The sequence below is a fragment of the Gorilla gorilla genome, chromosome 5 (genome assembly GCF_029281585.2).
Source record: "Gorilla gorilla gorilla isolate KB3781 chromosome 5, NHGRI_mGorGor1-v2.1_pri, whole genome shotgun sequence".
In the NCBI taxonomy this organism is placed as follows: Eukaryota; Metazoa; Chordata; class Mammalia; order Primates; family Hominidae; genus Gorilla; species Gorilla gorilla.
The window spans coordinates 107,349,123-107,637,480 of NC_073229.2; the positions used below are offsets into that span (position 1 = coordinate 107,349,123).

Sequence of the window (288,358 nt, forward strand, 5' to 3'; positions counted from 1 at the left end):
AGTAGAACTACCATTCAACCCAGTAATCCTATTACTGGGTATATACTCAGAGGAATATAAATCAATCTGCCATAAAGACACACACACACAAATGTTCACTGCAACACTATTCACAATACCAAAGACATGGAATCAACCTAAATGCCCATTAATGCCAGATCAGATAAAGAGAAGGTGGTATATGAACTCCATAGAATACTATGCAGCCATAAAAAAAGAATGAGATCATGTCTTTTGTGGGAACATGGATGGAGCTGGAGGCTATTTTCCTTAGCAAACTAGCACAGGAACAGAAAACCAAATACCACATGTCCTCACTTATAAGTGGGAACTAAATGATACGAACTCATGAACACAAAGAAGGGAACAACAGACACTGGGGTCTACTTGACAGAGGAGGGCGGGAGGAGGGAGAGAAGCAGAAAAAATAACTATTGGGTACTAGGCTTAATACCTGGGTGATGAAATAATCCATACAACAAACCCCCATGACACAAGTTTACCTATATAATGAACCTTTGCATGTAACTCCAAACCTAAAATAAAAGTTAAAAAAATGTAGGTAATTTCTAATGACCTGCCTTTGAGGTCATTAATCCTTTCCTCTATGACCTCTAGTCGGCTGTTAAGCCATCTGTCTGATGAATTCTTAATTTCAGATATTTTATTTTTTATATTTAGAATGTACATTTAATTCTTTATTCTATTTTTGTGATAAAGTGATCTTTTTCCATTTTTCTTTTTGTCTAATTTTATTAACATTAATGTTATTATATTCTCTTCCCTGACATCTCCTTCTCACTATATAATTTATTTGTTCCATGTGTGCTCCAGTAGCATTTTACATTTCTTTGGTTAATAGCAAAGTGAGTGTTCTATAAAAAATTGTTAAATAATTTTCTTGTTCTGGGGCTGTGCTCCCTTCCTAATATGCATGGCTGGCTTATGAAGAGAGGCTGGCACAAATTAGTTTTTTATCTACTTTATTGAGGCATTATTTACCAAAATATTTTTGAGTAAACATTTCCCTCAGACTTCTACTTCACTTCTCTCATGGAGATGCAGTTTTACAGCTATTGGTATATAACTGTCTCTTCTAAACCTGCACTGTCCAATACGGTGTCACTCGCCAGATGTGGCTACTGAGACCTGTGGCTAGTCTGAACTGAATTAAAATGTAAGTGTAAAATATGTGCTGGTTTTTGAAGAAAATATGAACAAAATAAACTATCTTAATAATTTTATGTTGATTACATGTTGAAGTGATAATATTTTGGATATATTGGTTTAAACAAAATATATTATTACCATGAATTCCACCTGTGTCTTTTTTTTATGACGCTACTACAAAATTTAAAATTACACATGGGACAGTGCTGTTCTAGACTGTAGCCTATGGAAAGGAGAACAAACTATAAAGAAAGATGAACATGGATGTAAAGCTTACTTTCTTCAGTTATTCTGTGGACCTGGCAAGTTACTTAAAATATCAACTTCATAAGGAAAGTGAGGGGACTACATTAAAATAATGTATGTGGGATACTTGACACCTAGTAAGTAACTATCTAATGCTTATTTCATTATCTTTCCCTGAGGACAAGGAAGTGGCTCACACATCACAGTGTCCAGAATATGTGATTACATATATATATATTTTTTTTCTGAGATGGAGTCTTACTCCATCCCCCAGGCTGGAGTGCAGTGGCATGACCTTGGTTCACTGCAACGTCCAGTGCAAGCGATTCTCGTGCCTCAGCCTCCCAAGTAGCTGGGATTACAGGCATGAGCCACGAAGCCCAGCTAATTTTTATAGTTTTTAGTAGAGATAGGGTCTCACCATGTTGGCCAGGCTAGTCTTGAACTCCTGACCTCAGGTGATCTGCCTGTCTCAGCCTCCCAAAGTGCCAGGATTACAGGTGTGAGCCACTGTGCCCAGCCACATATGTTTTAAATGAATGATGCTTATACTGAAATTAGCAGTTATTAGAATATTTTAGAAATTCGTCATACATAATCATATGACCCCAAGACCAAGCATTACAATGTAACATTTTAAGAAAAAGGACAATTATTTTATATTTTATTCATTCACCTTTTCTATGCTTTAATAAATCTTTTGCATAGGTAAACACATTTAGTCACAGCTATAAGACAACATAGAAACAGACAAGAAATACACAGACATTCTGATTCTTCTCCAAATAACTATTTTGAGGAAACTCTTCACTATATGTTACCTTTAGAAATACCTAAAACAATTTGTGTAACCTTGAACTTTCAATAAAATCATTTTATAGTATAATTTATCTTGAATATCTTATACTCCTTAAAGCATTACTTCAAAAACAAAATTCTTCAAATAATTCTATAAATAAGTAGCAAATGTTATTGCACCTTAGCTTTATAATTTAAAATTTTTTCCATTACTTCAAACATTAGTTTCTAAAGTAAATTAATACAGTCTGGGCATATAACTACTCTTTCTCATAGAATGGTATTAGTCATCAAGATATTTTAATCTTATGTAAGGACATTTCTGATACTGGGAACTTAATTATAATACTTTCTCCAAATTCAGGCAAAAGCGAGGTGATTATAACACAGTTAGCTCTTAATTACCTGAGTTAATTAAGAGGCCATTCTGGCAGGTAACTCCAGTAGGAACCTAACTTGTCGTCTTAAAGATCCTGAGATCTTTAAGAGGTCAGTTCCTCAGGCAGCCCTTTCTCAAGGATCTTAACTATATACTCTCCTTTCAGACCTTCTCACGCTCAGGCTGTGCTGAACTGAAGGTGCCAACCTCGGGACAGGGGCCACAGTCCACAGAATCCCTGTAGCAACAGTATGGTAGCTGAAGGATGGGATGTTTGATCAAGGGGGAAAAAAGGTGATTTCAGGTGGGATTTCTGACTCAGGATCAAGGTAATAAGAGCTTTACTCTATGAGATGTAACAATGACAAAAGAATATTAAAATCTAAGGCTGCACAAGGCACTGTAAACAGCAGTGATCTTTCTCTTAGAACTGTTAGAATTCGGTTGCACAAAAGAACATATATGATCTAGGACTGGAATAAAAATACTTGAGAAGTTATCTTTCTCTAGGCAACAAAGTAGTGTTATTTCTGCTTAGCAAAAGTTCACCTATGCCTAGATTCATTTCTAGCTTTTTTTTTTTTTGAAAAGTAGATTTTAACAAAATGGTCAACAAAATAATTATGAGTTTTAATGTTGGTTATGTCAATTTATTAGTAATTTTGGTCTTCCCATTAGTGTCCTGTATAAAAATGATGAGTTTTTCAGTAGTAGGTACAACAGCTTTTAAAGAGAACGTAGGCAGAATAATTCAGACAGAAACCATAAATAACCAGAAGGCAAAGTGAAGCAAAATTGTCTCATGTGATGTTTATCCCAATTTATATCGATACTCTTCTATCAATTTTTAGACTGTTAAAGTAAAATCTTAATCTAAGTATCTTATGAATCATTATAAAAGATTCCAACCTTTAAAAATTATGAAAGGTTTAAAGACCTCATTAATAGAGTTAGAAATGTTTGCTATTATCCTACTGGTCAACTTTGGTCTGTATTTTCTGCACCTCTTCAGGCCAAGAATAACAATCAGGTAGAATCTGGTCATAATCAGTACTATACATCTGGGAGCGGACAAATGCTTCTTTGTTTTGCGGTTCAGGATAAACTGTGGCTGTCTTTTCTTGGTATGCATCTTTCACAATCTAGATATAAGAAAAGAATATTAATTATTTTAATAAATAGAGGGAATCATGAGCCCATGTGAGTGGAAGTTTTTATCCATTTCAAAAACACTGTATCCTATGTTTGCAAAAACATTAAGTGTATTATAATAAAAGTACACATAAGCAATGAAGATATAAGATGAAAATGCAATTATAAATCATACAGTGAGAGAGAAAAATGACATCAGCAACTAAGGAAAGTGTGACCAGGTGAGACTGATTCAAGTACTATCACATCTGGATTTCTCAGAGAAGCCAGTGTTCAAAGTCTTGACATGACCTGACTGACAATTAACTTAAAATAAATACCTAAATAGTCCTGCTAAACTTGAACCTTGAATTTTCAAGAATCCCTATTCTCACCACAGCCTCCTACAAAATCTCTTCCTGTACCCCAGGGTCTCCTGATCTTGCTCAGCTAATCATCTAGACACCACAGTCAGGATGAGCACTCTTTGCCAGTGTCACAGAATCTCTTGTCATCACGCCCTGTGTTTCATGCATAATTCTAGTCCCTCGTCTGGGGACCCCTCAGAGCTGGCTTTCTCCTTTTGTGGCTGTGCATCCTAGAATGATGCAGTAAACTTTCTGTGGTGCTATATTTTTTTCTAGTCTGCACATTATACTTTTTTCTTTCTTTTCTTAAAACTTCCTCTTGTGGTTCCCAAAAAGCAATTCCAAACCTTCCCCCATCTTCAAGTTTCCATTTGACTCTCATCACTCACTGGAGAATCACATCATCATATCACATCATGAGAGAACATTTCAACTACTCAGAGAAAATGACCTTAATTTCCCTTTTGACCAACTCAGACTATCTCCTCAGTGTCTTCATACATCTTCTCTTTCCCTACTTTCTTTAAATGGATTCTCTTCATCAAAATTAATCACTTCATATATACTATTTAATTCACACCAGTTTTTTTTTTTTTTTTTGAGATGGAGTCTTACTCTGTCACCCAGGTTGGAGTGCAGTGGCATGATCTCAGCTCACTGCAACCTCTGCCTCCCGGGTTCAAGCGATTCTCTGGCTGGCACAGTGGCTCATGCCTGTAATCCCAGCACTTTGGGAGGCCGAGGCAGGTGGATCACCTGAGGTCAGGAGTTCAAGACCAGCCTGACCAACATGGAGAAACCCCATCTCTACTAAAAATACAAAATTAGCCGGGTGTGGTGGTGCATGCCTGTAAACCTAGCTACTCAGGAGGCTGAGGCAAGAGAATCACTTGAACCCGGGAGGCAGAGGTTGCAGTGAGCTGAGATCACAACATTGTATTCTAGCCTGGGCAACAAGAGCAAAACTCCATCTCAAAAACGAAACAAAACAAAACAAAAACAACAACAACAAAAAAACAAGCAATTCTCCTGCCTCAGCCTCCCAAGGGCTAACAGGCTCCTGCCACCACACCCGGCTAATTTCTGTACTTTTTTAGAAGAGAAGGGGTTTCGCCATGTTGGCCAGTCTGGTCTCAAACTCCTGACCTGAGGTGATCCACCTGCCTTGGCCTCCCAAAGTGCTGGGATTACAGGTGTGAGCCACCGTGCCCAGCCGAATTCACATCAGTTCTTAAAACAATATTTATATGACTGACTTATTTTGATAAGTCTGATTTCAAAGAATATCAGAAAGATTATCTCATCTCAATGTAAAACTATGCATTTATGAACAATTAAGGTTATGAATACTGTGCTGTATTATGAAATGTCTATGAAAAAGCAGGAAACAATATGTATATTTCATAATTATAATAATGTTAGAAAATAAATGAAAGACTCAAAACAAACACAGGAAAAAAAAATACTTATATTAGAAAAATAGGATATTGGTTATTTTCCTTTTCTCTATTTGTTTTCCAAAGTGCCCATAATATGGTATTATTACTTTTTAAACAGATTTATTGAGATATAATTCACACAAAATTCAAGCATTTTAAGTGTACAACTAAATTATTTTTGTAAATTTACTGAGCTGTGCAACAATATTACCACATTCAGTTTTAGAATATTTCCATCACCCCAAAAAGATCCCTCGTGCCTATTTAAGATGGCTATGTTAATTTTATAATAAAACACATTGTTTCATTACTGACATAGACTATGTGGAAATTCATCTCCTCTTTCTGCTCCCAGGTATACCATAGAAATAATCCCTTCTCCCAGTGAAATCTTCACTCTCTCTGTCCTGTCAATGCCAAACTCTCTGACAGAGTGGCTTATATTTTATTGCTTTCCTAATTCTCTGCCTTCTGAACCTCTTGTACATCTTGAAATTTCTTTTGTAAAAGTCTCTGATAACTTGTTAAGTACCAAATAAAAGTCTGCATCTGTTTTTCTCTCCAGGATTTGGCTGTGTTGGTCACAATTTCCACTCCCATTCTGAAATTGTCTCTTTCCTAATTATTGACATGCTGCTCAGTTTGGAGTCTCTTCTTAAAATCCTGACCACTTCTCTTCTTAACTGGCATCTTTCTTCTGTCTTCTAGACAGAATAATAAACTATATTCTATTCTCATTTTTATTTCCTTTCTATACTTGCTTTCTTGGCAACCTCACCCACTCCTAGACATTCACCAGTTACCACATGCAGAAGATGCCCAGGTCTTTTATCTAGCCTCTCTTTAAGTTTCAGTCATTTCTATCTACTTGATAAAATGGTACATTTGAATGTGCCATTGATACCTCAAACTTGCAGTCCACTTACATGATCTCCCTCTCTGAAGTTGGTTCTTTGTTCTAGTTTCTCAATTTCTGTGTATGCACTCTGTATTCTTCCATTATTCTAGGTGTGATACCTGAATCTTTTGGCACTCCCCTGCTGTCCCCTGCTTTTTTTCCCCTCTAATCATAAGCTAACTGCTTTTCATTTAAATCTCCAAAATGAACTTAAAATGATAATATGCTATTCAGTATATTAATAGTTTAAACTACTTAAAAACTAGCAGATACATATTAGTAGAATATATGAACATACTTTTTCATAGATAACCAAGCAGATTATTATGTAAAGGTTTTTAGAGAATTACTTCTTTTCTTAAGAGACTACCTTCAGTCAACGAGATAAATAATGATATGTGACTCTTAAATGGTGTTGTTTAGATAACTTGCTAACAGCTTAAGCTAGTGATTTTCAATCTGGAGCAATTTGGCCCCCAAGGGGATACTTGACAATGTCTGGAAACAGCTTTGGTTGATACAACTGAGCAGATGCTACTGACATCTAGTGGGCAGAGGCCAGGAATGCTGCTGAAGATTGTACAATGCCTGGGACAGCCGCATGATGGTTATTGACCCAAAATGTCCACAACGCTGAAGTAGAGAAACCCCAATTTAAACATATAACTACTGTCATGGCTAAACTGTGTTCCTCCCACCCCAAATTCAGTGTTGAAGCCCTAACCACTAGTACCTCAGAATGTGAGTGTATTTAGAAATAGGCCTTTAAGGAGATAATTAAGTTAAAATGAGACCCTTAGAATGGTCTATAATCCAGTTTGATGGGTGTCCTTATGAGAAGAGGAAATTTGGACACACAAGTGTGTACACACACAGAGAAAAGGCCATATGGGGACACAGAAAGAGGGCAGCCATCTGCCAGCCAAGGAGAGAGGCCTCAGAGGAAACCAAACCTGCAAACATCTTTATCTTAGACTTCCAGCTCCCAGAATTATGGGAAAATAGTTTTCTGTTGTTTAAGCCACACAGTCTGTGGCTTGAATACTTAAAAACAGTTACTACATAACTGTGGTATGTAGTTATCCCAGCCCAAGAAAACTAATACAATTACACTGCAAAAAAAGTCCACTTATCTTCCAGTTTAGTTACAGAAAATTTCTCTGCCTTTGGGTTCTTCTTGGCTAACTCCTTCAGTAGCTCATCTGCCACCCAAACAGCTTTCAAGTTCTTTGCCCTCTTTATTTTGCCTTCCGCCCAGTATTATCAGTTGTGATCTGTCATTTATGATGCCACACATCATAGTGGCATGGATATGGAAGGTGGTTCAAGGTCTAAATGTTACTCTAACATATCTGTAATATTTTGGTTAATTATCACTAATGTGATATAGAAAAGAACAACTTTAAAAAGGTGAAATGGGAGAAATCTGGCTGACAGGAAGCCCTAATGAATTATTTAAATTTTAGGAGAAAAAAAGAACGATAGAGAGGGAAATTAATTATTCGGCCCAACACTTCCATTCTTCTCTGAGAAGCAAATGTAGCTCCTAAGCTCTACAGTGTCAGTGTGCCTCATTTCTCTGACTTCTGACATAGTAAGTTGATACAGACATACATTTCAAGGAAGCAGATTTTTAATATTTAAAAATGCATATTTAGCAAGAAAAGGAAGGAAAAATAATGAAGCTTGAACAAGAGTGGTTTTACCTTTTCTGCAATTTTCAGAGAAACATCTCTAATGGTATTCAAAGGAGGATAAAGCCGACCCTCTTCCAAGTGTTTATCTGACACTTGCTGAGCTATAACCTTATGAAAAAAAGAAAGAAAAAAAGTGTTTATACTTCACACGATACAATGTGGTGGGTACGCCAATAACTAAGTGAACGGTTACATATAATGGTCTATACAAAAACCATGGACATTAATATGATTACCTAATTTCATCCCCACTTCTATCAACAAAGAAATAAGCCCAGAGTGGTGTGGTGGTGGTTGAGATGACACAATTGGTGAAAAAGATGGGAATAGAAGCTAGGTTTCCTTTTAGTCCACTTCCTTTTCTACTGTACCATGAAATGCTAGATACTTTCCAATTGATACATTAGGGGAACAAGGGAAAAGAAAAGAAAGAAAGAGGAAGATGATAGAGTAATGAAAATGGATCCTGAAAGCAGAGGAGGACAGCTATCCAAGGCTAAGCATGCCATTACTCCCAGCTCTGAGTCATATTCTTGTGCAGGAGGTAGAGCAAAAGGCTGAGAAAGCTAGTTCAGAGTCTCACTACAAGTAGGATTTTAATTTTACACAGACTCTGGATTATCTAAATCACCTAATTAGCCTCAACATTTACTGTCCCCAAACCATTCCCTAGTTCCAAATCAAACAGTGTTAAATTTTGTATTGAACCCTAAGGCAGAGAGGGAGACTCAGTAACCCTGATGTTCTCTCCAGCTCTAAGACTTTGATTAAATTTCTAGATGGGGGCAAATCTAAATCAGCTTATACCTAGGCCTTTGTTCCATGAAAATGTGGATGCAGAGAGGGAGTAGGAAACCTTCCTCTTTTGTAACATTTTAAATAATCAAATACTTATTTTTCAGTATATCTTAATATCTTTTAGATTTTTAAATCATGAAATTATTTCCAAAATATTATTCTTTGCCATCAGCAACTATATATGACACTGAACAAGCATAACACTACGGAGAAGCTTAAGAAAAGTGTTATTGTCCTTGAGAGATGCATAATTTAGTAAGGTAACAGAGTACGGGAAGAAAAAGAGAACGCTGAAAGAGAAGACAGCTTAGGCTAATGGTGAAATGTGGGTGCTGAGAAATCCAGAGGAAGAGCAGTTCTGGAAGGCCTTATAGTGCACAGTGGCTTGAAAGGCAAACCTACAGGAAAGCCTGGAGTTAGACAAACAGAAAGTAGGTAGGCATTCCAGACAAAAAACAGAGCCAGACCAAAGGCAGAATTGTGTGTGAGCTGGACTCAGCAGGCCCAAGTGTCCTGACCCGGGGGAGCAGAGGGTCTGGGTACAGAAATAAGGACTGGAGCATTATCAATGTCAAAAAAGGAGTTTGGAGTTAAATCCCGTCGGTGACTAAGGACTTCTGACCAGGGACATTTAGGCAGAGGTAAGATGGAAGGGAGAAGGAGGTAAAGTTACTAGTATTACTATTTGTTTGATTAGTATTGCTCTACATATTATACAAAATATTATAACATATAATTGTAGGGTGTTGACCATAATTTTATAATAAACTCATCATTTAACTCATTAATTTCTTGCCTGTGTAACAGGATGTTTGCCCTAGAATTGGTCATCAGGGTCCCAAACTTCAGGACAAAGAGACGTTAACTATTCCACACTATCAGGAAGTCACCAAACAAGTGGGGCTTGCCATCTACCTCAGAAGTAGAATCAGCCCTGCCAACCCCACAAATCACAGCCACCCCCTTCCAGAAGGCTGAGCTAGTGAGAGGCAGGGAAATTTGCTGGAACCATGGTTTGGCCTACTGGGTAATGTAGTGGCTTTTTCCTCCCCTCTTCTTGGTGCATGCTACTCCTTCTTAAAGGCTTATGGTGTCCTCAAGGAAAGGCTGGGGGGCATTCTTTTCCCCTACTCAGCGTGAGCAGTTATAGGTATGTGTACTTAAGCAGAGAAGAGAATGGGAAAGGAAGAGCCAGACAGACAGGGTGGCTGTAAGCTGTATACATTCCCATCAGTGGATCTGGTATGGGTACATGAGTTTCCAAGGTCAAGTGGCCATAGCAGAGGAGGCCCCTGCATCCCTGGGGACCTGAAGAAGTGTAAGGAAGCTAAGCTGAAGCCAGACATCCTACATCAGAGGGCCAGATTTGGACCCTGCCAGAGAGGATTAGTGGAGTTAATAATTGAGTTAATAAAAGAGATGTTTGCCCTTTTCCATGCCCTTCCTTCTTTTCTCCAACATATTTGAAGAAGTAGGCTTTAACAAAAAGAGGGAGGAGGTTTCCCAGAGTCGAGCCAAACATTTCCCCCCAAATTCCTCAAAGTGCTAGCTTCAGAGAAAGAGTAAAAGAACAGATGGGTTTTCTCTGCCTGATACTGCAGGCCTCTCCTACTGCAGGGAGAGGACACGACATTTGAATTGGGTATAACATTTTGAACTGCACAGATGTTTAATTGTTGTTCACTGATGTATTCTCAGCACTCAGAATAATGCCTAGCATATATTAGGTATTTAATTAAAAGAATATTAAAAGAATGAGTGAACTGAAAGTTATGGGCTCTTACCGAAATGGCACTATGAGAAACAAGAGGGAGAGCTGGTGGAGAATGATTTAAAACAATGACTGGGGCAAAATAAAACCATTTTATGTTAATTGCTCCACTGAATTGAAACTTTTAAAAAACTTTGTTAATTCTTGTTGTTCTGCAAAGGAGATGTGGCAGATTTAAATAATAATTTCTTAGATGTTAAAGCAAAAACTTTTCTGGGTGTCAGGTATTGCTATTTAATTGGATAGAACAAAATGAATAGCACAATGTTAAAAAGATGTCAGAGCATGGTGGCTGAAGGCTCAGGCTCTGGTGTGAGGTAGACCTATGTTTGAATTCTAATTCCGTCAATTACTGTCTGTTTTGTATTTGGGCAAATTAATTAACCTTTTTAGGCCTCAGTTTTCTCATCAGTAATACAGGACTAATAATAGTTCCTAATTCATAAGGATTGAATGAAATAAATGCCAGCAAACAATTTACCACAGTGTCTGTCAGAAAAGTATTCAATTAAACTTAGCTATTTTGTTTTATGTATGTATGTACGTATGTGAAACAGGGTCTCACTCAGATTGCCTACGCTGGAGTGTAGGCAATCTCCCTCAGCTTGGGTGATTCTGCCGCCTCAGACTCCCGAGTAGCTGACACAACAGCTGTGTGCCATCATGCCAAACTAATTTTTTTTTTTTTTGGTATTTTTAGCAGAGATAGGGTTTCACCATGTTGGCCAGGCTGGTCTCAAACTCCTGAGCTCAAGCGATCCACCTACCTCAGCTTTCCAAAGTGTTGGGATTACAGACGTGAGCCACTGCATCTGGCCAGCTATTTTGTTTTAAAAAAGAACCAATAGGCAGCCCACATGACCAAATGGAAGCAAAATAGCTTCTGGTGTCAGATCTGGCTCTACAGTGTATAGATTGTTAGCTATTTGATTTGGGGGCAAGTTCTATAACGAATCAACTTCAAGTTTTTTCAACTATTTATACGACATAATATGTATATTCCACCTATAAACACCAGGACACTGCTGGCATTCAATTTCATTGTTTCTTCTCTAGGATGTCACACAAATGTCATTTTAAAGAGATTGGAGACAATCACAGGATAGCTGAGTAAAGAAGAATCATTCTGAATCCTTACTCTCCATGTGTGACTGTCCATGATGATTATCTAAAGGGTCCTCTGAGCAGATATCAGAAAGGAGTGGAGCAAGGCAGATGAGAAGACACCAGCCTGTGATTCGGAGAAGTGGTGTGAAGATAGGAGGCTGAGATTTGTCTCCCAGGTGTGAACAGGATGTGAGGAGTCTATTCCCAGGATACACTACAGACCACACAGGGCCAGGAGGGCTGATCACCAGTGGTCCAGAAGACTGTCTATAGTGCCAGGAAAGCCAAAAATCTCTTCATGATATAAAAATGTCCAGAAATATTCTTTGAGATTGGTGCTAACCCATGACATTTCTAGTTCCATAAGAGATTCAACTAGTATTTTGACAATAATCCTAACAGTTATTAAATTTGTGGTTGCAAAACAAAATATTCAGAAATATCTCCAATATGTTACTTTTGTTAACTACAAAATATAATCTAGACAAGAAGTACTTTTCTTCTTTTTGGGGCCGTCTGGTAGTGAACGTATGTGGTATTGTATTTATTCCTCTTGCGAAGATACATGACTCGTTCTATTTAATCCTATTCAAAAAGTATTTACTAATTTTCTGCTTTGTGCCTAGCATTGTGCTAGATACTACTGAAGTTTTAAAAGAAGTATATGGAAGACTCTCTGTCTTTAAAAAAGATAATCTACAGGCCCGGCGCAGTGGCTCATGCCTATAATCCCAGCACTTTGGGAGGCCGAGTCGGGCTGATCACAAGGTCAAGAGATTGAGACCAGTCTGGCCAACATGGTGAAACCCCGTCTCTACTAAAAATACAAAAATTAGCTGGGCATATTGGCATTGTGCCTGTAATCCCAGATACTTGGGAGGCTGAGGCAGGAGTATTGCTTGAACCAGGGAGTTGGAGGTTGCAGTGGGCCAAGATCACACCACTACACTCTAGCTTGGCAACAGAGCGAGACTCTGTCTCAAAAAAAAAAAAAAAAAAAAAAAAGATAATCTACAATTTAGTTATAAAGGCAACACCTAATCTTTTACAATAGGAAGTTCTCAGGAGTGTATCATAACCAGAAATAAAATTAAATGTCAAAGTGTGTAATAAAGACAGCCATGGCTATGGAGAAAGATCAAGATGAGCTAGACTTGTCACAGAAAGATTCCAGGATGTGGTGGTATTTAAGCAGTACCCTAAACGAGAAGCTTAGATCATTGGAGAATAATTCTCAGGTCTTTCCAGACAGGATAAGAGATAAAGCAGTTACACAGGCATACATATGCATGGTGTGTTTGAAGGCTATGGGATGAGGGAGAATGAAAAGAATGTCAAGCTTCTAAGCTTTGCTGCCTGCTTGGAAAGGGGGTATCACTAATAAAAATGTGAATGCTGACAGTGAGGAAAGATAAGGAAGGCTTTCATAATGTTGTGTTTAAGGACACAGTAGGGCATGTCTGTGGAATTACCCAACAGGCAACTGGAGATATGGAAAAAGATGAGAATAGAGATACACAGATTTGGCCACTACTAGAATGAAGATAATAGAAATGAATGAATGAATGAGATCTTTGAAAGCATAAGAAAAAGAGAAGAAAAAAACTGGTAACAAAAAATGAATGCTAGAAAAAAAACTCTTACTTAAAAGGGAGATGAAAAGGAGACAAGGAAAATAATGAGTGGGACATAATTTAGATGATATAAAAACAGGAATATTGTGTTGAAGCCTAAGAGAAAACCAGTAGAAAGGCCAAGAGATGCAGCCAGAGAGATCACTAGCTATGATAAGAATTAGTGATGTGGTATGTTGACAACACCACATTTTTTTTTCCTTCAAAGTGTTTTTTGGTAGTGATTATTACTTTTCTTGGAGAGTAAACTGAAAATATTTTTCACGGAATTTGTCACTAGAGGGTGCTAGAGTTATTTAAGAAACAAAACACTGACTACTGCAGGTAACCAAAACTCTGATGTGCCTATTCTAAAAGACAATGATTACATTTTCCTTAATGCAAAAGCAACTTTTACATGCTCTCTTAGTAATTAGACATCCATTTATGTTTAACAAGATTTTCTGAGTTAAAGAAAACCTGCGACATCAGCTGGCATGCTTTTTAATGCAGTGAAGAAAACGACAGGAGAACATTTTTGCTTCCAAGCATCTGTTCTCATAGAATGACGCCGGGTGCTAGCCACCAAGATTATGCTCCTTTAGATCACATCAGTAACATAAGAATCTTTGTCTACATTCTTGGGGTTCCTCTTCACAATGGAAAAAATATTTGCAGGATAAAAATATTTGAATATCAATCAAGTTCTTTGGATCAGTTCAGCTGCAAAGGTTTAATCGTAAGAAAAGAAATTCACTCAAGTTTCTCATCCACAAATGGTAACCTGTTCAAATCTGAAACATGATATCAACCTGATGAACATCAACCTGATGATTATCAAAAAGCTCATGATTTTATAAATATATGCCCAATCACCATATCATCCTGCTGAGGCTTGGGAGGAGGAGGGAAACTGATAGGAACATGCAGCTCATGATATCTCTTGTGCCAGGAATTATCAAAGTCCTTTGTCTCTGACCTAAGAGTTTCATGTCTTCTGTCAATATCTATGAAATTGTGGCTAACTTGTTAGCTTGCAAGTAGAGTAAAATCTCAGATCTTTCACAGTTTCATGACAGTACAAGATTCCCCAGTGGGCCTGCTTTGTGATGTTCTGAGAATCTTTCCTCAAGGCCCAGACAGAGCTCACTTCTCCTATTCTTTTAATGATTTTATAAACAACTAATTTCCTATTTTGATTTAATTGCTGCTTAAATACTAGGGTGGTTTCTGTTTCCTGTACTGAACCCTGAATAATAAACATGTCCACTATACCATATCAGACTTTCACTTTAAACCTTCAAAATGCCATTCATTATTAAGCACTGTTCTCAACAGGGAAATATTTACCACTTAATCATCATTTGGAAACAATTTTGTTTTTGCTTTTTTTTAGGTAACAATCTAGCTCTGTAGCCCAGGATGCAGTGCAGTAGTGCAATCTCAGCTCACTGCAACCTCTGCCTCCTGAGTTCAAGCAATTCTCCTGCCTCAGCCTCTTGAGTCAGGGGGGATCACAGGCACGCACCACCATGCCCAGCTAATGTTTGTATTTTTAGTAGAGATGAAGTTTCACCATGTTGGCCAAGCTGGCCTCGAACTCCTGGGCTCAAGTGATCCGCCTGCCTCAGCCTCCCAAAGTGCTGGGATTAGGGGCATGAGCCACCACACCCAGCCCTGGAAACAATATTTTTAATTGTCCCATCACTGTCACAGAACTTGATCTGATGTGTGAAGACACAAAAATGTTCCTCTTAAGAAATCAAAAACACAATTTTTCTAATGACTACTGAAGAAGAACCTTTTGTTTGTGAGTCAGTATGAACATGCTACCCACCCCTTATACTCCACTAGGAAAGATTTTCTCTTCTTCAGACTTTACTTCTTTCAGAGAGTAAGCTGAGATGCTAGATAAATAAAACATTAGACAACCTAGGCTGAGCACACTTGGTATCTTAAACCCTTGGTAAACTTAGAGGATTTTACAATACCTCAGCAGTAGTGAGGAAAATATTATCTGTGATCTGCCTCAATCCACACGCCACAACACCAAGAGCAACTCCAGGGAACACATAGGAATTGTTGCCTTGGCCAGGATATAGGGTCTGTCCATTTGGAAGAGTGACTGGATCAAAAGGACTGCCACTGGCAAAAATTGCACGTCCCTACAACAAAGACACATACAACTCACTTTAAAAAGAAGCAGAATATTTTAAAACAAATGTATCATAACAGAACTACCCCACAGCCTAAATTATAAGTACTTAGAAAGAAGTCTAGTTTTTTATTAACTTGCTAATAAGTCTGGACAAGCTTTTGTGATGTTGTGCAACCAGTTCTGGAATGGGTGATTATTACTATTCTCTGTCTTACTCTTTACTTCCAGGAGGAGCATGCAAAGTACAGGATGCCCTAAGACCATCACTCTGTTCTCTGCAGTGGTTCAACCCATAGGCTTATCAACCATTTCTATATAGGCTTCCAATTATAGACATCTGAAGATAAAAAATGATGGGCTAATATTTAAGTATTGAAAATAATGATATTTTAGGTTGGGGTTTAGGAATCAACACATTTCCAAAATAAAAACTGGGAAAATCATATATATTTCTATATTGTAAAGAGTTATGTGGGCTAGGCACAGTGGCTCATGCCTGTAATCCCAGCACTTTGGGAGGCCAAGTGGGGCAGATCACTTGAAGTCAGGAGTTTGAGACCAGCCTGGCCAACATGGTGAAACCCCATTTCTACTAAAAATATCAAAAGTGGCTGGGGAGTGGTGGTGGGTGCCTGTAAGCCCAGCTACTCGAGAGGCTGAGGCAGGAGAATGGCTTGAACTCAGGAGGCAGAGGTTGCAGTGAGCCTAGATCACACCACTGCACTCCAGCCTGGGCGACAAAGCAAGATTCCAGCTCAAATAAAATAAAATAAATAAAATAAATAAAATAAAATAAAATAAAATAAAATAATAAAATAAAATAAAATAAAATAGTTATGTGGAGAATCACATAGGAAACAAACTCATTGGCAGGAGTAGAATTGGCAAGGAAGAAGAAGATTAAGTTATCAATATTTTTCAACAATTGTCTTCATTTTGCCTAGTATTAATATTTTGTCATAATTGTTTTGAGGAATCTCATGTACTGCTTGCTTTAAAAAGGCATGAACTTGGCTGGGTGTGGTGGCTCACGCCTGTAATCCCAGCACTTTGGGAGGTCGAGGAGGGTGGATGACTTGAGGTCAGGAGTTGGAGACCAGCCTGGCCAACATGGTGAAAGCCCATCTCTACTAAAAATACAAAAATTAGCTGGGTGTGGTGGTGGGCACCTGTAATCCCAGCTACTCAGGAAGCTGAGGCAGGAGAACTGCTTGAACCTGGGAGGCGGAGGTTGCAGTGAGCCGAGATCGTGCCATTCATTGCACTCCAGCCTGGGTGACAGAGCGAGACTCCATCTCAAAAAAAAAAAAAAAAAAAAGGCATTAACTAGGGCCTGTTAGGTGCTGCATTTCATATTGCTAATCAAAAGAACATTTGTCTGTGATGGTGAGAGTGGCCATCTAGTTGAGAGTATTTAGGCTTCAAAGTAGGAATCAGAAACCCTAAACAAATAAAGCATCACAGTCTAAGAAATCTATTTGAAAAGTCTAAAGCATCAAATCCCCAAGGCATAGTTTAAACGATGACAGAATGGGTTTTAACTTTCATATCTCTTGGATCTAGAGTCTAAATAATGATATTAATATTAACCTATTTTTAGCAAATGTCATAATATACCTTTTAGTTGTTCTTAAAGTTGTATAACAGAAATTCAACCTTCTTTGAGAGACAAAAAGATGAAAATAGATGAGGCAGAAAAACAAATTCTCATCTAGCTGTTTATAAGACACTGTTATGTTTTGCACAGAATTCGGTTTTGTTTTCAGACAAGTCTGATACCTTAAGCTCTTTAGCAGATAAAACATTTTGTTATAAACAACTTTCTAATGTAACTAAATTATTACTTCATATATAAAGGTTTTGGAAAATTATATTTGAGAAAGAGGCCTGTAACATTATATATATATATCTCCCCCACTCCTGCACTCCCACTCTTCCTGCCTATCTTTCTATAATCACCATATTTTAAGGAGAAATATCATTAAATAAATGATAGTACTGTAGCTAGCTAAATAGTCTCATATATATATATGTTATTAACATGGTGAAGGGAACCTTCCCATACCATTTTTAGATTATATTTTTATGGTTCAATAGTCTTTTTGTATATTGTAACTTAACCTTTCCTATCTTCACCTGTGCCTACAGTAGCAGAAACTCACATCCAGCAACAGGCAGACCTTTCCTTTTTCTCCAATCCTTTAGCCAAACCAGTGTCTAAATTTTCATCCTCAAAATAACTTTCAATGTTTTATGTAGAAAAACATAGAACAATATAAGAAAGAGTCGAGGCATACATTTATATCAGACACATTCAAAGTTTAAAATACAACTACATAAATTTGGCTAATTTTGTTTATGTGTGTTATAGATAAGTCTCTTAACCCTTGAGGCCTGTTGAGATACATTAAGACAAAATAATTAATTAAACACTTGTTTATTATATGCCTAGTATGTGCAAGGCATGATGCTAAAATTTTGTTGTTGCTGAAAGGACTTTTTTTTCCTTTAAGGATTTAAGGACTACTGAATAATGTGAGGCAAATTCCCCAATCTAGAGATGAGATAAAAATTAAAATCAGTGAGAACACTGATGCCATCCCAAATAAGAGAGATAAACAATGGAGTGGCTCCTTGCCAAAAAAAAAAATCACTAATTCTAATATTGAGCATTTAAGGATATATGATTAAAATAGAGCCATTAAGTTCCAGTTAATGCAGAGTGACATAGCGTTCATGTTTACCTCTCTAGTTCATTTTGGATTTCTTTCCAAAATAAACATTTTAGATAGATATGACTCAACCTCTATTTTGTTGTAATGATATTTTAAAGTCTTTGAAGGGAAAAAAGGCTCCTTTCAGCATATCAGCCAAATACATATTAGTACAAACATGGTATAAAATAAATCATAGTAAAATGTTGAAGCATTGAGGACTCCTATCCCAGTCTGGCTGGATGTCAAGATAGTTGCCCAAATGTTCCACCCATAGTACCAAAACCCAAACCCAGGATTTAGCAAAGCAAAAATAAGGTTGTGGTTTTACATTGTATGCTTCAGTGTTTGGGAATAGCTAGTTAAAAGCTATTTTAATAAGCCTCTAGAACCAAGCTGCTTCCTTTCTATTTAACTTTTATGTTTAAATCTTAGATATTTCCAAATCACTTGTGGAAAATTATCAGTAAAACATTAAAATATGTATTTTATTTTGTTGAAGAAGAGGATTTATACAACATTCTAGAAAAGGAAATAGTTCTTATCCCTCTGATCTGTGTGCTTTTCTTTCCATTTTGGTTGTATAATTTTTAAACTTAAACAGTAAGCACCTTAGATATCCTAGGCCTCCCTATAATGAATAAAAATTTGATTATTAAAATATCTGTTATAGTTTTACTTTACCTTGGTTATTTTGTAGCACTGCTCTGCAGAACATTCTGCTTTGCTAGTTGGATTACTCAAAGCAAAAATAATAGGCCGTTCATTGAAGGCAGCCATATCTTTGAGAATTTGTTCTGAGAATGCACCACCAATTGCAGCAACTCCTAATGAAGAAATATGAAGCTGGTAATTAACACTATCATTGGTTAATTCACACAAGAAGACCATGCCTCAAATCAATGATATCTATCAGGTCATTTTCTAATAGACCCTAAACAAAATGCTATATAAACTATTTGTATTCAAGTATAGTGACAAAAAGAGGCAAGTTTGTAATGCCAACAATCCTTACAATCCTTAGGGTCACAAATCTACAAATATCTATTAAAAATTAAAGATAATATTTGGCTTCCATAGTACATTGAGTTAGTTACCAATCACTTGGAAATTTGTATCTAATGTGTAAACTTTCTTTATAAGCAATTCTATGAGTATATTTCAGTCTTGTCAGGCTACAAAGCAATTAAGTTTTATAAACCAAAGCTATCACTTAAGACAACCATCTGATTCATCTGCAAAAGTAAAGTACCACCCACTGAAGTAACTTTAACAGAAGAATAAAGCAATTAGCATAATGGAAATGAAAAACAATAAGATTATTGACAGAATATATTTTGTAAAAACAATATTAAACAGTTAGTAAAGTTCCTGTCATGGAGTAAGTACTGTAGTTATCATCATTATTTTCAACGTTGTCATCTGTTTCACAAGAGCTTGTAGGAATGGAGTATAATACAAGGTAAAAATCAAAATTATATATGCACAAAATAAAGAATAAAGTTTCATAAATTCCTTTGAGTTTTCTAAAACCACTTTAAAGTCTTGCAGTGCACATGCATTGTGTAAGTACTGTATTAAGTGCTATAAGGAAAATAAAGATTTGTGAGATGTGATCCCTGTCTTCCAGGAGGGTCTTATCTACTGCAGTATTTCTCAACCTCAGCACTACTGACATTTTAGGCTGGATAACTCCTTGTCGCAGGGGCTGTCCAGTGCACTACAGGATATTTAGTAGAATCATTCCGCTGCCTCTATCTGCTAGATGTCAGTAGCCCCTCCCTTTACTCCCTTCCAACCCCGCTACCCTAGTTAAGACAACTCAAAGCTTCCAGACATTGCCAAATGTTTCCTGCAGGGCAAAAATCCCTCTTATTTGAGAACCACTGTCTATCTGGAGTAATCAAGCCTAGAAAAGTGCTGAACGTGCCAGGTATTAACAGGCTGAGTTAGAGGAGGGGGCCATACGCTTCATCTCAGATCAGTAAGAGAAAGACAACAGGACTAAAGTTAAAAATCTAGGTCTCTACAGGGTACTGTTGCTTGAGCGAACGTGTAGTTTTTTGAATTCAAAGGGTTAGAATTTCAAAAAGGCTAAATTATACCTCAAAAATTGGTAGTAAAAAAAAAACAATCAGGTCAAAATAAGGGGCAGGGGAGAAGGGAGAGGAGAAAATGCTTACCTATGAGGGCAGTTGGTTTTATTTCTTGAACAATGGCTTCTAGGTTCTTCATTTCTTCATGTTCATGGGCAAACTTCTCTTTCTCTTGTGTTAAGGAAGCACGTCCCTAAGTAAAGCAAGTAAGAAAAAATTAAGAATCTGCCAAACATGTGAGGGTCAATAAATTTCGGTACATATATTACAAATATTTATGCTTAACATTTTTATGTATGATGTGTTATAGCTATTCTTAAAATCTCTTCTTCAATTGTCAGAATGTTATTCATTCGTTCAACAAATGTTTATATGTCAATGTTCTAGGCAATGGAGATGTAACAGTGAACAAAACAAAGCCCTTCATTTAATTGATATTAAAAATCCTAATTTTACAGACATGTGAGAACTAGTATTAACAAATGGCCATGCAAAATATAATTTAAATAATTATATTGTTTGTCACACATTGTGTTTTATAGCAGGTCTCAGAATTTGGAGTTGGCTTCAGCTTTAGTCCTACCAATTTATGCTACTGACTAAGAAAAGAATTTGAAGTCATATTTATGTCATTGTTAGATTTTCTCAGTAAGTATGCGTTTTATATGTTTTTGTTTTTAATGTTCTGATTATGAATGCGCCATGTGTTATCTAGTAAACATCTAATTATAATATTCTAGCTGCAAATTTTAAAGATTTGACTACATAATGGATTACTGCCTAATTTTATATGGTACTTGATGACTTACAAGTTGTTTTCACATATTTCATTTGATCCCCTCAACAATTCTGAGAAGCAGGACAAATATAAGTATAGTCATTTTACATATGCGGAAACAAGTTCAGAGGTTTTAACGGACTTGCTCAAGGCAAGAGATTGTACTGGAACTCAAAGCCTTTTCAATATAGCACAGAATCACCCCGGGCAAAAACTTAACAAATAGTATGTCATAGTCTTTGCAAATTGTTAATAATGAAGATAGTACAATTTTCTTTCTTTAAAGGGTATTATCATTTTATTTCTGTTGCTTTTGTTTGTTTGAAATGAGGTCTCATTTTGTCATGCAAGTTGGAGTGCTGTGGATCAGAGGTCACTGCAGCCTTGAACTCCTGGGGTCAAGGGATCCTCCCACCTAAGCCTCTCTAGTAGCTGGAACTACAGGCATGCACCACCATGCTTGGCTAATTTATTATTTTTTTTTAGAGATGGAGGTCTCGCTATATTGCCCAGGGTTGTCTCGAACTCCTGGCCTCAGGAGTGATCTTTTCGCTTCAGCCTCCTGAGTCACTAGGATTATAGGCATGAGCCACCATGCCAGGCTCTGTTTGTTGTTGTTGTTGTTGTTGTTGTTTTTAATTTTGTTTTGTTTGTCTTTTTTTTTTTGAGACAGAGTTTTTGCTCATGTTGCCCAGGCTGGAGTGCAATGGCGCGATCTCGGCTCACCGCAACCTCCGCCTCCCGGGTTAAAGCTATTGTCCTGCCTCAGCCTTCCAAGTAGCTGGGATTACAGGCATGTGCCTGGCTAATTTTATATTTTTAGTAGAGACAGGCTCTGTTTTTAAAAGCAATATACTGAATTATTAAAAAATTTGAAACATATGAACCTCTTTGTGCTTGTCTCCTCATCTGTAAATAAGGATAATAAGAATTTCTACCTCATCAGGTTGTTTGTGGGGTAAATGAAATGTAATACATGTAAAACACTCAGGACTGTACCTGGTTTATAGTAAGAGCTCTATGCTAGTTGTTGTTACACTTAAAATTTTTGTGAAGAAGAAAAAAAATCATAATTCCAGCACTTAAAGTTTTGGTATATTTTCTCCTATTAATAATCTGCTGTAGGCCAGGCGCAGTGGCTCATGCCTGTAATCCCAGCACTTTGGGAGGCTGAGGTGGGCGGATCACGAGGTCAGGAGATCGAGATCATCCTGGTTAACACGGTGAAACCCTGTCTCTACTAAAAAAATACAAAAAATTAGCTGGGCGTGGTGGCAGGAGCCTGTAGTCCCAGCTACTCAGGAGGCTAAGGCAGGAGAATGGCATAAACCCAGGAGGCAGAGCTTGTAGTAAGCCGAGATCACACCATGCACTCCAGCCTGGGCGACAGCGAGACTCCGTCTCAAAAAAATAAAAAATAAAAAAAAGAAATGATTAGCCAGTTTTGAGAATCAGTGTACTAAATGATCTATCATATCCCTACCACATGCGTTTTTAAGAGGTTATGTGCTATGTTTTCAAAAAAGTATACAATAATGAGTCTAAAGAAGAAAAGCTATAGAATAAGATAAATTGGAAATCACAGCTTTTTTGGCTGTCAAGCTGAGATATAATGAAAAATATTTAAATTGCCTAGAATGGGAAACAAATAATAAAAAAGGCAGATGAATAATGTATGAAAAGAAAAAGATATATGCTTAATCATAAACATCTTTATTAATCATAGTATACCCATTGGCAGCTCCTAGACACTGAAGCCAGAACTTAGCCAGAAGACATTCCATCTAGTAAGAAGCATAAATTACCCACGGCAACACTTTCAAAGGCTTGATTCCTGGTATGACTTACAAGTGCTGAAAGAATGCTGAAAAAAGTCCAGGAATCACGAAATGGTAATACTAGCAATACTGAAGGTCTTACTTGACAAAACAGAAGAAGCAAAAGACACACACACAAAATGTCTCCCAAGTATGTTCTCTACCATTTTCAAAATTGACTTGATGACCTAGTTTAAAGAAACTACTGGAATGTGACAACCTTTTCTAAATCCGGTAATACTGAGGCAACTACCTGTGCCTTTGGACTTCTATTTTCTAGACTAATGGCTTATTTTTCTTTATTTTTCAAAATCTGATTTGGAATACATATTCGTTATGCCAATAACTTCAGTTAGTATGGAGATGAGTAGATGTCTTTTCCCTTCATTCTCCCTTTTCAGGATCTCTTGCTGAAATCCTTTTGCCTTCTTTTGGCAAAGTGCATGTGGGCACCTTTCACCTCAGAAATCCCAAATTCTATGATGCATCTTTTCTCTCTCTCTTTTTTTCAAGAGTCTCTAATTACCTCAAACATATTATGGATAGCTGAAACTTTATTTGTGATATTATTACTTTAATCTCCCCTATCCCTTTATATTGTGACGATTCTTACTATATCGTAGAAGATATAACCAGATTTAATTACTACCTTTTCAAAAGCACATGTTTATAGTGGGCATAGGGAGGAGAATGGGGGCAAAGGTTGCCAAGATTTTGGGCTATTATTCCACAGCCCAGGATAGGAATAAGTAAATTAATTCTAGATTACCAATGATAAATATTTATTCCTTCCTACATACAGGGACTAGAAAAACTCTTCCACAAGCCCCAGTTGGACTACCTACCCCCAGTTTACTGGCCTGTTTTTGCTGTCATGTCATTAGTTTATCAGAGTTGAACCTGGCCCCTCTTTGGATCTGTGGACAGGGCTTTCTCAGCACATAGTCAGTAGCATTTCACTGCATTTGTTGCAAATCAGGTATGTGCACTTGCTAAAAGAGTCCAGAGCTGTGTTTCATCATCTCAGGACAGATTAAACTAAGATAAATTATGTGACAAAAGTGTAGTAAGGGGCATGGAGTGTTTTTAATGTAAGATAGTAGGTGGTGAACTCCATCAGTATTTAATTTTGTATGTTAAAAATCAATATTCATAATTTTCTAAGACTCATGCATATAATCTTTGGCCTCTGTTCTTTTTAATACCTACATGCATTGATCATACTCTATTTGAAATAAAAAAGAGGGAGAAAACAATCAAGCCAGATACTTTTTACCAGCTTACATAGTCTATTTGGAGTTAGACTTTTTTATTAAACCACAGTGTATGAAACGTATTAACCATCATTCAGGGTGAAGGCAGCACCAGTCAAAAATTCTGATAAAATAGCAGATAAACTATATAGCCTGTAGTTTCAAGCCCTCGACCTAGAGATCATGCTTTCAGGAATGAAATAACTATATTGTCAAAACTACCTTTATAACATACAATATACCTTTATTGACCATCTCTTTCTACAGGAGCTAAACATTTAACTATAAAATAGAAAAATACAGTACAGCAAAATTATTTAAAACAAAACAAAATAAAATAAAAATAAAAACAAAATTCAAACCAGTCTATGGCTTCATTCTGGGTTAGATGAAATCGATCCTTCGTAAGGTCTGTTAATATCCTACTTTTTATTTTGAAGTTCTGTCAGCATTAATTTCATTTATTAGTGAGAGCGAAAATATAATAATTATTTAAGACAAAGATTAAACCTGGTTTGTTTTGTGGCTTCTTATCCTCCCTGAAAATGCTCCAAATCTTCACTGCAAAATGCAAATACTAGGCAACATTCCCTTTTCATTCTCTTTTCACTGTCTTTATTCTTACTTTAATTTTTGTTTTGGAAGGTTTTTTAAAACTAAGTATTAGTTTTACATTAAAATGTATTCATATTAGTTGACAAAATTAATATATAAATTATTTTCCACTATAAAAAACAAAGGCATCTTATGTTTATTACTATAAAGTACAAAGATATTTGAGTATGATCCATAACCAAGTAATTGACTTCAATTAACCTTGGTGATATGGATGAATTATTTACAATATTGGTATTCTATAGCATTAACTCTTTCCACTGCACATATGGATATGGGGTAAATGATGGAAAATGCTATGCCTGTGACGTTGAAAGTTGAAAGAGAAAATATGCTGGAATAATAATTACCTAGCGTGATGATGATATAACTTCAAAGATGAGCTGACTTCACAGTTCATGTTTTAGTTTTTGACATGGTGTTTTTAAGAAGTGGAGTTTCACCAAGAAAATTTTTTATTTAAAACTTTATGGTATTTTTACATTTTATAAACAATTACAAGTTAATAAAATTAATAAAATTATTATTATTGGTTCTCAGGAGATATAAAAGTACTAAGAATGAAGGATAAAAAACACAAAAGAATCATGTAAATTTGAAAATGGGATTACACTAATTTACTGGTTATTCTAAGGCTTAGTTCTGCAACAAAAGTCAATATAAGGATTTTGACTGTTTAAAAAGCATGAAAGAAAAAGTGAAACTTAATATGTATCTTTTATATTAAATAGTGTACAAGCTATTAAATATATAACAACCTTTTAAAATGTAATTTTATCTTGGCAAGCAGAATATATGAACTTCTTTATTTTGGCAAGTAAAAGACATGAAGTAAGAGAGACTGACTAGATCTAGCCAACTACTTCACAGTTATTCCAAGTATTATATCCATGGACTCTGGAATCTCAGCTCAGTAAATGTGTGTTAAAATTATTCAAGATGCTAAAATCTATATATTTTTACACAGATTTCAGGTAAAAATGTCATCAGAGACAACAAAATAAAACCACATAGACTTCCACTTTTTGGACTTTTGAATATTTTATATCCCTAAGGACAACAATTTGTATAGCTTTCTCCACGGCTCCTACTATTCCTATTATTTACATGGTGATGACCCCCAGATCCCTATCTCCAACCCAGACACTTATCCTCTGTATCAGTCCCGTATCTCCAACTGCCAATGGGACATCTCTGTCTGAGGTCTCCACAAGCACCTTAAACTTTCTATGTGTGAAACTGATCCTGTTACTTCCCTTAAATTGGTCTGTTCTTCATTCCTTACTAGACAGACCCCAAGGAGTCCATCTAGACTCCTTCCTCCACTCCACCCTATTCCTCCTTCCATATTTCGTCAGTTACTAAGTATGCCACTTCTATTTCCTAAATACCTACTGAATTAAGTTTCTTTCACTCACCTCCATGGTTATGCCCCAATTAATTTCTATCTGGATTATTGCAACAGCTTTGTAACTAGTTCTTTTTCTCAGTTTCCCCTCATTGCAATCCATCCTCCACAATGCCATCAGAGTAAAGGAGAGGCAAACTCCCCTGCACAGGTTTCTTTAATTGCTCATCTTCAGGGTTCGGAAAGCCCTTCATCTCTCATCATCTGCTTCCTTTCTAATATAATCTGTAAATGTCCCTTATACCAAAATATTTTATTTTGTACATGCTGGTTCTCCTGTCTGTAAAGTGACTTATTCACTCATTTATTAACAAAATATTTGTTGTCAGGCATGTACTACACACTGTATAGAACTTTGAAGATCTAAAGAGATGAAAGGCATCATCTTTAGCTTCTATCAAGATCTCTCAGTGAACTTGCCATCATATTTCCTTTGTTTCAGTTTTGTATATAGGAAATTTAAGATATCTATGGAGACCCTAGATAAACTCCTAACTCTTCCTTTCCAACTTAGCTTAACAGACACCTTGTCTTGATATCTTCCTCAGTACTCCCATCTTTTTCCTTAGTGCAGTTGGGAGCATCATCTCCTGTGCACCTTGACACCATGAACATATTTTTTATAATACTTTCATATGGTTCTAGTTCTGTAACTAGTGGCTTGAATTTTTCTCACTAGGCTATCAGCTTCCTAAGATCAAGGGCTTTACTGAATCCCCAGAGTCTAGAACAACACCCGATCCATAGGTGGTTTTATTCAATAAACATTCTTATTTCATGCCCACAACTTGTCACATGATGACAGTGTACAAAATTTTCATACTATGCTGATTCTTCAAAGCAATAGCTATTTTTTTTTTTTTTTTTGAGATGGAGTCTCGCTCTGTCACCCAGGATGGAGTGCAGTGGCGCGATCTCGGCTCACTGCAAGCTCTGCCTCCTGGGTTTACACCATTCTCCTGCCTCAGCCTCCCAAGTGGCTGGGACTACAGGCACCCACCACCATGCCCGGCTAATTTTTTTTGTATTTTTAGTAGAGACGGGGTTTCACCCTGCTAGCCAGGATGGTCTCGATCTCCTGACCTCGTGATCCACCCGCCTCGACCTCCCAAAGTGCTGGGATTATAGGCGTGAGCCACCACGCACAGCCAGCAATAGCAATTTTTAAGCCAAGAAATCCATACTGAAAGCCTCTGTCTTTATATATACTTATATTTTTTCTTCATTTAAAGAAAAATCTATTTATGTATATTGATTTTAAAAAACATATTTTTCTAGCTTTAAAGGAACAGATTACTAAGAATTCAAAATATATAAAAAAGACATTAGAAATAATGTTTTAAGGTAATATGCATTTGATATATTTCCTTCTATGACTTTCACATACAACTGTATTTTAAATAAAAAATAATATATACTATGGTATTTGTTTTTTTCCCCTAACATTATATTATGAATCCTTTACCATGTCATTTATTGCTCTCTGAAAACAATTTAAAGCCTATACAAATACTAATGTGGCTATTCCACAATTCATTTGACAATCATCCTTTATTTAGGTAAGTGTAACATATCACTATTATAATTAATGTGTGATAAACCATATCATTATTGTAAATAATGCTGCAATAATATCCTCATACATAAAATACTGTATACATCTCTATCTCCATGAGATAGATTCTTTGAATGGAAACTAGTGGCTCAAAAATATAAACTTTTAAAGGCTTTGAATACACATATAACAGCTTTCCAGAAAGTCTGTATGTACACATTCACATTTACTTCTATACTAAATTCCAGAAGACACTGCTTACCATTATTTATTCCTAATCATTCATCTTCACATAGGAAGGGGATTTATATGTACTTTTTTCCAGCAGTTTAAAGAATGATTGATATGCACAGGTGGCACAAGTATTAATAATGCCTTATAACTATATAGCAATATGGCCACAAACCTAATTTTATTTAGTTCTCAAAATAATACTATGAAGTAGATACTATTATCACTATTAAAGATGGAGAAACTCAAGCTCAGGTAAGATAACATTCAAACAAGCTATTTATCAAAGTTTTCTCTCAGGAATTCCCATTCAAACCCTTAAGAATTTGGTTGAGAGAAAGTAGCAGGTAAAGGGTAGCTATTTCATTTCTTTCCTCGTTTCTTTCTAGCTAATGTACAATTTGATCACCAACTCTCAATAAAAAGTGATATATCTAGGTGTTTCATCTGTATCAATATCAAATTGCTAAATTTAAAACTAGACTGGCCAAGTGCAGTGGTTCATGCCTGTAAATCCCAGCACTTTGGGAGGCTGAGGCAGGAGGATCACTTGAGCTGAGGAGTTTGAGACCAGCTTGGGAAACACAGTGAAAGCTGTACAGTTTTTTTTTTTTTTTAATTAGCCAGATATGGCGGCCTGTGGTCCCAACTGCTCAGGAAGCTAAGGTGGGATAGGGATCACTTGAAAACAGGAGGTCAAGGCTACAGTGACCACGGAGGCATCACTGCACTAAAGCCTGAGTGACAAAGTGAGACCCTATCTCAAAAACAGACAGAGAGAGACAGAGAGAGAAAAGAAAGAAAAAGAAAGAAAGAAAGAAAGAAAGAGAAAGGAAAGAAAGGAAGGAAGGAAAGAAAGAAAACTAAACTAATTCAAATGGACTGTCAATTCAAAGGGGTGTAAGGAGCCGACTCACATTGCAGATGGAATCTGTTCCTAAGTCATAGTTTTCTTCTTTATTCAGAAGAGTATCAGTATTCTGTATGACATGATCATTTGTATTTAATGGCTACTCTTTTAATATAGTGTAAAGGGAGGTGGTAGAAACAGAGTTGTCTTTGAGATGGCCATCCAGAATGACATAGTTATCTTTATTCTGGTTAAAAATGACAAATTCTTACCTTAACTATTAATCCTTTTGAATCAACCAGCCATATCTTTTTGATGGCTTTCTCTTTTGGTAAGCCTTCTTTTTCCAAGGCCATCACAATCAGGTGTGCAATCCCTAGGGCAGCCTCAGTGATGAAAAGAAAAAATTTTAAAGTTGTTCTACATGATATCTTATTAAGGGTTACATTTCACCCCATTTTGTCTTTCTTAGTGGGAACAAAATATTTTTGTCACATTTAGGTTAAGCCAAATAACAATTATTTACCCTTTTTACTACAACAGAGCCACTATTATGTGGCTTGCTATTTGGCCACAGATAAACTGGTGATATCCTTGATTGTCAGTGTATTTAATCCTGTTAATACAACCAAGATTTGCTCCAAGAAAAAATACTGAATTCAAAATAATGAACTGGTCAACCTTGCTCATTGAACTGTATTGTTTATTGTTAGGTTCAAGCTACTCTAATTGAATTTGAAGAAAGAAGCTTGGTCATTTGGATGGGAACTTGACCAATTAGGCAATAGAATGAAACTGATGAAAAAAAAAAAATCTGTGTTTCCAAGCATCTACTTACTCTTCTAATTTGGATACCAAAAGTGCTGTGAAATTTATTGCAAGATTAAAGGAATCAACTTCCTTGGTATTTGGTAAATTTTATAATTATCTGTGAAATTTCCAATATCTTTCCAGGGACAAACAAGTGCTAGTTTTGAATCATCCAACCATGAATTCTTCTGCCTAGTTGAGTATCAAGAACTGGCCTGTGCGATTCATCAAACCCTTTGAAAATTCAAAGAGGTTTACTAAAGTTAAATACAGCATGTAATAATCCGCAAAATAGAGAACTCAAATGTTAATGAGCTGTCATTTAGCCTTGATTTTTATTTCAATGTGAAAGTGAATTTGTGATTTACATTCTGAATACTTTCACATATTTGTATCATGGCATTTGAATTCTAACTTCACATATTTTGTTTTATCTAAAAACAAGCAAAATGAAAACCAATACGACATAAACAATTATCTACCAGTGTAACATATTGTTTTGTTCATAATCATATTCAATTTGAAAATTTAAAGTTTCTTGAAATATATATATATATATATATATATAGCCACAAAATATTTCTCTATTACTTACATTCTATAATTCTAAAGAGATTTTGGCAGTTTTCCCATAAGAAACTCAAACTCAACTAACATTTTAATTTCTATTTTGGGGATGAATTATTATTACAGGAGTCTAGTTTTCTTCTTTCAGATTATTAAATTAAGCAAATAATAACAAAGCATAATTTGGTTTTGCTGCAGTCTCTTTCCAACAATTTAAAATATTTTGGGATTTTTGCATGTGAACAGTAATAATATACTACAAATCCCTAATTCAAAATATTTTTTCTTAAAAACACATATGTAGTTACATACATACACACTGAATTGTGAGTCAAATTTTAAAAACTTGTTTTTGTAACACTGGAGTATACTAAAAGCCAGTATCAGATAAACCAGCTTAAATACATAAAAGCTTGCATATATACACATACATTGGAAAGTTTTCCTGTATGGCACCTTAGATATGCATAACAAATACCTATGGCAACATTTGATAATACCACAAATTTAAAACTGTGAAAAATATCTCATTACTTCTGTACTAAATTATCCTATGAATAATTAATATGTCTCAGTACTTAATTTGGGAATCTTCCATAAAGCCTACAGTCACAATATACTAAAAATTTGAAAGAATACATCAAATCTTGAGTTAATGAGCAATTAACACTAATTATATGTTAGTTTAGGAGAACAAAAGTATTACACAAGGCAAATACCTCTCCAGCTCCTTGGAATAGTATTGTTTGATCAGACAGTTTGTTCTTGGTTATTCGAAGAGCTGCAAGGAGACCTGCAACTGCAACAGATGCTGTTCCTGAAACAAGTAATAAATATCCTTGAGTAATCCTCAAACAGATCCTGCCAATTTCCAAGCTTTTATTCACATCTTGAAATAATCATAAAACAGGTTAACTGGTACAGAAGAGAAACCTGTGGTTGTCTTATCCCATGCTTGCATATGTGGTAAAATTCCCAGGCTACTGACATCAATATTTTAAGATAGCATCTTACTACTATTCTTGAAAACTTCCCTGAAAGAAGATTCTGTGACTAATCTTAGTGACATAATCAATGAAAGGATGGGATCTGGATTCCTCAGATTCTAGCTCAACAACCCACTGACTAGCTGAAAGAATTTAGAGAAATTATTGTGTACATCAAATAGATAGTTTCCTCATATGTAAAGTAGTTTTACTTTATGATATAAAAGAGTAATAAGTGCTATTAGATTCTTCCGTCTAATTACTCTTGGGGTTTTGAAATCTATTAATGATCCCCTTCACACAAAGAAGGCTTCACACAAAGAAACTCTTCTTCACACAAAGAAACTCTTAATGTAAGAGTTTCAGAACCTCAGACAGGAGGACACAAATAGTAAATTCTTGCTGATGATGGTATTGGTGCTCATAATATTTTTGATACATTTGGAATTTAATGTTAATAGCAACTAAAATCTAATTATATTATATTATTTAATAGACTTTTTACCTATGAAAATCACTGGTGGATCCCAAAGGTACTAGACAAAACGAATGCAAAATTTCTTAAGATAAAAATTATATTTTCCTCATCATGTCTCATAGGCATAAAAACTTCACCAGTTCCAATTATATTACTTTACCATATAAGCATTCACAGATCACAAAGCAGTTCTCTTGCTTTGAGTGTAATTACACAGCTCAACTTCTTTATGGCTAATAAAGCAGCAGCTTCTTGCAACACTTTCCAGCTGTATCTATACTTTACTCCTCTAAGGTAACATTCTACCTATAATGTTTCCTACATCACTCAGCTGGGTAGTAAAGCCTAGCTAAACATTAAATACCCTTATTTAACATTATGGTTAAAACAAAGATTAGACTAGGTTTGATGAATGACACAACGATGAAGCATTATGTATGTCAAGTATCAAAGGTAATCAACATTTCACAATCAGTAAATTTGTTCTATTCAATCTTTTAGTTTCTTTCTTCTTTAATTAGGTAGCCATAAATAAGAACACAATAAATAATAATTGTTGAAGGCCTGTTAGTCCCATATGTGTCTTTTATTTAGGATCACAATGTGTACTACAAAAATAAAATGCATGCAATTTAGAGTCACTATTGCAATAATTATGAACTGTGCTAAGTCATATATTATGAAAAAGCCACTCTTCTATACATTACTTAAGGTGAAAATCTATGCAAAAAATATGGCTAGTGTATGTAGAGAATATATCATGACATGATTAGAATGATATTTCCCCCTGCAAGATATATTCACTAGAGTCATTAAACAGATGAAAGAGAATTTAAACTAGAAAGAGAGATATAGATATTCACTTACTAAATAAGAAGTTACTCAGAAATAGTAGCTCAAGCTGTCTCTCTCTTGGGTTCTTTTGAAGTAAACTGCCCAGAAGTTTGGATCTGGGGAACTCTAAGCTCCCTTCCAACTCCGAGATTCTATGATTTTAAGGGTTTCTATAAGATTTAACCAGTTGAAGCATCAAAGTTGAAGTATCATCAGCAATCACTGTATTTGTATTATTATTTTTATTTACATCGAATTGGACATTTACGGTCAGATAGACAGAAAATATTCTAAAATATCCTATTTGGTACCTTATTTTCATATGGTTATGCCAGATCACTTAAAACTCAAAATGTGTTAAGTTCATATATTATATTTAAAGATATATTTCATAATTTTCCTGAGAACACAATGAAAACACCAATCTTCCATTTATAGAAAATTAATTAATAAAATCAGAAAGATATTTTTAGCACTATCAAAAATTTAACTTGAACATGATTCTTGTACATGGCCTGGTACTACCTTGATTTAAATTTCATTGCAGAGAAGGGAATACATGTAGAAAATTGAAATTTCATAAAACTGTAAATTTTTACAATAAATTATTCCATAATAACTTTTACTTTAAGATTTAAAACTAAGCTTTTTATAAGTCAGACAGAATTCGTGCTTAGGTTTATCTTCATACTGTCAGTTTTTGTATTTATTTTTATTTTTTTATTTTGAGTCAGCGTCTTACTCTGTCACCCATGCTGGAGTGCAGTGGCGCGATCTTGGCTCACTGAAGGGTCCACCTCCCAGGTTCAAGTGATTCTTCTGCCTCAACCTCCCAAGTAACTAGGATTACAGGCACCCACCACCATGCCTGGCTAATTTTTGTATTTTTAGTAGAGACAGCGTTTTGCCATGTTGGCCAGACTGGTCTCACACCCCTGACCTCAAGTGATCTGCCCGCCTCAGCCTCCCAAAGTGCTGGGATTATAGGCGTGATGAGCCACTGAGCCCTGCCTGTACTATCAGTTTTAAAGAGGACTTAACACTGTTAGCAAGATACTAAACAGATCGAATTTTTCTTAACATTTTAGAAACTTATGACTTTAACATAAACATAAACATAACAACATATGGTTGTTAAATAAAAGTCTCACCTTTTATCAAAGAACAGCCTCTACTAATGCAATAATTTGTTAACTCTGGTTAAAATTACCATATATATTTTAGTAAGGTAGATCAATATGTAATCAAATAATTATAATCCTCATGTGCTACTAAATAGATTGGGTAAAATACAAGAACTAGAAGTAGCAGGGGGAGGGGTGAATTTATCTAGGCAAAGGTCAAGGCATTTAGAGTGCATACTCCCTGAACACAGTATTGATTAATGTAAGAGTTTCAGAACCTCAGACAAGAGGACACAATGAGTAGGAAAAGCATATGCAAAGACATGGAGGCAGGGATGACTTCCTGTTAAAAACGGAAGTTGAACACACAATTAGTATTCCTTTCCCCAACAAACTCTACTAAAACAATAGAAAACTGCTTTTTCGAAAAGAAAAAAATTAAAAAGACTAAGAGAAAAGGGTAGCAACAACATTTTAGAAGCTGACAGGCTTCTAAATGAGCAAATGGCAACTGACTTAGCAGACTTGAGAAAGCTGAATTGTTGGCCAGCAGTGGGGAATAAGTGACCAGACTGATACAGCAAAACTCTCAAAAACCCAGGTATAGGAGGCACCAAGTGCCTCTGGAAGTAGGGATAAAGGAAAGGGTGAAAACAGGAAGCTGGTCAAAAGTCTGTTAAGAAGGCTAGGGTGTAGAGGTTTATGTCCTGTAACCTCAGGACTTTGGGAGGCCAAGGCAGGAGGGTTGCTTGAACCCAGGGGTTTGAGACCAGCCTGGGCAACATAGAGATACCCATCTCTACCCCCCAACAAAATTTTTTTAAAATTAGCTGGGTGTGATGCTACATGCCTGTATTCCTAGCTACTTGGGAGGCTGAGGCAGTAGGATCACTTGAACCCAGGAGTTTGAGGCTGCAGTGAGCTATGACTGCTCTGCTGCACTCCAGTCCAGCCTGGGCAAGAGAGAGAGATACTGTCTCAAAATTAAATATATATATTTAATTATATATAATATACAATTATTATATTATATGTAATTATATAAAATATAATTATATTATATTTATATATTTATATAATATAATTATATAACATATTATATAATTATATTATATTTATATATTAATATAATATATTTATATAATATATTATATAATTATATTATATTTATATATTGATATAATCTATTATAATTATATTATATTTATATATTGATATAATCTATTATAATTATATTTATATAATCTATTACATAATTGTATATTTATATAATACATAATTATATTATATTATATATTATATAATTATATTATATTTATATATAATTATATTATATATTATATAATTATATTATATTTATATATAATTATATTATTATATTATATATTATATAATTATATTATATTTATATATAATTATATTATATATTATATAATTATATTATATTTATATATAATTATATTATATAATTATATTATATTTATATATAATTATATTATATAATTATATTATATTTATATATAATTATATTATATAATTATATTATATTTATATATAATTATATTATATAATTATATTATATTTATATATAATTATATTATATAATTATATTATATTTATATATAATTATATTATATAATTATATTATATTTATATATAATTATATTATATAATTATATTATATTTATATATAATTATATTATATAATTATATTATATTTATATATAATTATATTATATTTATATATAATTATATTATATAATTATATTATATAATTATATTATATAATTATATTATATAATTATATTATATAATTATATTATATAATTATATTATATAATTATATTATATAATTATATTATATAATTATATTATATAATTATATTATATAATTATATTATATAATTATATTATATAATTATATTATATAATTCTATTTATATATAATTATATTATATAATTATATAATTCTATTTATATATAATTATATAATTATATTATATAATTATATAATTCTATTTATATATAATTATATAATTATATAATATAATTATATAATATAATTATATAATATAATTATATTATATAATTATATAATATAATTATATTATATAATTATATAATATAATTATATAATTCTATTTATATATAATTATATAATTATATAATATAATTATATTATATAATTCTATTTATATATAATTATATTATATAATTATATTTATATATAAAAATATAATATAATTATATTATATTTATATATAATTATATTATATAATTATATTATATTTATATATAATTATATTATATAATTATATTATATTTATATATAATTATATTATATAATTATATTATATTTATATATAATTATATTATATAATTATATTATATTTATATATAATTATATTATATTTATATATAATTATATTATATTTATATATAATTATATTATATTTATATATAATTATATTATATTTATATATTATATATTTTATATTATATAATATAATATATAATATAAATTATATATATAATTATATATAACTCTATATATGTGTGTGTGTGTATATATATATATATGTATCAGTTAAAACCCAGATCTGCATCCCCCTCTCCTTCTAGAAGATAGTCAACTTCCCCACACTCTGGAAGTTTGAAAGAAAACTTGAGGCTCATTTTCTGGAAAGGGTCATTGGAGTATAAGACACCAGGCATAATTGGGGGCAAGGATTCCATACTAGAAACAAGCTTAACTGAAAGTTTACATAGTCAATACGGAGACCCTCCAATCTTCTCCTACTTAAAGAGCGCTGGCAGAAAGGTAGTATCAGGAGCGAGATTGGAAAAATCTTTTCTGTGGAATCTCAGCAGTGTAAGAGAAGGAATCCAAAGAGACTGAAAAGGAAGATTACCTAAGGAAATGGCCCAACAAAGTCATCTTACAGTAAAGACTCAGAATACTACCTCCATCTGTATACCCAGCCTTCTAAAATATAAAAGGAGAGAGAACATAAAACACATGTGAAACTGTGTGCAGTGTTGCTGAAGCAAACACACCTTACTAGAATGCAAAGTGATATGAGGCTAGAGAAGTTTTGGGGTCAGATCATGTAGGGCCTTCTACTATATACTAATAGTACCTACAGGTATATACGGGTATATATAATTATAATATATTATAGGTAGCAGATGGTGTTTAAAGATTTTAAATTCAGAGAATAGTGGTGGGTGACGGTTTTGAGAAATTTGAGGCTGGGGGTATGCAAACAAATTAGGAGGTTCAATTTTGAGCTTTTGCACAAAGCTTGTGCTTCCTGTCATGTGTTATTCTGATGGCAGTATCAAGAAATAGTTACATATAATCTGGGCCACAGATATTTAGAATTTTAAAACATGTAGTTGTATTGAGGTCGTGTGGAATGATAACATTATTCAGAGTGAGTGGCTAAAGGAGAGAACCTAAATGAACATGAACATTTAAGGAATAGAGGGCAGAAAAATGTGTTATAACACATTTTTGTTATAACACACATTGACAGAGAAAAAATTATCAAAGAGGTAAAAGAGCATATACTTACCTGAAAACAGAGAGAAGTAATGACAAAGAACAAAGGTCAATCAAGAAAGAAAATGAAAAATTGCTATTGGATCTTGCAATTACATCACCTGTGACCTATCAAAGAGCTGTTTTTAGTGGCATGCATGTCAGGGCTGAAGATGGATGGCAGTATTCTGAGGAAGAAATAAAAGGTGAAGAACAGGGAGAGCAGGTGTGGAACACTCCTTGGAGAAGCTTAGATAAGAAAAGGAAGAATGGGGTGAGGATGGAGATGGGGTGAGAGGGAAACAAGGTTGAGGCAAATATCTTATTTTTATGTTTTTAAGGGAAGAAGGACATTGACTGATGGAGGGAAGAAAATGGAATTGAGGCAATAATTTTAAGACTGAAATCAATTTAAATATGGTCTATGGTCATAGACTAAAGGGAAGAAGGCAATAGAGAGAAAGAGGTTGAAGTTACAGGAAAACAAGCCATCTTTTAACCATGAACTTCTTTCCCAAAGTAGTGGGGTATCATTATTAGTGAGGCAAAATAATTTTTTTTTCTGAGACAGGGTTTCACTCTTATTGTTCATGCTGGAGTGCAATGGCATGATCTCGGCTCACCGCAACCTCTGCCTCCCAGGTTCAAGCGATTCTCCTGCCTCAGCGTCCCAAATAGCTAGGATTACAGGCATGCACCACCATGCCCGGCTAATTTTTTTGTATTTCTAGTAGAGACGGGGTTTCTCCATGTTGGTCAGGCTGGTCTTGAACTCGTGACCTTAGGTGATCCACCTGCCTTGGCCTCCCAAAGTGCTGGGATTACAGGCGTGAGCCACCGTGCCTGGCCGAGGCAAAGTAATATTTTAAAATTCTTCCATGTTACATTCTTTTGTAATAAAAATATTCAACAAAATATTCTTACATTCTAATTCATGAGCTTTTTCTGATAAGTATTTGACAAAACACATTTTTATATAATAAGATAGTCTAAATTTTTTTTGCATTTTAATATAAAGAAATCTTATAGGATCTACATATAAATATAGGATCTACACATAGAAATGTTTCAGAATATTAATTGTAAGTCTTAAATGAGTATTAACTCAGAAAAATCTATGAGTAAGAGGAAGAAGTATAGTCAGAATGCTATTTTCTTTCTTTCTTTGTATAACTTGTCTGCTACGATCAGTTATGTCTAGTATTTTGTCAAATAAGTGGTGACATAATGAAGAATGTCACTGATATGAGATGATGGCGAATTCCAAATTACAACATCAACAACAATACCACTTTGGAAAGAATACTAATGGAAGTAAAAAGCTTTGGTACTAAGTTATCTTGCTAATGAAAGATTATATGTTAGGTATTTTTGATATTATGGCTCAACAATTGTGCCATGTTTGATCTTTCTGCAGTTGAAATAGTTATTCATAAATACATGCTCATTGTGGTAAATGCGTTAAACAGTGTTAAAATCCAGATAAAGACCAAAAAAGTCACCTGTAATCCCACTGTGTAGCTGTAACCACTTTCAACATTCTGATGTTTAGTCTTAACAAATTTTTGTCTCATACTGATATGTGTATATTCAAAAAATTTTAATTTACAAAAAATACCTCATTCCATACCTACCATTTTAACATGCTTTTTATCTCTTAAAAATATCTTGTGAATACCTAACCATGTCTATAATATATTTTAAAATATTATTTTGTACAGTTATAATATTCCATACTATGGGTATATGGTAATTCATTTAACCAAACCTCTATTTTTAGATATTTAGAGGATTCTGATTTTTTGCTATTAAAAATAGCATTGCAATACTTTGTATATTTAATTTGCACATCGCTATTTCTTCAGGATAAATTTGTACAAAAGAATTGTATCAGGTAAAGATCTGCATGTTTTTAGGTTTTTGACACAAACTGGCTCCCCAAAAGTTGTATCAATCTATACTTCTACCATCAATGGATGCAAGTGCTCATTTTCTAAAAGCATCATTAACAGTTGGGTTTATAACAAAAATCTTTGCTAGCTTGATAGAGAAAATCAGTTTCTCACTTGCTGTTTAATAAATTTTTAAAAACTTAATAGTAAGGCTAAACTCCAAAAATATGTTTACTGGCCATGGTATCCTTTTGTGAATATCTGTTCTACCATGTCTGATTTTGATCTTTTCAATTATCAAAGCATTCAGTATAAGATTTCACTATATTTACAAAAATGTAGCCTAATATATTAAATGTATTTTTTAAAAATACTAACAAGTCAAACTAGTTTATTATGGCAAAAATTTCTATGTGCAATATTTAGAGTGTCATGTTACAAAGTAACTATTCCAGAGGCTACTATGAGAAGAAAAATTTCTTTTTGTAGCTTATTTTAAATGACTAGAGGTTGAAACCTTATTTTTTTTCAGTCTGAATTTGCTGAATTCTGTTTGTATTCAGATTATATAATTATGTGGCCAATTTCTTAATAGATTCAATTTATGCATTTTTTCCAGTTTAAAATAATTTATAATGAGAATGCATTCATGTCTAAAATACATTTTGAATCAAAATCTATATTATTTAAGGTTATTTTAGATAACTAACTTAGTAGAATTCTAAGTATATACAATTTTAATCAAATACTTTTCATAAATCATATCTTTAAATAACACATCTGTTAAAAAAAAAAAAAGAAAAGAGTCCACCCAAGGGTCCAGTGTAAACACATTTATTTACATGGTAAGGCTGTAATGGTTAGATAATTATTTTTGTTGGCACTGGAATGCAATTTCTGTGCCTGCAGAGAGGAAAGTATTACATCTGTGGGCATAATGGTAAGAACATAAGGTTACAAAGGTAAAAAAGAACCATACGGAGAAACTGTGTCATAAGGGCACGATTTTGCATGATGTGCACAAAATGGTTTGGTCATTTCTAGTCAGAACCCCAATAACTTGCCAAAGGTTTTCTCTAGTCAGAGATTAGACATATTTTTCTCAAACCTATCTTTTTATTCCCTAAGGCAGTAATACTTTAAAATTCCTATATGGAAATAAATAGACTATATATGTGCAGATTATATTTTAGGCCGAATTAGTCATGAAAAACTAGTTATGTAATGCCTCCATTGTGGTGACCTGCTTGGGGGGCATATTCTGCTGTGGATCCTCAGGGCTCCTTCTTGCACTGCTCTTGACCTAGGCTTGGCTCTTGCTTCTGATATCCTGTGCCCCAGCCTTTAATTCTGATGTACCCCAGAGCCTGACCTCTAAATTCCTGGCCTTGATGGATAGAAATCCTGACCCTAGTTGCTTGTTTTGTTTGATAATTTGAATTTAGCATTCGTTTTCTTAAACTGAACTCTGTTTCCTATTAACTCTGCATGATAATTTGAAATTATTTAATACTGGTCTTTAACTTTGTATGGACATTTACATCAGACCCACAAAATCAGAAGATATACAATATTAAAGGAATTCTGTAGTTTTGTTCAACAGTTTACTGGTGGCTGTTTTAGAGAACACTGCAAAATGAATTGACAAGTGACTTAAAAACACTGGTCTACGAAGCATGTGTTTGTAGCACCAAAGGCACTTTATCATTATTATACATGGTATCTTCAAGTTAGTATGCAATACTGATATGGTTTAGCTCTGTGTCCCCACCCAAATCTCATCTCAAGTTGTAATCTCCACATGTTGAGGGAGGGACCTGTAGTTCCCACGTGTTGAGGGAGGGAGGTAATTGGATCATGGGGGCGGTTTTACCCATGATGTTCTTGTGATAGTGAGTGAATTCTCACGAGACCTAATGGTTTTATAAGTGTTTGGAAGTTCTTCCTTCTCTCATCTCTCTCCTGCTGCCTTGTGAAGAAGGTGCTTGCTTCCTCTTTGCCTTCTACGATGATTGTAAGTTTCCTGAGGCCTCCTCAGCCATAAGAAAGTGTGAGTCAATTAAACCTCTTTCCTTTATATAAATTACCCAGTCTCAGGAAAGTTCTTTGTAGCAGTGTGAAAATAGACTAATGCAAATAATATTAAAATCAGGCTATCTTTCTATAGCTCACAATTCTTAACACCTGGAAATTTCCAGATTATTCCATTTCTGAAACCCTATATTCGCTTTTCATGAATACTCAAAAAGAAATTTAATATAAAAAAGAATAAAACACAATTTACTTAACTTAGGCATCTTTGTCATGAAAATTGGCACTGAAGGAACAATGTAATTAACATCACAAAGAATTTGGGGAAAAGAAAGATTTGACCAATTACTTTCATGTATCTCAAAAGAAATGAAGACTCAGGATTTTTAAAGCCGTTAAATGTATATAGCTGCCATACTAAATACTTAAGCATGGTGAATTTTAAGAATTATTATATATATACTTTTTTTCTTTTTTCTTTTTTTTTGAGATGGAGTCTCACTCTGTTTCCCAGGCTAAAGTGCATGGCACGATCTCAGCTTGCTGACACCTCCACCACCCGGGTTCAAGGGCCTCCCGAGTAGCTGGGACTACGGGTATGCGCCACCATGCTGGGCTAATTTTTTGTATTTTTAGTAGAGATGGGGCTTCACCATATTGGCCAGGCTGGTCTCGAACTCCTGACTTCGTGATCCGCCCGCCTTGGCCTCCCAAAGTGCTGGGATTACAGGTGTGAGCCACTGTGCCTGGCCTAAAAATTATTATTTATAAAGTACCTTTCAGTTTATAGGGTATTTCTACAAATAATTATTTTGTCCTCAATGTAAACTCCATGAGAGAAACATTATCATCCCCATTTTACGTTTAAACTTTCTTTGATCACCTCATTTCCAATAGCATTCACCTTTATTCCACTTCAACTGACTTCCTTCTAAATTTCGTCTTGTGCTTGCCATCACTCAGAACCAATCCTTGAAAGTACTACATCAGAATACTTTACTCATGGTCTACAGTCTCCTCTCTTCCCAGGCCTCTAATTCAATCATCCTTATTATACCCATTCTTCAACCCCATTGGAATGTCTAGGCCTTTCCCCCATCTAACAGTCTTTTTATCTTCACTTTCTTCCCTATCCAGCTTAGTGTCATGGTCATCATTTTAACCTTAGCTTTTATCCCATTGTCTTTTCTTTGCACAAATACAATAAAATATCTAACATAGATGAATCCAGCTGTTCATTGTGGCCTTGCCTATTCCTGAACTGTTGAACTCAAGCTGCTCAGCCAGCATCATGATACATTTACAGTATTAATTTCAACTGAATCTGCAATGTCTGCTGACTGAATCCTTTTATGTTTCATAGTCCGTTGGCTCTCTAGTTCTCTACAATAGTTCTTTCAGATCTGGTTTTTTTTTTTTATTTTCCTCAAACTTCCAATCCTGTTATTTCAAAGAAAATAACAGGATTGTTATTTTCCTTGAAAATAACATATTTATTTCAAAGAAATAAATATTTCTTTGAGGCTATTACATATATTTTTTGTTTTCCTCAAACTTCTGATCTATTGTTCAAAGAAAAAAAATAGAAGCTGTTATATAACTTTCTGCCACAGGTAAGAAATTAAACACAGAGAGGTTATGTAAATTGGTCAAAGTCCATAGCTAGTAAAGGGCAAAGCAAATCAGTGTGACTCTATAGTCCATGCTCTTAACATCTGCATTTAACAGTGTCTCTCACTTTATCCATCTCAGTTACTGCCCTGCCATTCTTCTAGTTCTTCAAGGCAAAAGCCTAGGCTCCTTCCTCACCTTCACTATCAACAACTAATTACCTGTCTACTTCTAACTTCACTGGCACTTTCTTAGAGCAAGATGCCACCATCATAGATTTCAGCAACAGCCTTCAAATGTGCTCCAATTCAATCCTATTCTCTAGACTGAAGACAGTGTGAATAATCTTTCCAAATGCAAACCTACCCAAGTCAACCTACCAACTCCTTAGTTCAACACTCACCAACTCTTTCATGTTTAATTCTTTAGACCAAAGGTTGGCAAACTCTTTTCATAGAAGGCAATATAGTAAATATTTTAGGGCTTGTGTGCCATTCAGTGTCTATCCCACACATAATTCTGCTATTATGGCATGAAAGCCACTGTAAACAATATATAAACAAGTGGGCATGGCTTTGTTGCAATAACTTTACAAAAACCGGCAGTGGCTAGATTTGGCTCACAGGCTGTACTTTGCCAACCCCTGCTTTAGGCATATTACGTTGATTCGTTCCACTAACATTAAATACTTTCTGTGGGCTTGGGGCTATGTTAATGACAAGTTAATGATACAGTGATGAACAAAATACCCATGTTCTCTGCCTTCACAGAGCTTAAAATTTAGTTGGAATGGAGACACTGATTTTTTTAATTGCATAAATAGGTCAGGCATGGTGGCTTATGCCTGTAATCCCACCACTTTAGGAGGCTGAGGCGGGCAGATCACTTGCATTCAGGAGCTCGAGACCAGCCTGACCAATGTGGCAAAAACCCATCTCTATTAAAAATACAAAAATTAGCCAGGCGCAGTGGCACGCACCTGTAATCCCAGCTACTCAGGAGGCTGAGGCAAGAGAATCACTGGAACCCAGGAGCAGAGGTTGCAGTGAGCCAAGATTGCACCACTGTACTCCAGCCCGGGCAACAGAGCAAGACTCTGTCTCAAAAAAAAAAAATTGCATAAATATATAAAAATGCTACTATGATAAGGAAAAAAGAAAAATAATTAGTGCTATGGCAGCCTATGAGGTGGAATTGACCCAGACCCAGAAATTCAGAAGGGTTTAATGACGAATGTCATAACTGAGATGAGATTTGAAGAGGGGAAGAAAGGGTATTCTAGGATGAGAGATCAACTTTTGGCTAGACCCTTAAATAAGAAGAAACCTGGCTCATTTCAGGACCTGAGAAAGGAAGTATGGCTAGAATGAGTGAAGAGAGAAACACGCGTCAGACCATGCATTTTGGGCCACATTCAGGATTTTCATCTTCATCCTAAGTACAATGAAAATCCATCAAATTATTTTGAGGAAGAAATAATAAGATCAGATTTCTATAGCAAAAAGAAAACTATCTCTGTTCACCACAAAAGCCTGAGCACTTAGATCTACATCTGACAAATTGTAGAGATATTATGCAGAAAACATATAAGAAGGGGAAGCAAGAGTAAATGTGGATAGATTACTTAGATGATAGCAATTTACACTGGGGTGATGAGGAGAAATCTATGAAAAACACAGATTTTGATGATAGGAAATGCAAAAGGTTTAGTGATAGACTGTATTTGGTGGGAAAGCTGAAGAGGGAGCTATCAGCAATTCACTGAAAAGGAGAACACTGGAAGAAGGTCAGGTTTGGTGGGGAAATAAGAGTTTGATTTGGGAGTAGGTTAAGTAGGAGATAACTTTGAGATATCCAGCAGGAGTTCTGTTGTTGTTGTTGTTGCTGCTGTTGTTGTTGTTGTTTGAGACAGGGCCTGGCTCTGTCACACAGGCTGGAGTGCAGTGGCATGATCATGGCTTACTGCAGCTTCGACCTCCTGGGCTCAAGGGATTCAATCCTTCCCACCTCAGCCTCCCGAGTATCTGGGACTACAGGCACACACCATCATGCCAGGCTAATTTTTGTATTTTCTTGTAGAGACAGAGTTTCGCCATGTTGCCCAGGATGGTCTCGAACTCCTATGCTCAAGCGATCTGCCTGCCTTGGCCTCCCAAAGTGCTGGGATTATAGGCGCCTAAGTGGAGATTTTAAATAAAGACATGGGTGTATAGACCTGGAATACAAAGAAGTCTGGGCTGGCAATATAAATTTGCTAATTGAATGTGTGGACCTGAGTATATACCTAAGAACATATAGCAGAACAAAAAGAAAAGGAGCTGGCACTGAGCAGGTCATTTAAAAATGAAGTGTTTTGTCATTTAATAGCTAGACAGGAAAGGATGAACCTGCAGAAGAAAAAGAAAAGGCAAACAGCCAAAGAGGTAAGAAGAAACCAGCAGAATGCCCTGACATGGAAGCCAACAGAAAAGAGTATTTCAAGAAACAAGGTGAGTCAACAATGTGGAATGCTGCTGAAAATTCAAATAAGATAAACACTGAAAAACATTCATTGGAATTAGTGAAATGGAAGCCATTTGCAATCTCATTTCAAGTTGCAAAACCTCTTTACGGTATTTCTCCTCAGCTCATCTACCTGTGCTTCCCCCTACCTTCCAATAATGAAAAAGAATCTGTAAGATTCTCATAGTAAGACATGTGCATTGGGGGGTGGGCTCTGCATGGATCTGGAGAGGATTAAAAAACTAGAGCTTAAAGAGGAAAAAATTTGGCAGCTTAGACAAAAGCAGGTAGCCAAGCATCTACAATCAAAGACAAATAGCAAAATGCAGCATACTACACAAACGCAGCTCCTACTGGGGTAAAGCATAAAAATTGTGGCTAAGATAGGCTGAAGAGAGAAGTATGTATACTTTTATTTTTAAGCAATGAATAATATAGTCTCATACATTTCATTCTTTGTTTAGCCATAATCACCAGGGATTTTGTCAGATTTCTTGGAGCTCATTTTCTAGCTAATGGATAATATGGTATATTATACAGTCAGAGAGTACTTTTCTCAAATATATGCAACTAGATGAGAAATAGTATGTGACATCGGCAAGCATAATTCCTGGAATTTAAAAGGTACTCAGTATATATTGATTGAATTTGAATCATTATTACAATTATGAACTAATTTCAGACATGTTATTGATCCATATGCAGTGAAAATTTTGTTACCTTGAATATCATCATTGAATGTGCAATACCGGTTTTGATACTTGTTCAGGAGACGAAATGCATTCACATTGGCAAAATCCTCAAACTGAATAAGGCAATTCTTGCCATACCTATGGGACAAAAACATTCATATTAGAAGAGGCTAATAAAATGCTATTTAAAAATAAACTTCTAAAATTAGCCCATAGAAATAGGAAAACATTATTTCCTTTTAAAGGTTCTATCTTGCTGCTTAAGTATAAATATGTAATATAATATCTGTTCAGCAAATATTTACATGCTTACTACAGAAAAGGCATTGTGTTGGCACTGTGAAATAACATAAAATGACCAAAATATGTTCCCTTTCCTTACAGAATTTAACTTTTAGTGTAAACAAAAAATTTTGAAGTAAATAAGAAGTAATATAAAAGTGGTATAAACAAGGAATGATAGGTGTTCTGAAGATAGATATCACTTCTGGCTGTGATCAAAGACAAAGCAACAAATGAACGAGTTTTAATGAATAGTTATAATTTCAAAAGTAGAGATGTGGGGTTTTATAAGCTGAGGAAAAATAGAAGCAAAATAACTGAGCTGAAAGATAAAAAAGAAAAATTGTTTAAAAAATGGTTTAAAAGCCCTATTTGGCTATAATGTGGTAGTAAATGTAAGGGTGTAGTGAAAGATACGGTCAGATCTTCATTGTGGCCCTTCCATTCCTCCCGTCTAGCTTCATGGGTAAACATGCTTTCTTCAGTCTCTTTTATTAGGGCACTGATGAAACATTCATGAAGGTTGAGTCCTCGTGGCTTAATCACTTCCCAAAAGGCCCCATCTCTTAATACTTTCACAATGGCGACTACATTTCAGCATATACAACGTAACATGTAATAGTAATGATTAGACCATAGCAGCAGCTTTTACAAACCTTTTATTCTCCTGGTCTCCCAAGTCTCTTACCAGTCACTACCTCACTAAGATCAATGGTAGAGAGAACATTATTAACCTTCTCAGTTTTCCCCTACATTAAAATATTTTGTACTTTTATGTCTATTTTCTTCCTCAACTTGTGAGAATGATTCTTGCTTCCTTGTTTCGAACCTCCCTATGGACCTTACTGAATCAACTGCACCTCTCTATACTAACAGCTGCAATTTCTCCTTTACTACTGGTCCTTTCCTGTCCCCAAGCATTTTCAGGACTACCTGATTTTAAGACCACCTCCCTTGGCCATGACAAAATCAAAGCTATAGTTACTTATCTTTCTTCCCCCTGATGTCAAACCTCTCAGAACAGAGAATGTTAAACCTTGCACTAATTTCTCACTTCTTGTCAACATTATAATTCAAGGACAGTCTCAAACCACTACCCCCTGATATCACAAAGCGGATGATTTTTCTCTCTTTTTCTTCTGATACAATAAAAAACTCTGTAAGTTTGTTATTTCCCTTCAATTATGTTAATTTATATATAATTACATATTTATCTTGGGTAGACTATCTTTTTAAATTACTGTAAAATTCACAGGTGAAAACTGGTGTTAACGTTTTTTGTTTGTTTGTTTGTTTATTACTAGTGTAGCCTAGCATCTTTTTCTATGTCTATTTGCCATTTGTAATTCTTTCTGGAAGATTCTATGTTCACTTGTTCATTTTTCCATTGTTATAGTTGTTTTCTTTATTATTTCATAAGAATAGTACCTTCTGTTATATATATTGCAAATGGTTTTTCTAATCTAGTACACTGTGCCATTAATTATTTAGACAGTGTTCCTAATTGTTTTCACCAAATAAATTTTAAATTTTTATGTGGTTAGATCTTTCAATTCTTTTATTTATGGTTTCTCCTTTGATGAAATGCTTACAACAGTCTCCTCTACATATATTTATTTAACTATTAATGAAAATTTCCTCTAATTATATTATAAATTTAGAAAATAGTTAACCTCTAAATCTGGTATACTTTTACTGTTAGGCCATAGATTAAAAAAACAAGCTATACCAAAATTTCTGTTTTCTATATAATCACCCAACTATGTCAGCACCATTTATTTAACAGTTCATCCTTCTCCTCATCACCTATAATTAGATACTATATTCTGATATATAGTAGGGTCTGTTTCTGTGCTTTCCTATTTTATTCTACTACTGCTGATGACAACAAATATGTTTTCCTTTATAAGATATTACACACACACACTTACTCTTCACAACCACTCTGTGAAGTAAGTACTATTATTATTCTCATCCAATAGATGAGGAAACAGGCACACAGGTATACCACATTGGCATTGCTCAGTAATGACAGTCTAACAGTAATGATTAGTCTTACTAATCTATCAAGAAAAAAAACCTCCCTACTTTAATTCCTACAGCTTTATAGTAATTTTAATATTTAGTACTGTTAATCATCTTTTATCCTTCTTTTTAAGTATTTACTTGGCTGTCATACTGGTTTATAAGCATAGGCTCTGGAGTCAGAGCTCCTGGGATCAATCTTGTCCTCCTTACATACCATGCATCCTTAACTGTTCTGTGCCTCTGATTTCCTATCAGAAAAATGAGAATAGTAACAGCCTATTACCATAAGGCTGTTAGCAGGATTAAATGAAGTGATAAACGTTAAGTGCTCAATGCAATGACTGGCACATGAGTACTCTATAGCCACTTAAAAATCTACAGATTTTAAAAAATTATTTAATAGTAACAATAGAAGCCACAGGCAGGTAAATAATATTCTCAAAGGGCTAAGAGAAAATAACTGTCATCCTAGACAAAGCTATTCTTCAACAGTAAGGTTTATGCAGCCAATAAACATATGAAAAAAAAGCTCATCATCACTGGTCATTACAGAAATGCAAATCAAAACCACAGTGAGATACCGTCTCACGCCAGTTAGAATGGTGATCATTAAAAAGTCAGGAAACAACAGAAGCTGCAAAGGATGTGGAGAAATAGGAACGCTTTTACACTGTTAATGGGAGTGTTAATTAGTTCAACCATGGTGGAACAGTGTGACGATTCCTCAAGGATCTAGAATCAGAAATCCCATTTGACCTAGCAATCCCATTACTGGGTATATACCCAAAGGATTATAAACCATTCTACTATAAAGACACACGCACATGTATGTTTATTGTGGGACTATTCACAATAGCAAAGACTTGGGACCAACCCAAATGCCCATCAGTGATAGACTGGATAAAGAAAATGAGGCACATATATGCCATGAAATACTATGCAGCCATAAAAAAGGATGAGTTCATGTCCTTTGCAAGGACATGGATGAAGCTGGAAACCATCATTCTCAGCAAACTAACACAAGAAGAGAAAACCAAACACAGCATGTTCTCGCTCATAAGTGGGAGTTGAACAATGAGAACACATGGACACAGGGAGGGGAACATCATCACACCGGGGCCTGTTTGGGGGTGTGGGGCTAGGGGAGGGATAACATTAGGAGAAATACCTAATGTAGATGATGGGTTGATGGGTGCAGCAAACCACCATGGCGCATGTATACCTATGTAACAAACCTGCACATTTAGCACATGTACCCCAGAACTTAAAGTATAATAATTAAAAAATAAATAAAAAATAAATAAAATTAAGACATCTTTAGATAAATAAAAATCAAAAGACTTTTACTAAAGAAACTTCTAAAAGGTATATTTCAGAAAGAACAAAAATAATCCCAGTTTAAAAGGCCTATGTATAATAAAATGGTAAAATGTAGGGAAATACAAGCAATTTTCATCCATATAAAATAGTAATAAAAATAAGTCTACTTCTAGCATGACAGAGTGAAGAAGTTGGCAAATTCATTCCCTAAACAGCAACGATATTGCAAGACAAAATATTTAAAACAACCATTTCAGTGCTCTGTAAATCACTAAAGACAAAAAGAAGCAACAATTTAAAAGTAAAATGGGATAGGGGGGTCAATTCTGAAGGGAACGTAAACTTTTTCTACTCCTTTTATGTATGATGCCGTTTATCCTCCAAGGAAACACTTTAGCTAGCTGTATTAATAATTACAAAAATGTTACTAAAAACTGGTAAAATCATTTCTATGGTTACAAATTATTACATTTTTATAACCTAGCAGAGAAGCAAACTTCGTCATAGCAACTAAGTACCCCAAACACAAATATCAGTCAATAATCATGAGGTGCTTGTAATGGCTCTTCTACTTCTCTGGTTTCTAAGCAGGCCTTTAGAAAGTAAAGACTGTGAGCCTTTGGAGAGTGCTGTCATATGGTTTGCTCCCGATGTATCATATACTGGTGGTCTAGAAGCATTGGATGAGCTGTCATTATGTTCAGAAGGAGCAGAACTCTGTGGTCTCAGTATGTGAGGAGGAATCAGAGCCTTCTCAATTCTATTCCCGGATCTACTACTTACTTGGTTCTGCGGTTTTGTGCTTGTTAGAATTTCTCTGTGGTTAAAATGAAATCCCTACAATATGGTTTGCCTTCAATGTTTAGGACACAATGTGGTCAGGCTATAAATTTATGATGTTTCTTAAGTGAAATCTGGGAATAGGCATAGGTAGTAAAATGGTGTACAGGATACCTTATCATTTACAAAAGTTTATTTTAGAAGTATCCCTTAGAAACTATATATCAGTTTTAGTTTCATGACTTTTCTCTACCTGGTAGTTAACTCTGATTTGACTCCTAAAGATTTAGAGAGAGGAATTGTGAATTCATTTTGTGATACAAGCATCTTGCGTCATATAATAAAAGAAAGCCACATAAGGGATAATTAGTTCCAATTTGAACCCACTTTGTCACTATAAAATTATAAGTAGTGGAACACTGAGAAGTTAGCCAATTCAATTCTACATAACTATGAAAAGAACCTACTATTTTATGATCAAAATACCACATAAAATACTAGGTGCAAACGGTTTTAAAAGTTAACAGAAATAACACCCATAAAATTAACATGTAAAAACTGCAGAGATTTTGCTCCCGTGGCATTGTTAAATCTGACAAATACCTTATCACAGTGACTAATCACTATATCTAGCACTATGTGTCAGGCACTATGCTTCATACTTTACAGGGATTATCTCAATTCTGTCAGCAACCCAGTGAAGAAGGTATTATCCACTTAACAGATAAAGAAATGAACTCAGTAAGATTAAAAGCCATGGTTGAGTTCATACTGCTAGTAGGTGGTAAGGTCTGGACTGAACCACAGGGCCCAGTGCTGTATATACTGGCTACCACAGAGCACCAACAGAGTTATCAAGTCAATGAAATGAATAGCATATTTACATCTGAAAATATTGCACTGATAAAATAAGGGTGTTATAATTTTATCATAAAACTATTAATAGCAAAACAGTATTTGTATGCATTCAACGTACCAGGTCCTTTTATTATAGGAAATATATGAACAGATATTGGTGAGAATATGAATTTTTCTTTGATTATAACTGATCAAGAATTCACTGTAACCAGGTTAACCAAGCATGTTTTAATTTTTCCTGAGATATAGTAAAATGTTTTTATAGGATTTATTACATATGGAACATTCAAGATCTAGTGCACTTTAGCTCTGAGGAGTACCTTAGGGATAACTTATTCCAAATTACCCATTTTTGATAATGTATTGAAGCTTGAGAGTGCTCAATGAATTAAGCAGCAAATAAGAAACATGGATCTTGCCCTGGAAATGCTCACTGGGAAAATAGTCTCACTGGGAAGACAAAAGGATGTAAGCAAATAACTTAAAGGAGGTTCAGATTAAAAGCAAAAGCAGTGGCACACTGATCACTAAAGGACTGAGGGAAAACAACATGAATTAGGTGAGACTTAAGATGGGCCCTTGGTAGAATTCAAATAAGGAAAAGAGTGGAGTAAAGAATCAACGATAGAATAGAGGTCTCAAAGTTTGTACTGGGGAGATGACAAACATTAGCTTCAAGGACTTTAGAAGATCAGTATTGGTTGCTGAATTTCAGATGATGAATGGTCTTGAATGCTAGAATAAGTAATCTGAAGTTGACACAAATTATCTCTGGCCAAGAACCATTCAAATTCAATTCTTCTTTGTAGGTAACAATGAAGAAGACGGATGTGTTAACTTCTTTCATAGCAATATGGCTTTTGCTCCTACTACTTTACTTCCATATTATTTGGTAACATTTAGACAGTCCTTTCATTTCTCTTACCACTCCTTTTATTATATTTTACTGTTACTTCTTAATTATTCTCTGTGACAGTAGAAATGATAAAGATTCAGCCATAATCATCCATTCTTTTCCCCCATATTCTCATCCCCTCAAGTTTCTTGTCTTCTTAAGGAATTGACAATCATGTTTTACACAAATTACTTCTAAATTTATATCTCTGCTGCTGATCTTTCAAAGAAACAACTCTGTTTCCAAAATGATATCAAGGACTTGAAGAACTTTTATACTATGAATCTTTTTTCTTTTAGAATGAGAGAGAAATAATTAAAACAGTATTTCCAACCATTTTTATTTAGTATTTATTTCTGTAAAAGCATCTATAGAATCAAAAAATCACACAACATTTATAGCAAGGACCAAAAAAAAAAAAAAAAGAATCACAAGCAAAATAGAATCACTATGTTTAGGTGTTGTCTGCTTTTCAAAAAAAATAGCAAACCTAAGAGAGTCTGAGTTCCTTAAAATTCAACAAATTTTGAAGTTCTGTTTATAACTAAAGTTGCTATTTAGTATATTTTAATAAAAAGCATTTAAAAAAATCCTCCTTGTCTCCAAAATTCATGAAACTTTTTCCCTTGTGATTTTAATTTTATTATTTTGTTGTTGTTTTTAAACTTTTATTTTAGGTTCAGGGGTACATGTACAAGGTAGTTCTATAGGTAAATTCATGTCATGGGGGTTTGTTGTACAGATTATTTTATCACCTAGATGCTAAGCCTGGTACACAATAGTTACTTGTTCTGCTCCTCTTCCTCTTCTGATCCTCCACCCTCTGGGGTGGGGATGAGAACACATGGACACTAGGCTCCAGTGTCTGTTGTGCCCCTCTTTGTGTTCAAGTGTTCTCATCATTTTAACTCCCACTTATAAGTGAGAACACACAGTACTTGGTTTTCTGTTCTTGCATTAGTTTGCTAGGGATAATGGCCTCCAGCTCCATCCATGTTCCTGCAAAGGATGTGATCTCACTCTTTTTTTATGGCTGCATAATATTCCATGGTGTATCAGTACCACATTTTCTTTATCCAGTGTATCACTGATGGGAATTTAGGTCGATTCCATGTCTTTGCTATTGTGAGTAGTGCTCCAATAAACAAAAAAATGTGTGCATGCATCTTTGTGGTAAAATAATTTATATTCTTTTGGGTATATATCCACTAATGGGATTGCTGGGTCAAATGGTACTTCTGTTTTTATTTCTTTGAGGAATCTCCATACTGCTTCCACAATGGCTGAACTAATTTACACTCCCACCAGCTATGTATAAGCATTTCCTTTGCTCTGCACCCTTGCCAGGATCTGTTATTTTTTGACTTTTTAATAATAGCCATTCTGACTGGTATGACATGGTATCTTATTATGGTTTAGATTTGCATTTCTCTAATGATCAGTGATATTGAGCTTTTTTTCATATGCTTATTGGCCGTATGCATGTTCTTTTGAAAAGTGTCTCTTCATGTTCTTTGCCTACTTTTTAATGGGGTTGTTTTTTCTTGTAGATTTAAGTTCCTTAAAATTCTGGATATTAGACCTTTGTCAAATCCATAGTTTGCAAATATTTTCTCCCATTCTGTAGGTTCTTTGTTTACTCTGTTGATAATTTTTTTTTTTTTTTTTTTTTTTTTGCTGTGGAAAAGCTTTTCGTTTAATTAGATCCCATTTGTACATTTTTGCTTTTGTTGTGATTGCTTTTGCCATCTTTGTCATGAAATCTTTACCTGTTCCTATGTTCAGAGAGCCATTTCTCAGTAAAGCAAGGAGGTAAAGGGAACATCCAGTGAGGAAGCGAGGAGGTAAGGTAGCCTGTTGTTAAAGTGCGGGTTTCCAGTTAAACAGTGGAAAGATCTGAGAAGAAGAGTGTTGGGAGTCTGGTTTAGGGAAGATGAAGCACAAAACGTGAAGTATGAAAAAGCATAGGCCGGGCGCGGTGGCTCACGCCTGTAATCCCAGCACTTTGGGAGGCCGAGGCAGATGGATCACCTGAAGTCAGGAGTTCGAGACCAGCCTGGCCAACATGGTGAAACCCTGTCTCTACTAAAAATATAAAAATTAGCTAGGCATGGTGGCAGGCACTTGTAATCCCAGCTACTTGGGAGGCTGAGGCAGGAGAATCACTTGAACCCAGGTGGTGGGGGTTGCAGTGAGCCGTGATTGCACCACTGCACTCCAGCCTGGGCAACAGAGCGAGAATCCATCTCAAAAAAAAAAAAAAAAAAAAAGAAAAAAGAAAAAGCATGAAGTATGCGGAGGCATACATGAAAAGAGACAAATGACATGTTATTTTTACATTTTAATAGGCAACCAAGTATAACAATAATGTGAAGCAAGACTTTCTAATTATGTGCACAGGCCATCTGATGGATGGCAACGGTGGAGCATGGGGAGATGAGTATGTGAAAGAGGGAGCATCATGGCCTCTGAGCTGAAGGCAGCATGGGTACAAGCTCAAATCCTCAGAGAAGCTTTGGCTCTAAAGGACTTATCTGTGCTTCAACATACCACTGTATTCTTCTATTTCTAGTTTGTACCATTCCTTATGCCTAAAATGCCTTCATATAAGGGATGCAGAAATTTAGAAAATGCTTTTATAAACTCCATGTGCAAACTTACAATAGAGAATTAAAGGTCTCCTCAAATGCATGTTCCAGTAAATACCTCATCTCCAACCTCAATCATGTCATTTACTTCTGTAGTTTGAATCACTAAATCTGTGACTTTTTCTCCATTTAGTCTGAATCAAACTGTTTATTTCTAAAAGCCAGCAACTTCTACGAAACACTAAGGGTCACATATTCAGCAGAAAAGAGAATTGTATATTATTTTACTGAAGAATATTACAGTCATAAAATTTTAGATCTAGAAATGTCCTCAGAGATGATTTAGCAATAACTAATGACCAGGAAGGTTAAAAAACACCCAAGGTTCCAGAAAAATATATGGTAGTGAGTGTTGCCATCTAAGAGAAAAGCCAGAGGGACTAAGTCCAATAGCCATGTATGGTAGAGTAGACCTTTTTTGTAATGTAGTAAGATACCTTCTATCTTATTTCATACTATAAGAATACAGAATATTTTCAGGTAAGTTTATCAGAATTTATTACCAGCACATCTCACTTTATTGTGATTTGCTTTACTGCACTTTGAAGATACTGCCATTTTTTTTTACAAATTGAAGATTTGTGACAACCCTTGTTGAGCAAATCTATTGGGACCATTTTTTCCAACAGAATGTGCTCACTTTGTGTCTCTGTCACATTTTGGTAATGCTCCCAATATTTCAAACTTTTGCATTATTATTATATGTGTTACGATGATCTGTGATCAGTGATCTTTTATGTTACCATTATAATTGCATATAAGATGGCAAACTTAAGCAATAAATGTTGTGTATGTTCTGACTGCTCCACTTACTGGCCACACCCATGACTCTCCCCTTCTCCTCAAACCTCCCTATTCCCTGAGACACAACACTATTGAAATTAGGCCAATTAACAACCCCACAATAGCCTTTAAGTGTTCAAGTCAAAGGAAAAGTCACACATCTCTTTAAATCAAAAGCTTGAAATGGTTAAGTTTAGTGAGAAAGGAATGTTGAAAGCTGAGACAGGACAAAAGTTAGACCTGTTGTACGAAGCAGTTAGCCAAGTTGTGAATGCAAAGGAAAAGTTCTTGAAGTAAACTAAAAGTGCCACACTAGTGACCACATAAATGATAAGAAAGCAAAAAAAGTCTTTTTTTGGGAGTCTTTTGATAGGGAGAACGTTTGAGTGATCTGGATAGATTAAGCCAGTCACAACATTTCCTTAAGCCAAAGCCTAATCCATAGCAAGGCCCTAACTCTCTTCAATTCTACAAAGGCTGAGAAAGGTAAAGAAAATGCAGAAGAAAAGTTTGATGTTAGCAGAGTCTGATCCGTGAAGTTTAAGGAAAACAGCTGTCAACATAACATAACATAACATTAACATAACATAACATAACATAACATAACATAACATAACATAACATAACATAACATAACATAACATAACCTGCAAGGTGAAGCAGAAAGTACTGATGTAGAAGCTGCAGCAAGTTATCTAGAAGATCTACGTAAGTTCATAAATGAAGGTGGTTACATTAAAGACCAGATTTAAAATGGAGACAAAATAGCCTTCTGTAGAAAGATGATGGCATCTACAGCTTTCATAGCTAGAAAGGAGAAGTCAACGTCTGGCTTCAAAGCTTCAAAGAATAGGCTGACACCCTTGTTAAGGTCTAATGCAGCTGATGACATTAATCTGAAGCCAATGCTCATTTACCATTTTGAAAAACATAGGTCCCTTAAGAATTATGCTAAATAGACTCTGTCTGTGCTCTATAAATGAAACAACGAAGCCTGGGTAACAACATATCTGTTTACAGCATGGTTTACTGAATATCTTAAGTCTGCTAATGAGACCTACTGCTCAGAAAAATAAGATTCCTTTCAGAATATTGCTGCTTATTGACAATGCACCTAGTCAGCTGAAGAGCTCTGATGGAGCTGTACCAGAAAAATGTTTTCATGCCTGCGAACACAACATCTATTCTGCAGCCCATACATAGAGAGGCAATTTAAACTTTCAAGTCTTATTATATAGAAAATGCACTTCCTAAAGTTATTGCTACCCTAGACAATAATTCCTCTTATGAATTTGGGCAAAGTAAATTGAAAACCTCTGGAAAGGGTTTACCATTCTAGATGTCCCTAAGAACATTTGTGATTCATGGAAGGAGGTCAAAACATCAACATTAATGGGAGTTTGGAAGAAGCTAAGTCCAACCCTCATGGATGACTTTGAGGGGTTCAAGACGTTAGCAGGGGAAGTCACTGCAGATGTGGTGGAAATAACAAGTAGAACTAGAATTAAAAGTGGAGCTTGAAGATGGGACTGAATTGCTGCAATCTCATGATAAAACCTGAATGGCTGAGGAATTGCTTCTTCTGGATGAGGAAAGAAAGTGTTTTTTTGAGATGAAATTTACTTCTGGTGGAGATGCTATGAATACTGTTGAAACGACAACAATTTAGAATATTTAGATTTGGAATATCACATAAACTCAGTTGATAAAGGAACAACCTGGTTTGAAAGGATTGACTCCAATATTGAAAGAAGTTCTACTGTGGATATAATGCTGTCAAATAGCATTGCATGCTACAGACAGATCTCTCATGAAAGGAAGAGTCAATTGATGTTGCAAACTCCATTATTGTCCTATTTTCAGAAATTACCACACTCACCCAACCTTCAGTAACCACCATTGTAATCAGTCAGCAGCTATCAACATCAAAGCAAGACCCTCCACCAGCAAAAAGATTATGACTCTCTGAAGGCTCAGATGATCATTAACATTCAATAGCAATAAAGTTATTTCTTAATTAAGGTAGACAATTTTTTTAAACATAATGCTATTGCATACTTAGTATCCTACAGTATAGTGTAAACACAAGTGAGTTTTATTTTATTTTTTGGAGACAGGGTCTCACTCCATCATCCAGACTGGAGTGCAGTGGCATGATCACAACTCACAGCAGCCTCAACATCCCAGGGTCAAGTAATTTTCCCATTTCAGCCTCCCTAGTGGCTGGGACCACAGGAGTGTGCCACCATGCCTGGCTAATTTTTCTTTTAATGTTTTGTAGAGACAAGGGCTCACTACATTGCCCAGGCTAGTCTCAAACTCCTCAGCTCAAACTATTCACCCGCCTTGGCCTCCCAAAGTGCTGGGATTACAGGTATGAGTCACCGGGCCTGGCCTTAAACATAACTTTTATATTCACTGAGAAACCAAAAAATTCATGTGACTTGCTTTATTGTAGTATTTGTTTTATTGTGGTTGTCTGGAACCAAAGCTGCAATATCTTTGAGGTATGCCTATATTCAAATGAATATGAATGTTATTTATCTTTCTGTGCACACTTTCAGACTATATATTTATGCAATGATGCTGCAACTGCTCAACTACTTTCACTACAAGGTGAATTTAAAATCAATTTTATTGCTTGATAGTTATATCTTGCAGGTAACTTTCTATCCTTTTTCCTCATTGGCAATAACAGATTTGAACAAGTATTTTGTGAACTATAATTGAATATGAATACTAATTGGATCAATATTCTCATTCTGATTATTCTCAAAAGTCAATATCCACTTCAAAGGATTTTTCCTGAAATGTCACCATTATGATACTTAAAATAATTGCTTGTAGGCTCTATACATAACCTTCAAAGAGGCATTCCAAAAGCATTATAAACATTAGCAGTTATCATTGTACAGCGTTCCAGAATACTACTTAGAAAAAGATAACAATCATTCAGATCTTTGTTTTTAAAAAAATCAAACTATTTTATAGTGAGACCTCAAAATCAAAAGAAAAATTTAAAAAGGACTTTGCATGTATAACTGCTTAAAATAAAAACTTTGAAAGCCAATATCCATTCTTAGGCCACAGAGTAATGGAAATTCATGCATATTATTCAAGAATAATCAGAATGGTACATTTAGAAATAGCTGAAAGCACAAATCCAATGTAAAGTACAAATCTAGCTTCTCTGGCACAATCATCTGGAATAATGTCAAAGTCTGAATACTAACCATCTTCCATAATTAGCACTCACTTATCAATAACATGTCCTGAGTTATGTCTATTTATAATTCCAAATTAATAGTGTTTCTTATGGCAGTATTATTGTCTAATACTAATTAAATGCCAGTATTATTGTCTAACACTAATCAAAATTAAATACTAATTAAAATATTATGTTCCCTGTTTTATAAATAAGCTCGTTTCCTCTCACATACTGAGGACATCATGAACTAAGCCATCATACGTCCAGTGGTATTGAAGATATTTAAGCCCAAACTGTTTTAGAATTGCTTCCATTGGCACTGGTATGGGTGCAATTACCTGCATGCCAATCTCTACCCACCCTTAAAATAGTGCAATAATTAGTTGATTTAATCTGACATACTACTAAAATTAGAATTCTACTGGCAGAGTCTCTGCTTCATTCCTAACAATTTTTAGGGACAAAACATGATGCTGTCTATGTAGTTCTATTAACTGTTTTGACTTCCTTTCACATTAAACCATTTATGAATGACTCTGGAACCTTTTTTGAATTAACAAGTATGCTTATATTTCAGCCTAAGTTTTCAAGAATGCAACTTCGTCTCTGCAGAATTGGCAAATTTCCATAATCTCATTAACAAAGCTATATTGTAGGTAGTTTATCTTTTAGGAAGGGTAATTTTGGTAGTTTACTGAGTTTACTAACATAAGGATGTGTGGAAGCTCAATAATTTATTATTTTTAAACTAATAATTTTATTCTGGTATCACTGAGAAATATAAAACAACAGAAGAAATTTCTGTGCCTAAAACAATACTTACTAAAAAGAACCCAATAATCCAGCAGATTATTACAAACAAATTGAGCCTTTTGGGTTAAAATCTCAAGTCTATCCACTGCCCTTCTAAGAATTCCTTGTGCAATTCTAAATCAATAAAAAGAACTGGAAAAAGTATACTCAACAGAGATCAAATGAACAACCCCAGGCCACTTATTACTAAGCAAAATACTCAGGTTTTGAAAAAGTCTGACCCTGTCAGTAACCTGATTAGTCAAAGAGGAAATAAAAATCTGATAATTTTGCTCTCAGTGCAGCCCAGAGGAGAACAGTTTTAGCCTCTCTGATGAAAAATGTCTAAATAAAACTATGTCTCTTAAGGAGGCATACATGACAAGATGTATAAACTTTGCATTTTCTAGATAGGAGTATTTTGGTCCAACTGTTTTCCAGAGATGTGCAAGAAACATAAGTAACTTCTGAAACGGATAATTACGGTTCATGTTTGCAAATGCCTTAGAATTCCATTCTCACTTCTGAAACTAATAGACTAATATGGTCAAAAGAAATACTGAATAAATCTCTCATATATTGTTTTCTTTTTATATATAAACATAGATATTCCGTATATGTGATATCCATTGACAATCCATTGAAAAATATTAGCAGAACAAGAACACAGATATATGATATTTGATAGTCATTTATTAAAAGCCAATAGGTCCAACATTCTCCTCACTTAAACAGCCTAAGTGATCAATTCAAGTGTCACATTCTTCTTTTTTTCATACTCGATTAGAGTTTATACTGAATAATGAAACTGAAAAAAGGCGGCATGCTCTATAAAGAAAATACATCTGCTTTTACATTCTATATGTTCTAAATTGCCACTCTTCATTCCTTTTCTTTTTGAAGTTGTTAGCTAAACTGCACAACAAATCAGGTCCCAGATTTCTTGTTAAATGATCTACTCCACTTAAAAATCTCTTTTCTCCCTAATGCCTTCTCAAAAATAAAAAAAAAATTTGATATTTCTATAGGACAAATCCTATTTAATTATTATACTTTCCTCTGACAAAAGTGATCACCATATCCTATAGTGATTAGAAACAGCTGAGAAACTGGGTTTCTCAGAACTGCACACTTCTTCATGCAGTAGTGGCACGCTAATGGAGGGCATTAACTGGGATTTTGCAAAAATAGCAATCCTGACTAACTGATTTTGGAAACACTTGGCAAAGCAAAACAGAGGGGCTTCTTCACTCAGCATTCAAGTTCTCTGAACCCTAACATGCTTCTATAAACTAATAATCTCTGAGAAGAGGATGCATAATATGTGGAATTTCTCATTCTTATTTTGCTAGAAAATACCTTTTCACAGTCCAAAGGAGTTGAAAAGATTACTGAAAAGACTCTACACATGCAATTCTTAAAACAGAGTAAGAAAAGTTCTAAGTTGTTCAACAGTTTATAATAAAAAGGAAAGGATTCATAACTGTTCCACACTAATAAATAACATAAGAATGTCATTTTGGGACAAGAAAATTTAAACAAACAAGATAAATTTATAATCAAAGCCAAACAAATTTAGTTAATTTCAAATGAAGTAAAGTTGTGGCTAGGTGAAGGAGTAAAAAAAAAATATATAACTAGAAAACCGACACTACAATGTCAGGAAAGGGGCTTTTACTTTCTGGTAATATAAAATGAAAAGGTCTCAAGACGAATGGGCCCATAATTTGGGACTATTCCCACCTCAGGATTACTTGCTGATACAGCACTAACTCTTTTCAAAGATAGGATTATTAAGTAGTAAGTAACTTCACAAAGCTCCAGAAAATTCAAAAGGGATAAAAATTTAAAAACAAAGTAAGTTAAATGACAATTTACAGACGCAAATTGTCTGAAAACCATTTTCTCTTTTCCTGGGGTGGCTCTATCAGGTCATAACTGAAAAGAGCTGTGTGGCAGTTTAATGGAAAAGGGGAGAATGTGGCTACAACTGAGTCACATGGAGGCTGCAATTGGTTTTTTGAAATTTGGCAATGTTGAATAATAAGCATATGTGGAATAAAGAGGTTCCCATTCCTCTTTCTCATATGAACCTATATTAGTCATTGATATGATTAGTCTTTCTCATATCAACTACATCAGTCATTAGTCACGTATTAGTCATTGTGTTTTTCTGTAAACTGATAACAGTAATACGTTGTGGGTTCTGTGGTATCCAGAAAAAAGGTTAAAGTTTATATTTTCAAACTCCCAGTTAAGAAGAAACTTGAAAATAAAGGAGAATACAGATTCAGAGCAATCTTGGTGGCAAATCAAAATATTAAGTATGGGACATTCCAAATTCTCCACATACCAAGGAATGTAAAGACATAGCAAGTTATAACTTCAAGTAAAAATATTCAATTTCATAATAAAAATGTAAGACACTAAGGGCAACATATTATTTTTTATTACATTTTTTAAAAAAATTGTGGGTACATAGTAGGTGTATATATTTATGGGGTACATGAGATATTTTGACACAGGCATGTAATGCATAATAATCACATCATGGAAGATGAGGTATCCACCCCCTCAAGCATTTATCCTTTGTGTTACAAACAATCCAATTATACTCTCTTAGTTATTTAAAACTGCACAATTTTGCATTTCAAGTTTTCATGCACAAAATGCACAGGTGACTATAGTCACCCTGTTTTGCTGTTAAATACTACTCATTCTATTTTTTTGTACCCGTTTTAAAATGTGGACATCATTAAACCAACTCACCTGATATATTAAAGGATCCTAGAGATATGACTATGAAATATCCTTAACAGGGCTACCAAATAAACAAATCTATAAAAATTTACTGTAAAACAATAGACACAAAAAAGCCTAAACACTCTCATGAAATCCTAACAGAGAAGCATTTTTTTTTCTGAAATATAATGTGCTATCTTGAATTTCCATATTGGTATGTGTTAAGTTTTTAAAGATACCAATTTCAAGTGTTACAGAAGATAATTTGTGTGTAACATACTTTAATTGTATCTAAAAACAACATTCTAGGCCTTAAAATTGAGGTATATAATATTTTTTAAAACCATATGAAAGAGAAGTTGAAACAAAGGATATCCAGGTTAAAGTTGGGGAGACTTACATATTATGCTTGCAAATATTCCCGTGGTTCTATACTTCAGGAAAGCTGTGCTTTTTTTCTTTTACGGGTGATTGGAAAGGCAATGCAGTCAGCTACTTACCCCCTAAGTCCAAGGATTAGATTCAAACAACTGAATGCAAGATAAAGCTTCCTCTAAAACTGAGGACATACATATCACATTCACAGAATTAGTCTCTCTTTATAGACTTAGCAGGTATATATGCAGATAATATTTATATGTGTATACATTTATATTGATATTTATATGTGTATTTATGGAATTAATCTTTACATGTAAACTAATTCTCTAAAAGCAACTAATAGCTTCTTAGAATATAGGCAAAAGGGCTGGGCGTGGTGGCTCACGCCTATAATCCCAGCACTTTGGGAGGCCGAGGCAGGTGGATCACCTGAGGTCAGGAGTTCAAGACCAGCCTGGCCAGTATGGTGAAACCTCGTCTCTACTAAAAATATAAAAAAATTAGCCGGGCATGGTGGTGGGCACCTGTAATCCCAGCTACTCGGGAGGCTGAGGCAGGGGAATTGCTTGAACCCAGGAGATGGAGGTTGCAGTGAGCCAACATGGTGCCACTGCACTCCAGCCTGGGTGACAGAATGAGACTCTGCCTCAAAAAAAAAAAAAAAAAAAAAAGAACATAGGCAAAAGATAAGACACTGTATAAAGCTGTAATACTAGTTTCTAAAATGAGAATTTCAAATTATCCCTTTTAAGAAGACATAAAATAAGAAGGTTTTAATATGACTATGAGCAAATCTTTTGTAAAACAATAAAGATAAACAATTGACTTAAAATATACAGGAATGTTATTTTTTCTAGGTTGGCTTCATAAGAACCTTGGTTTAAACACTGCTCTCCAAGTTCTTTTAAGACTTGTTTTTAAAAACTTTTAAATAAAGTTTTAAAAAGTTTTTAAAAGGTTCTAAAACAATCAACCACCTCAACTCAACACTTACGTTTCAACAAAAATCCTAAACTTAAGTCTTATTCCATGAACTAAAACAACATTCCATGATTAAAAAGAAAGTTTTCTTCTATGAGGAAGTATTTTCTACATACAAAAAAGAGGTTGATTTTCCTTTAAACTCCTGAAATATAATTATACTAATAGATTCAGATGATTGAATTTACAGTGACAAATCAGGTAAAATCATTACCATTTTAGAAAGAAGATTTTATGTCAGCTGACAAGAATCTACTTCATGTTATGTGTTCTGAAACGAACGTTATATGACACCATCTCTGCTGCTTCAGTTAAGTCTTATTCTGCCAAGGCTTTCTAACTATACTCACCAGTGTGCTCCACTGACATTTTCAGTTATTTGGTTAAGTGCCTTTTAACTCCTTCATGTAAAAGTATCCTACTTTTACAGTGTAAAAGTGAGTTTTCAGTGGAAACTGTTAAATGCTTATCTTGCTTGATTCACTATGTTTGGCCCTATTAATCCCTTCTTTTTTCAAACTTGTATCCCTCAGCTTCACTGCTACCTTTCCAAAATCTGGCTCCTTTCCTCTGATGTGCTAATACTCAAATATTGTCACCTAATGCTCTGCTAATAATGAAATATGGAGAAGAATAATATGAAACTATTTTATGCTTGCTACCTGATTTTTAAAATTTCCATTCTGACTTCTCTTACCATATTGATAAGTGTTCATGCCCATGGTTAAATTAAAAAGAATAAATGGAACATGTATCTTGGGTCATGATAATGGAGAAAAAGAACATGTTTGATAAAAATACTGCCTGAAGTTAAGCAGTGGATAGATGGAAAAAGAGAAGTACAGGAGCTTATAAAAATGCTCCATCTCTTCAACTTCAGGGAACATTAAAAAAAAATGAAGGATTTGATCTTTTGGTAGTAATTTCTCTTTATGCAAACACATAAATAGTATATTATAGATAAGCCTATATCTAATAGTTAATTTAGCAGAAATTTACTAAAAAACTTTTTTTCAAAGGATTCATAAAAGGTTGTTTCAGTTCTTCTATTTAGTATCCATTATTTTTGTTGAATATAAGTGAGAATCTTTGTAGTTTAATTCCAGGATAGAAGGCCATTTAAACTACCACTAAGCATCAACATAAAATACATCTAGAAGTGTTTATTTCAGAGTATAAGACATATATTGGGACTTAAAACCAACAAGTAAGCAATCGATTTACATTTTGAAATCTGACATGGAAAATATACCAAACCAGATGTGCTTGCTGCTATTTACAAATCACTACACAAATAAGAGATGCACATCACGATCAGTGACAAATCATGTCCCTTCTTTTCTGCTAGTCGGCTCATGCACAGACAGCAAAGTATGTAATTGTGTTTCTCCAAGTAATAAACTCCCAGTGATATTTTACACAAATATTTAATCAAAAGAGGAAATTTCCAAAAATGCCCCAGGAAAGTACAATGAAGAAATGAAAATTGACACTGGAAGTGAAATTAGATGTGACTAGAAGATTTTAAAATGGTAACAGCAATGTTAAGATAGGACAAAAACAGGCTGGGCTCAGTGGCTTACGTCTGCAATCCCAGCACTTTGGAAGGCCGAGGTGGGCGGATCACAGGAGGTAAGGAGTTCAAGACCAGCCTGGCCAACACGGTGAAACCCTGTCTCTACTAAAAATACAAAAATTAGCCAGGTGTGGTGCCAGGCGCCAGTAATCCCAGCTACATGGGTGAGGCAGGAGAATCGCTGGAACCTGGGAGCTGGAGGTTGCCGTGAGCAGAGATCGTGCTACTGCACTCCAGCCTGGGGGACAGAGTGAGACTCAGTCTCAAACAAAGAAACAAACAAACAATAATAATAATAAAAAAAACTAGCACTACATGAAGTTATAGTATAAACCAAACCATATTGAAAAGTCTAGTGAATATTTTGAAAATCAGGTAAAATAGTTTTGATCTTTTTTTTTTTTTTTTTTTTTGATGGAGTCTTGCTCTGTCGCCCAGGCTGGAGTGCAGTGGCGCCATCTTGGCTCACTGCAAGCTCCGCCTCCCGGGCTCATGCCATTCTCCTGCCTCAGCCTCCCGAGTAGCTAGGACTACAGGCGCCGCCACCACGCCTGGCTAATTTTTTTGCATTTTTAGTAGAGACGGGGTTTCACCGTGTTAGCCAGGATGGTCTCGATCTCCTGACCTCGTGATCTGCCCGCCTCGGCCTCCCAAAGTGCTGGGATTACAGGCGTGAGCCACGGCGCCCGGCCTTTTTTTTTTTTTTTTTTAATGGAGTCTTGCTCTGTCGCCCAGGCTGCAGTGCAGTGGCGCGATCTCGGCTCACTGCAACCTCCGCCTCCCGGGTTCACGCCATTCTCCTGCCTCAGCCTCAGGAGTAGCTGGGACTACAGGTGCACACCATCACGCCCAGCTAATTTTTTTGTATTTTTAGTAGAGACGGGGTTTCACCATGTTAGCCAGGATGGTCGCGATCTTCTGACCTCGTGATCTGCCCGTCTCGGTCTCCCGAACTGCTGGGATTATAGGTGTCAGCCACCGCGCCCCAGCCAACATTTTTTAGTTTAATCTGCACAACATACAGAAAGTCACTTACGGTTGAAACGAAGCACCGACTTTTTTGCATTGAAGACTGTAATAAAACAAATTCACGATGCAGTTGGCTAGCATTTAGGTCCAAGCACCAACTTTGAATACAGTAATTGAAAGCAGTAATTACAAGAAGACTGAAGGTGAATCTCTAACCTCCAGTAAAGGCTGATTTCTTTGTTTCAAAAGTCAGCATGAATTGATAATGTTAAGCTATCTGGTGAACTGCTGGTGCAGATAAAGATTCTGCTGTGAAATCCATACCCAGGAAAACTTTATAAACTCAGGAAAGTAGTTGTGATGCAAAGCATGACAATGTCCCAGGAGCAGTGATGCCAGCCAGCAAAGACCTCCACATTAAAAGACCTCTCAGATATTCCATGACATTAAAAATGCACAGATCAAAAGTGGACAGCTTATCCACATTTGGAAAGGAGTATGATAATTTGCCAAGGCATAGAAAACCTCTTGCTCCATACAATGAAAACAAGGCAAGAAGTGTTCAAACTACTCTTGAAAAGTTTTTACAAAGAAATAAAACTTTAATTCTGAATGTTTCTGATGTTTACAATTACAGTATACTAAAAAAAAATTAGTTTTACTAATTTTTCATTTCCCAATATACTTATAACCAACATTAAGAAGTTTTTAATGTCTTGACAAAAAAAATTTTAAGGGTCATAGAACGATCTTAATTTTTATTATTGGTTATTAAGATAACCTAATAATCACAGTTTCAGCTTCCCTGGTCACTTAGAATTATCACTGATTTACTTACAAAAAGTTCTGTCACTGATAACAAATTGCTATAAGAAAGAGACTAATAACTTATATGCTACACTACAGTTCCCTAGCTCTGCAATAAACTGTTAAGTGGTTAACATTCTAAAACTGAATTTTAGCATATTGTCTTAAGACAGACAGCCATCTGTATTGAAGTAAACTGCATCCCACCTCAAAGAAATATTTAACAATTGATGAATGTATAAGACGGCATTTCTTTAGAAGAAAAAACAGCAATAAACATTCTCTTAAATAAAACTTTTAATATATTTTGTGAACCAAACAAAACAAGCCTGGGTACTTACATATCCATTATATTGTCTTTTATAAAGAGAATATTTACATTCTCATATTCACTGTCTATAAGTTGTGTAATGCTGACTCCTTAACTACACAACTTCTTTTATAACATGAAACTCAATGGCTTTTGAATCTGGGTATAAATTCCTCAGCAGGCCTAGCCTCAGCACCCCCAGTTTAATTAGAACTAACCAGTAACTCTACATTAGCAGAAAACACAACTGAAAACCAATGTCCACTACAAGTATGTTGGCTCTGTGTCATGGACAGCCACAGGCCAAGGAAGACGAGACTCAGGGTTATGGCAGAATAGTTAGAATACCATATTGTTTAAGGTAACAAAACATGGGGAAAGGATTCATATAGTACATTCTAATCTATATATTAGATTATCAAACTAAAACTAAGAACAAAAATAAGATTTGGGGCCAGGTGTGGTGGTTTACGCCTGTAATCCCAGCACTTTGGGAGGCTGAGGCAGGCAGATCACTTGAGGTCAGGACTTCGAGGCCAGCCTGGCCAACATGGTGAAACCCCATCACTACCAAAAATACAAAAATTAGCCTGGCGTGGTGGCACATGGCTGTAATCCCAGCTACACGGGAGGCTGAGGCAGGCGAATTGCTTGAACCTGGGAGGTAGAGGTTGCAGTGAGCTGAGATCGCACCATTGCACTCCAGCTTGGGCGACAGTTGAGACTGTATCTCAAAATAATAATAATAATAATAATAATAATAATAATAATAATAATAATAATATTTGGAATTCAACTCAGTGTGCCAGAAAGCTTGCTTATCTTCTTGGACCTCCTGCCATTTGAACCCTAGAATTCTGAATCTAGGGTGAGAGTTTCTGGTTCTTACATGTAAAGAGCTTGGAAACTGTTACTCCAATCTCACAAGAAAAATGCTGAACAAACTACACGTTAACAACTCAATCCATCATGATGCATTAGGTTGCCCCCAAAACTAGAAAGACAGGCAAATACAGAGAATCATGGCTTTGAGTAGAAGCCCAGGAGCAGAACCCTGCAGCAAGAGCCAGTATCAGTAGCAAAGCTTTAAACTGTAATTAATGAATTGCTGGAGACTCAGTGTATACTAACTTGCAAATTAAAAACTACTAGGAGGTCCAGTCTTATGGGGGCCTCCACACTTTCATAAGTTTTATCTCCAGGAGCTTCATTAAGTTTTGACTGAAGATTTGAGGAAAAGTCCCCCTTGTGCTTCCAGCAAGCGGGGAGAGAATAGTAACCATTTAAAAAATTTGATTGTTTATTTTATTTTTAGAGAGGAGCTCTTGCTCTGTCGCCCAGGCTAGAGTGCAGGGGCACAGTCATAGCTCACTGTAACCTAGAACTCCTGGGCTCAAGTGATCCTCCTGTCTCAGCCTCTCAACTAACTGTGATTATGGGTGCTTGCCACTATGCCTGGTGCCTGGCTAGAGTCTTTTTTTTTTTTTTAATTTCTTGTAGATATGAGGGTCCTCCTACATTGCCCAGGCTGGTCTTGAACTCCTGGGCTCAAGCAATCCTCCCACCTCAGCCTCCAAAAGCACCAGAATTACAGGCATGAGCCACTATGCCAAGCCTATTTATCATTTTTTAAAATGCCAGAGCATTCTGTTCTTCTTAATAGGACTTACCCTCAAGTTAGGATTTTACCAGATCCTAACTTAATGGGGTTCACCAAAGCCTACCTAAACTGGGGGAAGGGAAATATCCAACTACAGTCCTCCCTGGGCTTTCAAATTGAGGAAAGAAAATACTCAAAACTCAGGCTCACTAAAAAACTGACAGCCAATCATAGGACTATAGTAAACAACCCCTTCCCCCCCAACCCTATCACTGCCCCAACAGGGCTCTGGTATAATAACAGCAGATTACAGCTAAAACAAATTCTAGCCTCAAAGTCTATTTAAGGAGATGCTGGAAAAATCCAAAGACGAGGTTAGACAAAAACAATGACACTGAAGAACTTTTAGCCTCTAATACTACAGCTACAGCAAACATCAAACACAGCTTAACTCCTAGCCAGATAAACAAAACCCAGCATATTAAAGGCATATCTCCCTAAGTTCCTTTTACCCCATATATCATGTCTAATTGTCAACAAAATTACAAGGCATCCTAAAAGGCAAGAAATATAGTCTGAAAACACAAAGCAAGCATCAGAATGAGATTCAGATATAGTGGAAATTTTGGAATAAACAGACTGGGAATTTGAAATAACTATGATTAATATGCTAAGTGATCTAAGCAGAGCAATAGAAACTCTAAGAATCGAAAGGTAATGATAGAAGTCAAAGTAACAGTACCAGAAATAAAGACTGGCTTTGATGGGCTCATCAGTAGACCAAACACCACAAGGAAAGCATTTGTGTGCTCAAAGAAACGTCAACAGAAACTTCCAAAACTGAAATGCAAAGAGAAAAAAGAGAGAGAAAAATAACAGAATAGCCAAGAACTGTGTGACAATTACAAAAGTTGTAAAATAATCACAATGGGAATATAAGAAAGAGAAGGAAGAGGTAAGTATTTGAAGTAATAATGGCTGAGAATTTTACAAAATTAATGACAGAAACCAAGGCACAGATCCAGGAAGCTCAAAGAACATCATGCTGTATAAATACCAAATTATCTACACATAGGCATATCAGAGTTAAAGTGTAGAAAATTAAAGAGAAGAAGAAAATCTTGAAAGAAGTTTGAAGAAAACTATCTCCACAGGAAGAAGAATAAGGATTACATGAAACTTCTCCTCAGAAACCACACAAGCAAGAAGAGTGTGGGGTTAAATATTTCAAGTTTTGAAAAGAAACCCCACCAACCTACAATTCTGCATCATGTAATACACTGATATACTGTAGGAGAAATAAAGACTTTCTCAGACAAAAATGAAGACATTTCTTGTCAGTAGACCTGCCTTGCAGTAATATTAAAAGATAAGAAAGAAAATGATATGTCAGGAATTATGTAGGATATTAGAGCCACATAAAGAAGAGCATTAGAGAAGAAATACATTAAGGTAAAATAAAATATTTTTCTTTTTCTCAACTGACCTAACAAATAACCATTTTTTAAAAAAATAATAACAACAACAATATATTCCATAATTATAGTTTATGGACAAGTGAAACAAATGAAAGCAATGTTACAAGGGCCAGCAGGGAAGAACTGGAAATACTCTGTTATATGGTACCTGCAGTATTCATGAAGCAGCATACTATTATTTAAAAGTGGACTTGGATTTGTTATAAATGTATACTATTAACTCTGAGGCAACCAATAAACATTTTTTAAAAACAAGTATATAATTGATAGGCTAAAACTGGAGAGAAAACAAACTTAGGGTTAGTATTTGTTTCTCCTTAAATGAATTAACTTCTTACTTGCAATATCTGCTAAACTTCTCTTTTGGAGCTACTTATATTTCACATTTTGTCTCCACTAACTTCTCCTTTTGCTGCCCATGTTTTGGCAAGATGGTAAATAAACAAAAAATGCTGCCCATAAAATTAAAAGAATTGATCCAACAACTACAGTAGCTAAACAGGTGGAAATGTGCCAGAATTTTATAGCCTGTGTCTCACCATGAACATATAATTAGGTATTAGTTGATATAACTGTGCGGGTGAGTCTGATTATACTCATAATAATATATTTGTATCTGCAGTGCCTAGAACAAAACCTGCCATATGGCAAATAGTCAATATTTGTTGAAGAAATGAATTAATTGACATTAAAAGGGAGAATATTTAATCCCTGTTGAGGACTAATAAAATCATTTTTATTATTGTCAACTTGCTTTAACAACCATCTCACAAATAAAATGAAGTCTACTATATTGTTTTGCAGTTCTGAATCTAACTTTACAAAAATGTTGAAGAGCATGCTAAGAAAAGATCATATATCTGGCACATTAAAAGGTGTTTAGAATAGCTATACAAGTCTTTGAAAATAAACCATTCCCTTGTGAAAAAATACTTCAAAGCTTTTCAAATATATATGCAGATTTAGGAAGACTTATGCCACGGTAAAATTTCATGGATGTTTAATATAACTTTTCAAAACATCATGGGTCTGTAGTGAATGAAAATGAATAAAGTGAGCAAAAATCTGCCTCTAATCTTAATTTCATGTGGCTTGGCACTTAAAAAAGAACAATTACTACTAAACCATTCTTTCTATAAAAGCCAGAAGAGATAAGTGAGACATCATCTCTGATAACTCATCTAACAACATTACTTATTAGGTACTCTTTCTATATCCTCTTACATTATCTAAACTAATTTTTACTACAGGGCTTATTGAAAATGTCAAGACAAGGTTGAAAATCAACACAAACTTCCGGCCAGGCACAGTGGCTTACGCCTGTAATCCCAGCACTTTGGGAGGCAGGTGTGGGCAGATCACTTGAGGTCGGGAGTTTGAGACTAGCCTGGCCAAGATGGTGAAACCCCGTCTCTACTAAAAATACAACAATTAGCCAAGTGTGGTGGTGGGAGTCTATAATTCCAGCTACTCAGGAGGCTGAGGCATGAGAATCACCCGAACCTGGGAAACAGAAGTTGCAGTGAGCCAACATTGTGCCACTGCACTCGAGCCTGGGTGACAGACTGAGACTCTGTCTCCAAAAAAAAAAAAGAAAACAAAACAAAAAAGAGAAAAAAAAAAAGAGAGAGAAAAAAACAGAAAACCAAACACTGAATGTTCTCACTCAGCACAAAGAAACTTGTAAGAAAATCCAGGAAATGCAGGAAGAGATAATACAACTTAAAAAAAAATCAATCAGAGCTTCTGGAATTGAAAACCTCACTTAAGGAATTTCTAAATAGAATTGAAAGTTTCATCAATAGACTAGACCATATAGAAGAAGGAATTTCTGAACTTGATGACTAGTCTTTTGAACTAATCAAGGCAGACAAATAAAGAAAAAAGATAAATGTAAAATTTAAAACCATAAAAACCCTAGAAGAAAACCTACGCAATATCATTCAGGACACAGGCATAGGCAAAGAAGTCATGACTAATGCACCAAAAGCAATTGCAATGAAAGCAAAATTGACAAATGAGATCTAATTAAACTGAAGGGCTTCTGCACAGCAAAAGAAACTATCATCAGAGTGAACAGGCAACCTACAGAATAGAAGAAAATTTTTGCAATCTATCCATCTGACAAAGGGCTAATATCCAGAATCTACAAAGAACTTAAACAAATTTACAAGAAAAAACAATCTCATCAAAAAGTGGGCGAAGGATATGAACAGACACTTCTCAAAAGAAGACATTTATGCGGCCAACAAACATGAAAAAAGCTCATCATCACTGGTCATTAGAGAAATGCAAATCAAAACCACAATGAGATATCATCTCACTCCAGTTAGAATGGCGATCATTAAAAAGTCAGGAAATAGCAGACGTTGGAGAGGATGTGGAGAAATAGGAACACTTTATACTGCTGGTGGGAGTATAAGTTAGTTCAACCATTGTGGAAGACAGTGTGACGATTCCTCAAGGATCTAGAACCAGAAATACCATTTGACCCAGCAATCCCATTACTGGGTATATATCCAAAGGTCTATAAATCATTCTACTATAAAGACACATGCACATGTATGTTTGCTGCAGCACTATTCACAATAGCAAAGATATGGAACCAACCCAAATGTCCATCAATGATAGACTGGGTAAAGAAAATGTGGCACATATACAACATGGATTACTATGCAGCCATAAAAAATGACGAGTTCATGTCCTTTGCAGGGGCATGAATGAAGCTGGAAACCATCCTTCTCAGCAAACTAACACAGGAACAGAAAACCAAACACTGCATTTTCTCACTCATAAGTGGGAAATGAACAATGAGAACACATGGACACAGGGAGGGGAACATCACACACCAGGACCTCTCATGGGGTGGGGGGAAAGGAGAGGGAGAGCATTAGGACAAATACCTAATGCATGCAGGGCTTAAAATCTAGGTGATAGGTTGATGGGTGCAGCAAACCACCATGGCACATGTATACCTATGTAACAAACCTGCACGTTCTGCACATGTATCCCAGAACTTAAAATAAAAAACAAAAACAAAAACAAACGAACAAACAAAAAACCCCAAAACAAAATCTTAAAGAAATATGCGATTATATAAAGCAACCAAATCTAGGAATTATTGGCATTCCTGAGAGAAAAGGAGAAAAAGTAAACAACCTGAAAAATAGATTTGAGGGAATAATTCAAGAAAATTTCCCTAATCTTGCCACATCAAAATTTGGAAAGATCTCAAATTAACAATCTAACATCATGCCTAGAGGAACTAGAGGAACAAGAACAAACTAACCCTAAAGCTAGTAGAAGAAAATAAATAACTAAAATCAGAGCAAAAGTGAATGAAATTGAGACCCAAAATTCTGTACAAAGAATCAATGACATCAAAAGTTGGTTCTTTGAAAGAGGGAACAAGATCAATAGACTGCTAGCTAGATTAACAAGGAAATAGCAAGAAGAACCAAATACGCACAATCAAAAACAACAAAGGTGACATTGCAACCAATTCCACAGAAACACAGAAGATTCTCAGAGACTATTACGAACACCTCTATGCACATGAACTAGAAAATCTAGAGAAAATGGATAAATTCCTGGAAACACACAACTTCCCAAGATTGAATCAGGAAAAAGTTGCAACCCTAATAAGACCATATTAACTTCCAAAATTGAATTAGTAATAAAAACCCTACCAACCAAAAAAATCCCCCAAAAACCCAGAAAATGGATTCACAGTCAAATTCTACCAGATGTACAAAGAAAAGCTGGTCCATATTCCACTGAAATTACCCCAAAAAAAATCAAGGAGGAGGGACTCCTCCCTAACTCATTCTGTGAAGCCAGCATCACCCTTCTACCAAAACCTGGCAAAGACACCACAAAAAAAGAGAAAACTACAGGCCAATGTCACTGATAAGCACATATGCAAAAATGCTCGACAAAATACTAGCAAACCAAATCCAGCAGCACATAAAAAGTTAATACATCATGATCAAGAAGGATTTATTCTTGGAATACATAAACAGATTTAAAAACAAAAACCATAGGATCATCTCAATAGATGCAGAAAACCTTTCAATAAAATCCAACATCCCTTCATTATAAAAAACCTCAACAAACTAGGCATAGAATGAACATATCTAAAAATAATAAGAGCCATCTAAGACAAACTTACAGCCAACATCATATTAAACTGGCAAAAGCTGGAAGCATTCTCCTTAAGATCAGGAACAAGACAATTATGCTCACTCTCCCCACTCCTATCCAACATAATACTGCAAGTCCTAGCCAGATCAACCAGGCAATAAAAAGAAATAAAAGGCATCCAAATAGGAAAGAAGAAGTAAATAATCTCTCTGAGTAGTATTCCATGGTATATATTTATCACATTTAAAAATCCAATCATCTGTTGATGGACACTTAGATTGAGTCTATGATTTTGCCATTGTGAATAGCACTGTGATAAACATATCAGTGCAGGTATCTTTTTAATATGAGGATCTGTTTTCCCGTTTTGTCTTTTCTTAACATTAGACTGAAAATAAGTGAATGGGGGTATAATATATCACAAAACTGATTAATACAACAACCTTAACCAGCAGAGTATAATATATATTTAACAGTTATTGAAAATGTATGTGTATTAGGGACTGTTCAAAACAAAATGGATTGGTTTTTCTCTCTTTTATTCTTTTGCCTGCATCAAAAAGCATAAAAGCTTTAATTCTACTAGACTGTCAGATAAATCTTAATGTAAACTGCTTTGAAACCAGAGATAAAGTGAATACATTTAACAAATTATAGTGAGTGCTTACTTGCAATCAGACTCTGGGGATATTGCAGGAAACAAAATAGACATAAAAAATCCCTGCTTTTGTAGAGTTTTTATTGTACTTGTTGAAGACAGATAATAAATGAGAATAAGTAAACTATGTACCATGTTATAAGGTGATATATGCTGTAGAGAAGGAAGAAGGAGAAAGCCACTGTAAGATACGCAAATATTGAAGGGAAGTCTTCACTGAGAAGGTGACAAGTTAGTAAAGACTTGCAGAAGAGGAGAGAGGGATAAAGAAAGGCATGGAGACACCTAGAGGAGTGTTCAGGTTCAAGAGAACAGCAAAAGCAAAGACCCTGAGGTGGGAGTGCACCTGAAGTGTACAAGAAATAGCAAGATTTGGAATGCCATTGAATGAAATTTCTATTGAATTCACATAAATTTCCTATTTGTTTGAATTTCAAATACGACAAAAGATTATCAAACTGTTTTGTCATTTTTAGGGAAGTTATGTTTAGGAAAAGAGGCGAATGCATAATTTTCAACTGAATAACCGAGTTTTCCATAGTTGTTTTTTCAGTTGTTCGGATACGGCTTATCTTCATGTTTAAAATTCAGCCAAAAGCATACAGTCATTGTCATTTCTATTTTCACATTATACCAAAAGTGGTGCTTATAAGATTTCCGAATTCAGAATGTACTAGAGATGCCATCCTGTTTGCACTTGACATATCTGAATAAGATTTCTTTAAATAAGACAGGAGTGTCGTGCACTGATTAAAAGTATGGGCTCTGGAGCCAGAGAGTCTGGATTTCAATCTCAGACTCTCACTTTCTGATTGGGTGGCTATAATAAGTTACTCTGTGCCTCTGTTTTCTTACCCTGAAAAATTAAGATAAATAATTGTAAGTATCTCATAGTTGTTTTGAGAATAAAAATAATTTAAAGCATTTAGAACTGAGCTTGGTACATAACTAACAAATGTACTAGCTGTGACTCGTTATTAACATTGGTGGAAGAGATCAGGTGGGTATTTTGATGTGTCATAGTCAAAATAAGAAAAAATAATGCTTCTTTAACTTTTCTATTTTTCTCCCTTGATGTCAATAGTTAAAATCATTCTTCAATTCCTGAAGATTCAAATCCATGATAACATTTGAATACATATCAAGTATTCATTCTTACACTTAAAGAGATATTTTTAAATATTGAGAAACAATGAGTTCAAATTAAGTTACCTTCTCATAATATCTAAATTAGAAGAAAATATCCTTTTTAATACCCAATATTTATGAGTGCTCAGCAGTATATAAAAGGCATACTTGAAAGAAAATTCTTTTGCATTTATAACATTTAAGAGAAAAACACAAAGAAGTGATAAACACAGGAGCAGGCTGGCTATTTCAAGGAAAATGAGTTGTTACAAAGCATAAAATATTCCTGAAGAATATTTTATATTATATATAAATATTTATATTTATATTAAAATTTTCCTTGTAGCCTCACAGTACTCTATGACTACAAATAGCCCTCATGAACTACATCAGATGATTTTGAGTTACAGTGCAAGTACCCTTTCAGTAAAAGCAGCTTAAAAAGAAAGCATCAAATTGCATTGGAAAGTAAATGTTACATATTCAATCATATTATTAAGCACTTACTATAGGTATTAGTCCAAGCATTTTATATGAACTGTAAAAATAATAAAACAGGTTAGTATATCACACTAAATATTTCAACAATCCTTTAAAAACTGTTTTTATGAAAATTTTCATCGACAAATACTAAAAACGTTTTTATTATGGTAAAAATATGTAACATTAATCTTATCATCATAATCTTTTTTTAAAATTACACTTGAAGTTCTGGGTTACATGTGCAGAACATGGAGTTTTGTTACATAGGTATACACAAGCCATGGTGGTTTGCTGCACCCATCAACCTGTCACCTGCATTAGGTATTTCTCCTAATGTTATCCCTCCTCTAGCTCCACACCCACCACAGGTCCCGGTGTTTGATATTCCCCTCCCTGTGTCCATGTGCTCCCATTGTTCAACTCCCACTTATGAGTGAGAACATGCGGTGTTTGGTTTTCTGATCTTGCGATAGTTTGCTGAGATTGATGGTTTCTAGCTTCATCTATGTCCCTGCAAAGAACATGAACTCATCTTTTTTTATGGCTGTGTAGTATTCCAGAGTATATATGTGCCACATTTTCTTAATCCAGTCTATCATTGATGGACATTTGGGTTGGTTCCAAGTCTTTGCCATTGTGAATAGTGCAGCAATAAACATACGTGTGCATGTGTCTTTATCGTAGAATGATGTATAATCCTTTTGGTATATACTCAGTAATGGGAAAGCTGGGTCAAATGGTATTTCTAGTTCTAGATCCTTAAGGAATCGCCACACTGTCTTCCACAATGGTTGAACTAATTTATACTCCCAACAATAGTGTAAAAGCATTCCTATTTTTCCACCTCTCCAGCATCTGTTGTTTCCTGACTTTTTAATGATTGCCTTTCTAACTGGAGTGAGATGGTATCTCATTGTGGTTTTGATTTGCATTTCTCTAATGACCAGTTATGATGAGCATTTTTTCATATGTCTGTTGGCTGCATAAATGTCTTCTTTTGAGAAGTGTCTGTCCATATCCTTTGCCCATTTTTTGATGGGATTGTTTGCTTTTTTCTTGTAAATTTGTTTAAGTTCTTTGTAGATTCTGGATATTAGCCCTTTGTCAGATAGACATATTGCAAAAAATTTCTCTCATTCTGTAGGTTGCCTGTTCACTCTGATAATAGTTTCTTTTGCTGTGCAGAAGCCCTTCAGTTCAACTAGATCCAATTTGTCAATTTTGGCTTTTGTTACCATTACTTTTGGTGTTTTAGACATGAAGTCTTTGCCCATGCCTATGTCCTGAATTGTATTGCCTAGGGTTTCTTCTAGGATTTTTATAGTCCTAGGTCTTACATTTAAGTCTTTGATCCATCTTGAGTTGATTTTTGTATAAGGTGTTAAGGAAGGGGTCCAGTTTCAGTTTTCTGCATATGGCTACCCAGTTTTCCTAACACTATTTATTAAATAGGGAATCTTTCCCCTATTGCTTGTGTGTCTCAGGTTTGTCAAAGATCAGATGGTGGTAGATGTGTGGTGTTATTTCTGAGGCCTCCGTTCTGTTCCATTGGTCTATATATATGTTTTGGTACCAGTACCATGCTGTTTTGGTTATTGTAGCCGTGTAGTAAAGTTTGAAGTCAGGTAGTGTGATGCCTCCAGCTTTGTTCTTCTTGCCCAGGACTGTCTTGGTTATGCAGGCTCTTTTTTGGTTCCATATGAAATCTAAAGTAGTTTTTTCTAATTCTGTGAAGAAAGTCAGTGGTAGCTTGATGGGGATAGCATTGAATCTATAAATTACTTTGGGCAGTAAGGCCATTTTCATGATATTTATTCTTCCTATCCACGAGCATGGAATGTTTTTCCACTTGTTTGTGTCCTCTATTATTTCCTTGAGCAGTGGTTTGTAGTTCTCCTTGAAGAGGTCCTTCACATCCCTTGTAAGTTGTATTCCTAGGTATTTATTCTCTGAGTGGCAATTGTGAATAGGAGTTCACTCATGGCTCTGTGTTTGTCTGTTATTGGTGTATAGGGATGCTCATGATTTTTGCACATTGATTTTGTATCCTGAGACTTTGCTGAAGTTGCTTATCAGCTTAAGGAAATTTGGGGCTGAGATGATGGGGTTTTCTAAATATACAATCATGTCATCTGCAAACAGAGACAATTTGAATTCCTCTCTTCCTACTTGAATACCCCTTATTGCTTTCTCTTGCCTGATGGCCCTGGCCAGAACTTCCAATACTAGGTTGAATCGAAGTGGTGAGAGAGGGCATCCTTGTCTTGTGCTGGTTTTCAAAGGGAATGCTTCCAGTTTTTGCCCATTCAGTATGATATTGGCTATGGGTTTGTCATAAATAGCTCTTATTATGTTGAGATATGTTCCATCAATATCTAGTTTATTGAGAGTTTTTAGCATGAAAGGCTGTTGAATATTGTTGAAGGCCTTTTCTGCATCTATTGAGATAATCATGTGGTTTTTGTCATTGGTTCTGTTTATGTGATGGATTTTGTTTATTGATTTGCATATGTTAAACCAGACTTGCATCCCAGGGATGAAGCTGACTTGATTGTGGTGGATAAGCTTTTTGATGTGCTGCTGGATTTGATTTGCCAGTATTTTATTGAGGATTTTCACATCAATGTTCATCAGGGATATTGGCCTGAAATTTTCTTTTTTTGTTGTGTCTCTGCCAGCCTTTGGTATCAGGATGATGCTAGCCTCATAAATGAGTTAGGGAGGATTCCCTTTTTTCTCATTGATCAGAATAGTTTCAGAAGGAATGGTACCAGCTCCTCTTTGTACCTCTGGTAGAATACGGCTGTGAATCCATCTGGTCCTCGACTTTTTTTGGTTGGTAGGCTATTAATTATTGCCTCAATTTCAGAACCTGTTATTGGTCTATTCAGAGATTCAACTTCTTCCTGGTTTAGTCTCGGGAGGTTGTATGTGTCCAGGAATTTATCTGCTTCTTCTAGATTTTCTAGTTTATTTGCATACAGGTGTTTATAGTATTCTCTGATGGTAGTTTGTATTTCTGTGGGATTGGTGGTGATATCCCCTTTATCATTTTTTATTGCATCTATTTGATTCTTCCCTCTTTTATCCTTTATTGGTCGTGCTAGAGGGCTATTTTGTTGATCTTTTCAAAAAACCAGCTCCGGCATTCATTAATTTTTGAAGGTTTTTTTTTGTGTCTCTATCTCCTTCAGTTCTGCTCTGACCTTAGTTATTTCTCATCTTCTGCTAGCTTTTGAATATGTTTGCTCTTGCTTCTCTAGTTCTTTTAATTGTGATGTTAGGATGTCGATTTTAGATCTTTCCTGCTTTCTCTTGTGGGCATTTAGTGCTATAAATTTCCCTCTACACACTGCTTTAAATGTGTCCCAGAGATTCTGGTACATTGTGTCTTTGTTCTAGTTGGTTTCAAAGAACGTGTTTATTTCTGCCTTCATTTCGTTATTTACCCAGTAGTCATTCAGGAGCAGGTTGTTCAGTTTCCATGTAGTTGTGCAGTTTTGAGTGTGATTCTTAACCCTGAGTTCTAATTTGATTGCACTGTGGTCTGAGAGACAGTTTGTTGTGATTTCTGTTCTTTTATATTTGCTGAGTGTTTTACTTCCAATTATGTGGTCAATTTTAGAATAAGTGTATTGTGGTGCTGAGAAGAATGTATATTCTGTTGATTTAGGGTGGAGAGTTCTGTAGATGTCTATTAGGTCCACTTGGTCCAGAGCTGAGTTCAAGTCCTGGATATCCTTGCTCATTTTCTGTCTTGTTGATCTAATATTGACAGTAGGGTGTTAAAGTCTCCCACTATTATTGTGTGGGAGTCTAAGTCTCTTTGTAGGTCTCCAAGAACTTGCTTTATGAATCTGGGTGCTCCTGTATTGGGTGCATACATATTTAGGATAGTTAGCTCTTCTTGTTGAATTGATCCCTTTACCATTATGTAATGGCCTTGTCTCTTTCGATCTTTGTTGGTTTAAAGTCTGTTTTATCAGAGACCAGGATTGCAACCCCTGCTTTTTTTTTGCTTTGCATTTGCTTGATAGATCTTCCTCCATTCCTTTATTTCGAGCCTAATGTGTGTCTCTGCATGTGAGATGAGTCTCCTGAATACAGTATACCAATGAGTCTTGACTCTTCATCCAATTTGCCAGTCTGTGTCTTTTAATTGGGGCATTTAGCCCATTTACATTTAAGGTTAATATTGTTATGTGTGAATTTGATCCTGTCACTATGATGCTAGCTGGTTATTTTACCTGTTAATTGATGCATTTTCTTCTTAGCATCGATGGTCTTTACAATTTGGCCTGTTTTTGCAGTGGCTGGTATCGGTTGTTCCTATCCATGTTTAGTGCTTCCTTCAGAAGCTCTTGTAAGGCAGGCCTGGTGGTGACAAAATCTCTCAGCATTTGCTTGTCTGTAAAGCATTTTATTTCTCCTTCACTTATGAAGCTTAGTTTGGCTGGATATGAAATTCTAGGTTGACAATTCCTTGCTTTAAGAATGTTGAATATTGGCCCCTAGCCTCTTCTGGTTTGTAGGGTTTCTGCAGAGAGATCCACTGTTAGTCTGATTGGCTTCCCTTTGTGGGTAACCCAACCTTTCTCTCTCACTGCCCTTAACATTTTTTCCTTCATTTCAACCTTGGTGAATCTGATAATTATGTGTCTTGGGGTTGCTCTTCTTGAGGAGTATCTCTGTGGTGTTCTCTGTATTTCCTGAATTTGAATGTTGGCCTGCCTTGCTAGGTTGGGGAAGTTCTCCTGCATAATATCCTGAAGAGTGTTTTCTAACTTGGTTCCATTCTCCCTGTCACTTTCAGGTACACCAATCAAATGTAGATTTGGTCTTTTCACACAGTCCCATATTTCTTGGAGGCTTTGTTCATTTCTTTTCACTCTTTTTTCTCTAATCTTGTCTTCTTGCTTTATTTCATTAATTTGATCTTCAATCATTGATATCCTTTCTTCTGCTTGATCGAATCGGCTATTGAAGCTTGTGTATGCTTCATGAAGTTCTTGTAGTGTGCTTTCCAGCTCCATCAAGTCATTTAAGCTCTTCTCTACACTGGTAATTCTAGTTAGCCATTAGTGTAATATTTTTTCAAGGTTTTTAGCTTCCTTGCGATGGGTTAGAACATGCTCCTTTAGCTCAGATAAGTTTGTTATTATCGACCTTCTGAAGCCTACTTCTGTCAATTCATCAAATTCATTCTCCATCCAGTTTTGTTCCCTCACTGGAGAGAAGTTGTGTTCCTTTGGAGAAGAGGTGTTCTGTTTTTTGGAATTTTCAGCCTTTCTGCTCTGGTTTCTACACATCTTTGTGGTTTTATCTACCTTTGGTCATTGATGTTGGGACCTACGAATGGGGTTTTGGTGTGGATGTCCTTCTAGTTGATGTTGATGCTATTCCTTTCTGTTTGTTAGTTTTCCTTCTAACAGACAGGCCCCTCAGCTGCAGTTACTTTGCAGTTTGCTGGAGGTCCCTTCCATACCCTGTTTCCCTAGGTATCACCAGTGGAGGCTGCAGAACAGCAAATATTGCTCCCTGATACTTCCTCTGGAAGCTTCATCCCAGAGAGGCACCCGCCTGTATGAGGTGTCTGTCAGCCCCTACTGGGAGGTGTCTCCCAGTCAGGCTACACAGGGGTCAGGGACCCACTTGAGGAGGCAGTCCGTCTGTTCTTGGAGCTCAAACGCCATGCTGGGAGAACCATTGCTGTCTTCAGAGCTGTCAGGCAGGGACGTTTAAGTCTGGAGAAGCTGTCTGCTGCCTTTTGTTCAGATATGCTCTGTCCCCAGAGGTGGAATCTAGAGAGGCAGTAGGCCTTGCTGAGATGTGGTGGACTCTGCCCAGTTCGAGCTTCCCTGACGCTTTGCTTACACTGCGAGCATAGAACCGCCTACTCAAGCCTCAGCAACGGTGGACGCCCCTCCCACCGCCAAGCTCCCGCATCCCAGGTCGATCTCAGACTGCTGTGCTAGCAGTGAGCAAGGCTCCATGGGCATGGGACCCACTGAGCCAGGCATGGGAGGAGATCTCCTGGTCTGCTGGTTGCGAAGATCATGGGAAAAGCACAATATTTGGGCAGGAGCATACCACTCCTCCAGGTACAGTGACTCACAGCTTCCCTTGGCTAGGAAAGAGAAATCCCCTGACCGCTTGCACTTCCCAGGTGAGGCGACACCCTGCCCTGCTTCAGCTTGCCCTCTGTGGGCTGCACCCACTGTCCAACCAGTCCCAATGAGATGAACCAGGTACCTCAGTTGGAAATGCAGAAATCACCCATCTTCTGCATCGATCTTGCCGGGAGCTGTAGACCAGAGTGTTCCTATTCGGCCATCTTGGAAGTGACCTCCATCATAATCATTTTTTTTTTTTTATTATACTTTAAGTTTTAGGGTACATGTGCACATTGTGCAGGTTAGTTACATATGTATACATGTGCCATGCTGGTGCGCTGCACCCACTAACTCGTCATCTAGCATTAGGTATATCTCCCAATGCTATCCCTCCCCCCTCCCCCCACCCCACAACAGTCCCCAGAGTGTGATATTCCCCTTCCTGTGTCCATGTGATCTCATTGTTCAATTCCCACCTATGAGTGAGAATATGCGGTGTTTGGTTTTTTGTTCTTGCGATAGTTTACTGAGAATGATGGTTTCCAATTTCATCCATGTCCCTACAAAGGACATGAACTCATCATTTTTTATGGCTGCATAGTATTCCATGGTGTATATGTGCCACATTTTCTTAATCCAGTCTATCATTGTTGGACATTTGGGTTGGTTCCAAGTCTTTGCTATTGTGAATAATGCCGCAATAAACATATGTGTGCATGTGTCTTTATAGCAGCATGATTTATAGTCCTTTGGGTATATACCCAGTAATGGGATGGCTGGGTCAAATGGTATTTCTAGTTCTAGATCCCTGAGGAATCGCCACACTGACTTCCACAATGGTTGAACTAGTTTACAGTCCCACCAACAGTGTAAAAGTGTTCCTATTTCTCCACATCCTCTCCAGCACCTGTTGTTTCCTGACTTTTTAATGATTGCCCTTCTAACTGGTGTGAGATGATATCTCATAGTGGTTTTGATTTGCATTTCTCTGATGGCCAGTGATGATGAGCATTTTTTCATGTGTTTTTTGGCTGCATAAATGAACTACAAACCACTGCTCAAGGAAATAAAAGAGGATACAAACAAATGGAAGAACATTCCATGCTCATGGGTAGGAAGAATCAATATCGTGAAAATGGCCATACTGACCAAGGTAATTTACAGATTCAATGCCATCCCCATCAAGCTACCAATGACTTTCTTCACAGAATTGGAAAAAACTACTTTAAAGTTCATATGGAACCAAAAAAGAGCCCGCATCGCCAAGTCAATCCTAAGCCAAAAGAATAAAGTGGGAGGCATCACACTACCTGACTTCAAACTATACTACAAGGCTACAGTAACCAAAACAGCATGGTACTGGTACCAAAACAGAGATATAGATCAATGGAACAGAACAGAGCCCACAGAAATAACGCCGCATATCTACAACTATCTGATCTTTGACAAACCTGAGAAAAACAAGCAATGGGGAAAGGATTCCCTATTTAATAAATGGTGCTGGGAAAACTGGCTAGCCATATGGAGAAAGCTGAAACTGGATCCCTTCCTTACACCTTATACAAAAATCAATTCAAGATGGATTAAAGATTTAAACGTTAGACCTAAAACCATAAAAACCCTAGAAGAAAACCTAGGCATTACCATTCAGGACATAGGCGTGGGCAAGGACTTCATGTCCAAAACACCAAAAGCAATGGCAACAAAAGACAAAATTGACAAATGGGATCTAATTAAATGAAAGAGCTTCTGCACAGCAAAAGAAACTACCATCAGAGTGAACAGGCAACCTACAACATGGGAGAAAATTTTCGCAACCTACTCATCTGACAAAGGGCTAATATCCAGAATCTACAATGAACTCAAACAAATTTACAAGAAAAAAACAAACAACCCCATCAAAAAGTGGGCGAAGGACATGAACAGACACTTCTCATCATAATCATTTTTAAATGTACAGTTCAGAAATGTTAAGTGTATTCAAAACATCATACAATGGATCTCTAGAACTTTTTCATCTTGCAAAACTGAAACTCTATACTCATACTTATTCTCCCTCCTCTCTTCCCCCAGCTTTTGGCAACCACTTTCTAGTTTCTGTTTCTACTTTCTGTTTCTATGATTTTGCCTACTTTAGATATTGCATATGTGTGAAATAATATTACAATTTTCCATAGGCAAAATTTTATTTAGGTATGTTTTACTGAAACTGAAGATTCAGTCGTGCCTAGAGCTTTAACCAGAACAAAAAAAAATAAACTGAATAGAATAGAAATGAATTTTGCCCAGAAAATCAACTGCATAAATGTGTGGGATGGGGAAAGGGGTGAAATGAAGTAAGCAAAAGGAGCTGTCATAATGTATCTGCTTCTGACTCAGTTGTTTCACTACATTTGCCTTCATTCCAGGGTATCTCCTCAATTTCTCTTTTGCCCAATTCCTATTTCCAAATGACATCTCTAACATACAAATTCTCCAGAGTCACTTTTATAAAAAACACCACTGAAGCGAGCTACTACACTCATTTTAATTCTTCTTTCGCATTTAGTTGTAGCATCTATTTACTCTCTTTGTGCACTTGAGATTTATATTAGCTATATATACTTCTAGGCAGAGACTACAGTTATAGTCTAATCCAGAGTTTAAATAAGAAAACTAAGATAGGGCTAAAGTTGGTATTATCCTCAACTATTTGTAACCAGAAAACAACATAAATGTTTGCATATTAAGTTATATATTAAGTATGGGACATGCATGAAGCTAAACTTTTACTTTCTGTGCAAGAAATTCTTTTGCCACTGAAATACATGCACAATACTTTTCCAAAAACACTGGACAAATATACAACTACTCTGTGTATTATTAAGAACTGCTAATTTTACACTGTAAATCACTGGAAAAAAAGAAACACTATTTCATCCAGAATTCTGAATTAATTTCAAGTAATCATCCAATTCCCTTAAGTTTACAGAGTCTTCAGATACACCATCTCTGACATTCCAACTGTAAGATTTTACCTCAGCCCTCATTCAGCAACCAGTTGTTGACCACCTAATAAATATTCTATCCGAGCTTGCAGCACACACAGTCACCATACAGAGAGGAGAATGGTCTTTCCTCCTGGTGAGCCCTCGATCCCCTGCTCCCCAACAAGCAGAGGCCCCTGCTCAGGCCAGCATTGCAGCCGCCCAACCCCCTGGCTGAACACTACCAGCGACAGCAGCTAAACAATTCTTGGACGTGGAGCACCCAGGGGCAACCAAAAGCCCTTCTGCCACTGCCTCTGCAGTGGTACTGCCCCTATTCTCCTCAGAATGGGTAAGGAGCAAAGACCCTAAGTGCCTTATCCACATCTCCAGCAAGCTGCAGTTACCCCAAGGAGGGGAGGCCAATCTGTCTTCCACAGTTCCCCCCGACTCCCCCTGCTCCTCAATAGGCAGTGCAGCCCCCCATCCCAGGGCGATTGCACTGATAGATTGCAGCGCCACATCTCTCTGGGTTAGAGCCCCAGAAGAAAAGGGGAAGTGAGAGACCCTCAGCCACAACCACTGCTGCTTCCAAGTTGGAGAAGGAACATAAACACTGAGATTGCTCCAGAACCGTGGTGTGCAGCCCCGGAGTGCCACGCTGCGATCTGCAGCCAGCACTCAAATAGGAGAGGAACCCACTTTCAGAGCATTAAGAGGGAGCATGGCTGCTACTGTGGGTAAATATAGAGGAGCCACATGATTAAGCGCCTACCAACTGACCATTATGCTTAAGTGCCACCTACTGGATCACACCTCAAAACTTCAACACCAAAAAATACTTTGGTAACATACCCCCATGTGAAACCAAAGACAAGAAGACAGCTAGAAATAAAGACTCTGCACAAAGGCTCATCCCTCTAGAGACATCTAGAAAAGAATTCTACTGACTGTACTCAATCTACCTGGCAGTTAAAGGAACACTCAAACACAGAGATGAGAAAAAACCAGAGCAAGAACTTGAGCAACTCAAATGGCCAGAGTATCTTCTGTCTTCCAAATGACCACAGAGTTTTCCAGCAAGGATTCTTAACCAGGATGAGATGACTGAAATGACAGAAATAGAATTCAGAATATGGATAGGAATGAAGATCATCGAAAGTTGGAAGAACATTGAAATCCAACTCAATAAATCTATTTTTTTTTCTTTGAGATGAAATTTCACTCTTGTCGCCCAGGCTGGAGTGCAATGGCGCAATCTCAGATCACTGCAACCTCTGCCTCCTGGGTTCAAGCAATTCTCCAGCCTCAGCAAACCAACCCCAAAGCTAGCAGAAGACAAGAAATAACCAAAATCAGAGCTGAACTGAAGGAGATAAGATATGAAAAACTATTTAAAAGTTTAACAAATCCAGGAGCGGTTCTTTGAAAAAATTAATAAGATAGGCTGCTATCTAGATTAATAAAGAAGAAAAGAGGTAAGATCCAAATAAACACAATTAGACACAACAAAGGGGATGTTAACACTGATCCCACAGAAACACAAATAACCACCAGAGACTATTATGAACACCTTTATGTACCCAAACTAGAAAACTTTGAAGAGATGGATAAATTCCTGGACATATAAACTCTCCCAAGACTAAATCAGGAAGAAACTGAACCCCTGAACAGACCAATAATGAGTGCCAAAATTAAATCAGTAATAAATAGCCTACCACCCCCAAAAAAGCCCAGGAACTGAAAGATTCACAGATAAATTCTATCAAATGTACAAAGAAGAGCTGGAACTATTTCAAAAATTTGAGGAGAGTCTCCTCCTCATTCTATGATGCCAGCATCATCCTGATACCAAAAGCTGGCAGAGACACAACAACAACAAAAACTTCAGACCAATATCCCTGATTAGCACTGAAGCAAAAATCCTCAAAAAAAGAAAAAAAAAAAGACTTGCAAACTGAATCCAGCAGCACATCAAAAAGTTACTCCACTACGATCAAGTAGGCTTCATCCCTGTGATGCAAAGTTGGTTCAACATGCACACATCAATAAATGTGATTCATCACATAAACAGAACTAAAGATAAAACACATGATTATCTCAATAGATGCAGAAAAGGCTATCGATAAAATTCAACATCCCTTTCTGTTAAAAATGCTCAATAAACTATGTATTGAAGGAACACACCTCAAAATAATAAGAGCCATCTATGACAAACCAACAGCCAACATCATGCTGAATGGGTAAAAGCTGGGAGCATTCTCCTTGAAAACTGGCACAAGACAAGGATGCCCTCTCTCACTACTCCTATTAAACACAGTATTGGAAGTCTTGGCCACAGCAATCAGGCAAGAGAAAGAAATAAAGGCACCCAAATAGGAAGAAAGGAAGTCAAACTGTCCCTGTTTGCAGATGACATGATTCTATATGTAGTAAACCCGATTTTCTCAGTCCAAAAGCTCCTTCATTTGATAAACAACTTCAGCCAAGTTTCAGGATACAAAATCAATGTACAAAAATCACCTGTATTAAACATCTTTAGGGTGTTCCAACTTCAGGGTTCTATTAAAGTGCTAAAAAATTGTATTTTGTTTCAACATTCAGGACTGGTTGTATCATAAAATTCAGTGATTCAGTGATACCCGTGATCATTATGAATCAGTTGAAATTGATCATCACAACGTATTTAACTCAGAGGAATAAACTTCTCATTCAACATTTTAAATTATTTTCTTTTCCATAAGAAAATAACATTAATAAACTTCAATAAACTTTAGATTCTCCTTGCTACCCAAGGGATATAAAAGTACCTGCACATAAAAATACACCAACAGCAGCCAAGCTGAAAGCCAAATCGGGAACTCAATCCCATTCACAATTGCCATAAAATGAATAAAAAAAACCTAGCAATACAGCTAACCAGAGAGTTGAAAGACCTCTATACTGACAACTACAAAACACTGCAGAAGGAAATCAGAGACAACACAAACAAATAGAAAAACATTCCATGCCCATGAAGAGGAAGAATCAATATCATTAAAATGGCCGTACTGCCCAAAGCAATTTAGAAATTAAATGTTATTCCAATCAAACTATCAATTACATTCTCCACAGAACTAGAAAAGGCTACTCTAAAGTTCATATGGAACCACGAAAAAACCTGAATAGCCAAGGCAATCCTAAGCAAAGAGACTAATGGAACAGTGTAGAGAGTCCAGAAATAAGGCTGCGCACTTACGACCATCTAATCTTCTTTTTTAAAAAATATTATTTTAAGTTCCAGGATACATGTGAGGGATGTGCAGGTTTGTTACATAGGTAAACGTGTGCCATGGTGGTTTGCTACACCTATCAACCCATCACCTAAGTATTAAGCCCCGCATGCATTAGCTATTTACCCTGATGCTCTCCCTGCCTCCACACCCCTGACAGGCCCCAGTGTGTGTTCTTCCCCTCCCTGTGTCCATGTGTTCTCATTGTTCAGCTCCCACTTATGCGTTCCTGTGTAATTTTGCTGAGGATAATGGCTTCCAGCTTCATCCATGTCCCTGCAAAGGACATGATCTCATTCCTTTTTATGGCTGCATAGTATTCCATGGTGTATATGTACCACATTTTCTTTATCCAGTCTATCATTGATGGACATTTGGGTTGATTCACCACCTTTGCTATTGTGAATTGTGCTGCAATGAACATACGCTTGCATGTATCTTTATAATAGAATGATTTATATTGTTTTGGGTATAAACCCAGTAATGGGATTGTTGGGTCAAATGGTTTTTCTGGTTCTATATCTTTGAGGAATCATCACATTGTCTTCCACAATGGTTGAACTAGTTTACATTCCCACCAACAGTGTAAAAGAGTTCCTATTTCTCCACAGCCTCACCAGCGTCTGTTGTTTCTTGACTTTTTAATAATCACATTCTGACAGGCATGAGATGGTATCTCATTGTGGTTTTGATTTGCATTTCTCTAACAATCAGTGATGTTGAGCTTTTTTTCATATGTTTGTTGGCCACATAAATGTCTTCTTTTGAGAAGTGTTGATTCATGTCCTTTGCCCACTTTTTGATGGGGCTGTGTGTTTTTTTTCTTGTAAATTTGTTTAAGTTCCTTGAAGATGTTGGATATTAGACCTTTCTCAGATAGATAGATTGCAAAAATTTTCTCCCATTCTGTAGGCTGTCTGTTTACTCTGATGATAGTTTCTTTTGCTGTGCAGAAGCTTTTTAGTTTAATTAGATTCCATTTGTCAATTTTTGCTTTTGTTGCAATTGCTTTTGATGTTTCTGTCATGAAATCTTTGTCCATGCCTATGTCTTGAATGGTATTACCTAGATTTTCTTCTAGGGTTTTTATAGCTTTGTGTTTTACATTTAAGACTTTAATCCATCTTGAGTTAATTTTTGTATAATGTGTAAGGAAGGGGTCCAGTTTCAGTTTTCTGCATATGGCTAGCCAGTTTTGCCAGAACTATTTATTAAATAGGGAACCCTTTCCCCATTGCTTGTTTTTGTCAGGTTTTTTGAAGATCAGATGGTTGGAGATGTGTGGTCTTATTTCTGAGATCTCTATGCTGTTCCATTAGTCTATGTGTCTGTTTTTTTTTTTTTTTTTTTTTTTTTTTTTTTTTTTTTACCAGTACTATGCTGTTTTGGTTACTGTAGCCTTGTGTATAGTTTGAAGTAGGGTAGTGTGATGCCTCCAGCTTTGTTCTTTTTGCTTAGTATTTTCTTGGCTATTCGGGCTCTTTTTTGGTTCCACATGAATTTTAAAGTAGCTTTTTCTAGTTCTGTGAAGAATGTCAATGGTAATTTAATGGAAATAGCATTGAATTTATAAATCTACAAATTACTTTGGGCAGTATGACCATTTTCACAATATTGATTCTTCCTATCCATGAGCATGGAAGGTTTTCCATTTGTTTGTGTCATCTCTTACTTCCTTGAGCAGTGGTTTGTAGATCTTCTTGAAGAGGTCTTTCGCTTCCCTTGCTAGCTGTATTCCTAGATATTTTGTTCTCTTTATAGCAGTTGCAAATGGGAGTTCATTCATGATTTGGCATTCGTCTATTTTTGGTGTATAGGAATGCTTGTGAATTTTGCAAACTGATTTTGTATCCTAAGACTTTGCTGAAGTTGTTTATCAGCTTAAGGAGCTTTTGGGCTGAGACCATGGGGTTTTCTAGGTATAGGATTACGTTGTTTGCAAGCAGAGATAATTTGACTTTCTCTCCTTCTATTTGAATACTCTTTATTTTTTTCTCTTGCCTGATTGCCCTGGACAGAACTTTCAATACTAAGTTGAATAAGAGTGGTGAGAGAGGGCATCCTTGACTTGTGCCAGTTTTCAAGGGTAATGCTTCCAGTTTTTGCCCATTCAGTATGATATGCGCTGTGGGTCTGTCATAAATGGCTCTTACTATTTTGAGATATGTGACATCAATACCTAGTTTATTGAGAGTTTTTAACATGAAGGGATGTCAAATCTTATCGAAGGCCTGTTCTGCTTCTATTAAGATAATCACACGGTTTTTGTCTTTAGTTCTGTTTATGTGATGGATTTCATTAATTGATTTGTGTATGTTGAACCAGCCTTGCATCCCAGGGATGAAACTGACTTGAATGCGGTGGATAAGCTTTTTGACGTGCTGCTGGATTCGGTTTGCCAATATTTTATCAAGGATTTTCGCATCAATGTTCATCAGGGATACTGGCCTGAAGTTTTCTTTTTCTGTTGGTTTTCTGCCAGGTTTTGGTATCAGGCAGCCATCTAATCTTCAATAAAGCTGACAAAAACAAGCAATGGGGAAAGGACTCCCTATTCAATAAATGGTGCTGGGATAACTGGCTAGCCATATACAGATTGAAGCTAGACTCCTTCTTTACACCATATACAACAATCATCTTAATAAAGACTTAAATATAAAACCCAAAACTATAAAAACCCTGGAAAATAACCTAGGAAATATCATTCTGAACATAGGATCTGGCAAAGATTTCATGACAAAGATGCCAAAAGCAATCACAACAAAAGCAAAAATTTATAAATAGGATCTAACTAAACTAAAGAGCTTCTCCACAGCAAAAGAAACTATAAACATAGTAAACAAAGAACCTACAGAATGGGAGAAAATATTTGTAAACTATGGATCTGACAAGGTCTAACATCCATTATCTATAGAGAACTTAAATCTACAAACAAAAAACAGCCCCATTAAAAAGCAGGCAAAGGACATCAACAAATATTTTTCTTTTCTTTTCCTTTCTTTCTTTCTTTTTTTTTTTTGAGATGGAGTTGTGCAGGATCTAGAACTAGAAATACCACTTGACCCAGCCATCCCATTACTGGGTACATATCCAAAGGATTGCAAATCATGCTGCTATAAAGACACAAGCACACGTATGTTTACTGCGGCACTATTCACAATAGCAAAGACTTGGAACCAACCCAAATGTCCATCAATGATAGACTGGATTAAGAAAATATGGTACATATACACCATGGAATACTATGCAGTGATAAAAAAAGATGAGTTCACGTCCTTTGTAGAGACATGGATGAAGCTGGAAACCATCATTCTCATCAAACTACGGCAAGGACAGAAAACCAAACACTGCATGTTCTCACTCATAGGTGGGAATTGAACAATGAGAACACTTGGACACAGGAAGGGGAACATCACACACCAGAGCCTGTCATGGGATGGGGGGAGTGGGGAGGGATAGCATTAGGAGATATACCTAATGTAAATGACGAGTCAATGGGTGCAGCACACCAACATGGTACATGTATACACATGTAACAAACCTGCACATTGTGCACATGTACCCTAGAACTTAAAGTATAATAATAAAAAAAAAAGTAGGCAAAGGAAAACAAATTTTCTCCCTTGCTTCCTTCCTTTCTTTCTTTCTTTCTTTCTTTCTTTCTTTCTTTCCCCTTCCTTCCTTCCCTCCCTCCCTCCTTTCTTTCCTTCTTTCTTTCTTTCTCTCTCTCTCTGTTTCTTTCTTTCTTGAGATGGAGTTGTGCTCAGTCTCCCAGACTAGAGTGCAGTGGCACGATCTTGGCTCACTGCAACTTCTGCCTCCTGAGTTCAAGCGATTCTCCTGCCTCAGCCTCCCGAATAGCTGGGATTACAGGCACCCACCATCATGCCTGGCTAATTTTTGTATTTTTAGTAGACATGGGGTTTCACCATGTTGACCAGGCTGGTCTTGAACTCCTGACCTCTGGTGATCCACCCACCTCGGCCTCCCAAAGTGCTGGGATTACAGGCACGAGCCACCGTGCTCAGCCAACAAATATTTTTCAGAAGAAGATATATATGCGGCCAACAAACATATGAAAAAAGTTCAATATCACTGATCATTAGAGAAATGTAAGTCAAAACCATAATGAGATAACCATCTCACACCAGTCAGAATGGCTATTATTTAAACATCAAAAAACACAGATCCTGGTGTACTTTCAGAGCAAAGGAAACACTTATACACTGCTGGTGGGAGTGTAAATTAGTTCATGCTTTGTGGAAAGCAGTATGCAGATTCCTCACAGAGCTAAAAACATAACTACCATTCGACCCAGCAATCCCATTACTGTGTATGTACCCAAAAGAATATAAATCAATGTACCATAAAGACACATGCACATGCACATGTTGTTCACTCCAGCACTATTCAAAATAGCAAAGATACGGAATCAACCTAAATGCCCATCAATAGAAGACTGGATAAAGAAAATGTGGTACATAAGCACCATGAAATACTATGCAGCCATAAAAAAGAATGAGATTATGTCCTTTGTAGGAACTTGGATGGAGCTGGAGGCCATTATCCTTAGCAAACTAACGCAAGAACAGAAAACAAATTACCACATGTTCTCACTTATAAGTGAAAGCTAAATAATAAGAACATGTGAACACAAAGAAGGGAACAACAGACACTGCAGCTTACTTAGAGTAGGAGGGTGGGAGGAGGGAGAAGAGCAAAAAAAAAAATAACTAACGAGTACTATGCTTAGTTCCTGGGTGATGAAATAATCTGTACAACAAACCCCCATCATACAAGGTCACCTATGTAACAAACCTGCACATGTACTCCTGAACTTAAAGTTATTAAAAAGAAGTATCATAGTAACAACATATATTATTAAGGAAGAGAGAAAAGAATGAGGCCCTGACCTCTAATATCTTGATGACTTAATGCTAAGTCAAATAAATAAATATAATTACAATACAGTGTGACACATGCTATTTTGGTGTATCCATGCTAGGATACTATACCGAAAACTTCTCTAATCCAGTCTAGATATTTAACCTGAGTTATGAAAGCTAAGCATGAATTAAATAAGCAAAAGCACTGGGGGAAGAAGGAGCAGTTTATACAGAGAAAAAGTGTGACAGAACAATGACATGTGCAGGCAACTAAAACTATTTATTTATACAATGGTGTAAAGGATACACAGAGGGGTGGAGGATGGCAACACAGGAAGGTGAAGTGCATGGGCCAGATCACAAAGGGATTTATATGTAGGTGAAAACAGTCAATAGCGGGGTAAAGGTAAGTTCCTGCATACTTATTAATATGATCCTAAAGACAATCAGAAGTTACCGAGATGGTGTAAAGATATAAAATGGTGAAGTTGGGTTATGATTATAGAAACTGGGTTATGGTTATAGAAATGGATCAAGGACATGATAGAGGAATTGTCTGGATAGATTTAATAATGAATCTGATCTTGAGATAAATGCACAGGACAATAATGGGGTCACAGAAGAGACCCAAGAATAATAAATTATTTCCATATCTGCTTTAGGATACAATCAGATGATACTGATACAGATGTTTCAAAAAAAGAGAGAGTTGAGAACTGGTCTAGTTAATTGGCATAAATGGCTTATGTGAACCCACATCTTATTCTTTGCAAAGTTAATTTGCTAGTTGCTTGTATCTATGTACCTTTTTTATTGTGAAAGTAATTTTTACTACAAACTTGCTTTGAAGCTAACTGTACAATTAATATGTAGCATAGGGAATAGAATGCAAAGCAAATAAAAACTTCTTGTGAACATTTTTTCTCTTGAATTATTTACCTTGCCAATTGTCTCTTGAGCTCTTTATGAAATAAACTTTGGGTAGCAAGGGAAAGCTAAAGCTTACTGAAGTTTATTAAAGTTGCCTTGTTATGCAAAACAAAATAATTTACAATGTTGAATGAGAAGTTTATTCCTCTGGGTCAAATATATTGTGATGATCAATTTCAACTGACTCATAATGATCACAAGCATGGCTGAATCACTGAATTTTATGAAACAACCAGTCCTGAATGTTGAAACAAAATACGATTTTTTTTTTACCACTTTCATAGAATCCTAAAGTTGGAACACTTTAGAAACATTTAATTCTAATCCATCATCTCACATAAAAGTAGAAATCTTTATATCTTTAAGCACATCTGTCCATGTTCTCAGAGTGACGGAGAGTTCACAAATAATATTAACAACAGAAACAATAAGGAATAACAACCTCTGAGTAATTTTTATGTGCAAGTACTTTTATATACATTATTTTATTTGGGGACAATTCCAACTATTAAATGCTCCATTTAATATTAAGCCAAATTTGCCAGCCTACATCTTTTAACTAAATTATGGTCCTAGTAATCCTTCCTGAAAAATAAAAATTATAGTTACTATTTATAGCACTTGATAAAAGTAATTTGTTTTATATGTTTTCTCTCAATCATCGTAACAACTGTCTGAAGGTACTACTGAAGGTACTATTACCATTTTACCCCAATTTACAGGCAAGAAAATTAAGCCTTGGGGAAGGTAAGTAATTTTTCCAAGGTTACAAATGTAGTAGTTGGTGGAGCTGAGGATTGACTCCAAAGTGCAAGTTTTACTTATCACATGTACCTGAGATATGGGCTTTGCAAGCTGTCAAAATTAGATTTCTAAACTTCCTGAGCTGAGAGTCAGGCTCCAAACCATGGTAAATTAACTGAATTAAGAAATGTCATTCCATGACACCTCTGAAGAAATGGACTGCAAACCTGTCCCAGGCAACACCATTCCAACCTGTGCTCAGTAGGATGAGTCTTTCTTTCCATCTAAATTTCAACACATCCCAATCTAACAATATTGGTCAACAAAACTTTAACAGTAGCTTATTTTGTTTTCTATTCACAAATGTGGCATTTTTACCATGTATATACAGAATATGATATTATTTTCATGAGGATATGAAAAAGGTGGGTCACCATCTGTGGATACCACAAAGAAAAACACTCGAGAATTAATCACTACATCATAGCAAAATAAAAAACGTGGCACACTGTGTTAATTCTGGCTTGCTTTATAGTTAGTGAAATAAAAGTAACAGTCAAATCATGGAAAATTGAGTTAGCCAGAATGTGATCATCTTGGCAATAGGAATGATTATTTTGTTCTTACATTTTGATTATGGCAAATTTTATACAAATTTTGTTGTAGCTTTAAATAATGAGACTTTGACATATGCCAGCTCAAACAATATTTACTACCAACTTGCATTAAATGTCGTTAGATTACTCTATGTAACATGCTAACTTTAGAACTAACCTCTAATTCCTTGAGGGATAATCTGCTCCTGGGACCTGAGACAATCGGGTATTCATTACTTACCATGTGCTGATGGCTCTCCTTTCCATATAAAAATGATGCTAGTAATTCAGTAAAAATAAGACATGTTTAAATGAAATAATTTTCTAGTAATGGTGAAAGATTTCTGCAAAACCACTCACATTGTCTTGTGTGGCCTCCCTTTAAGTATCTCAATTGAGTTCAACAAATATTTATTGTTTATCTACTCTGTGCCAAGCATTGATACAGGAAGGAACTTGTTCATAAAATGAACAAAGTAGATCCCTGTCCTTGACAGCATATCTTCTAGTGGAAGAAACACACAATAAGCATAAACATAATAAATGAATAATGGTAATAAGTGGTATTTAAAAAAAGGAAAAGTAGAGCAAAACAAGGGTGATCAGGAGAGCCAGGGTGGGGAGAAGATGGGACAGGTTTCAGTATTACATAGGGTAGTCAGGGTAAATCTCAAAAGAAGGTTAAGATTTGAACTAATATATGAAAAAGATTAAGTTTTTAACCGAACACATTTCTAGGAGAAGAATATTTTAGACAGAGGGAAAAGCAAGTGAAAATATTCTAAGTTAGGAACATGCCTTGAGAGTTCAATGACAGTACAGGCAGCATGGAGAATGTGGGTGCAGGAGAGTGAGCACATCATAGAGGTCAGGAAGGGGGTCACATCAGGGCTTGAGGACCATTATAAGGACTTTGGCTTTCATTAACTGAAATGCACTGACTGTCAATACTAATGTTAGGTCCAGATACGATATTAGTTGCAATTAGGGTTTCAATTTCCTACAGAACCAAAAAAGTACCCTTAATTTCTGACCTTACCCCCAAACCAATTTTCTAAGTTTGCCTCTTTAATTATTCTTTTCCTTTCCACATCTTTAATCTCTAATAATTAAAATATATGTACTTCATTCTAATATTGTTATAAGATTTCCCCAAACCAGCCACATAGATGGTCTTTCAAAAGGAAAAGTAAATTGCTTTCACATGTTCATACCTGCTTTACCTTTGTCTATAAATACACATAAATTAAGGATGGCAAGAAAAAATATTATAAACAAAAGACCTTATTTTAACCTACAAGATATTGCTATTGATAGTGTTTTTTGTTTTGTTTTTAGGTTGATCTATAACTCAGGAAATCATATTGAGTCTTCTTTTTTTATGTTACCAATGAGCAGATGTATCATTCTTATTTTCTAATTTATTATATGTGGGACTATAGATGGAAAACAATAAGAAACACAAGCTTTTAAGAAACTGGGCTTAATCTTGCTAAATTAAAGTTAAGAGAATAAAAAAGGAGAGAGATACAGAAAAGAAACATGGTATACAGATTATTTTGAAATCATAATGATTATCTTTAATAATCTAATTTTCAAATCATAATGATTGTCTTTAATAATCTAATAATTTAGCTTTAATAAATTCAGATAAAATATTAAGGGCTTTCTCTATATAAATCTCAATGTTTACAAATTCTAAGAGAAAAAGATAGGTAACAATGGATACAACAGGAATTTATTAAAATGTTTTTCTTTAGATAAAAGTTACAACCTAAAACATAAATGTATCCATATAATTAAAACTCAAATCTTTACTTTACTATAGGCAGAGACTCTTTATTTGGAAAACTGTGTCTTTCTCTAGTTTATGTTGGGGAGCTACCTTTACTTCAGATATATGTCACTGTAGTTTCAAGAACATTAGACTCAATGCTTAAACAATGCTTTCAACAGCAGTTATTTTATGCCTACTGTAGGGTAAAATATAATATGGGATAGCCAGAAAAAAGCAATCCCTTGATAATACAGTACTTTTTCTAACACAGCTTATATTCTGGTACGGAAAATAGGGTTAAATGAAATAATGCATGCATAAGACTCATGTAACCAGAACAAAAACAGTGTAAAACATTTATATCCATATTAAAGGAATGGTGGAATTAATGCAATTGATTAGAATAAAATGGAATTAGGCACAAAAAGCATCTAAAAGGAAGAGTTGTAAACCATGTTCAGAAAGAAACAGTAAACTTGACTTGCTAAAGTTCTGGCTTCTCCAAGGTTGGACTGGGATACTGACAGGGATGCAAATCAAATATCAAAATACTGAAGTATATATCCACTTTAAATCCATTATGGAATATAAGTGCACATGTTTTTACACATACATACACATAATGCATACCTTTAGATTTCTAATTCTTTCATGACCCACCATTTTTGTTCACTTGAAAAAAAAAAAGTAGAGAGAATGGTATAAATAGAAATAGTTGGGATTTTAAGGAAAATATGCCTATAGTTAATTGTGAATCTGATCTTTCTTTGGATGGGAAAATGGAAAAAAATTCTGAGTCAGAAACCTGATTTGAGTCATGTTCCCTAGTAACATGCTGCTGATTTTTCTCACATTGACAGACATTCTTTGCATTTTATTTTTTTCACCTGGTTATTTCACCCTGGGTCCACAGGGAAGAATAGCAGGTGGAATCCCATATAATCATATGCTTTCATTAAATTTCTTATGAAAAGCAAAGTAACTCATGCTGATCAAAGTGACAGGTGGAATCTAAAGAGCCTCACAGACTTATAGATAAAATCATGTAAGTTATAAATATATCCTCGTCATCTAAAAAATGATCAGGCATAAAAAGCAATGATTAGAACAGGTAGAAAAAGGTAGTACAGAAAGTCAGCCATGAAATTAACTGCAGAAGAAATGGAGAAAGAAAGAGGACAGTAGAAAAAGACCCTTCCCTGTTGGGAAGCCAGGGATTTAGTGTAGAGTTGGGCGAAACTCTATCTAACTGCAACCCTGAATAAGGGTGAAGAGCACACATTAATTTACATATTTGATGCCTTCTTTAGAAAAGATGATATTAATAATTAAAGAAATAAATTTAGTATATCTGGCCATGATAATTCACAGGCTATATATCTTGAAATCTGATAAGTGACCCTCAAGGACTATTACCAACTTGATAGTATCTCTGACTAGTCTGGTCTGTTTCAGGCACACAGCCAAGACTTTTGTTCAACACTACTCAGCAAAGAAGCATAATTGTATGAAAACCCCATTATCACACCTGGCAGCAAATGGCAGATGATATGGCTTCAGACTAAGATTATTTCTCTTAAACTTTATGTGACAGATCACAGAACAAGTTGTGATGGCAGCCAAGGTTGAAGGAGGGTGTAGTATAATAACCATGTTTGTGGCCATTCCTAGTGCTTCCCAATAACTTTTAATTTTTGTCATTTAAAATAAAAAAGAACAAAATTTTTAAATATAGTCTTTGTTGAATATTAGCTATTTATTCCATTTAAAAAATTTAATATTAGTTCTTTAAAGCTTACTTGAGGTAAAGCTTTTGTTCTCATTTAGTTAATAATCATTAATTAAATTCTAATATAGAGAATTTTAGGCAGTAAAGCTGAAGCTGCCTCTACATTTCTATTAATTTTCAGGGGCAACTGATTCTGTAAAAAATAAAAGGATACTATAAGAAGTACAACTACGAAAACAAACACACATATTTAAGAGCTTTAATATTTCCTGAAATTAAATCACATGAAAAGAAATTCTAATAAGTTCTTCCATTCATACTTTTCATTTTAAGCTATATAAACAAAACAAATCAAATTCTACCATTCATTTAACAAATATTTATTGAGTACTTATCACATACTAGATAACTTTTTAGAAACTAGGGATATGGCAGTGGAGGAAAAAGAAAACTCCCTGCTTTCATAGAACTTAACAGTATATGAATAGAGACAGAACATAAATAATTAAATATCAAATATGTCAGATATTTATAAATGTATGAAAAGAGGAAAGTGGGCTGAGGGTAAAATTTTACATAGGTTGGTCAAAGAAGGCCTTATTGAGAAAAGGATATTTGAGGAAATGTTAAAGGAGGTGAGAGAGCTAGTCATGTGGAAAACTGGGCAGAGGCAGGTATGGTGAGGATGTTAAGTAGACAGAAAGACAAGCTTTGACCTAGTTTGAATTAGAAAAATAGCAAACAGGCCACAACAAAGTGGGCAAGGAGGGAAACTAGGAGGAGATAATGTGAGAAAGGTAACAGGAAGCCAGAAGTCTCAGGGCCTTTTACGCTATTGCAAGAATTTGTTTTTATTCTGAATAAAATGATAAGCTTTCCTGGGGTTTTGAGCAGAGAAATTACCTCAGAACCATCACAGCTTTTGTGTTGAAGACAGACTAAAGGGCAATAAAGGAGGAAGCAGTGAAACAGAATTTTCAGGCTAAAGGGCAATAAAGGAGGAAGCAGAATTTCATTAACAGTTAAAAAATTGTTACAATAATCCAGGTAAAAGAGGTTCAGTTAAGAGAAGTAATGATACTGGCAATGAGAAAAGGTTAGATTCTGGATACATTCTGAAGTTAAAGCTACTAAGTTTTGTAGGTGGCCTGGGTACAAAGTGGTAATTCCAACATTTTTAGTCACAGGAAGAGGAAGAATGGGGTTGTCATTTACTGAGATGGGAAAGGCTGCAACAGGAGCAGGGCTGGGAGTGAGTGGGAGATTGGGAGTCCAAGTCTGGACATGTCACATATGCTATGTCTATTACAGATCTGAGTATAAATGTCAAGTAGGAGTTTTACCACATGATTCTGAAGTTCAGAGAAGAGGTACAGGTTAGAGATAAAGATTTGGGAGTCACAAATATAAAGATGTATGACTTGATGAGATTACCAAGGAAGTGGAGATTAATAGCAAAAAGAAAAGTTTCAAGCTTCAAGCCCTGAAGCATTCTAATGTATACAGGTGGCAGGGAGTGGGGAAGATGAAAAGGAATAAGCTGAGGAAAACTACAAAGGAACAATCAGTGAGGTAGAAGGAAAGCAAGGGGAGTGTGCTATCCTGGAAGCAAAGAGAAGAAATTCTTTATGTTGGGCTTCAAATTTTTCCTTTACCTATATTCTTATTTTAAAGTATTTTCTTAACCTATATACTCAGATGTAGAATTACTAGGCCCAACTGATAAATTTGTTGAACAGGCCAGTACTAGGAAATGGATTTGTGCTACTCCACTGGAGATGCTAATTAATATCCAAGCTAATTAATCAATACTTTCTGAATTGAGTAATTATGCTGAATATCATGATATGCCCCTCGGATCCCGCACTGTTGTCCTGGGGGTTGCCTCAGCTGCAAAGAGTCCTTTCACCACAGACCACGATCTATGCTCTTCCCCAGAGTGACCCACATCCAGTGACTAATTGATGCAGGAATATAAAGCCTTGACCATCTCAGCCCAACTGGTAACAACTCTGAAAAGCCACTGTAGCTTCAGAGTTCCCCACGGGATCAGGGAAAGCTGTCATTGTGCCTGCAGGCAGCTCAACTTCTCCCTCTGCCCATTCCTGCTTCCTTTGTTATTTCTTCCACAGAGTTTAATCTCAAGGGCACTTCTTACAAACCTCTTAAACACTAAACTTCATTTCCGAATGTGCCTCCCAGGTAACCTAATCTTGGAATAGTCTGAGAAAGCTGGTAATAAGATGGGGCTTTGGCACTGGTTAACTCACTGCCGCAGTGGTAATGAGGACCCCACCACTGGTAGAAGATGGAGCACACGCCCGGTCCAAGGTAGCAGTCCAACTATTAAAACTCACCAGAGGTGAGCTGAGATGTTGGGAAGGGAACATCTTAGCTAGAATGATATTTCAGATGTTTGAGAAATATGAGAGAAGTAGAGTAACTATAAGGACAATGGGAAAAAAAACACAAAAAGCTCAGAGAAAGTAATTGCCAACAAGAAAGCCAGAGGCCCTCCTTTGTAGATACAAAGATGTTCTCAGCTTCTGTAGCTGCTGGGTAGAGAAAGCTTATGTCCAGAAACAGGGCTTAATCATCAGAATATTCAAGCTCCCAAACTCAAGGAAAGCAGATCTGCTAAGTCAGAATCCTAGTTACAAAAGAATGGGAATTTGCCACATGGAATGGGATGTCTGGTTTGATGTCTGTCAAAATCCTGAATCCCCAGATTCCCCCAGAGCTTTCGCATCTCACAAAGTGGCCTTCCCCTTCTTTCTTGGGATGATAAGGGTAGAGATTTCACCCCCATAAATTAACATGTGCCCCTTAACTACCATCTACCTCTGCCTCCCCTCCAGATCCCTGGGCCAATAATTAAGGTTTTATCACAATATAACTTATCTGGGACATACTAGAGTTGATAAAGGAAGAAAGAGACTTTACCCCAAAGGAGCCACAAGACCAGTATTTGTATTAGCCAGGAGAATACATGTAGAATTAAATTCTGAGGGTGTTTGATTAAAAGGGCTGGAACCTAAGAAAAGGGAGAGCTTACTGATTTGCAGGCACTCTCCTGAGACAGGATTTAACATGTGGCAAGAATCCCAGAAGATGGTGCAAACTCATTGCTAGGATGGTTCCTAGAAACATGGACAAATTAATGGCTGATACTAATATGACTGAAATGCCAGGAATGCTGTGGCAAATGGCAGAAGAGGGGATTGCGAGGCTCAGAGAACTGGGCAGTCTGGTATATAGACACATGTAAAAGCCAGAAAATCCATAAGATGAATATATTCCACAGGAAGGCCCAGAAAACACACCATTTCCCAAAGCCATAAGGAATATGCCAATGAGAAGACATCAACATTACTAAAAATTTCAGTGGTGGTTCTCCCCTGAAGGTCAGGAGTCACAGAAGAAAAGGATGATATATAACCAGCCTGACTGATAGCAATAAGGATGCTAAGACCAGGTGAGAATGCTTAACCATCAGAAGCCAGATGGACACAATTATCATAAGAGTGGCAAAAGTGGGGTGTGTGTGGCTAACCCACAAAATGTTTTTGAGATAATTAATGGAATCTTGCATCCCTAGAGGCAAAACAGAGAGCTAACAAAGCTACTACTCAATATTTACTATCAAAAGAAACCAAAGATGAATGACCACAAAGTTGAGTGTAGCTGCCCCAATGAAGTCACAATCTCTTGCTCAGCTTCCAAACCTGAGTTAATTTTTAGACCCAGAACCCATAAACTGAAGAAGAGGCCTAGTTCCCAGAAGAAAGAACCTTATAACACCATGACAAGAATACAGGGTAATAATCCCCCCTAATCTTTATCCACAGGGAACTACAGCCCTTTACCCAAGTAACTATGCACTAGAGAAGGACTATTCAAATGTCTGAGAGCTAATGAGCACACAGTTGACACTGATACCTGTAGACTTGAAGCATCAAAACACTGTTCCCCTCTCCCTGTTAGAGTAGAGGCATACAGGAGCCAGTAATAAATGGAGCCCCAGCCAAGTTCTGGCTCATAATAGGTCCACTGTGACCACAGACCCACCTAGTGGTGATTCCTCAGACCCTAGATGTGTAATCAGAAAAGACAGACTTGGTAAGTGCCACAAGACCCATATCAAATCCTCAGCCTGTGAGTGAAGAGCTCTCATTGTGGAGAAGACCGAGAGGAAGAATTTGAAGCTGCTCTACCCTAAACCTGCCAAGATGGCAAATAAAAAAAACCAACATAGCATTGATGGAGAAAGAGGGGGAGGTTGATGGGCATTGAAGGAGAAAGAGGGGGAGGTTGATGGGCAGAAATTAGTGTCCATGTAAGTATCTAAACAGCAGGCAGGGGTAATCCCAACTAAGTTATCCATGGCTATCGGTGGGTCCATGTTGCAGTATAACCTTTGTACTATGTCCTCTCCTCCAAAGAGGTTTATCCCAAGGGTACTCCTTTTTTTTTTATTTTTTTAAGAAAGAGTCTTGCTCTGTTGCCCAGGCTGGAGTGCGGGGTGGTGTGATCTTTGCTAACTGCAACCTCCGCCTCCCAGGTTCAGGCAATTCTTGTCTCTCAGCCTCTGAGTAGCTAGGATTACAGGCATACACCACCATACCTGGCTAATGCTTTTGTATTTTTTAGTAGAGACAGGGTTTCGCCATGCTGGCCAGGCTGGTCTCCAAATCCTGGCCTCACGTGATCTGCTTGCCTCGGCCTTCCAAAGTGCTGGGATTACAGGTGTGAGCCACTGTGCCTGGCCCAAGGGTACTCCTTAATAAACTCTATCTCAGAGTCTGATGTCTAGGTAACCTGTAACAATCATTTCCCACTTTGAATTTAAGTTATGTTTCTTTTTAAAATAATCTTGGGTTTATCTTCACTACAACTTCCCAATTTAATCGGGTAGTGTTAGGTTTCACATCTCGGTCATTTTCCTGAAACACTGTTATGACTGAAAGTATTTTTTTAGTCTTTGGCATTTTTCTCTGGAAGTACAACCCCTGATTCATAGGTGCTATCTACATTTAAAATTATTGTTTACACTTGTCAATCCCTATTTCCTTACAAAGAACTTAGGTAACTCCTCAATTCCACATTTAAAAAAAAAAACAGTTTTCTTGATTCTGGATTGATACAAAATATTCAAAATTTGCTCATATCTCATTTTTTCCCAAAACTTTTCATTGATTCCCAATAATAAAAACTCCTTCTCCCCTTATTTCATCAGCATTTAAGTGCACCTAACTTGTTAGCAGCGTCTGTTTGTTAAAGTTGTCTTATTTAGATAGACTTTATTCCAGACTGCATTTCCTTTCCTCTTATATAGCCTTACAGTATTATCTGTACAATCTCTTGATTAATGTTGCTACTGAGAAAGTTGGATAATTTCAAAACCTTACATGAGCGTTTCACAAGATAAGGCACTTTAAGTATGAAAAACTATTAGAAATTAACTGTATTATGTGATCTCAAACAAACTGCAGAGTTTCTCAACTATTTCTGTAAATAAGTATAGTTTAATGAAATAGGTCAAATAATTACAATAAATAAATCAAACATGTGGGTCTAAAATGTAGTCCATACTAATTGGCAAATGTACCCAGCATTAAATCCTTGAGTAATGAGAGGTTCAATGCATTCTAAATGTTGTGCAAACTGATGAAAGCACTTTCTGCTGTTGGATAAAACTTCTTAAAAATAAACATTATAATAAAAACAAACCAGAAGTGCATCTCTAGTTAGAGTTAATTCTAGTGATGACTTTATTTCTAAGAAAAACCAAGGCAACATATGTGTTTTTAAATAGTATGTGGTTTCTGTGGCTACACAGTAACCAAGGGATGACTGTCAGTGTGATAAAATTCTCTTAGAATATATTACTAAATTATGGTGGGAGTCTCTTTTCTGAAAAAAAAAATGGAAAAATTTACAATAGCATCTGGCCCACAATCAAATGCTAACTTAAAAAGATACAGGTTGAGCATCTCTAATCCAAAAATCCAAAATCCAAAATGCTCCAAAATCTGAAACGTTTTGAGCGCTGATATGATGCCACCAGTTACCCCGAACACATTATTTTTTTCATTGTATTAATGGTATATTATGTTTTATACTGTTAAGGATTTATGCATGATAAGTGCAAAAAATGATTGCTTATTGCTAGCATATAAAATTCAGAATCAGGGATAATGGTGATGCCAAACAACCATACATTGTCCACATGGGTAGCTGAGACAGTGACATCTTTGCTTCTGATGGTTCGATGTACATAAACTTTGTTTTACACACAAAATTATTTAAACTTTTGCATAAAATTACCTTTAGGCTATGTGTATATGATTTACATGAAACATAAATAAATTTCATGTGTAGATATGGGTACCATCTCATTATATATATATGCAAATATTTCAAAATCTGCATAAACACTAATGGTCTCGGGTGATTTGGATAAGAGACTCTCAACCTATATAGCACTGTATTTTAATCAAATATTATAGATTTAATCAGAGATGCATGGATCATGATGGAATGCCCTGTCCTTGCTCCATTCTGGACCCCTGTGGACTGTACCAACTCATGCTCAATCCCCACCTCTTTTTCTGCTTTTCCTTTGTGGCTGGTGGTTGACCATAAGAGAGTCAAATACCAGCCACAAAGATGACTGAAGATCAGATTTTATCATCAACCAGAAAGTACAGATTGTCAATAAATGTAAAAAGGTTTGCAGGTAATTTAGTCACTGGTCACTGCCTCCTTTACCATAATCATGCATTTCAACAGCCGCAGGTTCTAAAGATTCTTGTAAAAAAAAAAAAGTATATTCAGGGACAGCAACAGAAATAATCTTTTCTGGATAGACACATGATATTATCATTTGTCCATTAACAGTTATGAGGAAATAGATAGGATATATGCATTTTTCATTCAAATTACTTCTAATTATTAAACCATATTGCATAAATCTTGGATTTTTTAATAGTCTGTTATGTTATTGTTACTGACTAAAATATAGGTAAAATAAAGATACATACTTGGAAGAAACTGCCTCCATGAATTCGTCCAAAAACTCATCATATTTAGAACCTCTTACTCTTCTCTGCCGTAGTCCAATGTAGAGTGGATCTTTAAGTAACTCCTATTAAAAAAAGTTATCATAAAAATAGAAATAACTATAACCAAATCATTTATTGAGCTTCAGTTTCTTCATCTGTATAAAACGGATAAAAATAGAAATAAAATCTTACCATACTGATTCAGAATTAACCTACAGGGTAATTACTTAATGTTACATAGAATATACCTGTAGTATTTATACACCAAATAAGAAAAATAATTTCTGGTCAGGAGCAGTGGCTCACGCCTGTAATCTCAACACTTTGGGAGGCTGAGGCAGGCGGATCACGAGGTCAGGAGATCAAGACCACCCTGGGTAACAACAGTGAAACCCTGTCTCTACAAAAGTACAAAAATTAGCTGGGTGTGGTGGTGTGCATCTGTAGTCCCAGCTATTTGGGAGCGTGAAGCAGAAGAATCACTTGAACCTGGGAGGTGGAGGTTGCAGTGAACCAAGATCGCACCACTGCACTCCAGCCTGGGCAACAGAAGGAGACTCTGTTGCAATAAAAATAAGTAAATAAATAAATAAGAAAGAAAAATAATTCCTAAATGTTAAAAACATTCTAGATTATTCTGAGGAAAAGAAAAAAATAAAATATTTCATTTGTGTTAATTAGAAAAGTGCAATTCAGATTTTACAGACAAAGGTAATCGCACAGAGAAATAACATTTAGTTTTGAAATATTAGCTTAAGGAATGGAAAGATAGCAATTCCTTTCTTAATTTTCCACTTCCGAAAGCAAAATTATCAAACAATGGTTTTACTTTACCTTTACTATGATAGTTAACAGACTTTAAAATAAATTTTTTAGCCTTTACTAGTGTTTTCTTAAATTTTTTAACTTTACACAGTTTAAGTTGTTTCTTAAACTGATATATCTGAGAATGTTGCCCTGTGTAAATTTTGGTATATATAATATGTAATATCACTTTTATTAAATCAGTTTTGAAATTGAGATATAATTTAAATATAACATACCCATTCATAACAAAAGCTCTCAGTAAACTAGAAGCAGAAGGGAACTTCCTTAACGCAATAAAGGACATCTATGAAAATCCCACAGCTGATAGCATATTTAGCAGTGAAAAACTGAGTGCTCTTCACTTACGATAGGGAACAAGACAAGAATATTTACCTTCATCACTTCTCCTCTACACTATACTGGACACCCTAGCTATTACAATAAGGCAAGAAAAAGAAAGAAATATAGATTAAAAAAAAAGAAGCAAAACTTTATTTGTACACATATAATTGTGTACATAGAAAATACTAAGAAATCTACCAAAAAAAATCCCAGTAGAAAAAAATACATGAATTTAACACAATCACAGTTTATAAAGTAAATATACACAAATCAATTGTACCTCTATACACTTGCAATGGACAGTTAAAAATGCAATAAAATATACAACTCCATTTATAATACCAGCCCAAAATGCAAAATTCTTAGGGACATATTTAAGAAAACATGTGTAAGACCTGCACACTGGAAACTACAAAATATTGCTGAAAGAAACTCAAAAAGACTTAAATTGGGAACAACCTGCAAAAAATAAAAATAAAAAAAAAAGACCAAAGTGACACCTTCAGTAACCTAGAATAGAGAAAATTAAAATAATGAATTTGTGAATCTGGCTAATGAGATTTCCAGGCAGAATGCTGACTTGGCTTCTTGTGACTATATAATAAAGTCTAAAACAGAGAAGAGCTAGGGAAGAAAATGTTCAGTTTGTGAGCAAAATTGAAGGAATATAGAGGACACAGGACTTGCTGGTAAAAGATGTGCATAGCAAAATAAGGTCTTCAAAGATCAAATTAAGTGTGTGGTTTTAATAACTTTTTAAGAAATCTCTGAATGATTTAAAGTGAAGACTAATAGATCAGCTTGACTAGACAAAAGGAACTGGTCTTCCATTTGTTTGTATCCTCTTTTATTTCCTTGAGCAGTGGTTTGTAGTTCTCCTTGAAGAGGTCCTTCCCATCCCTTGTAAGTTGGATTACTAGGTATTTTATTCTCTTTGAAGTAATTGTGAATGGGAGTTCACTCATGATTTGGCTCTCTGTCTGTTGTCGGTGTATAGGAATGCTTGTGATTTTTGCACATTGATTCTGTATCCTGAGACTTTGCTGAAGTTGCTTATCAGCTTAAGGAGATTTTGGGCTGAGACAAATGGGGTTTTCTAGATATACAATCATGTCATCTGCAAACAGGGAAAATTTGACTTCCTCTTTTCCTAACTGAATACCCTTTATTTCCTTCTCCTGCCTAATTGCCCTTGCTCATGGGTAGGAAGAATCAATATCGTGAAAATGGCCATACTGCCCAAGGTAATTTACAGATTCAATGTCATCCCCATCAAGCTACCAATGCCTTTCTTCACAGAATTGGAAAAAACTACTTTAAAGTTCATATGGAACCAAAAAAAAAGCCCACATCGCCAAGTCAATCCTAAGCCAAAAGAACAAAGCTGGAGGCATCACACTACCTGACTTCAAACTATACTACAAGGCTACAGTAACCAAAACAGCATGGTACTGGTACCAAAACAGAGATATAGATCAATGGAACAGAACAGAGCCCTCAGAAATAACGCCGCATATCTACAACTATCTGATCTTTGACAAACCTGAGAAAAACAAGCAATGGGGAAAGGATTCCCTATTTAATAAATGGTGCTGGGAAAACTGGCTAGCCATATGTAGAAAGCTGAAACTGGATCCCGTCCTTACACCTTACACAAAAATCAATTCAAGATGGATTAAAGATTTAAACGTTAGACCTAAAACCATAAAAACCCTAGAAGAAAACCTAGGCATTACCATTCAGGACATAGGCATGGGCAAGGACTTCATGTCTAAAACACCAAAAGCAATGGCAACAAAAGACAAAATTGACAAATGGGATCTAATTAAACTAAAGAGCTTCTGCACAGCAAAAGAAACTACCATCAGAGTGAACAGGCAACCTACAACATGGGAGAAAATTTTCGCAACCTACTCATCTGACAAAGGGCTAATATCCACAATCTACAATGAACTCAAACAAATTTACAAGAAAAAAACAAACAACCCCATCAAAAAGTGGGCGAAGGACATGAACAGACACTTCTCAAAAGAAGACATTTATGCAGCCAAAAAACACATGAAAAAATGCTCATCATCACTGGCCATCAGAGAAATGCAAATCAAAACCACAATGAGATACCATCTCACACCAGTTAGAATGGCAATCATTAAAAAGTCAGGAAACAACAGGTGCTGGAGAGGATGTGGAAAAATAGGAACACTTTTACACTGTTGGTGGCACTGTAAACTAGTTCAACCATTGTGGAAGTCAGTGTGGCGATTCCTCAGGGATCTAGAACTGGAAATACCATTTGACCCAGCCATCCCATTACTGGGTATATACCCAAAGGACTATAAATCATGCTGCTATAAAGACACATGCACACGTATGTTTATTGTGGCATTATTCACAATAGCAAAGACTTGGAACCAACCCAAATGTCCAACAATGATAGACTGGATTAAGAAAATGTGGCACATATACACCATGGAATACTATGCAGCCATAAAAATGATGAGTTCATGTCCTTTGTAGGGATATGGATGAAATTGGAAATCATCATTCTCAGTAAACTATCGCAAGAACAAAAAACCAAACACCGCATATTCTCACTCACAGGTGGGAATTGAACAATGAGAACACATGGATACAGGACGGGGAACATCACACTCTGGGGACTGTTGTGGGGTGGGGGGAGGGGGGAGGGATAGCATTGGGAGATATACCTAATGCTAGATGACAAGTTAGTGGGTGCAGTGCACCAGCATGGCACATGTATACGTATGTAACTAACCTGCACAATGTGCACATGTACCCTAAAACTTAAAGTATAATAATAAAAAAATAAAATTAAATAAAAATAAAAATAAAAAATAAAAAAATAGAAAAAAAAAAAAAAGGAACTGGTCCCACAGCACTCTGACATGCCAGCCAACATAGGAAGGAGGACTATTTTGAAAGAATTGTGAATGGAGCCTCTGTCAAATTGAGTAGAGTATAATCTGATACAGAGAAGGCCTAAAGAGTTTTTAAGGGTATGGTACTATCTTGGATTATTAAGACAGAGACACTTCAAATGAAAATAATTCTCTGGGTCCCCAATTTTCTGTAGTCAGGAAGCAGACTGAGAAAGTTATTCAGCTGCTAATACAGATCATTTCTTATGAAAGAGGACGGATATCTCAGAGGACAGAGCCAAGAACCCAGAAGGCAAAACCAAAAGCCCAAAAAAGAACAATGAACTACAGAACCACCCTGAGGAAACTGAATGGGCCCTATTCAAAGAATATTCCCTTCTATTCCCCATGTAGGTGGCCTGGCAACATGTGTCCAGTTAGATTTCAGAATTGCTATGTACCATTTAGAGCCATATGATTCCTACTCCTCCAGCTATGAATGAGAATGTTGATGGTGGTTATTCTGTCCCTGCCTCACCGCTGTATGTTAGACATGTGGGAAACACAGAAATGAGTTCCACCAAGGAGCAAAACCCAAGAAACCTCATTTGCATCTAGACCAGATTTAGATGACAATATCTTGAACTTTGGACCTGCTGCTACTAGTGGGATGAAACTTTTGAAATCCTAGGATGGTGATAAGCATATTTTGTATGTGGAATGTGACCAATTTCTGAAGAATGAGAACTGATGTGGAGAAAGGTCCAGCTGTGCCAGGCATCCTAGCCTTCCTAGCCATTCCAATCCAAACTGCCAGCCAACAGAATCATAAACATTAATAAAACAGTAATTGTTTTAAGCCACTGAGAGGGTGATGTTAAGAAGGTTAAACCTTCAGATGTTAAGAATAATCTGAAAAGGAGTTTACTTACAGGCAATAGAAATTATAGCCCAGTTCTTCACACTTGTTGTCCTGTTGTAATTAGTAATGGCACTCTCTGTCGTTGTGAAATTGTCTTGGTTTGGCCAATATATCTTACTTATAATGTATTGCATAAGAAGAGTTAAGGATTTCCAGCTAGCTGAAAGTTAACAAGTTATATCATATAAATATATTTCAGATGAAATGTAAAATCTGAAACCAAGTGCCGCTGTATAGTGCAGCTGTTCCTTAAGGCATAAAAACTTTAAACAATTACTGGCAGGCTTCTGAGCAGCTGAAGTTGAAGTGCCAATGTGCTACTAATGGCTGCCAGAATTAAAACACTTTCTCCATGTCTAGAATATATTTAGACTTCTAAAATGTGAATTAGAAAAATTACACAATTGAGAAAAAAATGTTACATTTCCCCTTCTCTTTTCTCCCTCCTTTCCCACGTTAATAATTAAAGTATATACCATAAAGAAGTCTGACTACAATGTAGTCAATTACAAAGATTTATGAACAAGATAGAGATTTTGAAGTAAATCAGAAAGTTAAAAAATTATTGATTCCCAGGTAAGACGACCAAATAGAACAGCTCCGGTCTGCAGCTCCCAGCAAGACCAATGCAGAAGGTGGGTGATTTCTGCATTTCCAATTGAGGTACCCGGTTCATCTCATTGGGACGGGTTAGACAGTGGGTACAGCCCACAGAGGGCAAGGAGAAGCAGGGTGGGGCGTCACTGCACCCAGGAAGCGCAGGGGGTTAGGGAACTCCCTCCCCTAGCCAAGGGAAGCGGTGAGGGACCCTGCCCTGAGCGACCATGCACTCTGGCTCAGATACAACACTTTTCCCCATGGTCTTTACAACCCACAGACCAGGAGATTCCCTTGGGTGCTTACACCACAACAGCCCTGGGTTTCAAGCACAAAACTGGGTGGTCATTTGGGCAGACACCGAGCTAGCTGCAGGAGCATTTTTCCATACCCCAGTGGTACCTGGAATGCCAGCAAGACAGAACCGTTCACACCCCTGGAAAGGGGGCTGAAGCCAAGGAGCCAAGTGGTCTTACTCAGCAGATTCCATCCCCATGGAGCCCAGCAAGCTAAGATCCACTGGCTTGAAATTCTTGCTGCCAGCACAGCAGTCAGACCTGGGACACTCGAGCTTGGTGTGGGGAGGGATGTCCATCATTACTGAGGCTCAAGTAGGCAGTTTTCCCCTCACAGTGTGAATAAAGCCACTTGGAAGTTTGGACTGGGTGAAGCCCACCACAGCACCACAAAGCCACTGTAGCCAAACTGCCTCTCTAGATTCCTCCTCTCTGGGCAGGGCATCTCTGAAAGAAAAGCAGCAGCCCCAGTCAGGGGCTTATAGATAAAACTCCTATCTCCCTGGGACAGAACACCTGAGGCAAAGGGCAGCTTTTGTGCACACAGCTTCAGCAGACTTAAACATTCCAGCCTGACAGCTCTGAAGAGAGCAGCAGATCTCCCAGCACAGCATTTGAGCTCTGCTAAGAAACAGACTGCCTCCTCAAGTGGGTCCCTGACTCTTGTGCCTCCTGACGGAGAGACACCTCCCAGCAAGGGTCAACAGACACCTCATACAGGAGAGCTCTGGCTGGCATCTGGCAGGTGCCCCTCTTGGGGGAAGCTGCCAGAGGAAGGAACAGGCAGCAATCTTTGCTGTTCTGCAGCCTCCGCTGGTGACACTAAGGTAAACAGGGACTGGAGTGGACCTCCAGCAAACTCCAGCAGACCTGCAGAAGAGGGGCCTGACTCTTAGAAGGAAAACTAACAGAAAGGAAGAGCATGAACATCAACAAAAAGGACAACCATGCAAAAACCCCACGCGAAGGTCACCAACAGGGAAGACCAAAGGTAGATAAATCCATGAAGATGAGCAAAAACCAGCACAAAAAGGCTGAAAATTCCAAAAACCAGAATAACTCTTCTCCTCCAAAGGATCACAACTCTTTACCAGCAAGGGAATAAAACTGGATGGAGAATGAGTTTGACTAATTGACAAAAGTAGGCTTCAGAAGGTGGGTAATAACAAACTTCTCTGAGCTAAAGGAGCATGTTCTAACTCAATGCAAGGAAGCTAAGAACCTTGATAAAAGGTTAGAGGAATTGCTAACTAGAATAACCAGATTAGAGAAGAACATAAATGACCTGATGGACCTGAAAAACACAGCACAAGAACTTCATGAAGCATACACAAGTATCAATAGCTGAATCAATCAAGTAGAAGAGAGGATATCTGAGATTGGAGATCAACTTAATGAAATAAAGTGTGAAGACAAGATTAGAGAAAAAATAATGAAAAGGAATGAAGAAAACTTCCAAGAAATATGGGACTATGTGAAAAGGCCAAACTGACGTTTGGTTGGTGTACCTGAAAGTGATGGGGAGAATGGAACCAAGTTGGAAAACACTCTTCAGGATATTATCCAAGAGAACTTCCCCAAACTCACAAGACAGGCCAACACTCAAATTCAGGAAATACAGAGAACACCACAAAGATACTCCTCGACAAAAGCAACCCCAAGATGCATAATCGTCAGATCCACCATCGTTGAAATGAAGAAAAAAATTTAAGGGCAGTGAGAGAGAAGGGTTGGGTTATCCACAAAGGGAAGCCCATCAGACTAACAGTGGATCTCTCTGCAGAAATTCTGCAAGCCCGAAGAGAGTGGGGGCCAACATTCAACATTCTTAAAGAAAAGAATTTTCAACCCAGAATTTCATATACAGCCAAGATAAGCTTCATAAGTGAAGGAGAAATAAAATCCTTTACAGACAAGCAAATGCTGAGGGATTTTGTCACCACCAGACCTGCCTTACAAGAGCTCCTGAAGGAAGCACTGAATATGGAAAGGAAAAACCGGTACAGGCACTGCAAAAACAAACCAAAATGTAAAGACCATTGACATTATGAGGAAACTGTATCAACTAATGGGCAAAATAACCAGCTAGCATAATAATGACAGGAGCAAATTTAAACAACAATATTAACCTTAAATGTAAATGGGCTAAATGCCCCAGTTTGCCAGACACAGACTGGCACATGCAAAGACACACATAGGCTCAAAATAAAGGGATGGAGGAAGATTTACCAAGCAAATGGGAAGCAGAACAAAAACCAACAAACCAACAAAAAACAAACAAACAAAAAAACCCAGAGGTTGCAATTCTGGTCTCTGATAAAACAGAGTTTAAACCAATAAAGATCAAAAGAGACAAAGAAGGCTATTACATAATGGTAAAGGGATCAATTCAACAAGAAGAACTAACTATCCTAAATACACATGCACCAATACAGGAGCACCCAGGTTCATAAAGCAAGTTCATAGAGACCTACAAAAAGACCTAGACTCCCACAAAATAATAGTGGAAGACTTTAACACCCCACTGGCAATATTAGACAGATCAACAAGACAGAAAATTAACACAGATATTCAGGACTTGAACTCAGCTTTGAACCAACCATACCTAATAGACATCTACAGAACTCTCCATCCCAAATCAACAGAGTATACATTCTTCTTAGCACCACACAGCACTTATTCTAAAATTGACCCCACAATTAGAGGGAAAACACTCTTCAGCACATGCAAAAGAAAGGAAATCATAACAAACACACTCTCAGACCACAGTGCAATCAAATTAGAACTCAAGATTAATAAACTCACTCAAAACTGCACAACTACATGGAAACTGAACAACCTGCTCCTGAACGACTACTGGGTAAGTAATGAAATTAAGGCAGAAATAAATAAGTTCTTTGAAACCAATGAGAACAAAGACACAATGTGCCAGAATCTCTGGGACACAGCTAAAGCAGTATTTAGAGGGAAATTTATAGCACTAAATGCCCACAGGAGAAAGGGGGAAAGATCTAAAATCGACACCCTAACATCACAATTAAAAGAACTAGAGAAGCAAGAGCAAACAAATTCAAAAGCAAGCAGAAGATGAGAAATAAGTAAGATCAGAGCAGAACTGAAGGAGATAAAGACATGAAAAACCCTTAAAAAAATGAATGAATCCAGGAGCTGGTTTTTTGAAAAGATTAACAAAATAGATAGACTGCTAGCCAGACTAATAAAGAAGAAAAGAGAGAAGAATCAAATAGAAACAATAAAAAAAATGATAAAGGGGAGATCACCACTGATCCCACAGAAATACAAAATACCATCAGAGAATACTACAAACACCTCTACAAATAAACTAGCAAATAACCTAGAATATCTAGAAGAAATGGATAAATTCCTGGACACATACAGCCTCCCAAGACTAAACTAGGAAGAAGTCGAATCCCCGAATAGACCAATAACAAGTTCTAAAACTGTGGTAGTAATTAATAGCCTACCAACAACAACAACAACAACAAAAAAAAAAAAAAAAAAAAAGCCCAGGACGAGACGGATTCACAGCTGTATTCTAACAGAGGTACAAAGAGGAGCTGGTACCATTCCTTCTGAAACTATTCCAAACAATAGAAAAAGAAGGGCTCCTCTCTAACTCATTTTATCAGATCAGCATCATCCTGATACCAAAACCTGGCAGAGACACAACAAAACAAGAAAATTTCAGGCCAATATCTCTGACGAACATTGACACAAAAGTCCTCAATAAAATACTTGCAAACCGAATCCAGCAGCACATCAAAAAGCTTATCCACCATGATCAAGTCGGCTTCATCCCTGGGATGCAAGGCTGGTTCAACATATGCGAATCAATAAATGTAATCCATCACATAAACAGAACCAATAACAAAAACCACATGATTATCTCAATAGATGCAGAAAAGGCCTTCGATAAAATTCAACACCCCTTCATGCTAAAAACACTCAATAAACTAGGTATTGATGAAACATATCCCAAAATAATAAGAGCTATTTATGCTAAACCCACAGCCAATATCATACTGAATGGACAAAAGCTGGAAGCATTCCCTTTCAAAACTGGCACAAGACAAGGATGCCCTCTTTCACCACTCCTATTCAACATAGTATTGGAAGGTCTGGCCAGGGCAATCAGGCAAGAGAAAGAAATAAAGGGTATTCCAATAGGAAAAGAAGAAGTCAAATTGTCTCTCTTTGCAGACGACATGATTGTATATTTAGAAAACCCCATTGTCTCAGCACAAAAACTCCTTAAGCTGATAGGCAACTTCAGCAAAATCTCAGGATGCAAAATCAATATACAAAAATCACAAGCATTCCTATATACCAATAATAAGCAAATAGAGAGCCAAATCATGAGTGAACTCCCATTCACAATTGCTACTAAGAGAATAAAGTACCTAGGAATACAGTTAACAAGGGATGTGAAGGACCTCTTCAAGAAAAACCACAAACCACTGCTCGAGGAAATAAGAGAGGACACAAACAAATGGAAAAACCTTCCATGCTCATGGATAGGAAGAATCAATATCATGAAAATCACCATAGGGCCCAAAGTAATTTATAGATTCAATGTTATTCCCATCAAACTACCACTGACCTCCTTCACAGAATTAGAAAAAACTACTTTAAATTTCATATGGAACCAAAAAAGAGTCCATATAGCCCAGAGAATCCTAAGCAAAAAAAAAAAAACAAACTAAAAAAAAAAAAAAAACAAAGCTGGAGGCATCATGCTACCTGATTTCAAACTATACTACAAGGCTACAGTAACCCAAACAGCATGGTATTGGTGCCAAAACAGATATATAGACCAATGGAACAGAACAGAGGCCTCAGAAATAACACCACACATCTACAACTATATGATCTTTCACAAACCTGACAAAAGCAAGCAACGGGGAAAGGATTCCCTATTTAATAAATGGTGTTGGGAAAACTGGCAGAAAACTGAAACTGGACCCCTTTCCTTACAACTTATACAAAAATTAACTCAATATGGATTAAAGATTTAAACATAACACCTAAAACTATAAAAACCCTAGAAGAAAACCTTGGGAATACCATTCAGGCCATAGGCATGGGCAAATATTTCATGACTAAAACACCAAAAGCAATGGCAACAAAAGCAAAATTGACAAATGGGATCTAATTAAACTAAAGAGCTTCTGCACAGCAAAGGAAACTATCATCTGAGTAAACAGGCAACCTACAGAATGGGAGAAATTTTTGCAATCTATCCATCTGACAAAGGGCTAATATCCAGAATCTACAAGGAACTTAAATTTACAAGAAAAAAACCAAAACACTACATCAGAAAGTGGGCAAAGGATATGAACAGACATTTTCAAAAGAAGGCATGTATGTGGCCAAAAAACATGAAAAAAAGCTCATCATCACTGGTCATTAGAGAAATGCCAATCAGAACCACAATGAGATATCATCTCATGCCTGTTAGAATGGCAATTGTTAAAAAGTCAGGAAACAACAGATGCTGGAGAGGATATGGAGAAATAGAAATGCTTTTACACACTGTTGGTGGGAGTGTAAATTAGTTCAACCACTGTGGAAGACAGTGTGGCGACTCCTCAAGGATCTAGAAATAGAAAAATCATTTGACCCAGCAATCCCATTACTGGGTATATACCCAAAGGATTATTGTTGCGGGAAGTCAGGGACCCCAAACAGAGAGACCGGCTGAAGCCATGACAGAAGAACGTGGATTGTGAAGATTTTATAGACATTTATCAGTTCCCCAAATTGATACTTTTATAATTTCTTATGCCTGTCTTGACTGCAATCTCTAAACACAAATTGTAAAGATTTCATGGACACTTATCACTTCCCCAATCAATACCCTTGTGATTTCCTATGCCTGTCTTTGCTTTAATCTCTTAATCCTGTCAGCTAAGAAGGATGTATGTCACCTCAGGACCCTCTAATAATCGCGTTAACTGCACAAATTGTACAGCATGTGTGTTTGAGCAATATGAAATCTGAGCACCTTGAAAAAAGAACAGGATAACAGCAATTGTTCAGGGAATAAGAGAGATAACCTTAAACTCTGACCATTGGTGAGCTGGGCAGAACAGAGGCATATTTCTCTTCTTTCAAAAGCAAATGGGAGAAATATCACCGAATTCTTTTTCTCAGCATGGAATATCCCTGAGAAAGAGAATGTGCACCTAGGGGTAGGTCTCTGAACTCGCCCCCCCGGGGCACACCTGTCTCTTATGGTTGAGTCTGCAGAGATGAAATAGACTCCAGTCTCCCATAGCGCTCTCAGGCTTATTAGGAAGAGGAAATTCCCGCCTAATAAATTTTGGTCAGACCAGTTGATCTCAAAACCCTGTCTCCTGATAAGATGTTATCAATGACAATGGTGCCCGAAACTTCATTAGCAATTTTAATTTCACCTCGGTCCTGTGGTCCTGTGATCTCGCCCTGTCTCCACTTGCCTTGTGATATTCTATTACCCTGTTAAGCACTTGATGTCTGTCACCCACACCTATTTGCCTACCCCCTCCCCTTTTGAAAATCCCTAATAAAAACTTGCTGGTTTTTGTGGCTTTTGGGGCATCACGGATCCTACCAACGTGTGATGTCTCCCCCGGACGCCCAGCTTTAAAATTTCTCTCTTTTGTACTCTGTCCCTTTATTTCTCAAGCCAGCTGATGCTTAGGAAAATAGAAAAGAACCTACATGATTTTTGGGGCAGGTCCCCTGAAAGATTATAAATCATTCTACTATAAAGACACATGCACATGTATGTTTATTGCAGCACTGTTCACAATAGCAAAGACTTGGAACCAATCCAAATGCCCATCAATGTTAGACTGGATAAAGAAAATGTGGCACATATACACCATGGAATACTATGTAGCCATATAAAAGAATGAGTTCACGTCCTTTGCAGGGAACCATCATTCTCAGCAAACTAACACAGGAACAGAAAACCAAACACCGCATGTTCTCACTCATAAGTGGGAATTGAACAATGAGAACACATGGACACAGGGAGGGAAACATCACACAGCGGGGCATGTCAGGGGGTGGAAGGCAAGGGGAGGGATAGCATTAGGAAATACCTAATGTGGATGACGGGTTGATGGGTGCAGCAAACAACCATGGCACATGTATACCTATGTAACAAAGCTGCATGTTCTGCACATATATCCCAGAACTTAAAGTATATAAAAAAATTGTTCCAATCATAATAATGTCCCTGTCAAAAATTAGTTTTTTTAATTTCATAATTTTAATTAAGATAATTAAGGCTTGAATAATTAGTGCATTCTCAGAGATTTGGCTGACAAAAAAATTAGTATCTACAAAAAGCAATTTAACAACATTATTCAATTTTGATAATGGTTCCACAGACAAAGTAGACTGGCACAGAAGTGATATTAATTTACTGGATTAAAAACTTCTTATGGTCAGGAGCAAACACTCAATAGATCACTGTTAGAGAATAAACACTTGGTATTAAGGAAGCACTTAAAAAAGGGTGGAACTTCTTTAGCACTAGGTGTTACGCTAAATGCGTGTGGTGCCACTGAAGACTTATGAAAATTTACAAGCCTGAGAAAAGGAAAAAGATTGGGGAAAAAGTAAGGAACAAGACATATGGAAATATAAGAGAGCTCAAAAAAAGGAGATAAGGAGGGTATATGTTGGTAATTATACTAATTATCTTACTATTCACATTATCTCAATTCTGGACCCTTCAGAATTTATAACTGAAGCATCTATTTATTTGAAGTTAATAGTAATCACTATCAAATCTCACCTTGCTTTTGTCTCCCACATTTCTATCTCTACAATCTGACGTGTCTGAGAATTTAAAAGTATTATCTTAATATTATAAGTATTTTTCTCATCACAAAAGCAATATTTGTTTATCAGAAATGTTTGAGAGCACTGAAAAGTAAAATTAAAACCAAAGAATACCAATAATCTCTACCCATTCAGAACTACCCAACATTAGCACCTTGATGTATATTCTTCCAGGTCCTTTTCTTTGTATCTATGCATATATAAGATTATCTGTCCAAATTTGGGATGATAGCATAGAGTATATTTTAACCTCTTTTCACAAAGGAATATATGATGAAAGCTTTCATGTCAATAGACAAACATCTGTACTGGTACTCTGCTCTCCTAGAATGTATGAATAAATTAACAGCACCTCATCACACCTCCAGTGGTATATAATAAGTATGTCTATTTTGTTGCAGTCTCAAATAAGGTATCTTTTCATATCATGCCTATATCATGAAATATACATATAAATATATAAGTTACAATAAATTCATATCTATACCTGCTATATGTGTGTCTCTGTGTGGCACATAGGCACAAAACTGTTCTCAAGTAGCATTCATTTATATTCCTTTTATATTACTGTTGTGCATTTTTTCATAAGTTTATTGACCATTTTTATTTCTTCATTTGTAAATTATCTGTGTCCATATGTCCTTAGGCAATTTGTATAGTGGAGATTTCACATTTTCTTACTTACTTTAAAGTGTTCTCTTTTTTTATGTCTTCTTTTAAAATTAGTTTTTAGAGACAAGCTCTCACTCTCTTGTCTATCCTGGAGTGCAGTGGCATGATCATAGACAGCTCACTGTAGCCTCAAACTCCCAGACTCAAGGAATCCTCCCACCTTGGCCTCCCAAGTAACTAGGACTACAGGCACCATACCTGGCTAATTTTATTTTAATTTTTGCAGAGACAAGGTCTTGCTTATGTTGCCCAGGCTGGTCTTGAACTCCTGGGCTCAAGTGATCCTCTCACTTCAGCCTCCTAAAGTGTTGGGATTACAGGTGTGAGTCACTGAGCCTAGTCTAATATTCTCTTACTGACCTGAAAGTATTCTTTAAATATTAAGAACATTATACACCTTTATCTTCTATACTGATGTAACTATTCCTCATTCTAGCATTTATTTTTAAACTCTATTTATAATCTATAGAAAATTATTTTCTTTGTTACCATTTCTCATTTTTTGTTATGGATTCTATAAAGAAATAATATATAACTTTTGCTGTTTTGTTGGCTCATGTCATCAATAAGAATAAGCAAAGTAACCATCACATTCAGGTAAGAGTCTAAAACCAGTACCACTAAAATGTCAGCATGCATATGAGCTGGCATGATTATTAAAAAGTGCTAGAAATAAAAATGATTAAAATTTAGTTGTGATTCAGTATGTCTAGAGCAGGGTGCAAAATTCTACATTCTTAACACATGCCCCTGATAATTCTGAAATGGTGAGAACTTGTATTATTAAGTTATTTTGAACTTGTATTATTAAGTTAAAATAAAACCATTCTACTTCCTACTAGGTTTCTGTCTCATTTAAATAAATTTTCCATTTTGTTCTATACAATCAGTATTTCTAAAATTTACCTAAAAATTTCAAGGAGTTCCTGCTAGTTATAGTGTGTATAAAATCAAACTAAAGAAAGACCCCATTCTCTTTCCCAAGGCACTAGTGTAGTGTCTCAGGAAATAGATAAATAAATTCTTGATAAAACCTATTAAGATCTTCTAATTTAGAGAGGGTGGGGCAAAATGAGACCACAAAGAGCAAGCAAATGAAACTCTATGCCAAAATCCTGGGAGTTGAGAATTTTCTTCTCTCCCCTGGCTTTACTAATGATGACTGGTATTCATTCCAATACAGGATCACTTGTCTGAAGTGGCAAGGGTACACTGTACACATCAACCAGAGGCCAGACTAAACATAAAACTAGACACAGAAAAGCTGAGACCTGGAGCAATGGTTTAATAAGCAAAGAATATGCAGAAATGACATTCTCCTACTCATTCTGCCTGTGACCTCTTGAGGACTGACCATGTGCTATGGGTTGAAGGGTGTTGCCCCCAAATTCATATGTTGAATCCCTAATCCCAGTACCTCAGAATGTGACGTATTTGGAGACAGAGTATTTAAAGAAGTAATTAAGTTGAACGAGGTCATTAGAGTGGGCCCTAATCCAATACGACTGGTCCTTTTAAGAAGAGGAAATTGGCCGGGTACGGTGGCTCATGTCTGTAATCCCAGCACTTTGGGAGGCTGAGGCGGGTGGATCACGAGGTCCGGAGTTTAAGACCAGCCTGGCCAAGATGGTGAAACCCATCTCTACTAAATATACAAAAATTAGTCGGGCGTGGTGGTGGGCGCCTGTAATCCCAGATACTCAGGAGGCTGAGGCAGAGAATTGCTTGAACCCGGGAGGCGGAGGTTGCAGTGAGCTGAGATCATGCCACTGCACTCCAGCCTGGGCAACAGAGCGAGACTCCATCTCAAAAAAAAAAAAAAAAAAAAAAAGACGAGGAAATTAGGATACAGACATACACAGAAGAAAAACTATATGAAGACACCAGAGGAAGATGGACATCTATAAGTCAAGGACACAAACCACAGAAGAAACCAACCCTACCAACACATTGATCTTGGACTTCCAGCCCCCAGAACTGTGAGAAAATAAATTTCTGTCAGTTAAGCCACCTAGTCTATGGCACTTTGTTACAATAACCCTAAAAAAAAGAATATCCCATATAACATATGAAAAGGTTCTTTAAGACATAATAATGTCCAAACAAGCATGAAGGGAACACAAGGAACATCTACTCAAATTATTTTTAGTCAAATAGCAAGCCTCAATATTAGTCATATACAAGAAAAACAGACATATAATCAACATAATTTCTATGAAAAGATTTGGCAACAGCAAAAAAAGAAGGAATTAAACATGACATGTTCTAAAGAAAATTTACTTCACGTAACAAGTAAACTTTATATAACAACTGCTTCACAATTAAAGAAAATATGGACTGTGAAATAACAGATGAAAGATGAGATGAAAATATAAACACAAACACCCTACCTAATTTAATACTTAGTATTATTAACTTAAAGAATAAGAGTATTTTCCATCTTAACAAAATCAAAATGGCCATTATTTTAAAGTCAAAAAAACAATAGATGTTGGCACCATGTGGTGAAAAGGGAAAACTTATACACTGTTATTGAGAATGTAAATTAGTACATCATCTATGGAAAACAATATGGCGATTTCTCAAAGAACAAAAAGTAGATCTACTATTCAATCCAGCAATCCCACTACTGGGTATCCACCCAAAGGAAAAGAAGCCATTATATCAAAAAGACACCTGCACATGTATGTTTATCACAGCACAATCCACAATTGCGAAATATGAAATCATCCTCAAGTGCCCATCAACCAATGAGTGGATAAAGAAAATTTTCACATATATATCATAGTATACCACTCAGTCATAAGAAAGGATAAAACAATGTCCTTTGCAGCAACTTGGATGAAACCGGAGGCTATTAACCTAAATGAAATAACTTAGGAATGGAAGACCAAATACTGCATATTTTCACTTATAAGTGGGAGTTAAGCTATGGGTACATAGGAGTATACAAAGCAGTACAATGGACACTGGAGACTCAGATGGGAGGAGGGTAGGAGGTAGGTAAAGGATAAAAAATTACCTATTGGGTACAATGTTTTTCAGGTGATGGGTACACTAAAAGCTCAGAGTTCACCATTATATAATTCATCCGTGTAACCAAAAACCACTTGTACCCCTAAGGCTATTAAAATAAAAAATAAAAATAAAAAAATAAGAATATTTTTTAGCCAAGTACTTCTGTGTACTTCTGTTTTGGTGCCTTAGTTCCTTAAATTTCCTTTAGTTGAAAGTTGCAGAAGCTTAAAAGTAGTCAGGCAAGTGTATCTTTATGGAAAGTGAAGACTGTCTTATTAACTGGCAGCTAATTCCGTTTCTATTTTCATTACTATCCAGTACATGTAGGTATGATAAAAGAGGAAAACATTTATAATTTGTATTTAAAGGGGATTTACTTTTATTAAAATTTGCTAGGTTATTCTGGATAAGAAACTAAGTGATATTATCAAGCAGTTTCTATATTTTTATTTTTAAGTGTAAAATATGCAGAGATTCAAAAAAGCAATTAAGATTAAAAATTAGTACTACAGGAACATTTTGACTAAAATCAGTTTTCCATATGTGAAACTGCCACTACATAAAAACACCATTACATTTTAAACGAACTCATAGACTCAGTCATAATTAAGTTTTCCTTCCTGCCTTCTCAGTAAAGCAGCAGTGAAAGAATAAATACAAAAAATACAAAATGTCAAAATGAATAAAATAAGAACATTATGAGTAGCAACTCAGTTGATTCCAAATATTTTTCTATTCTTCACACACATTATGAGTTAAAGACCATAAAAATTTAGATTAGGATGTTTTACAGGTTACAATATTACTAACATATTTTGAACTCCAAGAGCTCAAATGGAGAAAGTAATATGTTGGAGCATCTCTATCTATTTTAAGCAACAGAAAAGTTAATCCAGAATCTTAAACAACTTCTATTTTTATCCTGAACAGCACTGTATTGCTAACGGAATACAGTTGATATGTGTAGTCCGAAAGTCAATAAAATTAAGGGCAAATTGAGTCAAAGATGAAAACATATTTTGCTTAATAAATGCAACACACCTTGATGAGTTTTTGGAAAAAAATACTTGCCCCAAAATTAATTATTCTGATTAACCAAATAATATGTAACTATTTCTTTGCTTAGAAATGTCAAATACTATACAACATTAGAAGAATAGCAGAATAGAATATTGTTGCTACTGTGAATGAGTTAATTTTTAACTGGTTATTGCAAGTACATAGAAAAGCTATTAAGTTTTGAATATTTGTTTTATAAGCAGCCACTTTACTGAGTGCTATAATTTGACCACAGTATTTTTTAGTTGGTTTTCTTGGGTTTCAGTAATAGATAAACATATTACCTATAAATAATGATAATTTTGTCTTTTCCTGTCAGTTATATCTCCTTTGTTTTATTGTCTTATTACACAGGCTAGAATTTTCTGAATAATAAAAAAGAAAACAGCAGTGATAACGGGTGTCCTGTCTTTTAAAATAATGCCTCTAATATATCACCATTAATTATGATGTAGCTAATGGTTTGAATAGATTTCAAACATTATTTCAACATTAAAATATCTGCAAGATTTTACTTGCCAGTATTTTATAAAGAACTTTTGCTTCTACATCTATGTTCACGTAAGGTAACATTTACCAAGTGCTTTCAAAATGCCAGTCACAATTTTAAGCATTCTAAATGTATTAAACCCTGACAGCTCTATGAGGTAAGTACTCATTTTACATGAGCAAAACACAGAAACACCACTAGTAAGTGGTGAAACTGGGAGCATGGGTAAATATGAGACTAATTAGCAATTTCTTGTTATGTGCTATTTTTTTTTTTACCAGGTTTGGATATCAAGGTTATGCTCTTTTTAAAAACTGAAATGTTAATCTGTCAATTTTAGTATGCTCTGGGACAGTTTATATAGCATAGGAACTATATTTCCTTAAAAGGCTGATGATCAAATCCTTAATCTTATCTGAGCTTAAAACTTAATTCTGCTTAATTAACAATAAAATTTACATCTATTTTCCTTTTTGTCTGTTTGCCTCTTATATTTCTATTTATTCTGTGGATGGACTCTGGTGACAGCTGACAAGCATTCAACCAGTTTGAATAAGGGCCTAATCCTTTTATCTAGTAGTTTAGCGACCATAACTGAGAGTCACCGGGTGAACGCTGGCCATGCCAGAAAGACTAACCATGTGATCTGGGGTAGGGCATCTGCGTCATACAGTATCGGTCAACCTGGAGACTGAGTTCAACTACCTGGGCAATCAATCAATCAATCAATCATGACTAGGTAATGGAGCCCCAATAAAACTCTGAACAGTGGGACACATGTTGATATTTCATATCCATACTGGGAGGGTAACATGTCCTGATTTTATAGGAAAATGGACACTTCACATTTGGGACTCTTCTAGACTCTTCCCCATGCATCTCTTCTTTTGTGAGGTTTTAATGTGTATCTTTCGCCCATAATACACTGTAACTGTGAGTACAATAGCTTTCAGTGAGTTTTTTGAGTCTTAGCAAATTATCAAGCCTGAAGTTGGTTTTGGGAAGCTCTTCAACTTGCAGTTGATGTCAGAAATGAGGGCAGTCTTGAAGGGTACGTATACCTGTAAACTGTAGTTTAACTCTGGGTACAGCTAAACTACCTTTTATAAAGGGAACAAATAATTTACTCTCCTTTTAGAACAAGAACTCTAGTTGATCATTTACTAGTATACATTTTTACAATTAAATTCCCAAAGTATGATTTATTTAAAAAGACAAGATATAAGAAGATAACAGTAACACAGAGTTTAAGACTAAGAATGAGGCAGGAGAATAGGGTCTGGAGGTGGGGAATCTAAGGCCGTTTTGCATTGACTTCCTAGAACAAAATTGAAAGGAAAACCCTAACTTTCTACGCCTAAGTAACAAAATGACCAGAGGCTACTCCCTTTGCAAACCCCTACCTTTTCTGCTGGCAGATGAGAAATTGAAACTACCTCTGACTGGTTGGTTTTTGCAACCAATCAGACGTTTGCATAGGAGTGTAACTTTGTAACTTCACATCAGCCTCTGATTGGTTGCTGTCCCCAACCAATCACACTGACTGTGGGCCAAGTCTTCATTTGCATAGAAGGGCAGCTTTGTAACTCCACTTTAGCCTCAGATTGATTGCTTTCCACAACCAATCAGATGTTTGCTAGGAGTGTGACCTTTGTAACTTCACTTCAGCCTCTGATTGGTTGCTTTCTGCAACCAATCAGACTGATTGCAGGCCACCACTTCATTTAAATGGGGTGAACACTAACTGGCCAATGGGAAACCTCTAGCGGGTATTTGGACCTGAGAAGATTCTGTATCCAGGTCCTTGAGCGGCTGCTCAGGCCTGCTCCCACCCTGTGGAGTATGCTTTCATTTTCATTAAATCTCTTCTTTTCTTGCTTTATTCTTTCCTTGCGTTGTGTGTTTTGTCCAATTCTTTGTTCACCAGTAACAAGAGTATATAATAACTGTCAGAGAATTGGTTTGCTAAATGCCTTCAAAAGCGTTTACCAAAGAAAGCAATTAATACATACTGCAACTAGTTACATGTGCATCTCCTCTTCTAGATTCAGAGCATCCTGCTGGCAAAATCTAGTTTCTTACTCCGATATTACCTAGGCTTTGCTTAGGCTTTGATAGATAGCAGATATTCAATACTTTTTAAAAATTTGTTTATTGATACATAAATTTGTGTATTTTTATAGGGTACATGTGATACTTGGTTACATGCATGGAACGTGTAATGATCCAGTCAGGGTATTTAGGGAGTCCATCATCTTGAGTATTATTTCTTTTCTTTTTTTTTGAGACATAGTTTTGCTGTTGTTGCCCAGGCTGGAGTGCAATGTTGTGATCTGAGCCCACTGCAACCTCCACCCCCGGGTTCAAGCGATTCTCCTGCCTCAGCCTCCCAAGTAGCTGGGATTACAGGCATGTGCCACCATGCCCAACTGATTTTGTATTTTTAGTAGACGGGTTTTCTCTATGTTGCTCAGGCTGATCTCAAACTCTCAACCTCAGGTGATCTGCCCGCCTTGGCCTCCCAAAGTTCTGGGATTACAGGTGTGAGCCACCACCCCCGGCCACCTTGCGTATCATTTCTATGTGTTGGTAGCATTTCAAGTCTTCTCTTCCAGCTATTTTGAAATATACAATACAGTGTTGGTAACTGTAGTCACCCTACTCTGCTATCAAACATTAGAACTTATTCCTTCAATTGACATATTTGTACCCATTAACCAACCTCTCTTCATCCTCCCACCCTCTATCCTGACATACACACACCCTTCCCAGCCTTTGGCAACATCATTCTACTCTCTACCTCCATGAGATCAACTTTTTTAGCCCGGGTGTGAGAACATGGGATATTTGTCTTTCTGTGCCTGGTTTATTTCACTTAACATAATGAGTAGGTACTCAATGTTGGTCTAATTCAATTAAATCTACCAAATGCAATTTGAGGAGTTTCAGAAAGGTCCCTCAAAGACCTCTGTCACTCTCAAAGTGACAAAGGTATTCTCCAGTGACCTGTCAAAGAGTTAAAGGTTCACCATTCACTTAATTTTCTGCCCTTAATATTCCTGAAAGTCGAATGGCAGTAAGCAAAATCTCTACAAATAATACACAGCATTTTAACAGTAGATTCATTTAGATAATCAGATTATTTTCTAATTATCAGCTTAAAAATTTTGAAATGTAGTATGAACCAGACATGTCTTAATAAAAAGAGAGAGAAAAAGCTAGATCTACAGCTGGGTAAAGTAAGAAATTTCGTGAAGGATAGGTGGATGCGTTCTGCAGGCTGAGGAAGTAAGATACTGGATAGAAATGTAATAACATAAAAGCAATAAATACCAAAACAGGAAAGAAACATACACTAAACAGAGATAATGTGGAAAATTCAAGACAACCATCAATTTGGCTATTTTAAGACCTACTTTCAAGAAATCAACTCTTTCATATAATACAATCTCTCTCATGAAATCAATTCTTTCATATAATACATATCTATCAATGCAAGTGTCCTAGTGTTACAGTTTCACTAGTGCACAGCTTTTTTTTAATGTCCACATTATACAAACAATCTCAATAAATGGCCAAGGTTTAAAACTGTTTAAAACTTCACTGTTATCCCAGTGAAGCAGGAGGATTGTTTGATACCAGGAGTTCAAAACCAGCCTGAGCAACATACATAGCAAGACCCCGTCTAAAAAAAAAAAAAAAAAAAAAAAAAGGTTAAAAAAAATTAGATTGGTGTGGTGGTGCACACCTGGAATCCCAGCTACTCGAAAGGCTGAGGCAGGAGGACCACTTGGGCTCAGGAGTTTAAGGCTGCAATAAGCTATGATAGTGCCACTGCACTACAGCCTGGGTGGCAGTGCAACATCCTATCTCTTACAAAAAAAAAAAAAAAAGCCAAATTCTAACATTTTTGCATGTCTGTTTTGTCGTTATATATTCCTCCTCATTTCTCCACAGGATTTTTAAGATATATTATATATTTTTGTGATTTTTAAAATTTGATTTCAATGTAAACAAAAAAGTAGCCAGCTGTGGTGGCATGTAACTGTAGTCCCAGCTACTTGGGAGGCTGAGGTGGGAGAATCACATGAGTATGGGAGATTGAAGCTGCAGTGAGCCATGATCATGACAGTGCACTCTAGCCTGGGCAACAGCAGTGAGACCCTGTCTTAAAGAAAATTAAAAAATAGGCCGGGTACGGTGGCTCACGCCGGTAATCCCAGCACTTTGGGAGGGCGAGGTGGACAGATCACAGGGTCAGGAGATTGAGACCATCCTGGCTAACACGGTGAAACCCCCTCTTTACTAAAAATACAAAAAATACACCGAGCATGGTGGCATGTGCCTGTACTCCCAGCTACTTGGGAGGCTGAGGCAGGAGAATCGCTTGAACCCGGGAGGCGGAGGTTGCAGTGAGCGGAGATCAGCCACTGTACTCCAGCCTGGGTGACAGAGCAAGACTCCGTCTCAAAAAAAAAAAATAATAATAATAAATAAACTATTTTATTTCAATACAACTTGTCACATAACAATTTTTAAAATATATTTTTAAAATAAAGAAGAAATATATTTATTTTATTTTAATTTAAATTTTTTAGAGCAGGATCTCACTCTGTAGCCCAGGTTGTAGTCCAATTGCGCGATCATGGCTCACTGCATCCTGAATCTCCTGAGTTCAACCAATCCTCCTACCTTGTAGCCTCCTGAGTAGCTAGGACTGTAGGTACACACCACCTCTCCTGGCTTAAAGAGGAAATGTTAATGTTCAATGTATACACACAATTTTAGGACAATTGTTTAAAGAGGCCAGCTTTGATAATTTCTAAGCCATTTCTATTGGTATTAGAAAAGAAAATGCCAGATAAGCAATGTATTTTTATTAAAATGTATCCTTTGATAAAGGTTAAGTGAGCATTCATGCATAGATCAAGTTAAACATTGTAACTTTCTATGTGTAGGTTAAAAACATAACTGTTTAAGTCACTATCTATATTTTTGCTCATGCAAAAATATATTTCACATTACTTACAGATCAAAAGTTATATCTTCAATTGTTTTAGAAGGAGACAAAGAAAACAAACATAATGCATGTATGTATTTGTGTCAAGGTCTTATTTGATGATATATCTGTTTGGGACCTAGGTCTGAAGTTTGTAAATAACTTTTTAAAAGTTCATCCTTAAGTGACTATTATCTTTCATTTCTATTTCAGAGAATTCTATGTTTAACTTCTAGTATCTAGTTAGCTAGTTAATCCTAAATATTATCAGTAAAGGATGAGCAAAAAAAAAAGTAGTACTTAACATCTGACTTTAAGATTCTAAAATATAAAGTAATGAATGAGAAAAGTTAAACTCCAAATGATCTACTTTGGGTTCAATATGGTTTTTAAAACAAGAATATTTCAGACTGATTAAATTTAATAAATCCCATGGTATTAGTTCCTATATAATAAAAAAATAATTTTTAAAACTATTGCCTTAAAGTAAAATATATACTCTATAGAATAATGGTGTAAATACATATCAAAGCAACATAAGGCACTAGGGAAGCAGATAAAAGATTAATCACGTTATTAAGATGGGAAAAGGAGAACAGGAGAAGTAATTTTCTTACAACAGTAAAGGGCAGATTTGGAGAAAGAGAACCAGACAAAAAAGAATGAATTTTATGAGTTCCTGGAATAAGTTCAAAATGCAAGAATTGATGCCATTTTTAAAGGTACATAGCTGCCTTATAGACGTAAATTATTTACCTCATTTTCGGTTCCCACATCCAGAATGACAGGCAGACATTCTTGAGGATTCATCCCTCCGCAAGCTGTATACAGAGCCAATTTACCCACAGGGATGCCCATTCCATTACAGCCAAGGTCTCCCAAGCCAAGAATACGCTCTCCATCAGTCACCACAATGGCCTGGAAGAAAAAGAAAAATTACCTATTAACAAGTTTTCACAAATCCTGAGACACAATTTCTGACTCTATTTCTGAAGTTACTACTAGTGAAATATTAAGCTGTTAAAAAACATAAATTGAATATTTATGAAAAAGATTTTATAAATTGTAATTGTGGAAGAATAGGGTGAAGAAATGAACTTGATTTATAAATATGCTTAATTAGGTTATTTTAAAAAGAAGGGCAAGTGTGCGCATAAAGATTCAAACATACCAAATAACTTAAGTTTTCAATCAAGAGGAGCAAGTGGGTAAAGTATAGGGAAATAAGAGCTCAGACTGGGAACCAAAAGAAACGTAGGGTGGTTTTGAGCAAGAGTGTCCTTAGTAAAGTACTGCATAGTTACTGAAGAGATTGAGGAGGTTATATCTCTGCCCTAAATGCTCTGATCTTCAGTTTATGCATCCTGGCACTATCCTCCTATTTTTACAACAATCTGACCCATTCTCCTTAACTCCTATAATCACTTGATATCTTTGAAACATGTCCAGTACAGTCTGCTACTTCTTACCTGAAAATTTTCCACTAGACTTAATGAATTTTGTCTCTCTCCTTCCTTCCTTCCTTCCTTCTTTTATCTTTCTTTTTTTTCCCTTTTTTCCGAGACGGAGTCTTGCTCTGTCGCCCAGGCTGGAGTGCAGTGGCACAATCTCAGCTCACTGCAACCTCTGCCTCCCGGGTTCAGGCAATTCTCCTGTCTCAGCCTCCCAAGTAGCTGGGATTACAGGCGCCCGCCACCACGCCCGGCTAATTTTTGTATTTTTAGTAAAGACAGGGTTTCACCATGTTAGCCAGGCTGGTATCAAACTCCTGACCTCGTGATCCTCCCGTCTCAGCCTTCCAAAGTGCTGGGATTACAGGCATGAGCCACCACTGTGCCCAGCCTGTTTAGTTTATTTCTAATTAACTTGAATATTTATGAAGCATATACTTTAATCATGTGGAGATTTTAATTCTATGTAATTTGATATCATTATTGAACATCTTTGTGATTCATGTCAGTTATATGAATTTAAACAAAACCAATCTTATGAAACACAATTTATTAAATAGTCTACAAACTGCTACACTCATCATATTCAGAGAAACGTGGGAATATGTCAGTTATTTGGCCTTGGGTGAATTTAAGCTTCTGTTTCTTTTTGGTAAATTGGGAGTAATAAAGGTACTTTTCAGAGTAGCTGTATAAAATTGGGAACCAGGTCTTTTTGCTTACCACCATACATCAGCACCTAGTACAGCATTTGGCACACAGTAAACAATCAATAAATATTAGTAAATTGAATAAAACTATGATTACATAAAATGAAATCATGATATATAAAGAACCTACCACAGTACCTGGTACATTACAAATTCTTAAAAATTTATAGCTATTATTACTATTATTTCACTGGAGCTAATTATAAAGTTATAGCATTTTAGATGTAAAGAGAAATCTACAGTATATTCCGTCTATTCCTCTTATTTTATAAATTAGTTAACTGAAAAATCAGAGAACTGAAATAATTTGCCTAAAGTTATTTACTTGGTTAATATCAAAGAACCAGAAACCCACATATGTTAATTCCTAGTACAGTGCTCTTTTCACCATACCACATTGCAGAATATATTTTAAAATATACTACTAAGATATTTTATTTAATTTCCTGTTCACCTATATTATTCAGCTCTTGAAAAATTGTCTTAAAAGCAAATACATTTGGGAGGTAGGTGAAAATCATTTTTGCATATTCAATACATTCGTCTTTGGAAGATTTTCCATGTCAAATAGCAGTGGATCAATATGTGATGCTCTTTTGGAGGAAGCAATCCGATACTACTGGGTTAACTTAGCCTTGATTTAAGGTAAAAAAGATAAATACTGCAGATAACTATAACTTTGTTTTTTAAATTAAATTAAGGCCAAATTTTCAAAGTCCTAATACTTCTAATGTGTATTTAACAGACAGTTTTATTTACTGCATTACCACAAATAGAGGTATTTTTACATATCGTTGATAATATATACTTTTATGAATGTGATCTTTACATAGGTAAAGTCCAGTTGGCCTGCCTATACTTACAAATATTTTTAATGATATGTTTTATAAGGAGAGTAATATTGTCATTTAGCTTAGTTAGCTTAGTCATTTAGCTTAGCTTAGTTATGACCTGAATAATAATTTATAAAATGCTTTCCAGATTTCATCAAAAGTGCTTAAACACAGAGAGTTGTTATTTGGTTTCAAAATTCTGAAAAAGGGATTTCAAGTGGCATACCTTTTCACTTTTTTTTGATAGCTCATCTATGTTAAACTAAATATATGTCTTGAACATTAAAAAAAAAAAAAAAGTGGGCCAATTGCAGTAGCTCACGCTTATAATCCCAGCACACTTTGGGAGGCCGAGATGGGCGGATCACCTGAGGTCAGGAGTTCGAGACCAGCCTGACCAACATGGCAAAACCCCGTTTCTACTAAAAACACAAAAATTAGCTGGGCGTGGTGGCGAGTAGCCTCCCAGCTACTTGGGAGGCTGAGGCAGAAGTATTGCTTGAACCTAGGAGGCAGAGGTTGCAGTGAGCAGAGATCGCACCACTGCATTCCAGCCTGGGCAACAAGGGCAAAACTCTGTCTCAAAAAAAAAAAAAAAAAAAAAAGCAGTGCATTCTTTCTTATTTCTTCATAACTTTTATTCCCTAAGTTCTTCTCTCAGAGCTATTATTTATATTATTTAATAATATACATATACATGAACATTTAGATATGTAGTAGTTTGAGAAGTTTTTAAAATATGTTTTGAGACATTCAATATTTATGCTTTATTACAAATGTACATTTATAGCATTAATTCATAAATACTTCCATATAAAAGTAGATTTTAACAGTAAAAGAATTCTCTCAAAGAAAAAAAGTTTTGTCACTTATGTAGTTTATCACTAAATTAATATTCTCTTGCTTTTTTTAACCTACTTTATCTCCTGCTTCAGAAAAATGAAGCAGTTGGATGTTTTCTGTACGATAATTAAGTCACAACTGCAGGATTAATATCAGTAAGACAACTACAGTTCTATCAGTGATGTCTGTTTTTCAGAAATTAAATCTTCACCCCACTATACAAATTATTATCTAGGCATTACCTGAATAGAAACTTCTGTATGAAATACGCAGATTTCTCCTGAACACACAAAGATACTCTCCATGTGTCCTGTCTTCATCCCTTCATTTAATTTCCCAAGGCCCATCCTCTTGTAGCCTACCTAAATGCAGAACCTTTGCATCTTTTCCTGCTTTCTTGAAACTATTCTAAAATCTGTTTCCAGTGAACCTTCTTCAAATATTACTTATATAATTTCCTTGTTAAATATGACATTCTATTTTTTCAAATCTAAATCTCTTTCTGAATTTCAAAACCTTTTACAATAATTTGATTACCCCTTAAACAATCTGAATTCCACTATATTCCAATATTAACACTCAGCTTTAGTCAGGCGAGTGAATTTCCTTATTGTCTAAAAACACCCCATTCTCTTACTGAACTTGATATCTACATTCACCTGTTCCCTTCTTAGAATAGTATGTTCTTCCCTTTCTAACTATCAAAGGTTGGATTTAAGTTCCAACTTTGCTAGAAAAGTTTTCTTAACTATTCCAGCCTTCTCTAAATAATATTCTCCTCAGAATGAATAAATAAGGCACCTATAATACCACACATTTTGATTATATTTTGCTTAATAATTGCCTTTATTTCATGCGTACTTTCAAGTATATAGTACAGACCATATAAGATACACTTATCTATCTTCAGCATTCTTTTACAATCAATAGCTGCCATTTACTAAGTACCTACTATGTGCCAGGCACTATGCTAAGATTTTTAAATAAAAGAGGGCATAGTTAGGGATAAGAACATCAGTAAAGGCCCAATATTAAGAGTCCAAAGGATAAAAGTAGCTTATGAATAAAGTTAAAGATGCAGAGATCAGTTAGTTGGAAGAACAAGAAACATGGTGTGATAGCTTACTGCCTAGCTGTTACGATTACAGGGATATTGGCTAGAACTCTCTACTGCAGAACTATTTCCTCTATTGACTTGTTAATTCTTGTTTGTTTGTTTTTTTTCTGAGACAGGGTCTCACTCTGTTGCCCAGGCTAGAGTGTAGTGGTGTGATCATAGTACATTGCAGAATTGAACTCCTGAGCTCAAGTGATCCTCCCACCTCAGCCTCCCAAGTAGCTGGGTGCATGCCAAGTAGCTGGGACTACAGGCATGCACCACCATTCCAGCTAATTTTAAAATTTTTTCTAGAAATGGAGTCTCACTATGTTGCCCAGGCTGGTCTCAAACTCCTGAGCTCAAGCAATCCTCCCACCCACCTCGGCCTCCCAAAGTGTTGGGATCACAGGCCTGAGCCACCACTTCTGGCCAACTTGTTGATTCCTTAAATTTTCTTTAGATTCCTGATTAAAAGTAAACATCCTTAGGTGATCAGACATTTATGCTTTATACAATTAAGATGTTTCTTAGGATAGTTTCTAAGACCAGAATCTGTGGATAACAATGGTCTTGCTGATAGCAGAAAAGGTGAGGAAGCAACTTAGGTGGAGAAAGCCAAACAAACAAACAAAAAAAAAAATTGAGGACACTGGAAATAATAAAAACCATTTTAATTTACAAGTTTTCCTAGCATGAGCCCTAGAGAACCAAATTAATCAATTATAGCCACAATGTCTCAAATAGGAAAGATCACCAAGGCATGGTGGTAGCTCACACCTATAGTTTCAATACTTTGGGAAGCTCAGGCAGGAGAACTGCGTGAGGTCAGGAGTTCAAGACCAGACTGAGCAACATAGTGGGACTTTGTCTCTAAAAAAATTAAAATAATTTTAAAAAGATCATTAACGGACTTACATTCAGAAGTTATAGCTGAAGTGCCTTTGTACCACCAAAAGGCATTGATTTATTCCATCCTGGTACTAAAAGATACCACAAAGTTGCTAGGCATTCAACAGAAAAGAAAGAGGGAACCAAAGGGAGAACAAACACTCCTCACCTCCCTTAGACAAGGAAGATGGCATAGCCCTGTGTCTAAGAAAGGGGACTCAGAGGCCAGCTCTGGGGCCTGCATGCAGTTCCCACCACTATCTTAAGCTACTTTGTAACCCATCTGTGCCTTTCTTTCCCCAATCAATTATTATTATTATAAGAGTTAATCCATGTAAAAAGTCTCATTCAGAACGCTACCAAATGTCAAGTACTATTATTACTTTTATTTTCATTAGCTCACTTACAGAGGTAAGTCAAATGAACTACTTAAAGTCATAATGATAAAAGAAATGAATTGACAGACTTTTTTTCTTGCCTACTTGGATTCCTCTTAGTGGATAATTAAACACAACAGATAGAATTTAAGGGTTTGCTTAAAGAAATTCAGATGCAATCACATATTCAACATTTATCATTACTTAGAATGGAGGTACTAAGAAATTAGATAGGAATAATAGGAAAACTTAGTATCTAAATGGCATCAGAATAAAATTAACCCACTATGTAAAAATCAAAGGGATATAAATTAGGTGATATTCACTAGAAAAGCTAATGAATGCTACCCATTATCATGAGAATTGTCAGTATATTTTAAACTGTTTTATGGGACAGAAAAAAGAAAAAATTTGCTATAGTGGAAAAACATGATAACTTACCTTGATGACATCTTCTGGCCATGCATTGAGAACTGAAGCAATATGCCCTCGATCGTGGATACTAATAAAGAGACCTCTGCAGAAAAAAAAAAAAAAAAAAAAAAAGGAGTAGTTTACATTTACTTCAGGCCTGTCAAACTACCATGAATATCTTAAAATTTTTTTCAAACAACAATTTAATTTATCTCAATTTTTATCAAACTGGTGGACATTATTTCCTTAAACAAATAAGGGGCAGGAATTCTTATAAGTAAGGCAGAAATTACTTGAAATAATATATTGACATCTACAATAAAGGGAGATTTGTTCTCTTAGATATTTTAAAATATTTTTAAATTAATAAACATTCACTATTTTTATGTACAGAGAATTTAGATACCATTATCAGTTCCACTCACAAATTCATTTAGAATCTGTCATGATATAATATATATAAAAGCACTTTGAAAAGCAACATGAAGCATCTGTAAACAGGTATTTCCAACGTATATGCCACCTAATCCATTTTCACCATGAAGATGAGAACATGTGTTAGAGATGGCTGAAGTGACTGACTAATGCTGAGTAGTTCTTTCATGTGGAGCTCACTTGATTTCTTTGATTTGTGATCTTAGTTGCCGTTTGCAACTCTGTTATTTACTCTGAAGTCTTTAACACTGCTTGCCCCTCCCATTTCCTACAAAATCTTAACAAGTAACTTCACAAATTAAAATAATAGAATTTAAAATATGTAAATGCCTTATCCTCATTTAAAAGTTTTGCTCTAGTATTGTTAAATGTAACTCACATACAGAGAACCACACACAGCTTAATGAATTGTTATAAGACAACCACCTTTCTACATAATATTCATTTAAACAGAATCTTGCCAGCTACCCAAAACCCATCCCAGGGTTTTCTCCCAAAGACTCTTCCCTTCTAAGTGTAACCACTATCCTCACTTTTATGGTCTCACATCCTTTATAGTTAATTTATTATTTTATCACCAAATCATAAACCTTCCATAGGCACTATTGTTTAATTTGTCTGGTAGAGTTTCCCTCAATATAGATTTGGCGAATTACATCCCTATGATATAGGTTAACATGTTAATCTTTCTTCTGTATTCTTGGAAAACTGGTAATTGAAAATTGAATCTAGAAGCATAATCAGATTCATGTTCAATTTTTTTGGACAAGACATTTCATGGGTTGATGTTATCAGAAGGCACACCATATTTGGTATTCCTTTTTGTGATGTTAGTAGCTTATTTTGCTAAATGTCTAAATTCATGAATTCATCTGGCATTACAAAATGGTGATATTCCAATTGTATCATTCATTATGTATTTACTGGAACACCCCTTTAAAGAGAAATTTCACCACATCTACTATTTGGGTATCCAAGGATACGGTTGATATAGAAAAAGGAAAAATGCTCGATTCTCTTTATCAGTTTTTAAATTAAAAAGCTGGTTAACTACATTTCTTCAGAGGTTTCCACTTAGTTCTTGTTGTTGTTGTGTGTATGTGTGTGTGGTTTTGTTGTTGGTTTTCTTTTTTTGATCAATTTGAACTCATGGATTTAAACATATTTGATGTGTTTCAATCCATTATAGTTATTTTCCTTATTGATATTCATATTATCTCATCTTGAGCAAGTGAAAGACTCTTCATGCTGTCCCCTGAGTCCTTTTGACATGTCTATACTAGTTTTGGATAGATTCCTTGCTCTGTTATGATCAAATGTTCCAAGTCTATTTTGAAAATGTTCTGCCCAGACCTAAAATGGCCATTTTTCTAATCTGTTTCCTTGAGCAGAAAGTGGTCAGGCAAAGGTCAGCTCTCAACTCTCATTTGACCTCTTGACTGTTTGACATTGTTGGTTTTCCCTTTTGTGAAACACTTTCTTTTCTAGCTGCTGAGATACCACATTTGCCTATGTTTCCTCCTAATCACTACCTGCTTCTTCTCAGGTTCCTTTGCTGCCTCCTCCTCCTCTCTGTCTTCTTAATGTTGAACTGTTTCAGGGCTCTATACTCCTCTCTTCTCCAGCTACACTCACTGATGTAACTTAAGCACTCTCATGGTTGGTTGTTTATTTTTGAAAGTGTCTCACTCTGTCACCCAGGTTGGAGTGCAGCGGCATAATCTTGGCTCACTGCAGCCCCTGCCTCCTGGGTTCAAGCGATTCTCCTGCCTCAGCCTCTCAGGTGGCTAGGATTACAGGCGCCTGCCACCACGCCTAGCTAATTTTTGTATTTTTAGTAGACATGAGATGGGGTTTCACCATGTTGGCCAGGCTGGTCTTGAACTCCTGACCTCAAGTGATCCGCCTGCCTCAGCTTCCCAAAGTGTTGGGATTATAGGTGTGAGCTACTGCACTTGGCCTCTCGTGGTTTTAAATATCATATTCATAGTAGTGACTCTCAAACTTCTATCATCACTCTAGACCTCTCCTTGAGCTCCAAACTGTAAATCTACCTACCTACTTAATTCTTTCTCATTATTCAATCTTCAGCTAAAATCTTGGCTCCTCAGACAGGCCTTCTCTGATAACAGTAGTCAGTACACCTCCACCCCAACATTTTTATCACCTTCACAATACTTAAAAATATCTGGAATTATTTATTTATGTATTCAAATGTTAACTGTCTGTGTCTTCCCTGGCATCATCACCCAGCGTACATGTACACACAAAGCAGCAAGGTGATTAAGTATAAAGAATCTCTATTTTGCTTACATTTGTAATCCTGATGCCTATAAGTGTGCTAGCAAGTAGTATGTATCCAACAATATGTGCTGACTTCAGAGCTGAAAAATAAGGCTTTTATAATCAAATATTATAAAGCACAGAAAACATGAAATAAATCCAGCCTAATACTGACTCATTAAGTAACCCAAAATTACGTCAGTGCTATAGGAAGATTACTGATGACTGTCTGACTCAACAAGAATATTAACTTACTAAGCTGACACTACATTATATCCTTTCATGGTTTTCTTGCTGTTTCATATGAATGTATTTTGTTTCTCAAAATTGATTATAAGTTCTTTATAAGGTATATACTTCTTTTGGATCCCTGTCATAGTCCAATGTGAGCCTATAAAATCAGCAGGATCTCAATAAATAATTATAAAATTAAAATATTTTTGGACTTTTTAAAGAAGGCACTTTTGTTGAATTATTAAGACATTCTTGGCAATATACTATTTTTTATTTGTATAAATTTAGGGGGTACCAGTGCAATTTTGTTACATGCATAGCTTGCACAGTGGTCAAGTCAAGGCTTTGGGGTATCCAGTAATATTTCTCAGGAACTTGTTAGTTAGCCAAGGTTTTCCAAGTAACACTGGTTTCAGGAAACACCATTTTTTTAAATAAGAGAGACAATGAATTACACCAAAATTAACACCAATTAAATGCCAATGTTTATTATATCTGAGTTCAGCTTCAGAAGAAGAGTCATTTGGCCACCTGTAATCTCTTGCACTGAGTAGAGATTCATTCATAGAAAGAATTATTACTTTTGAAGAGAGTTCAACAAATAAAGGACCTGTAACGTCCCACCAAAACCAAGCATTTCAGGAGGGCTATTTGAGTTATTTGCAATACTTCCTGAAATGTCTTCATAATTAGAAACCGAATGAGATATCCAAAAGTGTTTTGGCACAGAAGTGACTCATACTTTCTGGTACACAGTTGGATATAAAAACATTAATTTTCAAAATATACATATATACAGTTATAAAATAAAAAAGTTTAAATAAGAAAGGTATTTATCAATATTTTTTAATGAATGGAATTATAATGAATACCTTTTCACCATCCCTGTTATTCTTGATCAATTTAAAATGTTTAATTTTAGACATGCCAACTAAGAATACTCCTATTTTTGTTCTTGTTTCGTGTTAGAACTGAGACAATTTTAAAATATGGATGCTTTTTCATATATATAGTTCAAACTTTTCTCATAACATCTTCCTTCAAAACAGATTTGGGAGATGAGATACTATTCTTACTTCTTCATGTTATCTCAGATAATATCCCTAAAAGTTTATTTCGTATCAAGATAAAATTCACCTTTTTATAACATGCAACTTTCTACTGTAATCAAACTTGTATTTCATTTTGGAGATAAGTTTATGACCCTGATCCTGGATCAGTACAGGTAGTAGCCATTCTGAAATTTTCTTAATAACCCTCTGTTCCATTACAGAAGCCAATTTTACTATCTTTTGAAATAAGAAAAGTAAACCCCACATTTTTCACAAAATGTGAGTATGTATTAGTGAGCCCTGTGAGTTAAGCCAACGCTGAGTTATATACCAAAGGTCTGGATTGACAGAAAAAGAAGTACTAAAAAAAGCTAACTTCAAGTAAAATGTAGGTCTAAAGATCAGGAAATAGCTAGGATAAAGATGCAGATTTAGGATAGATATGCCTAGAGTTGCAAGAAATAGAAGAATTATTAAAGGGGAAAGAAGAGAAGGCCAAGGAAAAACATTACAAATTAGTACCCACAATAAAAGAATAAGGTGACTAAGAATGGCCTTTGAGAAGAAAATGATCTAACAGGTAAGACAACCAGTGTTTCTGAAGCCAAAGGAAGTCAAGGGGAAAAAATGTTAAGAAAGCATAGATCAATATGATCATTAAGTGCAGTAAATTCTTTGAATTCTTCTTTGAAGTACATTACATAAAATTGTTTTTTTCCTGAACTATGATTTAAATAGCCAACATGATGCCGCATCACTACCAAATGATGTAATGCATTTCCTACAAATAAAAATATTCTCCTACATAATCTTAACCAGAAAATTAATATTGACACATTATTACCATCTAATCCTCAGACATCATTCACATTTCACCAGTTATTCCAATATTGCCCTTCATAATAAAGAGTAGTTCAAAATGCTGTGCAATATTTAGTTGTCAGGTCTCTTTGGTCAATCTCATTTCCTCAGTCTTTCCTTGACTTTCACGACATTGATACTTATGAACAATTTAGTGTTTTTATAGAATGTCCCTCTATTTGAGTTTGCATACTGTTTGCTCATAATTAGACTGAGATTATACATCTTTTGCAGTAATATTACAGAAGTGATGCTGGCTTCTTCTCATTGTTTACTATCAGGTGGCACCATTGCCGACTGGTCCTATTAGTGATGATGTTCACATTTAACACTTGATTAAAGTGGTGTCCTCCAGGCTTCTTTACTGCAAAGTCATTCTTTTCTACCTTTGTATTTAACAAGTATTTTGTGAAAGGATTCTTCAAAACTCTGTAAGTATACTGTTTCTTCATCCAACTTTCAATTTATTCAGATCAGTATGGGCTCATAGTTTATTATCTTATTCAATAGGTTTTAATCTATTGCAAATATAATGTATCTGATGGCCAAATTGTCCCAGGTTTGCCAGAGGGAGGCCCTTCAAGCTGGCTTCTACGGCTTTTGAGATATCCCAATTGTGATGGTTAATACTGATTGTCAACTTGATGGGACTGAAGGATATAAAGTATTGATCCTGGGTGTGTCTGTGAGGGTGTTGCCAAGGAAGGTTAATATTTGAGTCGGTGGGCTGGGAAAGGTGGACCCACCCTTAATCTGGGTGGGCACAACCTAATCAGCTGCCAGTGTGGCTACAATATAAGCAGGCACAAAAATGTGAAAAGAGAGGCTTGCCTAGCCTCCCAGCCTACATCTTTCTCCCATGCTGGATGCTTCCTGCCCTCGAACATCGAACTCCAAGTTCTTCAGCTTTGGAACTCGGACTGGCTCTCCTTGCTCCTCAGCCTGCAGGTGGCCTATTGTGAGACCTTGTGATCATGTTAGTTAGTACTTAATAAACTCCCCTCTCTCTCTCTCTCTCTCTATATATATATATATATATATTTCATTAGTTCTGTCTCTCTAGAGAACCCAGACTAATTCAGATTTAGTTTTGTCCCTCTAGAGAATCCTGACTAATACAGATTTAGTTCTGTCCCTCTAGAGAACCCTGACTAATACAGATTTAGTTCTGTCCCTCTAGAGAACCCTGACTAATACAGATTTTGGTACAAGGAGTGGTTCTAGTGGAAAAGAATATTAAGGATGGAGTTCTTTCATTGGTTTTGGGGTTTTGGGAGTTGGCTGCCTAATATGATTAGACCACAAAATGCTAAGGACTCTACTTCTAATAGCATGGAAAACACTCATAGTCCTTGGCGTGAACTGTTTACAGAGTTATGCAAAATATATGCATTTGACACTCCTGATTCATCACTCATGAGAGGCAAGGAGTTTAGTGACTCTATACCTAATACCTTTGAGCCTATGTGGTGAACAAACGACCATAATAAAGCTGGTTGGTTGCTCCTAAGTTCAGTGGACAAAGTTATGAAAGAAAATGATGAACTCAGAGATTGTATCTCCTGGCTTCAGAAGCATATACTGAGCCTCAAATCTGCTAAGATTGCTCAGAGTGAGAGTCTTATCTCCTGTAGAGAAAGAGCTGAAATTTTGGAAAAACAGACACAAGCTCTTATTGTGCAAGTGGCTGACCTGCAACGAAAGGTGCATGCACAGCCTTGCCAGGTGTCTACTGTTAAAGTGAGGGCATCGATTGGAAAAGAATGGGACCATGCAACTTGGAATGGGGATGTGTGGGAGAACCCCAATGAAACTGGGGACACTGAGTTTGTAAACTGTGATGAACTCTTTTTGCCAGAAGGAACAGCTTCCCCATCTCCAGTAGTGGCAACGTCCCCTCCTGGACCCATGCTGCCATCAGCCTTTCCACCTTTGTCTGAGGAGATAAACCCTGCGCTACCTGAGGCAACAGTGATGGCCTCCCCTGAGGCAGTTGCCAGGCAAGATAATGGTTTTTTTTTCTTTTTTCTTTTTATATTCTCCAATTTAAACTTTTAATTAAAAAGTAAACTTTAATGTTGAAAATGCAAACTTGGGGAAGACAGAAAAGATCACACACAAGGCTGTCACTTCTCACTTGGAAGGTTGCACAGCGGCCAGGCAGAGGCGCTCCTCACTTCCCAGATGGTAGGCAGCTGGGCAGAGGGGCACATCACTTCCCAGATGGGGCGGCTGGGCAGAGGCGCTCCTCACATCCCAGACAGGGCAGGGGCCGGGCAGAGGCACTCCTCACTTCCCAGACAGGGCGGTCGGGCAGAGGCACTCTTCACATCCCAGACGATGTGGGAGCTGGGCAGAGGCGCTCAAGATAACGTTGATTCCCCTCAGGAGCCACCCCCAACACCTCTGTTTGCTTCTAGACCTATAACTAGACAAAAGTCCCGGCAGGCCCCTAGAGGTGAGGTTGAAAGTGTGACCCATGAGGAGGTGCGTTATGCTTGAAAAGAACTGCTTGAGTTTTCCCATTTATATCAGCAGAAATCTGGAGAACAGGCATGGGAGTGGATATTAAGGGTGTGGGATAATGGTGGAAGGAAAATAGAGTTATATCAGGCTGAATTTATTGATTTGGGGCCATTAAATAGGAACTCTGCATTTAATGTTGCAGCTCAGGGGGTTACAAAAAGTTCTAATAGTTTATTTACTTGGTTAGCTGAAATATGGATTAAAAGATTGCCCACTGTGAGTGAGCTGGAAATGCCTGATCTGCCTTGGTTTAATGTAGAGGAAGGGATCCAAAGGCTTAGGGAGATTGGGGTGGTGGAATGGATTAGTCACTTTAGGCTGACTCATCCCAGTAGGGTGGGTCCAGAAGATATACCCTTGACCAATGTCTTGCAAAGCAGATTCGTGAGGGTAGCACCTACATCTTTGAAAAGCCTTGCACTTGCTCTCCTCTGCATGTCAGATGTAACATGGGAACTACAGTCACTCAACTACAAAATTTAAATACAATGGGAATAATTGGATCCTGAGGTGGCAGGGGCCAAGTGGCCACACTCAACCTTCAAACGCAAGGTGGGTGGAGCTACCGTAATAGAGAGCAGAGGCAATGCAGCAATCAGAATAGTCTGACTTATGCAGAGCTAGAAGTGAAATTGATAGGAAACCTACTGCGTTCCTACTTAATCTACACAATCTGAAACTTTCTAGGTCGAATGGACAAAAGACTAATTTGAATTATAAAAATAGAGAATCATGACCCCTCAATCAATTTCCAGACTTGAGCCAGTTTACAAACCCACAATCCCTTGAATGAAAGGGAGGCCAGATCCCCTGGAGGAAGGACCCCAGTACATTACCGACAATTTATGCAGTGAATCTTTCTCCCACCCTTCCCCAAGGAGACCTCTGGCCTTTTACCAGGGTAACTGTGCACTGGGGAAAGGGAAATGATCAGACATTTTGGGGACTACTGGACAATGGCTCTGAGCTGACGTTGATTCCAGGGGATCCCAAACATTATTGTGGTCCTCCAGTTAAAGTAGGGGCTTATGGAGGTCAGGTAATTAATGGAGTTTTAGCTCAGGTCCAACTTACAGTGAGTCCCTGGACTCATCCTATGGTCATTTCCCCAGTGCCAGAAATGCATAATTGGCATAGACATACTTAGCAGCTGGCAGAACCCCCACATTGGCTCCCTGACTGCTAGGGTGAGGGCTATTATGGTAGGAAAGTCCAAATGGAAACCATTAGAGCTGCCTCTACCTAAATAGTAAATCAAAAACTATATCGCATCGCTGGAGGGATTGCAGAGATTAGTGCCACCATCAAGGACTTGAAAGATGCAGGGGTGGTGTTTCCTACCACATCCCCGTTCAACTCTTCCATTTGTCCTGTGCAGAAGACAGACAGATCATAGAGAATGACAGTAGATTATTGTAAGCTTAACCAAGTGGTGACTCCAATTGCAGCTGCTGTACCTGTACCAGATGTGGTTTCATTGCTTGAGCAAATTAACACATCTCCTGGTTCCTGGTATGCAGCCATTGACTTGGCAAATGCCTTTTTCTCCATTGCTGTCCATAAGGCCCACCAGAAGAAATTTGCCTTCAGCTAGCAAGGCCAGCAATATGCCTTTACTGTTCTACCTCAGGGGTTATCAACTCTCCAGCTTTGTATCATAATCTTATTCAGAGAGACCTTGATCACTTTTCGCTTCTGCAAGATATGACACTGGTCCATTACATTGATGACATTATGCTGATTGCATCCAGTGAGTAAGAAGTAGCAAACACACCGAATGTATTGGTGAGACATTTGCATGCCAGAGGATGGGAAATAAATCCAACTAAAATTCAGTGATTTTCTACCTCAGTAAAATTTCTAGCGGTCCAGTGGTGTGGGGACTGTCAAGATATTCCTTCTAAGGTAAAGGATAAGTTGCTGCATTTGGCCCCCCCTACAACCAAGAAAAAGGCACAATGCCTAGTAGGCTGATTTGATTTGACAGGCAACACATTCCTCATTTGGGTGTATTACTCCAGCCCATTTATCGAGTGACCTGAAAGGCTGCCAGTTTTGAGTGGGGTCCAAAACAGGAAAAGGCTCTGCAACAGGTCCAGGCTGCTCTGCCAGCTCCTCTGCCACTTGGGCCATATGACCCAGCAGACCCAATGGTGCTTGATGTGTCAGTGGCAGATAGGGATGCTGTTTGGAGCCTTTGGCAAGCCACCATAGGTGAATCACAGTGGTGGCCTCTAGAGTTTTAGGGCAAGGCCCTGCCATCTTCTGCAGATAAATAAGCTCCTTTTGAGAGACAGCTCCTGGCCTGTTACTGGGCTTTGGTGGAAACTGAACATTTGACTATGGGTTATCAAGTCTCCATGTGACCTGAACTGCTTATCATGAACTGGGTGCTTTCTGACCCATGTAGCCATAAAGTGGGCCATGCACAGCAGCATTCCATCATCAAATGGAAGCGGTATATAGGTGACTGGGCTCAAACAGGTCCTGAAGGCACAAGTAAGTTACATGAGGAAGTGGCTCACGTGTCCATGGTCTCCACTCCTGCCACCCTGACTTCTCTTCCCCAGCCTGCACCGATGGCCTCATGGGGAGTTCCCTATGATCAGTTGACAAAGGAAGAGAAGGGGCTGGTTCACAGATGGTTCTGCACAATATGCAGATAACACCCGAAAGTGGACAGCTACAGCACTACAGCCCCTTTTTAGGACATCCCTGAAGGACAGCAGTGAAGGGAAATCTTCTCAGTGGGCAGAACCTCAAGGAGTGCAACTGGTTGTGCACTTTGCATCAAAGGAAACATGGTCAGATGTGCCATTATACACGGATTCATGGGCTGTAGATTTGGCTGGATGGTCAGGGACTTACTTGGAAGAAGCATGATTGGAAAATTGGTGACAAAGAAATTTGGGGAAGAGGTATGTGGATCGACCTCTCCGGTCAACAACTGTGAAGATATTTGTATCCCATGTGAGTGCTCACTAACGGGTGATCTCAGCAGAAGAGGATTTTAATAATCAAGTGACAGGACATGACCCGTTCTGTGGACACCACTCAGCCTCTTTCCCCAGCCACCCCTGTCATCACCCAATGGGCCCATGAACAAAGTACCCATGGTGGCAGGGGTGGAGGTTACGTATGGGCTCAGCAACATGGACTTCCGCTCACCAAGGCTGACCTGGCTATGGCTACTGCTAAGCGCCCAATTTGCCAGCAGCAGAGACCTACACTGAGCCCTCGATATGGTGCCATTCTTTGGGGTGATCAGCCAGCTACCTAGTGGCAGGTTGATTATATTGGACCTCTTCCATCATGTAAAGGACAGAGGTTTGTCCTCACTGGAATAGACCCTTACTCTGGATATGAGTTTGCCTATCCTGCATGCAATGCTTCTGCCAAGACTACCATCTGTGGACTCACAGAATGCCTTATGCATCATCATGGTATTACACACAGCATTGCCTCTAACAAAGGCACTCACTTTATGGCTAAAGAAGTGTGGCAGTCGGCTCATGCTCATGGAATTCACTGGTCTTACCATGTTTCCTATCATCCTGAAGCAGCTGGATTGATAGAATGGTGAAACGGCCTTTTGAAGTCACAGTTACAATGCCAACTAGGTGACAATACTTTGCAGTGCTGAGGCAAAGTTCTCCAGAAGGCCACGGATGCTCTGAATCAGCATCCAATATATGGCACTGTCTCACCCACAGCCAGGATTAACCAGTCCAGGAATCAAGGGGTGGAAGTGGCACCACTCACCATCATCCCTAGTGATCCACTAGAAAATTTTTGCTTCCTGTTCCCACAAGATTACATTCTGCTGGCCTAGAGGTCTTAGTTCCAGAGGGAGGAACGCTGCCACCAGGAGACACAACAACGATTCCATTAAACTGGAAGTTAAGATTGCCACCTAGATACTTTGGGCTCCTCATACCTTTAAGTCAACAGGCTAAGAATGGAGTAACAGTGTTCGCTGGGATGATTGACCTGGACTATCAAGATGAAATCAGTTTACTACTCCACAGTGGAGGTAAGGAAGAGTATTCATGGAATACAAGAGATCCATTAGGGCTTCTCTTAGTATTACCATGCCCTGTGACTAAGGTCAATGAGAAACTACAACAGCCCAATCCAGGCAGGATTACACATGACCTAGACCCTTCAGGAATGGAGGTTTGGGTCACTCCACCAGGAAAAAAACTACAACCTGCTGAGGTGTTTGCTGAAGGCAAAGGGAATACAGAATGGGTAGTAGAAGGTAGTCATCAATACCAACTACAACCACGTGACCAGTTGCAGAAAGGAGGACTGTAATTGTCACGGGTATTTCCTCCTTCTTTTGTTAAAAACATGTTTGTGTATTGATACACTTGTACTAAGAAAATATCTTCATTTTATTTCCTTCCTCCTTTATCATGTGACATAAGATTTATTAACTGCACATCAGCATTTAAGTATTGTTAACTTTATGTAACAGTATTTGGGTTGGGGATTGGTGCATTTCTAGTTGTAGGAAGGATAGTTGTATTATGTTAAGCATAATTATGACCTTATTATTGTCTTTATTTGAAGATGATGTATGATCTCAGGAGATGCATATGGGTTCCAGTTGACAAGGGGTGGACTTGTGATGATTAATACTGAGTGTCAACTTGATAGGATTGAAAGATACATAGCATTGATCCTGGGTGTGTCTGTGAGGGTGTTGCCAAAGGAGATTAACATTTGAGTCAGTGGGCTGGGAAAGGCATACCCACCCTTAATCTTGGTGGGCACCATCTAATCAGCTGCCAGCATGGCTAGAATATAAGCAGGCAGAAAAATGTGAAAAGAGAGACTGGCCTAGCCTCCCCTACCCTACATCTTTCTGCTGTGCTGGATACTTCCTGCCCTAAACATTGAACTCCAAGTTCTTCAGCTTTGGAACTCAGACTGGCTCTCCTTGCTCCTCAGCCTGCAGACAGCCTATTGTAGGACCTTGTAATTGTGTGAGTTAATACTTAATAAACTCCCCTATATATATATTCCATTAGTTCTGTCCCTCTAGAGAACCCTGACTAATACACTGATCATTTTTCAAGTACATTCTTACTTTTTGGTACATATCCCAAACTCATCTTTTACTTACTCTGGCACAGCCCTGGAGTCAGCAATTTTTCTAAGCAGTTCTGGTTCCTTTTGGTAGAGAATGCTATTTAGATGTGAGTGTTCCATGTGCTCACTGATCCAGGTGTGTTGCTGCTTCCAGGCCAACCCAACGGACAGAGCTAGAGACTATATATAGGTACATATACACTTCATGCATATGTATGTGAATATGTGGGTATATACATATCTATCTATCTATCTATCATCTATCTATCTATCTATTGAAAACATAAATTTGCAGCAATACTTCCAACAGGGTTCATTCTTGTTGTCTCCCTTCAGTTTTCACTTTTTCTTATAGTGAGAAACCTAGCTTCCATTATGTTTAATACTAATTTGATCAGTCCTCCTGAATGAAACCAACTGCCTCCCCTCCCCAAGTTGATGCCCCACTCACCTCACTCAGACACCAATCTCTGAAGTAAGTAGCTCTCCTACCTGGAAGTCCTCCTCGTCCCACTGGGGCTCTGTCACCTGGCACTGGACTGCCCTCCTACACAGATTCTCCTCTCACCTCACTTGTCCTCACACCCTGAGGCAGGCCACCAACCTATGTGGGTGTTCTTTTTTTTGAAACAAAGTATCGCTCTTGTTGCCCAGGCTGGAGTGCAGTGGCGCGATGTTGGCTCACTGCAACCTCCACCTCCCGGGTTCAACCAATTCTCCTGCCTCAGCCTCCTGAGTAGCTGGGATTATAGGCTTCTGCCACCATGCCCAGCTAATTTTTTGTATTTTTAGTAGAGATAGGGTTTCACCCTGTTGGCCAGGCTGGTCTTGAACTCCTGAGCTCAGGTGATCCACCTGCCTCGGCCTCCCAAAGTGCTGGGATTACAGGCATGAGCCACTGTGCCTGGCCCTATGTGGGTGTTCTTAACCCTGCCCAGTCTTCAACATTTCATGCAGGGTTCCCAGCCCTTTCAATGAGAAAATGAAAGAGCATGATGCAGAGAGAGGTGCAGCTTGACTGTTGCTGTTATCTCCAAGGAACACAGAAAAACTAGTGTAAGGTATACAAAAACAAGCTATAATTATTTACTGTTGGCTGGGTGCAGTGGCATGTGCCTGTAAGCCCAGCACTTTAGGAGGGCAAAATGGGAGGATCACTTGAGGCCAGGAGTTCCTTACTAGCTATACTTAGATTCTTCACAAGAGCTACTTCATATTTCCCCTGTCCCTCACTCCCACCCCTCTATACTCTCAATAGATTAGTACACTTTCATTTGCTCCAAAGATAAACAGAGATTCAGCTTCTAGCTATCTACCTATAAACTTCCTTCCATCTGTATCCCAATTATTTCCTTCATTACAGTATTAGTAAATAAGGGTCAGTGTCTCTGTCCTCCAGTCCAGTTTACCCTGACACTGTCAGTCTCTGGCTACTCCTCAGTCTTCATAGTCTCTTTGTTTCTGCTTACCCCTTAAATGCTGGCATTCTCCAGGCTCCAATGTTCAACTCTTCTCTTTTTTACTCTAATGAACAGTGAACGCCTAGGGAATCCTTGCTGTGCTCCAATCCTTGGACTCATTTTCAAAGTCCACTTTGTCTCAGCTTCTGCTACATCAGATAATTTGGCTTCATCTCCCACTAAGGTTCCCACCCTGTTCTTGGCATTTGATCAACTAAGCCTGAGAACTATCTGGTTTCCAACTCTGAGTGATGTTTTAAGGATTCATTTAGGCATCTGTCCAATACCTCCAGCTCCTTTTCACTGCTAGGCCAGCTCCTAATTGCTTACCAGAGGCAGTTCAAGTGTCAGCTCCTCTTGGAAATATTTCCTGACCCACATTCTCAATCTGAGTTTGGAATCCCTCAGAAATCCCATAGAACCCTGCTATCTTTCTCTACTGTGATGCTTATCATATTGTCATATAATTTTTCACTTTCTTATATGTCTGTCCTACTAGATTACCAACTCTTGAAGTCAGGAATTTTGTGTGAAGAAGGAATTTGCCTTCAAAAAAGAAGGAAACCAGGAGAAACAGAAAGGATAAAGGTAAGAAGAAAGAAAGATAGTTCAGATCGGACTGGGGCTCTAGCTGGCTGAAAAGTGGGTGAAACACTATGGCAAAAATCCTAGGATGAAGAACACTGAGGAGCTATACGATCAATACAAGAGGACTATCCAGTTATTGCTGTATACCTCTCTTGCCACTTCTGTGACCAAATTACCAATGCATTGCATTGATAGTTCAGAACTAAATAGCACACATAGATGGTTGCAGTTTCCAGAAATCAAAAGACTTCCACTGAAGTCTTGGATCCCTCAAAGTCACTTATGAGGGATTAAATCAACTTCTTCCAAACTCCTGTTAATATTGATATTCTGATCTCCTCCCATGAATCACAAAAGTTCTCAATGGCATCTAGACTAGTGAATCCTTTCCAGAAGGTTTTCAATTTACTTTGCCCCGATCCATCAAACGAATCACTGTCTATGGCAGCTATAGTATTACAAAATGTATTTCTTATATAATAAGACTTGAGAGTCAAAATTACTCCTTAATCCACAGGCTGCAGAATGGATGATGTTAGCAGTCATGAAAACAACATTCACCTCCTTGTACATCTCCATCAGAGCTCTTATGTGACAAGGTGCATTGTCAATGAGCAGTAATATTTGTAATATTTTGAAAATAATCTTTTTTTTTCTGAGCAGTATGTCTTAACAGCGGGCTTAAAACAGTAAATCATGCTGTAAACAGATGTGCTGTCATCCAGACTCTTGTTCCATTTATAGGCAAGGTAGATTTAGCATAATTTTTAAGGGCTCTAGGATATTCAAAATGCTAAGTAGGTATTGGCTTCAACTTAAAGTCACCAGCTGCATTTGGCCTTAACAAGAGAATCAGTCTGTCCTTTGGAGCTATGAAGCCAGGCATTGAATTCTCCTCTCTAGCTATGAAAGTCCTATGGCATCTTCTTCCAATAGAAGGCTGCGGTGTCTCCATTGAAAATCTGTTGTTTAGTGTGGCCACCTTCATCAATGAACTTAGCTAGATCTGGATAACTTGCTGTAGCTTCTCCCTTAGCACTTGCTTCTTCATCTTGTACTTTTATGTTATAAAGATGGCTTCTTTCCTTAAACCTCATGAACCAACCTCTACTAGCTTCACCATTTTCTTCTGCAGCTTCCTGACTTCTCTCAGCCTTCCTAGAAATGAGGAGAGTTAAGGCTTGCTCTGGATTAGGCTTTGGCTTAAAGGGAATGTTGTGGCTGGTTTGATCTTCTATCCAGACCATTCAAACTTTCTCCATATCAGCAATATGGCCGCTTTACTTTCTTATCGTTGGTATGTTCATTGGAATAGCACTTTTAATTTCATTCAAGAAGTTTTCCTTTGCATTCACAACTTGGATAACAGTTTGGCACAAGAGGCCTAGCTTGCAGCTTGCCTTCCTCACTAAGCTTAATCATTTCCAGATTTTGATTTAAACTGAGAGATGTGTGACTCTTCCTTTCACCTGAACACTTAAAGGCCATTGCAGGGTTATTAACTGGGTTAATTTCAACACTGTTGTGTGTCTGGGAATAGGCCCGAGAAAAGTGAGATGAGAACTGCTGTCAGTGGGGCAGTTGGAAAACACATATTTATGGGTTAAGTTTGCAGTCTTATATGGGAGCGGTTCATGGTACCCCAGAATAATTACAATACTAACATCAAAGATCTGATTACAGATATAAGATCACTATAAAAGTTATAATAATAACAAAATTATTTGAAATATTGTGAGAATTATCAAAATGTGACACAAAGATACTAGATACAAGTGAACACATGCTATTGGAAAATGGCACTGATAGACTTGCCCAATGGAGGATTGCCACAAACCTTCAATTTATAAAAAACAAAAAAAATTATCTGCAAAGCCCAATAACATGAACAAAAATTAAACGAGGCATGCTTGTACTAATAAGCTTGGTTTTAGTTTCCTATTAAATATTTCCACATGTTTTGCATGTGATTTAAATATTAACTATAAATTACATTACTTTTATGGTCACTTTTATGGCCACATTTCTAATTTTGTTGCATTTAGTCCACTAACTTCAAAGGAGTCAAATGTTATCATATAATAAATTAAAATGCCATATAACTACATGCATTGATCTCACCATTTACAACATGGATTTACAAAACTAACACATTACAATTTACTGAGTAGACCCTATCATATTTTTTGGCTTCTTATTAAGAAAGGCACTGGATAAAAATAGGAGTTTTAGTCATGGCTATGAATCCTTAGAACAGTCAGTTATCTTCTCGAGACTCAGTAATTTACAGATAAGAAGAGCTGGACCTAGAATATTCAGTAAGCTGAGACTCAATATTCTCTGGGTCTATGATATTGTCTTTCCCAATCCTGAACTTGCCATAGAAAATTTTCCCATTTTATTTTCATTTCCCTCTGCAATATTTGCTAGCAACCAGAGAACTGCAGGAAAGTTGAATGAAGAAATCCTCCTTCCAAAGAAAATAGAATTTATTATTATTAATATACTTTAAGTTCTGGGATACATGTGCAGAATGTGACTTTTAAAATAAAAATAGATATATATGCTTTAAAGAATTTTCTCCTGTAATTTTTTCCCACTCTTCCTTGTACTTCCAGGCACACAGTTAAGTGTCAGATCATGTGGGTCATTACATGAAGAATAGGGTGATGAATGGGAGATCAAAGACCTAACTAACTGTTGGTAGCCCAAAGAGGACATTTCATTGGAAATTTCTTTTCTATTCCTGACACTGAACTTACTGTAGGCACTCTAAATGTCTACTGAAGTGAACTGAGGTGTTTGTTCCATAATTTTTAAAATATACTTTATTTAAGAGGGTTTTGGCCTAACGGATTAAAGTAACTCTCTAGTTTTTCCAAGTCAATGACCTTATTTTCTCCCTTTACCTAAGTGCAAAATCTCCCACCATCTAATAAAAATACTATCCTTACTAAGATGGATATAACACCTTCCATTTTCAAATGACTGGTAGAAAAATGATCCTTCTATCTTCTAAGACCCGGAGAGGTTGAGATTGGAGTGAGCCGTGATCATGCCACTGCACTCCAGCCTGGGCAACAGACAGCGACCTTGTCAGAAAAAGAAAAGAAAAGAAAAGAGAGACAGAGAGAGGAAGGAAGGAAGGAAGGAAGGAAGGAAGGAAGGAAGGAAGGAAGGAAGGAAGGAAGGAAATAAATGAAATCCAACCCATAGAAAACGATTTTTTTATAACAACTTGAGAGGAAGGAATATATTCTTTCTCGGTTCAAAACTTGACAGTCAACTATATCAAAGTCCTATATATTTCCAATCAAATTGACTTTGGTATAATAAGATTTAAACTGATTACAGAGAATTTTTAAAGGGTCATGAAAGAACAGTAAAGATGATTCAATGTTTTAAAAGACAACCCTTTAGGGGTTCCTTTAGGAAAGGTTTTAAAAGGATGCAGGGGAGAAGATATGACGAGAAAAAGATAATAGTTCTTAAATATTTATAGAATTATTGCAAAGAGTTTAAGAATCTACATCTCAATCAAAAATAAAAACTTAGGTTAAATACAAGTGATTCAGGCTAAAATTTGTAAAGACCGTTACATACTAAAATGGCTAAAGTTAGGAAGATATGTTCATACTTTTCTGTGACATTAGAATTAAAGAAATGAAGTAGCTGACAAATCCCTGTCTTTCTCAGTCTGTACTGTAATTATTTCAAGATACTATATGGTGAGAGGAAAAGGCATAATAAATTCTACAACTTAACTTTGCAGGAAAAACAGTCAACTTTACTTACACTGTGCTCAATCCCGTATGATAACTTGCTTGCTTTTTCTAAACTCCCTTTCAGTAAAGAAGGTGGCAAAGATACCATATTTAATGGGACAGATGACAATTGTTTGAATATGACATTATAGAGAGGAAAACGAGACAATCTGAAATGAGGATTGAAAAACATAGAAATATCCATAGAATGATAAACTCCTATGCATAAAAAGCAACTGCATAAGTACCAAAGGCTTGCCAAGTATCCATCCTACTCATCCTGCTTGAGTTAGCAAATTCCATCAAATAGAATAATTACTTAGTCTCACATTTAGACTGGTATCTCAGGTTTCTTTCCAAACATTACAAATAACAGCAATGAAGTAAAGGGGAAAAAAGCACTTCTCACTGTTAAATGAAAATATATACATCCTATCCAGCATTTATTGGCAACACAAAGAAAAAATATTTCCATTACTTAATGTCTAGGGAATGACAGTTATATCCAGGGCCAATATAAACTGACTATGCAATGGGATCCAAGAGCGGAAATAGGAGAGACACTCTATGATGGAAGTGCACCAGAATGACTCCATGCTTTTATGCAAGAAGTCAAAGGCATAAAGCACAAAAAAACATTAATGAAGAAAAAGAGGATACAGTAGAATTCAATTACCTCTAAACATATAACACTTTACTTAGACCATTAAGATTTGCCCCAATGTTCACATGAAATTTACCTATGCTGGCTCAAGATCTCATGTCCCAAATCTTTAGGTAATCTCTATCATTAATACAACTTTCATTAATCATATTGTTGTTGCTATAAACTTTCTAATAATTTCATTTATAATTTATTCTAAGAATTTTATTATTGTTTCTCTGATAAAACAGCATTCTTGAAGAGCAATAGCTCCTTAGTTGAAGTTTTATTTTCAAGTTCCTTTCAAACTGCTACTAAAGTAAATCCTACAGCCTTGACTTAGCCTTTATCCAGAAGTCTTTCCCTTTGCTGATCTTTACATTGGAAGTCTACATTCTTGCAGATTAGTGTATCTAAACCCAAAACTAACTGATCAAACTATTCAATCAATCAGTCTCATTTCCTATTCTAATGTTTTGGAAAACTGACAGAGACTCACATGCATATGCTGAAAACTGTAGGAATAGGCCTATATAAACCTAAACAGAAAAACTGCTGTTTGTTCACAGGCCTTGTTGCCGGGTTTTTCCTTTTCAGAGAAAAGAAAATGTATCAACAGAAAAATATAAGCCATACAGACAGACTTGGTATACTGCCAAATACAGTTCAAGCAAATTCTTCTGATATGAGGCAGTTTTCCAAAGAATTTTCCAGGGGAGGTTGCTACTGCTGGGTACTAAGAAAATGATCCCTCCAATTCTACTCTATAAACCAAATAATGCCCATTTTCCCTCAGATCTAGATCACCTCTGCACAAATTCAAATTTATGCTACTACTGAAAATCTGTCACTAGTTTCCTTCAAGTCTAGCATGAGTGAGAAATGTTTTCAAAAATTATAGCTGTACTATTATCATATCAATAAGACTTGGTTCAGAATAGAGTTCTCAGGGTACTTCCTTTGGGGTGTTGTGCCTGAATTCCAGTTCTCTCTGGTTTAGGGGCCCCTCCTGTATGATTCCATGGCACCCTATATTCTCTTATCATAGTGTTTATCATGCAATATTATAATTGCTTGTTTGTCTCCTCTGTTAGATCATATGCTTCATGCAACAAACCATTATGTCTATTGTATTCATTATTTTATTCCAATGACCTAATACAGTGTCTAGCAAATAGTAGCTGAGGCATATTAAAGATGATCACAAATCCTTTGACACTTCTCCTGTAGAGAAGTGGGGTCGATGTCTTCTCCTTAATTTCAGATGGCCTCTGTAACTGCTTTGACCCATAAAATATGACAGAAGTAAGGCTGTGCCAGTTTCCAACCAATTCTTAAGAACTATCAGCTTCCACTTCCTCTCTCTTCAAACATTTACTCTTGGAACCCCAAGACTGACTGGGGTATGGTTTGAGAGACTTTCCTAGGACAACAAAAGCATCAAAGGTTTTAATTTAATCAATTTCTAGATATTTACCTTTCATATCTCTCTTTCCTAAATTTGATCTGCCAAGACCTAGTGTGGTTCTCCAAGATTGAGCCACTCATATGGATTCTCCATTCCCTAGCTGCTTTAATACTAGACTTTCTTCTCTCTTACAAAAGAAAGACACCAAATTATCTATCTCAAGTTGCTATCAGCATTGTCCCGAGGTGTAAAAACCTTTGGGATTTTACTGGATTTGGTGAGGTAACTTACACGACCAAGTAAGGCCTGCTAACGTGTGCTTTATCTGGTCTTTCACATATTCCTGTTACAGGTAAACTCTGACACTAGAATGAGGGTATTTTTAGTTCTGAATTCAGACAATGTAGAGTAGACCAGTGGGAGATGGCTTCACTGTTGAGGGAGACACTCATGAAAGTAAGGCAAAAGAACCATATGTTGAAAATGGCTTTTTCCCTCACATATTTGACAAAAAGCATACATTTCCAGCTATTCACAATGGTTATGCTATGTCCACTGGAAAGAAAGAAATATTCAAACAGCTGAAATAAGTAAATGTTTAGTGATGTTGAATGTTTTAACATAAATAGAATACTTTCCAAAACTACTAAATATTCCCAGATATACTGGCTAAAACCTGCAGATAAAAATTTCATGTTATTTTCATTCAAATAAAAGTTCCATCCTTCAGTTAGATATTAGATAACACTTTATTAAATTCAAGCATTTATTCCTGTTAAATAACCCTCATATTAATTTATTTTATCAAATGTTTCATATTTCCTGTATCTTTGTCCAAAGGCCAAATTATTGACAGACCACCAAACCAAGCATTTTTAGTAACATGTATTTGTTTTTTTTTTCTTCTGAAGAGTCTCATTCCATCGCCCAGGCTGAAGTGCAGTGGTGCGATCTCAGCTCACTGCAACCCGTACCTCCCGGGTTTAAGCGATGCTCCTGCCTCAGCCTCCCCAGTAGCTGGGACTACAGGTAGGTGCCAACAAGCCCAGCTAATTTTGTATTTTTAGTAGAGATGGGGTTTCACCTGCTGGCCAGGCTGGTCTCGAACTCCACCCACCTCAGCCTCCAAAAGTGCTGGGATTACAGGCGTGAGCCACCGCACCCAGCCAGCAATGTGTATTTTTATCTTTCATTAAATACACAGAAAGTTTGATCATTATATTTAACAAAATTAATTTGTTAAATTTATTTTTATTTAAATTTTATTTTACTTTAGGATCTGGGATACATGTGTACAGAACATGCAGGTTTGTTACATAGGTAAATGTGTGCCACAGTGGCTTGCTGCATCTATCGACCTGTCATCTAGGTATTAAGCCCCGCATGCACTAGCTATTTGTCCTGATCTCCTTCCCCTCACCCCCCGACAGGCCCTGGTGTGTGTTGTTCCCCTCCCTGTGTCCATGTGTTCTCATTGTTCAACTCCTACTTATAAATGAGAATATGCGGTGTTTGGTTTTCTGTTCCTGTGTTAGTTTGCTGAGGATGATGGCTTCCAGCTTCATCCATGTCCCTGAAAAGGCCATGATCTCATTCGTTTTTATGGCTGCATACTATTCCATGGTGTAATATGTACCACATTTTTGTTATCCAGTCTATCATTGATGACCATTTGGGTTGGGTCATTGATGACCATAGTGCTGCAATAAACATATGTGTGCATGTATCTTTATAATAGAATGATTTATATTCCCTTAGGTATATATCCAGAAAAGGGATTGCTGGGTCAAATGGTATTTCTGGTTCTAGATCTTGGAGGAATCACCACACTGTCTTCCATAATGGTTGAACTAATTTACATTCCCACCAACAATGTAAAAGCATTCCTATTTCTCCACAGCCTCACCAGCATCTCTTGTTTCTTGACTTTTTAATAATCACCATTCTGACAGGTGTGAGATATAACAATCAGTGATGCTGAGCTTTTTTCATATGTTTGTTGGCCACATAAATGTCTTCCTTTGAGAAGTGTCTTTTCACGTCCTTTGCCCACTTTTTGATGGGGTTGTTTGTTTTTTTCTTGTAAATTTAAGTTTCTTGTAAATTCTGGATATTAGACCTTTGTCAGACGGTAGATTGCAAAAATTTTCTCCCATTCTGGAGGTTGCCTGTTCGTTCTGATGACAGTTTCTTTTGCTGTGCAGAAGCTCTTTAGTTTAAGTAGATCCCATTTGTCAATTTTAGCAATGTTGCAATTGCTTTTGGCAATTTCATCATAAAATCTTTGCACATGCCTATGTCCTGAATGGTATTATCTAGATTTTCTTCTAGACTTTTCATGGTTTTTGGTTTTACATTTAAGTATTTCAGCCATCTTGAGATAATTTTTGTGTAAGGTATAAGGAAGGGGTCCAGTTTCAGTTTTCTGCATATGGGTACCCAGTTTTCCCAGCACCATTTATTAAATAGGAATTCCTTTCCCCATTGCTTGTTTTTGTCAGGTTTGTCAAAGATCAGATAGTTAGAGATGTGTGGTCTTATTTCTGAGGTCTCTATTCTGTTCCATTGGTCTATGTGTCTGTTTTGGTACTAGTACTATGCTGTTGTTGTTACCATAGCCTTGTAGCATAGTTTGAAGTCAGGTAGCATGAGGCCTCTGGCTTCATTCTTTTTGCTTGGGATTGTCTTGGCTATATGGGGTCTTCTTTGATTCCATGTGAAATTTAAAGTAGTTTTTCTAATTCTGTGAAGAATGTCAATGGTAGTTTGATGGGAATAGCATTGAATCTATAAATTACTTTGGGCAGTATGGCCATTTTCACAATATTGATTCTTCCTATCCATGAGGATGGAATGTTTTTCCATTTGTTTGTGTCCTCTCTTATCTCCTCGAGCAGTGGTTTGTAGTTCTCCTTGAAGAGGTCCTTCACATCCCTTGTTAGCTGTATTCCCGGGTATTTTATTCTTTGTAGCAATTGTGAATGGGAGTTAATTCATGATTTGGCTCTCTGCTTGTCTACTGTTGGTGTATAGGAATGCTTGTGATTTTTGCACATTGATTTGGTATCCTGAGACTTTGCTGCAGTTGCTTACCAGCTTAAGGAACTTTTGGGCTGAGACCTTGGGGTTTTCTAGATATAGGATCATGTCATCTGCAAACAGAGACAGTTTGACTTCCTCTCTTCTTATATGAACCTTTTATTTCTTTCTCTTGCCTGATTGCCCTGGCCAGACCTTCCAATACTATGTTGAATAGGAGTGGTTACAGTGGGCATCCTTGTCTCGTGCCAATTTTCAAAGGGAATGCTTCCAGCTTTTGTGCATTCAGTATGATAATGGCTGTGGGTGTGTCATAAATGGCTATTATTTTGAGATATGTTCCATCAATACTTAGTTTGTTGAGAGTTTTTAACATGAAGAGATGTTGCATTTTATCAAAGGCCTTTTCTGCATCTATTGAAATAATCATGTGGTTTTTGTCATTGTTTCTGTTTATGTGATGGATTACATTAATTGAATTGTGTATGTTATTTCTAAATGCCCAACACCAGAACTTAATATATGCATACATACATACTTCCAAGTAATATCATACTTGGAAGTGTTTCATACTCTCTAGTTCATAAATAACTTGTAGTTTCTGCTATATATTACACTGCTTTATTACAAATTAACAAATGAGAAACAATTATCTTGTTTTATATTTTATTTTTAAATAGATAAATCATTTAATTATATCTGCATCATGTTAATCTTGACATTATGATTTTTATTAATCATATAAGCTACGTTCTATAAATTATTTCTCAGTGGTGTTTATAATATTTAAAAAAAGAGGCCAGGGCTGAGCACGATGGCTCATGCCTGTAATCCCAACACTTTGGGAGCCTGAGGTAGGTGAATCGCCTGAGGTCAGGCGTTCAAGACCAGCCTGGGCAACATGGTGAAACCCCATCTCTACTAAAATGCAAAATCAGCTAGATGTGGTGGCGCATGCCTGTGATTCCAGCTACTTAGGAGACTGAGGCAGGAGAATCACTTGAACCTGGGAGCTGGAGGTTGTGGTGAGCCAAGACTGTGCCATTGCACTCCAGCCTGGGCAACAAGAGTGAAACTCTGTCAAAAAAAAAAAAAAGAAAAGAAAAAAAGAGGCCGGGTGCAGTAGCTCACACCTGTAATCCCAGCACTTTGGGAGGCCAAGGCGGGCAGATCCCCCAAGGCCAGGAATCCGAGACCAACCTGGCCAACATGGCGAAACTCCATCTCTATAAAAAAAAAAAAAAAAAAAAAAATTAGCTGGGTGTGGTGGCGGACGCCTATAATCCCAGCTTCTTGGGAGACTGAGGCAGGAGAATCACTTGAACATGGGAGGCAGAGGCTGCAGTGCCCTGAGAATGCACCATTGAACTCCAGCCCAGGCGACAGAACCAGACCCTGTCTCACAAAAAAAAAAAAAAAAAAAAAAAAAATTCAAAAAAGAAATATTAACACATTTTGATTGAAAAATGAAGTCAGAATTTTTCTGGCAGAAAGTAAGTCTAATTCACCTGTAAGATTTGATAAAGAGGACTGTTTGGGCCAATGAGGTTACATGGCAAGTATTTTCCAATACATCAAGGAATGAAATCTGTAACTTCAAGTTTCTGACAAAAGTGTAAGATACACACATTTTATATTGAAAAAGTTTATACTGTGGAAATGTATCAAAACTAATATTTTAATTTTCCCAACCCTTTATAAGTATCTCAGATTAAATGACTTTAAGTGAAAAAATAACAGATATTAGACCATTTGAAAAATCTTGGTAAAGACTTTTGGAGATAGTTTTCAGAAATTTAAAAAGTGATGATTATGATGATGGGGTAACAAATCCTTTTGAAATTCAAGTGGCTTCTAATTCTTTGCTTTCAACAATTTTGAAGGAGAATATAATCTAGTTGTCAACTGGCACATCAATTAAAAATAAGTTTCCATAATATATCTCTACATGTTTTTTGGCACATGACTTGGAAACAGTTCTAATAATTAAGTGACACTGCTAAACAAAACTCTTTGACATTTAGTAATAAGAAAGAAAAAAACAACTTTCTATCAAAAATGTCTTTTCAGAAAGAGGAATGATAATCATCTGGCATTGATGAAATTACCAGTCACTCTCAAACATGCAATTGCAGACTTGAGAGCATAGTTTTTGGAAATACTTAAATTTAACCCAATATTTGGCAGCATACTGGCAATCAAAATAACTTAAACTTTTAAACTCCCAAATATATAATATAATAATTTAATTTAAAAGGGAGAGGTACTAGGTTGGTAAATAATTATTTGAAAAAAAATGTATATGAAGCCTTTGGAATCCCAGCCTTCAGATTTCCCCAAGATCTTGCTAATTAACTATGTTCATAGCTGGGAAGGCAAAGGGATTGGTGTTTAGAAAGTATTTTTAAAAAACAAAGACTCAAATTATGGTTTTAGTTTGTGAACTTTTTTTTCCATTTAAACTAAAATAAATTGCTAGTGGATTCAAATAAATTTAAAAAGGTTTGAGGCAATAATTAATAAAGTCACAGATTCAGTAAAATCATGAAATTATTCAAACCATAGAAAAATGAGAGGAACCACAGAGATCCAGAAGACAGGCAAGATTTACTCTGTTTTCTCTGAGCTGCAGTAAGGTGCCCCATACCCAGGGGAGGAAGAAAGTGTGAGACTCTGCTAAAGTGGGTCAGATTATTTTTTTTAAAGGACACGAGCCCTCCACTGAGCCTAGGAGGAACTCAAGGGCTAACAACTATCTAAAATGTGTGCTTGCAAGACTCATTCATTAAAAATAATTAATACAATGGGGGGGGTGGGGAAAAGACAGGAAAAAAGATGTTCTAAAGAAAACTACTATAATTGAGCATAAAATAGTATATAGGCAAAGCTCAATAGGAAAAACTGAATTAGTTCTCAATTCTAGCAAGAGAGAAAGAAGAAAAAAAGGCATTTCTTTGATTTTGAGAGGAATTTATCAAATGGGTCTTTATATAAAGCACATTGAACAACATTGTAGACATTGTTTCTAACCACAGTTTCAATGAAAGATATAAAAGAATTTTCTCTACTTGGTATTTTTTTCTCATATAGACCCTGACAAAAACTAGATACAATGAAAGTTACAAATGCCTGTAAATCAGGTTGAATGAGTCAGAAATAATCTTTGCCGAAGACAGTTTGCTATATTGTTAAAGTATCAAACTAGAGGGTATCTTCTCTATTCAGACATTTATATTTGTCCATTGACTGGAGAAGACATGAGAGGGAAGGTTTTTTCTTTCTTCCTCTTTTTTTTTTTTTTTTAACCAATTCAATGTGGCAGTTAGCAGATACTTGGACAACAGAAATCCTTCATATAACTCTCAAACTGACTGAACTGGCTTAATACATAAATGAGACTTTCAGCAACTTGTTCATCTGTTTTCCAACCACAAGGAATTCTTCCTACCATAGTCATTAGTGGTTTTCTCTGGGTACAAACTAAAGAAGACTGCCCTCTGGGATTGCTTGAGGTTTTTGTTTTGTATTGTTTTCTAGCATGTACCTCATTTCCAAATAAAAGCAAGAAGAAAACAGTTCAATATATTCTTTGGCATTGCTCATGATGGTGACTTATTTATTATAGAAATGCTCTAATTACTTCCTTATTTTCGACACTAATAAAATGAATTTCATTAGTGTAACTTTTCACATTTTAAAATAAACTCTGCTCTATTTTGTTGCATGAGAAATAATGAAAAGTAATAAAGAAACCATACTACCATCTCCAAGACTTTAACAGTCACATGTTAGGAATGTCTTATAACTGCAAGATAAGTCACAAGCTAAATTTGGTAAAGAAATAATCTTTGCAAAAAGAAATCTACAACATCAGTATCTTATTTATCTTACTAGAAAAATTAGTGACCTCATCTGCTCATGTGAAAAAGAAAGAACTCCCCAATATAAAATAGATTGTTTTCTGGGTGAGGACTTTCTTGAGAAACTTTACATAGTTTAAATTATCACTTAGATTTAACACTTTCCACCTGTCTTCAGAAATACTTGATTTCCTTTAAGGTACTAAATATGATATACTAGTCGTGAGACAGAATAACATAATAGCTTCCTTTGCATTCTATGAATGCTTGTAAACACCGTTTTCAGTAATTTTTATATGAATCTTGATTTGTTAGTGTCTTAGAAATATCTTCATTAATGATATTTATAATACATAATTTACATTTGCTTGGTTTTTTGAAATCCAGTCCTTAAAATTATTTTTTTAGTTGATGAGTCAGATGACATCCATCCTTTTCCATTATTATATATTACTAAATACATGTTATAACATTAAACCAATTATGTTCCAATGATAATTTCTGTAATCACGTTTCAAACTAAGTTTCAATACTTAGAAACTTCTGCTTTATAAGAAAGAATTTGATATTTGAGAACTGTACATACATTTGAATTGTAGATAAACCAGTTTTTAAGTTCTATATACCTCTTGTCAAAAGAAAGGTTTAAGAGGGAATATTTTACTTAAACAAAGTAACAATACAGAAGAGGAAACTAAAGTTCAGATGAGACATTTAGTAAGAAGAAATGGAGGGATTCAAACCAACCCTCTTCAGGTCCAAAGCACATACAAGGCTGGCAATGTTTGTCATACTTTATTGCCCATTTATTCACTTAACAAAAATTGCTAATTCTACTAAGTTCAGGGGTATAGCTGAAAGATACAGAGTTGCTACCCTCAAGAAAAAAAAATCAGTCAGTAGATAGAAAAGAAAGTCAGTTACTACACCATCCATATGATATAGATTGTGAAAATGCCCAGGGGATTTCGAGGGCATTCAACTTGGGGTAGGGACATGAGTGGGAGGAATAGGAAAGAGATGACAGAGAAGCAGGCAAAGAAGTCAAATTACAAAAATCCTTGAATATCATGCTAAAGAGTTTGAATTTTATCATGGGGGAAATGGGGAGCCATTCAGTTATTTTAGTCAGGAGAATGACATAATTAGATATATCTTTTTGAAAATCCACTCCCTTTTGACAGTCTTCAAGGGTAAATATGCAGTAGTAGTCCAGGAAAGAAACAAGAAGAACCTAGCTAAAAAAAAGTGGCAATGGGGATTGAAAGGACAGAAGAGACTCAATAGATAATTAAGGGATACAATTTCTAATGCTCAAAAAGGGAAAGGAAGGGAAAAAAATCCTGATTATCTCTGAGGTGTTTGCTTTAGTAACTGAATGAATGATGTTGCACCTTACAATGTTAGAAAACCTGGGAGCCTGGGATGTTAGGCTGGGGAGTGGGTAAGTGGAAGTAGTTGTTTGCCATATTAAGATGAGCTACTTAGTAGTTGAAAATATGAGTAATAATCTTAGGAAAAGAAATCTAGGCTACAAATATTGACTTGGAAATTCTCCAATTACATGTGACTAAGAGAATATATAGAATAAAAAGAAAATAGAACCCAGAATAAAACCTTGGCAAGAACCAACATTTTAGTGGGTGGAATGGATCACTGCAGTTAGCTGAACAGATTAAGAAGGAAATAATTGAAGAAAGGAAATGTATTAGATTTAGTTCATGGAAATAAAAAGCTGAACCAATGAATTCATGGGGAACATGGAGAGAAATATCTGAGATAAGGAGGATAAGGCTGCAGAGTGTTTACATTCTTGTAACGGCAAGAGTCAGATGAGCCAAAAACACAGCTGGAATGAAACACTGAGGAGCAGAAGGCCCAGCTGAAATTGAACTGTGCAGGCAGAATTATAGCACTCCACCCCACATTAATAATATTTTAATTAAAAAATAGGTGCACAGAAATGAAATGAACAATACTTACTGGCTTCACAGAACATGATCTAATTGGCTCTTCTGGGAGGGTAAGAAAGGATTGGTTCAGGATGGATTTGTACAGTGAGTAAAGGACAAGATAGTGAGGTGATTGACTTGGGCTATAAATAAAATGAACTATATTAAGCCTGCAAGCTTAAGAAATTCTTTTTTTTTTTTTTTTTTTTTTGAGACGGAGTCTCGCTCTGTTGCCTAGGCTGGAGTGCAGTGGTGCAATCTCAGCTTAATGCAAGCTTGAGAAAGTCTTATGTACAGGAGACCTTCTTATCTCCAGCTGATGTATTTAGAGTCTGTGTATATACCTACATGCTGTGTATCCATATCCCTATCACCTCACCTACCTACAGCCATCAGTACAGGACTACAAGACTGTGGAATTATTCCCATGTGAACTGGTTGCTGCTATTGGCAACTCTGTTAGCTTACAGGTTTTCCTGATTTCCTTGCTCCATATCTTAAGAGGATCAAGTGCATTCAAAGCAATTAAGAATTGGAAAGGGATCCAATACTGCAAGTCTTCTTAGTGCCCTTTCCATTCCATTCTAGCTCTCATTTCTAATATTTTATCCACATGGCAGCCAGAGTAATCTTTTAAAACTTTAGTTAGATGCTGTCTACTTTGAATATTCAATGGCTTTTTAAATGGATTAAGCTTTATAATGAAACTCTATCATGACCCACACACCCTGCATGAGACTGCTGTCTACCTCAAACTTCATCTCATGCCACCTCCCCAGTCCCAGATCTTTTGAACATGCTATCCCCTCAGGTTCAAAGGTTTTTATTTTTTCCTTTTTTTTCCCCCTGATTTTCACAAGCTGCTTCCTTATCCTTCAAGCGGCAGCCTAAACTATCTCCTTACAGGCACTTCCCTAACTATACTGTGAAAGGAAATCCCCTGTTATTGTTTATCATTGTCCTCTGTTCATTTCCTTCATAACACAAACAGTACTCATGTATTTCTTTGTTCACTTGAATATTACCTGTAAATTCCACAAATGCAGAAATTAAGTCTTTATTTACCTATTCTCAATGCTTGGTAAAGTGCCTGGCATGCAGTGGATGCTCAATAAATTTCTGGTAAAGGAAGGAAGGAGAAGGGAAATAATAAGCATAGTCAATAATTTAAAAGACTGTAAAGAAATGGCAAGGTTGGGAAGAAAACAAAGCAAGAATCTTCTGGAAGAATTGAATGGTCAATAATATTATCTGACAATTTCTAAAATTGGGTTTAAATGTTAAATTACTATAATTAATCCAGTCAGTATTAGGAACTTTTAAAAGTGAAACCATAGTAGAGCAATATTCCTAAGAAATATCTGCTAGAATTAAGCTCCTCTGAAAAGCAATATATGAAACTCTTCACAAGTAAACACTCCAGTATTTGAGAAAATAATCTTAATTAACAAACATAATACCTCATTTTACCTTTTGAAAATCAGAACACATATTAATCAATAGGGAAAGGTCCAAGGAGCTACATGATAGAGTGCTGCTTCTCTGAGCAACTCAGAGTAGAGTTGGAAAACATAATCAATCTAAGATAAGAAGACTCAAGATTGGTCTAGGAATATGTATTGGCTATTTTCATGTGTCAACCTAGCTAGGCATAGTACCCAGATGTTTGGTCAAACATTCCAAATGTTTCCATGAAGGTAGTTTTTAGATGATACTAATATTTAAATCAGTAGATTCTGAATAAAACAGATGACCTTCCACAATGTGTATGGGCCTCATCCAGTCAGCTGAAATCTTATTAAAAAAGACTGACCTCCCCCAAAAAAGAGGAAATTCTGCCAGCAGGCTGTCTTCAGACTCAAACTGCAGATTTTCGACTTGCAAGCCTCATGGAACAATTCCTTAAAATGTATACACACATACATATACACACATATACATACATACATACACACACACACATATATACTATTGGTTTTTTTTCTCTGGAGGACTCTTACTAATGCAGAGTATTAGGAGGAAGAAAACAAGTTCAAGCCCCAACTCTGGCACTTACTATCTGGTGATACTTTCCTCTGAATGATTGTTTTACATTATAAAATGAGCAGGTTTTAAAAATCAACAAATAGCAAATGTTACTGACTCAATCTCTACATATCACAGCTCAACTATTGTTTCCAAATAAATGTGGACTCAAAATGTACACAAAATAATTTTATATAACCTCTTCTTCATTTATTCACTTTAAAACTAGTACAAGCACCCAATTAGTTAAGTATAAATAGACTGTTGTTCTGATAAACTCCAAAGTACTTTTCATGGTAAAAAGCACTGGAAAGAATCCTAAGGTAACACTGATCTCATCAGGCAGATGGCATTTATTTGGCACGTTGACAATAAAAATGAACTTATTTAAAGAGGGAAATAATATACTTGCACATTTTCAGCTTTTAAAATAAATTACCTCATTTCATAGTGAAAATGTTTTATTTCACAAGGCAGCACTATTTTTGTAAAATATGATATTCTCCAAATTATTATAAATGCCATTAATTCAGCCACCAATCATACTAAGATCAGGGTTTATACTGTTAAATGAGAAACTTCTTTGCTTAGAAAAAAATAAAATTTGATAACCTTAAGGATTTAAGTAGATAACATTTAATTTGGAATCCTTCTATCAACTATTTTATAAATTTTACCATAGCAAAAATAAAATATTATTACAAAATATACAATAAAACATATAGTATTGAGTTAAAATTGACAATTTGCTGCATCCATGTTGCTGCAAAGTACATGATTTCATTCTTTTTATGGCTGTGTAGTATTCTATGTGTATATGCACCACATTTTCTTTATCCAATCCACTGCTGGTGGGCATCTAGGTTGATTCCATGTCTTTGCTATTGTGAATAATGCTACAACGAACATACCAGTGCATGTGTCTTTTTGGTCGAATGGTTTATTTTCCTTTGGGTATATACCCAATAATGGGATTGCTGGGTTGAATGGTAGTTCAGTTTTCAGTTATTTGAGAAATCTCCAAACTGCTTTCTACAGTGGCTAAAATAATTTACATTCCCACCAGCAGTGTACAAGCATTTCTTTTCTTTGTAACCTCACCAACATCTGATTTTTTTTAACTTTTTAATAATAGTCATTGTGACTGGTGTGAGACGGTATCTCACTGTGGTTTTGATTTGCACTTCTCTGATGATTACTGATGTTGAACAGTTTTTCATGTCTTCTTTTGAGAAGTGTCTGTTTTTTGCCCACTTTTTAATGGGATTGTTTGGTTTTTGCTTGTAAATTTAAGTTCCTTATATTAATAGATTCTGGATATTAGAGCTTTGTCAGATGCATAGTTTGTGAATATTTTCTCCCAATCTGTAGGTTGTCTGTTTATTCTTTTAATAGTTTCTTTTGCTGTGCAGAAGCTCTTTAATTAGGGTCCTTTTTTTGTTTTTGTTGCAATTACTTTTGGGAACTTAGTCATAAATTATTTGCCAAGGCCAATGTCCAGAATGGTATTTCTTAAGTTTTCTTCTAGTGTTTTATAATTTTAGGTTTTACATTTAAGCCTTTAATCTATCTTGAGTTAACTGTGAAAGGAAGGGGTTCTGTTTCAATATTCTACATATTGCTAGCCAGTTATCCTAGCACCATTTATTGAATAGGGAGTCCTTTCTCCATTGTTTGTTATTGTTGACTTTGTCAAAGATGACATGGTTGTGGGTATGTGGCTTTACACCTCATCTAGTGATTAAGTTCTACATTCTGAGGCTATGCCATAAAAGCATACACTTTCTTCTATATGAAAATCTTTCAAATAATTGAAGTCTTAACTATCAAGTCTTTCCTTTTAAGCTAAACATTCCTATTTCCACCAACTGTTTCTCACACGACAAGTTTTCAGTAACTGTCACTGTTATTGTCACCTTCTCTGGATATCAATGACACTTCAAAACCATGGTATGCAAAAACTAAATACAATATTCGAGATGTGATTTGGGTAGAGGATGCAAAGTGATATAAGAACTATGCCTTCTTTTTAAAAATTCTTTATTTTTAGTAAAGAACAGTGAAATTTATAATCTTCCTTAAAAACAAATACTCTTCTTAAAGATGAGGAAATAATGCCCAAATTAATAGACTGCCATAAATACCACCTGAGATAAAACTTGGCAATTTTTCTTAATTCTCCATATGCTATGTGTAAACTTAAGTCAAAACACCTGAATGTACCACACAGACTGTACAAAAGTTATTTTTGGATCCTAAACTAAATTTCCATTCAAGTTTTCCACATTTAAAATCTCTAGATGAATATGGAGAGCCGATGAACTGTTACTTTATATTTTTAATGGCATTTTACAGTAAAAGATAAGTTTCACTGCCTTGAAGATTTATATGTCTACGCACAAATTTAGACAACCCTTAGATCTTGATGTAAAGAACTGATGTTTGAAACATGTCTACATTTTTTCCATTCTCCAAATTTTTCCTCATTAAGGCAATGCTTAGGAAAGAAGACAGTTTGGTATTTTAAACTACTTCTGGGCACTCACTGAATTTCCAGTACTTAAGATATAGGATACTCTACCTCACTCCTATTTAGCACAAGTCATATATACATTTTCATAAAAATAACTTTTATTCTGCTTGGAAAAAATAATTAGTTTAAATTCGTAATTTAAGAAATCATCATCTATATCTCTATAATAAATAAAAATCCACTTTTAATAATTATCTTTAACTGCAAAATCAACTGAGGTAACAGTTAAGACTTGAATTAGTCCAGACATTCCATCTGACTTGCTTCATATCTTTGAAAAAAATTACACCATGTATTTCTTTTTCTCACTTTTTCTCATACCTTAAAGTAGGGGTAAGCCAGTTTCAAGGGAAATGAAATAAATGGACCAAATAATATTACAGAATAAGTATAAATCAAAATCAAAGGCTTATTACCATAGATAAATAGTGAAAATGTTTTTAATATTTAACATTAAAATGATCACTTTTCTGGAAGCATTAAAAGCTAGTTGCCCTCTTAAACATCAACTATTTGATGTTTAAGAGAATTTCTAGAAATGCAGACAATTATAACAAAATAAAAAATAAAAGTCACACACGAAACCAGAACTATAAGCCAAAAATATTCCCTGGTTTTCAAAAGTTTCCTAGATATTCCTAAGGATTCTAAAGTAGTTTAATTTAAAAAAGGCAAATCCAATTAAAAATAGTTCTGGTTCACCTGGGCAGCTCTAGTATCCAGGACTACCTAAAGGTTTAGGACTGCCTCTCACCCCTTCCCAGAAACTCCCGTTCTGGTCCATGAAAAAAGGCTAGCTCCACACATCTCAGAGTGAGAGGACCTAGGACAGCAAGGCATGTCTACTAACCTCTGGGCACTGAATCAACTGACAGTTTACATTATAATTGTCAAATAACAAGTAGAATAGCATTAAACTATTGAAAGTTCCTGCAACAGACTGAATGTGTCCCCCAAAATTCATGTATTTTGAAATCCTGACCCCCAATATGATGGTATTAGGAGATGGGGCCTTTGGGAGGTGATTTAGGTCATATGATTAGTGCCCTTTATAAAAGAGACCCCAGAGAGCTCTCTGCTCTCTGCAACGTGAGGAAATAACAGGAAGCTGGCAGTCTACAACCCAGAAGAGGGTCCTTACTGGAAAGCAACCACGTTGACACCCTGCTCTCAGACTTCCCAGCCTCCCCAGAACTGTGAGAAATGAATTTCTGTCACCGATAAAGTACCCAGTTTATGGTAGTTTATCATAGCAGCCCAAATTGACTAAGACAGTGCCACAGTCTTATTTCAAGCATTAAAAATTTAATTTGCAGTTATTAAAACTGGCTGTGAAACCATGTTTCTTTTCCATAAACAACTTAGGCTCATTTCACAATCACTGAGTTATTGAAGTACTTATAGCTTAATCAAGCAAAATTACCATACTATACAGTATATCATTAAAATAGATACATGAAAAGAGCCAGGTAGATTTAAAACTAGAGAAAATTTATAAAGCAAGAACAATATGAAAGTTTCATTATATTAACCTCTCCTTTGATAGTATAATTATAATCTGTACTATACAACGAGAACATTTTTGGTTAAAGGAGTATTAGCTTTGGGAAGGTTTCTTTTTACATTTATTCTTTTTAAGCTTCTTTTCTTGCTGCTATTTCACAAATCAAACATCAATTAAAACTGACACCCTCATCATATAAGACAACACTATGGGCTATACATCTGCAGAAACTATATGTTTCCATATAAGTAAACATTATTTAGACTCTCATATTTGTATACATCTCCATTTCTAATCGTGGTCATGATGGCATACTAGACATACTTCCTCACATGAAATTACATATTAAGTAATAAAGAAAGCTTAGTCCCCACAATTTAAATAATGAATACTCTACTTCAAATCCTTTTGGGATTCTAAAGGAAATAAGTATAAAAATGCATTATTAAATGTAGAAAAAATATTTTCATATTTTGTTTTGGCTGATTTTAATATTTCCTTTTATGCATTTTTCAAAGAATTTTCTAGGAAGACATAAAGCAACATAATGGAACAACTTATTGACTAATTCTTTTTAACAATTACTTTTGTTGATAATCTGTGACATTGCCAAAATCAAAACAGATACCATTCGTGCAGCACATATAATATGCAAGTTAAAATGTTAGGACATTTTAACTACATCATCTACTAAGTTCCAGATCCATATATTTAATTGACTATTAGACCCTTCTACTTGGAAGTCCAAAACACATTTAAAATTTAGCATGTCCCAAAAATAAACTTTCTTTTCTTTTTCTTTCCTTTCTTCCTTCTTTCCTTCCTTCCTTCCTTCCTTTTTTTCTTTTTTTTTTGGACAGGATCTCACTCTGTCCCACAGGCTAGAAAGAGTGCAGTGGTGTAATTACAGCTCACTGCATCCTCAACATCCCAGTCTCAAGCAATCCTCCCACCTCAGCCCCCTGAGTAGGTGGGACTATAGCATGCACCACCACACCAGTTGATTTTTGTATTTTTTGTAAAGACGGGGTTTCACCATGTTGCCCAGGCTGGTCTTGAACTCTTAAACTAAACTGATCCGTCTGCCTTGGCCCCCCAAAGTACTGGGATTACAGGCATGCACCACCACATCTGGCCCCCCAAATGAACTTTCTATCTCTCTCAAATATTCCAATATTCTGAAATTTGGCATATGATACCATAATCTATTTGATCAAGAAACCTGAGAGTTAAAATTATACCAGTAACAAAAACCACCATTTGAGAATATCTACTTTGTGCCAAGAATTAGGCTATGTATACTACTTTATTAAATCTAATTCTCACCATTCAAAAGACTCACAAAATTGGTTATTATTCTAAGAAACCTGGCTGTAAAGAATCTTTTTTGATTTCATTTAATTCTGTTTTTCTCCAGTTAATTCAAGCACTGAATACTTTTTTCATCATAACTTTTTGGTGAACCAAAAGTACTATCTAATCAAACTTTGGAAAATGCTTCTTTTAAAAAGACTATCACCAGCAAGCTGTTGTATTACCTCATTCTGTTTGCCAAAATCAAATCAGTGGTGCCCTGTATAAGGATGAGTGAATGAGGCCAGATGCGGTGGTAATCCCAGCACTTTGGGAGGCCAAGACGGATGGATCTCTTGAGCCCAGAAGTTTGAGACCAGCCTGGGCAACATGGTGAAACCCCGTCTCTACTAAAAAAATACAAAAAAATAGCTGGGCATGGTGGCGCATGCCTGTAATCCTAGCTACTTGGGAGGCTGAGGCAGGAGAATCACTTGAATCCGGGAGACAGAGGTTGCAGTGAGCAGAGATTATGCCACTACACTCTAGCCTGGGTGACAGAGTGAGACTCCGTCTCAAAAGTAAAATAATAATAATAATATTTCATGTCCTCACAGTCTGATTCCTTAGTGTGTCCAATTTCTTTAATATCTATTATTTATGAGAATCTGCCTGTTAGCATAATACACTTAAACAGTAGGAGAAATAAAGATTATATGAATACTTTATATTTTTTCTGTGTGAGTGAATGAATAAAGTAATTCTAAGTTACAATTTCTCTGAGATAGCAAACAACATATACTAATTGAACACCAACCAGGCATTAAATCTAAATAGCATGAGAAATACAAGAATAATTTATAAAATATGATCCCTTTTCTCTAGAATCTTACAATATAGTTGAGACAAAATGAATGGTAAAATACCAAAAAAACAGATCAAGCATATTTTGATAGAACATTAGAAATATCAAAAGTAGGAACATGAATAATTGCCAAATACATGGTATAATAATAAGTAGCTAATCAGAACTCAAAAGAGAGGGAGATAAATCTTAGAAAATGCAGTGTTAAAAATACAGTGGGTAGAAATATTTCCAAAGAAGTTATATGAATCTGCTTCAGCTATCCATTACATATACCTGCATTATCAATTTGCACAAAACTTTTCTTTAAAAAAAAGTTTCACAAAATACAGGTAACTTAAGTAACACAGGAAGCTCAGCAGTCTGCAAAAATAAAAAAAAAATGTCTCTAGCTTCCAAAAATCACACCTCTATGTACAAACTAACCACAATTAGGCACACTGACATAAGCAGATTGCACTACCAAATACTGGAAATTCTGCAAGAATTAAAATGATTTCGGCACATGGGAATAAGACAATCCAAGCGAGCCCAAAAATATTCTTAAAAATGATTATCTATGACATCTGAAAAACCCACATAAAGTATCTATGCCAAAAAGAAAAGAAATTCCACACAAAACCAATAAATGAGTATCCCAGCAGTCATTTAGAAAAAAATTAGAAATACGGTTATTCATACAAGAATTTATTTTGGGATACCTAGCCAGATTTTAATGCCACATTCAAAATAAAAAAATCTAGCCACAGAAAAGCATCACAGCATTAAGATACATACTTAAAAGTATGATCAAAAGATATATCTGTTTGTAACTATGTTAAGCTCAGTACTTGAAGTACTTTTAACACTTAATTTTCACTATGTTCCTAAGTGCTACCACCAAAACCATACACAGTAAGTATTAATAGAATAAGGGGTATAATTCTCCTCTTCACTTTCTGAATGTCTTAAAATACCTGCTGTTGTAGTAGGTAAGGTTTACTAGACACTTTTCCATTTTGGCTTAAAAATAAAATTCATCTATATGCTAATGGAAGATCCATCATTCACATCATTCACACATCCACAATTCCCTTTCTAATTAAATACAATACCTAAATTTAAGCCACATAACACAATTTCAAACAGGATTTTTTTATAATTATAGGAGAAGCCATAATTATTTTACTGGAAAACTTCAAAATCATCAAAAGTTCAAGAAAATATACACACTAAATTGCAATATGACAGAAAACTGTCATGAAGAGGTCATACAGAAATGGATTTAGAAACTTTGCTTTCTCTAGCAGTAAAGCATTCCTTACTTAAATTTCAAATATTACAGAAAAGTTGAAAGAATAATACAACAAATACCTCCACCTAGATTCAACATTTGTAAGCATTTTGCCACAAATGCTTTCCTACCTCTACCCTCTTCCCCATTTCTTCCTCTCCCCCTCCCCAGCCACCCATCTCTCTCTATATATATACATATATACATACATAAAAACACATACTTATATAACTTTATATATATGTAAACATATCTATTTCTAAGAAAGTCCCCATAATCAAATACATTAGTACTTCTACAGAAAAACAAATGACAGTAAGTGAGATAAATAGACTATTATAGTCTTATAAATCCAGTTTACTGCTGGACTTATAAGACTATATATAGTCTTTGGTACTGCTGCCAGTGATTTCAGATAAGATCAGGTTTTGTCCCAAATGAGATTTTTTTACAGTCTTGATTTTCAAAGTTTTGGAATTCAAAAGTAGGGATAAGATGCGGCAGGCTGTAGTATTACTCCCAATTTACAGATGAGGAAACCGAAGCACAGAAAAGTTAAATACCTTATACCAGACTACAACAAGTGGCAAAACCAGTAAGTAAAAATAGGCTACCTACTCCAGAGCCCATACTTTCAATCGCTACTCTAGGAAGCTTTCAGTCCAGCAGAAAGTCTTTGTGGCTGTCTTCATTTTTATCCAGAATCTGGATTTTAAAACTTACCCCTAACTCCATTATTACTCTCCTAATCTGAGCCACTATCATCTCTCACTGGGTTTATTTTAATAGTCTCCTAACAAGGGTCCCTGATTCTTCTTTTGCTTTAGTCTATTCTCAACACAGCAACCAGAATGCTCTTTTTAAAAATACTAGATCATGTCATGTAACTGCATAAGACCATTTAGGGCTTTTCATTTAGCTAACGGTAAAAGCCAATGTTCTTCCAAACAGCCTACAGGAAGCCCTAAGACATATACACACTCATTGACCCACCTCTGTGAACTCATCCCCTACTCTCCCTCTCTCTCACTCCACTCCAGACACAGTGGTCTCCATGCTGCTCCCGGTCTCCAGGCATGTTCCCACTGAGGGCCTTGGCATTGGCTGTTCCTTCTGTCTGGCATGTTTCCACTCATATCTACATGACTTCCTCCCCAACTCCTCCAATATCATCTTCCAATGAGACCCACAGTGTCCACTCTGTTTAAAATTACAACTGCCTCCTGCAAAGCAACTGACACTCCTGATCCCCCTTTTCCTGTTCTCTTTCTCCATAACACTTATCACCTTCAAACATTCTAGACAATTTTTTTATTTTATATGTTTGTCTCTTCTTCTTTTGGAATATATGCACACCAAAGTGTCCTAAGCCTGAGAAAACCATCTAATATAGTAAAAGCTCTCAAAAAATAATTGTTGCAGCTCTCTGCTCCTCCCATTCAACAGACAGCTGCATCTTCTCGTGCATTGTCAGCTGCATCCCTGAGACACCATGGTGAAGGTGAAGGCTGGAGTCAACGGATTTGGTTGTATTGGCTGCCTGGTCACCAGGGCTGCTTTAAACTCTGGTTAAGTCGATATTGTCGCCATCAATGACCCCTTCATTGACCTCAACAACACTGTCTACGTGTTCCAGTATAATTCCGCGGCACCGTCAAGGCTGAGAACGGGAAGCTTGTCATCAATGGAAATCTCATCACTATTTTCCAGGGGCAAGATCCCACCAAAATCAAATGGGGCAATGCTGGCACTGAGTACATCATGGAGTTCACCAGCATCTTCACCACCATGGAGAAGGCTGGGGCTCACTTGGAGGGAGGAGCCAAAACGGTCATCATCTCTGCACCCTCTGCTGATGCCCCCATGTTCGTGATGGGTGTGAACCATGAGAAATATGACAACAGCTCAAGATTATCAGCAATGCCTCCTGCACCACCAGCTGCTTAACGCCCCTGGCCAAGGTCATCCATGACAACTTTGGTACCGTGGAAGGACTCATGACCACAGTCCACACCATCACTGCCACCCAGAAGACTATGGATGGCTCCTATGGGAAACTGTGGGGTGACGGCCATGGGGCTCTCCAGAACATCCTCTCTTCCTCTACTGCTGCTGCCAAGGCTGTGAGGAAGGTCATCCCTGAGCTAAACGGGAAGCTCACTGGCATGGCCTTCCGTGTCCCCACTGCCAACATGTCAGTGGTGGACCTGACCTGCCGTCTGGAAAAACCTACCAAATATGATGACATCAAGAAGGTGGTGAAGCAGGTGTCAGAGGACCCCCTCAAAGGCATCCTGGGCTACTCTGAGCACCAGGTGGTCTCCTCCAACTTCAACAGACACCCACTCTTCCACCTTTGATGCTGGGGCTGGCATTGCCCTCAACGACCACTTTGTCAAGCTCATTTCCTGGTATGACAATGAATTTGGCTGCAGCAACAGGGTGGTGGACCTCTGCCCACAGTGTGGCTTCCAAGGAGTAAGACCCCCAGACCACCAGCCCCAGCGACAGCACGACGGGAAGAGAGCGGCCCTCACTGCTGGAGAGTCCCTGCCACACTCAGTCTCCCACCACACTGAGAATCTCCCCTCCTCATAGTTTCCATGCAGACCCCCTAAAAGGGAGGAGCCGAGGGAGCCCCACCTTGTCATGTACCATCAATAAAATCCCCTGTGCTTAGCCAAAAAAAAAACAACTTGTTGCTATTGAGATTTCTATCGACTTCAACTCAAATACTTCGTTTGATTCAAGCCCTTCTACATTTCTTATCATTGTTAGTACTTAGTATCTCTCAGAAACAAAATTTCAATAAACATCCTTGAATTTAAAACAGCTTTTTATTATGCTTGTATTAAGATTCTTTACATAGAAATATATTTTTTGGACATGCACAGATGTTTATAATACATTACCCAGAGAAGACAGTAAGGCAAGAAATAGTTTATACAGTATGATCCCTTCATCTATAAGGAAAATACTGTAGGTTTCTTGCCTATAGTAAGGCAAGAAATAGTTTATGTAGTATGATTCCTTCATCTACAAGGAAAATAGTATGTATTGTGTCTGTCAGCGTTTTTTGGTGTGATGACATTAGGCATTTTTAAGTTTCTTCCTTCTGAATATTTGTTTTATTATTTTTTCAATAATGAATATATAATTATTTGTATAGTTAAAATAATATTCTTATATACCCAGAAAACAATTACTTTGCAATACAATTAACAGTAAATTCTAACTCCTTTTCTTCAATGAAAAAAAATTTAGTCATTGTTAATGTAACTATTACATAAATGTAACATGGATATGTGCTATTAATGTAGTTTAGTATGAAGTTTGATGGAACAAATAAGACCTATTGTATATTTCAGAACAGCTAGAAGAAGATAATCCGAATGTTTCTAGCATAAAGAAAAGATAAATATTTAAGGTGATAGATATCTCAATTACACTGATTTGATCTTTACAAATTATATGAATGTATTAAATTATCACATATATCCCCAAAATATGTATATCTAATATGTATCAATAAAAAAATTTTAATGTAGTTTAGATCATCTATAGATACTTATCTAATTATTCTCTTTATACAAAGGGATGATGTGGCCAACTCTTTTCTTTATACAAAAGGTAATGCAGCGCAGTATGATAAATATTACCACTATATCAATACAGCTACATGGAAATCCACATTCAATACTGCTTTCCAATAATACCTCTGAAATATTCCTTTTAAGGACAGTACTTTCAATAGGCTTTTGTGTTTGTGGTAGATACTTTAAACATTTCTTTTTTATCTTTAAATTCAGAGCCAAAAGTAGAAAGACATATGCAACTTGAACTTTTGTTATTGCTGTTGTTAAAAGTATTAATATGTATTTATTTCGATTGTTTCTTCTTTCAAAAAGTATTGAAACTAATATAATGAATAAGTAGTGCTAGAAAAATTGTGTTCTATATTTTATGCATCTCAAAGGTGACTACTATTTCATTTAAGGGAGAGAACAAAAGAGCTACTTTAAGATCATTTAATTTTGACTCAATTTAGAAAGTAATATTCTCATTTCAGAAAAATTTGGAATCTTTGTTTTAACTTGTAAAAATATACATGTAATAGTGGTAATTAATATATCAAAGGCAAGCTTAATTATGATCAATATTACTTTTTTGTTTTTTTGGTTTTTTTTTTTTTGAGATGGAGTCTCACTCTGTCACCCAGGCTGGAGTGCAGTAGCAATCTCAGCTCACTGAAGCTTCTGCCTCCTGGATTCCAGCAATTCTCCTACCTCAGCCTCCCTAGTAGCTGGGATTACAGGCAACTACCACCACGCTCAGCAATTTTTGTATTTTTAGTAGAGATGGGGTTTCACCATGTTGGCCAGGCTGGTCTTGAACTCCTGACCTCAGGTGATCTGCCTGCCTCAGCCTCCCAAAGTCCTGGAATTACAGGTGTGAGCTACCATGCCCAGCCAATCTCTTTCAAAACAAAAAGGAAATTAATTTACTATCTGTAAAAGGGAACCCAAATTGATTTTGAAATACTTTCTATTATCTTAAATCTTTTTTTTTTGTTTGTTTTTTTTTGTTTTTTTGAGACAGAGTCTCGCTCTGTTACCAGGCTAGAGTGCAGTGGCGTGATCTCGGCTCACTGCAACCTCCACTTCCCAGATTCAAGTGATTCTCCTCCCTCAGCCTCCTGAGTAGCTGGGACTATAGGCACATGCCACCATGCCCAGCTAATTTTTGTATTTTTAGTAGAGATGGGGTTTCACCATGTTGGCCAGGATGGTCTCAACCTCTTGACCTCGTGATCTGCCCGCCTCAGCCTCCCAAAGTGCTGGGATTACAGGTATGAGCCACTGTGCCTGGCCAAATCTTAAATCTAGAGAGAAATCTAGAGACTGGAAGTCCTAGCCAAAACAATTAGGCAAGCAAAAGAAAAAAAAAGGCATCCATATTAGAAAGGAAGAAGTTAAATGGTCTCTGTTTGCAGACAATATCATCATATACATAGAAAACCCTAAAAACTCCAACAAAAAACTGTTACAACTAATAAATTCAGGAAAGTTCCATGATACAAAATCAACATATAAAAGTCAGCAGTGTTTCTAATACACTAACTATAAACTATCCAAAAATATCAAAAAAGCAATCCCATTAATAATAGCTACAAAGGCTGGGTGTGGTGGCTCATGCCTGTACTTTGGGAGGCATTTTGGGAGGCTGAGGCGGGTGGATCACTTGAGGCCAACAGTTTGAGACCAGCCTAGCCAATATGGTGAAACCCCATCTCTACCAAAAATACAAAAATTAGCCAGGTATGGTGGTGCGCACCTGTAATCCCAGCTACTCAGGAGGCTGAGCCATGAGAATCACTTGAACCCAGAAGGCAAAGGTTGCAGTGAGCCAAGATCATGCCATTACACTCCAGACAAAGTAAGATTGTCTCAAAACAATAATAATAATAATGATAGCCACCAAAACAACAAAATACTTAGGAATAAATTTAACCAAAGAGGTGAAATATCTGTATGTGGAAAACTACAAAACATTGATGAAAAAAATTTAAGAAGACACAAATAAATGGAAAGATGTTCCATTTCATGGATTGGAAGAATTAATATCGTTAAAATGACCACACTACCCAAAGAGATCTACAGATTCAGCACAATCCCTATCAGAGTTCCAATGACATTTTTTCACAGAAATATAAAAATAAAAATAAAAAAATTCATATGAACCACAAAAGGCCCCAAATGTCCAAAGCAATCTTAGGCAAAAAGAACAAAGCTAGAGGTATCATACTACCTGATTTCAAAATATACTGTAAGTTATGGTAATCACAATGGCATGGTACCAGTATAAAAACAAACACAGAGACCAAAGAAAGAGAATAGACAGCCCAGAATGAAACAGAATAGACAGCCCAGAAATAAATCCATGCATTTACAGTCAACTGATTTTTTACAAAAGTGAAATGGAGAAAGAACAGTCTCTTCATTAAATGGTGATGGGAAAACTTGTTTTCCAAATGCCAGAAGAATGAAATTAGACCCTTATTTCACACCATATTAAAAAAAAATCAACTCAATAGGTAAAGAAAAATGTAAGACTTGAAACTATAAAACTTCTACAAGAAAATTTAGGGGAAAAGCCTCATGATAGTAGTTTGGGCAATGATGTTTTTAGATATGACCCCAGTGGCATAGGCAAAAGCAAAAATAGACAAATGGAATTATAATAAACTAAAAAGCTCAGCACAGCAGTCAGTCAACAGAGTGAAGAGACAACCTATGGAATAGGAGAGAATATCTGTGAACCACACATCTCATAAGGGATTAATTCAAAATATATAAGGAACTCAAATAACTCAGTAACAAGAAAACAAATAACCTGTTCTTAAAATGAGCAAAAAACCAGAATAGACAGTTCTCAAAAGAGGACATATAAATGACCTACAGGTTTATGAAAATTTGCTCAACATCACTAATCATCACAGAAATTGAAATTAAAAGCACAGTGAGATATCACCTCACACTTGTTAGAACGGCTATACCAAAAAGATGAACAATAAGTATTGGCGAGGAACCTGAGGAAAGGAAACTCATATTCACTGTTCAGTGGGAATGTAAACTAGTAAGTCTATTATGGAAAACAGTATGGAAGCTTCTCAAAAAATTAAGAATAGAACTACCAAATGATCTAGTAATAACACTACTGGGTACATATCCAAAGGAAATGACATCAGTATGTCTAGGAGATATCTGCACTCACTCCCATGTTCACTACAGCATTATTCACAATGGCCAAGATATGGGATCAAGGTAAGAGTCCATCAACAGATGAATGGATAAAGAAAATGTGGTACACATACACACTAGGATACCACTCAGCCTTAAAGAAGAAAGAAATTCTGTCATTTGCAACAATACAGATGAACCTTTAGGATATTACGTTAAGTGAAATAAGCCAGACACAGAAAGACAAATACCACATGATCTTATATGTGGAACCTAAAAATAGTCAAACTCATAGTAGCAAAGAGAAGAATGGTAGTTACCAGAGGATAGGAGAAAGGTAGGGGGAGCGGGTTGCGGGATTAGGGAAATGCTGGTTAAAAGGATACAAAATTTCAGTTAAACAGGAGGAATGAGTTCAAGACATCTATTGTACCACATAGTGACTATTGCTAAGGATAATTTATTATATACGTGAAAACTGCTAAAAGTAGATTTTAGCATACTCACCACAAATAAATGATATGAATATGAAATAATGCATATGCTAATTAGCTTGATTCTACCATTTCACAATGTATACATGTTTCAGAACATCCTCTGTACATCATAAATATATGCAATTTTATTGTCAAATTTAAAATAATAATAATAAATTTTAAATTCGTTAAAAAACTTACAAAAATAAATAAAGACACAAGTTGCATTTAAAATAAAAGTTGACATACCTTGGCTTCCGAAACACCAAACTATATTGTTGGCAAGCCAGACCCACAGTGGGAGTATAAACAATAGGCATGAATTTCTCAATGTCAGATGTCAGCACTCTATAAAAGAGTTTTTCATTTCTATCTTGGAGATCCATTAAGAGAAGATACCTGTAAAAATTGGACATAATTAGATCTACATCCCATAAAGTCATGAAATAGCTACTTAGAAATCTAATTAAATATTTTCAACCAAGTATAAAGTACATTTAGGTTACATAGAAAACATCTGATTAAAAAAGACTTAAGAAATATTCTTTTCTTTTTCTTTACGACAGAGTCTTGGCCGGGCACAGTGGTTCATGCCTGTAATCCCAGCACCTTGGGAGGCTGAGGTGGGCGGATCACAAGATCAGGAGTTCAAGACCAGCCTGGCCAACGTGGCGAAACTCCGTCTCTACTAAAAATACAAAAATGGCCGGGCATGGTGGCTCACGCCTGTAATCTCAGCACTTTGGGAGGCGGAGGCGGGTGGATCACGAGGTCAGGAGTTCAAGACCAGCCTGGCCAACATGGTGAAACCCCATCTCCTGAGTAGCTAGGATTACAAGGGCATGCCACCACACCCGGCTTATTTTTTATTTTATTTATTTATTTATTTATTTATTTATTCTGAGACAGAGTCTCGCTCTGTCGCCCAGGCTGGAGTGCAGTGGCACGATCTTGGCTCACTGCAACCTCTGTTTCCTGGGTTCAAGCGTTTTCTCCTGCCTCAGCCTCCCAAGTAGCTGGGACTACAGGCGTGCACCACCAAGCCCGGCTAATTTTTTTTTGTATTTTTAGTAGAGACAGTTTCACCATGGTGGCCAGGCTGGTCTTGAACTCCTGACCTCAAGTGCTCTGCCTGCCTTGGCCTCCCAAAGTGCTGGGATTACAGGCGTGAGCCACCACACTCAGACAAGAAATACTCTTAAATATTCAAAGAATAAAGAACCATAAACTTAACTAATATCATGCAAACATTAAAATCATTGCTGAAATAGCACAGTTTTATTTAATACTTGAAGAGACTTTATCCCTATTTTAAAAGAGATGAAAATATAACTATAGATTTAGTATTAACTAAGTTAATAGAAAGATTTCATCCTTTGACTTGCAGTATTGAATAACCAAGGGAAATGACATACAGGAAATAAGTAAGAGAATGTAACACTCATCCTAAAAATAACTAAGGTAGGGAAGTTCAAGAAACTTTTCTTTGTATCTGTATCTTATGGCCTTTTTCTTTCTAGAAGCATTTCTGACCCAGAGTTATCTTTGTAAATATAAACCTCTTCATGATATCTGTAACCTTCAATAGTTTATAGAATAAAACGTAAACTGCTCAGTTCAACTTAAAAGAATCTTGCAAAACTACTCAACAATCTTACCAGCCATTTTGAATTGATTTTCATTCCCTAGAATAGTTGAAAATGCACAGAATTCTGAGTAAGAGATGCATGGATTCTAATGTTTGGGCAATTAGATAGACATAACCCAGAAAATAAACATGTGGAAGACAAAGAGTTTAACTTTAGACATGATAAAATTAACTTGGCAATGTGGAAATTAGCATTGCTAAATCAATGGTCCATTCTCAGACCTCATCTTACCTATCAGAATATTTGACACAGGAGATATTCCTTAGGGCTCAACACACTTTCTTTCATTGACTTCCAATCTATCATATTCTCATGGTTTTCCTCCTATCTCTCTGGTCATTCCTTTTCTGTTTCCTTGCTGTTTTCTCCTTGATATGGTTTGGGTGTTTGTCCCTTCCAAATCTCATGTTGAAATGTAATCCCCAGTGTTGGAGGTGGGTCCTGGTGGGTATTTGGATCATGGGGGTGGATCCCTCATGAATGGCTTAGCACCAATCCCTTTGTGATGAGTTCTTGCTCTGAGTTGATGTGAGATTTGGTTGGCACTTCCTTCCTATCTTGCTCCTGTTTCCACCATGATTGTAAGCTTCCTGAGGCCCTCACCAAGGCAGCAGATAATTGGTGTCACGTTTGTACAACCTGCTGAACCACGAGCCATTTAAATCTCCTTTCTTTATAAATTACCCAGCCTCAGGTATTTCTTTATAGCAATGAAAGAACAGACTAACATACTCCTCTTCTCTGAAAGCTTTCTAACACTCATGTGAAATACATGAATAAATTGTGTTGGCTTTACTTTCAAAATATATCCAAAATCTGACCACCCTTATTGCTACCACCCTAGATCTAAATCACCATCATCTCTTGCCTGGATTATTCTAATGGTCTCCTAAAAGCCATCCCAGCCTACATTCTATTCTCAACATTGCAGCCAGTCTTTCTGAAATTATAGCTTAGATCATGTGGCTCTTCTGGTCAAAAACCTCAAGAGCTACCCTTTTCACTCATAGTATAGCAGAAGTCTTTAGTAGGCTACAAAACCATACCTAATCAACCACCCATTACCTCGCTAACTTCCTTTCCCAATTTACCATTCTTTCCCTAGCTCATTCTGCTCTAGACACAAGTCTCCCTGCTGATTCTTGAACATGCCAGCTACAAAACGCTGTTCCTCAGATTTCTTCATGGCTAACTGCTCCACCACCTTTGATTATTTGCTCAAAACTCACCTTCTCAATGGAGATTACCCTTATCACCCAACTCAACAATGCAAACTGGCCATACCTCCCCTCAGCATTCTCAGCTCCTCTTTACCCTGCTCTACCTTCATTTCCCCCATCCCAAGACACTAGCCATTTTCTAGCATATTTTATAATTTACCAATTTGTATTACTATCTACAAAATTTAATAATTTGTATTTAAAAATAAGCCAGGCATGGTGGTGCATGCCTGTAGTCCTAGCTACTTGGAAGGGTGAGGCAGGAGAACTGTTTGAGCCCAGGATGTTGAGACTACAGTGAGCTATGGTCACGTCAGTGCACTGCAGCCTGGGCAATAGAGTGAGACCCTCTCTCAAAATAATAATAATTTTTAATAATTTATGTAAATTTCATGAGGTCAGAGATCATTGTCTATAACCCCAATATATAAAAGAGTACCTGACACTGAGTTGATGTTCAATATATATTGAGGAACAGTCTGTAGCAAATATATGAAGGTCACCAGCTCTTAGCAGGTGGCTGATAAAATGGCCCAGGAAAAGAATATAAAGTAAGGACACAAGCAGCTAAAGGAAGATGTTATGGAACAAATGAAAGAGAAGGTTGCGAAGGAGTTTAAAAAGAAGCAACTGTATACACGTCGGACAAACTGAGTCAGCCTCTTTGCCCAGCCACCCCATCACATCCACTGGGCTCATGAACAAAGTGGCCATGGTGGCAGGGATAGAGGTTATGCACAGGCTCAGCAATATGGACTTTCACTCACCAAGGCCAACCTGGCTATTATAGCCACTTCTGAGTGTTCAATCTGCAGCAGAGACTAACACTGATTCCCTGATGTGGCACCATTCTCCAGGGTAATTAGCCAGCTAGCTACCTGGTGGCAAGTTCATTACACTCAACAGCTTCCATTATGGGAAGGACAACTTTTTTTTCTGGCATAGACCCTTAGTTTGGATCTAGATATGCTTTCCCTGCATGCAATGCTCCTGCCAAAGCTACTATTCATGGACTTACAAAATGCCTTACATACCCTCATGGTATTCCACACAGCATTGCTTCTGATCAAGGAACTCACTTTAGAGCAAACAAAGTGTGGGGAATGAGCACATGCTCATGAAACTCACTAGTTTTACAATGTTTCCCAACAATCTGAAGCAACTGGCTTGACAGAACAGTGGAATGTACTTTTGAAGACTCAGTTACAGTACCAGCAAAGTGGCAATACCTTGCAAAGCTGAGGCAAGGTTCTCCAAGAGGCTGTATATGCTCTCAATCAGTGTCCAAAAAATGGTGCTGTTTTTCTCATAGCCAGGATTCATAGGTCTAAGAATCAAGGGGTGGAAATGGAAATGGCACCTCTCACTAACAACCCTAGTGTCACACTAGCAAAATTTCTCCTTTCTACCCCTGTGACTTTATGCTCTGCTGGTCTAGAGGTCTTCATTCCAAAGGGAAGAATGTTTCCATCAAGAAACACAATAATAAACCCATTGAACAGGAAATCAAGACTGCCACCTGACCACTTTGAGCACCACATGCCTCTGAATTAACAGGCCAAGAAAGGAGTTACTGTGCTGACTGGGAAAAATTGATCCTGACTACCAAGAGGAAACTAAACTGTTACACTACAGTGGAGGCGGGAGAGAGTATGTCTGAAATACAGGAGATCCCTTAGGGTAGCTCTTAGTATTACCATGCCCTGTGATTAAAGCTAATGAAAACAACAATCCAATTCAAGCAGGATTACTAATGGCCCAGACCATTCAGGATTGAAGGTTTGAGTCACCCTCACCAGGTAAAGAACCACAATCAGCTGAGATACTTGCTGAGGGCAAAGGGGATATGGATTGGGTCATGGAAAAAGGTAGTTATAAATACCAGCTATGACCATGTGATCAATTAAAGAAAAAGAAGACTGTAATTGCCATAAGTATTTCTTCCTTGTTTTGCTATTAATATGTGTGTATACATACATAAGCAAAAATCCATATGCAAATTTCAGAAAATATCATTTTCTTCCTTATCACCTTATCTGATAACATAAGATATACTGACTCTGCATCATAGTATTTAAGTACTGCTAATATTACATCATAGTGTTTAAGTTAAGGAATATCGACGAGAGTAAACATCACCCAAGGATTTGGCATCTTCTTTTGAGGATAGGGTTGGTGCATTTTTGGTTGTATGCAAGATAGTTGTATTGTGTTAGGTGGAAGTATGGACCTTGTTATTACCTTTATTCAAAGATTAAGTATGATTTGAGGAGATTCATATGGGTGGTGTCATAGTCCATTCAGTTTGCTATGACAAAAATACCATAGACTAGGTAGCTTATGAACAACAGAAATTGATTTCTCATAGTTTTGTAGGCCAGGAAGTTCAAGATCAAGCTGCCAGCAGATTCTGAGCCTGATAAGGACACATTCCACATAGACAGCACATTCTCGCTGCATCCTCACATGAGGGAAAGGGAAAGGCAGCTTTTTTAGGCCTCTTTTATTTTTTTATTTTTTATTTTACTTTAAGCTCTGGGATACATGTGCAGAATGTGAGGTTTGTTACATAGGTATACATGTGCCATGGTGGTTTGCTGCACCTATAGACTGTCATCTAGGTTTTAAGCCCTGCATGCATTAGGTATTTATCCGAATGCTCTCCCTCTCCTTTCCTCCACCCCATGACAGGCCCTGGTGTGTGATGTTCCCCTCCCCGTGTCCATGCGTTCTCATTGTTCAATTCCCACTTATGAGTGAGAACATGTGGTGTTTAGTTTTCTGTTCCCATGTTAGTTTGCTGAGGATGATGGTTTCCAGCTTATCCATGTCCCTGCAAAGGACATTAACTCATTCTTTTTAATGGCTGCATAGCATTCTATGGTGTATATGTGCCACATTTCCTTCATCCAGTCAGTCTATCATTGATGGGCATTTGGGTTGGTTCCATGTCTTTGCTATTGTGAATAGTGCCGCAGTAAACATACGTGTGCATGTGTCTTTATAGTAGAATGATCTATAATTCTTTGGGTATATAACCAGTAATGGTATTGTGGGGTCAAATGGTGTTTCTGGTTCTAGATCCTTGAGGAATCGCCACACTGTCTTCCACAATGGTTGAACTAATTTACACTCCCACCAACAATGTAAAAGCATTCCTATTTCTCTACAGCCTCACCTCATCTGTTGTTTCCTGATTTTTTAATGATTGCCATTCTAAGTGGTGTCAGATGGTATTTCATTGCGGTTTTGATTTGCATTTCTCTAATGACCAGTGATGATGATTTTTTTTTCATGATTTTTTGGCCGCATAAATGTCTTCTTTTGAGAAGTGTCCATTCATATCCTTTGCCCACTTTTTGATGGAGTTGTTTTTTTTCTTGTAAATTTGTTTAAGTTCTTTGTAGATTCTGGATATTAGCCTTTTGTCAGATTGACAGATTGCAAAAATTTTCTCCCATTCTATAGGGTGCCTGTTCACTCCGATGATAGTTTATTTTGCTGTGCAGAAGCTCTAAGCTCTTTGGTTCAATTAGATCCCATTTGTGAATTTTGGCTTTTGTTGCCATTGCTTTTGGTGTTTTAGTCATGAAGTCTTTGCCCATGCCTATGTCCTGAATGGTAGTGCCTAGGTTTTCTTCCAGGGTTTTTATGGTTTTAGGTCTTACATTTAAATCGTTAATCCATCTTGAGTTAATTTTTGTATAAGTTGTAAGGAAGGGGTCCAGTTTCAGTTTTCTGCATATGACTAGCCAGTTTTCCCAACACCATATATTAAATAGGGAATCCTTTCTCCATTGCTTGTTTTTGTCAGGTTTATCAAAGATCAGATGGTTGTAGATGTGCGGTGTTATTTCTGAGGCCTCTGTTCTGTTCCATTGGTCTATATACCTGTTTTGGTACCAGTACCATGTTGTTTTGCTTACTGTTGCCTTGTAGTATAGTTTGAAGTCAGGTAGCATGATGCTTCCAGCTTTGTTCTTTTTGCTTACAATTTTCTTGGCTATGCAGGCTCTTTTTTTGGTTCCATATGAAATTTAAAGTAGTTTTTTCTAATTCTGTGAAAAAAGTCAATGGTAGCTTGATGGGTATAACATTGAATTATAAATTACTTTGGGCAGTACGGCCATTTTCACAATATTGATTCTTCCTATCCATGAGCATGGAATGTTCTTCCATTTGTTTGTGTCCTCTCTTATTTCCTTGAGCAATGGTTTGTAGTTCTCCTTGAAGAGGTCCTTCACATCCCTTGTTAGCTGTATTCCCAGGTATTTTATTCTCTTTGTAGCAATTGTGAATGCAAGTTCATTCATGATTTGGCTCTCTGCTTGTCTATCTTTGGTGTGAAGGAATACTTGTGATTTTTGCACATTGATTTGATATCCTGAGACTTTGCTGAAGTTGTTTATCAGTTCAAGGAGTTTTGGGGCTGAGAGGATGGGGTTTTCTAAATATAAAATCATGTCATCTGCAAACAGACTATGTGACTTCCTCTCTTCCTATTTGAATATGCTTTATTTCTTTCTCTTGCCTGATTGACCTAGCCAGAACTTCCAATACTATGCTGAATAGGAGTAGTGAGAGAGGGCATCCTTGTCTTGTACCGGTTTTCAAAGGGAGTGCTTCCAGCTTTCGCCCACTCAGTACGATATTGGCTGTGGGTTTGTCATAAACAGCTCTTACTATTTTGAGATATGTCCCATCAGTACCTAGTTTATTGAGAGTTTTTAACATGAAGGGATGTTTAATTTTATCAAAGGCCTTTTCTGCATCTATTGAAATAATCATGTGAGTTTTGTCATTGGTTCTGTTTATGTGATGGATTACGTTTATTGATTTGCATATGTTGAACCAGCCTTGCATCCCAGGGATGAAGCCAACTTGATTGCGGTGGATAAGTTTTTTGATGTGCTGCTGGATTCGGTTTGCAAGTATTTTATTGAGGATTTTCACATCGATGTTCATCAGGGATATTAGCCTGATGTTTTCTTTTTTTGTTGTGTCTCTTCCCAGTTTTGCTATCAGGATGATGCTGGCTTCATAAAATGAGTTAGGGAGGAGTCCCTCCTTTTCGATTGTTTGGAATAGTTTCAGAAGGAATGGTACTAGCTCCTCTTTATATTTCTGGTAGAATTCCGCTGTGAATCCATCTGATCCTGGGTTTTTTTCGTTGGTACTCTGGCCTCTTCTTTTTAGAGTACTAATCCCATTTCATGAGGGTGCCATTTTTATGATCTAATCATCACCCAAAGTCCTCACCTCCAAATAACATCACACTGGGGATTAGATTTCAATGTACAAATTTGCAGGGGGACACAAAACATTCAATCCATAGCAAACATGGTGTATCAACATTTGGTCAAACACTATTCTGGATGTTTCTGCACAGGTGTTTTTGGATGAGATTAATATCTAAATTGGTGGACTTAAATAAATCAGATTACCCTCCAAAATATGGGTGGGCCTCCTCCAAATGGCTGAAGGCCTTAATAGCATAGACAGACCTCCTGTCTAGCAAAAATAAATTTTGCTAGCGCACTGCCTTTGGACTCAACTGCAACTCTTCCTTCAGTCTTCAGCCTGACAACCTACCTGAAGATTTTGGATTTAACAAGCCTTCTCCCTCTCCTTCTTTCTCCCTCTATCCATTTATATTTATATTTTCATTCATACACACACACACACACACACACACACACACCCTATCAGCTCTGCTTCTTCAGAGAACCCTGATCAACACCAACACTTATTTGACATTGAGTTGGCTACCTCTTTTAACCCTCACAACAATCTTTTCAAATAGCTGTTGTTCTCTCTAATCCATGGATGAAAAAATCTAGGTCTACAAAGGCTTAGTACCTTAGTAAGAAAGAGTGGAGTCAAAAACAGACAGCAAAGTAGTTACAGTCGCCATGGCAGGGCCTGTAGTGGTTGCTCAAGGATCTACTGCTAGTGAGATAGAGCCTGAATTTCACTCTAAGGTTATCTAAACCCAAAGGTAGGGAAAAATATTATCTTTATCTTTGTGCAAATACAGAAACTGAATACACTATCCAAAGTAAGTGACCTAAACTTGCAACTGTGTTGGAACAGAGACTGGAGGCTAGAAAAGTGTGCTTTCAACTACAATATACTTAAAGTGTGACTAAAAGCCACTCTAACCTGTTTTATTCTGTTCTGGATGGCATTTCCTGATCATTTACTTTTGCAATATCATATGATAAACATGGTCTGTCTGAGCACGCAGTTTAGAAAGCAAAATTTTATTTCATTCAAATGTTCCTAAAGAGAGTAATTTTTTAAAAACATCATTGTGTTTACAGGCAAATTCTCCTCAAAGTTGGCTACCCTTTCCAAATCATTAAATGTTTTCATTTTCTCACCCAATAAAAAATAAACTAGACAACTGCATAAGAGAAATATAAAAACCACCTTCAGTAAAGTGTTACCTGTCAAAGTCAGAGTTCAGATGCTCGAAATTTTTTACTACTCTAAGAACCTGGATCTCCTGACTGTTGAAGGAAGGTGGCAACAATCCATGAATGTTCAATTGCTGTCTCTCTTCCAGGGTAAAGGCCAAGTCCTATAGAGAAAACACACACACACACACACACAACAGTATTTGAGAGGAAAATAGACAAAAAGCATACATATAAAATCTGACAAGTATATGCAATTAAAAATCCGAAGTCTGCGTCACTGGAAGCATGGCCATGTGGCTGTGAGTAAACCATGTAAGCTCTCCATATCTCAGTTTCCCTATCTGTAGAAATTAGAATACTATAATATTTCAGAGCTGTGCCACTCAGAGATAATTAGGATAAAATCAGATGATGAATGGAAGGAAACTACTTAAAGACACAAAAATGAAAGAAGATATAATCATTATTATCAATGTCAGTACATATAAAAATAAAAAGTCATTATTAGATTTTAAAATTATGAATGTGAGTAAGTCACCTGTGACCTGCTGTGATTCCACCTTTAAAATAGGTCAGGAAATGCCTTATATGATTCTGAGTTACCTGTTTCAACATTCCTCTCCCAAGTTGTAGCCTTTGATTCTTATGTACTCCTAGGCATACAGAACTTCTCACCATTGTCCATACATACCACACCCTTTTATTCTTCCATGGCACATGGTCAAGATATTCTTCCCTGTTTCTCTGCCCTTTATGTCTTACCTCAAATGCTTCCTCCTTTCTAAAGCCTCAGTATATCCATTACAACCCTATTATTATACCTATGTTACCTGTTTACATGAACATTGATTGTATAAAACAAATGATAATAACAAGCTATGAAGCTCAAAAACATGAAAACTAAATAGAAATTATGCATTGATGCATAAACCATAATGGACCTAAGATATTTGCTGGCATTAATACAAGACAAAGTAATATCAGAGCAGCTCCCGTAGTCATTAAGAAAATGATGTGGTAGATTGGGATAAGGAGTCCCTCCGGAGAGGCATCTGATTGGAGACACTGAAGCCCAAGAGACTTCTTTATCTAGACTATGACTGCTGTTCCTCTGGGTCCAGGATAAGTACACCAATATGATATGATAGTTGGTGTTACGGTCTGAACATTTCTGTCCCCCAAAATTCACATTGAAATCCTCATCCCCAAGGTGATGGCATAGGAGGAAGGGCCTTTGGGAGGTGATTAGGTCATGAGAGCAGACCCCTCATGTATAGGATTATTACCCTTATAAAAGGTACCTCAGAGAGCTTTTCACCCCTTCTGCCATGTGAGGACACAGCAAGAAGACCACTGTCTACAAATAAGGAAGCAGACCCCTCACCAAACACCAAACACCTTGATGGTGGACTTCCCAGCCTCCAGAGCTGTAAGAAATAAATTTATTTTGCTTATAAGCCACCCAGTACATGGTATTCCATTATGGCAGCCTGAATGGACTAAGATAGTTAGTTTTGCTCATTGTAACTACTGCTATCTCTAATCAACCTCGATGGGTAAGAATGTGTTCATTAACTTTGCACTGAGTGATTCTACAATCATTCCTCTGTCCCTGAAAGCTTCTTGCAATGACAGAATAGTGACTCTTGAGTACTTATAAAGTGTATTACTAGGAGGAAAGGAGAGACAATTTGGTTCATCCCACAGGGAGGTGACAAACCCTGATTGGTTAGGAATAAACACGTCCAACCCCAGGAAGTTTGTGAAAGAGGTCAATGAATGAACAATCCTCTCTTTCTTCTAATTTTTCATATAGATATACCCATTAATTCATGTCACTGATGGAAAGGTTTGTGTTTAATTAGCCTCCTGGGTTGAGGGCCAGACTGAAGAGAGACAAATTGGTCCACTGAATGACGCCATGATAGAGCTCTCTGAGATAACTGCAAGAGCTAGCTGGGACCAATGGTTTCAGAATCTTCAGCTCAAGAAGCAATGCACAACCTTCAATTCTCATAAGGTCTCTAAGTGCTATCACCACAGCTGGTGTCTAGTTGCAAGATATTTTTCATTAGCAGCCATTCTCATAGCTGCAAAAGCCCCCATTGTTACAGTTGGGCATCCTCTGAAGTTCAATTTGTGTGGACAACAGCAGAATGGTCTCTTTCCAAGAGGATAATCCAGTATGTTCAACTGTGTCTGGACCAATCACCCTCTCCTGGACCTAAATGGCAGATGGTACAATCTGTCAGTCCTTTACCCAGCAGTTCCAGCTGGCACCAGGAGACATCCGTGGTATCGCCTAAAGTCTTTGCTTGCCATTTACTTTTTTACTTTTGGTTTGCACCCCCACAATAGAATGAAAACTCCACGGGGCCACAGAATTTTGTTTTCTTCACTGCTTTCTCCCTAGTGCTTACAACAGTGCCTGACATAAGTAGAACTCAGAAATTTGTTGCAATAAAATTTTAACATAGTCAATAGAATATTTATAATTCATTAGAATTTACTATGAGAAAATTTAGAATTCATAGAAATTTTCAAACATTCAATTTTAGAGATATTAAAATTTATAAAATCTATTAAATTGCTGCTCAAAAACCTGATTAGCATATTCATTCTGATCAAATTACTTTTAAAATTCAAAGCAACAAGAGATATTTGTATGAAAAAGTAATTTATAAAATGGAAGACAAACTTCACTTGTTAAAGCTATAACTGGGAAGACAACATTTAAACCAAAATGTCATGAAATAACTCCTTGGAATGAAACAAAATTATGGACAGTAATATATTTGAAAAAGAAAGAAGAGAAAACTCAATAGATTTTTATCTAACTAGAAAATGAAAAGGGGAAAGGAAAGCTGGCTAAAGTCTCAAAAATATATAAATATATGTGAAGAAGCAGTAAACTTCTGAGTGTTATGCCTTGAAAATCTGCCCAAAAACATAATAATCAAAATATCAATATTTTGATAAGTCTTGTGAGATGTACTAACATATGCCCTTTCATTCCCTTAATAATGGCACTTAACAACATTTATTGTTATAGTTAGCCAGTCTTTTAACATAAATTTTCCAATGGTATGTTCTGAAACTGATTCCTAAATCTAACAATTCTCCATATCTTACGCCGTGTAAATGATAATGCCATCTGGAAATCTTTTTATATTCTTTGATGTTTAGCAACTACAAACTCCCATATACCGTTAGCCAAATTTTCCAAAACACACTAAAGTGCCAATTCAATTCTTTTAAAAACAACAGCAACAAAACCTAGGGCTTAGAAATCTAGGGAACTGGGCCAAGTTAAAATCCTAGGATTGGGGAGAAAAATAGTCCTATGGGCCAGGCGTGGTGGCTCACGCCTGTAATCCCAGCACTTTGGGAGGCCAGGGCAGGCGGGAGTGTGAGACCAGCCTGGCCAATATGGTGAAACCCCATCTCTACTAAAAATACAAAAGTTAGCCGGGCGTGGTGGCATGTACCTGTAGCCCAGCTACTTGGGAGGCTGAGGCAGAAGAATCGCTTGAACCTGGGAGGCAGAGGTTGCAGTGAGCCGAGATTGCGCCACTGCACTCCAGCCTAGGTGACAGAGCAAGACTCCATCTCAAGAAAAAAAAAAAAACTAGTCCCATGACTGGGTTCACATTCTATTACTACCCTTTATAAGTTAAAAGAACATGAACGAATAAGTAAACTTAAATCTTAAAATCCCTGAAAAATTTAAAATGGATATTGTATTATTTCATTTAAGCCACAGTTTCTATTTTTCATACTAACAGAGACATATTCATTAGAGATATATTTTGTAGAAATTTATAAACAGGTCAGTTATGTGTAAAGTTTGAAGTAAAATAGTTCAAAGAATTTTTACCTTAGCATTATCCTGCAGGGCCTATCCAACAAAGGATAATTAACCCAAATTATACATGCAGGTTCTAACTGTCATTTGATTTCTACCAAGTCTTTCATGTAGTTGAAGATATTAGACATCTATATAGATATATTAGGTTTCCAGACCACCTGTACATCTAATTCTCTAAAGACATCCTCATATATGCTAAGTTTGATCCTGGTTTTTCTCCTTTTTTGTCTTTTCTTTCCTTTCCCTATTCCTTATAAAACCTTTGGACTAGATCCCTAGACAGCAGAATGGTACGTTGTTTCACTGCTAAGGGCAGCAAACAGGACAACTATTCTTCTGGACTGTGCTAATTAACCTATGTATATCTTCTTGAGAAAACTGAGACTGTCAAGCAGAAATGAAAAGAAAATTCCTGACATGACGAAGGAGTTATATTAGAAATGATATTTGCAGGGAGCAAGCATAACTGAGAAAGAAACTTTGTCCTGAGTAATTTATCAGAAACTATTGCCATAAAAACAGAACAAATATATTCTGTATTCTGCACTAACAATCCTTAATATTTCTAATGAACGACTTTTTTTCCCTGAAAAATTACTAAATCAAGCTGAATTGCAAACAAAAAAGGAAACATTTATTTTATTCATAAAGATCTTTAAGACAATTAATCTATACATGTATGAAAATTCATTATGGTAACAGAACTTATAATTTAAATATTTGAGGCTATGATTATATTATGGCAGAGATGGTTTGTGTGTTCTGTTTAACTAGTGTAATCTCTAGTATCTAGAATAATACCTGTGTGGCACTTCATAGGCAATCAAAAAAAATGTGTTGGATTAACTAACTAATGATTAATTAATTATACTTGTTATGGTACATTTTGGAGAAGACAAAGCAGAAAAGTGAATAAGGAAGGTTAAAAATGGTAGAGAGGCAAATGGAAAGTAATAATTGCAAATAATTTGAAACAACAAAAGTCCTTCAACTAGTAAATGGATAAAACTAAGGTATATCCATACACTGAAATATTACCCAACAGTAAAAAAACAAACTATTGATACACAAAACATAGATGAATCTTAAATGCATCATGTTAAGTGAAAGAAGCCAGACTCAAAAGGCTACATACTGCATGATTCCACTTATATGACATTCTGAAAAAGCAAAGTTATATGGGTAGAAAAAGATCAGTAGTTGCCAGGGACTGGGAGTGGAAAAAAGGGTTTGACTTCAAAGAGGAAGCAAAAAGAAAATGTTTTTCAGTGACAGAACCATTCCTTATTGTGGTGTTGATTACACAACATTGCATATTTGTCAAAACTAATAGAACTGTACATCCAAAAGTAAATTTCATTATATTGAATTTTATTAGACTCTATAGAGTCAATTCAGTAACTAATATTCTCTTTACTTAGAAATATAATTACAATGACAAAAAATTTGTTTAGCAAATTATTGACATATTTCATATTCCACCTCCCAGGCTCAAGTGATCCTCCTGCCTCAGTCTCCCAAGTAGCTAAGACAACAGGCACATGCCACCATGCTCAGCTCATTGTGTTTGTATTTTTTGGTAGAGACTGGGTTTCACCATGTTGCTCCAGACTAGGCTTGAACTCCTGAGCTCAAGCGATCTGCCTGCCTTGGCCTCCCAAAGTCCTAGGATTACTACACAATCAAATTAAACAAAGAATATTTTAGGCCAGGCACAGCGGCTCGCGCATCCAGCCTAAAACATTCTTTATCTAATATGATTGTCTTTGAAGCCTTTATGAACATTTTTTCTTTTTTATTTCAAATGAATTATATATATTTTATTAATGTGACCTTGCAAATAATATAGTAGATCTATCTTAAAATTATTTCTTCATATCAAAAAAGTTTTAGAATTAATTTTAATGCTAATTTGGGGAAGAAAATTATTTATATATAAAGAGTACAGAAAGAGGACCCTTTATATTTTTATTATTTATTATTCTGAAAGAGATAAAATTGAGCTTGTTTTAAGTGTCATATTTTCAATTTATTAACATAGTTTATGTGCATATTTTACATCTACATTAAGAGAATTGATACTAATTTGCCCTGAACACATTCTACTGAAGGGTTCCTTCCTCCAAGGCTTCTATAGTGCCAAAAATTGTTCTTTGGAAATGATTATTTTAAATTCTAATTGATAATATAGATAACAATTTCTAGAATTGGCTGGGCATGATGCCTCACACCTGTAATCCCGGCACATTGGGAGGGTAAAGCAGAAGGATGGCTTGAGCCCAGGAGTGCAACACCAACCTGGACAACACAGGGAGCTACTACCTCCACAAAAAATGAAAATAAATTAGCCAGGTATGGTGGTGCATGCCTGTGGTCCCAGCTACTCAAGAGGCTGAGGTGGGAAGATCATTTGATCCTGGGAGGTTAAGGTTGCAATGAGCCAAGATCACACCATTGCACTCCAGCCTGGGTGACAGAGAGAGACCCCGTCTTGAAAAAAAAAAAAAAAAAAACACTAAAAAAATTTATTTTTATGGTGGTATCCAACCTCATTTTCCCCCCCCAAAAAAATCAGCCAGATGACATATGTATTTACAAGATAAAGTTTACATCAGAAAATAATCATATAAAAATAATTACTTTGAATGCATTTAACTATACAAACAAATTCTTTATTAGTCTCCTTTAAAGGACAGAAAACCAATTATTTAAGGCCAAGAATATATTAAACACAGCTTCTTTACACAAAAGATCATTTGGTTTCATTGCATAGTAATTAATTTTTACTCATATCTGATATAAAGTAATTTTAACCTGTTAATGATTATAACAATATATCTAAAATATATTCAGCTAAGTCTTGGTCTTTGATACCCTAAAATTTATAGCAAAATATCACTTTATAGTACCCCAAAATTATTTCATTGAGGTATGAATATAGGATATAAGCAAGTGTAACAATTTTGTGATTTAAATGACATGTTTGCTTAAATTTTTTTTTTAAAAAAAGAAAGAACACCTCTACCTAAGAGAGCAAATGGGTTTTTAAAACATTGGATGAGAGGTTTAAGTATTTCTCACTTAAAAGTCTTATTACTGATCGTTATAGATTCTTTGTAAGGCTGAAAAATTGTTAGCCAACAATGTCAACACTAAATTTTCTCAAATATATCTCTTGAAATCATTGAAATCATTTGAAAAATTTCAAAAGCTTTTCAGCAAGATGGAGCACTATTTTATCATAAGAAGTTGTAAGGCAAATTTCACTGTCACTAAACCAATAGAGAAAAGTATCTGTTAAATAAGCAGATTGAGACTTCTCAGTAAATAACTGAAACTAGCAATGTACACAAATGATGAAAAATCAAAATTTAAGATCTTCAATTGAAACGTGTATGAATAATCCAAATAAACCACTGGTTGCCAATAGAGTTCCTAGTTATCATACGTACCTTTATGCTATTTTTAAAAATCTTATATATGTGACAAAATCCTCTATGCCTATGATAGTGTGTACAGTGATTACTCATATAGTGAACCAGAAAGATCAGAATTATAAAATAATCCTCTATTGTGTCTTGATTTCTTAACTCTTCAAGCTAATAGAAGAATCTGCAGACTATGAACATTAGACAGCAATTCCAACACATTTAATTACCAATTAATTTACACACGAAGTTGCAAATGTCTGTTTCTTCCTGTGTCCCTTGCCTATTCCTGAATAATGATCTCCTTCAAGGGATAATTCTATCATAGAATGTCCCATAGTTCATTGTTTCTGCTTACCTGCCATTTTACCCAGGTCTGGAAGACAGGCACTATACTTATTCACATTTGTATGACAGCACCTAGTACAATGTCGGGATGGAGCAGGGCCTTAATAAATTTTAAATAAGCAAATGGATGTATAAATACATTAATGTGAAACAAATTTTCCGTACTCTGTAGTTCGGTTCTGTGTAGTTCTATTTTGAATAACCAAATCATCGAATTCAAATTTCAAACAAAGATTTATTTATGCAGTAGTACAAAGAGTGCTCATGATTTAAAAATCTCCCAAATAATAATTAAGCTTTCCACATATACCTTAGGAAATCATTTAATTAAACTAATCCACTATTAACAAGTTTTTTCATTGACTTTAAACCAGGCATTCAAGACCAACTTTGGTTTGACCAAAATATATATCTACATATCAGCATAAGTGCCAGAGTTTATGGGGATTTTTTAAAGTACTTTCATCTTGACCAGGTTTCTCAATCTTGGTACTAGTGACATTTTAGGACAGACAATTATTTGTTGTAGGCAGCTATTCAGTACATTTTTGGTATTTAATAGATTGTAATAAGCCATACACTAGAAATTTAGATGCACACTTCACCAACAAATATGACTGAATAGCAACATAAGACTAAAGGGTATACCATTTGTCAAGTTTGAGTCACAAGTAGATATTATTTAACACTTGATTTTGAGCAAATATTTAAGGTGTTAAGGGTTAAATGGAGATTTGCCTCAATTATTGCATCTGCTAAATAAGACTAATCAACTATTTACTGAACACATAGTACATGTTATGTGTGTTTCACTGGGTTGTTGGGAAGAAAAAAATGAGACCAGGTGTTTTTGCATCCTACGTAAATTATAAAGTGTTATATAAATGCTTATGGTACTAAGTTTAAAAATAAAGTCACTAATATGCACATGCTACGTGAATATTGACTTTTATTCTTCACATTTCAGTATTGTCTGAAAGCCTCTGAGTTTAAGAATCAGTTTTCAGAGACCAAGGTCAGTGATTCTGGTGAAGAACCAATTTAGCCCCCTATCAGAGGCTTTTAACTTAAAATTCACAGACCTAATCACAGATCCTCAAGGTATAGATGAGTAATTAAGGAGGCCTGAACTTGGACATCTTTTTCACAAACTCTATGAGATTTAGTATTTCCTTCCATTTTAAATGAAATAAACAAGAGACATAATAGTAGTTCCTGGCCAGGCACAGTGACTCACGCCTCTAATCCCAGCAGTTTGGGAGGCCAGGGCGGGAGGATCGCTTGAGCTCAGGAGTGCGAGACCAGCCTGGGCAACATAGTGAGATCCCCACCTCTATAAAAAAAAAAGTAGAAAAAAATTAGCTGGGTGTGGTGGCATGCACCTGTAGTCCCAGCTACTTGGGAGGCAGAGGTGGTAGGATGTCTTTGGCCCAGGAAGTCAAAGCTGCAGTGAGTCAAGATCATGCCACTGCACTCCAGGCTGGGTGACAGAGTGAGATTTGTCTCAAAAAAAAAAAAAAGAAAAAGTAGTTTCTGTGTCTTTGTCATAATAGAAATAACAATTATTTTTATGCCATGTTACATCTGTGGCATGTATCTGGAAATAACATTCATGTTCTTCATTACTTTGAAATTTCTGTAGCTTTAGAGCTGCAATAAGGTTTTGTTTTGTTTTGCTTTGTTTAGAGACAGTCTGTTGCCCAGGGTAGAGTGCGGTAGTATAATCATAGCTCACTGCAGCCTCGAATTCCTGGGCTCAAGCAATCCTCTTGCCTTAGCTTCTTGAGTAGCTGGGACTATACGCATACACCACCACATCTGGAAAAAAAATTTTTTTTTGAGACAGGGTCTCACTATGTTGCCCTGATTGATCTCAAATTCCTGTCCTTTGTCCTCAAGCAGTCTTCCTCCCTTGGCCTCCCAAAGTGCTAGGATTACAGGAGCCACTGTGCCTAACTAACATGCTTTTTTTGCTGTTGTTGTTGTTTTTTGTTGTTGTTGTTGTTTTGAGATGGAGTCTCACTTTGTCGCCCAGGCTGGAGTGAAGTGGTGTGATCTCGGATCATTGCAACCTCTGCCACCCAGGTTCAAGCCATTCTCCTGCCTCAGCCTCCCAAGCAGGTGGGACTACAGGCGCGTGCCACCATGCCCAGCTAATTTTTGTATTTTTAGTAGAGACGGGGTTTCACCATGTTAGGCAGGATGGTCTCGATCTCTTGACCTTGGGATCCACCCGCCTCAGCCTCCCAAAGTACTGGGATTACAGGCATGAGCCACAACGCCAGGCCCAACTTTTTTAAATAACATGAACAGGCACACAGGCTAGTCATGCAGACAACCTTGATATTGATCTCTTTAAAAAATAAAACTTTACTTTAAATTGCCCATATTTAAATATATTATCTTGCTATATGAGTCTTCAATAAAGAGGAATATATCTTACAATACACACACTTACAATACACACACTTGTAAGATATATTTGTTAATATTTTGATATCTATATTTAATTACAAATGGTTTCCTTTGTAATACTATGTATACTGTTTATTTAAAATCATTGATTTAAGGAGTCCACAGACTTCATCAACTTTCCAACTTTTGTGCCTTTGGCACAAAATATGTTAAAAACTGTTGCAGAGGACTATGTTTCAGTTTCTTAAGGGATATATACCTCAGACATGATATTCCCAGAAACACCACAAGATGGCTTTCTTGCTTCAGATCCACTGTGGAGATTTGCAGAAATGTTTTCTCTCTGCTTTTACAGTTACTTTATGGGGGGTTGTGAAGCTCGCTGTATTGGTCAGTTTTCCTAAGAAACTGAACCTTTATATATATGAAGAGATTTATTATGAGAGAAATATTATAATTGGCTCACATGATTATGGAGGCTGACAAGTCCAAAGACCTGCTGCCAGCAAGCTAGAGACCCAAGAGAGCCAATGGTAATGGTGTAGATCCAGTCTGAAAGCCAGGAGGTTCAAGACCCAGGAAGAGCCCACATTTTAGTTTGAGTCCAAGGGCAGGAAAAAATTAATGTCCCAGCTTCAGGACAGTCAGGCAGGAGAAGTTCCCTCTTACTCAGCTTTTTCGTCCTTTAACTGATTGGATGAGGCCCACCCACATTAGGGAGGGCAATCTGCTTTACTCAATTCAAATGTTCATCTTATCCAGAAACGCTCTCACCGACACTACAAGAGTTACAAGAGTAATGTTTGAACAAATGTCTGTGCACCCTGTGGCTTAAGCAAGTTGACAGATAAAATTAATCATCACACTCACAGATATCATTGAGTGAATGCTTACAATGCATACAGGAACTACCCCAATGAAACAATGGCTTGTCAGGTATGATCCATAGTCTCATTAGGCTTACAATATAAAGAGCTTAACAGGATATTATATGAAAAGCTACACAAATAACTATAACAATTGTGATAAGTACAGGGAAAAGAAAAGGAAGAACTTAATTTAGACAGTTAAAGAAATAGTTCACTGAGGAGTAATGTCAAAATGCAATCTGAAGGATGACTAGAAAGAGTAGCAGTTGACCAGGTGAAAAGTTGGGGGTAGGTAGAGAAGAAACAACATGGATATAACGCCTAATGCAGAAAAGCTTGGCTTCTCAGGGAAAGCATAGGGAAGGAAACTGCACCAACTGTGAGAAATGATAAAAGATGAGCACTAGAAAGACAGGTACAAACCTGAGTGGGCAAGTCCTAGTTAACCAGGTAAGAAGTTTCAAACATTATCCTAAGAGTAATGGGAAGCCCCAGTACCTTTCCTGACTAGTTATTCCATTTCATAAAAATGTTGTGAGTCTAGCAATAGCCAACCCGCATGTTTATCACTCACCGTATTAAGGAATCCACATACTAAGGCTAGCTCAGATTTTAAAAAAACAAAAGGTGGTGGGTAGAACAATGCTTCAGAACTAGTTTCAGACTACCAGGCAAATCATAGATGGTTCAACCTGATATCATGATTCTTAATCTGTTTTCGGTGTCTCTATAAAATTCACATACATACTCCCACCTGAAACATTTTTCTTTGTAACATTATCTCCTATCTACCACACTAAGGGCATATCTGATTTATGCCCTGTATCAATAACATTTTAACTTATGAAAATTAACTTTAAAAAATACTTCATACAATATCTCTAGTATATAATGAAAACACTGGTCACTGGCAACAGTGGTTGCCTTTAGGGAGGGGAACCAGCTAGCCCAGACACAGAAGTGGCAGACATACTTTTCATATTATTATATCTTATTTTTATAAAGCGAATCTATAAGACTATTTTTAAAATATTAAGAACCATTCACCTCAATTTTCAAGAATATTACATTCATATTTAATATTTTCATTTATTAAATCTCATTCCTTTTGCTTCTGGCAGCTCTGGCTATGGTAGAGACTGCTAATTGCCTACGACAACATCTATTTCCCTCTTCCTTTCCAGGAACAGAGTCCTAATATTATTTGGGGTGGCAATGCATTAAATAAAAGACATTTCCTGACTCCCCTGTAGTTATATGTGACCATATGACAGAGTACTGAACAATGAGACCTAAGTGGAAGTATCATGTGAAATGTGGGGAAGGCTACTTTAAAAGAGGGGACTTCACTGAAAAGCAGGCCTTCTTGTAATTCTCTCATTTCTTCCAGCAGCCATCTTGGAATGTGTAGGTGGTATCTTTTTTTTTTCTTTTGAGACGGAGCCTTGCACTGTCACCGAGGCTGGAGTGCAGTGGTGCGATCTTGGTTCACTGCAACCTTCACCTCCTGGGTTCAAGTGATTCTCCTGTCTCAGCCTCCTAAGTAGCTGGGACTACAGGCGCCCACCGCCATGCCTAGCTAATTTTTATATTTTTAGTAGAGATGGAATTTCACCATGTTGGCCAGGCTGGCCTCGAACTCCTGACCTCAAGTGATCCGCCCGCCTCAGCCTTCCAAAGTGCTTGGATTACAGGCATAAGCCACTGCGCCCAGTCTGTAGGTGGTATCTTTAGACCTACATACTCAGTTAGGACCATGAAGTGATCCTGAAGATGACAGAGCAGCAAAAGAGAAGCCTACATTCCTGATGACTTTGTGGACCCACAGAACAGTTTATCTTAATTAAGCTGTATCTTAGTTAACTCACTTTTATTTTGCTTTTTTGTTATATGTAGCAAAACCTAATCCTAAATGATATAGTGGTCGTCCTTATACCCATTAAGGAAAAGAGATTCTCCAACACACATTCAACAGCATATAAAAGAGGTTATTGTGCATTTATCCCACAAGGTAGGAAGTGAACTGCCGAGAGGTTATAGCAATATCTGCAAGGTAAAACAGTGTTACTTCAAGAATAATCCCTGATTCATCCATTCAACAAATTATTAAAGAATACCTACTACATTCCAGGCCCTAAGAGCAACTATGTTGAAAGATAAATCTATGATGCAAAACAGTATAACACTCCTTCCCACATCCACAGAGAAATTTTTGTTGTTGTTGTTGTTGGGTTTTTTTGTTGTTGTTGTTGTTGTTTTTGTTTTTTGTTTTTTTGTTTTTAGTTTTTTGTTTTTTTGGTTTTAAGTAGCGGACAGTTTAATAGGCACAAAAGAAGGGGGAAGAAAGAAAGAAGCTTCCCTGTACAGAGACAGGGAGGGGGGGCCCAAAGCCAAGAGAGAGAACCCCAAAGAAATTCTGAACGTTGAACTTGCTCTTCTCCTTCACAGCACAAAAAGGGGCACAAATGAAGTATGTAGATATCAAAAAGGCAAAACTTCTTTCTAAATCCTTAGAACACAGACATTTTATAAATTATGTATAGTTTTTGTCTTACATGAACCATTTCCACACAATAATCTTTATTATTAATATTGATTGGTATAGCAACTATGTACCCAGTAAAATGGGAAAAAATGTTGAGTATACATTTGGGAACCAATTCCCTGGTATTTTTCTTCTCTGAACTTAAAATCAAGTTAGACTGAGTTTTACACATTCATACCTTAAAAATAACAACCTGAGGGTCTGGTTCTGTGCAAAGTGGTAGCTATAGTATACCTTGTCTCTCCCACTAAATCCAACAATAATCCTTGTATAGAATGCATTGAGCAGCTATTTGAAGACTGAAAAATGCATGACAGCAGAAGAACTAAGAAAGAAGATTAGAATCTAAAGTACGACAAAACCAGATTAAGTTTCCTGGCACTTTTTCCTCCAATATGGCCTGGCTTTTTTTTCTCTCTGCTGTAATCAACTGGCCTTGACTCAAAAGCAGCAGAAAAGCTGAAAGTGCAATTGATTGTGTACAAAGACTGCCAAGAGAAGCCTTATCTTTCTGGTCCAAGAATCAGAAAGGGGGTGCTTAAAGGTCAGAGAAGGAAGAACATCCAATATTCTTTTCCACCTCTCTAGTCCCAACTCCCAGGTAATCCCACAGGGATGGCAGAAGCAATAACCACGACAGATGCCTAAAATTCTAAGGTAAGGGAATCATTCTTTTTACCAGAGGATATAGACCTGGTCTCAAGATCGTAGGTCAAATGCCTGTTGCAACTTTCTCTCTGTCTTCCAATCGTATGGCCTCAGATGCAAATAAATCTGGAGGAAGTACACAGCAGGGCAGGAAAACAAAAGCCCAGTTTTCTGGCCATGAGGACTGGAAAGGGGGTCCTCATGGAAACAAAAAATATCAGAGAGATCACAGAAAGAAGGGAACTCATGGGAGCAATCCCATAAAGTTGTATATTAACTTCTACACTCACCTTTGAGCTAAACGTGCATAGATCTGACCTTAAACAGCATACCAAAGGCTTTGAGAAGTAAACTATAGCATAGACTACTGCACAGATCCCACACTATCCACTGGGTGGTACACATAATGGACAAATCCAAACAGTACTACTGAGTAGACTTTGAAAACCAAATTGATATCGGAACCGCAGGCCACAGGTGGGTCCAACTTGCAAAATGACCTAACCAGGTTGAGTGATCACTAAAGCAAAGAAGAACAGTATTCCCCTTAAGATACAACTGACAGCTAGAATCTCATAATATGCAAATGTCCAGAATAGATTAAAAAATTACTCAACATAGAAACAGGAAAACGTTAACTTGGAAAATAAAAGACTAATAAGCAAACACCAATCCTGAGGTGTCAGACCTTGAAATTTCTGTACAATGTACAAAGACTTACAATTAGTTATTATAACCATGCCTAAGAACATAAGGGCAAAGTCTTTCTAAATAAAGGGCAAGAAAGTATTTGACAAGAAATAAAAGCTATACCAAATGGAAATTTTAGAACTTAAAAATACAATAATTATAATAAAATATTCATTGGGTGGGCTGAAGAACAGAATCGAGATGAGAGTAGAAAGCATCAGTGAACTTAAAGCTGAATCAGTAGAAACAAACCAGTTTGGAAAATAAAGAGAAAACAAGTCCTTAAAAAAGTAGGCCTTTTGATACTATCATATAGTCACCTGAGGCTCAGAGCCTCAGGACAATATCAAAAGGCCTAACATTTGTTTCATCAGAGTCCCAGAAAGAGAAGAGAAAGAAAAAAATATTTGGAGAAAATAATGGCTGAAAACATATCAAATTTGATAAAAGACATATACTTACAGAATCAGGAAGCTCAGAAAACCCCAAGAAGATAAACCCCAAAACCTCCAAACCCAGAAACATTATATTTAAGATTCTGAAAGTGAAAAATAAAATACCATTAAAACATCCAGAGAAAACTGATGTATTACAAACATATATCAACTTGAATGACTGCAGATTTCTCATCAGGAAAAAGAAAGGGTGGGGGGAAGAGAAATGGCTTTTTTTTTTTTTTTTAGGTCTTAAAGGGAAAGAACTGTCAACTCATTATTCTATAACTATTGAAAATATCCTTCACAAATGAAGATAAAATAGACATTCTCAGAGGAAGAAAAACTAAGACAATTGGTTTCCAGCAAACCTGCTTTAAAAAAATGTTAGAGGACATTCTTTAAATGGAGGAGAAATGATACCCCAAAACAAACACGGAACATGGAGAATGAAACAGAGTAACAGAAACAGTATCTACCTGGATAACTATAATAGATTATCCTTTCCTTCTTAAACTCTTTAAAATATGTGTGACAGTTAAAAACAAAACTTAGGGCCAGGCACAGTGGCTCAAGTCTGTAATCCCAGCACTTTGGGAGGCTGAGGTAGGCAGACACCTTGAGCTCAGGAGTTTGACACTAGATGGGGTAATATGATGAAATTGTGTTTCTACAAAAAATATGAAAATTAGCCAGGAGTGGTAGCACATGCCTGTAGTCCCAGATGCTCAGGAAGCTAAGGTGGGAGGACTGCTTGAGCCTTGAGGTCAAGGCTGCAGTGAGCCATGTTACCACTGCCCTCCTGCCTGGATGACAAAGCAAGATTCTGTCTCAAAAAAAAAAATGAAAAATAAATAAAATAAAAATAAATAAAAGTTACAGGCCACACCTATAATACCAGCACTTTGGAAGGCCACAGTGGGAGGATTTCCTGAGCCCACGAGTTTCAGACCAGTCTGGGGAACATGGCAAAATGCCATGTCTACAAAAAAATACAAAAATTAGCTAGGCATGATGGTGTGCACCTGAAGTTCCAGCTACTCAAGAGGACGGACTGAGTCTGGGAGGTCAAGGCTGCAGTGAGCTGTGATCACGCCATTGCACTCAGCCTGGATAACAGAGCAAGACCCTGTCTCAAAAAAAAAAAAGGTATAAACATTACATTAAGTTACTATTTTAAAAATATTTGTGTAATACATATATAGAGATATAAGAGGATATAATACATATAACTACAACATAAATAGAGGAAGGTAATGAGATCTATATAATGGTAAGATCTCTATATTTCAATTGAAGTGGTGAAATTTTAACTTTAAGTTGACTGTGAAAAGTTCAGTATGTGTATCATAATCACCAGACCAAGTACTAAAAACAAGCTATACAAAGAAATATTGTCAAAAACTCACGGAATAAATCAAAATGGAATAATAAAAATATTTAAGTAATTAAAAATTTGGTTGGAAAGGAGAAATAGAGGAATGAAAAATAAGGGAACAGACACCTATGATATGATAGAAATCTGTTTATCTCTCTGTGTATCAACAATTACATTAAATGTAAATGGCCTAAACACAAAAATCAAAAGACAGAGATTGTCAAAAATTGGCAATGGCTACAAGCAAACCTGACTGATTAGATCATTACTGCTTCTCACCTACATGTTCCTGTCAAAGTCCAGAAAATGTCAACTAAACAAAGCAAGGGAAAGTGCTGTATTATGAAATTTTGCTTCAATTACAGAAGTATATCATTAAGTTTGCTAGGGCTGCCACAACAAAGCGTCACACACTGGGTGGCTTAAACATAAATTTATTTTATCAAAGTTCTGAAGGATAGAAGTCCAAAATCAAGGTGTCTGGAGGGCTGATTTTATTCTATGGCTTCTCTCTTGGACTTACTAGATGGCCATCTTAAGACTCTGAATAGACAATTTAAATGTATTTAAATATATTCTAAGCTTAAAGGGCCAATGCCTAATAGTACAATGGAAGTCTTAGAACTCCTTCAGCCTCTGGATCTCTAAGGTTTTATTCTTTTGTTTTGTTTTGCTTTGTTTTGTTTTTCTGAGACAAGGTCTCAATCTGTCATCCAGGCTGGAGTGCAGTGGGTGTGATCATGGCTCACTGTGGCCTCCCACCTCAGCCACTCAAGTAGCTGAGACTACAGGTGCACACCACCATGCCCAGCTTTTTGTATTTTTTTTTCTTTTTTGTAAAGATGGGATTTTGCTATGTTGCCCAGTCTGGTCTTGAACTCCTGGGCTCAAGTGATCCTCCTACCTCGGCCTCCCAGGTGGCTCACATCTGGCATTACAGGTGTGAGCCATCACACCTAGCCTCATAACAGAATTACTAACATTGGTATGAATACTGTATTAGTCTGTTCTCATGCTACTAATAAAGACATATCCAAGACTGGGTAATTTATAAAGGAAGATGCTTAATTGACTCACAGTTCAGCATGGCTGGGTAGGCCTCAGGAAACATACAATCATGGTGGGAGGGGAAACAAACACATCCTTCTTCACATGGAGGCAGGAAAAAGAATGAGCAAAAGCGGGGAAAGCCCCTTATAAAACCATCAGATCTCGTGAGAACTCACTCACTACCAGGAGAACAGCAGCATGGGGGTAACCACCCCATCATTCAATTCCCTCCCACTGGGTCCCTCCCACAACACATGGAGATTATGGGAACTACAATTCAGGATGAGATTTGGGTAGGAACACAGACAAACCATATCAAACACACAAGTACTTTTGCTGATGTTCTTACTCAACCATTACCTGATTATTGAAAAAATAATACCAGTGTTTTTAAATCCAGGGTCTGTATATTAGTAGAAAAGCTCTAGCAGTTATATTCTCATGTTTTTAGAGAACATTATTCATTATTATATTACCTGACTTCCTGCTATGGTTTCAATCTGTCCCCAAAAGTCCATGTGTTGTTTAATCCCCAATGCAACTGTGTTAAGAGGTGGGATTTTTATGAGGTGACTAGTATTGTTAATGCAGGAGTGGGTTCGTTATTGCAAGCAAGAGTGGGTTCCTTATAAAAGCAAGTTCAGCCCTCTCTTGCTCTTTCTCACCCTCTACCATCTTGCCTTCCGCCATGGGATGATGTAGCAAGGAGGACCTTCCCAGATGCTACATCACACAGCTAATTGGGAGTCTTGGGACTTGGGCTCATTTCTTCTAGGCACAAAGTTTTAGAATGTCCATTCCTTTACATCACATTCTTCCCTACCTGTCCAAAAGTTAGAGGGAAATCAGAGCTGAAAAAGGAAAAATCTCAAATCCATTCCTTTCTTCAATATTTTTTATACTCCATATCACCTGTCTCAAGAGTTATCATATCAAACTCATCTTTCTTATTACAGCACACATTTTGTTATTGTGATATTCTATACTACTACTGTTGTTTCAACTGCAGCAAGGTAACAAACATACAGAGGTACCTGGCTGTATATGACTTTCACATAAGTGGGATTTCATCTTAAATAATAAATCAGTTTCTCACGTTGCGGAGGCAACTCTAGAGAATGTGGTTGGATGAAATTTTCTGAATAATTCATTCAGGTCTAGTTTACATTGAAGAAAAAGAGGTTTAGGGTACTTTTCCTTCATTGCCATGAATCTTATTTCTCTCTCTTTCTTACAACACACCCAACTAGGTCTTGTCATGCCAGGAAACAAACAGCTACAAAAGCTGAATTTTTAGATGTAAAAGTTAGTAATGATGACCCAAATTAACTTCGATAAAACACTATCTTCTACTGGAACGTAACTCTTAAACATGACTTATACTGAACCGAACTGCCTAAAATATTGAAGAGTGGTGTCTTTTGGAGATTTACTTATGGGTCATGTTATTATTTACTCTTAAGATATAGAAACCATGTAAGCACAATTATGATAGAACTATCAATTAGTGTTTTCTACCATTGCAAAGGGAAATAAACTAACTGAGAATAAAAAATAGGCATGATTATTTTATTATGTGTAGAATTTTAATTTTGAAGGGCAATTTATGAAATATTATTAGTCACATGAAAATTATTGAGAAAAAATTTAAAACACAACTCATCTATATTAGACCATATCCCTGAAAATAAAAAACATTAAACATTAAATTAGACACATTTATATAAAACCAGCAAAGATAAGCATCTCAAAAATAGTTAGGGCTATGCACAGAAAAATATTAAATCTCCTAAACATGAGGCAGATTTACTTCCCCAATTGTTTTGATGAAATCCTACCTTGAATGATGCATATTTTAATACAAACAAATAGTAAGGCTTAGACTCATACATGAATCATAACAAACGAAGATCCTAATTCTCTTAAGTTTTTTGAAAATTTTTGAATTCATACCATATCTACTGTTAACTTTGATTTTACCAAGATGAAGCACCTCCCTTAGGTTATCCAGCAAGTAATTAAAATTTCATGAGATTATCAAGCTTAAACCAAATTTCAACTTTTCTGACTACATTTCAGCATACTATATAATGGCATAGGAAGTGAACTAAACTTTAGACTTCAATGTGAATTTATTTTCACAAAATTACTTTAAAGAGGACAATGCCCAAACTATCACTTTAAAAACTGAGTTCTGTTTAAAGACAAAAATAAAGACATGGCTCATTCATTAAGTAAACATTTATTTAATGTCTACTGAGCAAAATACTGTACTAAATATTGTGACTCCTGCCCTACGACAATCAAAGAAATAAGAAAAAAAAATACAACTTATGGCCGGGTGCAGTAGCTCACGCCTGTAATCCCAACACTTTTGGGAGGCTGAGGTGGGTAGATCACTTAAGGTCAGGAGTTTGAGACCAGCCTGGCCAACATGACCAAACCCTGTCTCTATTAAAATATAGAAATTAGCTGGGCATAGTGGCACATGCCTGTAATCTCAGCTACTCCGGAGGCTGAGGCACAAGAGTCACTTGAACCCAGGAGGTAGAGTTTGCAGTGAACCTAGATCACACCACTGCACTCCAGCCTGGGCAACACAACAAGGCTCTGTCTCAAAAAAAAAAAAAAAAAAAAAAAGGAAAATAAAAATACAAGTTAGTAAATACAAAATTATATAGTACAACTGAATACATAAAAACAGAAGTGTTAAATAATAAGACTAACATAACTAAGAAATGCTTCCCTAGAAAGATCATTATTAAATCAACTAAGACATTTTCATAGTAGAAATTACACACAAAAAGGAAAGAATTAAGAGATTCAGCAAATATATTTTAAGTGGAAGGCTACATTGGGGAACTAATAAGATAAATTTGGAGAAGACTGTAAACCCAATTGACAGACTGATTTTACATTAAACATAATAGGAAATAACAACATACTATAAATGCTTGGATAATAGAAAAGTGAAGAAAATGTTAATTAATGAAGGTGTCTCTTTCATATATATACGTAGAATGAACTATATCAATGGAAATAAAACCAGCAAAACTGTTGTTGCAGCTACCCAAAGGTAAATGATGAAGTTCTGTGTTAGTGTGGTTGAAGAAGACATGTGACAGGCTGGGTTGTTGAGGGAAGTAAAATCTACTCTTGTCTCTTTGGAGCCAAGGTTATTACAAAATAATAAGAATAAAAATAAGGCAAAACATTCCTGAGCTACTAGCAAAATTAAAGGCCTAGAGGTCTTGAGTGTATGACAGATGAAGAAAGTCCCATAGCTGTAGTTTCAATGGTACATAGGAAATTCTGTTACTCCCATAAGGTACCAGATAACCATCCTAGAACTGAGTAAAAGATTATTCCATTGATTTCCTCAAAGTTGGTACACTGGATTGTGAATCCAATTTGACATAATGCAGATAAAAAGTTCAAGTATTACAAATTTGAAAATGTGCTTTTAACATATTAATGTTACATCTTATCTTTGATAGAAGATCTTTGTGATACTATTATTCTGAAGTAGGAATTAATCCTTAATTCCTAGTAACCTTGTGAACAGGAGTCAAAAGGATTGTTATATCATAAATTCTTGGCTGGGCGCGGTGGCTCATGCCTGTAATCCCAGCACTTTGGGAGGCTGAGGCGGGTGGATCACGAAGCCAGGAGATCGAGACAATCCTGGCTAACACGGTGAAACCCCGTCTGTACTAAAGATACAAAAAATTTGCCGGGCGTGGTGGCGGGCGCCTGTAGTCTCAGCTACTCGGGAGGCTGAGGCAGGAGAATGGCGTGAACCCAGGAGGTGGAGCTTGCAGTGAGCGGAGATCGCGCCACTGCACTCCAACCTGGGCGACAGAGCGAGACTCCGTCTCAAAATAATAATAATAATAATAATAAATTATTGATGTAAGCATAGTAAAGGCAATAATTACTCTTGCTCAGGGATTGCTCATGCCATCTACACACTCTTAATAGACATTCTTGCCCCCAACTTGAGTAAAATCAAACAGGTTATACAACTCATGTGGTCCTTCTTAAGTGTCAACCCACAACTTGGTCATAAATTACAGTAGGCAGGTGTCACATGCAAGTCACAAATAGTTTTGTCACATCAAATTTTACTTTCGTTCTACTGAAAATAGGTGGCAAACCTGCAGAATAATAAAAGAAAAAACAATCAAACTAGCAATTAAATTTATTTTAAAGAAAGAAGTTGGAATAATTTACAATTTAATAATGCTACATGACCACAGATAGCACATAATTATAGATTTGTAAAAGGTGCCTGTCACCACAAAAAAAAATAAGAACTCACACTGACTATAACTTATTAAATAAATCATGTCTTTAAGTCATTAATATCAACAAATCATCAGGAACATGACAAGGAAAAAGCTGAGCTTCTGTTCTTAATGCGAAATGCAGTCCACCAAAGAGACAACCAAAATAACTAAACAGACCTCTGTGCTGACTGATGGCATTTTCAGACTCCTGAATAAATGGGAAATGTCCAAAGCGCACGCGCACACACACACACAAAAGGAACAATCCAGAGACAAACCTGGCTGTAAAATAAGTGTGGAAGCAAAATGATAAATTCGGAGGTATTTTTTATTTGAGAGAGATCCCGAGTGCTTATATTGCATCACCAGTGAAGGAAAATGAAGTGTTACCAGGATCCGAAAAGGAGTCTCTGAACAGGGTGTACACTGAATTCCCCTTTAATAAAAAGAGAACAGCTCTAAACAAATTTTTTTTTAACTTCCAGAAAGCCAAATTAAAAACAAAACAAAACCAAAAAAAAAAAGAAGAAAGAAAAGAAATGGCTTTACCCACAGTCCCATGTCTGGGACAGAGTTCTTCTCCAAGCCATGCAAAGCGTCCAAGACAGAGGCCACCCACCACGCATTCCCAGACTCTTAACCGTGTCACTCCAGAAACCGAGAGGACTTGGATTTCCAGACTGCTAACGTGATCTGAAGGCACTCAGTACACATTTCTGCCTGGGCAGGACCAGTTGAGCCACTTCTCGCCTTATCAGCTTCCAATAATTGCCACACTGTGTGTGCAAGCAGTAACTGGCGCATGGAGTCTGACCTGGCACTCCATTCACACACTTTGTCTGGTACTACTTTCATTGTCTGGGCTCTTGTTTTCGGAGAAGAGCTGCCGAAAAGTATCACCTTTTCCTCTATCACTAACCTTTACCTTTACCTCTATCCCTAACATGGGATGCCGAGGTGCAGAGGCACCAGCACCGCCCTGCCATCACTCTAGTGGATACGGACCCGATTAGGCGTCCTTCTTCCTTCTGCCCACACCAAGGCCCCCCAGGCCGCGGCCGCTCACCGGGAACCTTCCCAGGGGAGCGGCGGAGGGGCGAGGCCATGGTGCGGGGACCTGCAAGAGGGCCCTGACCCTGATAGAGAGGGGCCGATGGGCGGCCAGGTGGGCCTGCGGGTTTACCTTGTTGAGGTGAGGGTTCCGTGTCAGCAGGTAGCCGCGCTGATGGGTGTGGCGGCGACGGGGGGCTTCGGGCTCCATGGCTGGCGCCGGGTTCGGCGGCGGGGTCAGGGCGGGGCGGGCCGCACGCGCGGTGCAGGCGGCGGATGCTGCTGGGGTGACGGTGCCGACTGCAGCTGTGGCGGCGGCGGCCGCACTGGGAAAGGCCCAGCGGCTGGGGGCGGGCGTGGGTGGCGAGAGGGGGTGGACGCGTCGGGAGGGGCCCGAGCGAAGCCGGTGTCCCCAGCAGGGCAGCCTGTGAGAAGCGCTGAGTCATGGCAGGAGATCATCCGAGCCGGCGTGTGAGGAGGAGGAGGAAGAGCGAGTCCTGGCAGCGCTGCTGGTGGCGGAGTGGGGGTGGCGGCCGGAGCCCTTGGCTCCATAGGGCCTCTGCCCACCATGGGCTTATGATCACCGCTGTGGTCGCCTCTCTCCATGTGGGCATGCCTGAACGCAGTGCACTGGGTGGCTCTGCTGACCCCAGAGACCCAGGGCGGGGGCAGGGAGCGGGGAGCGTCAGGCCAGGATCCCCCTGCCCGGGAAGGCTGGAGAAAGTGCCAGAAGATGCCAGAAGGTGCGAACCTGAGCGGTTCAGGCAGAGCCGGCGGTCGCTCAGACACCGGGGGATTACAGGACGGAAGGACTCGTGAGGGGTCCCCAGAACTGTTGACAGAAGACCTCGACAGGCTGAGGAGACTCAGACTCGTCTCTCCCTTCTTGTTAGCGTCTTGGAAGCTCTCTTTCTGCAGATCCACAACCCTCGCCGTGCCGTCCAGGATGCCGGCCATGCCCGGGGCCCTGAGGCCGGAGGGAACCAACCTTGACCCAGAATGCCGAGGCCCAGGGGAACTGGGAGGAAGCCCAGAGAGGAGAGCTCAGGCGCCACACCTGTCAGTTTCTACAGATTTTCCACCGGAATTTTATTTGAATGCCAATAACATAAGAGTCAAGGTGTTAGGGTGCAAAGGCCCAATGAACAGTCCTATTTATCTTGTATATTACTTCTCTGGGAGTTCTAGAGAAACCTGATGTTCAAGAACCACTGCTCTCTCTGAATAATGATGAGTAAGCAGTCTTTCAGGCCTTCCTCCCAACCTCAGGTGATCCGCCCGCCTCTGCCTCCCAAAGTGCTGGGATTATAGGTGTGAGCCACCGCGCCGGGCCATTTTTTTATTGTTTTATTGATATTTATGCTTGGAGGTTCATGGACTGGAGGAATAGTCAGATCATTGCCAAAAGGAGTGCCTGTCTGATAAAAATAAGTTAATAGCAACAGACACTAAAGCCTTCTGTGCCCCAGTTTCCTTTTCAGTTAAATAGGATTGCTAGTTTCTGTCCCATTTGTCTCTGCATACTGATATTACAAAGGATAGTGTTTGAGATTATTTGCTGATTTTATATCTCCATATACTAGACACACATCCAATCACAGTGTTTTCATTTCTAGTTATGTTACTTTGCCTTATCAGAAAGATTTCTTACAGTAATTGTATTTTGTCCGTACTTACATTTAGAAGCTTCTTTGACCTCGCCTGAATTGTCTAGAATTAGTTGTTTTTATAGAGAATATTTTCTAGGCATCACAAAGTTCTTTTTGAAAAAATTCCTTGAAGTTAAATGACACCTTTCATTGTTAATTCTTTACTCTATAAATACTTAATCCTACAACACCTAAGAAAAAGGTGTACTTTACAAAACTCACTCTCCTGAATTAACTGAGACACATTACAATTAGGGTGTTTTATGTGAAAGAAAACAGTTTAACAGCAGGCATGGGAGCCAATTCAAGCTGCTTAAGAAGAAACAAAAATGTTAGTACAACAGACCCTTATTATAATAAAGTACTTATTACATGAATTTAGATATACTACCTATCTGTTCCTGTTTCTGAGATTTAATATCTACAGATAGGAAAAGTGTTATAAGTACAGGGAGTAACCCACAAAGAGTATATGGCCTCTCCCTCAAAGGCAACATTACAAGGGGATTACAATATCCTGCCAGTAGTAGGTAAAGTTCACATCTTTCATCTGTATGTTTACTTTAATTATTAAAATAACCGCCGTCATCTTGAATGAAACAGGCTAAGGCCTAGCTGAAGAAGCCATTTAGTACATTCATATGTAGTTCCAAGAATACTAGAAAGAACCTATTTTTCTACATAAATGTTAGCTAGAATATCAAAATTTTCAGTCTTTTTTAAATAATAATCTCATAAGGTTAGGTTTTATTTCCAAAAACGTAGGAAAACAGATGCAGAGAAAAAACTGCTTTAATTTGCCTTGTAACAAACTGTGGTTGCACTGTCACTCTGAAAGCAATTGGTAATGTTAAGAATGGGTATCATTCACAGATTAAGGGACTAAAACCTATAGATTTCTCTTATACACAGGAGAGAATGCCATCAGTCAAAATCAGATTTTTCTTTCCCAAGTTATAGTTTAGCACACAAAGAGCTTTTACAACATAAAATATGATTGTAATAGATACTCTGATGTAATGTCAGTTGAGATTGCAAGTATAGAAAATTCAGGAAATAACTCATAGTACATACAGCAATTCAAATATTTTACTTTCATGAGATAAAAAAGATTAATAGAAAAAATACGTATCTAGGTGAGGATTTGTAATATTAACTAAATGATTCTGTATTTCTTCACACAAAAAGCACACTACTACTATGTCTTCAAAATCTAGTGTGCATTTTATATTATAACACATCTCAATTTAGACACCAAATTTTTATCAGAAATTTGATCTGTATTTCAATTTTATAAAACTTACATTTGCAATAGTAGACTCTCATACCTAACTTGTTGCAAATATACCTTAAAGTTTTCCAATGACTAAATTGAGTATCTGTTTTATATTTAAATTAAAATCAAATACAATTTAAACTGAGTATCTCATTTGCACTGGCCACATTTCAAATGCTTAGTAGCATTCCAGTGACCATCGAATTAGAGAGCACAAGTCTAATCCAATGCATTTGGGTCCGTAATTAAATGTTTTAAATAAATAAAGATCAAATATACACACCTGTGTTATTGTAATGTTCATACAGATGTTACATGAATCGCAGAGTAACTCAAGTTATACTACCTTATTAGTTTCACATATATAGCTATTTATAACTATAAATGCATGCAACATACTGATTTTCTTTACAAAGCACTGATTCTTTTCCTTCTTCTCAGATAGTCAACCCAGTTGTTTCATTCCTCAAACCATTTTGTTAAAAGTTCACAGCATCCCAGTTGATAACATGGCATATGGAATAAAATTCTAAATTAGTAAAACTGCATTTTAAATAAATCTTCTGAAATTCAGATGTCCACATAACTATTGTACTTCAACATAGCAAACTGCTGGAGAAATTTTGCACGTACTCTCAACGTTGCTGCCATTATTTTCCCCCCAACAGAGTCTCACGCTGTTGCCCAGGCTGGAGTGCAGTGGCGTAATCTTGGCTCACTGCAACCTCCGCCTCCTGGGTTCAAGTGATTCCCCTGCCTCAGCCTCCCTAGTAGCTGGGGTTACAGGAGTGCACCACACATCTGGCTAATTTTTGTATTTTTAGTAGAGACAGGATTTCACCATGTTGGCAAGGCTGATCTCAAATTTCTGACCTCAAGTGATCTGCCCGCCTCAGCCTCCCAAAGTGCTGGGATTACAGGCATGAGCCACAGCACCTGGCCAGCTGCCATTATTTGAAATGTTTCTCAGTTCCTCTTTTGGAATCATTTCTTATTTACTCTGGGTAAACACTATACCACATTCTTTTAAGAGCATTTTATTAGTTTCAGGCCAGGCATTGTGGCTCACACCTGTAATCTCAGCATTTGGGGAGGTCAAGGCAGGAGGATCACTTGAAGCCAGGAGTTCAAGACCAGCCTAGGCAACAAAGTGAGACCCTGTCTCTACAAAAAACTTGAAAAAAAAAATTATCCCGGTGTGGTGGCATGCACCTATAGTCCCAGCTATTCAGGAGGCTGAAGCAGAAGAATTGCTTGAGCCCAGGAGGTCAAGCCTACAGTGAACCATGATTGTGCCACTGTACTCCAGCCTAAGCAACAGAGCAAGGCTCTGTCTCAAAAAAAAAAAAAAAAAAAAAAAAAGATTATATTAGTTTTACGTCCACAGGTACCAGGGATTAGAACTTCAAAATATCTTCTCGGGGGACACAGTTCAATCCATAACAAGAATGAAGTCTAGAATCAGACTGACTGGGTTTGAATCTTTCTAGCCCTGTGTCTTTGAAAATCTTACTGCCTCGGGGCCTCAGCTTCCTCATCAGAAAAATGAGGATATTAAAAGTACCTGCCTTTTAAAGTTGTTATGGGGATTAAAAGGTGATTTTTGTGTATTTATTCAATAAATATTTACAGATTAACTTACTATGTGTCAGCCCCTGATATACGCCCTGGAAGATTTATAGTGAATAATACAAATTCTCTGTCATCTAGAAATTACATCCTACTGAGATAATAAACAAGCTATACTATGTCATATCACATAATACAGATAGACATGTAAAGCACTTAGAACAGTGCCTGTCCCATAGTAAGCATTCAACAAATGTTATTCCTTTCCTTCCAGATCTGGTTCATTTTATGAAGCGATTCCCCATTCCCTCACATTATTTCCCCCTTAATTTATTCAAAATGTTTCTTGAACACCTCCTCTATGCCAAGCCTTAGACTAGGCACTGGTATGCAAACATAAGCTTATGGGGAGAAACAGCCAATACACAAGTAAAGAAGTAGGTAATTATGAAATCCGAACTGTAAAAGAAATGAGTGTGCACTTCAGCAATTAGCAACATGAAGACTAATATTTTTAAATATTCATAATGTTTTAAATTGTATTTGTATTGGTATTTGGGATGTCTTGTGTTTAAGTACTTGAAAATCTCTCTGAATGGTAGAAGTATTCTTTCAAATGTAAATAAAAGATAGCTTCAGTAACACTTCACTTTATGTTCATAATAAATTTGCCCCCACTGGGGGTATTCCCAGAAATACTTCAATTTTGAAGGGGGAAAATACTCATTTAGACAGGTAATAGCTGGTGTACTTGTCAACAAGGCATTAAAGTTAGTAATCTAGAATATAGACTTTGGACTAAGAGTTTTGCCAACTTTCTCTCCTTTGTCTCCTCCAGTGATTTATCCTCATCATAGTAAGCCCTACATGGGTATTTGTCAAATGAAAACAAAGATAAAAATAAATCAGGTGCATTTCTCTGTATACTTACTTTCATCTTTTAAAAAGAAAACGCTATCAATCACTAAAAGAAATTCAAATATTGACCAGGCATGGTGGCTCATGCCTGTAATCCCAGCACTTTGGGAGGCCGAGGTGGCAGATCACCTCATGTCAGGAGTTCAAGACCAGCCTGATCAACATGGAGAAACCCTGTTTCTACTAAAAATACAAAAATTAGCTGGGCGTGATGGCACTCTCCTGTATTCACAGCTACTCGGGAAGCTGAGGCAGGAGAATCGCTGAACCTGGTAAGCGGAGATTGCAGTGAGCCAGGATTGCACCACTGCACTCCAGCCTAGACAACAGAGCAAGACACCATCTCAAAAAAAAAAAAAAAAGAAAGAAAGAAAGAAAAGAAAAGAAAGAAATTAAAATATTCTAAGAATATAAATTTTACTTACAATTTTAGCAATTACAGGTTTTGGCTTTAGAAAGTAGAATTAAGTGACTAGACAAGGTTAAGTATTAATCTTGTAGAATTAATTAATATTGTAACGGATTTTTCTGTTTGTGTTTTTTACTCTCATATAACAAAGTAAAAATTTTTTGAAACTGCTTGTTTCTAATTTTCATGTTTTCCCAGCTATCACCACAGTATACCTTCTACAAAACATAGGGGTCAACTATCTATGTATGTCATGCTAAAGCTTGCCACTTGTACCTGTGCCAGTCCAAACCTGTTCTCTAGGTTGAAAATGGTAGAGCTGTTCAGATTCTACAAGAAGAAAGGAAATTATGTCACTGCCAAATTAGGAAAAGCTTATAGGATATTTCAGCTATTTATCAGTATGTAACACATTACTGCAACATTTAATAGCTTAAAATAGTAACAATCATTACATTATCTCTCATGGTTTCTGTGCATTCGGAATTTGAGAAGGTCTTAGATTGTTAGTTCTGGCCCAGGGTTTCTCATGTCGTTGCAGTTAAACAGTGGCTGGTAAAGGGGGTGAGGGGTGGCTATGCATGCTCTCTCTCTCTCTCTCCCCCTCTCTTATCTCCACCCTCATCTCTATTTCTATCTCTCAAGTAGTCTCAGGCTCTCTACATATATGATCTTTTATTATGGGCCAGTTTGAGTTCTTCACAGCATGGCAGCCTCAGGACGGTCAAAGTGCTTACCGGGAGCTCGAAGGCTTTCAGAGAAAGCCAGGGAAAACCATTCCAGGGAAAAGGACAGAATGTGCCTTTCCTTTGGGTGACCTAGCCTTAGAGGTCACATATTGTCACTTTTTTCTTACTCTCTTGATCCAAACAGTCACAAAAGCCTGTCCCAATTGGAGGAGTGTCAAAGTTACGTGTAAGAAGAGCTTGTATGATACGATAAATGTTGCAGCCATTTGGAAAATACAGTCACACACATGCATGTATAAAGAGACCTGTTTAACTGTTTGTTCCCAACACTTTTTTATGTCACTTTTTTAACTCATCTGAAAAAAGGAGAGGGTGGTGCACTTGATATGGACAAATTCTTGACACCAATATAAAATGTGCATAAATAAATAAGTTGAGAAAAACTTAGCTGGGCATGGTGGCTCACACCTGTAATCCCAGCATTTTGGGAGGCAGAGGCAGGCAGATCGCCTGAGCTCAGGAGTTTGCTACCAGCCTGGGCAACATGGTGAAACCCCATCTCTACTAAAATACAAAAAATTAGCCAGGTGTGGCGGCGGGCGCCTGTAGTCCCAGCTACTTGGGAGGCTGAGGCAGGAGAATTGCTTGAACCCGGGAGGCGGAGGTTGCAGTGAGCCAAGATCACGCCATTGCACTCCAGCCTGGGCGACAGAACGAGACTCTGTCTCAAAAAAAAAAAAAAAAAAAGAATACCATATTAAAAATAATACTGGACACTGAACATTGAATGGATGGAGAATTTTCTTTATAGAGAGACAGTGTGTTGCTATGTTGGCCAGGCTGGACTTGAACTTCTGGCCTTAAGCGATCCTCCTACCTTAGACTCCCAAAGTGCTGGGCCACCACAAGTGGCCTGAAAATCTTTTCAATTTGGAAAAATCTGCTTCCAAACTGTTGATGGTTTGTTTCCTTTTGTAGTTCTGTAATGTTTGAAGTTTGCAAAAAAAAAAAAAAAATAATAAGGTATTCTATTACTTTTACATTCAGGAAAAAAAAAAAAAAAGAACACTTAACAGTTGGAACATACCCCAGGGGAGGATATAATGAAAGCAATATATTATAAAACTTTAGGAATCACACTTTTTTTTCTTTTGTTCCAAAGTTAATTTGAGATGATGATTTGGCATCATACTTCACTACCTTCCTGCAGTGTGGATACCTTAAAATCTCTGACTGCTTGCCAGTAGGCACTGAAGCCAGCCACATAATGCAACTCTGAATTAGGGAGGGTAAGTTTCAGAATACCTTATTCCACCTGTGTGGATCCACCCTGCTATCCTTACTTTGAAAAAGCCAGACTAAAAATAAACCAAAATGATCTTAAAAATTAAGAAGTAAAATTTTTAAAAACTTTATAGAAAGTTTAACTTTTTTTGTAACAATATAGATTGAATGTATTTAACCCAGACTCACCTAAAGAACAGATTGTCATATAACTTATTTAATAAATAATTGACTTTCAAATACAACATGATGCTAATAGTAATTCGCTAGGCAACAGTATTACGTGGCTTTTTACTTCTCAGTATTTTTCTACGTATTTTGAGAAATTTGATGCTAGAGTTAGAGAAAATAAACATTTAATATTTATTTTTGAGTAAAGTTTTACAAACACAAAAATATAGTGGTTCAAAAACTATTAAAACTTCTCTTTGGAATGCCTAGCTAATTCTTGCTTTAAAATTGGCATTAGTTTCTGGTACCATGTTAAATTATTTGGCTTCTTATCTCAAACAGATATATTTTTTAAATGAATAAAAAAAATCACACAGACAAAAGAGCCTTATCGAATTGCTTTATTTAATTTGAATAATCTAGACAGAATATTCTTTGTTTTGGAGATGAGGTCAAAACACAAACTTTTTAAATTTGTTAACTTTGTTAACCACTCTAACTAGTGGTTAACATCCAGTGACCTGCCAGAAAAAGAATGAAGCCGGCGTTAAGCACAAACTATCAATCTGTAATGTCACCAGAAACTTGGCATTTCTAATCTAGTTCTAAGCTGAAGCTCCTAATTTAATGACAAAGCTCCACATTTTCTAGTTCTTGGAAGAGGGAGAATGTGTGCATGAAAGGTTGTACTCAGGAGAGTTATACAAGAGATTCATTCATGATAGAGGGAGAGACCTGAATGAAAGCACGTAGGCCAGAGGAAATTTAGAGTGTTAAAATGCATTTTGAAGACGTGGTCCAATTCCAGAAGAGAAACTGGGGAATCTTTGGGCAGGAGGGAAAAAAAATCATGTGGATTTGGTAGGAAAGTTATTAAGTCACTTTGGGGTTTTGACAATATCCAAGGTTTTTGTACTTGTTATCCACACAAATCCCTTCAAGACTTCCAAATAAGAGTGGAACTTAGATATACAATCATGTCGTCTGCAAAGAGGGACAATTTGACTTCCTCTTTTCCTAATTGAATACCCTTTATTTCCTTCTCCTGCCTAATTGCCCTGGCCAGAACTTCCAACACTATGTTGAATAGGAGTGGTGAGAGAGGGCACCCCTGTCTTGTGCCAGTTTTCAAAGGGAATGCTTCCAGTTTTTGCCCGTTCAGTATGATATTGGCTGTGGGTATGTTATAGATAGCTCTTATTATTTTAAGATACGTCCCATCAATACCTAATTTATTGAGAGTTTTTAGCATGAAGGGTTGTTGAATTTTGTCAAAGGCCTTTTCTGCATCTATTGAGATAATCATGTGGTTTTTGTCGCTGGTTCTGTTTATATGCTGGATTACATTTATTGATTTGCGTATATTGAACCAGCCTTGCATCCCAGGGATGAAGCCCACTTGATCATGGTGGATAAGCTTTTTGATGTGCTGCTGGATTCCGTTTGCCAGTATTTTCTTGAGGATTTTTGCATCAATGTTCATCAAGGATATTGGTCTAAAATTCTCTTTTTTGGTTGTGTCTCTGCCCCGCTTTGGTATCAGAATGATGCTGGCCTCATAAAATGAGTTAGGGAGGATTCCCTCTTTTTCTATTGATTGGAATAGTTTCAGAAGGAATGGTACCAGTTCCTCCTTGTACCTCTGGTAGAATTCGGCTGTGAATCCGTCTGGTCCTGGACTCTTTTTCGTTGGTAAGCTATTGATTATTGCCACAACTTCAGCTCCTGTTATTGGTCTATTCAGAGATTCAACTTCTTCCTGGTTTAGTCTTGGGAGAGTGTATGTGTCGAGGAATTTATCCATTTCTTCTAGATTTTCTAGTTTATTTGCATAGAGGTGTTTGTAGTATTCTCTGATGGTAGTTTGTATTTCTGTAGGATCGGTGGTGATATCCCCTTTATCATTTTTTATTGCGTCTATTTGATTCTTCTTTTTTTCTTTATTAGTCTTGCTAGCAGTCTATCAATTTTGTTGATCCTTTCAAAAAACCAGCTCCTGGATTCATTGATTTTTTGAAGGGTTTTTTGTGTCTCTATTTCCTTCAGTTCTGCTCTGATTTTAGTTATTTCTTGCCTTCTGCTAGCTTTTGAGTGTATTTGCTCTTGCTTTTCTAGTTCTTTTAATTGTGATGTTAGGGTGTCAATTTTGGATCTTTCCTGCTTTCTCTTGTGGGCATTTAGTGCTATAAATTTCCCTCTACACACTGCTTTGATTGCACCCCAGAGATTCTGGTATGTTGTGTCTTTGTTCTCGTTGGTTTCAAAGAACATCTTTATTTCTGCCTTCATTTCGTTATGTACCCAGTAGTCATTCCGGAGCAGGTTGTTCAGTTTCCATGTAGTTGAGCGGTTTTGAGTGAGATTCTTAATCCTGAGTTCTAGTTTGATTGCACTGTGTTATGAGAGATAGTTTGTTATAATTTCTGTTCTTTTACATTTGCTGAGGAGAGCTTTACTTCCAACTATGTGGTCAATTTTGGAATAGGTGTGGTGTGGTGCTGAAAAAAATGTATATTCTGTTGATTTGGGGTGGAGAGTTCTGTAGATGTCTATTAGGTCCGCTTGGTGCAGAGCTGAGTTCAAGTCCTGGGTATCCTTGTTGACTTTCTGTCTCGTGGATCTGTCTGATGTTGACAGTGGGGTGTTAAAGTCTCCCATTATTAATGTGTGGGAGTCTAAGTCTCTTTGTAGGTCACTCAGGACTTGCTTTATGAATGTGGGTGCTCCTGTATTGGGTGCATATATATTTAGGATAGTTAGCTCTTCTTGTTGAATTGACCCCTTTACCATTAAGTAATGGCCTTCTTTGTCTCTTTTGATCTTTGTTGGTTTAAAATCTGTTTTATCAGAGACGAGGATTGCAACCCCTGCCTTTTTTCTTTTCCATTTGCTTGGTAGATCTTCCTCCATCCTTTTATTTTTTTTTGCAAACTACTCATCTGACAAAGGGCTAATATCCAGAATCTACAATGAACTCAAACAAATTTACAAGAAAAAAACAACCCCATCAAAAAGTGGGTGAAGGACATGAACAGACACTTCTCAAAAGAAGACATTTATGCAGCCAAAAAACACATGAAAAAATGCTCATCATCACTGGCCATCAGAGAAATGCAAATCAAAACCACAATGAGATACCATCTCACACCAGTTAGAATGGCAATCATTAAAAAGTCAGGAAACAACAGGTGCTGGAGAGGATGTGGAGAAATAGGAACACTTTTACACTGTTGGTGGCACTGTAAACTAGTTCAACCATTGTGGAAGTCAGTGTGGTGATTCCTCAGGGATCTAGAACTAGAAATACCATTTGACCCAGCCATCCCATTACTGGGTATTTACCCAAAGGACTATAAATCATGCTGCTCTAAAGACACATGCACACGTATGTTTATTGCAGCATTATTCACAATAGCAAAGACTTGGAACCAAGCCAAATGTCCAACAATGATAGACTGGATTAAGAAAATGTGGCACATATACACCATGGAATACTATGCAGCCATAAAAAATGATGAGTTCATGTCCTTTGTAGGGACATGGATGAAATTGGAAATCATCATTCTCAGTAAACTATCGCAAGAACAAAAAACCAAACACCGCATATTCTCACTCATAGGTGGGAATTGAACAATGAGAACACATGGACACAGGAAGGGGAACATCACACTCTGGGGACTGTTGTGGGGTGGGGGGAGGGGGGAGGGAAAGCATTGGGAGATATACCTAATGCTAGATGATTAGTGGGTGCAGTGCACCAGCATGGCACATGTATACATATGTAACTAACCTGCACATTGTGCACATGTACCCTAAAACTTAAAGTATAATAATAATAAATTAAAAAATTTTAAAAAAGATTGGAACTTATATTGATACAAAAACCTTTATGTGTAATTTTTTAAACTTCCAGGTCATTCATATTTAGATTTGGAGATATTCTTTGCTGGAATACTAGAAAACTTTCTAGTATTCTTTGCTAGAACCATATGCAGAAAAATCTGGAGTAAGTAATTCTGAGCTTCCTCCCTGCTCGTTCCACCTCCACTGGCTGTTCATCCTCTGGGGCTAATGGAGCAGAAAAGGAGGCTCCTCAGTGTACTTTCCTCTCTGATTGCTGTGGAAACTGCTCTGTCATGCAGTTAAATTGGGCTGTGGAGAGATCTGAGACCATTATGCCCCCACTGTGGTTTTAGTGTGGTAGAGTATCAGGGCAAGGCAGGAATTAAGTTTTATCAGGCAAACCAGAACTGCACAAAGGGAAGATGAATAATCCCCACACACTTGTTTCATCCCTTCCCTTTCCTTTCTTCATGCTTTACTAAGCCATTCGATGCATTGGAAAAAAACAAGCAGCAAGCAGTGAAAAGATCATCCTAAGCAGAAAAGGGAAGAAGCTGTCAGAACACAAGCAAAGTTAGAGCAAAACTATAAAAATCATTCAATTAAAAGGAATATAATTATCAAATGCCCCTAAAGACTTGAAATTAAGTTCAGTGATAGCTCTAGGTTGGCCAGAGAATAAATGATTAGTTTTACAGATCAGGTCCCAGAGACTTTGATTCACACTTTGATGTGTTTGCCCTGTGTACAGGGAAACTGATATATAATTATAGAAAATATATTGTTAATTTACTACAAATATTAAATCGCTTGGACACTGTTATATACAGTTTGTCTGGAAATTCTTATTTTTTCTAATATATGTTGAAGAGACACTAAGTCCATCTCCATGAGGCTAAAATACTTTAATTTTTTTTTTTTTTTTTTTTTGAGGTGGAGTCTTGCTCTGTCGCCAAGCTGGAGTGCAGTGGCACGATCTCGGCTCACTGCAACCTCCGCCTCCTGGGTTCAAGTGATTCTCCTGCCTCAGCCTCCCAAGCAGCTGTGACTACAGGCGCATGCCACAATGCCCGACTAATTTTTTGCCTTTTAGTAGAGACAGGGTTTCACCATGTTGGACAGGATGATCTACATTTCCTGACCTCGTGATCCACCTGCCTTGGCCTCCCAAAGTATTGGGATTACAGGCATGAGCCACCACAACACATATAGTTTCTTAGTAAGTATATGTGCACATAGCAAAATGTAAAAGAGCCTAAAGATAAAGTACATAAATTTGAAACCATAGAGTAGTTTCTGAACTATTAAAGAGCAGTAGAGAGAATGACAAAATGGTATTTTAATTCTTATACATAAAGATCTCACTTTTTCATATAAGCTACTCCCAACCCCCACATTCCAAGGAAGATAATTTTTCCAGAATTAGCTCCTTTTAAATCCACATCAAACACATGGGAAAGAGTTATTTCTTCCTTCAATGAAACAATTTACTTGAATTTAAGATTCTTTTGTTTCCCAGTTCTGCTTATGACAGTCTTTATAATCAATAGCAGTCTTACAAACGGAAGAGGACTCAACAAATCCAGAAAAAAATTCAAATCTCCATAGAGATTTTTTTTTAGAAATGTATAAACAAACATTCTACAACATGCCAATTATTTCAAAACCACTGATAATTGCAGTGGATATAAATGCAAATTTATTTTTACATTTATAATTGTCAGGTTTTTCTTTTCAGATATCTCCTTATTTCGACATAGTCATTTCATGAAACTAATTTACTCATTTTAAAACGACATTGCTAATATTTCTTCCTGTTCAACCTATTAAAATGAAGCAGAAGTGGAATGCTACAAAGAAAAACTTGTTGTGGGGGCAGGACAGGAAGGTTATTGGAGAACCATATAATTAGATAATTTTTTAAAAAGAGAATAAACTGAATCTTAATAATGATGGTTTTTGCTGGAAATATGTCACTCTTACTATGAAATACTTGTTTCACCCTAAAGGCCATTGCAGTGACATATGAGTTACATCAGAGTGTTCCTGGCAGTAGTTAAGGTAGTTTTTGGTATGTTAGTTATCTACCAATGTTTAAGAAATTAGTGACCTAAAATGACATTTTTATTTCACAGTTTTTGTGGGTCAGGAATCCAGAGAGGGTTTATCTGGGTACCCTGGCTCAGGGTCTCTCACAAGACAGCAGTCAAGGTGATGACCAGGGCTGCAGCCATCTCAAGGCTCAACTACGAGAGGGTCAGATTCCAAGCTCACTCACACTGTGGATGTTGGCAGGATTCAGTCTCTAGTTGGCATCGTTCTGCGGGCCTCTCCATCAGGCAAATCAAACATGCCAAGTTGCTTCATCAGAATAAGCAAGCAAACAAGAAGAGCCAGAGTGAGAAGCTGACTAGAAGCAAAATGCAAGTCACAGACTTTTATAAGCTAATTTCAGAAGCCCAACACTTTTGCCATATTCTGTTAGTTAGAAGCAAGTCATTATGTTTAGTCCGTGCTCCAGGGGAGGAGGTTGCACAAAATATGTGGATACCAAAGGGCAGTGATCTTTGGAAGCTTTTTAAAAGGCTGCCTGCCACACCTGATATGGGAAATGCGTTATAGCTCAAGAGCTTTTGTAGATCTCAATAATCTTGGATAACCATTTCTAAAGGTTGGTGAGTTTTATTTCAATAAAGCATGGTCTATTTTGTACTCTGAAATTTTAAAAATAGTTTGAAATAATTTCTTATATAAATTTTAAAATAATTGCCTAGTTTTCACTTAATGATATATCTAAATGCTCAAAACTTTTTTCTTGTTGTTAAACTAAATTAAAGGGAGTCAAAAGGAAGAAAAATCAAATCTTTTCAAAATGTTTCAGTATTGAGCTAGATAATATCATAGAATACAGATTGACACATGTATCATACAATAGCTCTCATTTTACAAATAAAGTAAGATAAAGGACACTTAAAGATGGACATTAAAATTGCCCCCCTGCCAATAAAAAGCAAACTCACAAAAAAGCCTAATCAATTCTTTTCAAATTTTCCCACTTTTCCACTAGGTCAAGAGGTCTCAACCAAATACTTTTGTATATTTGTTAATGTCAAAACTTGATGAATGTGTAAATTTTTCTATAGAGAGAGTTAATAGCTTCATGAGAGTCTCAGAAAACCCAGGACCATTGTCCTAGGCAACAAGAAATTAGTCACTGAATTCTCAAATAGATTCTCATGAATTTGCTTCATGTAACCCCCCCACAAAATAAGTAAAGCCAAATGTATTAAATTTCCTTTTAAATTGTTCATTTCATCAGTGTCACTAGTGTTGAACTCCACATTCATTCAACAAATATTTATTGAGTTTCTACTAGATGCCAGCCACAGTTCTAGGCTATAGAAATGCAAATTCCATCATCAAAAGGTCACATTCCTGGAGGAGGTGGCGTGGCAAATAATAAGCACAGTTGGGCTACCCCCTTTGGGTCCCCTACCTTTGTATGGGAGCTCTGTTTTCACTCTATTAAATCTTGCAACTGCACACTCTTCTGGTCCGTGTTTGTTATGGCTCAAGGTGAGCTTTCACTGGCCAGTGCTGTTTGGGGCCATTGCACACCTGCCACTGACTTTCACCCCTCCGGCTCCAGCAGGGTGTCCACTGTGCTCCTGATCCAGTGAGGTGCCCATTACTGCTCCTGATTGGGCTAAAGGCTCACCATTGTTTGTGCATGGCTAAGTGCCTGGGTTTGTCCTAATCGAGCTGAACACTAGTCGCTGGGTTCCATGGTTCTCTTCTGTGGCCCAGGGCTTCTAATAGAGCTATAACACCCACCACATGGCCCAAGATTCCATTCCTTGGAATCTGTGAGGCCAAGAACCCCAGGTCAGAGAACAAGAGGCTTGCCAACATCTTGGAAGCACCCTGCCACCATCTTGGGCTCTCTAGGAGCAAGGATCCCCTGGTAACATTTTGGTGACCACAAAGGGACTTCCAAAGTGGTGAGTAATATTGGACCACTTTCACTTGCTATTCTGTCCTATAGTTCCTTAGAATTGGAGGAAAATACTGGGCACCTGTTGGCTGGTTAAAAACTATTAGTGTGGCCACCGGACTTAAGACTCAGGTGTGAGGCTGTCTGGGAAAGGGCTTTCTAACAACCCCCAACCCTTCTGGGTGGGGAGCGTTGGTCTGCCTGGAACCAGCTTCCACTTTCAGTTTACCTGGGGAAGCCGAGGGCTGACTAGAGGCAGAAAGCTGTCATCCTGAACTCCTGCTGTTAGCTGGTTGAGATCACGGCACAGCCAGAAGTTTCTACTCAACAATTGCCCATGCGTGTGCCCCTACCTTTCCTTCTGTCCCATACCTCCTGGGTCCCAACCACGACTTTCTTGAAAGTGTAGCCCCAAAATTCTCCTTACCTCTGAATCTACTTCCTCTGATCCCTGCCTCCTAGGTACTAATGGTTCAGACTTTCATTTCCTTTGCAAGTTGTATCTCCAAAGGGATCTAAAGAAGCTCTACACTGCATCCTTAGGCCCCTAGGCTATGAACCCAGAGAGTCTTGTCCCTGGTGTCCCTCCCAATTTAGGCATACAACTCTCGACATGGGCAGTTATGTGGGAACTGTTCCCCACCACCCTTGCCAGGGCCCCAAGTTTGTAAAGGGCTAGGAGAAAAGAGAAAGAGAGAGAGACAGAGAGGGGAGAGAGAGAGAGAGAGACAAAAAGGGAATCAAAGAGAGAAAGAAAGAGAAAGAAGTAGTAAAGAAAAAAGCAGTGTGCCCTATTCCTTTAAAAGCCAGGGTAAATTTAAAACCTGTAATTGATAATTGAAGGTCTTCTCCATGACCCTATAACACTCCAATACTACCTTGTTGTCAGTGTAAACAAGGACGTAGCCTGAAAACTTGGAGACCACTGACAACCTGTAGCCTTCCTATCAAAAATTCTTATCTCAGGACCCCGCGGATGGCCCAAATGCATTCAATCTGCAGCAGCAACTGCTTTGCTAATAGAAGAAAGAAGAAAAGTAACTTTTAGAGGAAACCTCATCGTGAGCACACCTCACCAGTTCAGAATTATTCTAAGTCAAAAAAGCAAAAAGGTAGCTTACTAACTCAAAAATCTTAAAAGTATGGGGCTATTCTCTTAGAAAAAAGTGATTTAACATTAACCACTGAAAATTCCCTTAACCTAGCAGATTTTGTAACAGGGGATTTAAATCTTAATGACCATACAAAAGTCCGACCAGACCTAGGAAGAACTCCCTTCAGGACAGGACAACAGATGGTTCCTCCCAGGTGATTGAGGGGAAAAAAAACCACAATGGGTATTCAGTAATTGATAGGGAGACTCTTGTGGAAGCAGAGCTAGGAAAATTGCCAAATAATTGGTCTGCTCAAACGTGTGAGCTGTTGGCACTCAGCCAAGCCTTAAAGTACTTACAGAATCAAAAAGACTACCTCAATCCTGACTCAAAAGGTTACCTACACTCTCTCTGAAATGAATTTGCATAAGAACTGTTGTTTATAGGAATGCATCTTGATGAGGCAGCTGGGTTGTTATGAAATAGGAACCCAGCCCAGCTCTAGAACTCACCTCTGAGCGCAAAGGCAATGTTGGGCCCACTGGTAAAGGACCACTAGAATCCAGCAGCCTGGACCCCTTTCTTTGTGGTCAAGAAGGGCAGGAAAACAGGTGCAGGACTGCTACATCACTGAGAATAACTAATCCAATAAGCAGAGGTCCATGGGTGGTTACACACTCTGGAAAGGAATAAGCATTAGGACCATAGAGGACACTCTAGGACTAATGATTATTGGAAAATGACTAGGGGTGATGGCATCCCTATGTTATTTTTTCAGATGGGAAACATTTCCCCCAAGGCAAAAGTGCCCCTAAGATGTATCCTAGAGAATTCAGCCTAGTCAGAGTGTATGTACCTTTTCTCCTGTCAGACTTGAAGCAAATTGAAATAAACCTAGGTAAATTCTCAGATAACCCTGATGGCTATATTGATGTTTTACAAGGGTTAGGACAATCCTTTGATCTGCCATGGAGAGATACTTTAGTGCTAGATCAGACACTAACCCCAAATGAGAGATGTGCCGCAATAACTGCTGCCCGAGAGTTTGGCAATCTCTGGTATCTCAGTCAGGTCAATGATAGGATGACAAGAGAGGAAAGAGACAATTCCCCACAGCAGGCAGTCCCCAGCGTAGACCCTCACTGGGATGCAGAATCAGAATATGTAGATTGGTGCTGCAGACATTTGCTAACTTGCATGCAAGAAGGACTAAGGAAAATAGGAAGAAACCTATGAATTATTCAATGATGACCACTATAACACAAGGAAAGGAAAAAAATCCTACTGCCTTTCTGGAGAGACTAAGGGAGGCATTGCATCTGATTCTATTAAAGGCCAACTAATTTTAAAGGATAAGTTTATCACTCAGTCAGTTGCAGACATTAAAAAACACTTCAAAAGTCCACCTTAGGCCCAGAGCAAAACTTAGAAACCCTACTGAACTTGGCAATCTCGGTTTTTATAATAGAGATCAGGAGGAGCAGGCAGAACAGGACAAATGAGATTTTTTAAAAAAGGGCACCGCTTTAGTCATGACCCTCAGGAAAGCAGATTTTGGAGGCTCTGGAACATGGAAAGGTTGGGCAAATCGAATGCCTAATAGGGCTTGCTTCCAGTGCGGTCTACAAGGACACTTTTTAAAAGATCGTCCAAATAGAAATAAGCCGCCCCCTCGTCCATGCCCCTTATGTCAAGGGAATCACTGGAAGGCCCACAGCCCCAGGGGATGAAGGTCCTCTGAGTCAGAAGCCACTAACCAGATGATCCAGCAGCAGGACTGAGGGTGCCTGGGGCAAGTGCCAGCCCATGCCATCACCCTCACAGAGCCCCAGGTATGATTGACCATTGAGGGCCAGAAGGTTAACTCTCCTGGACACTGGCATGGCCTTCTGAGTCTTACTCTCCTGTCCCAGACAACTGTCTTCCGGATCTGTCACTATTCCAGGGGTCCTAGGGCAGCCAGTCACTAGATACTTCTTCCAGCCACTAAGTTGTGACTGGGGAACTTTAATCTTTTCACATGCCTTTCTAATTATGCCTGAAAGCCCCACTCCTTTGTTAGGGAGAGACATTCTAGCAAAAGCAGGGGCCATTATACACCTGAACACAGGAGAAGGAACACATGTTTTTTGTCCCCTGCTTGAGGAAGGAAGGAATCCCGAAGTCTGGGCAACAGAAGGACAATATGGATGAGCAAAGAAAGCCCATCCTGTTCAAGTTAAACTAAAGGATTCCACCTCCTTTCCCTACCAAAGGCAGTACCCCTTAGACCCAAGGCCCAACAAGGACTCCAAAAGATTGTTAAGGACCTAAAAGCCCAAGGCCTAGTAAAAGCATGCAATAGCCCCTGCAATACTCCAATTTTAGGAGTACAGAAACCCAACGGACAGTGGAGGTTAGTGCAAGATCTCAGGATTATCAATGAAGCCGTTGTCCCTCTATACCCAGCTGTACCTAACCCTTATACTCTGCTTTCCCGAATACCAGAGGAAGCAGCGTGGTTTACAGTCCTGGACCTTAAGGATGCCTTTTTCTGCATCCCTGTACATCCTGACTCTCAATTCTTGTTTGCCTTTGAATATCCTTTGAACCCAACGTCTCAACTCACCTGGACTGTTTTACCCCAAGGGTTCAAGGATAGCCCCCATCTCTTTGGCCAGGCATTGCCCAAGACTTGAGTGCCAGTTCTCATACTGGACACTCTAGTCCTTCGGTACGTGGATAATTTACGTCTAGCTCCCTGTTCAGAAACCTTGTGCCATCAACCCACCCAAGTGCTTTTAAACTTCCTCACCACTTGTGGCTACAAGGTTTCCAAACGAAAGGCTCAGCTCTGCTTATAGCAGGTTAAATACTTAGGGCTAAAATTATCCAAAGGCACTAGGGCCCTCAGTGAGGAACATATCCAGCCTATACTGGCTTATCCTCATCCCCAAACCCTAAAAGCAACTAAGAGGGTTCCTTGGCATAACAGGCTTCTGCCGAATATGGATTCCCAGGTATGGCGAAATAGCCAGGCCATTATATACACTAATCAAGGAAACTCAGAAAGCCAATACCCATTTAGTAAGATGGACAACTGAAGCAAAAGTGGCTTTCCAGGCCCTAAAGAAGGCCGCAACACAAGCCCCAGTGTTAAGCTTGCCAACGGGGCAAGAGTTTTCTTTATATGTCACAGAAAAAACAGGAGTAGCTCTAGGAGTCCTTACACAGGTTTGAGGGACCAGCTTGCAACCCGTGGCATACTTGAGTAAGGAAATTGATGTAGTGGCAAAGGGTTGGCCTCATTGTTTACACGTAGTGGCAGCAGTAGCAGTCTTAGTATCTGAAGCAGTTAAAATAATACAGGGAAGAGATCTTACTGTGTGGACATCTCATGATGTGAATGGCATACTCACTGCTAAAGGAGACTTGCGTCAGTCAGACAACCATTTGCTTAAATACCAGACTCTATTAATTGAAGGGCCAGTGCTGTGACTGCCCACTTGCGCAACTCTTAACCCAGCCACATTTCTTTCAGACAATGAAGAAAAGATAGAACATAACTGTCAACAGGTGATTGCTCAAACCTACACCGCTCGAGGGGACCTTCTAGAGGTTCCCTTGACTGATCCTGACCTCAGCTTGTATACTGATGGAAGTTCCTTTGTAGAAAAAGGACTTCGAAAAACAGGGTATGCAGTGGTCAGTGATAATGGAATACTTGAAAGTAATCCTCTCACTCCAGGAACTAGCGCTCAGCTGGCAGAACTAATAGCCCTCACTCAGGCACTAGAATTAGGAGAAGGAAAAAGGGTAAATATATATACAGACTCTAAGTATGCTTACCTAGTCCTCCATGCCCACAAAGCAATATGGAGAGAAAGGGAATTTCCTAACTTCTGAGGGAACACCTATGAAACATCAGAAAGCCATTAGGAGATTATTATTGGCTGTACAGAAACCTAAAGTGGTGGCAGTCTTACACTGCTGGGGTCATCAGAAAAGAAAGGAAAGGGAAAGGAAAGGAACTGCCAAATGGATATTGAAGCCAAAAGAGCCACAGGGTAGGACCCTCCATTCAAAATGCTTACAGAAGGACCCCTAGTATGGGGTAATCCCCTCCGAGAATCAAAGCCCCAGTACTTAGCAGGAGAAATAGAATGGGAACCTCACGAGGAAATAGTTTCCTCCCCTCAGAATGGCTAGCCACCAAAGAAGGAAAAATACTTTTGCCTGCAGCTAACCAATGGAAATTACTTAAAACCCTTCACCAAACCTTTCACTTAGGCATTGATAGCACCCATCAGATGGCCAAATTATTATTTACCGGACCAGGCCTTTTCAAAACTATCAAGCGGATAGTCAGGGCCGGTGAAGTGTGCCAAAGAAATAATCCCCTATACTGCAGGCCATACATTTCAATCCCTGTATCTTTAACTTCCTTGTTAAGTTTGTCTCTTCCAGAATTGAAGCTGTAAAACTACACATTGTTCTTCAAATGGAGCCCCAGATGCAGTCCATGACTAAGATCTACTGCAGACCCCTGGACCGCCTACTAGCCCATGCTCCAATGTTGATGACATCAAGGGCACCCCTCCCTAGGAAATCTCAACTGCATGACCCCTACTACACCCCAATTCAGCAGGAAACAATTACAGTGGTTATCGGCCAATCTCCCCAACAGCACTTAGGTTTTCCTGTTGAGAGCGGGGACTGAGAGACAGGACTAGCTGGATTTCCTAGGCCAACTAAGAATCCCTAAGCCTAGCTGGGAAGGTGACCACATCCACCTTTAAACACTGGGCTTGCAACTTAGCTCACACCCGACCAGTCAGGTAGTAAAGAGAGCTCACTAAAATGTTAACTAGGCAAAAACAATAGCCAATCAAATCTATCGCCTGAGAGCACAGGGGGAGGGACAATGATCGGGATATAAACCCAGGCATTTGAGCCGGCAACAGCTACCCGCTTTGGGTCCCCTCCTTTTGTGTGGGAGCTGTTTTCACTCTATTAAATCTTGCAACTGCAAAATAATAATAATAATAATAAGAAGAAGAATAATAATAATAATAAGAAGAAGAAGAAGAAGCAGCAGCACAGTTAATTATGTGTACAATATAAAGTGTGATAAGTCTTGTGGAGATAATAAGTATGACACACCTGAATTCTTTGAAGCTTTAATGAGAATATGCAGCTCTTCTGATCTTGCATAAAATCTTTTAACAAGAGTAAAGCAAACTCAGTTTGTCCAACAGATATTTATTAAGCACCTAGTATGGGTTAGGCACTATGGTAGATGCTGGGGAGAGGCAGTGATGAACATGGTGGTCTGATAATTTTATTGGCTGAGCTTAGAGGGTGTTGCTTCCTCTAGGAATCCCTCTGGCTTGGGTTTGGGTGTCCCGTCTTGGTGATCGCACAATAAGATGGGCATACCTTTATTGTGTTTTCCTCTAGTTGCATTTATATCCAGGTTGCCTTTATCTTTCCTACTTAATTGTGAGTTCTTCGAGAGTAAGACCTACATTTCGTTCACCTTTGAATCCCTGGTGCTTGAGGCATAGTAGGAGTTCAAGACGTGTGTTGCCCTGTACTTGAAGAGACAGTTTATGGAAGGTGTGTACATGCCCTAGGACATTCTCTAAATTCCATCTTAAGCAGTAAGATGCCTACTGACTAACTCTCTTAGGTGACAAGCAAAATCACTGAATGTCATTGATATGAAATCTGATATGATGAAAGAAGAAATGTGTTCATCAAGACCATGCCCATGCTTTTAAAGGAAAACTGCTCATTGTTTTAACAACCAAAAATTATTCTTCATCTCAGATGTCTCCCTCTTTCCTCAACTGAGCTATGCAACAGCTTTACCTGCCATGTTCCAGCTCACTCTTGCCTTGAGATTAGCAACAGAGAGCTGGGAAGCAGGGACAGGAGGACGATGTTATTAAGGTGATGACCCCTGCTTTTGCCTGCTTTACTGTCAAGTTTTTTAAAAAGACACAGATTAGGTTTTAAGCTAAGTTTTACCAAAAAACAAAAAGAACCAAATTCCAATGTCAGATCTCCGGGGAAATAAAAGGATAAATATTCAAGTTGACCTGAACTTCTCAAGGTCAATGTGTTCTATCTATAAATTGTATTAAGACAATTATATCATGTAAGCATTTCTCTCTGAATAAGAACTAATTCTCTGCCCACACCCAGCAAAATGTTATTTTTTGTTCTAAATTTCTCTCAAAGGCAAATGCTTTCCCACACTCAGAAATGCATTCTTGGTCCTCTGAGTATTAGTTGTATGCCAAGATTCAAAGTTTAAATTCTAAACACTTTTGTTTAGTTTTTTAAGCATAAACTATGGCAGAAAATTTTGCTTTTATAAGGTTTGACTGACTCAAATAATCACTACTTCTAGGGATTCTTGAAAAAATTACTTTTAAACTAAGAAATAGAAGAAATTTCACCAGAAAATCTCATTTTGATGAGATTATAACAAATATGAGGATGTTGAATCAAAGGCCTGCATCCTTCTGGACCATTATTTTGCTACCATAATGTTAATACACTTATTAATATATTATTATTGCCCAGTTTGAGTTGGATTTAAATTAACAGCCCTGCATCAGCCTATGGGGAAGTCTCTAGTAGAATGACACACGGCTCTTTCATTGTCTTTACTCTTTAACATTTACCAACTTTTTAGATGAAAAGATAGATCATATATTGTGATATGTATTTCTTATAACTTTCTTCCTAATTATAAAATTAATTAATGCTTAATACAGATGATTTAGGAAACATGGGATGGTGGTGGTGGGGAATCATCCATAGTAGTGTGGCTTTTCTTTTTCATTAGCAAATTGTATTTCTTGAATAATTTACCAAGGCTCTGAAATATTTTTATATTTGTCAGAATGTCCATTTCATAGACCTAGCAACATATTAGCTAAATTTGTGAATGACATGGAGATGAAAGGAATAGCTAGTATGGTAGAGGAAAGAATTAGGATTCAAAACCCTCCATAGGCTGGAAGAGTTAGTTGAAACACAAGATAAACTATAGCAAGAGTAAACGTAGGCCAGGCACAGTGGCTCATGCGTGTAATCCCAGCACTTTGGGAGGCCGAGGGGCAGATCACCTGAGGTCAGGAGTTTGAGACTAGCCTGGGCAACATGGTGAAACCCATCTCTACTAAAAATAAAAAAAATCAGCTGGGTGTGGTGGCATATGCCTGTAATCCCAGCCACTTGGCTGGCTGAGGCAGGAGAATTGTTTGAACCCAGGAAGTGGAGGTTCCAGTGAACACAGAGATCATGCCACCTCACTCCACCCTGGGCAACAAAGCAAGACTCCGTCTCAAAAAAAAAATGTAAATGTAAAGTCCTGGTATAGAAACAACTGTCCCTGCATAGGAAGAAGGCAATGCATCAAAATAGGAGTTCCTGTGGAAAAGACTGGGTATTTCTAGTTGATGAAAACTTAGCCAGAATTGGGCTTTGATTTAGAATTGGGCTGCCAAAAAAGATAGTGTAAGCTTAGGTATCATCAGTAAGTACAGAATCCAGAGGGAAGGGAAGAGGTGTTCTTACCATTTCCACATGGTTCAAGCTACACCTGGAGTATTGTTTTCAATTTAAGGACACATTTAAAGACGGCGTTAATAAAACATGAGCCTTCCCAGCTGAAAATTTGTGTTGAAATCATGTTATATAAGAAAGATGAAGCAAAAGAACTAAAGAGAAACATGATAGCTGCCTTCAACAATTGGAAATAATTTTTCTGACCTGCTCAGAAACCATATCTAGAAACAAGGGGTAGAAGAATTGTCATTCAGATTTCAGCTTAAGTGACACTGCCTCAGCAGTGTCTTGCCTTGAAGTAGCCACCCAGTAATTAGTACATAACTGTTTTAGCCTTCTGTATAACAGGTATCATTATCTATTCACTTAATTTTTTTCTGTAAACTTAATTCATTAATTTATTGTCTGTTGGTCTGTTTCTTCTCACTAGAACATATTTTTCCTGATAGTAAGTTCCCCTCTGTCTTGTTCACAATTATATACAGAACCTTGAACAGTACTACTATAAATATTTATTGAATGAACTAATTTATGGGAAAGCAGATTTTGGCTTAATAGAGAAAGAATTTTTCTTTCTGTGGGGAAGGGGCAAGAGTTTTCAACCACTAAGGATGTTTTATGTTAACTAGTTTTATCTTCACACAGTTTGTCATCAGCCACTTTTTGAGCACTTATATGCTAGACATAGGCATGGAAGACACGGCTCAGAGAGAGTAAGTAACTTTGCCCTAGCTCATGTTGTTGGAACTGAAAATTGTAATCCATCTTGTCTGTTTCCAAAACCACTGGGCTTTCTACTATACCATAAATGGAATAGGGGTTTATGATGATGAATTTTCCCATCACTGGTGGACTTTAGGCAAAGACTAGATGATCATCCATTGGGATACTAAATTATGCTAACTAATGGATTCTTGAATTGAGTGGGATGGTGGACTAGATCCAATTCTAAGATTCTGTCATTCTGTGATAGAAGCTGTCCATTCATGATAGAAATTCTATGACAGGATTTCTTTATGTTGGAAATAACAAAGAAGAAAAGAAACCTTTTTTGAAGTTGTTGCTTGGAACCCAAGAATGTGAACTTACACAATTGCCAAAATGTTATCCCTTAATCCTAGCTGGATGGTGGACTGAAAGTGGGCTCAGAAATATACTTGCATTTCAAATACAATAGCTCCTACAGTCCACAAATAAAAAATGAAAACAAAAACTTTGAAACCATAAAACGGAAAGTTTTCAATGAAGTAAGCAAATTGTACAATAATTTCATAATGGTTCTGGGTGTCTAAGCAAAGCTCACATAATGAAGTCTTTTTTTTTTTTTTTTTGAGACAGAGTCTCACTCTGTCGCCCAGGCTGGAGTGCAGTGGTGCAATCTCAGCTCACTGCAAGCTCCACCTTCCAGGTTCAAGGAATTCTCCTGCCTCAGCCTCCCAAGTAGCTGGGACTACAGGCGCCCGCCACCATGCCTGGCTAATTTTTTGTATTTTTAGTAGAGACGAGGTTTCACCGTGTTAGCCAGGATGGTCTCAATCTCCTGACCTCGTGATCTCCCATCTCGGCGCCCCAAAGTCCTGGGATTACAGGCGTGAGCCACTTCACCTGGCCACATAATGAACTCTTAAAGGAATCAAAGAATAAAAAATAGATGCAGATACTGGCAATGTCCCAAGAGTCATTCTTCAAAGGAATTAGTCTACCTATGACAGTATTAGTGTTTATAGGATTAGCCGATACAAATCATTTGAAAATGAAACTGTGTTGTATTCAAGCTATTTATTACATTACACCTTGAATATATTCAAAAACATGGCGGGGGGTTGGGTTGTTTTGCTTTGTTTTGTTTCTGAGACATGGTCTCACTCTGTCACCCAGGTTGGAGTACAGTGGTGCCCTCTTGGCTCACTGCAACCTCCACCTCCTGTGTTGCAGCCATCCTCTTACCTCAGCCTCTGGAGTAGCTGGGACTACAGGTGTGCACCACTACACCCAGCTAATTTTTGTATTTTTTGTAGAGATGGAGTTTCCCCATTTTGCCCAGGCTGGTCCTGAACTCCTGAGCTCAAACAGTCCACCTACCTCTGCCTTCCAAAGCACTGGGATTACAGGCGTGGGCCATGATGTCTGGCCGATTTTTTTTTTAATCAAATACTGAATTTTTTTGATGAGGGGCCAGTGTAAATCAACACAATTCCTTAATTAGAAATGCTCACCTCGGGTATCTGAAAGTCATTACATTTGGACTTGTGAAGAAAAAATATTCTGCAAAAAGATTGTTTTATGATATATAGATAAAATAATAAACCATGGCTTCTAGATGATCATAAGGGACTAACTTTGTGAGAGAGCATTTCCAAAATTTTAAGCATGTTCCAACTTCCCAATTTTGCTAATTATTTTTGGTTTAGCTTTTTCCCCCCAGACAGTGCCTCACTCTTGTCACCCAAGCTGCAGTGCTGTGGTGATATCAGCTTACTGTAGCCTCAACCTCCTGGGCTCAAGCTATCCTCCCATCCCAGCCTCACAAGTAGCTGGTACTACAGGTGTACCATGCCAGGCTAATTTTTGTTTTTGTTTGGTAGAGCCAGGGTCTCACTATGTTGCCCAGGCTAGTCTCTATCTCCTAGGCTCAAATAGTCCTCCCACCTCTGCCTTCCAAAGTGCTGAGATTACAAGTGCGAGCCACCGTGCCTGGCCTGGTTTAGCTCTTTAATGCTTATAAATAAGAATATTCCTACATAATAGTCTTAAAAGTCTATGATGTTTGTCAGCTATTCATATGAAATTAATATGCTTTTTGATTCACATAAAAATTAAGAGTAAAAGTAACATACTATATCTGTAGAATATTAAAAATTAGCATGTTTAATCAATCATTACAACATGAAAGTGACTTGTTCAGGGAGGAGCCAAGATGGCCGAATAGGAACAGCTCCTGTCTACAGCTCCCAGTGTGAGCGACGCAGAACACGGGTGATTTCTGCATTTCCATCTGAGGTACCGGGTTCATCTCACTAGGGAGTGCCAGGCAGTGGGCGCAGGCCAGTGGGTGCGCGCACCGTGCGCGAGCCAAAGCAGGGCGAGGCATTGCCTCACTTGGGAAGCGCAAGGGGTCAGGGAGTTCCCTTTCCGAGTCAAAGAAAGGGGTGACGGACGCACCTGGAAAATCAGGTCACTCCCACCCGAATATTGCGCTTTTCAGACCGGCTTAAAAAACGGCGCACCACGAGACTATATCCCACACCTGGCTCGGAGGGTCCTGCGCCCACGGAATCTCGCTTATTGCTAGCGCAGCAGTCTGAGATCAAACTGCAAGGCGGCAGCGAGGCTGGGGGAGGGGCGCCCGCCATTGCCCAGGCTTGCTTAGGTAAACAAAGCAGCCGGGAAGCTCGAACTGGGTGGAGCCCACCACAGCTCAAGGAGGCTTGCCTGCCTCTGTAGGCTCCACCTCTGGGGGCAGGGCACAGACAAACAACAAGACAGCAGTAACCTCTGCAGACTTAAATGTCCCTGTCTGACAGCTTTGAAGAGAGCAGTGGTTCTCCCAGCACGCAGCTGGAGATCTGAGAACGGGCAGACTGCCTCCTCAAGTGGGTCCCTGACCCCTGACCCCCGAGCAGCCTAACTGGGAGGCACCCCCCAGCAGGGGCACACTGACACCTCACACCGCAGGGTATTCCAACAGACCTGCAGCTGAGGGTCCTGTCTGTTAGAAGGAAAACTAACAAACAGAAAGGACATCCACACCGAAAACCCATCTGTACATCACCATCATCAAAGACCAAGAGTAGATAAAACCACAAAGATGGGGAAAAAACAGAACAGAAAAACTGGAAACTCTAAAACGCAGAGCACCTCTCCTCCTCCAAAGGAACGCAGTTCTTCACCAGCAACGGAACAAAGCTGGATGGAGAATGATTTTGACGAGCTGAGAGAAGAACGCTTCAGACGATCAAATTACTCTGAGCTACGGGACGACATTCAAACCAAAGGCAAAGAAGTTGAAAACTTTGAAAAAAATTTAGACGAATGTATAACTAGAATAACCAATACAGAGAAGTGCTTAAAGGAGCTGATGGAGCTGAAAACCAAGGCTCGAGAACTACGTGAAGAATGCAGAAGCCTCAGGAGCCGATGCGATCAACTAGAAGAGAGGGTATCAGCAATGGAAGATGAAATGAATGAAATGAAGCAAGAAGGGAAGTCTAGAGAAAAAAGAATAAAAAGAAATGAGCAAAGCCTCCAAGAAATATGGGACTATGTGAAAAGACCAAATCTACGTCTGATTGGTGTACCTGAAAGTGCTGCGGAGAATGGAACCAAGTTGGAAAACACTCTGCAGGATATTATCCAGGAGAACTTCCCCAATCTAGCAAGGCAGGCCAACATTCAGATTCAGGAAATACAGAGAACGCCACAAAGATACTCCTCGAGAAGAGCAACTCCAAGACACATAATTGTCAGATTCACCAAAGTTGAAATGAAGGAAAAAATGTTAAGGGCAGCCAGAGAGAAAGGTTGGGTTACCCTGAAAGGGAAGCCCATCAGACTAACAGCGGATTTCTCGGCAGAAACCCTACAAGCCAGAAGAGAGTGGGGGCCAATATTCAACATTCTTCAAGAAAAGAATTTTCAACCCAGAATTTCATATCCAGCCAAACTAAGCTTCATAAGTGAAGGAGGAATAAAATACTTTACAGACAAGCAAATGCTGAGAGATTTTGTCACCACCAGGCCTGCCCTAAAAGAGCTCCTGAAGGAAGCGCTAAACATGGAAAGGAACAACCAGTACCAGCTGCTGCAAAATCATGCCAAAATGTAAAGACCATCGAGACTAGGAAGAAACTGCATCAACTAATGAGCAAAATCACCAGCTAACATCATAATGACAGGATCAAATTCACACATAACAATATTAACTTTAAATGTAAATGGACTAAATTCTCCAATTAAAAGACACAGACTGGCAAGTTGGATAAAGAGTCAAGACCCATCAGTGTGCTGTATTCAGGAAACCCATCTCACATGCAGAGACACACATAGGCTCAAAATAAAAGGATGGAGGAAGATCTACCAAGGAAATGGAAAACAAAAAAAGGCAGGGGTTGCAATCCTAGTCTCTGATAAAACAGACTTTAAACCAACAAAGATCAAAAGAGACAAAGAAGGCCATTACATAATGGTAAAGGGATCAATTCAACAAGAGGAGCTAACTATCCTAAATATATATGCACCCAATACAGGAGCACCCACATTCATAAAGCAAGTCCTGAGTGACCTACAAAGAGACTTAGACTCCCACACATTAATAATGGGAGACTTTAACACCCCACTGTCAACATTAGACAGATCAACGAGACAGAAAATCAACAAGGATACCCAGGAATTGAACTCAGCTCTGCACCAAGTGGACCTAATAGACATCTACAGAACTCTCCACCCCAAATCAACAGAATATACATTTTTTTCAGCACCACATCACACCTATTCCAAAATTGACCACATAGTTGGAAGTAAAGCTCTCCTCAGCAAATGTAAAAGAACAGAAATTATAACAAACTATCTCTCAGACCACAGTGCAATCAAACTAGGACTCAGGATTAAAAATCTCACTCAAAGCCGCTCAACTACATGGAAACTGAACAACCTGCTCCTGAATGACTACTGGGTACATAACGAAATGAAGGCATAAATAAAGATGTTCTTTGAAACCAACGAGAACAAAGACACAACATACCAGAATCTCTGGGATGCATTCAAAGCAGTGTGTAGAGGGAAATTTATAGCACTAAATGCCCACAAGAGAAAGCAGGAAAGATCCAAAATTGACACCCTAACATCACAATTAAAAGAACTAGAAAAGCAAGAGCAAACACATTCAAAAGCTAGCAGAAGGCAAGAAATAACTAAAATCAGAGCAGAACTGAAGGAAATAGAGACACATAAAACCCTTCAAAAAATCAATGAATCCAGGAGCTGGTTTTTTGAAAGGATCAACAAAATTGATAGACCGCTAGCAAGACTAATAAAGAAGAAAAGAGAGAAGAATCAAATAGACACAATAAAAAATGATAAAGGGGATATCACCACCGATCCCACAGAAATACAAACTACCATCAGAGAATACTACAAACACCTCTACGCAAATAAACTAGAAAATCTAGAAGAAATGGATACATTCCTTGACACATACACTCTCCCAAGACTAAACCAGGAAGAAGTTGAATCTCTGAATAGACCAATAACAGGAGCTGAAATTGTGGCAATAATCAATAGTTTACCAACCAAAAAGAGTCCAGGACCAGATGGATTCACAGCCGAATTCTACCAGAGGTACAAGGAGGAACTGGTACCATTCCTTCTGAAACTATTCCAATCAATAGAAAAAGAGGGAATCCTCCCTAACTCATTTTATGAGGCCAGCATCATTCTGATACCAAAGCCGGGCGGAGACACAACCAAAAAAGAGAATTTTAGACCAATATCCTTGATGAACATTGATGCAAAAATCCTCAATAAAATACTGGCAAACCGAATCCAGCAGCACATCAAAAAGCTTATGCACCATGATCAAGTGGGCTTCATCCCTGGGATGCAAGGCTGGTTCAATATACGCAAATCAATAAATGTAATCCAGCATATAAACAGAGCCAAAGACAAAAACCACATGATTATCTCAATAGATGCAGAAAAAGCCTTTGACAAAATTCAACAACCCTTCATGCTAAAAACTCTCAATAAATTAGGTATTGATGGGACGTATTTCAAAATAATAAGAGCTATCTATGACAAACCCACAGCCAATATCATACTGAATGGGCAAAAACTGGAAGCATTCCCTTTGAAAACGGGCACAAGACAGGGATGCCCTCTCTCACCGCTCCTATTCAACATAGTGTTGGAAGTTCTGGCCAGGGCAATCAGGCAGGAGAAGGAAATAAAGGGTATTCAATTAGGAAAAGAGGAAGTCAAATTGTCCCTGTTTGCAGACGACATGATTGTTTATCTAGAAAACCCCATTGTCTCAGCCGAAAATCTCCTTAAGCTGATAAGCGACTTCAGCAAAGTCTCAGGATACAAAATCAATGTACAAAAATCACAAGCATTCTTATACACCAACAACAGACAAACAGAGAGCCAAATCATGAGTGAACTCCCATTCACAATTGCTTCAAACAGAATAAAATACCTAGGAATCCAACTTACAAGGGATGTGAAGGACCTCTTCAAGGAGAACTACAAACCACTGCTCAAGGAAATAAAAGAGGATACAAACAAATGGAAGAACATTCCATGCTCATGGGTAGGAAGAATCAATATCGTGAAAATGGCCATACTGCCCAAGGTCATTTACAGATTCAATGCCATCCCCATCAAGCTACCAATGACTTTCTTCACAGAATTGGAAAAAACTACTTTAAAGTTCATATGGAACCAAAAAAGAGCCCCCATCACCAAGTCAATCCTAAGCCAAAAGAACAAAGCTGGAGGCATCACACTACCTGACTTCAAACTATACTACAAGGCTACAGTAACAAAAACAGCATGGTACTGGTACCAAAACAGAGATATAGATCAATGGAACAGAACAGAGCCCTCAGAAATAACGCCGCATACCTACAACTATCTGATCTTTGACAAACCTGAGAAAAACAAGCAATGGGGAAAGGATTCCCTATTTAATAAATGGTGCTGGGAAAACTGGCTAGCCATATGGAGAAAGCTGAAACTGGATCCCTTCCTTACACCTTATACAAAAATCAATTCAAGATGGATTAAAGATTTAAACGTTAGCCCTAAAACCATAAAAACCCTAGAAGAAAACCTAGGCATTACCATTCAGGACATAGGCATGGGAAAGGACTTCATGTCCAAAACACCAAAAGCAATGGCAACAAAAGACAAAATTGACAAATGGGATCTAATTAAACTAAAGAGCTTCTGCACAGCAAAAGAAACTACCATCAGAGTGAACAGGCAACCTACAACATGGGAGAAAATTTTCGCAACCTACTCATCTGACAAAGGGCTAATATCCAGAATCTACAATGAACTCAAACAAATTTACAAGAAAAAAACAAACAACCCCGTCAAAAAGTGGGCGAAGGATATGAACAGACACTTCTCAAAAGAAGACATTTATGCAGCCAAAAAACACATGAAAAAATGCTCATCATCACTGGCCATCACAGAAATGCAAATCAAAACCACTATGAGATATCATCTCACACCAGTTAGAATGGCAGTCATTAAAAAGTCAGGAAACAACAGGTGCTGGAGAGGATGTGGAAAAATAGGAACACTTTTACACTGTTGGTGGCACTGTAAACTAGTTCAACCATTGTGGAAGTCAGTGTGGCGATTCCTCAGGGATCTAGAACTAGAAATACCATTTGACCCAGCCATCCCATTACTGGGTATATACCCAAAGGACTATAAATCATGCTGCTATAAAGACACATGCACACGTATGTTTATTGCGGCATTATTCACAATAGCAAAGACTTGGAACCAAGCCAAATGTCCAACAATGATAGACTGGATTAAGAAAATGTGGCACATATACACCATGGAATACTATGCAGCCATAAAAAATGATGAGTTCATGTCCTTTGTAGGGACATGGATGAAATTGGAAACCATCATTCTCAGTGAACTATCGCAAGAACAAAAAACCAAACACCGCATATTCTCACTCATAGGTGGGAATTGAACAATGAGATCACATGGACACAGGAAGGGAAATATCACACTCTGGGGACTGTTGTGGGGTGGGGGGAGGGGGGAGGGATAGCATTGGGAGATATACCTAATGCTAGGTGACGAGTTAGTGGGTGCAGCGCACCAGAATGGCACGTGTATACATATGTAACTAGCCTGCACATTGTGCACATGTACCCTAAAAATTAAAGTATAATAGAAAAAATAAATTAAAAAAAAAAAAAAAAGAAAGTGACTTGTAACCAAAGAAATCATAAAATCACTGAAAGTGAAAAAGTCAAGTAAATTCAGGGCAAGGTAGATGATAACTAAAAACGTATTTACAAAACTGGAGGAAAAGAGTCTTTTCTGGGTGCTCATCCAGCATACAGAAATTGCCTGGCAAATGTCAGTTTTCTTCTTTACTATTTGTTATATATTCAACAGTTGGCAAAAGGAAACATAGTTATGTAGTTTTGTCTTATTTTACACTATAGACATGTTCCTTAAAAGTATGAGTTGAAATTTTGTAAAATAAGTATCTTAAATGGATTATTGGAATTTGCTTTAATGGTCTTTGTTAGTAAATTATAATCTTATCACTTCTTCATTATGTAAACCTCAACAATTTTAAATCAATTTGCTTAATTTTGCTTTAACAACAAAACAAAACAAAACAAAACAAAAAAAACCTTTCTAGCTATTATGTAATGGGTCCTATCTCCTTGGCATAAGATTCAGAATAAAAAGTCAGTATGTAATACCTCCCTATTATAGGCCAATTATGAAATAAACTACTAAAATCTATTTATTCTTATGTGTCAGCATGGTGGGATCCAGGACCAGGAGTTCCATTATTCTGCCTTTGGTTGAATGCAGCACCTCAAACTCCTTATCAGAGAGTAAGTATAATTCATTCAAAATGATTCTTTCATATAAACATCCTCATCATGTTATAAAAATTTAAGCATCTCTTGGAGAAACTTATCACTATGCAATTCCCAGGAGAAAAGTAAAACTTTTGAAAACAACTGAAAATAGATGATGGTGACCAACAGTGGAGAAAAAGCCAAGTCAGACATAGGAGAGAATATAGTGTCTGGGAGAAACCAGCCCACAGCTGTATACCCACAGCTAAAAAATGTGGAATTCCTGATGGCTGGAGCTAAGTAGCTTATTTTCAGACTAAGGCCAATTGTAGTATGCCAACATCCTCATATTCTGCTGAAACACATTTGCCAAAATTGTTCTTTCCTTCATTATATATGTTACTTTTCCTTTTCTCTTCTGTATATCCCACATTTTTAAATATATAATTCACTGTCAGAAGAAGATATAATTTCTTTTGAACACATGTAATATATAAAATCATGCCTTTACATCACAAGAATCTTTAGAAGATGTTCTGACTTAGTCTTTATAAAGGTTTTTATTTTAACTCCTCTAAGGAAAAGAATGCATCAATAATACCATGCAATAATGGATTATTATTAAATGTATTGAGAGTAAGCCAAATGTTTATGGTTTTACAATGTGGCATTTTTATTTGAGTAAGCATAAAGAAGGTGCTTATTTCCAAGATTAAATAACTTCCTGTAGATTACAAAACAGCCAGAGCATCTTGTAACCATGTAACCATGAGGAATATTAACACTTCTGCCCCTGCAACACCCATACCAGCAATTATTTGTTATGTTCTTGACTTTGAACACTCTTCCACAATTCATTTTGTGTCCCCTGAAGGAGACTGAAAACTAAACTAACATCATTGGTGCCTGTTTTGTACTAGGCATTTTACTAGGCACTTTCATATACATTATCTAACTTAATTCTCACTGCCACCATCCAAAGTGAGTACAAGCGTCTCTAATCGCCAGTGATAATTTCTGTTTGGAGAATGATCCAGATTATAGACATTACATTTAATAGCAGCAGTTTTTCTGCAGATCAAATGATGATGAGGTAATTTAAGCCTACATTGTCCAGTGTGGCAGCCACCAGTCATGTGGCTATTTAAATTTCAATCAACAAAAATGAAAAATTCAGTTTCACAGTCTCACTTGCGACATTTCAAGTGCTCAATAGCCACATGTGGCTAGTGAGTAGTTTTACTAGTGATCAGTTCTTGCCACTTTTACAACCCAGGAATATCATGTCTCAAGGACCTGAGAGCAATTTCTTTGAAATATAGTTATCAAAGGATATAGTACTCCTATCTCCTAGTTCCTGTGGGAGAGTAGGAGCCTAACTTTAGTGGGCATCTGCTCCAAGTTGCAAAACTACCTTCTAACATAAACATATGAGAAGTTTATTTTTACTTTGGATAAAGCCAATTAGCAAACACAGATGGCCTAATGTCCTCCAGTACTATCCACCAGTTCAACCGAGCCCTTAAAAAACCCTACCCCCTCTGCCTCAGTGGAGTCAAGTTCAGAGTTAGTTCTGGCCTCTCTCCCCTACTGCAATAGCCTTGAATAGAGTAATGTCATCCTGGCCTATTTTACTTTGCCTGGTACAATTGTTTTTTGTTTGTTTGTTTTGTTTTTGTTGTTGTTGTTGTTTTTTGAGATGGAGTCTCACTCTGTTGCCCAGGCTGGGCAACAGATCTCGGCTCACTGCAAGCTCTGCCTCCCAGGTTCACACCATTCTCCTGCCTCAGCCTCCCATGTAGCTGGGACTACAGGTGCCCGCCAGCACGCCCAGCAAATTTTTTGTATTTTTAGTAGACACGGGGTTTCACCGTGTTAGTCAGGATGGTCTTGATCTCCTGACCTCGTGATGTGCCCACCTCGGTCTCCCAAAGTGCTGGGATTACAGGCGTGAGCCACCATGCCCAGCCGCCTGGTACAATTTTTGCTTTAACACCAGTTTTCAGAAAATGAAAATAGTAATTCAAAATAGTGTAAGCCGAGCGCAGTGGCACATGCTGGAGTGCAGTAGTCCCAGCTACTTGGGAGGATGAGGTGGGAGGATCACTTGAGCCTAGGAGATCAAATGTAACCTGGGTAACAGAGTTAAACCCCATCTCAAAAAAAAAGTGTAAGTCTTAGTTCATATTGAAAATAGTTTTAATGTTTTCTTAAGCTGAATGATCTACATAAGTAATCATATACAGGTAATAATGTGGCAAAGTGAAATGATTTGATTACAGAAATAAATCCAATTCCAGGATTTAAGGATGTAGAGTTGCAATTACATAAGCTATACCTGACACCACTTCAGCATCACACATATTTATCACCCGGTTTAGCTGTTCTGCTGTGAATGCATGATGGAAAAGGTAGCCAAGTTTTTTGGTCTAGGAATACTTTCTTCTGGAACATGGCCTTCCTCTAGCTGAACATATCAGAAGACCCCAGCTAGGTTCACTGATGGGTCTTTCTATAATAGCAATCTATTTCCACTACGATTCTCAGGCCCAGCCAAGGCCACACACATTCCAAATCTATACTCTCAGGTCTTCCTAGAATTTATATTCTCTGCAAATTCAAGGAATTAATCATAGTGTCTTTCAGCTTTTTCTCAGAATTTTCCCAAAGTTAAATCACTGTTAATAAAACATACGTTCTTCACAGAGAGTAAATCCAATAGTTTGTAGAGAGACAGCTCTTCAGGGTGATTTTCTTCTCTTTCTTAGTGGCATCCCAGGGGATTGACTTCCATTATCATCTGAGCACAAAAGAGGATCAAAAATTTTGGCCACCGTTTAGCTCCACTTCCTGGTTTAACTACATTTTTTTTTTTTTTACCAGACTTAAAAGAGATGGTTCTTTGGGGAGAGGGGATGGTACAAGAAGAATCACAAACTTTCATTAAAATCCCTGATAATAATTGGCTGTATTTATACATTTCTGATGATTTATAATTTTCAGAAAGCTTTCATGTTAATTCTTTTAATCCTCCCAAAAATCCTATGAGGTTGGTGTTCATATATGCCCTGCTTTACCAAAAGAAAACAAAACAAAAAACTAGGAAACTTAGAGACACAGAGTAGCAATCCAAGCTTACAGAACAGTTGTTTGCCTCCACTGTCCCCACTTCTCACTGCCATTCTGATTTCCAGTTCCAACCCATGGAAACTTGTGCTTGGGCTCCTACCACTTGACTAAAACTACTCTCAACAAGGTCTCTAGTTACCTCTTTGTGGGACTCTTTCAGTCCTTATCTACCCAGACTATCATCAGCACTTGACTTTGTGTGCCACACCCTTGCTTAGTTTCTGGGACACTACACTCATTTTTTTTTTCTCTTGCTTAATCTGTTTCTCTTTTAAGGACTCCACCTCCTCTATCTCAGAGCTTCCCAACAAACAGTAAACAAAGAGATATTGTTTCACCCATGTGGGACCTGGAAGTACAGAACCTCATAGCTGATTGCTATCATTAGAAGCATTTTTATTTTGTGTTCCTGTGATGGTCATCCAAGAAAAGTGGATCTGAAAGTGTGCCTCCCTCCTTCCCAGCATCACATGGCACTCACTGTTCTATTGAGTAGATCTGGGAGAGGCCAAGTTGGACATCAACTTTGGTAGCCCAAAGAGGAGAGTGCACAGCTCAAGATACAACTGCCTGTGCAGGGGAAGCCAGGTAGGGGTTCTTTCCTATTGGAGCTGCAAGCAGGATAAAATTCTGTCTTCGAATATATTAGTGTTTATTTCTTATGGCACAATGTTTAGAAATAAAGAAATATATAAAATTTGTGCTGACTACAATTTTAGTGGTGTTCTTTCTAGCTATAGTATGACTATCCTAATAATGTGTTTGTTCATCAAGAGAAAATTTGATTGTATTCAAAATCATCATCTTTGCAAGAAATTTACTATTACATTTGTCACTGAAAAAAAGGGATGATAGATTCTTTAGATATAATTCCAACTGTCATAAATTGTTAAGTAGTTATAAAAAATATTCTCACTTTTTAAACTACCTACTCATATGAACATTTCTCACCAATGGTAATGATCACATATAATTAGAATGAAAGTATACCAATTTCAAACATAAAATCTGATATTAAAGAGTTAGGTTAAATATTATATCAATTCAATATTTAGCACCCCTACTACTTTTTAAATTTTTTCTTATTATAGTTATAGAATATAAAGAAAGTATTAAGAATTGTGTCCCTACCCAAAAAAGATGTGTTAAAATCCTAACTCCCAGTACCTCAATATAAGACCTCATTTCACAATAGGTTCTGATATGGTTTGTATGTTTGTCCCATCCAAATCTCATGTTGAAATATGATCCTCAGTGTTAGAGGTGGGGCCTGGTGGGAAGTGTTTGTGTCATGGGGACAGATCCCTCATGAATGACTTGGTGCCATCCTCGAAATAATGAATGAGTTCTTGTTCTATACATGCAGGATCTGGTTGTTTAAAAGAATGTGGCACCTCCTCTCCCTCCTCACTCCTTCTCTTGCCATGTGACACTTCCTGCTCCCTTTTGCCTTCCCCAGTGATTGTGAACTTCTTGAGGTCCTCACAAGAAGCAGATGCCCGTGCCACACTTCTTATATAGCTTGCAGAACTGTGAGCTAAATAAACCTCTTTTCTTTACAAATTACCCAGCCTCAGGTATTCCTATATAGCAATGTAAAAACAGCCTAATACAGGGTCATTACAGATGTAATTAGTTAAGACAAAGTCATGCTAATGTGGAGTGGACCTCTAATCCAACATGTGTTCTTATAAGAAGATAGCCATGTGAAGACAGAGAGACACACAAGGAGAACACCATGTTAAGATGAAGGCAGATACTGAACTGCTGCAAGTTGAGGAACACCAAAGATTGATGGCAAACCACCAGAAGCAAGGAAGAGGCAAGGAAGGATTGCCATACAGGCTTCAGAAGGAACATGGCTCTGCTGACATCTTGATTTTGGACTTTTAGTCTCCAGAAACGTGAGATGATAAATATTTGTTGTTTCAAGCCATCCAGTTTGTGGCACTTTGTTGTAGTAGCCCTAGGAAACTAACACAGAAAGTAAAGAAAAATGTCATGCAGCCTTATATAAATACTCCTAGATGTCTCACAGTTTACCCAGTGTGTCATACAAATGCTATTTTCCATGTCTGCTATGACATGTAAACAGTTGGGAAGCACAGTCCACCACCATTTCTGAAAACACTGGCATTTCCTAGGAGGATTTGTCCTTGATCCTCTTTTCCTCTCATAGTTAACCCATTCTTGCTGGGTAATTTTACCTACTCAGTTTGCACCTGAACGTTAATTATTTCAAATCTGTGTCCCCAAGCCCAGGTGTCTTTAAGCCCAGATGTCTCTCTTGAGTCCCAGGTTCTATACCCAACTATCTATGACACTTGGAGGTCCTACAGTCACTGAGACTGCAAAATCCAATTGGGACAATTAACAAAACAAAACTCCAAGTGGCCTAAATTTAGATTATCAAGAGGGGCTTGGAGATGTAGATGTTTGGGTATTGCTTCAGGATATAGCTCTATTATTTTTTTTGTTTTGTTTTAGCCAGAGATCCATCCCTAGGACCTTTCTTGAGCTCATCTCCCATCAAAGTGAAGACAATGTGAAGAACCATTCCTGGAAAATATCATCATGTTGAGGAATCTCAAATTCTGGCTAGATGTAGTACACAATCTATGACAATTCATTCACCCTAAGATAGAGCCAAACATGCCACATATAATAGCTACCTAGCTCACGGTGTTAAAGAGAAATTATTCACTGGACATTAGTTGAAAATGACAAGACAGAATTTGTTTGAGCTACTGCAATAGAAGAGAAATACTTCAGTACAGAACTAAACTCAATTTTGCAGAAATAAAAGGTGGGAGGCTTTTTAAACATCTGGGCGTACTAAAGAAAAAGTACTGAAGGACAGGACATTAGTAGGGGTTGGCTCAAAATGATTAGTCTGTCTTTGTCTGTTAATTGGAACTTATCAAAGTTAGGCACCTACACTCCCAGGGAGACTGCACAACAGGGCCCTATCTTTCTTGGTGATTACACTTCAAAGGGATGGCTCCCAGGTCCTTGAGAAAGACATTCCTGGAATGTAGAGGATACACCTCAAAGAGAGAAAAGATTTACAATAGCAAGTTTTCTAAAGTAAATGCTCTAAGAAAAGAGAGATCAAGGGCCTATACTCAGGTTTTGGGCTGGAATGAACAGTAAATTCTTTTGGCAGTGTTGAGCTTTCTCAGGCAGGCATTTTAAGGGATCTGGGTTTGTCATCCTGGGAACACAGCCTCAAGCTTATAGAAACTATACTAGTGTTTGCCCATGTCTCTTAGTTGGGAGGGCAGGAGGAGTTGGGAGAAATAGTTTGTGCTTTCAGTCGCTGCTCTTATAGGCCAGGATTGAGGCCTAGTCAAGAAAAGGGCTTAGAGGAGCCTAACCAAAGTTTGGTCAAGGAGAGTCTTTGTCAACGACTGTAGGAATCAATATAAATTTCCTCCCATCACACTAGTGTTCTTAAAGCTGTTAAGTTTTCACTATATTTTAAATATTTTGTGAAAAGCATGGGTCAGACTAGATGAACTTGAGATGTCTATTAACATCAATGTCCAAGAGGCAGAAATTTAATTCATATTAGTGGGGTGAGAATAGAATGTTTTAGAAAAGCTAATGATGAGCCTTCTGATATCTCTGTCTTTGGTTTGCATCTTTCATTATAAGTAAGCAAGTGGACTCTGTACCCTTCTTAGATATCTTACCTTGAAACATGCTTTTTTTCTTGAAGGAAAAACCCAAATCAATGAACAGATATTTATTAAGTACCTACTATAAATTAGGAACTTTTCTAGGCATTGAGGCCACAGCAGTAAACAAGACCAACAGATGTCTGTCTTGAGGAGGCTCACATTCTAATGGTGGGAGACAGACAATAGGTAAATAAATAAGACCATTTCAGATAGAAAATTTTATATAAAATGACTATAAAATAATCTAAACAGGGCCAGGTGTAGTGGCTCACACCTGTAATCCCAGCAGTTTGGGAGGCCAAGGCGGGCAGAATCACCTGAGGTCAGGAGTTTGAGACCTGCCTGGCCAACATGGTGAAAACCCGTCTCTACTAAAAATACAAAAATTAGCCAGGCGTAATGGTGCACGCCTATAATCCCAGCTACTCAGGAGGCGGAGGCAGGTGAATCGCTTGAACCCAGGAGGCAGAGGTTACATGAACTGAGATTATGCCACAGTGTTCCAGCCTGGGCAATAGAGCAAGGCTCCATCTCTAAAATAATAATAATAATAATAATAATAATAATAATCCAAACAGGATTATTTTATAATAATTGTGATGTGATAGAGTGATGGAGTGGGAGGGATCTTCTTTGGATGCAGAGGTCAGAGAACCTCTCTGAGCACGCATTTGAATGATCCTATGGGCATAACAAAGATCTGGGGGAAGAGCATTCAGGCCAAGGGCACATGTGCAAATGCCTCAATGTGGAAATAGTTTTGATGAGTTTATAGAACAGAAAGGAACAGCTGAAGCATAATGAATAAGCAGGGAGTGGTCTGAAATGTGGCCAGAGAGGAAAGCCTGGTAATACAGGGCCTGATAGGCAGTTGTGAGGAGTTTGTACTTTATTCTAGCTGCAATGGAAACTCGTGAAGGTTGTTAAGCAGAGGAGTGAGAACGTCAGACTTATAGATAAATCTTTTCAAAAATCATTTTGGTTTTCTGTGAAAAAAGATTGATAAGGGGCCAGATTGGAAGTAGGAGAGTAGTTTTGAGGGTATTCAAAAATTCTGGAGGAATTGTGATGATGGCTTGTTCTCAAGTGGTAGTAGTAAAGATGGAGAGATATGAATGAATTCAAGTTATATTTGAAAGCGTAACTGACTTGTGAGTGGATTAAGTAAATGAAAAGGAGAATCAAGCTAGATGTATTGACTTGAGGGAAATACTGGAGGAAAATGGGTTTGGAGAGGTGGAAAAGACTTAAGTGTAAAAGGAAATGCCAATCAGGCACTGCATATATGAATCTAGAATTCAGGAATGGTAAAAGCTCAAGAAGTCTATTTGGGAGTCATCAACATATGGACACTTCTTAAACACACCAGCTTTAGCGTTTGGGAAACACAAAACAGAAACATTCTAGCCAAATGGGCAGAGGAGGCAAATGTAGTTTGTCTGTGTTATTTATTACATTTTATGGTAGTTATTATTGCACATAGGCATTTTATATGCTATATGTTAAATGTGCCCTTAGGCACACTCGGAAATATCAAGGGGGAAGAGAGAGAGAGAGAAAGGCCTTGCCATTAAGTTTTATAGTGTTGTAATCCTCAAAATACATATCAGTTTCTCAAGTCAACAGACTCTACCTGCTCATAAGAACAGTACACTCACTGTGTAGTAAAAAGGCAGAGAGCAAAAGTATCAGTCATTATCTCCTGGTGCATTCCTACCTTTTTGCTCAACAACTGTAATAAATTCAGTGACGCTTAGCTGTCACTCACTTCTGGATACAAGAGGTTGGAGCAGAAGAGCTTTAAACAGAACTACTTCCACGGCCCATCTGAGGCTATGGCACATTGTGTCATGTATTATTACCGGATAATTGCAGCATGTCTTTCATGGCACATCCCCAAAGAGTGTCACACTGGCCCTGTAGCAACCAGCAGGCAATCTGACCATAGTGTACTTATGCCTAATCTCTATTTCTCAAGCATCAAATAAATTGTCCTTTTTATGAGATTGTATATTATCCTGCAGCAGGTCAAACAATTCTAGAATTTGGTCAACACTATTCAGATATTAGAGGTGTTCATTTGGAAAAGTGTGTTTTTCATTAGCTCTGTGCTTAGCCACAGTGCAACCACACCCCCAGTCTGAGCATTATTAATAAAAATGAAGTCTTAACATTATTGTCATTTCATAACTATTACTGTGCACCCAAAGTTTAATAATGAGTTTGTAGAATAACCAAGGAATATTATACTTCTGAATCTTGGGCTGAGTTTTACACGCCCAATCATTATGTTAAATGATTATTTCAAGCTTTAATTTTCTATTTTTTTAATGAATGCCATACATTACTGTCTAATAGAAACTATTTCAATCAAGCAGTCTTCTAGTCTTGCCTAAATGCTTCCAGTGATCAAGAATTTTTACTTCTCTGACATATTCTGTTCTAAGGTAGCAGAGTAGTTTAATACTGATGTAGTTCTGGTATATTCAGCAGTGGTTGGCACATAATAGAGCTAAAAATATTAACTCACAAGCTTTGGATTAGGTAGTTATAGCTTCAGATCTAATTTCTACTTCTTTAAGACTTTGATATTGGAGACATTAATCTTGTAAGCCACACTTTCATCATCTATAAAATGTGGCTGAATATTTACCTTACAGGGCTTTTTGTAAGTACTAAATGTGAAGTGCTTAGAACAACATTTGGCAATACTGGGCATCAATAAATGGTAGTGAGATACAACATTATTGCCACCCTGTGATGAGTTCTCCCTTGTACCTCTCACTCCATGACTCTCACCCATTTGGGCCATTAGAATTGTGGTCTAAAGCTTCCAGTGCTTTAAAAGGGTGACTTCAAGTGACACAAGACTTCAGGTTGTCAAATTCTTCAAGAAGGATCTGGACGAATTAGTGACCCAATTCCTCCGTACCCTGGTTCCTCCCATTCTCTGACTACATGAAGATTCTGAAGTAATCCATTGGCCCTAAGAGCCAAAAAATTGGTGCAATTCCAAATAAAAGGAATAAATTACTCTCCTCCTCTGAGCTGAGGAGGAATTAGAGAAGAAAGAATGTGAGACTTTAACTGTTCTCCAGACACTATTCACCTTGGTGCTCCCTACCCCTTACCCAACATGGTGAAACTCTGTCTGTAGTAAAAATACAAAAATTAGCCAGGTGTAATGGCACGTGCCCGTAATCCCAGCTACTCGAGAGGCTGAAGCAGGAACTCAGGAGCTGTAGGAGGAACTCAGGAGGAGCCATCATATATCATATATGGTTTGCATACATGCAGATGTACCCGCCCAAGAAGGAAGTGAGAGGTGGAGTCTCACTTGTGCCTCCTTAACTAAGTCCCATACTCTGTTGCTGGGCTGGGGGAAGGAGACCCTTTTTCTTCCCTCAAAAGCACCAAGCCATACTGGATATAACTGCATTGACTCAGAGGTGAGGCTTCATCTAATTTGCAGGAAGATAGTGGAGGCACTGGATGGATAAATTTGTGGGCATTGTGCTGCGCTGTTTTCCCACAGCCTTGAAAGTCAACAGATTCTCTGAAGCATTTCCCAGGCTGTTATACTCTGGGAAACATGAAGCAGAGACTGTGAAAGGGCAAACTGTTAGGCCAAAGATCTTAGGCAGTTCCAGAGTTTTACACAGCCCAAGGAGCTCAGGGAACTGCCAGATATCTTCTTTGGCTGAGAATAGTCCAGGTACAGCCCTGACAGCATGAGGACCTGAGGGATCCTCAGGCTGGGATATAAAGGTTTGGTGTGGAAACCTTAGCGATGACAGTGTGGAAGGCTGACTATCCTTGAGGACTGGATTGGCCTGAAAACTGAAGACCTCAACAACATATAACAAGAGTGGAAAGCCTTAGGAGGGCAAGGATTTTTGCCAACTTTGTTCTGTGATGTATGTCTGACATATAGGCACTCAATAAATACTTGTTTAAAGAATGAAGGAACAAAGGAAGGAATAAGACAGATGAGGACCAAGGATTATGTGCTCTCTTTCCACTGATGTCAAGGTGAATTAGTTATCAACTTCTGCATAATAATATTATTACAAACTTTGCCATTTAAAATAACACACATTTATTAATCTCATAGTTTCTATGGGTAGGGAATGCCAGGTAGGCTTAGCTAAGTACCTCTGCTTAGAGTCTTATAAGACTGCAGCCAGGCCAGGCATGGTGGCTGTGCCTATAGTCCCAGCACTTTGGGAGGCTGAGGTGGGAGGATCACTTGAGGCCAGGAGTTGAAGATCAGCCACGGCAACACAGCAAGACCTTGTCTCTACAAAACAATTTTAAAAATCAGTCATGCATGGTGGTTTGCACATGTAGTCCCAGCTACTCGGGAGGCTAAGGTGGGAGGATCACTTGAGTCCAGGACATTGAGGCTGCAAGTGAGCCGTGATTGTGCCACTGCACTCTAGCCTTGGTGACAGAGCAAGACCCTATCTGAAAAACAAAACAAAAAGACTGCTGGGGCTATGATCTCATTTGAAGCCTGACTTGGGGAGGACCCACTTCCAAGTTCACTCAGGTTGTTGGTAAATTTTATTTCTTTTGCAGCTGTAGAACTTCTCTTTTGTGGTAGTAGCCTTTTTTGCTGGCTGACTTTTGGCTGGAAGCCATCCTCAGCCAGAGGGTTGCCCACTCACCATGTGCAGTTCCCCAACATGGCTGCTTGCTTCCTCAAACCAACAAGAGAGGAAGAAGTTGGCACCACAGTCTTATGTAACATAATCACACACATACAATTGAATACATGGAATCATTAAAATCCCATCACTTTTGCCATAACCTATTGGTTCAAAGCAAGTCATAGATAGGTTCTGCCCACACTCAATGGGAAGCGACCACAGAAGGCATGAATATCAGGAGGCAGGGATTATAGGGGCCACCTTAAGATTCCTTCTGTAACACAGGGCACAGTTATTGTTTTCAGAATCAAACCTGGGAGAATGTGGAGGGGGAGAATCTTGAACTGACCTAGTTTACACTGAATAGCTTTTTTCCTACAATTGGGCACTTGAGATAAAATCTGATAGACTTATAAGAAATAAAATTACATTTTGCAGACCTTAATATGTAATTTTAAAATTTCTACCTAGCCATAGGAACTACTGACTTTATATTAGCAAATGTTCCTCCACTCTAATTTCTATCTCGTGGTCATATTTCTACCTGTTGGTGCCATAGAAATATAATTTATCTTTTACCTGATAACCCTGCAAATATTTTAACAAGGATACACTGTGTCTCAAAATTCCTCTAAGTTAGTATTCTTAGGCTTGTTAATCATGTATCACACAAAAGTTTTCTAGATTTTTCCAATGTAGTTGTTACTATCTCTACATGCCCAAATATATTTGTCTCTTTTAAAGTGCCTAAAACTAGGTTTTGTGTTTTATATAAAAAATTTTATCTAGAATTATCTAATTTCTGCTAAATGGGATTATATTTCTGTTGTTGGTATAATGATAAAGAACTTTTAAAACAATGGGAATAACATTCTAAGAAAAACAACATACTATAGCAACAACTCTGAGGATGTAGTAGGAATTTGAGCTTTGTCACCTCTTTTAGACTCTTCATAAATGCTAACAATTATTGTGATTGTTATAAAGATAATAACTATTGTCAGTAAGAAAAATCATTACTGATAGCATCTACTTAGAAAATGTAATTAATTAGTTTAAAAGTAAATATTATGTAATTAGAATGAATTGCATACTATCTTATTTACAAAATAAGATAGAAAATGTGGAGAACATTACGGATGTTTTTAAAATGTGAGAAAATGGCAGATGGCATAAACATCAGTAAAATCCAAATGAAATATCAACGTATTCAAAAAATAAAACAATTTTGTAAGGATTTTGTATTTCTCACTTTTCTGTTATGTTACGCAAGCAATGACTTGGTTTCTGGTGATGTCGAAGATGATTGCATGTTAGGCAACGTAATTCTAGCATTAAAGGTATTACTTTGTGCATTGACAACTGCCACCATCTTTCCAGATTTCTCAAATTGCATGAGTAGCTTGCAAGCTGACATAATTATGCTACTCTCATTAGCAATTTAAGAACAGCTGGAAAAAGCTTATTAGGATCTTATACCAGTGGTTCCCAATGAGAATCCTGCAATGTCCTGCAGTAGCTAGGGAGCCACTATGCCCTAGGGATGTTTTGTCACTGCTCTTGAAATGCATTGTCTCTTTCTAAGCATTATACAGCATGGCCTCATGGGCACAGCTGGGGAATAGGTCGAGATTTACAAGGTTTATTCCTGCCCCTGGAGCAGATTTCTGGGAAACCAAAAAAGGAACACATAACAGATATGTCAGTATCAGCAAAACTTAGTGGAGTAAAACTTTCCCGTTTAGTAACATGAAACCATTTTATAAGGGTTTAAATTTTGCACTTGCTTATTCTCATTTTTTGTCCATTTTGTCTATTTCCCCACCCATATTTTGTTGGCCTCCCTCTATCACCCCCAAAGCTCTTTTTGTTTTGTTTTGAATTCTGGTAACATATACATGAAATGTATCACTTTAACCATTTTTAAGTATATAGTTGAGTAGTGTTAAGTCCATTTACACTGTTGTGTAGCCAATCTCCAGAACTCTTTTCATCTTGGAAAACTGAAACTCCTATACCCATTAAACAACTCCCTATCATCCTCATCCCTGCACCGCAGTCCTTTGAAACCTTTATTCTACTTTGTGTCTCTATAAATTCCACTACTCTAAGTACCTCATATAAATGGAATCATGGAATATTTGTCATTTTATGTCTGGCTTATTTTACTCAGCATAAAGTCCTCAAGGTTATCCACATTATAGCACATGTCAGAATTTTCTTCCTTTTTAAAAAGCTGACTTGCCACATTTTGTTTATCCATTCACCCATCGGCGGACACTTGGGTTGCTTCCTTCTTTTGGCTATTGTGAATAATATTGCTGTGAACTTGGGTGCACAGTTATCTCTGAGGATTGTTTTCAGTTCTTTTGGGTATATGGACAAAAGCGGAACTGATGGATCATATGGTTATTATGTTTTTAATTTTTTTGAAGAACTGCTGTACTGTTTTACATAGCAGCTGCATCATTTTACATTCTCATCAATAATAGGCAAGGATTCCAATTTTTTCACATCCTTGCCAACACTTATTTTTTGTTTTTACAGTAGTTTTTATGGTCAGAATTGTGTCCTCTCCAAATTTCTATGTTGCAGTCCCAATCCCCAGTGCCTCTGAATATAACCATATTTGGGGATAGGACCTTCGGGGGGTAATTGAGCTAAAATGAGGCATTTAGGGTGGGCCAGAATCCAATCCGATTGATGTCCTTACAAGAAGAGGAGATTAGAATATACAGAGAGAAAGCAAGGATGTGCACACACAAAGAACAGGCCATGCCAGGACACAGCAAGAAGACAGCCATCTGAAAGTGAAGGACAGAGATGTCAGAAGAAATCAAACCTACCGGCACCTTGATCCTGGACCTCCAGCTTCCAAAACTGTGAGAAAATAAGTTTCTGTTGTTTAAGCCACCCAGTCTGTGGTATTCTGTTATGGTGGCCCTAGAAAACTAATCAGTAGCCATCCTAATGGGTGTGACCTAGTATCTCATTGTGGTTTTGATCGGCATTTTTCTAATGATTAGTGATGTTGAGCATCCTTTCATGTGCTTGTTAGCCATTTGTATGCCTTCTTTGAAGGAATGTCTGTTCAAGTTCTTTACCCAGTTTTGTTTGTTTTTAGAGACAAGATCTTACTCTGTCACCCAGGCTGGTGTACAGTGACATGATTATTCCTCACTCTAGCCTAGACTAAGTGAGCTGCACGTCTCAGCCTCCCAAGTAAGCTAGGACTACAGGCATGTGCCACCACCTCTGGCTAATTGTTTTAATTTGTGTAGAGATGGGCTGTTTGCCCAGTTTTTAATTGGGTTGTTTGATTTTTTTGTTGTTGAGTTATAGGAGTTCTTTATATATTCCGGATGCCAATCCTTTATCAGGTATATGATTTGAAAATATTTTATCCTATTCTGTGGGTTGCCTTTTCACACTGTGGATTGCATCGTTTGATACACAGAAGTTTTAAATTTTGATGTGGTCCAATTGATCTATTTTTACTTTTGTTGCCTGTGTTTTTGATGACATATCTAAAAACATTACTGCCAAATTCAGTGTCATGCAGCTTTTCCTCTTTTTTTTTTTCTAAGAGTTTAACAGTTTTAGCCCTTGTGTTTAGATCTTTGATTGATTTTGAGTTAATTTCTATATGTGGTATAAGGTAAGGGCCCAACTTCATTCTTTTACATGTAGATATCCAATTTTCCAAAGCTATTTTTATAGCCAATCTTCCTATACTCAAAGTTGAGTATGGGAAATCAACATTTGGGACAGGATCTAAACTCAGTTCCTGATTCCCTAAAAGCAGTTTCCAGATTCCCCACCTTAACCCTTTCTATGACAAAGCAGATGTCCAGAATGCAGGTTCAAAGTATGTCTTTCAGAAAACACAGCTCCTATACAGACAAAAACCTGTGCTAGTCACACAAAGGACACTTCAGGTGGGATGTCTCAACTCCCAGGACTCCCAAAGCTGTCCCAAACATTCTCCATTGTATTAAGGATTGTTGCCTTTTATACATCACTTGAAATTCCACTCAATTTCACTTCTTGCTCTAGCACTTCCTTACAGGTTTTGACTGGCTCTGATGCAGTGGGTTCCTTCAGAAACTCTGGGCACTCATACCTGCACAACCTGGAAGTTCAGGGAGGTCAACACCTGTGGGCCTGCTCTTAACTAATAAGCTATAGGAGCTGACGGATAAATGCTTCCCCCTTTCACTCTCTAGTTAGTCTTCACATGCACTACATAAAGCTTCTCAGATACTCCAGGCAGAATCAAGTACCAGTCATCTGTAGCTGTGGCCAATGTGATACTATGTCCTTGTTTGCTTCCCTTCATTCTCTGTTTGACTCCCCCTGCCCTGCCCTGCTGCTCGATGGTACCCCATTCTCAAATAAACTCCAGCCACACAAACCATTGTCTCAGGTTTTGCTTTCTGGGGAATCCAGGCTAAGACAGACATTATGGAGTTATGAAGTACTTCCTTCCTGATACAGGGCCTACCTACCCACATGGATGCCCTTCTGGTTTGTTTCCTTGGCTGAAACAGGATGGAGGAGATGCGAAAAGATAGTGGAAAATCTAGAGCAGATTGTGTATACACAGTAATAGAATTCCTTTATATCTCATTGTTTCATCACTTTAGGAAATCGACCCATCTCCAGATCTTCCCACCAGCCACTTCCGAATGGCAAAATGGAAAACAAGTTCGACAACAGTGTCTGCAGGAACTCATTTCTCAGTATGTCATTAATTTTATGCTGCAAGAGTTCTCTACATTGTGCATCAATCAGAAAGCTGATCCATAAAGAGCCTTCTTGCTGAAGCAGAGTGGGTGGCAGTTTCCTGGTAAGTTAAACAGATGTACTGAGTGACAGAGTTTCACTTAATGGTAGAAATAGAAGAGAAATAAATGCACGGGGCTCTGGATAGAATCTCTGAGCTGGGTAGTCAGGAAACACAGTCTCTGGTTACCTCTGTCATCAAGACAATAATAGCTCACAGGCTCTCCCAAACTCCATCTGCCTTTGCCAGCTCACTTAGCAAGCAGGTGCTTTGGGTTTGATTTGAGCTGGGCTTCCAGAAGCTGCAGCTGGATGGTCTGAGGGCATGAGAGATGGTCTTCCATAAAGTTGGACTCTGGATACAAACAAACAGTCTGAAGGTTGCTCTGCAGAGGCAAAGACAGAGTCTGCCACCAGGCCACCCAGGAGAAGGAGATTTAGGCAGAGTCCCCAAGGCAAAGCCAGAACAGATCTCCTGAGAAGCCCATACATAGAGAGTAACTTTTATGGTGTATCCTCAGCCACAACCCTGGATGGGAGATGAACTGGTAAAGACACTGAGACAGTTCAGACATCCTCTCAATTTAATCTCTGGTCCCTTGTTACTCAAAGTGGGATTCATGAAATAACAGTCTCAGCATCACCTATGAGTTGGTTACACATGCGGAATCTTTAGTTGGGCATGATGGCATGCACCCGTAGCCAGCCCTAGCTACTCAGGAGGCCGAGATGGGAGGATACCTTGAGCCCAGAGGATCGATGTTACAGTGAGCTATGATTGCACCACTGTACTCCAGCCTGGGCAAGAGAGCAAGGTCCTGCTCTAAAAAATGAAATAAAAGAATGCAGAATCTCAGCTCCATCCCAGACCTGCTGAATCTTGAATCAGATTATGCATTTTTAATAAAATCCCTGATTGTTGCTCATTCGCACTTTACTAAAGTTTGAGAAGTATCAATGGGTCAATTGTGGTAATATATGTTTTCTGGTTTTTTATGAGCATTTTGGCTCAGGGGTTTTCAACAGGGAGAGAAAGGTACAACTGCCCCAGAAACATTACGAAGTAGGGAGGGGGTGCATTTTTGTCATAATGACTGTGGAGATTACTAACACTTAGTGGGCAGGTGTCAGTGTTGCTAAATCTTCTGCAAAGTGTGGGTGAGTCCCCATAGAGCAAAGAATTATCCCAGACAAATGCCCCTAGTGTTCCTAGTGAGAAACATGTCGACAATTTCTTCATCTGTAAAATAAGCATTTGGGCTACATGGACTCCAGTGTTTCTCTCGGCTCTAAGAATCTTTCATTCTATCCCTGTTTTCACACTGATTTATAATAGAAAGTTATCAGGGCTGTCTTTCCTTCCCTCTAATTCAGGCTGCTGTAACTCTAAGTCATTTTCATTTAGATAATCCAATGGAACGAGTTACAGAGATTAACCTTAATGAATGTAAATTCATTACCACTCCCTGTTAAATATAACTTGCCCTTTCTGGTTAAAAGTCAAAGAGCGCTTTTAGTTAATTAAATGTATTTGTCACTACAATGCTAATAACACAAAGTAGCCTGAAAATACAGTCATCAAGCCCTTTGTTAGTTAGCAATTAAAGGCAATCATTTCCCTGTCAGAGTTTAGCTGGAGTGGCTCTCTTTCCACTCACACCACCTCTGTCCTATTTGGATCTAACTGAAGATCTTGCTGGAATAGCATGGCAGTAGGGACACTGGAAGAGATGGCAATTCTCCAACAGCTGTTTAACCTTGCCTCAAAAGAGAGAGCAACAGGCAGCAAACACGTGGAGAGTCATAAGCAGGGCTGTTGAGCCTGACTGCACTGAGAACTTTCCGAATGTGTGGGGCTAGCAGAGCAGATGAAGTAAGGCTGGAACTGCTAGACCCACTGGTGAATCAGAGTTAACCATCGGGCTCCTCTTGGGCGGGATGTCCCTATTTGAAAATGAAAACGTGAGTTAATTGCTGTTTACTCCCACTGTAGAACTGTCAGGAAAAAGGAAAGCCTCTACTGAAAATGTGAACTTCTTAGGTGAAAAGTAGTGTCCACCTGTAAAGTGCTACTAGAATTTACCATTGTGCAATACTTGACACACAGTACAGGTGCAAATGTGAAGAAATTAAGTCACATAGAAAGTACTTTTAATCACCACAGCTAAAGGAAAAAGCAGTATCCTAGAGATTATTTTTCCTTGGAGTATTTGTCCTGGGATTCTGTGTAGCACTGTGTCAGTGCACTAGCCCTATCATCTTCTAGCTTCAAAAATTAATGACGTGACACCTACTATGTACCCACAAAAATTAAAAATGAAAAAAATTAATGGCGTGGATGAAAAGCATAGGCTTTTGATAGTTTGCACATGCTTCCTCTGTTGCTACATGTTGGTGACTGGTTACTGAGCTAAGCAAATAGGAGAGACAATGTTCAGGATGAGTTCTGTCTGGGGCTTATTCTAAGTCAACCAATAGTGTACTAATTATGGCCCCAATATGGTCCTGGTCAGCAGTATAAGAGAAGCCTTTTTTGAGGTGACGAGGAAAGCAGTGGACTGATAAAAGTAGTTACGAATAATAAAAACATGCCTTAACATTTTACTGTAACATAAAGTACATAAATGTACATGATTTGTCAGCCTTTGTTAAAGTCTTTTATTTGAGTCTTCTGATTTTTCTATGACCACATTTTTGCACAAATGATGTCTGTAATGCACTTGCTATTATATCACTTCAGTTTCTTTTCTTTTTTTTTTTTTTTGAGATGGAATGTTGCTCTGTCACCTAGGCTGTAGTGCAGTGGCATGCTTATTGCAACCTCTGCCTGCAATTCTCCTGTCTCAGCCTCCTGAGTAACTGGGATGACAGGTGTGTGCCACCACGCCCAGCTTTTTTTTTTTTTTTTTAAAGTAGAGGCAGGGTTCCACCATGTTGGCCAGGCTGGTCTCCAACTCCTGACCTCAAATGATCCACCCTCCTCAGCCTCCCAAAGTGCTGTGATTACTGGCCTGAGTCACTGCTCCCAGCCTCATTTCAGTTTCTTTAAAGTGGAATAAAAACTAAACATATTTATGAAATAATCTTTATGCACAGTTCTAGATTTGTACTTACTGTTTACTAATCTTTTATAGTTGCCTTGTCAACTATTTTGACAACTATTGAATCTTTCTTTTTGTTGTTGTTGTTGTTGTTGTTGTTGTTTGAGACGGAGTATCGATCTTGTCACTCAGGCTGGAGTACAATGGCACGGTCTCGGCTCACTGCAATATCTGCCTCCCTAGTTCAAGCAATTCTCCTGCCTCAACCTCCTGAGTAGCTGGGATTACAGGTGCCCGCCACCACGCCTGGCTATTTTTGTATGTTTAGTAGAGATGGGGTTTGACCATGTTGGCCAGGCTGGTCTCGATCTCCTGACCTCAGGTGATCCGCTTGTCTTGGCCTTCCAAAGTGCTGGGATTACAGGCGTGAGCCACTGTGCCCAGCCTAAAACTCTACTGAATCTTTCTAAAGGATTCAATTTAGTTTTCATCGAAACAACTCCTTTTTTTCACATTCTTATTTGTTAGTTTGCATTAAATTAATTTCAGTTATATAATTACAATAATAAGTTCAACTTCCATGAACAAGTGTAGTAATCAACATGACTGACTCAAGCTTAATACTTGTCTTGTGAGAATAGCAGCATGGGGCCTGTTAGTGAGTAGCCTTCTAATCATAAGCATTTGTCAAGTCATAGGTATATATGTCTTTTACAAGGAAAATGGAGATTACCTATTAACTTGGAAAATCAGCTAAGTGGAGGTATTTAAATAGCTATCTGTTATGGACTGCATGATGTGTCACACAAAATTCATATGTTGAAGTCCTAACTTCCAGTGTGGCTGTTTTTGGAGTGAGGAAGTGTCAAACAAGATCATAAGGGTGGGGCCCTTGTGGGTAGGATTAGCAGCCTTATAAGAAGAGACACCTCCAGCCTGGGCAACAAACCGAGACCCCATCTGTACAAAAAATTAAATTAGCTGGAAGTAGTAGAGCCTAGGAGTTCTAGGCTGCTATGATGCTGTGACCAATGATTGCACCACTGCACTCCAGCCTGGGTGACAGAGTTAGACCCTATCTCTAAAAAGCCAAAAAAAAAAAAAAAAAAAGAGAGAGAGACACCAGGGAGCTGCTCAATCTCCCTCTGCCAAGTGAGAACACATCTGGAAGGTAGCCATCCACAAACCAGGAAGAAAGGCCTTACCAGAAACCAACCCTGCCAGGCTTTGATCTGAAACATCTAGCATACCGAACTGTGAGAAAATGGATTTCTGCTGTATAAACCACCAGTTTATGATATTTCTTATGGCAGCCCAAACAGATTAATAATACACTATCAATTCATAGTTAATATTTAGTACCATGCCGCTGGCCCTGAGGAACAGTTAACAGCAAAATCCAATTGTGTCAATGCAAACTTATTACTATTTCTGAAAAACTGACTTAAAGTGTGGCACCTAAGCTAATGGCTCTTGATAAATAGCACATTTCAATTTTTGGGAGGGCAAATACTGAAATGTCTGGTTTTGTTTTGTTTATGTGGGGTCTCACTCTGTTGCCCAGGCTGGAGTGCAGTGGTGCAATCTCAGCTCACTGCAACCTCCGCCTCCCAGGCTCAAGCCATTCTCCCACCTCAGCCTCCAAGTAGTTAGGATTACAGGCATGAGCCACCATGCCCAGCTAAATTTTTGTGTTTTTTGTAGAGACAGGGTTTCACTATGTTGCCCAGGCTGGTCTTGAACTCATGAACTCAAGTGATCCACCCACCTCCACCTCCCAAAGTGCTCAGATTACAGGTGTGAGCTAAAATGTATTTTTAAGTCTACTTCTAGTAATGAATTATTGAATATAGCTACTTAAATCAGCTTCTGGTCTTACGACTAAAATATAATCACAGATATCTCTTTATAGGTTACAGCTTTCCTCTTGTAATACTATTAATGAGAGGCTCATGGTACTAATATAGCCATACGCTAAAATGAGGAAATACAAAACAGGAACAGGATGAAAATGCCTGCTATCTCTCTTTTTTTTTTTTTTTAATTATGCTTTAAGTTTTAGGATACATGTGCACAACGTGCAGGTTTTTTACATATATATATCTTTTCTATACAACATCCAATTACTTTTTATTAAAAGCCCTTCTGATATAAGACACAAGGAAAATAAGGAAATACAAGGATTAAGAGGAAAGTCATAAAACTGTCATTCTTCTCTATTTATATGCTTTTCTATAATAAAATATTCAATGAATCAATAGATAAGAGTCCTGCAAATCAAATGTATTCCTAAAAAACCGGCAACAAATGGTTCAAAATATAATTTTTGAAGATATGTATTATAGCAATAATGCATATAAGGTATCTAGAAATAAATCTTTAAGACTTTTATAAAGAAAAATAAAAATTTTGAGAGACATTAAAGAAACAAATGTCCATGAATGGGAAGTCTCAATAACAAAGACATTAGTTCATCCAAAATCCAACGGGCTTTTTTGATAAAAGTTACTGAGTTTATCCTAAAGTTATCCATATAAATCAGCAAAAGGCCAGGAATTGCCAAAATAATTCTGAAGAAGAATAGGGGACTCATTCTTTAAGATATCAGGAATCTTGCATCCTAAAGATATAGTAATTAGAACAATGTGGTTTAAGACAGAGTAAGCCTGTCTGAACCTGACCTCTTCTCCTTGAGGAATCTTTTTACCCTTTATTCTGTGAGTAATAAACCTTATTTTATATCTATTGGTGCCTATGTGTCATTCCTTCCAACATCCCTATAAATTCTGGGGTGGGGACTGCTAGTGTTCAGCCAGGGACACCATATGCCCAAATAAAATGATGCTATTCTCAAAACCATAACAATGAAAGATAGGGGAAGAAACATCTTTCAGAAAGTTGCAAACACCATGATGCCATTTATGAAAAGTTTTATAAACATGCAACACAATATTTTATCTTTATTTATAGATATATACACATTAGAGAAAGTATAAAAGCACATGTGAATGAGAAACATCAAATTCAAGACAGTGATTACCTCTGGTGAAAAAGTGAGGGGAACAACAGGATTGGGGCAGAGTACACAGGGGTTTCATATGAGTCAGGAATACTTTCTTTTCTTTCTTTCTTTCTTTGAGATAGGGTCTCACTGTGTCACCCAGGCTGGAGTGCAGTGGCAGAAACACAGCTCACTGCAGTCTCGACCTCCTGGGCTCAAGTGATTCTCCCATCTCAACCTCCTGAGCAGCCGGGACCACAGGTGCCACCAAACTTGGCTAATTTTTAATTTTTTCTGTAGAGACAAGATCTCCCTATGTTGCCCAGGCTGGTTTCAAACTCCTGGGCTCAAGCGATCCTCCCACCTCAGCCTCCGAAAGTGCTGGGATTACAGGTGTAAGCCACTGTGTGCCCATCCAGGTGTAAGCTTTCCTATGTTAGGGTCAACTGATTTGGGACCTTAATTGCATGTTCAAAATTTATTCATAGCAACACATAGATTGATGTTTGAATAAGTGGAAGAAAGTGTATGTACACCAGGACCCAGAAATTTGGAAGGCCAAATGGTGCCTACCGCAGACTAGGACTAGGGAGAGTATAGAATAGAAGGTCAATGTCAGGGGAATTATTAAGTGGCGTCCACATATGTTTAATGTTAAAGATTGGCTAGTATCACTGGCTCATGATGTTCTGCATGCTTAAAAATTAAGGGAAGAGAACAAAGGTCATGAAAATCTCTATGACCTTGGCAGACTGAAGCTCATTAAGTAATAGTCTAGGTACTGCTAAAGATAGCTACAAGCAGGTCAGAGGAAAACTAGTTTGCTATTGGAACCAGTTATCTGAGTTATCCATGCCATTGTAAGTGATAGGTAAGTACAAATCTTATATAAAGACAAATGTAAACATAACTAAACATAAATATATATAAGCATTTTTAAAAACCAGAATATTTATAAAGTAGAATAAGGCAGAGACCATTTATATTTGAGAGAACTATATTTTATATCCTGTACACATATAGACCATGTTTCCTTATTTTATTTTATTTTATTTTATTATTTTTTTATTATACTTTAAGTTTTAGGGTTTATATGTCTATACAGCAGCTAGCCCTATTTTGTAACACATGGTGAAAGGAATAAATCATTGTTAATTGTTTAATGAGTAATAATGACAGCTGGACATTTAAAACCCTCCTTGGTACGGTTCATCTTATCTTTCCAGAATTATCTATTATTTCTTTCCTACTTTTACTTTGTATACCAACAAAACAGAATGGCTCATTTTTCCTCCAAACCTATTGCTACGCCTTTATTAAGTGTTTACCTCTAATATTCTCCACTTCATCAGTAGCTATTGTTTCTACCTAGCCTTTAGGGCCCAAATTAAATGTCCGCTCCTTTATAAAGAATTTTTTTAAATCTTTCTCAGCTCCCATTGTAAATAGTCTTTCCCACTTGATCTCCCTTAGCATTTTGTTCAAATGTATAGTGCATGCCACTTTCTACCTTATACTATGGTTATCTGTATTCATGACATAGCTCCTTCTACTTGACAAGGTCTTCCTTGAGCAGTAACTCAGACTTTTTTTATTTCAGATTACCTATGGCGCCGGGCAGAATACCCAGCACTAAAAGTGCTTAAAAATTGTGAATCAATCTTTTGAATGACTGTGTCTCTTTGTCTTTATCTTAATGCCAAAAGCAAGGCAAAATAAGTCAATATTATTATGGCTGGGGAAAGACCTTAACCACCTCAAAGAGACCTTAGTTACAATTATATTTCACAGAATTATTTCTCAAAATTCCCCAAAGTTCAGTTTCATTATTGCACTAAGTAAACTCTTGGTTAAGCATAATCTTCACACATGCACAGACTTGCATCATACCTGTGTGACACAAGCCAGGATCGCATCAGTTGCCAAGGGAGGTAAGTTCCTCTAGGCAGCCTGACCCAAACCTCTCTTCTGCTACAGCTTGCCAGAGTTCAATCAATTTACCAGAGGGAGAGAAAGGTATTTCCTCAAGAAATCATTTTTTTAAAAAAGGTGACATGAAACTGAGAGAGTATATATTTGTTCTATGATAGAAATGGCTGACATGACATCTTCCTATAGTTTCCATGAGTTTTGTTGTAAGATTTTATGGAAATATATACTGAATTAAATTTAGACATCATTCATATCTGTTTCACAAGAAGTTTTATGAGCATACAATTTTTCTCTTTAAAGACTTGAGTTAAATTCTGGCTTACAAGTTAAAGAGCTTGACAGGACAGATATGTTGTCATTTAACCAATCACTTCAGTGCACTCAGAGATGAATGAAGTAGCAGCCATAAAAAAGAACAAAACCATGTCCTTCACAGCAACATGGATGCAGCTGGAGGCTATTATCCTAAGTGAATTAACATAGACACAGAAAATCAAATACTACATGTTTTCACTTATAAGTGGGAGCTAAACATTGGGTACACACGGCCATAAAGATAGAAACCAGAGACACTGGAAACTCCCTAAGGGAGGAGGTAGCAAAGGAGGCAATGGTTGAAGAAACACCTATTGGGTACTATGTCCACTATTTAGTGATAGGTTCAATAGAAGCCTAAACCTCAGCATCATGCAACGTATCCATGTAACAAACCTACGTGTGTACCCTCTGAATCTAAAATTTAAAAAAGAAATTAATGAAGTAATAGAATTAAATTAACTATGCTCTTAACTTCATCACATTTTAATTTATAAATTAAAGGCAACATTCTCACGGCATAGTCACATACTACATTTGCAGACACATGTGAAGCACACATCCAGAAGAAGGCAGTAAAGGAGGAGCACGGAAATAAAAAACATATGAAGAAATAGAAAGTGAGTACTGAGAGGGTAGATCCAAAACCATATCAGTAATTACTTTAAGTACAAAAGGACTAAACACTCCAACTAAAAGGCAGATAGTTAGACTAAATTAAGAAAATGGAACCAACGTAGAAGACACAAAATTTAAGGCTGGGTGCAGGGGCTCCCAGCAGTTTGGGAGACCCAGGTGGGCAGATCACTTGAGGCCAGGAGTTTGAGACCAGCCTGGCCAACATGGCAAAATCCTGTCTCTACTAAAAATACAAAAATTAGTCAGGCATGGTGGCGTGTGCCTGTAAATTCCAGCTACTCAGGAGGCTGAGGCATGAGAATAGCTTGAACCTGGGAGGCAGAGGTTGCAGTGAGCTGAGATTGTGCCACTGCACTCCAGCTTGGGCGACAGAACAAGACTCTGTCTCAAAAAATAGAAAGACAAAAAAATCACATATAAGGACACAGAACAGTTGAAGGTAAAATGATGAAAACATAAATACCATATACCATGTAAACACTAATCATAAGAAAGTTGATATGACTACATTAATATCAAAATAGACTTTCAGGCAAAAAATATTACTAGATATAAAGGGACATTTCCTAATGATAAAAGGGTCAATTCAATAGGAAGTCACAAAAATCCTTAATGTATAGTTGCCTTATAGCATACCTTCAAAAAGGAAGTAAAAATTGACAAAAATAAAAGGACAAACAGATAAATCCACAATTAGAATTGGAGATTTAAAAATACTTCTTTCTGTAATTGATAGAACAGGCAGACAATATATCAGTAATAATAATATAGAAGATATGAACAATACCATTAACCAATCTGACTAATTGAACATTTATAGAGTTTATAGAATATTACACTCAACAACTACAAAAAAGAAAAAAACACATACTATTTATATGCACATAGATCACTCACCAAAATAGACAATATTCTGGGCTATAAAGCTAGTCTCAATACATTTCAAATGACTGAAATCATACAGAATATATTTTCTTATCACAATGGAATTAAATTAGAAATCAAAAGCAAAAAGATATGTTCAGAAATTAAGAAATACATTTCTAAATTATCTATTGGTCAAAGAAGAAATCACAAGAAAAATTAGAGAGTATTTTGAATTGAAAAACAATACAAATTAATTCTATAAGATACAACCAAAGCAATACTTAGTGGAAAATGTGTATTAAATGCATATATTGGAAAGGATGAAAGTTTTAAAATCAATGATCTAAGCTTCCACTTCAAGGAGCTAGAAGAGAAAAGTAAATTCTAAAAAAGTGTGGAAGATCTATAAGCTAAAAGTAATCAAACATTGCTCAAAAAATTAAAGACCTGGCTGGGTGCAGTGGCTCACGCCTGTAATTCCAGCATTTTGGGAGCCTGAGGCAGGTGAATTACTTGAGCCCAGGAATTTGAGACAAGCCTGGGCAACATAGTGAGATCTCTTCTCTAGTAAAAAAAAAAAATTAGCTGGGCATGGTGGCACACCTGTAGTCCCAGCTACTCAGGAGGCTTGAGCCCAGGGGAATCGGGGCGGCAGTGAGCCAGTGTTTGTGCCACTGCACTCTAGCCTGGGCAACAGAGTGAGACTCAAAACAAAAAAAAAAAAATTAAAGACCTAAATAAGTGTAGAGATAAACCACCAGCGTGGTGTTTTTGAGATATCATTTCCCCCTAAAATTGATCTATAGATTTAACAGAATCCCAATCAAAATCCCAGCAGGCTTAATTATTTGTATGTAGAAACTGATAATATGAATCTGTAGTTCATATGAAAATGCAAAAGACCTAGATGAGCCAAAACAATCCTAAAGAAAAAAACAAAAACAAAAACCCAACACTAAGCTAGAAGACCTACTTAAACAGATTTAAAACTTGCTATAAAGCTTAGGCAATTAAGACAGTGTGGCATTGGCATAAAGATAGATAAATAGATCAATAGAACTGAAGAAAGGGTCCAGAAATAAGCCCATGGATATTTGGTCACTGGCTTTACAACAAAAACAATAATTTATATCCAAGAAAAAAAAGGATGGTCTTATCAATGGATGGTGCTAGAGCAACTGGATATTCGTATGTATAAGAAATAAAATTTGACCCTTATCTCACACCTATGCAGTAAGTCAGTTCTGGGTAGATCAAATATACACTTGAAAGCTTAAAATACCTTGAGATAGGGAAAGGTTTTTTTTAACAGGACACAAACAGCACTAACCATAACATTTTTTAATTGATAAATTGGTCTTCATCAAAATTTTAAAATCTGCTCATCCAAAGGTACTATTTACGAAGAGAAAGGAACTCCATAGCCTAGAATGAGGGTGTTCAATCTTTTGGCTTCCCTGGGTCACATTGGAAGAAGAAGAATTTTATTGGACCACACATAAAATACACTAACACTAATGACAGCTGATAAGCTAAAAAAGGAATTTGCAAAAAAAACTCAGTGTTTTAAGGAAGTTTATGAATTTGTGTCGGTTTGAATTCAAAGCCATCCTAGATTGTGTGTGGCCCATGGGCTGCGGGTTGGACAAGCCTGGCCTAGAAGAACATACTTGCAATACATATATCTGACACAGGACTTCTATCCAGAATATTATATATTTTACATAACTATGTAAAAGTTTACAAGTTGTATTTTTAGGATTTGTATATATAATTGTTTATAAATTATACCTTAGTAAGTAACTTTTACATATATGTGATATATTTTTTAAAATCTATGTATTATAGATTAGGACCTTACAACTCAATAATAAGGCAAGCAATCCAGCCTGGGCAATACGGTGAAACCCCGTCTCTACTACAAATACAAAAATTAGCCAGGCATAGTGATGCATGCCTGTAGTCCCAGCTACTAAGGTGGCTGAGGTGGGAGGACGGCTTGAGCCAAGGTTTAGGTGTTGGGAGAGTTGGGGTGGGCAGAGGTTGCAGTGAGCCGAAATCGCCCCACTGGCAAAAAAAAAAAAAGAAGAAGAAAGAAAAAAGAAACAAATCAAATAGAAAAATATTTAACAAGAGTGATTTTAATACATAATAATTCAACCAATTTCACAGAATCAACACCTTACCAGAGTGACCAACCATCGTGGTTTGCTCAAGACTGAGGTGAGTGCTAAAACTGGGACAGTCCTTAGCAAACCAAGATGATTCGTCATTTATTAAAATAGAAACCCATAAATATTTCAGTATGTATATGTAAAAGAACTCTTGTTTTCACACAAATCACTATACCATTATTACAGCCCAAATTAACAATAATTATTTAATATCCGTAGGATTATATCCACTGAATAGCATCAACATCCAGTGGCTGTTCAAATTTCTGTGTCATAAATGTTGTATTTTTATAAGTTGTTTGAATCAGAATCTGAATAAGATAAATATATTGCAATTGGTGAATATGTCCTTTCAATCAATAGGTTCCCTTCCATATTTTTATATTTTCCTTGTAATCTATTTTTAAGAAAAATGAGTTGTTTTAAGGAAATTTCTACAGTTTGGATTTGGCAATTGCTTATCTGCAGTTTAGTTTAACATATTCCTCTAGCTCCTATATATTCTATCAATTGATATTTGGATTTTGAGGTTTAATCACATTCAGGTTCAATTATATGACTATCTCATTTATGAAAATACTCACTGCTTTCAGTTTTATTTATAATCTCATCTTGAAAAATTTTATTTAGTTCTTTTTTCAGATCTGTTTGGTCTTTTAGAAATGAATCTCTTGACCCTTACACATATTTTCAATACCTTCTTTTATTGCTTTAAACTGTTTAAACAGACTTATTTAAAATATTATGTCTATGGAATCCACCCAAATGCCCATCAATGATAGACTGGATAAAGGAGATGTGGTACATATACACCATGGAATACTATGCAGCCATAAATAGGAATGAGATCATATCCTTAGCAGGGACATGAATGGAGCTGGAAGCCATTATCCTCTGCAAACTAACACAGGAACAGAAAACCAAACATGGCATATTCTCACTTATAGGGGAGAGCTGAACGATGAGGGCACATGGACACAGGGAGGGGAACAACACACACTGGGGCCTTTTCAGGGGGCTGGGGGGCAACGGGAGGGAGAGCATCAGGATAAATAGCTAATGCATGGTGGGCTTAATACCTAGGTGATGGGTTGACAGGTGTGGCAAGCCACCACGGCACACATTTACTTATGTGACAAACCTGCACGACCTGTATATGTATCCTGGAAAGTTAAATAAAATTAAATTTAAAAAATAAAATATGTCTAATAGTTCCAATATGTGCAGTCTCTGTGTGTCTTATTCTCTTGGATCTTACTTATGTGTCTTGTTTCCTGGGAGCTTATATACCTCGGAAATTTTTCTGAAGGAATTATTTGAGGTCTGTCTTAAAGGCAGTTCAAGATAAATACAATAAACAGACCTAGAACTCCTATTTCTTGAGGCACAAGCCATTGATCCAGAGGAGTGGCCCCTGGAGCAGAGTAAGGCAGGTGATAGACATCAAAGGTCACTACTACACTCATCAGAAACTAATCACTGGCCGGGCACGGTGCCTCACACCTGTAATCCCGGCACTTTGAGAGTCCAAGGCGGGTGGATTTCTTGAAGTCAGGAGTTCAAGACCAGCCTGGCCAATGTGGTGAAACCCCGTCTTGACTAAAAATACAAAAATTAGTCGGGCGTGGTGGTGTATGCGTGTAGTCCCAGCTACATGGGAGGCTGAGGCATGAGAATCGCTCGAACCCAGGTAGGAGGAAGTTGCAGTGAGCTGAGATCGTACCACTGCACTCCAGCCTGGGTGACAGAGCGAGACTCTGTCTCAAAAAAAAAAAGAAAAAAAGAAAGAAAAAAAGAAAAGAGAAGCTGATCACTACCTACACTGACTCCCAGGAGAGAAATAGCCCGAGACCTCTAAATGTCAGTCTCTCTACCACGGTATGTTATGCTTTCCTGTTCTTTTCCTACTATGCCCAAAAGCTCTGACAGAACCTCCTACAGGATGAAAAGGTAAGCAGAGGCCAAGGAATGGCTATCAAGGAGAGAGAGTGATGTGCAAAAGCAATCTTGGAAGATTATTGGATTTGCTTCAAAATGATACTGGGCTGGGAGAAAGTGGGTGGAAAAATAGGTGAAAAAACACAATTGTTGAAGTTGGCCAGTGGGAACATGGGCATTCATTATATTCTACTGTCCACTTTTGCATATGTTTGAAAGTCATACAGAATAAAATATTTAAAAAATATCTTCAGTAGGTGGATTTAACCATAAATGACACAAAATAAACTGGAAGATATTGTGGAGGAAAAACAAACAGAATATAGTAGAGACAGGGAAATAAAGGAAGTCTAGAGAGTAGAACAGGTATTAAAAGTGGGAGCAGAGGACCAAGGATAAAAGCAGAGAGAACTGGAAGGAACAAGGTCAGGGAAGGGGACAGCAAAGGTCAGTGGCCCTTGAATGTCCCTAGAAGAGATGGTATATGTTTTTGGTTTTTGCTTGTACAAATACTCAGTATGAACAAATTCAGAATCCTTCCTGAATTATCCCTAAAGAAAGGGAAATATGTGATTTGGGGTGTATATAATTTTGGGTATATATGGTTCCCTGGCAACCACCATCACCTCTAGCAAGTCCTAGGTGGCAGGAAGGCTTGCCCCATCTTAGTGAAGGCAACTACTTGTGAAGTGGATCTGGACAACTCTGACTTCTTTCCCTACTTTCAACTCCTCTGTGTGGTGGACTAATAGCACATAGAAAAACAATTAAATATGCAATATTTTTAGGTGTCCCAGGTGAATATCACTTTTCTTTGAAAAGTGAACCAATCATTGCTATCACCATTATGTCACAAATATGCTATGATTTCAGCTGATTTGGGCGAGTCTGTGAAATTTTAATAAAACTTCAAAATATCGATAACACCAGCCTGGGCAACATAACAAGACCATGTCTCTACAAAGAATAATAAAATTAAAAGGAAAAGCTGGGTATGGTGGTGCTCACCTGTAGTCCCAGCCTCTTGAGCAGCTAAGGTGAGAGAATCACTTGAGCCCAGGAGTTAAAGGTTGCAATGAGCTGTAACTGTGCCACTGCACTCCAGCCTGAACAACAAAGCAAGGACTCATCTCTAAAAAAGAAAATAAATAAAATATCAATAGTAAGAGAAAAATATTTTTCCAGAAAATATGATAGAAAACTGCATAATGCAGGTGTTATATTAAAAGTACACATAAGTTGGCAAGAAAAAACTGGCACTTGTCTGTGATAAGAACATTATTTTTAAAAAATTTTAACCAGGCATGGTGGCACATGCCTGTAGTCCCAGCTACTCAGGAGTCTGAGGCAGGAGGATCACAAGTACCCAGGAGTTTGAGGCTGCTGTGAACTATGATTATACTGCTGCACTCAGCCGGGCAGCAGAGTGAGACCTTGTCTCTTAAAAAAATTTTTTTTATAGACTTTATTTTTAGAGTAGTTTTAGGATTACAAAATAATTGCAGAGAAAGTACCCCCCCACACACACATTTACCTCTTATTAACATTCTGCATCAGCGTGATACATTTGCTAAAATTGGTGAACCAATATTTATATGTTATTATACGCTAAAATCCACAGTTTCTATTAGGGCTCACTCTGTGTTGTAGTTTCATGGGTTTCGACAAATGCATAAGGCCATGTAGCTACCGCTATAGTATCATATAAAATAGTTTCATCACCCTAAAAGTGCCTTGTGTTCTACCTACTCATCTTCTCTCTCTTCCCTGAACTCCCAATAACCACTCATCTTTTAAATTGTCTCTATAGTTTTGCCTTTTCCAGAATGTCAGATAGTTGGAATCATATTGTGTATTAGTCTACTCAGGCTGTCACAAGATACCACTGAGTGAGTGGTTAAACAACAGAAATTTATTTGTTCATAGTTCTAGAGGTTAGAAATCCAAGGTCAAGGTGCTATCAGGGTTGGTTTCTTGTGAGACCACACTTCCTGACTGTCTCTGCATGTTCATGTGGCATCTTCTCTGTGCACATACACAAAGAGAGAGAACTCCAGTGTCTCTTATGCTTCTTATAAGAATACCAGTCCTCTTGACTTAAGGTCCCACCCCAAGACCTCATTTAACCTTAATTACTTCTCTAAAGGCCCTTATCTACAAATACAGTTAGATTGTGGGTTAGGGCTTCAACATGAATTTTGAGAATACATAATTCAATCCATAACACGCTACCCTCTACCCCCCTAAAATGCATGTCCTTTGTAAATGCAAAATGCATTCACTCCATCCCACAGCCCCAAAAGTCTTAACTTAACTCATCCTAAATATTATCTGAGTCAGGTATCTTAAGTGTGAATCACCTGAAGGCAAAATTCCTCTCCAGTTATGAACTTATAAAACCAGGTAAGTTATGTGCTTACAAAATACAATGGTGGGGCTGGGCGCGGTGGCTCACGCCTGTAATACCAGCACTTTGGGAGGCCAAGGCAGGTGGATCACCTGAGGTCAGGAGTTCAAGACCACCCTGACCAATATGGTGAAACCCTGCCTCTACTAAAAAAACAAAAATTAGTGAACGGGGTGGCAGGCACTTGTACTCCCGGCTACTTGGGAGGCTGAAACAGGAGAATTGCTTGAACTCAGGAGGCAGAGGTTGCAGTGAGCTGAGATTGTGCCACTGTACTCCAACCTGGGTGAGAGAGCGAGACTGTCTCAAAAACAAAAACCCAGAAACCCCAAAACCAAAATACAATGGTGGGACAGGCAAGGGATACACACTCTCACTCATAAAGGGAGAAATTAGGCCAGGCTTAGTGGCTCACGCCTGTAATCCCAGCACTTTGGGAGGCTGAGGCGGGCAGATCACCTGAGGTCAGGAGTTTGAGACCAGCCTGGCCAACATGGCAAAACCACGTCAGTCTCTACTAAAAATACATAAATTAGCCAGGCGTGGTGGCATATGCCTGTAATCCCAGCTACTTGGGAGGCTGAGGCAGGAGAATTGCTTTAACCCAGGAGGCAGAGGTTGCAATGCGCAGAGATTGTGCCACTGTATTCCAGCCTGGGCGACATAGTGAGACTTTACCTAAAAAAAAAGACAGGGGAGAAATTGGAAAGAAGAAGGGGGTGATAGTCCCCAGGCAAGTCCAAAACCTAGCAAGTCAAATTCCATTAGGTCTTAAGGCTCAAGAATAATCTTCTTGGCTGGGCGCGGTGGCTCACGCCTATAATCCCAGCACTTAGGGAGGCCAAGATGGGCAAATCACCTGAGGTCAGGAGTTCAAAACCAGCCTGACCAACATGCAGAAACCCCATCTCTAATAAAAATAAAAATAATTAGCCGAGTGTCGTGGCACATGCCTGTAATCCCAGCTACTTGGGAGGCTGAGGCAGGAGAATCACTTGAACCCAGGAGGCGGAGGTTGCGGTGAGCCAAGATCTTGCTATTGTACTCTCCAGCCTGGTCAACAAGAGTGAAACTCTGTCTCAAAAAAAAAAAAAAAAGAATAATCCTTTTTGGCCTTAAGGCTCAAAAATAATCCTCTTTGGCCTTTTGTGGCCACTGGGGTGGCAGCAACACCCCCATAGCCCTAGGTAGTGAGCCTTCCACCTTGGCTCTTGGTGGAGGCCCCAGCCATATATCTCTTTGCTATGGTCTTGCCCCTGAGGCACTGGATAGGAGCAGCCTGGCCTGCTGAAACCATGAAGGGGAGCCTCCCCTCTGAAACTGAGGAAGAAACAGCCTTGCTCCCTGGACCTGAGGTGGGAGTGGCAAAACTGATGATCTCTGAATTGCCCTCAGAGTCATTTTTCTTTTTCTCCGAAGGATAAAGCATTTTTACAGTCAAATAGCTCTATTATCTACTCCTGTAGAATCCCAGACATCCAAAAGCCTTCCTTTATTCCATCGTGTTCCTGTTTTTTCTGGTGCAAACTGGCAGTGTCTCTGTGGGTATAATCCCCTCTTTATTGTGGTGCTGCTGAGATGGCTGATTAACTCCATGAGTAATCTCCTTATGGACCGATAGTCCCACCACGCCCTTGGTATTCTCTCCAGAACATGCTTCTCATTTTTTGGAAATATGGATAGGCTAAGAATTTTCCAAATCATCAATTTCTAGTTCCTTTTTGCTTAACAGTTCTTTCAGTGTATTTCACCTCTTGCATTTTACTATAAGCAGTAAGGAGAAGCCAGGTTGCACCTGCAAGATCTTGCCTAAAAATCTCCTCAGCTAAATTTCCAATTTCATTGCTCGTAAGTTCTACCTTCCACAAAACACTAACCACAATTCAATCAAGTTCCCTGCCACTTTATTACAAAGTTTGTCTTTCTTCTAGTTTCCAACAGCCTGTTCCTTGTTTCAGTCTTGATACCTCACCAGAAGCACCTTTAACACCTATATTCCTACCAAAGGTCCCTTCAAGGCAATCTAGGCTCTCTCTAACATGCGTCTCAAAATTCTTGCAGCCTCTACCCATTACCCAGTTCCAAAGACACACATTTTTAGGTATTTGTTACAGCAGCATCTTACTTCTTAGTACTAAAATCTGTATTCATCTGCTTGGGATGCCATAACAAAATACTACATGCTGGGTGGCTTAAACAAAGAAATTTGTTTTCTCATAGATCTGGAGGCTAGAAATCCAAGATATAGGCTCCATCAGGGTTGGTTTCTGGTGAGGCCTCTCTTCCTGGCTTGTACATGGCTGCCTTCTTGCTGTGTCCTCACATGGCCTCTTCTCTGCAGAGAGAGTGGGAGAGAGAGGAGGGAGAGGGAGAGGAAGGAAAATGGGGGAAGAGAAAACAGGGGAGAGGGGGAGCTCTCCTGTCTCTTTGTCTTTTTTTTTTTTTTTTTTTTTGAGATAGGGTCTTGCTCTGTCACCCAGGCTGAGTGCAGTGTTGTGATCACAGCTCATTGAGTCACAATCTCCTGAGCTCAAGCAATCTTCCTACCTCAACTTCCTGAGTACCTGGGGGCTACAGGCACATGACAACATGTCTGGCTAATTTTTAAAAAATTTATCTTTTGTAGAGATGGGATCTCACTACATTGCCCAGGCTGGTCTTGAACTGCTAGGCTCAAGAGATCCTCCTTCCTTGTCCTCCCAAAGTGCTGGGATTACAGGCATGAGCCACTGCCCCTGGCCCCTTTGTCTTCTTGACAACAGTTTCATTGGACCACACTGTGACCTAATCTAACTTTACCTCGTAAAAGTCCTGTCTCCAAATACAGTCACATTGTGAGTTAAGGCTTCAACATATAAATTTGGGAAGACACAATTCAGTCTATAACATACTATGTGTAGCCTTTCAAACTGGTTTCTTTCACGAAGAAAAATGCACTTAAGATTTCTTCATGTCTTGTCATGGCTTGACAGCTCATTTCTTTCTTTTTTTTTCGAGATGAAGTCTTGCTCTGTCGCCCAGGCTGGAGTGCAGTGGCACAGTCTTGGCTCACTGCAACCTCAGCCTCCTGGGTTCAAGCGATTTTCCTGCCTCAGCCTCCTGAGTAGCTGGAACTACAGGTGCACACTACCATGCCTGGCTAATTTCTGTATTTTTAGTAGAGACAGGTTTTCACCATGTTAGCCAGCCTGGTCTTGAATGCCTGACCTCAGGTGATCCACCTGCCTCAGCCTCTCAAAGTGATGGGATTACAGACATGAGCCACTGCACCCAGCTGCTCATTTCTTTTTATCACTGAATAATGTGCCATTGTATAGGTATATATGTTTGTTTATCCATTCATCAATTTGAGGATATCTGGATTGCTTTCAATTTTTACCAATTATGAATAAAGTAGCCATAAACATTCCTGTGCAGGTTTTTGTGTGGATGTACATTTTCAACTCTTTTGGGTAAATACGTGGGAGCACAATTACTAGATTATATGGAGCCTATGTTTATCCTTGCAGGAAATTACTAAACTATTTCCCAAAGTGTCTGTACCATTTTGTATTGCTACCATCAATGAATGAGAGTTTCCATTGCTCTACATCCTCACCAGCATTTGATGTTATCAGTGTTCTGAATTTTAGCCATTCTGATAGGTGTGTGGTATCTCAATGTTGTTTTAATTGGCAATTTTCTAATAACATATGATGTGGGACTTTTTTCATATACTAATTTTCCATCCGTATATATTCTTTGGTAAGGTGCAGATTCATACACTTTGCCTATGTTTTAATTAGTTGTTTTCTTATTATCGAGTGTTGAGTTCTTTGTATACTTTGAATACCAGTTCTTATCAGATACGTGTTTTGCATATGTATTCTCCCAGTTTGTGATTTGTCTTTTTATTCTCTTAACAACGTCTTTCACAGAGCAGTTTAATTTTTTTTTAAATTTTCTGAGACAGGGTCTCACTCTGTTACCTAGGCTGGAGTGCAGTAGCATAATCATGGCTTACTTTAACCCTGAGTTCCTGGGCTCAAGCAATCCTTGAGTAGCTAGGACTATAGGCATCCACCACCATGCCTGGCTATTTTTTTTTCTAGTTTTTATAGAGATGGGGTCTCACTATGTTGCCCCAGCTGATCTCAAACTCCTGGCCTCAAGCAATCCTTCTGCCTCAGCCTACCAAAGTAGTGAGCCACCATGCCTGGCCAGGATTTTACATTTTAATGGAGTCCAATTTACCAATTTTTTCTTCTGTGGATCATGCTTTTGATGCTCTATCTAAAATTCATCACCAAATCCAGGACACCTCGATTTTTTCCTATGTTATCTTCTAGAGGTTTTATAGTTTTGCCTATATTTAGGCCTATAATCCATTTTGAGTTCATTTTTGTGCATGGTGAAAGATCTGTCTAAATTTATTTTTTGGCATATGGATACCCAGTTGTTTCAGCACCACCAGTTGAAAAGACTGTTCTTTATCCACTGAATATTTTTTATTCCCTTGTTAAAGATCAGCTGACTATATTTGTATGGGTTTATTTCTGGGCTCTCTATTCTGTTCTATTGTTTTATTTGTCTATTCTTTCACCAATACTATACCATCTTGATCACCGTGGCTTTATTGTTGTTTTGAGATGGAGTCTCATTCTGTCACCCAGGCTGGAGTGTAGTGCCACAATCTCAACTCACTGCAACCTCTGCCTCCCAGGTTCAAGTGATTCTCCTGCCTCAGCCTCCTGAGTACCTGGGACCACAGGCATGCACCACCATACCTGGCTAATTATTTTGTATTTTTAATAGAGATGAGGTTTTACCATGTTGGCCTGGCTAGTCTTGAACTCCTGACCTCAAGTGACCCATCCACCTCAGCTTCCCAAAGTGCTGGGATTACAGGCATGAGCCGCTTTATTCTTCTTTAATATTGTGTTGGCTATTCTGGGTATTTTTGCCTTTCCACATAATCTTTTAAATTTGTTAATATTCACAAAACAGTTTTCTGGGGTTGTTATTGGGAATGTATGGAATCCATAAATTAGGTAGGGAAGAACTGACATCTTAACAATATTAAGTCTTCCTATCCATGAAGATGAAATCTCTCCATTTATTTAAGATAGTCTTTATTTTCCTTCACCAGCATTTTATGGTTTTCCTCATATAGATCTTATAGAAATTTTGTTAGATTCATGCCTGAGCAATTTCTTTTTTCCATTCTTGTGTTTTTGGTGCTATTGTATATGTTGCTGTCTTTTAAACTGCAAATTTCAATTGCTGAGCAGGGTATGTGCCTGTAGTCCTAGCTTTCTGGGAGGCTGAGCTGAGGTGAGAAAATGGCTTGAGTGTGGGAGTTCAAGTCCAGCCTGGGCAACATAGAAAGACCCATCTCTAAAAAAAGAAAATTCCAATTTCTTATTGACAGCATGGTAGGAAAGTAATTGACTTTTGCGCATTGACTTTTTATCCTGAAACCTTGCTGTAACTGCTTATTAGTTCCAGGAGTTTTGTTATTATTTGGTATTTTTTACATAGACTTTCATGCCATCTTTGAACAAAAATGGTTTTATTTCCTCTTTCCCAGTTGATATACTTTTTCACTTCTTGTCTTGTCTTACTGCAAGTCCTATAGCTAGGACTTCCCATATGGAGTTGAATAGAAAAGAAAGATAAGAGGGTAAATATTTGTCTTGTTCCCAATTTTAGGAGGAAAGAGTCTAGTTTCTCACCATTAAGTATGATCTTAGCTATAGGTATTCTTTATCAAGTTAATGAAGTTCCTCTCTATTCCTTGTTTGCTTAGAGTTTTTATCACGAATGGCTGTGGGATTTTGTAAATGCTTTTTCTACATCTATTGATATGATCAATATGATTTTTCTTTTTTAGCCTGTTGATGTGATTAATAATGTTGATTTTTTTCTTGTGCAATATTTATCTTAGAAACATTAGTTGATTTTTGAACGTTGAACTAGCCTATATACCAGGAATTAGTCCTGCTTGGTTGTGGTGAAGTATATGTCTGCAACTTACTTTGAAATTTTTTTTTTTTTTTGAAACAGAGTCTGACTCTGTCGCCCAGGCTGGAGTGCAGTGGTGCAATCTCCGCTCACTGCAACCTCCGCC

At 37.4% G+C, this 288,358-nt stretch overlaps 1 protein-coding gene and 1 pseudogene across 1 annotated transcript; one reads left to right on the forward strand and one right to left on the reverse strand.

The window, feature by feature from the left end:
- Window positions 1–2,071: 2,071 nt before the first annotated feature.
- On the reverse strand, window positions 2,072–216,215 carry ME1 (malic enzyme 1). Its single transcript, XM_031012399.3, has 14 exons — window positions 215,789–216,215; window positions 192,671–192,804; window positions 183,602–183,751; window positions 137,469–137,544; window positions 131,583–131,744; window positions 106,868–106,971; window positions 45,990–46,099; window positions 30,987–31,084; window positions 29,163–29,276; window positions 20,471–20,576; window positions 18,972–19,114; window positions 15,407–15,580; window positions 8,136–8,234; window positions 2,072–3,735 (listed from the first exon to the last, which is right to left on the reverse strand). The coding sequence occupies exons 1-14, from the start codon at window positions 215,864–215,866 to the stop codon at window positions 3,565–3,567; spliced, it is 1,719 nt and encodes a 572-aa protein (XP_030868259.1). The 5' UTR covers window positions 215,867–216,215; the 3' UTR covers window positions 2,072–3,564.
- Window positions 177,629–179,031, forward strand: LOC101140026 (glyceraldehyde-3-phosphate dehydrogenase-like; annotated as a pseudogene).
- Window positions 216,216–288,358: the final 72,143 nt, after the last annotated feature.

What these genes read in the sequence shown, in the direction of transcription:
- ME1 (XM_031012399.3), bottom strand. Translation starts at nt 215,866, where the DNA reads ATGGAGCCCGAAGCCCCCCGTCGCCGCCACACCCATCAGCGCGGCTAC. An exon ending in GGAACCCTCACCTCAACAAG is followed by an intron (nt 192,805 to 215,788) that starts GTAAACCCGCAG and finishes TTTTCTCTATAG; the next exon opens with GACTTGGCCTTTACCCTGGA. An exon ending in CAAAAGGATTAATAGTTAAG is followed by an intron (nt 20,577 to 29,162) that starts GTAAGAATTTGT and finishes TGCTTTACTTAG; the next exon opens with GGACGTGCTTCCTTAACACA.